The 241,247-nt window shown below is 40.3% G+C and overlaps 4 protein-coding genes, 4 long non-coding RNA genes and 7 other non-coding genes across 18 annotated transcripts; 5 read left to right on the top strand and 10 right to left on the bottom strand.

Annotated features, from left to right (window-relative positions):
* Positions 1-6,521: 6,521 nt before the first annotated feature.
* Positions 6,522-6,593, bottom strand: TRNAQ-CUG (transfer RNA glutamine (anticodon CUG)). The gene has a single exon. It is a non-coding gene; the product is annotated as a tRNA-Gln (tRNA).
* Positions 6,594-20,705: 14,112 nt separating this feature from the next.
* LOC132364088 (flavin-containing monooxygenase 5-like) lies at positions 20,706-62,662 on the bottom strand. The gene is given in 10 exon segments (XM_059919885.1): positions 20,706-20,745; positions 21,908-21,980; positions 27,985-28,169; positions 28,486-28,587; positions 28,589-28,675; positions 32,104-32,303; positions 36,230-36,372; positions 37,418-37,580; positions 39,532-39,720; positions 62,621-62,662. Coding segments are annotated over 10 exon segments (1,224 nt in total).
* A 26,522-nt stretch (positions 62,663-89,184) lies between these two features.
* LOC132369469 (flavin-containing monooxygenase 5-like) lies at positions 89,185-161,810 on the bottom strand. Its single transcript, XM_059929197.1, has 11 exons — positions 160,238-161,810; positions 150,126-150,181; positions 149,823-150,032; positions 118,345-118,522; positions 108,141-108,329; positions 106,028-106,190; positions 104,289-104,431; positions 101,176-101,375; positions 97,296-97,648; positions 91,245-91,317; positions 89,185-89,646 (listed from the first exon to the last, which is right to left on the bottom strand). Exons 4-11 carry the CDS (start codon positions 118,477-118,479, stop codon positions 89,301-89,303), a joined length of 1,602 nt encoding a protein of 533 aa, XP_059785180.1. The 5' UTR covers positions 118,480-118,522; positions 149,823-150,032; positions 150,126-150,181; positions 160,238-161,810; the 3' UTR covers positions 89,185-89,300.
* A 1,146-nt stretch (positions 161,811-162,956) lies between these two features.
* LOC132351561 (uncharacterized) lies at positions 162,957-165,136 on the bottom strand. 2 transcript variants are annotated; one of them, XR_009498396.1, is made up of 5 exons: positions 165,051-165,136; positions 164,646-164,728; positions 164,218-164,311; positions 163,813-163,899; positions 162,957-163,672 (listed from the first exon to the last, which is right to left on the bottom strand). It is a non-coding gene; the product is annotated as an uncharacterized LOC132351561 (long non-coding RNA). The 2 variants fall into 2 exon arrangements; XR_009498395.1 differs by lacking the exon at positions 165,051-165,136 and adding an exon at positions 164,866-165,044.
* A 278-nt stretch (positions 165,137-165,414) lies between these two features.
* On the top strand, positions 165,415-165,578 carry LOC132354617 (U1 spliceosomal RNA). Its single transcript, XR_009499350.1, has one exon. It is a non-coding gene; the product is annotated as a U1 spliceosomal RNA (small nuclear RNA).
* A 2,092-nt stretch (positions 165,579-167,670) lies between these two features.
* Positions 167,671-167,744, bottom strand: TRNAN-GUU (transfer RNA asparagine (anticodon GUU)). The gene has a single exon. It is a non-coding gene; the product is annotated as a tRNA-Asn (tRNA).
* A 2,597-nt stretch (positions 167,745-170,341) lies between these two features.
* On the top strand, positions 170,342-170,415 carry TRNAN-GUU (transfer RNA asparagine (anticodon GUU)). The gene has a single exon. It is a non-coding gene; the product is annotated as a tRNA-Asn (tRNA).
* A 2,093-nt stretch (positions 170,416-172,508) lies between these two features.
* Positions 172,509-172,672, bottom strand: LOC132354553 (U1 spliceosomal RNA). Its single transcript, XR_009499336.1, has one exon. It is a non-coding gene; the product is annotated as a U1 spliceosomal RNA (small nuclear RNA).
* A 278-nt stretch (positions 172,673-172,950) lies between these two features.
* On the top strand, positions 172,951-175,130 carry LOC132351557 (uncharacterized). Of its 2 annotated transcripts, none has more exons than XR_009498392.1 (5): positions 172,951-173,036; positions 173,359-173,441; positions 173,776-173,869; positions 174,188-174,274; positions 174,415-175,130. It is a non-coding gene; the product is annotated as an uncharacterized LOC132351557 (long non-coding RNA). The 2 variants fall into 2 exon arrangements; XR_009498384.1 differs by lacking the exon at positions 172,951-173,036 and adding an exon at positions 173,043-173,221.
* Positions 175,131-176,274: 1,144 nt separating this feature from the next.
* On the top strand, positions 176,275-182,840 carry LOC132364002 (putative neuroblastoma breakpoint family member 5). Its single transcript, XM_059919777.1, is given in 8 exon segments — positions 176,275-178,030; positions 178,133-178,157; positions 178,159-178,343; positions 179,027-179,070; positions 179,572-179,613; positions 180,124-180,244; positions 181,294-181,345; positions 182,177-182,840. Coding segments are annotated over 8 exon segments (1,254 nt in total). The 5' UTR covers positions 176,275-177,909.
* Positions 182,841-184,567: 1,727 nt separating this feature from the next.
* LOC132369458 (uncharacterized) lies at positions 184,568-186,414 on the bottom strand. Its single transcript, XR_009504433.1, has 2 exons — positions 186,070-186,414; positions 184,568-185,199 (listed from the first exon to the last, which is right to left on the bottom strand). It is a non-coding gene; the product is annotated as an uncharacterized LOC132369458 (long non-coding RNA).
* On the top strand, positions 185,085-192,784 carry LOC132369442 (uncharacterized). Of its 2 annotated transcripts, XR_009504427.1 has the most exons (4): positions 185,085-185,182; positions 186,013-187,018; positions 187,711-187,793; positions 192,485-192,784. It is a non-coding gene; the product is annotated as an uncharacterized LOC132369442 (long non-coding RNA). The 2 variants fall into 2 exon arrangements; XR_009504421.1 differs by lacking the exons at positions 185,085-185,182; positions 186,013-187,018 and adding an exon at positions 187,355-187,391.
* Positions 186,015-186,086, bottom strand: TRNAQ-CUG (transfer RNA glutamine (anticodon CUG)). Its single transcript has one exon. It is a non-coding gene; the product is annotated as a tRNA-Gln (tRNA).
* Positions 186,863-187,026, bottom strand: LOC132354748 (U1 spliceosomal RNA). Its single transcript, XR_009499389.1, has one exon. It is a non-coding gene; the product is annotated as a U1 spliceosomal RNA (small nuclear RNA).
* Positions 192,785-194,651: 1,867 nt separating the features above from the next.
* Positions 194,652-217,232, bottom strand: LOC132363916 (myomegalin-like). The gene is made up of 9 exons (XM_059919669.1): positions 217,226-217,232; positions 216,384-216,635; positions 214,969-215,100; positions 214,166-214,285; positions 213,165-213,322; positions 210,860-211,086; positions 210,609-210,655; positions 195,081-195,186; positions 194,652-194,838 (listed from the first exon to the last, which is right to left on the bottom strand). Exons 1-9 carry the CDS (start codon positions 217,230-217,232, stop codon positions 194,652-194,654), a joined length of 1,236 nt encoding a protein of 411 aa, XP_059775652.1.
* Positions 217,233-241,247: the final 24,015 nt, after the last annotated feature.

Raw genomic sequence — 241,247 nt, 5'->3', positions numbered from 1 at the left:
TAGTTATCAGATGACTGCAGAATTTAGGCCACTGAACAAGACAAGTGGCCTGTCTTTCTTCAAACAGTCAACGTGTCCACAAATAAGACAACAAAAAGGAGAATAGGTGTTTTGGATTCCCAAGGACTAAAAAGATTGTGTCAGTATATTTCTTTAGTCCTTGGGAACCCAAAACCTCTCCTCAGCTTTCTGTGGTTGTCTTCAGTGGTGGTGACTTGACTTGCTTGCAGAGGACAGGTCAGTTGTCTGGCTCAAAGGTCTACATTTTGCAGTTGTCTGATCATTTCCTCAAGGGTTCAGTTGAACCCCTTTTGCCAAGAACACCACCTACTGCATGCTGTGTGCTTCCAAGCACAGCCCCTTTGGAGACTAAGAGTGTCCACTTTGCCTGTCACCACTATTGTCATTTTAGCATTGGACACTTTGTTATGCAGGGGCCATGAGATCTGTTCACTGGAAAGACATGTTTTCTGTCTATAATCAGTAACTTGATTAGTGGTACTTTGAGAGTTTATGAATATCTTGTCCTGTGATGCTCTTTCTCTAAAAATTTTACCATCCCTTATTGTTCCCTCATGTGTGTCAATTATCATACTTGTGTTTGTATCCTGGACATTTTCTAATTCAATCATTCTGTAAACTTGTATTCCTGGCCTTGTGCTGTGGGAAAGACAATCCATACCCCTTCCATATCATTAAAAGGTTTTTTGAGTTTCACTGTGGACTCATGCGGGGGTTTTTGTTTTTATTTATTTATTTATTTATTTATTTATTTATTTATTTATTTATTTATTTTTGGCTCCATTGGGTCTTCATTGTTGGGTCTTTGTTGCTGCGTGTGGGCTTTCTCTAGTTGTGGTGAGCGGGGGCTACTCTTCATTGCGGTGCACAAGCTTCTCTTGTTGCAGAGCTTGGGCTCTAGGCGTGTGGGCTTCAGTAGTTGTGGCACGTGGGCTCAGTATTTGTGGCTCACAGGCTCTAGAGTGCAGGCTCAATAGTTGTGGTGCACGGGCTTAGTTGCTCTGTGGCATGTGGGATCTTCCTGGACCAGGGCTCAAACCCATGTCCCCTGCATTGGCAGGCAGATTCTCAACCACTGTGCCACCAGGGAAGTTCCCTCATGCGTTTTTAAAATTCAGTGTTATAATCCATTATTATCATGATTGATTTTAGTGGGTATAGATATAAATTAATATAAATATTCTTGTTTCTCCTATTCATCTTTATATCTTAAACTCTCCCACATTTTTAAAGCTATATTTACCATTTGTAGTCGATTGTATTTACTGTGTTTCTTTTCTGTGTTATCTTATTTTCTTTGTGTGTGCATATTTGTATATGTGTGTGTGTGTATTTGGTATTTAGGAAGGACTGGCTAGCTAGTGCACTAAAATTTTTGACCCCTTAGTCCCTTAGTATGTTGTCACATTTCTAATATTTGGAGTATAAGTTTTAAATGACATCTCTCAACTTCAACTTTTACCACTGTGATGATCAAGGACATTATTTTACTTTTCTCTTTTCTTCTGTCTTTACCTACCACTTCTTACAGTATTATTTCAACCCAATCAAATGTATACCCTTTACATACTATTTTTCCCACCTTGTCCTCACCTCTTTTTTTTTTTTTTTTTTTTTAATGCGGGAACCGCCAAGGTAGGGGTAGGAGCTGGAGGAGGGGCCCACCGGGCCCTTTAGACCCCCTAGTGGCACAGGATGGCTGCCCCACCCTGGGAGTGCCAGCAGCCTCCCTGCAGAGGCCCGAGGGTATGCCCAGGCTGCGCCCAGAGCAGGGCCCATGACACACTGGCTTAAATCTACAATTACATATATTCAATGATGACCAGCTGTACAAAACTCAGAGTTTCCTCAGTCAGCTCTTGATGAGCAGAGTTCATCCTTAAAGATTCCTCATGATGGAGTAAGGACTCCCTAAGTTTAGCATATTTAATACTTGTTTTCTATTGCTTTGATAGGTGGACAGCTTGACTGAATATAAATGACTTGACCATAATGAATTTATTGATTTTTTAAAAAACATCTTCTTGCCTTGTATGTTCTATTGAGATGTAGAATGTAACTTTCTCTCCATTGAGGGCAAAGGGAGGCCTGGAGCTTCACAGGAAATTTTTTTTTTTAATCTTAAAAATAAATAAATAAATAATAATAATAATAAAATAAATAAAATAAAATCTTTTAGCTCTAATAGGATAGGTCTTAGAGTTGACCGTTCCAGTTCTATTTCTCCCAGGTCTCTATGACTTTCTCTCTGATCCTTTCTAATTATCTTTTATTCATTACTATTCTGTTTGATGCTTTCATTTTTTAGTTCAATGTCCCTTATAATTTCAGACAAATATGATCCCTTATGTACCTTGTCATTTAGCCTCTTTTTCAGAGAATTTTCTTTTCCTTCAATTTTTTCTAATCTCTGCCAATTCTAATTTCTCATTTCTTCTTTCTTGTCTACTTCTATTTTGTGTTGTGTATTTATTATGTGAAGTTTTGGGGCTTTTCCCTGTGTGTGTGTGTGTGTGTGTGTGTGTGTGTGTGTGTGTGTATCTACAAATGCTTTGTTCACGAACACTTAATTCAGATACAGATGCCATTTTACACTTTTCCTATGTTTTGTGATTGATTTTGAAGGGAATTTTTTCATGACCTGAAATTTTTGACTATTTATGTTTTTTTTCCTGTTATCTTAGAATAAATGTCTGTTGTATGATTTTCATTTTAACATGACTGTATTTACTTGAACGAGAAACAGCAGTTCTAGGTAGGAACAGATTAGTGCTTTGAGTGGCTTAGTCGATTTCTTAGTTCTAGATCTGTCTTGTGCAATTATTCTAGCAGATGTAAGGAGGTTTTGGGGAAAGGCATGGTGTGTCTCCTGATTCTGGGATTCTGTTTCTTCCAGTAGGACCTTTAATTTCTACCAGTTACTTCATTCTTTCTCTTCACCACAAGCTTCCAAAGGATGCTACCTTCATCTAGGTCTCACACTTGATCCCAGTAATTGTGCCTCCTCAAAATTGTCACCCTCTGCTCCTCTGCACTCTCAAACCCCTTCCTGTCAATTCCCCAGACACCAGAGCTATATACGACCAGGTCTCAGGCATCCTCTGAGTTTATCCACATGCTCTTTCTGTGAGTAATTTTACCTGGGTTCCCTCCTGAGTATGTCCTCCTTGCTCTCCTCTTCTTTATATGCAGAGTCTTTGCTGATCCGTCTACTGCTGTGTGGCTCCAAGCCCTGGGTAAAAACAAACCAGTTGGAATCCACAGTGTTCTCTGGCCTCTGGTTGTTTAGGGCAGGGTTATGAGTGGTGTCCTTGACTCTCTATGTTAGTCTCTAGCCCTCTGAAATATGTGTTGATAGATTCAGCTGCCATTATCCTAGGTGGATCTGTGGTCTCCCATCATTCTTTTTCAAAGGCAGAATTTCAATAGTACACAAAATAGAATTATATAACAGAACATCCCCATCTTTGTCAGCACATTCAACATTTATCAACTTATGGCTGAAATTGTTTTACTACAATTCCACCCACTGATCTTTTCCTGTATTATTTAAAGCAAATCTCAGACATCATATTTCATCTGTAATTATGCCAGTATGTTTCCCTAATTGAAGACTCTTTCTGAAAGTATTATCATAGCACTACAATTATTCATAAATCAATTTAAAATCTTTAATATCATAAAATAGTGTTCAAATTCACAGTTATTGTTTTTAAGTTAGTATCCTTTCTTGGGAGCCAAATAAAATCCACAAATTGTAATCAGTAGGATATGTGTTTAAGTCTTTACATATATGTTTACCCTCAGTTCCTTCCTTCCTTCCTTCCCTCCTTCCCTCCTTCCTTCCTTCCTTCCTCTCTCTCTCTCTCTTGCTCTAGCTCTCTCTTGGTCTCTTGCTGTCCTTTTTTTTTTTTTTTCATATCATTCATTTGTTGAAGAAACTGAGCTGTTTGTTCTGTAGCATTCCTGCAGTCTAAATTGAATACCTGGGTGTACTTTTTAATAAATTCTCTTGTCCTCCATATTTCCTTTTTGGTGGTAGAATCTAGAGCAGTGCTGTAATAAAAAGAAAATGCAAGGCACATATGTAATTTAAATTTTTCTAGTAGCCACACAAAGCTAAAAAAGTACAATCACACAATAATATAAATATGATCTATTCAATACATAGCTAGTTAATGCTACACAGTAAAGGAAATATAATTCTACCAAAGTTTTAAAGTTATGTTTAATAGAAAAATATAGTGCATGTCTTCAGTTTTCAAGTTTACATTCACATGAATTATAAATTAAATATAATTAAAATCCAGTTCCTCAGTCCCACTAGCTACATTCTAAGTGTTCAACAGCCATATATGTCTAGTGGCCCCTATTTTGGACCTGGCAGATACAGAGACTGATGAGATTCACATTTGCTATCTTGGCAAGACTACCTCAGAAGTGGTGTGTGCTCTCTGATCAGGAGGCACATCAAGTCCTGTGTGTCTCTTCTAATAATAGTAGCAGCCCTCGGAGTTCAAGGCCTAGATCCATTAACTGATTATGTGGAGTAAAATGGTGATATTCCATGGTCATGTATTATTTAACTGGAACACTTGTATAAAAAGAAACTTCCCCTAAATACTAAATACTGTTTAGTTATTTAGTGGTACCCTTTGTAAAGAAAACTGCAGCTTAATGAGCAATTCCCCAAGCATCCTCTGTGGTCACCAGTTAGTTTCTTTTATTTCTTTTTGTTTTTTTTCCCCTGTGCTAATATGAATTCAAAGTTTCAAACACATTGAAGTATTTCAATTCATGGCAATATAGTCTTTACTGATACTCCAATTATCCTCTCCTTCAGCAGTGAAAGTGACTTTAAGCTGGCTCCTTCAGCCTTTTGATAAGATCCTAATAGTCTTTGAGAACTTTCCTGATATCAGTATGACAAGGTGATTCTGTCTCATCTTGAATATTTTCTGCCCCTGACTTGGACTCAGTCATTTCTCTAAGAATCTCTGGCTTCTTTTTGTGCAAAACATTATTCTCAAGTCAAATTGTGTAACCTAAAGGTACTCATTGGAATTGGTTTATTTCCAGGTCTTTCCAGTGGACATAGCTAGCAAATACATATTCATATTTGTATGTATTCATGTATTCACATATATCCACATTCACAATTCAAATTCAGAACTACAGGCTTTTTATTGAACGTCTATCTTTCATCTGAATCTCTTTTCTCTAATACCAGTATTTTTGTTTTTAAGGACACTGAGACTAATAGAAATACGATATTTCATACAGTCTCCTTTGCTTTTTCCCACATTATATGGACAAAAGAATAAAGAAATACTAACAATGCCAATAACAACACAATTGAGGAAAGCAGTTTTTTATTCTGTCACTGTCCTAGGGTATATATAAATTATTGTGTTTTATAGCCTCTTGGGAGAGTTCTTATCCATATGCTTGTTCCACAAAAGGCATACACAGGTTCATTTGTTACACTGTGTTTTCAATGTCTAGAGGCGTCATTTAAACAATTAATTTAATTTTATAATGATAAAAAAAATGAATGTGGTTCCCAACTCAAATCAAACCAAACAAGGCACATTCACTACGGTCTAGCCTTGACTATAAGATCTGCACGTGTCTCAAAGGCCTGGGTGGAGGTGGGTCAGGGATCCCTGCTCTCCCCAGACGCCGGAATCCTCGGCCTTCCTTCTCCTTCTGGCTGAGCTTGGGACGAAAGGACGAGGTTTCCTGGAGTCAAGGTTCAAATCTTAGCCTAACAGCGGCTTTCCGTGTCCAATGGAGACTTAGAAGCAAGAAATTCTGAATAAAATGGGAATAAACTGGAATAGGATCAATTAAAATTCTGAATAAAATAGGGCACCTGAATACAATACAGTACTTCCCATCCAGGTCTGGAACCCTCGACCCGAAAGCTAAGACGCTGTCACCCTGGCTGCTCAGCGACGTCACAGCCCAGCCCCGCGACCATTTACTCACCGTGACAACCGCGCAGTTAGCTACAAGACGTGCGGGTGAAGCCCCTCGCGGGGCAGGACTCAGTAGGCGCAGCCTCTGCCTTTCGCCCCCGAGACCCAGGGTGACCCGACGAGCAGGTGGCACTGGCTTGGTCGCTGCGCCCCTGGGCGGCGGGGCCGGGGCCTCCAATGGCCCGCGACGGGCAGAGTCGCCAGGGTCCAGCGGGGACGCCGCGGGCTCGTCCCCCCAACCTGCCCGCCACGTCCGTGTGGACCGCGCCACTCGGAGCAGCCGGTTTTCCTCAGGAGGAGGCGGCAGAGCGCGGGGGACGCGGCTGCGAGGCACGGGCGGCGGCAGGAGGGTCGCGGGTCCGGGGAGCCTCCTTCTCGGGACCCAGACGGTCGGGTCGAGAGCAGGACTGAGGAGGATGCGGGAGCGGGAAAGCGCATCCGGGCAGCGCGCATCTGAGGCGCGAGTTCGCTTTCAGGAGGAAACTGAGTAAAAGATGGCTAGGCGCTGCCTAAAGGGAAAGGTCCCACCGAGATTTGAACTCGGATCGCTGGATTCAGAGTCCAGAGTGCTCACCATTACACCATGGAACCCTCTGCCGGCCGCTCCACTGCTGCCGCCGCTGAGCCAGGCGGCGCACAGCCCCGCGGGCCCAGGAGCGGCCTCCCGCCCGTCGCTCACGTCACCCCGTCCCGAGCCCGCTTCCTCCGCGACGCCAGGAGGCGCCTGACTCGCCTGCCCTAGGCCATCTCTTCAGGTTTGTTTGTCGTGGAATGAGATGAAATCCATTCGGGGTGAGCGACAGGGAAGGGCTTTTAGGGCTCCCCCAAATCCACCTGCTCTGCCGGCATTTCTAGAGTTTTCTGCCCTGAGGTAAAATTCCCGCGAGGAAAAAAGTTCCTTTCCTCTTCTTTCCAAGTGTCCTCTTCCCGCTGCCGTGGGAGCTCTGAAGACCCTCAGAACAGCTCTTGGGACTTCGTGGGATGTCCCATCCCTGGGACCCCAGGTCCAAGGGTAGAATCGCTGGGTGCTGGGGGCTTTGCTGTGGGATCCGGCCGCGCACGTCGCACTGCGAGCACCCAGGGCGGCTCATGGCCTGCCAGGTTGTGTAACGCAAGGTTCCCTGCTGAAGGCGCGGTGAGGCCAAACAACGGGATATGCTGGAGTTTGAAGCAGAGAAAGGTTTACTGCAGGGCCACGCACGGAGAAAGTGGACTCCTGCTCAAAAGACCCAAACTCCCTGATAGGTTGTGAGGCAGGAGATAGATGGGCTCCAGGCTACACGTTTAAAACTGGCCTCCTGTTCACACTTCCTGGGGTGAGAAGAAGATGGGCTCCAGGCCCGACATTCATTACCAGTCCCCTGGTTTTTCTTTTTTTCCTCTTTGCTTTTTTTTTTCTAACATCTTTATTGGAGTATAATTGTTTTACAATGGTGTGTTAGTTTCTGCTTTATAACAAAGTGAATCAGTTATACATATACATATGTTCCCGTATTTCTTCCCTCTTGCATCTCCCTCCCTCCCACCATCCCTATCCCACCCCTCTAGGTGGTCACAAAGCACAGAGCTGATCTCCCTGTGCTATGAGGCTGCTTCCCACTAGCTATCTATTTTACGTTTCGTAGTGTGTATATGTCCATGACACTCTCTCACTTTGTCCCAGCTTACCCTTCTCCCTCCCCATATCCTCAAGTCCATTCTCTAGTAGGTCTGTGTCTTTATTCCCATCTTGCCACTAGGTTCTTCGTGACCTTTTTTTTTTCCCTTAGATTCCATATGTATGTGTTAGCATACTGTATTTGTTTTTCTCTTTCTGACTTACTTCACTCTGTATGACAGACTCTAGGTCCATCCACCTCACTACAAATAACTCAATTTCGTTTCTTTTTATGGCTGAGTAATATTCCATTGTATATATGTGCCACATCTTCTTTATCCATTCATCCGATGATGGGACACTGAGGTTGCTTCCGTGTCCTAGCTACTGCAAATAGAGCTGCAATGAATATTTTGGTACATGACTCTTTTTGAATTATGGTTTTCTCAGGGTACATGCCCAGTAGTGGAATTGCTGGGTCGTATGGTAGTTCTATTTGTAGTTTTTTAAGGGACCTCCATACTGTTCTCCATAGTGGCTGTATCAATTTACATGCCCACCAAGAGTGCAAGAGGGTTCCCTTTTCTCCACACCCTCTCCAGCATTTATTGTTTCTAGATTTTTTGATGATGGCCATTCTGACCGGTGTGAGATTATATCTCATTGTAGTTTTGATTTGCATTTCTCTAATGATTAATGATGTTGAGCATTCTTTCATGTGTTTGTTGGCAATCTGTATATCTTCTTTGGAGAAATGTCTCTTTAGGTCTTCTGCCCATTTTTGGATTGGGTTGTTTGTTTTTTTTGTTATTGAGCTGCATGAGCTGCTTGTAAATTTTGGAGATTAATCCTTTGTCAGTTGCTTCATTTGCAAATATTTTCTCCCATACTGAGGGTTGTCTTTTCGTCTTGTTTATGGTTTCCTTTGCTGTGCAAAAGCTTTTAAGTTTCATTAGGTCCCATTTGTTTATTTTTGTTTTTATTTCAATTTCTCTAGGAGCAGGTCAAAAAGGATCTTGCTGTGATTTATGTCATAGAGTGTTCTGCCTATGTTTTCCTCTAAGAGTTTGATAGTGTCTGGCCTTACATTTAGGTCTTTAATCCATTTTGAGTTTATTTTTGTGTATGGTGTTAGGGAGTGTTCTAATTTCATACTTTTACATGTAGCTGTCCAGTTTTCCCAGCACCACTTATTGAAGAGGCTGTCTTTTCTCCACTGTATATGCTTGCCTCCTTTATCAAAGATAAGGTGACCATATGTGTGTGGGTTTATCTCTGGGCTTTCTATCCTGTTCCATTGATCTATATTTCTGTTTTTGTGCTAGTACCATACTGTCTTGATTACTGTAGCTTTGTAGTGTAGTCTGAAGTCAGGGAGCCTGATACCTCCAGCTCCATTTTTCGTTCTCAAGATTGCTTTGGGGCTTCCCTGGTGGCGCAGTGGTTGAGAATCTGCCTGCCAATGCAAGAGACACGGGTTCGAGCCTTGGTCTGGGAAGATCCCACATGCCGCGGAACAACTAGGCCCGTGAGCCACAACTACTGAGCCTGCGCCTCTGGAGCCTTTGCTCCACAACAAGAGACGCCACGATAGTGAGAGGCCCGCGCACCGCAATGAAGAGTGGCTCCCACTTGCCGCAACTAGAGAAAGCCCTCGCACAGAAACGAAGACCCAACACAGCCATAAATAAATAAACAAAATAAAAATTAAAAAAAAAAAAAGATTGCTTTGGCTATTCAGGGTCTTTTGTGTTTCCATACAAATTGTGAAATTTTTTGTTCTAGTTCTGTGAAAAATGCCAGTGGTAGTTTGATAGGGATTGCATTGAATCTGTAGATTGCTTTGGGTAGTAGAGTCATTTTCACAATGTTGATTCTTCCAATACAAGAACATGCTATATCTCTCCATCTATTTGTATCATCTTTAATTTCTTTCATCAGTGTCTTATAATTTTCTGCATACAGGTCTTTTGTCTCCTTAGGTAGGTTTATTCCTAGATACTTTATTCTTTTTGTTGCAATGGTAAATGGGAGTGTTTTCTTAATTTCACTTTCAGATTTTTCATCATTACTGTATAGGAATGCAAGAGATTTCTGTGCATTAATTTTGTATTCTGCTACTTTACCAAATTCATTGATTAGCTCTAGTAGTTTTCTGGTAGCACCTTTAGGATTCTCTATATATAGTATCGTGTCATCTGCAAACAGTGACAGCTTTACTTCTTCTTTTCTGATTTGGATTCCTTTAATTTCTTTTCCTTCTCTGATTGCTGTAGCTAAAACTTCCAAAACTATGTTGAATAATAGTGGTGAGAGTGGGCAACCTTGTCTTGTTCCTGATCTTAGTGGAAATGGTTTCAGTTTTTCACCATTGAGGACAATGTTGGCTGTGGGTTTGTCATATATGGCCTTTATTATGTTGAGGAAAGTTCCCTCTATGCCTACTTTCTGCAGGGCTTTTATCATAAATGGTTGTTGAATTTTGTCAAAAGCTTTCTCTGCATCTATTGAGATGATCATATGGTTTTTCTCCTTCAATTTGTTAATATGGTGTATCACATTGATTGATTTGCATATATTGAAGAATCCTTGCATTCCTGGAATAAACCCCACTTGATCATGGTGTATGATCCTTTTAGTGTGCTGTTGGATTCTGTTTGCTAGTATTTTGTTGAGGATTTTTGCATCTATGTTCATCAGTGATATTGGACTGTAGTTTTCATTCTTTGTGACATCTTTGTCTGGTTCTGGTATCAGGGTGATGGTGGCCTCGTAGAATGAGTTGGGGAGTGTTCCTCCCTCTGCAATATTTTGGAAGAGTTTGAGAAGGATAGGTGTTAGCTCTTCCCTAAATGTTTGATAGAATTTGCCTGTGAAGCCATCTGGTCCTGAGCTTTTGTTTGTTGGAAGATTTTTAATTACAGTTTCAATTTCAGTGCTTGTGATTGGTCTGTTCATATTTTCTATTTCTTCCTGGTTCAGTCTCGGCAGGTTGTGCATTTCTAAGAATTTGTCCATTTCTTCCAGGTTGTCCATTTTATTGGCATACAGTTGCTTGTAGTAATCTCTCATGATCGTTGGTATTTCTGCAGTGTCAGTGGTTACTTCTCCTTTTTCATTTCTAATTCTATTGATTTGTGTCTTCTCCCTTTTTTCCTTGATGAGTCTGGCTAATGGATTATCAATTTTGTTTATGTTCTCAAAGAACCAGCTTTTAGTTTTATTGATCTTTGCTATCGTTTCCTTCATTTCTTTTTCATTTATTTTTGATCTGATCTTTATGATTTCTTTCCTTCTGCTAACTTTGGGGTTTTTTTGTTCTTCTTTCTCTAATTGCTTTAGGTTCAAGGTTAGGTTGTTTATTTGAGATGTTTCCTGTTTCTTAAGGTAGGATTGTACTGCTATAAACTTCCCTCTTAGAACTGCTTTTGCTGCATCCCATAGGTTTTGGGTCATCGTGTCTCCATTGTCATTTGTTTCTAGGTATTTTCTGATTTCCCTTTTGATTTCTTCAGTGATCACTTCGTTATTAAGTAGTGTATTGTGTAGCCTCCATGTGTTTGTATTTTTTACAGGTCTTTTCCTGTAATTGATATCTAGTCTCATAGCATTGTGGTCAGAAAAGATACTTGATACGATTTCAATTTTCTTAAATTTACCAAGGCTTGATTTGTGACCCAAGATATGATCTATCCTGGAGAATGTTCCATGAGCACTTGAGAAAAATGTGTATTCTGTTGTTTTGGGGTGGAATGTCCTATAAATATCAATTAAGTCCATCTTGTTTAATGTATCATTTAAAGCTTGTGTTTCCTTACTTATTTTCATTTTGGATGATCTGTCCATTGGTGAAAGTGGGGTGTTAAAGTCCCCTACTATGATTGTGTTACTGTCAATTTCCCCTTTTATGTCTGTTAGTATTTGCCTTATGTATTGAGGTGCTCCTATGTTGGGTGCATAAATATTTACAATTGTTATATCTTCTTTTTGAATTGATCCCTGATCATTATATAGTGTCCTTCTTTGTCTCTTGTAATAGTCTTTATTTTAAAGTCTATTTTGTCTGATATGAGAATTGCTACTCCAGCTTTCTTTTGATTTCATTTGCATGGAATATCTTTTTCCATCCCCTCACTTTCAGTCTGTATGTGTCCCTAGGTCTGAAGTGGGTCTCTTGTAGACAGCATATATATGGGTCTTGCTTTTGTATCCATTCAGCCAGTCTGTGTCTTTTGGTGGGAGCATTTAATCCATTTACATTCAAGGTAATTATCGATATGTATGTTCCTATTCCCATTTTCTTGAATGTTTTGGGTTTGTTATTGTAGGTGTTTTTCTTCTCTTGTGTTTCTTGCCTGGAGAAGTTCCTTTAGCATTTGTTGTAAAGCTGGTTTGGTGGTGCTGAACTCTCTCAGCTTTAGCTTGTCTGTAAAGGTTTTAATTTCTCCATTAAATCTGAATGAGATCCTTGCTGGGTAGAGTAATCTTGGTTGTAGGTTTTTCTCCTTCATCACTTTAAATATGTCCTGCCACTCCCTTCTGGCTTGCAGAGTTTCTGCTGAAAGATCAGCTGTTAACCGTATGGGGATTCCTTTGTGTGTTATTTGTTGTTTTTCCCTTGCTGCTTTTAATATGTTTTCTTTATATTTAATTTTTGATAGTTTGATTAATATGTGTCTTGGCATGTTTCTCCTTGGATTTATCCTGTATGGGACTCTCTGTGCTTCTAGGACTTGATTAACTATTTCCTTTCCCATATTAGGGAAATTTTCAACTATAATCTCCTCAAATATTTTCTCAGTCCCTTTCTTTTTCTCTTCTTCTTCTGGGACCCCTATAATTCGAATGTTGGTGTGTTTAATGTTGTCACACAGGTCCCTGAGACTGTCCTCAATTCTTTTCATTCTTTTTTCTTTATTCTGCTCTGCGGTAGTTATTTCCACTATTTTATCTTCCAGGTCACTTATCCCTTCTTCTGCCTCAGTTATTCTGCTATTGATCCCTTTTAGAGTATTTTTTTTTAAATTTATTTTATTTATTCATTTTTGGCTGTGTTGGGTCCTCGTTTCTGTGCGAGGGCTTTCTCCAGCTGTGGCAAGCGGGGGCCACTCTTCATCGCGGTGCGCAGGCCTCTCACCGTCGCGGCCTCTCCCGTTGCGGAGCACAGGCTCCAGACGCACAGGCTTAGCAGGTGTGGCTCACGGGCCCAGCCGCTCCGCGGCATGCGGGATCGTCCCAGTCCAGGGCTCGAACCCGTGTCCCCTGCATTGGCAGGCAGACCCTCAACCACTGCGCCACCAGGGAAGCCCCCTTTTAGAGTATTTTTAATTTAATTTATTGTGTTGTTCATTGTTGCTTGTTTCCTCTTTAGTTCTTCTAGGTCCTTGTTAAATGTTTCTTGCATTTTGTCTATTCTATTTCCAAGATTTTGGATCATATTTACTATCATTATTCTGAATTCTTTTTCAGGTAGACTGCCTATTTCCTCTTCATTTTTTAGGTTTGGCATGTTTTTACCTTTCTCCTTCATCTGCTGTGTGTTTTTCTGTCTTCTCATTTTGCTTATCTTACTGTGTTTGGGGTCTCCTTTTCGCAGGCTGCAGGTTCGTAGTTCCTGTTGTTTTTGGTGTCTGTCCGCAGTGGCTAAGGTTGGTTCAGTGGGTTGTGTAGGCTTCCTTGTGGAGGGGACTAGTGCCTGTGTTCTGGTGGATGAGGCTGGATCTTGTCTTTCTGGTGGGCAGGTCCACGTCTGGTGGTGTGTTTTGGGGTGTCTGTGAGCTTTTTATGATTTTAGGCAGCCTCTCTGCTAATGGGTGGGTTTGTGTTCCTGTCTTGCTAGTTATTTGACATAGGGTGTCCAGCACTGTAGCTTGCTGGTCTTTCAGTGAAGCTGGGTCTTGGTGTTGAGATGGAGATCTCTGGGAGATTTTCGCCATTTGGTATCATGTGGAGCTGGGAGGTCTCTTGTGGACCAGTGTCCTGAAGTTGGCTCTCTCACCTCAGAGGCACAGCTCTGATGCCTGGTTGGAGCACCAAGAGCCTTTCATCCACACGGCTCAGAATAAAAGGGAGAAAAAATAGAAAGAAAGAAAGAGGATAAAATAAAATAAAGTAAGATAAAATAAAATAAAGTTATTAAAATTAAAAATTAAAAAATAATTATTAAGAAAAAAATTTTTTAAGTAAAAAACAACAACAAGAAAAAAACGGAGGGACAGAACCCTAGGACAAATGGTGAAAGCAAAGCTATACAGACAAAATCTCACACAGAAGCATACACATACACACTCACAAAAAGAGGAAAAGGCAAAAAAATAATATATCTTGCTCCCAAAGTCCACCTCCTCAGTTTGGGATGATTCGTTGTCTATTCAGGTATTCCACAGATGCGGGTATATCAAGTTGACTGTGGAGCTTTAATCCGCTGCTCCTGAGGCTGCTGGGCGAGAGTTCCCTTTCTCTTCTTTGTTCGCACAGCTCCCAGGGTTCAGCTTTGGATTTGGCCCCGCCTCTGCATGTAGGTCGCCTGAGGGTGTCTGTTCTTCGCTCAGACAGGACGGGGTTAAAGTAGCAGCTGCTTCGGGGGCTCTGGCTCACTCAGGCACGGGGAGGGAGGGGTACGGAATGCGGGGCGAGCCTGCGGCGGCAGAGGTCGGCGTGACGTTGCACCAGCCTGAGGCGCACCGTGTGTTCTCCCGGGTAAGTTGTCCCTGGATCACAGGACCCTGGCAGTGGCAGGCTGCACAGGCTCCCAGGAGGGGCGGTGTGGATAGTAACCTGTGCTTGCACACAGGCTTCTTGGTGGCGGCAGCAGCAGCCTTAGCGTCTCATGCCCATCTCTGGGGTTTGCGCTGATAGCCGCGGCTCGAGCCCATCTCTGGAGCTCCTTTAAGCAGCGCTCTTAATCCCCTCTTCTCGAACACCAGGAAACAAAGAGGGAAGAAAAAGTCTCTTGCCTCTTAGGCAGCTCCAGACTTTTTCCCGGACTCCCTCCCGGCTAGCCGTGGCACACTAGCCCCCTTCAGGCTGTGTTCACGCCGCCAACCCCAGTCCTCTCCCTGGGATCCGACCGAAGTCCGAGCCTCAGCTCCCAGCCCCCGCCCGCCCTGGCGGCTGAGCAGACAAGCCTCTCGGGCTGGTGAGTGCTGGTCAGCGCCGATCCTCTGTGCGGGAATCTCCCCGCTTTGCCCTCCGCACCCCTGTGGCTGCGCTCTCCTCCGTGGCTCCGAAGCTTCCCCCCTCCGCCACCCGCAGTCTCTGCCCGCGAAGGGGCTTCCTAGTGCGTGGAAACCTTTCCTCCTTCACAGCTCCCTCCCACTGGTGCAGGTCCCGTCCCTATTCTTTTGTCTCTGTTATTTCTTTTTTCTTTTGCCCTACCCTGGTACGTGGGGAGTTTCTTGCCTTTTGGGAGGTCTGAGGTCTTCTGCCAGCGTTCAGTGGGTGTTCTATAGGAGCAGTTCCACGTGTAGATGTATTTCTGATGTATCTGTGGGGAGGAAGGTGATCTCCACGTTTTACTCTTCCGCCATCTTCTCTCCTCATTGCCCCTGTTTACATTTCCTGAAGCAAGAGACAAACGGGCTCCAGGACTACATATTTATCACCGGACTCCTGTCTATATTTCGAGATCTGCACCTCAATATAAAAACCAGCAACAGAAATAACCAGACATTGGACATTTTTTATGGCAGGGACAGAGTAGGACTAAACCCTGTTAAAAGATCAAGTGGTCATACATTTCCCATCCTTGGGGCAAGGGAAACATTGCACCTTGGGGGGTCAAAAAGGAGGGGGCACCACCCCATAATATGTGATGCTAAGGCCTCTGGACTGTAATCCATCTTGGAAAAAAAGTTGCTCACGTGTGTTGGGGAGCGTCCTAGGGCAGGTCAGGTGTGGAAAAAGAAACCAGATAATTGGCCCAAGGTAAACAAAGACCCAGAAGAACTGCCCGGTATAATTGACTTAATGGCCTCTTTTCTGCGCTCCTCATTAGGGAAGATGCCCACGCCCACACCCTTCCTCTCCGGGCGGGCATCTCTGCCTTGCTTCTATCGTCACTAAACAGTTTCTCTGTGTGCTCTCCCACTTGTTGCTGTGCTATGTCTCTAATAATAAACTTTGTACCTGTTTTTACAGTTTTATCTCCATAAGAAATTCATTTTTCACTGGGGGCAAGAGCCAGGGGGCGTGGTGGCTAAGATTCCTAGTTTTCATCCAGGCTACCCAGGTTCAATTCCTGGGCAGGGAATTAAGATCTTGCTTCACGCCCCCCACTCACTGCTGCCTCTCAGAGATCAGTTTCAGGGAAGAGTTTTTATAGGCAAAATTTGGGGTGGGGGGGTGGCTGCAGAGTGTGTGACCTTCCTCTGACTGGTTGGTGGTGAGGTGACAGGGTGGTGTTCTAGGAATCTCGATCAGCCTTCTGGTTCCAACCAATCTGGGGTCCAGGTTCTTACGCCCACTGTGAATTTACCATCCTCCCGACCTGGGTGGGTCCCTAGTTCCTGTAGAAGACCTCAAGAGACCTGTATCAGATAGTTATGTATATTCCTTGAGGAGGAAACTGCACCCTGCCCCATGGCTGCATTATTGTTTCTTGACTGCCTTTCCTTTGTTTCTGCATTTCCTCAGTCCTCTAATTAGTAACTATTTGAATCTGCCCTTCGGAACTCAGTGAGGAGGCTGAAACCTTTTTCCTACAAACAAGAAATGGGGGGCATGGAAAGGCTTTTGGACATGGGAGATCCCCACAGGGTCCTGCTCCATTTCAGTGCCCCGTTTTCTTTGATACTCCTCAGTCTTGAGAGGAACAAAGGTGTTAGACAAGAAAAGGAATAATATTTTTGATAGAGAGGTTAAAAATAAACTCCCCAGAGGAACTTGGTGTTAAGGGGATGTGTTTTCAAGGTGTGGCCAGGTGTAATCCTGTTATAGGATTTGGGCTTTAGTTGGGTGATTTGTGGGAAGATGGGAGGAAGCAGGGTTTGCTCCATATTGAATACTGTTAGCATGGGCAATTGTATGATTGGAATAAGAAAGTAACAGTCATTTCCTTATGAAAAGAGGAAGATGTTTAAAATTTTGTAGGTTGCACAGTGACCTTGTTTTTCTCTGTGACTGAACAAAATCCTGAGGTAGCCTGTCTGAAGTTGATATTCTGTATCTGAGATTGTTTATTTCCAACGTGAGAACAAATCAGTCAGGCTGTGAAATCCCTATAACAGAGAACAAGAAAAGAGAGCACTCTGGTCTTTTAAGCTGTAGGTGCAAACCTGACTGGGTATCAGAGTGACTTTAACAAAGTTTCTGGAATTTTCTGTAGCTCAATTTCTCACTTAAAAATGGGACAAATAGGAGTTCTTCCTACATGGGTTGTCCTAGGTTTTAAATGAGAAGTGCAGGTAAAGCATTAAGCCCAGTGCCTGGCACATAGTAAATAATACATGTTAGCTTTTATCAGTCCATCACTCTCAGCATTTTTATCATCTGCCTTATTCTTTTAAATAACTGCAGACCCTTTCAGGGTATGAATGGATTATTATAAATAAATGTTCTCCAGTTGATGGACATGAAATTGGCTCCAGTGTTTATTTATACACATAATACTGCAGGGGACATCTACATGTCTATATCTAATCCAGTAATATCTTGGTATACTCTGGGGATTGGTTCCAGGACCCCCGTTCATACTGCAGATGCTCAAGTTTGTTATATAAAGTGGTGTAGTGTTTGCATATAACCTATGCACATCCTCCTGTATACTTTAAATCATCTCTAAATTACTTAAGTTAAACACCTAATACTATGTAAATTCTAGGCAAATGTAACAGGGAAGAGCCAATTTTGACTCCATGTTGGATCTGTTTCTTTGACTTTAGCCTTTGCTTTTCGTTGCTTTTGTTATTATAATCATACATAATGGCCTGACTCAGGGAACTCTACCCACCTGTGAATGGCTGCAATAAAGAAGAAATTAACACATCCCCTCCCTGAGGCTGGCCATTCCAGGAGATGTTTTGCAAGACTGATGGTCTTTTTACTTCCTCACCGCTTATCCCTCTCTGATTCTATAAAAGAAACGGGCATCCAGACCCCGATAAGATAGTTATTTTGAGACACTAGTCTGCCATTTTCTCATTCGGCCAGCTTTCCAAATAAAGTCATATTCCTTGCCTCAACACCTTGTTTCTGATTTATTGGCCTGTCATGAGGCGAGCAGAGTTAGCTTGGACTTGGTAAAGCAAATACGCTCAACAAATTTAAGTTTTGCTTTTGGAACTTTCTGGAAAATTTTTTCTGAATATTTTAATTCATGGTTTGTTGAATTTTTGGATGCCCAACCCATGGATACTGAGGGCCAACTATTTTGCATCACTGTTTGTGTATTTCTCTAATAGCTATTCCTGTAAAGGCAATTGCTCGGTTTAGAAATATACTTGTACATACATATCTAATTTTGCTAACGCCTGCCCTTTTTCTTTGAAAAGATGCTTTACCAATTCATATTTCCAATCATTTATGAGAAAACTCTTTTTCTCCACACCCTTGCCACACGGAATAGCTTCTGTACTTACCATTTATTTTTGACAACAATCAACCCCTTATTGAGAGATTTCTTCAAGTGAGTTCACACTCATTGACTTAAGTGACATCCTGGAAAAGCTTAAATCATATGATTTTTCTCTGTTCTCTTCTTTTTTTTTTTTAATTTTAGTTTTTTATTTTTGGCTGTGTTGGGTCTTCGTTTCTGTGCGAGGGCTTTCTCTAGTTGTGGCAAGCGGGGGCCACTCCTCATCACGGTGCGCGGGCCCCTCACTATCGCAGCCTCTCTTGCTGTGGAGCACAAGCTCCAGACGCACAGGCTCAGCAGTTGTGGCTCACAGGCCCAGTTGCTCCACGGCATGTGGGATCTTCCCAGACCAGGGCTCGAACCCATGTTCCCTGCATTAGCAGGCAGATTCTCAACCACTGCGCCACCAGGGAAGCCCCCTCTTCTATTTTTTGACTACTGTATTTTCTCAGGTAATCTGAGCCAAGTGCAGTGCAAATATATCACTGTTGCTTGGTGGCTGTTGTTGCCTGCTGGGTTTGATGCTGAGCAGGGCCCTGTGGGACTCCTGGGCACAAAGCCTTTCTGTGTCCCCCATTTCTTTGATTACAGGAAATAGCCTTCATTCAGACTCCATGACCTTTCCGGACTTCCAACGGGCAGATTATCAAGCAGTTGCTAATTAGGGAAGGGAGGGGATGTGAGATCAGGGAGAAACAGTCAAGAGAAACAATAGTGAAGCCTTGGGGCAAGGTCCTGGTTTTCCATCCAACAGATACACACAAAGATATCGTGGAGCTGTTTTTCAAATACTTGAAACCCCCTCCACGTGGGAGAAGTTAAGGATTAACGATGGTATGCTGCCCACAAGCACGTAGACCCCACACCAGTTGGAACCTGAAGGTTGATGATGTTGACTCCTACTTATCTCACCACCAACCCATCAGAAGAATGTCCCCAAGCTGATCACGCCCTCTTTGAACAATTACTATAAAACTTCTCACCATCCTCTCCGGAGGTGGAGGTGGAGGTGGGGGTGGGGTGGGTGGGGCACAGTTTTTGAGGCGCTAGCCTGCTGTGTTCCCTCTTTGCCTGGCAAAGAAATAAAGCTACTGTTTCTCTTTCCTCCGAAATTCTGTCTCCATATTTCTATTCAGCACCGGGGTACCAAAGCCGAGATTTCACGCGTTCTGTTTGGAAGGAAGTCACTCTATGCAGCCTACACTTAAGGAATGGGGAGTTATGCTCCGCCTCCTGAAGGGCAGAGTATTTATGTAAATTGTTTCAAATTCTTCCGTATGGGAGTTTTCTCTATTCTACCCCTCTTATTATTCTATCATTTATATCAGTATGGACTCATGGGTATTTTTTATACTTTATATTATAGTCCAATACTAGGTAATTTATATTGTTGTTCAAATTGTTCCAGCTTTGGCCATTGGAACCACTTTCAGTTGGTTCCTGTGTCCCTGCGACATACCCTCATCAGTTTGCTTTTTGAGCACTTCCTTACTTTCTGGCACTACAAGAAAGCATTTTTTTTTTCTTCTATAATATAATTGGGAAAATGATATAACCTCTCAATATAATTACAAAAGCAAGATGTTGTAAATTGATGAATATTAATACACATTCATCTGTAACTAGGGCTTTGTATCTTGAGTTGTTTTGAGTTCACTTTCCTATTCACATCTTACTTTTACCTTGGTTTAGAATTTAACCAATGATTTTTTTTGGTAACCTTTCATATTATAAGTAAAATGAGAGCGTCAATGAACTTAGAATTACATGCCTTGTATTTAAAGAGGAAACTGAGGTACTTATTACTGATAACTAGGAATTATATTATCAAAAGACTGTTAATTCAAAAAACTTCCATGCTGAAAGAGGCAAATTTATATGTTAAAAGAAGGAAATGAAAAAGAAGCGGCTTTCAATTTACTTTTGAACTAGAATAGTCTGCAGATTAAAAGATACTAGGTCCATTTTAGTAGAGGATAAATCCCCAGTATCACAAGGATTATGGAAGAAAAAAGACCTTCTAATACTCAAAAAGCATTTCCACAGGTGTAATTAGGCAAAATAGCAGGGAATTGTACAAACAGTTATTAAGAGGAAGTTGTCATTCTCACATTTCTGGTTCTCTTATTTATTGTACATTGGGAAAGATAATAATTTCTAATGTTCTTTCAGATGTTCAAATTTATTCTTTGGTTAAGCAATAGGCAGCAATCCCAAAATGTATTACACCGTAGCTTATTTATAAACACACTTGGCTGGTACATCCAGTAGCTTTCTTCATGAAATTCAGTATGCCCAACAACTAACACTTAGTTTACTTCTTGGAAAGACAAGAACAGAGCAGAAGTTCTATGGATGAGAAAACAGAATCAACAGGAGCACTTGGACATCAACTGGAGTCCCTGGTTTTCATTTCATTTGCTTTGTTTTTCATAACTACAATGTCTGACATAAGAAGAACTGTTATAAGAAGAATACCCCCTATATTTAGTTATCATCAATCCTAATTTATTACATAACTGACCTCTTCAAATTAGTCTCCCTGAATGTTATGTGGTTTGCTGTCCACATACCTGAAGCAGAGAAGAGGGAAACACTGGCCTATTAAGAATTCAGTCAATCAGTCAATTAATCAATGCTTTCTGAGTATCTGCTCTTGGCTCAATATTGGGCTAGGAGCTGTAGTAAACAGAGAAGAAAGAAAAGACACTGTCTCTATCCTTAAGGGCCTTATAATCCACTGGACTAGATAAGATAGATACACATGAAACAGAGAAGAATGTAAGACTTTTGGTAAATCGTGATTTAAGACTGCTAAATAAAAATGTAGAAGAGGGTAGTTAAAATAGAGCTATGATAAGTCCTTGAAGGATGTGGAAGAAATAGATAAGCTGAGAACAAAGAGGAAAGTATTACAAGTCAATATATATAATGTAGAAAATTTATTGTAGGAGTTTGGCAGTGAAAGGGAGGAGGAAAATAGGAGAGCACGTAGAAAGGGTATCAGGGTTAAATAAAAAATGTCTTTCTCCTCCTTGCAGAAGGGAGAGTTATGCTGGTATAATCAATTGAAGAAAACCACGTCTTTGGGCATGGGATGATTGTGCCTCTGACTTTTCCACAAAAATCTAGGAACTGCATCAACATAACTTTGTTCGAATAAAGATCACCAAGTGAATAAGCTCAAGTTCTGAAATTCAGATTGCTAAATGTGTCCACCCAAGCACTAAAATACTGGCTGATGGTACCACCTTCCCAGATCCTATAGATTACTCATACCAAGAGCCACTGTGACCTGAGTATGCTGTCACATGACAGCCAGCAAAGTGGCCTCTGCAGATTTGTAAATCTACCTACAGATTTGTAATTTAACCATATCTACGTCTCATTAATTCATCGCTGCCTTTCCTTTCTCTGGCAGCTCTAATAGCCCTTCAAGTAATCCTTGCCAAAATAATATACCTGGTTTTCTCTCCATGTGCTTTTTCCTACTTGACTTTTCTTTTAGGCCCTAAACATAGAATTTTCTTAAGCTTTTCTCTCCTTTCCCATCCATATTCAAACCACTTGGTGGTATTTCTCTAATCTATTGTCACAAACTATTATTTCCTTTTCCTTCAAAATATAATCTAAATCCTTAAACAAACACAAGGACAATAAATACAGTACAACATTGCTCTTATTAAGAAAGAAGTAGGAAAAAATAACCACCTATCTTCCTAGGAGAATTCTTACCTTTTGGCCATATCCTCTCGAACCTTAGCTATTTCTTTTATCATTTCATTTTGTGAGGGCAATGTCTTTATCCCTAAAGAGGAAAATCAAAATTTTAAGTGTAAAATTACCTCAGTATGAACACTAATCCTATTAACAATTACCATGCTATGGAAAATTCAAAGGAATACAGGCTAGTTGTCTGTACCAAGGAGGTTACACCTTCACTTGATCACCTTAGCCTACCACCACCAGAATATAATCATATTAACCTCAGTAGCTTACTCTTTTCTACTTGGCCTTTGGAAGATATTTCTCCTAATCTGCTTTCCAACCAATACCTGCCTCCTCCCTAACATAGTCTTTCAACTGGGAAATGAAATATGGACATGAGGAAATGATAAATGGCCTTAAAAGTATACGGAAAATGAGGTACAAAGTAAAAGAGTGGGGGGAATATGGGAAACACACCTGTACTTGTACTCTTAATAACAAAGAGGCTTTATACCTCAGGGAGAAGGAAGTAAAAGTAAACTCTCAGTCCTATTTTATGCCTAAAGCTCCATGGAAGATAAGCCTTACCTTCTAAATTTTTTGATTTACTGAGAGTGAAGGGTAAGGTCAAGGGCAACTCATAATACCCAATCTTAACAGATAAATTTCAGCACCAATGAACAGTTCCAGTAGCAGGAATTTAACACCAAGGACATGGCTAGACAAAGGTAGAATAGTATTTAAGTTGACATAGACAACTCTCAATTTAAATGATTAGCCTTATGCCCAGATTTACAGGCACTATGCCATGTAGAAAACTTTAGCCACACCTAACTCTAAAGTGTTACTCCACAAAATTCTGGAACGTGTAATTTTAGAATGGGAATATATTTTACCTAATAACAATCCTTCACTGTACAAATACTCTCAAGTGGTTATCTCATTCCTCCTTAAATATCTCTGGTGATGGGGATCTCATCACCTGAGGAGATGATTTAATTGCTTGGCTGCTCTACTTGCTGGAACATTATTCTTTTCATTGACCCCAGAACCTGGCTCTATGCAACTGGCACTAGTGGACTTAGCTCTGCCTTCTGGGGCCAAGGAGTCTAGTATTAAAAAATGACAGCGTTTGAACCACTTGAGAACAACTGTCATAACTTCTTTAAGTCTTCTCATTATTAGCGTTAAAGCCTTAATAGTACTAGTCCCCCATATAACAGGTTTCACGTTCTCTGCCACATTGGTTACACTTCTCTGGGCACACTCTAGTAACTATCCTGGTGTGTCCCTCTTAAAACATGAGACTCAGAAATTCAACACTCAAGAAATAGCTTTCTGTGCTTTGCCATGTGTTCTTTTCATTTTAGCCTTGGGAATTACTATGTATATTCATAAGTCAATGAGGAATCACTGAAATGCTTCATTTGAGGTTAATCACAGGTTTTAAGAGGCTCATGAAACACATTTTGAGAGTTGATTTGCAAATTATTTCTCATAGTACAACCATAACTTTTACTTCTCTTAACTAAAAACATTATGGAGGAAGAGGTCCATTTCCTGCCTGTGAGAGGCAGCCAATTCATCCAAAAAAAACCCAACCAAACAAAAAATCACTATAAATTAGATAAGTAGATAGATAGGAATGTATAAAAATGTGTACGTTATCCAGTGGTGCAATTCTTTCTTAATTCATTGGTACTGTTGTTGCAGTGTTTCCTCATTCAGGCAACATGTCTTTTTTTTTTTTTTTTAGAAGACACTTTCATTCATTTATTTATTTATTTATTTTAAATAGATCTTTATTGGAGTATAATTGCTTCACAATACTGTGTTAATTTCTGTTGTATACAAAAGTGAATCAGCCATATGCATACATATGTCCCCATATCCCCTCCCTCTTGAGCCTCCCTCCCATCCTCCCTATCCCACCCCTCTAGGTGGTCACAAAGCACAGAGCTGATCTCCCTGTGGTATGCTGCTGCTTCCCACTAGCTAACTATTTTACATTCGGTAGTGTATGTATGTCAATGCTACTCTCACTTCGCCCCAGCTTCCCCCTCCCACGCTGTGTACTCAAGTCCATTCTCTATGTCAACAACTTTTTTTTTTTTAATTTATTTTTTAAATTTTTGGCTGCATTGGGTCTTTGTTACTATGTGCGGGCTTCTCATTGCGGTGGCTTCTCTTGCTGCGGAGCAGAGGCTCTAGGCGAGTGGGCTTCAGTAGTTGTGGCTCACGGGCTCTAGAGCACAGGCTCAGTAGTTGTAGCGCACAGGCTTAGTTGCTCCGTGGCACGTGGGATCTTCCCGGACCAGGGCTCGAACCCCTGTCCCCTGCATTGGCAGGTGGATTCTTAACCACTGTGCCACCAGGGAAGCCCTCTATGTCTACATCTTTATTCCTGCCCTGCAACTAGGAGTATCCTCCTTCCTATCTTGCTCCTCCTCTTATATTACCAGTTTAAATCAATGGCCATAGCACCTGAGCAGATTCTTTTCTCGCTTTCATCTCCAACATACATTCCATCCAAATCCTTTCAAATTCACCAGTGAAATTTCATTCAAATTTGTTTCCCCATATTCCTTTACCTTAGTTTAAAGCCCTCATCATGTCTTACTTGGACTTTTATCACAGGCTTGAAACTGACCTATTTCCCATTTCACTCCCCTGTAACACATCTTCTGAATTACAGATCTGATTTGACTCCCCCTCTCCCAGTTAAAATCCTTCAAATGTTCTCTGTTGCCTACACTGAATGTAAACTTCTTTCATGGCACCTAAGGATTTTTCTTGGCTTTGCCTCTATAAATATCTCCAGCTTCATTTTCTTTAATTCCTGTAATACTTTGTTTTCCAGAATTCTGAACTCCTTGTAGTTTTTAGGACTTGGTTTATTCTGTCATTTTTCTCTAACTTTGCATAAATATCATGAATTGTTCTCTTTTCTGTTATGGTCAAAATGTCCTTGTCCTTTTAGTAAACTCTAACTTTCCTTTACAGTGTATTTGCAGTTGTAGGGAGAATTGGGTATTTGTTCCTTCCTGCTCCCATAGCCAGCTCCTCTACATTGTTAATGGACACTTGATTAGAATATAGTAAGTATCTGCTGAATGAATGAACACATTAAATGTCTGTTTACTTGTCTGTCTTCCTTGCTTGACTCTGAGTTCCGTAAAGATAGGAATTTTCTGTTTGGTCATATTTGCATCTCCAGCACCTAGCAGAGGGTCTGGCATATACTAAGAGGCCAGTAAATGTTAGCTGAAGAATGTTGTTGAAGAACAGTGTGGAACTGAAGTTCTGAGATTTCCTAAGGGTTGCAAGACAAGGTTCAAAAGGGGCGAGCCTGAATTATAACTCTGTGGAACTAAGTCTTTCAGTGGGCTCTCAGGCCTAAGGCAGATTGTATTTATGTAATCCTGACTAGTCCCTGCATGTTTAATCTAAAGATAATGTTACAAGAGAAAGGAGGTGTGGTTGCCATTCTGCTCTTTCAGTCCAGTCCAGCCTTTACCATGACTGGAAATTGAGAAGGTAGTCTATAAGCTGAGATCCTCAGATAAGAACTTTCTACTGTAGGGTTTAGAAAACCTCCAAAACTAAACTTGCAGACATTGAATAGAGATGTATTAGCTACCTCCCATGTGCTAAGCACTGGTCTAGTCTTGGAAGACAAAGGCAAATAAACATGATACTTTTACTTAAAGAGCTTTCAATGTACTACAAAGAGAGGGAGGAAATAAACAGACTTTTTCCACACAAATAACGAGTAAAGAGAAGGCATACCAGGCAGAGAGAACAGCAGAAGCAAAGGCACAGGGTACAAGAGTACCTGCTGTGTTTGCTGCATAGTGGGTAAGTCATTCAGTGCATCTAGAAGATTGTTGGATGGATGGTAAAGACCTGCAAAAGATGGGCCTGAGAAAGCAGCCTGTATCCAATTTGTGGAGGAACTTGAATGCCATGGTATGACATAATGCCTCCTTGTGATCCAGAGAATTGGTATCATTTCATACAGTTTGCAAGGTTTTCAAGGGAAGAAAGTTACTAAATGAAAGTGGAACACTTGCAAGGGCTCTTGAGAGGGCTACAAATGAGACAAAAGAAAACTAGATTTCTGTCAAGGCAAGCAAGTGGGTTCAGTGTTCTAGAAAAGGGTGGAATATTTTCTTGACAAGAGAATAGTAATTCTAGAGAACAAAGGAAGAAGGGAAATGGGGCTTGGTAGGGAAAGGACAGGCCAGGGAAGAGGACAGGCTGAGTTGGGCAGGTGTGAAAGAATGGGAGAAACTAGCTGATTCTAAGTAAGGTCTTAAAATTGGCACAGTGAAGGTAGAATTCAGAGATGAGAAAGGCAAGGATTTGGTAGGCAGACAGTAGGGCTATGGGTACAACAAAAAACTCAGGGTTCCTGTTGGAAGTTTGATAAAGTTATAGGGATTCTCTGATGATTCCTTCCTTCCAAGTGTTAAAAGAAAGCTGGAGGAATTAGCACTAAGCTTTGCTAGCAGAGGAAACTGGGCTTTTTGTGTATTTCACCTAAGATCCCCTAATGCTGTGGCCATGATGCAGAATCTTCCAAATACTCATTTTTCTTAATCCTCTCAATGGTTCACTTGGTCCTGGAAAAGAGTCTCAGTTGTTCTAAGTGTACTAAGATGCTGTGGCCTATTTTAATGCAACTTTTTCCTCTTATTTAATTGACCCAATTAAAAGATCCAATTTATATGACTGGAATTAAGCCAACTTAATGGTTTACTTGAATTGGATTGCTGGTCCAGTGCTCAAGGAGTACATGATCTACTGGATAGAATTGAAAGGAATTAAGAAATGAAAGAACTTTGAGGAAATTTGGAAAAGTTTTTTATCTATCAGCTCTAACACCATTGCTTATTTTTTCTCTGCTACCATGAGGATCTTTACTAGGGGAGAAGATGCTGTAATTTCAACCAGCACTTTGAATGGTTTTAATTAAACATTAGTAATGGTAGCAAATTTTATTATAACAATCATAGAGTCAAGGAACTTCTTTGTTAGAAGGGACCTTAAAAATCATCTGATTTCTCCCTATTCTGAGGCTTGAATCTACTCCATATTGGCCTGGCAAAAGTTTATTTTTAATGTTAAGCTGATATCGTGCAAACCCTCAAAGTTTCACTCCTTGTTTCTAGTTCAACCCTTTGAAGAGATACTAAGGAAATAAAACCTTCTGCCTTGGGGCATCTCTTTAGATATCTGAATGGAACTTTCATATCTCCCCTAAATCTTATCCTCTCTAGCCACACCTCTCCAGCTCCTTTAGTTGTACTTCAAATGGCACATTTTCAAATCCCTTAACCATTCTTGTCTCGCTCCTTTTAACGTACTCCAGTTTCACTTTTAAAATATCTTTGGGTGTGGTCTGACCAGTTCAAGGAAGAACAGTTGTAAATTCCAGGACATTATGTTTTTTTAATAATGCCAGATATAGTGAAGTCTTTTGGAAGCCACATCATTCTTTTGATTCATATTGAGCCTACTATCTCAAACCTCAAACTTTTTTCTCACATTCTCCTAGCCAAAACTTTCTGAAAGAGGGAATATAAAGAGAGGAAAGTGAGAATTCGAATGGCTGAATTTTCTACATTCTGGACTAGTCTTTAACCAGGTCTTAATTTTTGGCTTAAATCAAATCACAGCACTTCTATATTTGACTTTCTCTAACTATAATTAAAGAAGATTAAATTCTTTTGCTTCACAAATATATATTAGTTGTCTCAAAACTAGATGAGTGGATTTTAAACTGGAGTGCACATTGGAATCACCTGGGGAACATTTTCTCAAATGTGGGGCTCTTATGTCTGCCCCACCCGAGACTTATTAAATAAACAGCATCAGGCAAAGCATGCCCATTCTGGGAAAACTTCCTAGTAGATTCTGCTATATATCCGTGGTTATAAATTACTACTTTATATTCCCTCAAAAATTAATTATTGAGCACTAATTTTGTGCTAGGCACTGTTACAATCATACATACTGTCTCAGCTATTTATGAGCAAGAACATAAACATAATTAAACACACCACTAAGAAATTAGATAGTCATCTTACATGGTCACTTACCTTTAAATATTTGAGTGACCCAGTGTCCGTGGAGCTCTGAAACGGGCATAATGGCACCCAAGGGCTGGATCAAGCCTATGATTGCAAGAGTTGGCTTTTCTAGGTTAGGAGGGAAGATCTTTTTATACAGGGATATCTTGTTTTTGATTACTTTGACAGAATCTTCAGGAAAAGGAAAGGCAGGACTTCCCTGGTGGCGCAGCAGTTAAGAATCTGCCTGCCAGTGCAGGGGACACGAGTTCAATCCCTGGTCCGGGAAGATCCCACATGCCGCAGAGACACTAACCCCGTGCACCACAGCTACTGAGCCTGCGCTCTAGAGCCCAAGAGCCACAACTACTGAAGCCCAGACGCCTAGAGCCCGTGCTCCACAACAAGAGAAGCCACCGCAATGAGAAGCTCATGCACCACAACGAAGAGTAGCTCCCACTCTTCGCAACTAGAGAAAGCCCTTGCGCAGCAACAGAAACCCAACGCAACCAAAACAAAAAACAAACAAACAAAAAAACAAACGGAAAGGCAAAGCTATAGCCTGTAGCAAAGATAACAGCATCAATGTCATCTTCCCTGGAGCCATCCTCAAATATGGCCGCTGTCTCTGAATTCCTACACATTTGTTTTCACCTTCACCAAGCCAGAAATTATGCAGTTTGGCAGATCATCATTTATGGTTGGTTGCTGACTCAGAGCTCTGTGAAAGATGATAAACAAGGAAAAACGAGAGAGATCATGAGAGAGAGAGATCATTACCATGTAAGTAAAATTCTACTTTGATTGAGGTGGTTAATCAATATGCCAATAGTCTCTCTTTATTCGTGATATTTGGGAAAGGTCTAATGTATACCAGCTTGATAAAGATAAGGATCTCAGAGTAAAAGTTGGACCCTGGATGGCATTGAAAGAGAAGGTGCTGGAGAAGTGAGGGAAGGATTGTTTTGTTTGAAGAGTACATGCATGGTTTCTCAAGGACTAATAATGCTCTCAGTGATATGATAAGGCCACAGTCTAGTAGCTTCTATCCATATGTCAAGAAATCTGCAGAACTGGACTACCAGCATTCTGTTGAGTCTCTTTTCCGCTTCAAAGGCGCAAGAACTAGGCTTGAACCATCGTTTTCCAAACGGTATAACAAATTACATGTGTATAGTGACTTACAGTTATAAATTGATTGTACATACATTAACTTATTTGAGTTTCACACAAACCCAACGAAGGAAGCAGGACAACTGTCATTATCCAGATTTTATAGATGAGGAAACTGAGGCCTAAAGAAGTTAAGTGGCTTACCCAAGGTCACACAGCCTAGGATTTTAGGATTTATATCAAAATGGTTTTTTATGAACTCTCTTGAGCTCCTCTGGGCATGGTAAGTAGTATTTCCTAGAAATAGCATAGGATAAGGTACAGAATCTTGGACCTTTCTAAAAGCAGTGTGAATCCTTGGATCCTGTGTTAACAGACTGAGAATCCTCAGCCCATCACGTTCAGACAGAGCTGGCCTCTTCTTAGGAACAAGATATGTTGAAAGAGTATTACTTGTTTGCTGCATTTAGTAATTCTTTGATGCAAACCTTTAGGTACAGATTCTGTTCTCATTCCAACCTCATCATTTCATCTTTCTCTCCAAACTTACTCCTTTTCAATAACAGTACCACCATCCACATTATTGCCCAAGCCACAAAACTGTGAGTCTTACATCTGGTCACCAAGGCCACCCTTTCTCCTCTTAACATCCCCAGAATAGTTTTACTTATTCTGTTTCACCTGGGCCATTACAGCTGTATTTTAGGGCCTCCTGCTCCATCCCCTTTCAATCTATCTTCTACATCATTTTTGGAGTGATTGTTCCAAAATATATTTATTATTATGTCACTCGCTTGCTTAAAATCTTTCGATGGCTCTGGGCTGTCTTCATTCTAAACTTTTTATTTAGCAGAGCATACAATCATTTTCATGTATCTGCCCAGTGAACCAGGAGATGTACTCAGTCACTCTTCCATCTTCGCCTATAGTCCAGCGAAACCAAACTATGTTCAGCCTCAGAGCATAATGTATTTTTTGCTATTCCAAGACCTTGTATTTATAATTAGAATGCTACTTCCTTACCCTGTTTGTTTGACTATCTCTTATTATTCCATAAAGCCTCAATTTATTTTGTGATCACCAAAGTTATGGACGCTACAGTTTCCATAATTGGGTGAAATAAATGCCTGAAAGGTTGTTGGCAGACACAGTCTCAAAATATCACCCCACTGATTAATTTCAAAGGAAAAAATATCTTTACAATAAAGAAAGCTAGTAGATACCACCTAATCCAAGTGATCAAATTCTACATCATTAATATGCAGTAAACTGCTATCATATGGCTCCTGATGTGATCCACCAAGAGGGCCCAACATAACATATGAGTATTCGCACCAAAACTGTTTAACCTAAATCTAATAGAGGAAGAACAACTATGAAAGTCCAAATTTAGAGACTTTCTGCAAAATAAATGGCTTCAATTCTTAAATAAACAAAAATCCATGTCAAAAAAATAGAGAATTATTTCAGATTGAGAGATTAAAGAGGTATGACAACTAAATGCAATGGTGTAATACCTGACAGAATCCTGGATTTAAAAATAAAAAAGCTACAGGGAATTCCGTGGCAGTCCAGTGGTTAGGACTCCACACTTTGAGCCACACGGCATGGCCAAAAATAAAGAAAAGCTACAAGTATTATTGAAACAATTTGGGAAATTTGAATATGCAGTATATTAGATAATGGTATTTTTATCAATGTTAAATTTACTAAGTGTGATAATTATATTATGTTTATGTAAAGAATGCCCTTTTTCTTAGGCAATATATGCTAAAGAATGTAGGGTAAAGTGTCTTATTGACTGCAAGTTACTCTCGAATCATTCAGAAAACAAAATGTATGAATACATATATATATATATGGATGCTATATATGTATGGATCTATCTGTCTCCAGAGAGAGGGAGAGAGAGAAAGCAAATATAGTAAACTGTTAATAATAGGTGAATCTAAGTGAAGGGTATATGGGTGCTTATTGCACTCACTATTTTATAGGAAGTAAATCTAAACATTGGACATCCCTGGTGGCACAGGGACACGGGGACATGGGTTCGAGCCCAGGAAGATCCCACATGCCGCAGAGCAACAAAGCCAGTGTGCCACAGCTACTGAGCCTGCACTCTGGAGCCCTCTAGCCACAACTACTGAGCCCACGTGCTGCAGCTACCAAAGCCTGCGCGCCTACACCTGTGCTCTGCAACAAGAAGCCACTGCAATGAGAAGCCCGCGCACCGAAACGAAAAGTAGCCCCCGCTCACCGCAGCTAGAGAAAGCCCACGCGCAGCAACGAAGACCCAACACAGCCATAAATAAATAAATAAATAAATACATAATTTAATAAAAATAAAATAAAAAGAAGTTGAAAGGGAAAACAGCATTTAAAATTAGCCTCTGGAAATGCTATCACAGTCTACCTTGTAGGCTGTGTGAGGACTCCTATCCTTCATACTCTCATAGGAATCCATGCATTTCTTTATCATATTCTATTGTCTGTCTTCTTGTTAGAGTATTAAAGGAAATATCCATTTCTCCAGTCTGTCATTTATTACTTGTGTGATCTTGGGCAAATTAGGTTCTCTTAAGTGTCAATTTTTATATTTGCAAAATGGAGATCAAAATAGCACCAACCTATAGGGCTGTTGTGAGGATTAAATGAGATAACGCGTGTAACATTTAGCACCGTGCTTGTCTTATATTAAGTCCTCAAGAAAGTACGGTGTTATTATTAGTATTACTATTACTATTAGGTCTTTAGTCTCAGTATTCTCATGCCAGTATAATGCTTGGCTCATAACAGATGCTCAGTTGTTTGTTGGATGAATGAATGAATGATGCATTGCCCGCTACTACTATTTTGTTGTTGCTATTGGGCATCATGTAAAAACAACTGGTACCTCGGGGAAAGGTAGAAATCTAATCTCAGATTCTGTGGACTTGCCTAATGTAAACATAGAGGTAACCCTACTATTAGCCTATGTGAACAGTCCTTATTCTTTGCCTTGGCTGTTACTGCCCACCTCCCAGCCTGGGAACATACCTGTGTTTAGGCTTCAGGCCAAACATTTCATGATCAAACCTTTGGTTCATCTTTTTTTCCAAAAATATATTTGCTAATGATTGACCACAAATCTTCTTCATAAAATATTGAAATCGAGAAGTCAGCAACACATCAAAAGGATATCCATAGTCTCCGACACGATTGAAGATCCAAGCCCCTCTTCTGGTGCTGAGGAAAACCTGAGGCATGGGGAAAAAATGTTTGTTTTTGCCATTCTCTGACTCATTTCTCTGAAGGACTGGGAACCCAGTTTCTTCAAGATGAAGTTCAAACTCATTAGTCTGGCTTTTTATTCCCTGGCAATATATATATTTTTAAATTTCCTGCCGTTTTCTTCTCAAACACTAAGCTTACAATTAAATTGGTGTAGTCACTGACCAAGACTGTCTTGCTCTGAACTACCAGCGCATTTCTGTTTAATGTCATTATGCCTCCCTGAAAAGCCCCCTATCCCCTTCATTCTCCAAAGCCTATTCATTTTTAAGATCCAGATCAAGTTTCCCTCCTCCATGAAGATACCACTGACTGTTCTGGCTGATAATTTTCTCCCCATCTTCTGAACTTCTCTAGCACTTGTCACCTGTCCAACTCATTTAAAATCATGGAACAGTGAAGCTGAAAGCAACTGGACATCATTTAATCCAAAATCTTCAGTCTTTATTTTGCCTTTGACATTGTTTACATTATTACAAAAAAACTTATTTATATTGATATTTAACATTATATATTCTTATTTTTTAATCTTTCCAAATGTGTTTTCTCCAAGGTGGGAGGTAGAGCATATACACCCTTTAGTCCCCAGCCTATCATCAGCATCACTTCCTTTTATTGAGAATTGTAACCTGTAAGTCACTGTACTAGGTCCTTTATCTATATTTTTATTTAATCAATACAACAGCCTCTTGAGGTAGGTATTGTTATGTCCTTTTTATGGATGAGAAGCATGGAGAGGATGAATAACTTGCCTGAGGTCACATAGCTACTAAATGGTAGAGCTGAATTTTCGACCTAAGTCTGACTGACTCCAAAGCCTGTGCTTAAGTCATGTTTCATCGATTATTTAAGGGAAAAACTGAAGATTGCAAGTAGAACCACAGGGAGCTGGTCCGTCTTTCTGTTATCTGTTGGCTAAAGTCCACATTCAGAGCTGATAAAAGTTTGGTATTCAACTACCTGGCAGAAGCATCACTTTCTCTATAATATAAAAGTCTCTGGAGATAGTTTCCAGGGTTGTAAGCTATATAAGTGTATTGTTTTACGGTGTTTTGTCTAACAGTTCATGTTAAAAGGTGACCTGTCTATAGAGGGATAATCATGTACTTCATACATATATTCTCACCGATGGTGACCTTAAACTGTACCACAATTAAGCACTTTTACGTGTCACCGTTGAAAGAGCCTGCATGGTCTTAAGAATCAATGGCTTTTTGTGCACTCTATATAACTTTTAAAATATAGGTTATGAGTAATGTAAATGCTCAGAGCTTTTATTAAAAAGTTCTCTATGTATAAAACAGTGACAATAATACATACGTCACAAAGCTCTCTCAGACACAACCACCTTACTTCCACCCACTCTTGCTGCCTTGTTCTTTGGCAATTTACAATTGCTCAATGCTTGTAAGGCCCAGCTCCTCTATAACTGACCATTTAACAAGCAATGGTATTAAAGAAAACTCATGCCTTCGGTCCCCACCACATACCTTGTACATTCTTTTATCATAGCACCCATACCCTTTATTGTTTATATACCTATTTCCTAATAAATGCTTGTTGAATTAATTCGTGGAGTAATATATTAAATCAGTTTTGTGGTGATCAATGGGGATAGACCGAGAGGAAGTGTTACTGAATGGAGTTTGTGGGTAAAGTTCATTTAACAAAGTTGTGGCATTAAACTTCTATTTTTAAAAATAATTTAAAAACAATTTGTGGAGAAGCACAGCTTAATTAAAGTTACTGAAGAACAACCAGGCATTTACCTATTGCCAGCAAAATTATGATTCAATAAAGACATGAATAGCAAAATGTATCAATAATGTCTTTTTCTAGGAATTTATAATGAAGATACTTTCTTCCCAGTTCAAAATCTATCATACAAAAAACAAAACAAACAACTCAAAAACCGCAAGGACATAGAAACTGCTTTAGAGTGAATGTTATTCTGTGTTACCTAATTGTATGCAAAGGCTGGGGAGAGCTGCTTGTATGTGCTACAATGCAGTGGTTGCTTTTCATACTGATATCCATGTTGTCTTTTTTTTTTTTTTTTTTTAGTTCTAAAGACCTGATGAGAGTTCACTTTAATGTAACTGACTAGGAAATTTGATTGTTTCAGTGACATAACATTTTAAGATAATAACTGGAATTATGACTAATTACATTATAACAAGACATATCATGGACACCAAAGACATTGACAAATTTCTAGGAACTTCATACAATTTTGGAAACATATTAATAACATATATCCATAAAAATATAAACTAAAGAAGATTAAGCATTGCTTCTTATTTTCCCAAGAAACTGTAAATAAAATTTAATAGGGTCTCATGTAGCCAGAAGGAGGCAGTGCCCCATTTAGAGGGGTGATTGTTATGTCAAAGTGATCTCCTACAGGGAACTCGTGAGACTGCAGGGTTACAGAATCATCAGTCTTCTTTCTCCTAGACATGGTACTGCCAGTCTTCTTAGTTGATAGCTGAATGTTTTAAGTACCATAAAACAATCACAGAATTGATCTATGTACCCTTTCTAGCTCCTGGGTAGATTTCTTTTACTAAACTAGTCAGTTCTTTCAAGGTTGCATTCAACCAGGTGTACCTCTGTAGCTCACTGGATTGTACATTTCTGCAGGAGGACGTGTCCATTCCGTGGTGGGAGACATTACTGGTGGTGAAAACACACAGCAGCAGCAGGTATGTCTTCTCTTTTTTCTTTTTTTTTTTAATAGATCTTTATTGGAGTATAATTGCTTCACGATACTGTGTTAGTTTCTGTTGTACACCAAAGTGAATCAGCCATATGCATACGTATGTCCCCATATCTCCTCCCTCTTGAGCCTCCCTCCCATCCTCCCTATCCCACCCCTCTAGGTCATCACAAAGCACTGAGTTGATCTCCCTGTGCTATGCTGCTGCTTCCCACTAGCTAACTATTTTACATTCGGTAGTGTATATATGTCGATGCTACTCTCACTTCGCCCCAGCTTCCCCCTCCCACCCTGTGTCCTCAACATCCTCTATGTCTAAATCTTTATTCCTGCCCTGCAACTAGGTTCATCAGTACCATTTTTTTTTTTTTTAGATTCCATATATATGAGTTAGCATATGGTATTTGTTTTTCTCTTTCTGACTTACTTCACTCTGTATGACAGACTCTAAGTCCATCCGCCTCACTACAAATGACTCAATTTCATTTCTCTTTATGGTGAGCAATATTCCATTGTATATATGTGCCACATCTTCTTTATCCATTCATCTGTCGATAGACACCTAGGTTGCTTCCATGTCCTGGCTATTGTAAATAGTGCTGCAATGAACATTGTGGTACATGACTCTTTTTGAACTATGTTTTTCTCAGGGTATATGCCCTGTAGTGGGATTGTTGTCTTTAGAAGGATTAGATTGCTTCTTTTTTCCATTTGGGGAGTAAAGAAGAGTGAAGAAGAGTATTCCCCCACCATCCTATGAGTGAAAAGCTTTCAATGACTGAGTACACTTTCCTTCAGATAAGAGCATAGCACTTCTGCTGGCCAACAGGTGATCCACACTCCGAATGTTGCATTCTAACAAGCTCTCTCAGCAATCACTTGGTCTTCTTCAGAGCCAGAGGCACACTCTGAAGAGACAGCTGAGTGAGATTATGAGCACAGTCTGTGGTCATGACCAAATTCCTTAGTGTGAGGCCAAATGAATGATGGGAATCTAACTTGTAACCTTGGCTCCATCACATCATCAATCATAATGTTGCCAACTGAGGCAGTGAAACCAAGCCCTGCATTTGCCATTGGCACTGATGGGCTGTGTGCAGGTATCCATACACTCTGCTGGGTCCACCTGCAGCTTCCTTGGTGAAGCAAAGTAAATAATTTACTAATTCAAACCTGCTTGGCTGTGTGGCTAATTTCCACAGCCAGATCACTTCCAGAATTCCCAAGGCCAATTATAATGACTCTCTTTCCAGTGAAACTCTCTGGATTCTTATAATCTCGACTATGAAAGTATTGTCCTTTGAACTTCTCAATTCCTGCAAGAGAAGGGAAAATAATTACTGGGTGATGGTTTATCTGATATCATTTGTTAAATCATTCATTTTTTTTTTGCAGTGTGTAGAGTTTATGCATATATTCTCTGTATGTTCTCCTTTTACTCAGGTGCATGCTTGCCTTTCTGAATATTTTTGCCTGTTTTCTTTTCCCATAGCCTCAGAGTGTAACCTTGTGATTTCCTTATCATAAGTAGTCTGCTTAATTCAGGATCTGTTAGTATTTTGGACCTGTGGACTCACAAATCCAAACTGCTTCAGAAAATCTCCATTCTCTTTTGCCTTTTCATCCTCTCTATTTTTTTTAATTGAAGTGTAGTTGACTTATAATATTATAGCAGTTTCAGATGTACAACATAGGAACTTGATATTTTTATAGATTTTGCAACATACAAAGTTATTACAATATTACAGTGTTTTGACTATATTCCTTGTGCTGTATATTACAACCCTGTGACTGATTTATTTTATAACTGGTAGTTTGTATCTCTTAATACCCTTCACCTATTTTGCCCATCCCCCACCCCCTCTTTTCATCTTCTCTAAATACCTACTTCCATTCCAATGAGAGTATATATGTTTTTATATACTCTAGAGTATGCATAGAGTGGTTTTTTCCCCTCAAAATGAAAATCCAGGCCAAAGACTGTAATTAAACTCTTTCTTTAAGCTTTCTTTGTTTTCTTCCTTAGAAACTCAATATTTCTGTTTGTTACTTCAATTGCTAAAAAAGCCTTCATTCAACCTAATGCAGATCAACTCTTATTATCCTTTGGAAAACTAAAATCAATGTGAAACTAAATATAGAGCCTTCTGATTTTCCTCTAGTCCCCCAAATTACTGTTATCTCTACCTCCTAAATAGCATTAATACAAGTTACCCCATCATCTTTCCGAAGAATATGCAGAATTAGGATAAGCCTTATTTCATCCCAAGGTAGGAATCACTCAGACAACAATCCTCCCATTCTTTAGGGATCAGGTCACAGGCATAGTCCAAGTGTCTTCCTTCCTGGTAGGCTACTTACCAGGGAAGCTTTCCAAGGGTAAGTGAGCATTGGTGTGATGGCCAGTGCAAACCATAACTCCATCGAAGACATTCACCTCCTTTTTCCCTTCAGATACCGTGACGACCTCCCATTGGCCTGAAGTGGAGAAATCAGGCTGCTTCTTCACACTGCACGTGGTGGTCTAAAAACAAAAGGGATAGCCACAGGAGACTATAACCACAGCCTATATAGTGGACATCTTCCCTGACAGGACTCTCCTTGCAGAGGGTAAACAAAGGGCTGATACCACATAACAGGCCTCATGCAGGGATATTTGATTTTCATACTCCACAAATCAGAACTTTTTTGTTTGGGGCTGTGGTCAGAGTGAGAAAACTTCCATGAGGCAAGCTAAATAAAACAGAGTTGGCAGACTAATGTTGCACTCTCCTCTGCTTCTAGAAAAGTGCAGATTACTAGTTCTCTTGGACCATACCTTAAGGCAATGTGATACTTGAATAAAGTTTGGGCTTCTCTTGTGTTTCTGAGACACTCCATGCACTAAATGCCTATTCCTCCCCATATCCCCAGACATCCTGAGACTCTCTGATGCCTTCTTACCTCGAGTCCTGTTCTCACTGTCTGGCCTTAAACTTGTGACTGAGCTAGAGGGCTCCCTTTCCTAATAGAGTAGAAAAACATCTCAGTGGCTCATATTTTATGTAAATGAACCTCTCTTTGACTCCCATAAATGCCCATTTTACAAGTAACTATAAAGAAAGAAGGTGTGAGATGGGATAGTCAGTGGCACAATTTTTAGCTTTAAAAAATAATAATAAATATGGGTTACTCTACCCAGGTTAAGGAAACATTAAGAATGTGTTCCTGTGTGCTTCTCGGGTTTATGAACATAATGTCTTGGTTGACTAATAGAGATACCCCTCTTGTATACCCGAGCCTTCCTATACTATTTATTGTTTTTCTCTATCACGTTCTTACTTTTACACAGGCTGGTGCTTCTGCCTGGATCATCCTTTTATTCTTTCTCCATTTGGAGATACTACCCTTCAACATTTAGCTTGGTATTATCTCCTCTAAGAAAATTTCCCTGGTGCCTGATGCCTCATGCCCTGATGGGTTAAGTGTCCCTCCTCTGAGCTGCAATGAATAGATTTCAGTGGCATTTATCACTCTGTAACTCTTTATTTTTAATAATTATGTTTGCAATTAAATTTCATTTTTCTATCTCCTTAACTAGACTGTGAAATCACTAATTTTTTTGTTTTTGTGTCTTCAGTGCTTAGTATGGTAACAAACCTGTTCAATAAGTGTTTAAACAAGTGAAGAGAAGGACCACTAGGCTGTAAATGACTGACTTTGGAAGTCGTCACTGGATATTGCCATTTTAATTTTGTCATTAAACAGAAAAAGGCATGATTTAGTAGAATGATAAGAAGGTAGAAGATTTGGGCTTTTTGCCAGCTGTCAGAAGTATTGATTCTTTTATGGGCATGGTTTAGAATGATAGGAATATCACGGAAGACTTTACAGCAGGAAGGAACCAATGAAGTGATCTAGTACAATCATCTTGTTTTACAGATAAACTTAAGACACATCGGCATTGAGGAACTTACTTGTCTGAAGTCACAAGTTGATTAGTGGTAGAGCATAGACTAGAACTCAAGTTTTTGCTTCCCAATTCCATGTTCCTCCCTGTATGCCAGAGTTAACTTATTTGCTTCCTCATAACTTTTCAATACCTACTTCACTGGGTTGTTGTGATCACATAAATAATGCACTGGAAAGTACTTCAGAAAGTATGAATGGGCTAAGCAGCAAGTTGTGGAACAAGTGGTGGAACCAGAAGGTTTTAAAGTTCCCATACCTGTCAGTTCCCCTCATTGTTTTATTGTAATCAAATGATATAGAATGAAGGCAATGAAATGAAGGTGGATTCCCGGATCTGCAGTCAAAATACATAGAAGAGGGACCTTTCCGTGAATATTTTCAGACACAGAGAAGACACAGAGTGGAGTCTGGATAGGATAGATACATGAGCATATCAAACCAATCTAAGCACCGGTAAATGAGACCGGTTATTCATTTACTTGACGAACAACTCAGAACACAGAGATACCCATGAAATTCCCTACCTTAAATCGAATGTATTGTAGAAGGTCAAATTCATTGGCATACATCCTGAAATACTCCAGGACCTGGGAGTTGTGCATGAAGTTAGGATAGTGATCTGGGATGGGATAGTCACTGAAGCACATCATCTCCTTAGAAGTATTGATGATCACTGACTTGTAAATACAGGCCCTTCCTTCTTCAGGTTCTTCCTGCAGTAAATAAAAAGCATTCATAGCAACATGAGAATTAAGGTCATGGTTTATAAACAGCCAACAAACATTTGAAAATGTTTTCTGAAAGAAATGCCAATTAAAGAAAAGTCCCCTCCCCACAACCCTTCACATCTCCCAGTATTTGTGCCCTCGTGCAGTCTCTTCCCCTTGAATCTAAGCTGACTTCATGGCTTGCTTTTGACCAACAGCATGCAGTTGGAATGACACTGAATGGCTTCCAAGACTAAGTGATAGGTAGTCTTGCAACTTCTGTCTGGGTCTCTTAGAAAGCTTGCTCTGGTGGAAGTCAGCAGCCACGTAAGAAGTCCAGCTACCCTGAGACCACCATCCTGTGAGGAAGCCCGAGCTAGCCACATGAAGAGCATGTTTGGGATAGAGAGATGTGCAGCCAGTCCCCAGAAGTTCTAGTTATCCCAGCTGACATTCTAGATATGTGAGCAGAGAGGTCATAGCACACGTCGTCTCAGCTGTCACCTGATTGCCATGACATAAGACTCCAAGTGAGAACTGCCCATCTGAGTAATAATCTTTTAAATAGTATATATATTTCAAAGCCTTGGGAAGTTTCAAGAGTTTCATACACTTGCCACATTGTTCTCCAGGAAACACTCTACTAAGTTACATTCTGTCCACTGTGTGTTCTCATTTTACCTCGTTTTTACTAAATTAAAAGACAATTACTCAGTGTTAGCAAAAATGAGGTGAAATGAGATCTTAGTACAATGTTTTCTGGACAGCAATGTGGCAAGAATATGAAACCCTTGCAACTTAGCCTTTTAAAGGAAGATTCAGCATTGTAGACAAAGATTTATGTTAAAGGATGTTAATGATAGCATTATTTATAACATAAAAATGAAATAAGTTAAATGCCTGCAATATTGTGATTTATAAGAAATATATATTTGGTTATCCAGATGGTCAAAATATATTTCTCATATATATTTGGTCTTTCTCCACAGTTCCTGGCTCAGAGCTCCTAATACTTTCCTAATTTCCTAACTGTTGAGAGTGATAAAATGTGCCCTTTGTTATGTTAATATGCTCACTTTTAGAAAGCAACTAAGGATAGGGGCTGGTTACCAGTGGAGCAAGCACTGTGATTAGAGGGTTGTAACTTTCAGTTGCCTATCCCCTGACCTCTGGGGAGGCGACAGGGGCTGGAAGTTGAATCAATAGCCAATGCCCAATGATTTAATCAATCATGCCTATTTCATAAATCCTCCATAAAAACCCAAAAGAGTGGGGTTCAGGGAGCTCCCGGGATGGTGAACTGAAGAGATTAGGGAAGAGCAGTGTGCCTGGAGAGGGCATGGAAGCTCAGCGTGCTTTCCCCTGTGCATCTCTTCCATTTGGTTATTCCTGAGTTATATTCACAAACCGGTAATCTAGTGAGTAAATGGGTTTCCTGTGTTCTGTGAGCTGCTTTAGCAAATTAATCAAACCCAAGGAAGGGGTTGTGGGAATTTCTGATTTGTAGTCAGTTGGTTAGAAGCATAGGTAACAACGTGGCTTGAGAATGGCATCTGAAGTCCAAATCCAAGGAGGGGGTCGTTGGAACCTCCAATCTGTAGCTGGTTGGTCAGAAGCCCAGGTAATAACCTGGGCTTATGACTGGTGTCTGAAGTGGGTTCGAGGGGGCAGTCCTGTAGGACTGAGCCCTCAATTTGTGGAATCTGATGTTATATCTGGGTAGGTAAGCATCAGAACTGAGTTGACTTCTTGAACATCCTACTAGTGTTTGAGAATTGTTTGCTGGTATCTGGAGACCACCCCCTGCCCACGCACACACACACACATTGGCATTGGTCTCAGAACCATTTAATGCCCAACAAAATACACTGTAATTTGAGAACCACTGCTCCAGATCTGTGCTACCTGAAGTAGGATCTGTGGACTAGCAGCAGGGGCATCACTTGGGAGACTGGTAGAAATGCAGAATCTCAGGCCCCATCCCAGACCTACTGAATCGGAACCTGCCTTTTAGCAAAATCCTCAAGTGATTCAGATGCATCTGAAAGCTGAGAAGCATTGCTCTAGCTGACATTAAACCCCAGTTCACTGTTCTTTCCCCATCAAGATTATCTTCTTTGCTTCCTCAAAAACTTCTAATAACTACCTCACAGAGGTGTTGTAGTGATCACATAAAATAGCGCCATATCTACCCAGATTGTTATATTAGTCTGTCACTGAGATATCACAAACGATGACTTTTCAACTCTATTAGAAGTTTTAAAAATTGTTTTGATTATGGAAAATTACCTTAACCAATTTGGACCCCCTCTTCTCTTTTTATTCCAGAAAAAGATATTTGGATGTTACTGAACATTAAATGGCCACAAAGGAGAGTGTTTATTGGTTTTGCCCACATTAGAGATGATTTTCCTTCCATTTTTAGAGAAGAATTTTTCAATTTCAGAATCCTGAATAGATCATTCCAATTTCTCTGCCCCATACTTCAAGATCTCGTTCCCTTTGGCTACTAATAATGTTTATACGAGTCTTTTCTAATCTACCTATCTATTTCAACCAAAGTGTTCTTTCTAGGGTATGGTTGTATCTCTGCCCTAATTAAAATTTTGGATACTGCCCCATTTTCTCTAGTTTATATTTTTCAGCTTAGGATTCAAAGACCTCCATAATGTCTTAGAGTCTATTCTTTATCTTCCCAACTAGATTGTAAGCCCTTTGACTTGTATTCATGATCTTCCCCACAGCATATAAAATTGTAAATAGCACTTAGTAGATATTTAATAGATGTATGTTGAATTATATTGAGAAAGGTACATATAGAAAAAGGAAGTAAATTTCACAAAATGCATAACACACTAATGAAATACATAAAAATTCATTTCAAAAACAGTTAAATGAGATGTTTTTATCTTATTCACAAGAATTTGTTGTAAGGAAAACTGAAAGATAATATAAAAACAAATGCATAAAGATATTCATTTTGTATTATTTAAAATAGCAATGAATTAGAAACCACTTATTGTAAAATGCCTTCCCCCAATAGGCAAGTTATGGTATCTCAATATGATGCGGAATTTGTCTTCCATGCCACTCCTTAAGTATCCTGCTAAATTCAAAGCTGATCTTTTCACCCCACTACTTAATGGCTTCGACTCATTCCATTTGGAAAACCAAATTTCTTATTTTGAAATTCAGCATATTTCACAATCTATCCCAATCCACCTTTGTATCTTCACTTAGTGCTCTCCTCAATTAATTTCAAGCTTCTGAGTCATTAAATTGTTGTTGAAACTTTCCAGACTCTTTCACAACTTTAAACTTTTGTAACACTACAGTACTGCATCTTCATTTGGAAAATTCCTATCTATCATTCAAGAGTCACATCAAATGTCACTTCTTTGGTGACGTATTTCTTGTTCTCTCCACAGAATTAAATGCCCCATTCAACCTCCAAGCTGCAAAAACTTTCTGCTCATATTGCCATCAAGGCAACTTAGAATACATGATGTTCTGAATTTGTTTCTATGATTGTGAGGTACCCGAAAGTAGTAATTGGTTTTATTTTTTTGTATCTCTATCATCAACATAGTACCTGATGTATAGTGAATGGTTAATAAATGCTTTGAAATGAATTAATGAGTGAATTAAAGAGATTGAATTTGGAGACACTTAAAACTATGATTTTGAAATCGTGTAGGAATAGTGAAAATGGCCTATGATATAACTTTAAGTGGAAAAAGTAATATTACAAAATTAAGGTCACATTCTAATCACCAAATATATAATATTATGTGTGCCTGGGGCAATTGTATACCTATGTCTAACCATGTTTATATAATTACACACTGTATAATCTCTCCCCTGTTATACGAGTATATTTTATTTATTTGAAATCAATAAAACTTGAAAATAGGAAAAACAAATTGATTTATTAAGGAGGTAGGATTTTTTTCTTTATTTTTGGAGAAATGTTGTTTATATAACACCTTCATGATAAAAAACTTCAGCAAACTAGGAATAGAGGGAAATATCTTCAGTTTGATAAAGAACATCTACAAAATACCTGCAGCTAACAGTGTACTTAATAGCGAGAAAGTGGACAATTTCTCCATAAAATTGAGAACAAGTTAAGGACAGCCTCTCGTACCACTTCTATTCAACACTGTACTAGAAATCCTAACTAATGTAATAAGATAAGAAATGGAAATAAAAGAATACAGCCTGGGAAGGAATAAATAAAATGATTTTTATTCACAGATGATATGACTGTCTAGGTAGAGAAAATCCCAAAGAATTAAAAAAAAAATTCCTGAAACTAATAAGCAATTATAGCAGTGTTGCAGGATACAAGGTTAATATACAAAAGTCACTTACTTTCCTATATACCAGAAATGAAAAATTGGACTTTGAAATACAGTACCATTTATAATAACACCCCCCAATTAAATGCTTAGGAAAAATCTAACAAAATATGTATGAGACTTATATGCAGATACCATAAAACAGAGAAGAAGAAAAACAAAGATATAAATAAATGGAAAGATATGCTGTGCTCATAGATTGGAAGACTCAGTATTGTTAAGATGTCAGTTTTCCCAGCTTGATCTGTAGATTCAACACAATCCCAACCAACATCCCAGCTAGCTATTTTGTAGATATTGACAAACTGATTCTAAAATTTATGTGGAAAGAAAAAAGGTCTAGAATAGCCAGCTTTGTCCTGAAGTGTGGACTGTGCATAGTAACTTTCTTCCAAAGAGTATAGTATGATAAGGGAGAAAAAAAAGAGCAACTTTACAGTGGTAAACCCTGTTTGCTAGGTCGTCAAGGTTAACATCAATCAATGTGATCAGTTTGATAGCATGTACCATAGATATGATGTGATGAGAATAGCACTTTGCCTCTAGGGTCTTCCTCCCCAAAATTCATAACCCCAGTCTAACCATGATGAAAACGTCAGAAAAATCCCAGTTGAGGGACATTCTATAAAATACCTAACCAGTAATCCTCAAAACTGTCAGGGTCATCAAAAACAAGGAAAGTCTGAGAAATTGTCACAGCCAAGAGGAGCCTAAGGAGACATGACAACTACATGTAATCTGTTGTCCTGGACGGGAACACCTGGAACAGGAAAAGGCCATTAGGAAAAAACCTAAGTAAATCTGAATAAAGCATGGACTTAATTAACAATAATACATCAATATTGGTTCATTAATTAGGACAAAGGTATCATGCTAATGTAAGATGTTAATAATATCTGGGAGATTGGTTCAAGATAGTGGAGTAGAAGGACATGCGCTCACTCCCTCTTGCGAGAGCACCGGAATCACAACTGACTGCTGAACAATCATCGACAGGAAGACACTGGAACTCACCAAAAAAGATACCCCACATCCAAAGACAAAGGAGAAGCCACAATGAGACGGTAGGAGGGGTGCAATCACAATAAAATCAAATCCCACAACTGCTGGGTAGGTGACTCACAAACTGGAGAACACTTATACCACAGAAGTCCACCCACTGGAGTGAAGGTTCTGAGCCCCACGTCAGGCTTCCCAACCTGGGGATACAGCAATGGGAGGAGGAATTCCTAGAAAATCAAACTTTGAAGGCTAGCAGAATTTGATTGCAGGACTTCAACAGTACTGGGGGAAACAGAGACTCCATTCTTGGAGGGCACACACAAGTAGTGTGTGCAATGGGATCCAGGGGAAGAAGCAGTGACCCCGTAGGAGACTGAACCAGACCTACCTGCTAGTGTGGAGGGTCTCCTACAGAGGCGGGGGAGTGGCTGTGGCTCACCATGTGGACAAGGACACTGGCAGCAGAAGTTCTGGGAAGTACTCCTTGGCGTGAGCCCTCCCAGAGTCCCCACCAAAGAGCCGGGTAGGCTCCAGTGTTGGGTCGCCACAGGCCAAACAACCAACAGGGAGGGAACCCAGCCCCACCCATCAGCAGACAAGCAGATTAAAGTTTTACTGAGCTCTGCCCACCAGAGCAACACCCAGCTCTATCCACCACCAGTCCCTCCCATCAGGAAACTTGCACAAGCCTCTTAGATAGCCTCATCCACCAGAGGGCAGACAGCAGAAACAAGAAGAACTACAGTCCTGCAGCCTGTGGAACAAAAACCACATTCACAGAAAGATAGACAAAATGAAAAGGCAGAGGGCTCTGTACCAGCTGAAGGAACAAGATAAAACCCCAGAAAAACAACTAAATGAAGTGGAGATAGGCAACCTTCCAGAAAAGGAATTGGGAATAATGATAATGAAGATGATCCAGGACCTCGGAAAAAGAATGGAGGCAAAGATCTAGAAGATGCAAGAAATGTTTAACAAACACCTAGAAGAATTAAAGAACAAACAAACAGAGATGAACAATACAATAACTGAAATGAAAAATACACTAGAAGGAATCAATAGCAGAAAAACTGAGGCAGAGGAACGGATAAGTGACCTGGAAGACAGAATGGTGGAATTCACGGACATGGAACAGAATAAAGAAAAAACAATGAAAAGAAAAGAAGACAGCCTAAGAGACCTCTAGGAAATCATTAAACACAACAACATTCGCATTGTAGGGGTTCCAGAAGGAGAAGGGAGAGAGAAAGGACCCGAGAAAATGTTTGAAGAGATTATAGTGGAAAACTTCCCTAACATGGGAAAGGAAATAGCCAACCAAGTCCAGGAAGGTCAGAGAGTCCCAGGCAGGATAAACCCAAGGAGAAACATGCCAAGACACATAGTAATCAAATTGACAAAAATTAGAGACAAAGAAAAATTATTGAAAGCAACAAGGGAAGAACAACAAATAACATACAAGGGAACTCCCATAAGGTTAGCTGATTTCTCAGCAGAAACTCTACAAGCCAGAAGGGAGTGGCATGATATATTTAAAGTGATGAAAGGGAAGAACCTACAACCAAGATTACTCTACCTGGTGAGGATCTCATTCAGATTCGACGGAGACAGCAAAAGCTTTACAGACAAGCCAAAGCTAAGAGAATTCAGCACCACCAAACCAGCTCTACAACAAATTCTAAAGGAACTTCTCTAAGTGGGAACCACAAGAGAAGAAAAGGACCTACAAAAACAAACCCATAACAATTAAGAACATGGTAATAGGAACATACATATCGATAATTACCTTAAACGTGAATGGATTAAATGCTCCAACCAAAAGACACAGGCTCACTGAATGGATACAAAAACAAGACCCATATATATGCTGTCTACAAAAGACCCACTTCAGACCTAGGGACACATACATACTGAAAGTGAAGGGATGGAAAGAGATGTTCCATGTAAATGGAAATCAAAAGACAGCTGGAGTAGCAATACTCATATCAGATAAAATAGACTTTGAAATAAAGAATGTTACAAGAGACAAGGAAGGACACTACATAATGATCAAGGAATCAATCCAAGAAGAAATTATAACAATTTAAAATATATATTCACTCAACATAGGAGCACCTCAACACATAAGGCAACTGCTAACAGTTATAAAAGAGGAAATCGACAGTAACACAATAACAGTGGGGGACTTTAACACCTCACTTACACTGATGGACAGATCATGCAAACAGAAAATTAATGAGGAAATACAAGGTTTAAATGACACAATAGACCAGATAGATTTAATTGATATTTATAGGACATTCCATCCAAAAGCAGCAGATTACACTTTCTTCTCAAGTGCACATGGAACATTCTCCATGGTAGATCACATCTTGGGTCACAAATCAAGCCTCAGTAAATTTAAGAAAATTGAAATCATATCAAGCATCTTTTCTGACCACAACATTATGAGATTAGAAATCAATTACAGGGAAAAAAACGTAAAAAACACAAACACATGGAGGGTAAACAAAACATTACTAAATAACCAAGAGATCACTGAAGAAATCAAAGAGGAAATCAAAAAATACCTAGAGACAAATTACAACGAAAACACGACAATCCAAAACCTATGGGATGCAACAAAAGCAGTTCTAAGAGGGAAGTTATAGCAATACAAGCCTACCTCAAGAAACAAGGAAAATCTCAAATATACAATCTAACCTTACACCTAAAAGAATTAGAGAAAGAAGAACAAACAAAACCCAAAGTTAGTACAAGGAATGAAATCATAAAGATCAGAGCAGAAATAAATGAAACAGAAACAAAGAAAACAATAGCAAAGATCAATAAAACTAAAAGCTGGTTCTCTGAGAAGATAAACAAAACTGAAAAACCTTTAACCAGACTCATCAAGAAAAAGAGGGAGAGGACTGAAATCAATAAAATTAGAAACGAAAAAGGAGAAGTTAAAACAGACACCACAGAAATACAAAGCATCCTAAGAGACTACTACAGGCAACTCTATGATAATAAAATGGACAACGTGGAAGAAATGGGCGAATTCTTAGAAAGGTATAACCTTCCAAGACTGAACCAGGAAGAAATAGAAAATATGAACAGACCAATCACAAGTAATGAAATTAAAACTGTGATTAAAAACCTTCCAACAAACAAAAGTCCAGGACCAGATGGCTTCACAGGTGAATTCTATCAAATATTTAGAGAAGAGCTAATACCCATCCTTCTCAAACTCTTCCAAAAAATTGCAGACGAAGGAACACTCCCAAACTCATTCTATGAGGCCACCATCACCCCGATACCAAAACCAGACAAAGATACTGCAAGAAAAGAAAATTACAGACCAATATCACTGATGAATATAGGTGCAAAAATCTTCAACAAAATACTAGCAAACAGAATCCAACAACACAGTAAAAGGATCATACACCATGATCAAGTGGGATTTATCCCAGGGATGAAAAGATTCTTCAATATACGCAAATCAATCAATGTGATACACCATATTAACAAATTGAAGAAGAAAAACCATATGATCATCTCAATAGATGCAGAAAAAGCTTTTGGCAGAATTCAACACCCATTTATGATAAAAACTTCAGAAAGTACGCATAGAGGGAACCTACCTCAACATAATAAAGGCCATATGAAACAAACCCACAGGAAACATCATTCTCAATGGTGAAAAACTGAAAGCATTTACTCTAAGATCAGGAGCAAGACAAGGATGTCCACTCTTGCCACTATTATTCATCATAGTTTTGGAAGTCCTAGCCATGATAATCAGAGAAGAAAAAGAAATAAAAAGAATACAAATTGGAAAAGAAGAAGTAAAACTGTGACTGTTTGCAGATGACATAATACTATACATAGAGAATCCTAAAGATGCCACCAGAAACCTACTAGAGCTCATCAATGAATTTGGTAAAGTTACAGGATACAAAATTAATGCACAGAAATCTCTTGCATTCCTATACACTAATGATGAAAAATCTGAAAGAGAAATTAAGGAAACACTCCCATTTACCACTGCAACAAAAAGAATAAAATACCTAGGAATAAACCTACCTAGGGAGACAAAAGACCTGTATGCAGAAAACTGTTAGACACTGATGAAAGAAATTAAAGATGGTACAAACAGGTGGAGAGATATATCGTATTCTTGGATTGGAAGAATCAATATTGTGAAAATGACTATACCACCCAAAGCAATCTACAGATTCAGTGCAATCCATATCAAATTACCAATGGCATTTTTTACAGAACTAGAACAAAAAAATCTTAAAATTTGTATGGAGACACAGAAGACCCCAAATAGCCAAAGCAGTCTTCAGGGAAAAAAACGGAGCCGGAGGAATCAGACTCCCTGACTTCAGACTTTACTATAAAGCTACAGTAATCTAATCAATATAGTACTGGCACAAACACAGAAATATAGATCAATGGAACAAGATAGAAAGCCCAGAGATAAGCCCATGAACCTATGGTCAACTAATCTATGACAAAGGAGGCAAGGATATACAATGGAGAAAAGACAGTCTCTTCAGTAAGCAGTGCTGGGAAAACTCGACTGCTACATGTAAAAGAATGAAATTAGAACACTCCCTAACACCATACAGAAAAATAACCTCAAAATGTACTGGAGACCTAAATGTAAGACTGGACACTCTAAAACTCTTAGAGGAAAACATAGGAAGAACACTCTTTGACATAAATCACAGCAAGATCTTTTTTGATCCACCTCCTAGAGTAATGGAAATAAAAACAAAAATGAAACCTAATGAAACTTAAAAGCTTTTGCAAAGCAAAGGAAACTACAGACAAGATGAAAAAACAACCCTCAGAATGGGAGAAAATATTTGCAAACAAATCAGCGAACAAGGGATTAATCTCCAAAATATATAAACAAGTCATGCAGCTCAATATTAAAAAAACAAACAACCCAATCAAAAAATGGGCAGAAGACCTAAATAGACATTTCTCCAAAGAAGACATACAGATGGCCAAGAGGCCCATGAAAAGATGCTCAACATCATGAATTATTAGAGAAATGCAAATCAAAACTACAATAAGCTATCACCTCACTCCCATTAGAATGGGCGTCATCAGAAAATCTACAAACAACAAATGCTGGAGAGGGTGTGGAGAAAAGGGAACCCTCTTGCACTGCTGGTGGGAATGTAAATTGATACAGCCACAACGGAGAACAGTATGGAGGTTCCTAAAAAACTAAAAATAGAGTTACCATATGACCCAGCAATCCCACTACTGGGCGTATACCCAGAGAAAACCATAATTCAAAAAGACACATGCACCCCAATGTTTATTGCAGAACTATTTACAATAGCCAGGTCATGGAAGCAACCTAAATGCCCATCGACAGACAAATGGATAAAGAAGATGTGGTACATATATACAATGGACTATTAGCCATAAAAAGGAAAGAATTGGGTCTTCTGTAGAGACATGGATGGATCTAGAGACTGTCATACAGAGTGAAGTAAGTCAGAAAGAGAAAAACAAATATCGTATGTTAACACATATATGTGGAATCTAGAAAAATGGTACAGATGAACCGGTTTGCAGAGCAGAAATAGAGACACAGATGTAGAGAACAAATGTATGGACACCAAGGGAGGAAAGTGGTGGGGGGTTGGGGAGGGTGGGGTGATGAACTGAGAGACTGGGACTGACATATATACACTAATATGTATAAAATGGATAACTAATAAGAAACTGCTGTATAAAAAAATAAAATTCAAAAAAATAATCTGGGCATGGGGTATATGGGAACTCTGTACTAACTTCCTAATAATTCTGTAAATCTAACACAGTTCTAAAATTCAAAGTTTATTTAAACATGTTGTTTGTACATAGCAGTTTTTTAAAAAAAAAAAAAGTACATTAATGAGTGGTAGGGTCCTTTTGAAACCAAGATGTTTGAGGGGGCAGGGGTAGACACATTCGTAACTATTAAATTTGACTTCATTCATTCATTCAGTAGATATTTCTAAAGTCCCTCTGTGATAAAAACACTATATTAGTGCTAAAAAATACAACTCTGTCCCTGTTTTCCAAGGGTTCAAAGTTTAGTACAAGGAGTAGAACCATGCTTTCCACAGTAAGTTTGTTGGGGTCACTGAGCTAAATGAATCACAGATCTTACGTCTGTGACAATAATCATATATTTGTATTCTTTTTCAAGTAACTAAGACAACAAAATGTTATTGTGTGTCAATAAAAACCTTCAAGCCCTTCTAAACACCTGATTGGACCCTACATAGGGTTCATCACTGTCAACTCACTGCTTTATAAAAGAGAGTGAGGGCAGAGCAGTACTGGGTCCATGAGTGGAAAAAGAAGCTTCTGCTCCTGCATTTTAGTATTTCCTACCATAGGTGAATAATCTGCCCTCTAGAGATGTACCTTGATTGTATTTCCTGCCTAAGCACATGACTCACATTGAGTAGGAAGTTCATATGGGAAAAGAGAGAACCGGGGACGTAGGGTAGTGTAATTGGAACTGAAGGGAATGGAGACAATAGTAAGGGCAGAAGAAAGGAGCAAAATGACTCCCCTTCAGTGGGAGGATTGAGAACAGTGTGGAGCTTCTGTTCCTTTGACAGACTCTCAGAATCCTGAGGGACAGAAGCTGTCTTAGGATTGTTGTTCACAGCATTGTCTTCACACTGGACTCATCTGGGGAACTCTAAAATACTAATGCCTGGTCCTTACTCCCAGAGACCCTGTTTTAATTGCTTCTTGTCTAATGTGTAGACAAGGTTGAGATCTGCTGGTAAGAGGTCGTGTGCTGGCCCCGGAAAGCTCAGGGCACCAGAGTTTATCCCATCCACCTCAGAAGTCTTTTCTCCATACATCCTTAGCTAAACTGCAGAGTGCCTGAGGGCAGTGGCAGGAGGTTATATAACTCTGTATCTCCACACCATCTAACAAAGTCTGAGCTTCAGAAATGTTTGTTCAATGAACTGTTATCGATTTTGTTTTAAACACGCAATGTCATCCTCATTTATCACCTGGGAAAGCTGGGGTAAAAGCTGAAGGACAAAGGTTTCCATGTTGGCTGCGCATTAGAAATAATTAGTGGAGAGCTTTATTGACACCCCAGGCCAATAAAACCAGAATCTGGATGGACTGATATCAGTATTTGTTAAAGTTTGTTAAAGTTCCCCAGGTGATTGTTCAGTGTTGCAGCCAAAGCTGACAGCCACTGCTCTACAGTTACCCTCTTTTAAATATTTTTGTATCCATTCAGTTGTGTTTTTGATGGTGGTGGGGGGGGTTGATATATTTAAAATTAAAAACACCTATTCATCTAAGGGTGTTTATTACTTAATTTTATATAAAAATGTATTAAATATTATTACTTAATTTTATATTTTATATAAAAATGTATTAAATATGCCTCATTTTACATTATATCACATATACACTTTAGAACTTTACTACGTGAAAGTAAACTGCAGCCTCTAGCCGCGTGGGCTTCAGTAGTTGTGGCTCTCGGGCTCTAGAGCGCAGGCTCAATAGTTGTGGCGCACGGGCTCAGTTGCTCTTTGGCATGTGGCATCTTCCCGGGATCGAACCTGTGTGCCCTGCACTGGCAGGCGGATTCTTAACCACTGTACCACCAGTGAAGTCCCTCCATTCTTTTCAAAGAAATATAAAGCAACAAAGTACAAACAGCAGCAATCGCCAATGTGGAGGGGCTGTTCAGCTCCACCTCCTTTCAGCCAACACACCGCCCACTCAGCAGCACCCATTACCCTCACAGAGGGGATAAAACGTGGGCCAAACCTGCTCTGGGCAGAAAAAATTAACCTTATGACCTCTCTATTTTTCACCTGCAGTGGCCCGCACTCTCAGCTACTCTCAGGGGAGACCCTAGGGGTCAGAATCTCCATCACCCGCCCTTCTCATTTACTTTTAACTTCCTGGTGTTGTCTTATAGTGACAAACTCCTACTGGTGAGGGGAAACTGTCACCAACAACCCCGAAGCAAGTCTTGCTCCAAAAGCTTAAGCGGAGAACATCTATCTTTCAGGAGATCTGTTAGAACACATCCCAGCCCCTCATCCACCTCTCCAACCCAACCCCCAACCCCACAAATCGGATCTTTGGTTCTGTGCTACGGGAAGAAATTTACTTTAAAATACCCATGCACTGAGCTGGGTGCTGGGGTACAGTGAGGAGTGAGGGGATTAAGTTTCCTGCTTAGAGGAGCTTATAGTTTAGTAGAGAAGACTGATACACAAACAGATAATTTCAAAAAAATAAAAATACTGTAAAAAAGCGCTTTCCTCACACAGTTACCTGTGTGATTACAAACACAAAATATCCACTTTTAAAATGTAACAGATTCTTCAAATACAAAATCATGCACAAAATACCAATGTAATGGATGTAAGATTTCACACATTGGGTCAGAATCAGGGCTCATTCAACCCAGGAGTCTGTTTTGACAGGTGTAAGGGCTTCTGGGAGAGGTACGTTGTGGCTGATGCTATGCATCTTTGCACCCCTTATGTTAGGGACAGAGTAAAGGGACAAATTAGGTACTTAAATAGTTAACCCCACTAGGGGATTGTAAGTAAAGAAAAAAGTATGGGTGACCCCTGTAAGTTAATGATCATTCAAGAAAGCAGGTTTGCTTAACCACAAAACCAAGCAGGCCTGTTTAGCAACAAAACCCATGCAGCAGAAGCATAAGACAAAACATGTCCCAAAACAATAAAACAATGGTGGTATGAGACCCACATCCTGCCCAGTGAGCTCAGTAAGTTAACGACCCCTAGGACATGCTCTCTGCACACTTAAAAAACAATAATTTATGGAAAGGTGACATTTCAAAGTGAAAGACCCTCATTGTACTGAGACCCGAAATAAGTTTTCCATAGTGCCATGACAGTCGTAGCTTGACCATGTAGGGACAAGAAAACTCCCCCGCCCAGCCTGGAGGAGGAGCTGAGATGCAAGCGTGACGTCTATTAAAGAATGAGGAACAAGGTGGTCTTTTCCCCCTCCCCACTTTTCCTTTGATTATAAAACTGTAGCCTACTAAATTCTCAGGGCATGGCACCCTCTGGCCTGCCCGCTTATAAGCTTTACAAGCATCCTATTCTAATAAATCACTTCTTATCGATCACTTTGCCTCTCACTGAATTCTTTCCGCATTGAGACATAAAGGACTGGAGCTCCTTGGAGCCCCGCAAAACGCCACCTATTGGTTTCATTTTTACTAATGCCTGAGTCAACTTTGCTGAAGGTGATTTGTTGCCAATAATGCCAGCCCTGGGTGTTTTTTTAAAATTAATTAATTAATTAATTAATTTATTTATTTATTTTTGGCTGCATTGGGTCTTTGTTGCTGCGTGAGGGCTTTCTCTAGTTGTGGCGAGCAGGGGCTACTGTTCGTTGTGGTGCGGCCTTCTCATTGTGGTGGCTTCTCTTTGTGGCAGAGCATGGGCTCTAGGCACGCAGGCTTCAGTAGTTGGGGCACGTGGGCACAGTAGTTGTGGCTCATGGGTTCTAGAGCACAGGCTCAGTAGTTGTGGTGCATGGGCTTAGTTGCTCTGCGGCATGTGGGATCCTCCCGGACCAGGACTTGAACCCGTGTCCCCTGCATTGGCAGGCAGATTCTTAACCACCGTGCCACCAGGGAAGTCCCCAGCCCTGGGTTTGACTTACTGACTTCACCGCAGAAATATCCTTCCCAGACCAATGGTTATTTCTCAAGGGTTTACTTTGTAATGGTGCAAAAGGCAGAATAGGAAGGGACACAGGAATTCCTCTCAGCAACCCCATGGAGAAAGTACTATCAAGCACTTCTTCTGCAAGTAAGTGAAAAGGCAGGGCGGTACACCTGGCAGTCTGGCTTCAGGCCTTGGCTTCAAACACTATATATACTGCTCCTGTATGAGGACATTTTTACGTCTTATTTAGCCACAAGTCCTCTGTCCATTTCTCATCTCTCTGTTGCATCCTTATCCTTTGCTTAACACCTGCCTTTACAGTTTACACTGTAGCTGAACTGCTTTTAGCTGAGCATAGCTTTCCTTATTTCAACTACTTTAAAATATGTTTAAAAATAGATCTTTGGTTTTGGAAATTATTTGGCTCCATCAGGAAGACTCCTGCTCAAAATATGGTCTGAATTATATGAACACACACACACACGCACACACACAGTGGGGAACACAGGACATCAACACACCCTAATGGGAGAATAAAGGGAAAGAAGCTTAAGGATGGAGTTATATATATTTCTCAGTAACTAAAGTGTTTTTGTTTTTTGATGTGGTTCTGTCTTTTTGATATGGTTCTTATTATCAAAATGTCATTAATCTCTCAATAGTCATCTAAAGACAAGCTAATCAAAAAGTTCTTATTTTTCTTTAAAAAAAAAAGCTACTATTTACTTTTGTTCTGGATTCTCTTCTCACTTTGCTCCAGAAATCCCTTATTTAACTAGTGTTGTCACCATCAAATACCATGAAATAGAATGTCTTTTGTCACCAAATATCTTTTCTTCTGTCTAATGCTACTTTCTCTCAGAAAGAAAAAGCAGGTTTCTTTTTTTTCCAGTTGCCTAAACGCATCTCCCTTGAGATTTCAAAAATATTAATCTCTTGTCTTATCCCTCCCCAAGATTTATGGCAGCAGAAGGGCCACTGAATACTAAAGAACAAGAAGTTCTCATATAACCATATTGTTTCTATTAGACCATGGTTTATTGGGTGTTGGAGAAGTAAGTGACTTCCTTTGAGTTAATGAGTTGCTGGACCACAAAAAGCCAATCTGAGTCTGAGGGAGATGATTGCAAGTCACCCAGAGATCCCAGAATTTGAGCTGGATGTAGCACCTGGATGGAATTTGGAGTTGCCTCCCTTGGGGTGGGGATGAGCATATCAGGAGAAGGATAAACACAGAATTCTAGTGGCTAGAGGGGTGTCAGACACTGCTAACTCTTCATTAAAATCTGTTTTCCTCCTATTACAGCATTATAGGACTGTAGCTGGCATGGGGCTGCCCAAATAGCAACAGTATTTCCCAGTTTCCCTTGCAGCTGCACGTGGCCATATGACTAAGTTCTCACTAAGTTCTGCCTAACCTGTTTAAAAGGCAATGGTTTGCCCTGGACTTCTGCTCACTCTTCTTTCCTGTAGCCTAGAATAGTGATAACCAGAGAGATGTTTGGGAACTATGTATTAAAGTAGGTCCACTATCAGATTGGGGCCTTAAATGACTGGATCTTCTAATCTGGATCTATTAATCTTGGACTCTTACATGAGAGATAAGTAAATTGCTATTTTGTTTGTGCTATTGAATTTTTAATTTTGCTGTGTAGACAACCCTAATTAATATTAGTATCAATATTCTTTGGGCCTGTAACTTTTTCGTCTTTTTTTTTTTTTTAATTATTATTTATTTATTTATTTATTTTTGGCTGTGTTGGGTCTTCGTTTCTGTGCGAGGGCTTCCTCTAGTTGCAGCAAGCGGGGGCCACTCTTCATCGCGGTGCGCGGGCCTCTCACTATCGTGGCCTCTCGCTGCGGAGCACAGGCTCCAGACGCGCAGGCTCAGTAGTTGTGGCACACGGGCTTAGTTGCTCCGCGGCATGTGGGATCCTCCCAGACCAGGGCTCGAACCCGTGTCCCCTGCGTTAGCAGGCAGACTCTCAGCCACTGCGCCACCCGGGAAGCCCCGGGCCTGTAACTTTTTAAAGACTGATACCTTCATAAAAGTTTTCAGTTATAAATGTGAACTTATACTATAATAGTACTTTTAAAAATAAAATTCTGAAAAGAGTGCTTTAATGCAACCATTTTACCTATTGGAAGTTTAACTTATAAATTAATTTGTAAATTGGATAATTCTGAATGTACTACAGATGTCTAGTTATAGGAAAACTGATGAGTACTTTTATAAACTAAATATTAATCTCTCTCTACTGAATCAGTTTTACAATTTCAGAACAATACAAGAATTACTTTGAAAACTTAATTTTTTTAAATGTAATTTTATTTTAATGCTCTACTACTTTATGTTTTGTAATTAATTACTTTTAAACTTGGCAAAATGTTTTGTGTTGTTGTTAAATTACTTGTAAAAAGTTTTAAACATTGACTCAAATTTTCTCTAACTGCAAATTTGCAAGTGAGTATATACAGGCTCAACTTTGACTAATATTTTCTACAAACAAAAGGTAGTCAGAGGACACGGTGCTGGGGGGAGGACCATAGGGTCCTGCTCCATTTCATTTGTGCCTCCTGTGCATTCAGTGCTGCATGCCTTGCTCTAAGGCAGCGGTCCCCAACCTTTATGGCACCAGGGACTGGTTTCCTGGAAGACAGTTTTTCCACGGACTGGGGTGGGGGTGGTTGGCGGGGGGGGATGATTTCGGGATGATTTGAGCGCATTATATTTATTGTGCACTTTATTTCTATTATTATTACCTTGTAATATATAATGAAATAATTATACAACTCACCCTAATGCAGAATCAGTGGGAGCCCTGAGCTTGTTTTCCTGCAACTAGATGGTCCCATCTGGGGGTGATGGGAGACAGTGACACCCGAAGTGGGTTGCTTATGTCCAGTCTACTCTGTAATCTCGTTTTGGTTGCTGTCACTGCAGAAAACCCTGCTTCACAAAGATAGGATGTTGGAAATGGAAGCAGGCTTTTCAGTGCTTTTGTGGCAATCTCAGGACATTCCGCCTTGACTTTAATCCAGAACATATGGAGATTTGAAGTTGTCTCTAACATATTTTTAAGGCCACCATCATTTGCGATCTCAAGCAGTTGATCCTCTTCTAGCACGGACAACGTCGATTCACCTGGCTTATTCACAAAAGGGTCGTGTCCATTCCTTCCCAGTTCGGGGTTCTTTTGTGATTGGGAAGTAATGCTCAAAGTCTTCTGAAAGCTGAGATAGGTGATCACGCACCAGCTGGGAGAAAGAAGGCCCTGGCTCAGTGTCTTTCAAAATCTTTGCTAATGTTTGAAACATGTCAAAAATCCCAATGTTCACTCGTCACCCCCATAATTCCAGTTTGGCTTTGAATGCAGCCACTTTATCTGCCAACTTGAACATAGTTGTCATTCTCCCCTGAAGTGACAGATTGAGTTCGTTGAGCAGGTTGAATATGCCACACAAGGAAGCAAGTTTTGCAACCCATTCTTTGTCACTGAAATGTGCTGCCAGTGGTGATTGTTTTTCTAAAAGAAATCTCTGGAGCGACTCTTGTAACTCAGAAACCCTGGCCAGTGATCTACCTTTAGAAAGCCATCTCACTTCTGTGTATCAGAGAAGACGTGTGTGCTCTATGTCCGTCTCCTCACAGAGCTGCGTGAACAGACGTGAGTTAAGGGCATGTACTTAACGTGGTTGATAATTTTAATCACATCCTGCAAAATGTTAAATTCAGGTGACATTTTTTGGCTAGTCGGCATTTCTCTATGGATGACACAGTGCGTAGACTCACATTCAGAAGCAACCTCTTTGACCCAAGTAGTGAAACCAGAAAGTGGTCCAGTCACGGCAGCCGCTCTGTCCATGCATATTCTGACACAAAATGACCAATTCAGTTTTCCTGATATGTAATCATTCAAAGACTTGACTAGTTCTGCAGCTGTGGTGTTGTTTGGCAACAAAAGTGCACATAACTTATCCTCATGCCCATCCTCCTGAAAAATATATCACACAAAAACAAGCATTGTTGCCTTGTTGTCAACATCAGTAGACTCGTCAACCTGGATTGTGTACCATGGTGACTCATTTGTCCTCTCTAAAAATCGTGCCCCAATATCCTCTGCTATTTCATCAATTCATCTAGTTATGGTGCTAGCCGAAAGAGGAACATGTGCTACCCTTTGAACTGCAGCCTATCCTAAAGGTTCACGACAAATGTCCTTAGCAGCAGGCAGGATCAACTCCTCACCAACAGTAAAGGGCTTCTTAGCTTTAGCAATGCGGTTAGCCACTAAGAATGATGCTCTCAGTGCAGACACATTTGATGAAGTGGTGGCCTTCAATAATTGCTTCTATTCTTCGTGTTCATGTTTCTTTTCTTTTGAAAAACTCTAAAGGCTTGTCTTTTAATGCAGGGTGCTTGGTCTCCATGTGGTGAAGCAGTTTTGAAGGTTTCATGCTTTCATTGGATAGCCAGTCGCCACATAATTATACAAAACGGGCTTGGAGAATGTGAATCACCTGTTGCAATGAAACCATAATTTAAGTAGGACTCGGTATTTTCTTTTAAATGCAGCTTTCTTTTTGTTGGCAGTCTTAGAGTTTTCTGCTGTCTTATCAATGGGTCTTTCCCCCTTTTCAAAGACGCTCTCCAGCAACGTTTGTTTTTTATTCATTTTGGCTAGGGTTAGCTTGTGGGCTTACCAAAACTGTGACTGAGACAAGTGCGCAGTGCAGGAAAGAGGCGCAAATGGAAGTGGTAAATAAAATAATGGGTGGGCCACATGTGGACTAAAATAAGTGTCGGGTTCTGACTTGAAGCCTGCCACCAGATGCAACTGTACACTTGAAGTACATCAACTCACTTGCCACTATAAAGCCTGCCACCAGATGCAGGTTAATTGTCACTTGCCCCTCACTGATGGGGTTTTGATATGAGTGTGCAAGCAACTGATTTACTATGGTCTCTGTGCAGTCAAACCTCTCTGCTAATGATAATCTGTATTTGCAGCCGCTCCCCAGCGCTAGCATCACTGCCTCAGCTCCACCTCAGATCATCAGGCATTAGATTCTCGTAAGGAACGCGCAACCTAGATCCCTCACACGTGTAGTTCACAGTAGGGTTCGCACTCCTCCGAGAACCTAATGCTGCCACTGATCTGACAGGAGGCGGAACTCAGGTGGTAATGAGAGTGACGGGGAGCAGCTGTAAATACAGATGAAGCTTCACTCGCTCACCCACCGCTCACCTCCTGCTGTGCAGCCCGGTTCCTAACAGGCCACGGACCGGTACAAGTCCATGGCCTGGGGGTTGGAGACCCCTGCTCTAAGGCACAAAAACAAGCAGTGGAAGACCCTGCCCTTCGTGATTTTCAAAGATGATTGGAAATACAGAAAATAAACCCATTAAAAAGATTTAGGGCTTCCCTGGTAGCGCAGTGGTTGAGAGTCTGCCTGCCAATGCAGGGGACACGGATTCAAGCCCTGGTCTGGGAAGATCCCACGTGCCGCGGAGCAACTAGGCCCGTGAGCCACAACTACTGAGCCTGTGCGTCTGGAGCCTGTGCTCCGCAACAAGAGAGGCCGCGATAGTGAGAGGCCCGTGCACCGCGATGAAGAGTGGTCCCCGCTTGCCACAACTAGAGAAAGCCCTCGCACAGAAACGAAGACCCAACACAGCCATAAATAAATAAATAAACAAATACTTAAAAAAAAAAAAAGCACTAAAAAAAAAAAAAAAGAGGAGGAAAATCTCCAATGAAGAAATGACTGGGTTCTAAAAAGTTAATCAATTTTAATCAATTACTGAAAATCAGAATACATATTCCCATAGGAACAATGTCATTTTCCATGGTTAATGCACTGGAAATGTAAAAACCAATTGAAGCACAAAAGAAAATCAGTTAGGGGCTTCCCTGGTGGCGCAGTGGTTGAGAGTCTGCCTGCCAATGCAAGGGACACGGGTTCGAGCCCTGGTCTGGGAAGATCCCACATGCCGCGGAGCAACTAGGCCCGTGAGCCACAACTACTGAGCCTGCGCGTCTGGAGCCTGTGCCCCGCAACAAGAGAGGCCGCGATAGTGAGAGGCCCGCGCACCATGATGAAGAGTGGCCCCCGCTTGCCGCAACTAGAGAAAGCCCACGCACGAAACGAAGACCCAACACAGTCAAAAATAAATAAATAAATAATCCTTAAAAAAAAAAGAAAAAAAAAAAAAAGAAAATCAGTTAAAATTCTGGATCAGTAGGAATGGAAGTCTTGTGGTAATGGCTCATTCACATTGAGAAGAACAGCACTCATATCTGATGAGTTTCTGGGGGCTCTTGTCCTCCCATTCGCTCTTCAGGCACAGGGTCCTTCTTGTGGCCTGCACATCAGAGACAGTTGAGACTTGGCCTAGGGTGGGGACAGTGGAGATCATGAGAAGGAGACGATTCTAGGTATGGTTCAGAGGTAGAATGACTGTAATGAAGGATGTGGAGCAGAGGTGTCCTATAGAGAGTTTTCTTGTGCACTTTCCCAGCCAATATCCACCTCCAGAGGTAAGCATTGTTTTTATTTCTATCACCATAGATTCCTTTGTTTTTGTTTTTTATTACTGAGATATAATTGACATGTAATATATTAGTTTCAGGTGTATAACGCTTGTATATATGAATACGCTGTTCATATATTGTGAGATGACCACCACAATAAGTCTAGTAAACATTTGATGATTTTATTTGTTCTCAAACTTCATATAAATAGAATTACATAGTATGTACTCTCTGTGCTTGGAATCACTATACAATGTAGTATTTTTAAGATTTATCCAAGTAGTTACATGATCAGTAGGGTGCTCTTTTTAATTGTATGAATATATAATTTGTTTATCCATCCTCCTATTGATGAACATTTGGGTTATTTCCACTTTTTGGTGTTATGAAGAAGGTGTTTTATTCTTGAACAAGTCTTTTTTTGGACATCTGCTCTCATTTTTCTTTTGTGCCTAAGAATAGAATTGCTGGGTCATAGGGTAGGTATATGCTTAACTTTAGTTGAAACTGCCAGAGGTTGTGCCATTTTATAAAATCACCAGTTATATATATAAATTCCTGTAGCTCCATAGCCTCTCAACACTTGGTACTGTTAGCCATTCTTGTAAGTGTGTGGTCTTATCTCATGGTGTTTTTAATTTGAATTTCCCTGATGACTAATGATGTTGAACCTCTTTCTATTTAATTTCTTGGCCATTTGTGTATCTTTTTTTGCAAAGTGTTTGTGAAAATGTTTTGCCTGTTTTTTAAAAGCTGAGTGGTTTTATTATTGAGTTGTAAGAGTTCTTGTACAGTCTGGTTACAAATCCTTTGCAAATATATGTATTTTAAATATTTTCTCCCAGTCTGTGACTTAACTGTTCACTTTCTTAATGGTGTTTTCTGATGAGCAGAAGTTTTAAATTTGGATGAAATCTACTTTATCATTTTTCCTTTATGGTTAATACCTTTTGCTCTTATTTAAGAAATCTTTGCCTACCCCGAGCTCATATAGTCTCCTGTGTTTCCAGCTAGAAGATTTATATTTTAGATTTCACATGTAGATCTGCAATCCATTTAAAATTAATTTTTTGTGAATGGTATGAGTGTAAGAGTAAAGGTTTATTTTTTTTTTCTATCTGGATGCTGTGTTCTTCCAACACCATTTATTCTAAGACCTTTCTTTCCCCTAGAATTGCATTGGTGTCTTTTTCATTGGTCAAGTAACAATATATGTGTGAGCCTATATCTGGACTCTATTCTGTTCCACTGATCTATTTGTTTATCCTTATGCCTATACCACAGTGTATTAATTACTTACCTTGAGAGTAAAATTTGAAAATTGGTAGTATAAATCCTCCATCTTTATGCTTATTTTAAAGATGATTTTGACTATTCTAGGTTTTTTTGAAATTGCATTTAAATTTTAAAATTAGCCTATCAATTTCTACCAAAAAAGCCTGTTGGGGTTTTGATTAGGATTGCATTGAATGTATAGACCAACTGGAAAGAAGTGACATTGTAACAATTAAATCTTCCTCTGTGAAATAGGCTCTTTCTTCTTTTATTAGGTCTTCTTTGATTTCGCCTGTCTTACAATTTTCACTGTAGAGCCTTATGCGTTTTATTTAGTCCTGTGTACTTTATTATTTTTTAAATCCTATTGTAAATGGTATTATTTTTACATTTTCATATTTCAATTGTTTGCTGCAAGTATAAAGAAATACAGTTGATATTTGTATATTGACTTTGTGTTGCATGGCCTTGCTAAATTCACCTATTACTTCTAGTAGTTTGTACATTCCTTGGATATTCTATGTATACAGTCATGTCATTTATGAATAAAGATTATTCTATTTCCTTTGCAATTAAAAAATTTTTTTTTCTCTTCTTATTGTACTGACAGGAACTCCAATACAATGTTGAATAGAAGTGGTGATAACAGACACCTTTGTCTTGTTAGGGTGAAGCATTCACTATTTCACCATCAAGTGTGATATTATTTGTATGTTTTAGGTAAATAATCTTATCAAGTTGAGGAAATTTCTCTCTGTTCTTAGCCAACCAATAGTTTTTACTATGAATGCATTATGAATTTTATAAAATGTTGTTTCTGTACCTTTTAAGATGATCACATTGTTAAAATTATATTGCATGACTTTTTAAGTGTTAAGCCAGCTATGTCTTTTTGGAATAAACTCACAAGACCATGATGTGTATGGTTCTTACATAATACTGTATTTGATTTGTTAGTGTTTCATTAGGAATTTTTTTTTCCATCTGTATTTTTTTTTGTTTTTTTTGTTTTTTTATATTTATTTATTTATTTATTTACTTAATTATTTATTTTTGGCTGTGTTGGGTGTTCTTTTCTGTGTGAGGGCTTTCTCTAGTTGTGGCGAGCGGGGGCCACTCTTCATCGCGATGCGCGGGCCTCTCACTATCGCGGCCTCTCTTGTTGCGGAGCACAGGCTCCAGACGCGCAGGCTCAGTAGTTGTGGCTCACGGGCCTAGTTGCTCCGTGGCATGTGGGATCTTCCCAGACCAGGGCTCGAACCCGTGTCCCCTGCATTGGTGGGCAGATTCTCAACCACTGTGCCACCAGGGAAGCCCACCATCTGTATTTTTAAGGGATATTACTCTGTAATTTTTTTCTTGCAATGCCCTTGATGGGTTTTGGTATCAAGGTTATGCTGGCCTCTCTGAAAGATTTTGTGTAGAATTGTTAATATTTTCCCCTAAAAGTTTGGTAGCATTTACCAGGGTAGCCATCTGGATCTGGTGTTTTTGTTGTTGGAATGTTATAAATTATGGATTTAATTTCATTAAAAGATACAGGATTATTCAAATTTTCTGTAAGTTCAAAAGTTCTATAAGTGTTTTTATTGACATAAAGTTATTTATGAATCCTTATTTTATTTTTTTAATGTGTGTAGCATCTATGGTGATATTGCCTCTGTCATTCTTGATATTAGGTACACCTGTTTTCTCTCTCACTCCTTTCCTTGAACAATTCTGTCAATTTTATTAATCTTTTTAAAGAAACGTCTTTTGGCTTCATTGAGTGTCTCTCTTTTTTTTTTTTAATATTCATTTATTTATTTGCCTGCACCAGGTCTTAGTTGCAGCACATGGGATCTAGTTCCCTGACCAGGGATCAAACCCAGGCCCCCTGCATTGGGAGCACCGAGTCTTAACTGCTGGACCACCAGGGAAGTCCTGACTTTCTCTGTTTTATATCTGTTTTCTATTTCATTAATTTCTGATTTTATTTCTTTCTTTCTACCTTCTCTTTTTTGTAGCTTGTTGAAATAGATACTTAATTCATCGAATTTCCATCTAAGAGCTACTATAGCTGCATTTCACAAATTTTGATATGCTGTATTTCATTACTGTTACTTTCAAAACATTTTTAATTTCTATTGTAATTTCGTCTTTGATGAAGGATTATTTAGAAATAAGTTATGTAATTTCCAGATAATTTGGGATTTTCTAGATATGTAACCAAGCAGGCCCCTATGGGTCCTTCCCCTGACAGACCCCTCCCCCATAACCTCTGCTTTAGCTCCTCTGAAGTACTTAGATGATTGTATCTGAGCACAGTTCCTGAGTTGTTTTACAGATGCTAAATCCCCCACCAAATGGAAGAAATTCAGTACTTAATGACCATGAGCACTAGCCTGCAGACCTACTGGAGCCTAAGGACTGATAATGTTAACCTCTGTGACATCACCCTGTTACCTCACCATCAACCAGAGAATTCTGCAGGAGCTCATCACATACCCTGGGATGCCCCTCCCTCACCTTGCCTTTAAAAATGCCTTGCTGAAACCCATTGGGAAGTTCAGGCTTTTTGAGCACTAGTTGTCCCGGGTTCCTTATATGGTGCCTTAAAATAAATGCTGCACTTTCCTTCACCACAACCTGGTGTCAGTAGATTGGCTTTACTGCTCACAGATGAGTGGACCCAAGTTTTGGTTCCATAAAAGATATCTTATTGCTATTGATTTACAGTTTAATTTTTCTGTGGTTAAAGAACATATTTTGTATAATTTTAATCCTTTGAAATTGATTACTAGTTTTATGGCTCAACATATATTTTGTTGAATGTTCCATATGCATTTGAAAAGATGGTGTAACCTACAGTTCTTGAGTATAGTTTTCTACAAGTGTGAATTAAGTTGCTTGGTATTGTTGCTCAAATGTTTTATATCCTTACTAATATTTTGTCTGCCTGTTCTATTGATTACTGAGGAGGTATGTTAAAATCTCTAACTCTGATTCTAGATTGGTCTTTCCCATACAGTTCTGTCAATTGTTTACTTCATAAATTTTGACGTTATTATATTATTAGGTGCATACACATATAGGATTATGTATTAGGTGCATACACATTTAGGATTATGTATTTCTTATATGGAATTAATCTTCTAATTATTATTAATTTCCTTTTTTTCTCTGTTACTTCTTCCTTAACATCTACTTTGACCATTAATAATATAGCCACATTAGTTTTCATATGGTTACTGTTTTCACGGACTATCTTTTCCCATGTTTTATTTCCAATTACTTATATTGAAGTCATTTATATTTAAAGTGTGTCTCTTGTAGGCAAGATATTGTTGGGTCTTTTTAAAAAAAATAGTCTGACAATCTTTTTCTTTTAAAGAGTGATTAGTGTATTTAAATTTATTGTGATTATTGATATGGTTAGCTTTAAGTATACCATATTTGTTTTTTAATTTGTTCCATCTGTTACTTGTTTCTTTGTTCCTCCTTTCCAGCTTTCTTTAGCTTATTCAAGCATGTTTTAGTTCTCCATTTTTCCTCTTTTATTGTCTTTTTACATATATTTCTTATATATTTACTAGTTACTCTAATGATTACAATATACATCTTTAATTTATTACTATCTGTCTTGAATTAGCACTCAATAGCTCCACAAACAACATAAGAGCCTTACAACAGTATAATTATAATTTTATTTTTCTTTTCTGAATCTTGTGTTATCATTGTCATGTGTTACATATGTTACAATGATATGTTTTAACATGTTATGAACCCCATAATACATTGACAGTATTATTGTTTTAGACAGCAAACAGTGTTTTAAAAAGAATATGAAGTGAAAATTTTAAAAATACCATTTACACCATATCAAAATATTAAACTCCTGGGAATAAACCTAACAAAAATATACAAGTCCTCTATGCAGAAAGTGGGAAAAAATATTGGAAAATATTAAAGAGACCTAAATTAATGGAGTGAGATACCATGTTTATGAGTTATGAATCAATATTACAAGGATGTCAGGTCACTGCAATTTAGTCTTCAGATTCAATGCAATGCCAATCAAAATCTCAATGTGTAGAACTGTGTGTGTGTGTCTGTGTTTGTGTGTGTCTGTATGTGTGTAGCTGAATTTAAAATCTTAGCCAAGACACCTGAAAAAGAACAAGGCTCACCAAAGAAGATATACAGATGGCAAATAAGCATATGAAAAGATGTTCCACATCATATGTCATCAGGCAAATGCAAATTAAAGTGACAATGAGGTAACACTACACACCTATGAGAATGGCCAAAAACCAAGAACACTGATGACACCAAATGCTGACAGGGCTATGGTACAACAGATACTCTTTCATTGCTGGTGGGAATGCAAAATGGTACAGCCACTTTGGAGGTTTCTTACAAACTATACATACTCTTACCATGCATCCAACCCTCCAGCAATCATGAGTCTTGGTATTTACCCAAAGGAGTTGAAAACTTATGTGCATACATAAACCTGCACTCAGATTTCCATACCCCCACCACAGCTTAATTGAGGTATAATTGACAAATAAAATTATACATATTTAAAGTGTACACCACGATGATTTGCTACATTTATATACATTGTGAAATGATTATCACAATCAAGTTAATTAACAGATCCATCACCTAGCACAGTTACCTTTTGTGTATGTGTGGTGAGAATGCTTAACATTTACTTCCTTAGCAAATTTCAAGTATCCAATACAGCATTATTAACTATAGTCACCATGCTGTACATTAGATCCTCAGAACTTATTCATCTTGTAACTGAAAGTTTATACCCTTTGACCAACATCTTTTCATTTTCCTTACCTTCTAGCCCCTGGTAACCACCATTCTACTCTGTTTACATGAACTCAACTTTTTTTTTCCAGATTCCACATAAAATAATTCCACATCATACTATATGTGATAGCATACAGCATTTGTCTTTCCCTTCTGATTTATTTCACCTTGCATAATGGCTTCTAGGTTCATCTGTGTTGTCACAAATGACAGGATTTCTTTTTTATGGTTGAGTAATATTCTATTGTATGTATGTATAACACAGTTTCTTTATCCATGCATCTGTTGGCAGACATTTAGGCTATTTTCATATCTTGACTATCATGAATAATGCTGTAATGAATATGGAAGTGCACATATCTCTTCCAGATACTGATTTTGCTTCCTTCAGATACATACTCAGAAGTGAGATTTCTGGATCTTATCACAGTTCTATTTTTAATTTCTTGAGGAACCTTCGTACTGTTTTCCACAATAGCAGTACAAATTTACATTCCCACCAACAATATACAAGTGTTCCCCTTTTCAACGTCGTTGCCAACACTTGTTATTTCTTACATATATTTCTTTTGATAATAGCCATTCTAACAGGTGTGAGGTGATATCTCATTGTGGTTTTGATTTACATTTCCCTGATGATTATTGATGTTGAGCACCTTTTTATGTACCTGTTGGCCATTTGTATATTTTCTTTGGCAAGATGTCTATTTGGGTCCTTTGCCCATTTTTAAAACCAGATTATTTGTTTTCTTGCTATTGAGCTGCCTGAGTTTCTCATACATTTTAGATATTAACCCCTTATATGATATATGGTTTGTAAATATTTTCTCCCATTCTGTAGGTTGTCTTTTCATTTTCTTGATTGTTTCCTTTTCTATACAGAAGCTTTTTGGTTTGATGTAGTCCCTCTTGTTTATTTTTACTTTTGTTGCTTGTGCTTTTGGATCATCTAAAAAACATCATTGCCAATACCAATGTCAAGGAGTTTTCCCTATGTTTTCTCTTCTAAGAGTTTTATGGTTTCAGGTCTTACATTTCAGTCTTGAATCCATTTCAAGTTAGTTTTGTGAGTGGTGTAAGATAGGGGTCCAATTTTATTCTTTTGCAATGGGGATATCTAGTTTTCCCAATACCATTTATTGAAGATACTATCCTTTTCCCATTTTATGTTCTTGGCACCCATGTCAAAGATTAGTTAACTGTATATGTATGGGTTTATTTCTGGCTCTAGACTCTCTTCCTTTGGTCTATGTGTCTGTTTTTATGCTAATATCATACTGCTTTGATTACTATAGGTTTTTAATGTAGTTTGAAATCAGGATGTGTAATGCCTCCAGCTCTGTTCTTTTTTCTCAAAGTTGTTTTGGGTCTTTGGAGTCTTTTGTGGACACAGACATTTATAGCAGTTTTATTGTAATTGCCAAAACTTGGAAGCTACTTGGATGTCTTTCAGTAGGTGAATGGTACATCTGGACAGCAAAGTATTATTCAGTGTTAAGAAGAAATCAGCTACCAAGCCATGAAAAGATATGGAGGAAACTGAAATGCATCTTACTAAGTGATAGAAACTAAAATGAAAAGGCTACTGTGAGGGTTAATTTTATGTGTCAACTTGACTGGAGTAGGGTATGCCCAGATAGCTGAGTGTGTCTGTGAGGGTGTTGCTAGATGAGATTTAGCATTTGAATTGGCAGACTGAATAAAGAAGATCACCTTCACCAATGTGAGTGGGCATTATCCAATCCATTGAGGTCCTGAATAGAACAAAAAGGTGAAGGAAGGGCAAATTTGGTCTCTACTTGAGCTGGGACATCCATCTTCTCTTGCCCTCACACATGGTCACTCCTGGTTCTTGGGCTTTTGGACTGGACTATGACTTAAACCATTGGCTTCCCTGGTTCTCAGGCTTTCAAATTTTGCATTGGAACTATGGCCTTCCTGTGCTCCAGCTTGCAGATGGCAGATCATGGGATTTCTCAGATTCCGTAATCAGTGAACCAATCCCTCATAATAAGTCTCTTAATATATCTATATATCCTATTAGTTCTATTTCTCTGGAAAACCCTGACTAATACAGCTACATACTATATGATTCCAACTATATAACATTCTGGGAAATGCAAAACTATGAAGATAGTAAAATGATCAGTGGTTGCCAGGGGTTTGAGGGGAGGGAGGGATGAATAGGTGAAACACAGAGGATTTTTAGGGCAGTGAAAATACTCTGTATGATACTGTAATGGTGGATTCATGTCATTATATATTTGTTCAAGCCCATAGAATATACAACACCAAGAGTGAGCCCTAATGTAAACTATGGACTTTGGGTGATAATGATGTTTCAATGTAGGTTCTTTGATTGTAACAAATGTACCACTCTGGTGGGGGATGTTGATGATTTGGTAGGCTATGCATGTGTAGGGGCTGGGAGTACATGGGAAATCTCTGAACCTCTCAATTTAGCTGTGAAGCTAAAACTGCTCTAAAAAAATAAAGTCTAAAAAAATGGAATCTTAAAAAACATTTTTTTCAATAATTCTCTTCATTAAAAAAAACAAGATGGAAGACTAGCTGTACTAAGCTACAATTGTGTTGTGCTGGTATAAGGATAATCAAATGGGGACTTTCCTGGTGGTCCAGCAGTTAAGACTCCATGCTCCCAATGCAGGGGGCCTGGGTTCGATCCCTTGTCAGGGAACTAGATCCCACATGCCTCAACAAAGATTCTGTGTGCTGCAACTAAGGCCCTGTGTAGCCAAGTAAATAAATAAAATATTTTTAAGTAATAATAAAAAAAAAAAGAATGGGCAAATGGATTAATAGGACACCATAGAGAATCCAGAAACTGGAATCTACACAAAAGCTACTAGAACTTACAAGTGATTAGCAAGGTCACAATATAAAACAGGTCAACATACAAAAATCAACTTCCATTTCCGTATACTTGTAATAAACAACTGGAATCCAAAAGTTAAAAGCAGTACCAATAGCTTGTCATAAATGAAACACTAGGTATAATTATAATAGGATATGCAGGATCTTTATTTTGAAAATCAAAAAATGTTGCTGAAAGAAATCAGAGAAGACCTAAATGAATGGTGAGACATACCCTTTTCACTGATGGAAAAATTCAATATAGTTAAGATGTCAATTCTCCCTAAGTTGATATAAAGATTTAATGCAATCACAATTAAAATCCCAGCAGAATTCTTTGCAAATATAGAAAAGATGATTCTAAAATTCATATGGAAATGTGAAGAAGCTAAAGTAGACAAAACAATTTTGAAGGGCAAGAACCAGTTCGAAGACTCACATTACACATTAAGATATATCATAAAGCTACAGTAAAGAAGACGGTGGTATTGGTGAAATGATAGACACATAGATCAGTGGAACAGAATAGACTCCAGAAATAGATCTTCATAAATTCAGTCTATTGATTTTTAATGAAGGTGCAGAGGCAATTCAATGGAGAAAGGACAGTCTTTTGCACAAATAATCCTGGAAAAATTAGACATCCATATGCAAAAAAAAAAGTGAACCTTGACCTACATCTCACACTGTATAGAAAATGAATTCAAAATGGATAATAAACCTAAGTGTGAGATGTAAAACTATAAAACTCTTAGAAGAAAATATAGGAGAAAATCTTCATGACCTTGGGTAGGGCAAAGATTTCTTGGATACAAAACCAAAAGCATAATCCGTAGAAGAACAAATTGATAAATTAGACTTTGTTAAAACTTCAAACTTTTCTCCTCAAAAGACATTAAGAGAATGAAAAGACAAGCCATGGACTGGGAGAAAATTTACTAATCATACATCTGACAAAGTTTACTAATCATACATGACATATATCATGTTTACCTAGAATATGTAAAGAACTCTTAAAACTTGAAAAAAAAATACAATTTAAAAAAAGGGGGCAAAAGATTTGAACAGAGACTTCACCAAAGGAGATATATGGATGGCAAAAACACATGACGAACCCATTAGTCATTATGGAAATGAAAATGAAAACCAAATGGGAAACTCTTGGACACATATTATAATGGTTAAAATAAAAAATAATGACAATACCCAGGGCTGGTAAGGATCTAAAGCAACTGGAACTCTCCTACTTAGCTTGTGAGAATGCAAATGGAATGATCATTCAGGAAAATATTTTGATAGTTTCTAATAAAGTTAAACACATACCTACAATGTGACCCAGCAATTCTACTTTCTATGTATTTAGCCTAGAGAAATGAAAACACATGTCCACACAAAAACTTGTACACAAATGTTCATAGCAGTACTATTCATAACTGTCAAAAACTGAAGACAACCCAAAATGGTCCTTCAACAGTTGGATAAACAACTGTGGTGTATTCATACAATGGAGTGCTACTCCTCAGTAAAAAGGAATAAACTATTAATACACAAACAACATGGATGAATCTGAAATTCATTATGCTAAGTGAAAGGAGCCAGTCTCAAAAAGCTACATACTAGGGCTTCCCTGGTGGCGCAGTGGTTGAGAAACTGCCTGCCAATGCAGGGGACATGGGTTCGAGCCCTGGTCTGGGAAGATCCCACATGCTGCGGAGCAACTGGGCCCGTGAGCCACAACTACTGAGCCTGAGCGTCTGGAGCCTGTGCTCCACAACAAGAGAGGCCGTGATAGTGAGAGGCCCGCGCACCGCGATGAAGAGTGGCCCCCGCTTGCCCCAACTAGAGAAAGCCCTCACACAGAAACGAAGACCCAACACAGCCAAAAATAAATAAATTAATTAAAAAAAAAAAAAAAGCTACATACCATATATTTCCATTTATGTGACATTCTGGAAAATATAAAAGTAAAGTGATGGCGAAGAGATCAATGGTTTCTAGGAGTTAGGGGTGGGTTGAGAGACTGATTAAGGAGTATTAAAATTGTTCTTTACCCTGCTTGTGGTGGTAGTTATAAGAGTCTATGCATTCTTAAAACTCATAAAACAGTAAACCAAAAAAAGAGTGAATTTACTGTATGTAAACTTCAAAATAATTAATAAATAAGTTGAGATATATTAGAAGTTGGATTCATCGTCTTGGGGCAAACTGAAAATCCACATAGTCTACAATTTTATGGCTGATAGTGCCAAAAATAAGATGGTTGGTATTTATCCTCTCTGACCCCATATATGCCAGTATCTTTTAATGGTTTTCTATGGTTCTGTTACGCATAACCGACTCATTCTCACTCTGAAAACACATTTATTTTACCTTTTAAACCATATACTAAAGGTCACAGTAACATGCAGTAACATTTTTACAGTTGGAAATTTTAAAAATCTAGAAGAATCAACAGAATAACTATTTGTACTAAAAACAGAGTTCAATGAAGGGGCAGAATATAAGATCAACATATGCAAATTGATGTTTTTCCCATATACCAATTTTAAAAAGTAATAGAATAAAAGATCCCATTAACAATAGCAGGAAAAGCTAAACAGTTCCTAAGAATAAACAAAAAAGTAATATGCAAGACCTATTTGAAGAAAACAATAAAACCTGACTAAAAGACATAAAATATGACTTGGATAATATCTTGTTCCCAGATAGAGAATCTTAGTATTGTACAAATTATTGTTTGCCAGTCTCCCAATATTAATTGGCAATCCAATCACAATTTCAGTTGAATTTTTTATGGACCTTGATAAGTTGATTCTTAAATTATATTGAATACTGGAAAAGAAAATGCATCAAAAAACTAAAAAGAAGACAAAAATTGAAAAGAAAAATTTAAAAACAAACATTATATTGATTGAAACAGTGTGGTATTGTTGTGTAAAAAGATAGCCTCATTTATATAAAAGAATTCAGTTTGCAATAAAGATGCTATTTCAAATGATTGTAAGAAAGGATGAATTATCAATAAATGATGTCTATTATCTATTTGGGGAAAAAATTAAAGTTATGTCCTGCCTTTGTACTGCATCAAATTCCAGAGATAGATATAAAAAACAAAACTAGAGAACTACTAGGAGAAAATATAAGAAACTATTTGTATAATCTGTGAGAAAAGGAAGGCATTTATAAGTAAGAGACAAATACAAGAACAGTGAAGGAAAAGTTTTACACATGCAAATTCAAAACTTCTGAATATAAATAATACTAAATAAGGAATTCAACAAAAGATTAACATTTAAAATGTGTGAAGAGCTTCACACAACTATTTTAAAAATACAAGACAATAGAAAAATAAGCAAAGGATATGAACAGGCCATTCAAAAAAGAAGGACCTAAAAATGGCCAATTAGTTTATAAAATGATCTTCAATCAGACATGTAACCAAAGAAATTTTAGGTAATGTGCTATCTGTTTTCCTCATCAGATTGGAAACAAAACAAAACAAAAAGATTGGTCATATTCAGAATTGGAGAAGTGATGGAAGTGGGCATGCTCATCTACTGTGGGTGGAAGATAAATTAAGCTTTCGTGTGGAACAATTTTATCAAAACTGTGAGTTCCTTTTACTACCAATTCCCTTTCAGGATTTCCTACAGAAATAGTTACACATGTGTATAAACAAAAATGTTTATTGTAGCATTGTTTGGGGTATAGCTTAGGTGCTGGAGCTGGACTATGTGGACTCTACCACTAACTACTTTTCTGACCTCAGGCAACTTAATATTTTTGTGGCTCAGCTTTCTCATCTGTAAAATGAGGAATAGAATATTACCTACCCTGTACATTGTTGTGAGGAACAGAGAAAATAATATACATGTAAAGTGCTCAGCACATGGCCTGGCACAACGAGTTCAAGTTATCAGGTGGCATTAATAGTGAAAAATTTGAAATAACTTCATAAATGTTCATCAAGATGGGGAAGGACTCTATTATGGGACACCATACTATAGACATATATATATATATATATATATATACATATATATATATATATACATATATATATATATATGTATATATATATGTATATTTTTTTAAATTCATTTTGAATGAGGTGAATTTATTGTACTGACATGGAAAGATTAGCAAAGATTTTAACCAGCACAGCCCCTGTTTGGTTTCTATAGCTCTCATGGCAAAGGGAAGGAACAATCTAAGCAAGCACATTTAAAGCTTTAGCTCACATAGAGAACATCACATCCACTTGCATTCCACTGACCAAAGCAAATCATATGGACCCGGCCTATTGGGAGGCACTGAAGTCATATTAGTTAAGGGCATGGATGTACAATCATTTTACAGGGGAGAAAGTGAATAGTTGGGAACAGTAATACCATCTACCAAAACTGGCTATTCACGACCCCATGACCCCACCACTGAGTAGACATCCCACACTCTATGTGTGAGTGTGTGTTTTCTATTTACCTTCAGAATCCGTATCTATGGGCCACACATATGAGAAAAACACTATGGAACATTTGCCTGTGGATTCCCCGAGCAAATGAGGTTACAATGGGACCTCAACAATGAGAGATAATTCCTGATTTCTTGTATCTCCACTGGTAAGATGTAGATACTTAGGTGATCACCAGGCTCATTCCCAACTTAACTTTTTTGTTCCTTCACAATATCCTGGACATTCAAATTTGTGTTTAGTTCCTTGTAAAAAATTATTTCATTTAATTTTAACAACACCATTATGGGGTAGCTATTTTATCCTCATTATAAATTATTGTGTATCATAGGCCTTCCAGAAGCACTCTCTTATTGTTAAAACTCTTTGATTATGAGTATTAATTGTGCATGCCAATTTTGAGTAGTTTGGGAGGATGGAGTTGGGAGAACTCTCTTGTATCAATGTTATAACAGTGTCTCAGGAATACATGTCTGCAGCAGGTGTGCTCATTTTTCAAACCTAAGACCCAGCTTTGTGGGGTTAAGGTATGAGATGGCTTTGGGCTCTTGTCAACCACAGCAGAAGGGGGTTCATGGGATTGTAGCCTCTGCTAACAAGTTCACATTGTCTAAATTTATCTCAATGTAGGTTGAGTCATGAGAAACATTTGGCTTCATGATTTTATTATTGAGATGTCCTGTTACTTCTGTGGAAATATGTCACAAAGGTTAAATTCCAGAGTTGGAAAACTCAAAAGGCTTTGGGGATTAGCTAGGTGGATTGCATAAACAGTATACTGCTGGGTGGAGAACAGAAAGAGTGAAATTACATGTGACTAATCTGATGGTAAGGCATGACAGTCAAAAAGCATTTAATTAAGAAGGAAAACAAACATAGTCCTGTCAACAAAAGATCTATGGGCAAATTTTGGTGCACGGGTCAAGTTTACAGTCTCTGAAATTATGCCCTTACCTTTGCCAGTAAAGGCTAGTAGCAAATAGTAAAACACATGAGGAAGTCCAATGCCATGATCTTTAGTCAGAAGACTCTTCAAATGAGAGAATTTGCACCCAAAGAAATAGAGAAAAAGAATGCTCTAAAGAGAGTTTAAAATAAATTTATTTAAAATCCTTGGGACTTCCCTGGTGGTGCAGTGGTTAAGACTCCACACTCCCAATGCAGGGGGCCCAGGTTCAATCCCTGGTCAGGCAGCTGGATCCCACATGCATGCCACAACTAAGAGTTTGCAGGCTGCAAATAAGGAGACTGCCTGCCGCAACTAAGACCCAGTGCAACCAAATAAAGATTTTTAAAAAATAAAAATAAAATTCTCAAGGAAGGGAAGATGCTAGTTTGAATACACCCCAGCTCCACACCAGTCTCATCCCAACTCAGTTTTCATAAGTCAACATCTGTTGGTTCCGGCAGATAGTGGAGACCTCAGGATCAGTTTGAGGGCTGACAGAAAGAGCAGGTACGGGTCTTCCTCACTTTTTGGCTAAATCAATGTTTCTCAAACTTTACCATGCATCAGAATTACTAGGAGGGCTTACTAAAACACAGATGACTAGTGACCGGAACTTCTGATTCAGTAAGTCTGGGGTGGGGCCTGAGAATTTCTATCAAGTTCCAGATGATGCTGATGTTTCTGGTTCAAGAACCAAATTTTGAGAAACACTGGGGCAGGCAACAGTCTGGAGACCAGTATGGGAGATCCCTAATAAAAGGCAGTGTAAGTAAAGAGCTGACTCTTGGAACCAAAATAGTGCTTCTCATATCTGCAAACATAAAGAATTAAAACCAACCAGAATATGGGGAACAAATCTCCTATACAGAAAAATTCCACATGTATGTGTATATTGCCTTCTCAAGGAGGTGGAGCATAACCCCAGGCCTGAGGTTGCTCGCATCTTTGGCCGATGGCTGGTGTCTGGGAATTTGGATTTTGGGTGGGTTCTTACCACCTAACTGATAAGAGTGGCTCTCTGTGCATACACTGTGTAACCGTGTGGTTTATACTGAACACCTGCTCTCCTTCTGGGAGTCTGGAATTTTGATATGTGCTGGCAGAGGGTGCCTGTGTGACTAGCCCTCGTTACAGAACTTGGGCACAGAGTGGAAAGCTGTGAAAGTCTTCTGACTGCTTCTACTTTCTTAGAGAAAAAAGAAGCAAGGTTTAGTGTTCATGAATTTAAGACGTCAAGTGAGCATAGTGATATTTTTCTCTTGCCATACTTAAGTGTTTTAGTGCAGGCACATAACCAAAGGTAATGTTTAGCCAAGCAAGTACGGAGGAAAGGGCAAAGGAATTGAGAGTGCATGGTAGGGTATGATTATAATGTTGGACCATGGCTTATAGACCAGGTGGGCTAGGAAGTGAAGATAGAGCAGGTTGATGGAGGGCATGAAGTAGAGTCAAAAAACTGTGGAGTCAGAGTAATGGAGTGAATGTGCTGAAAAGATAAGAGAAGGTTTTGGAGAGTGGGTTGCTTGAAATCGAGATTTTGGTGGTAATGACATAGATAGATTATAAAATCATTGGAATGAGAAGGTTATTGAAGTGAGAGGCCAGGTGGTAAAGGTCTGCCTCAACACTCATACTCATTCTCCCTTCCTCCTTAATAACAGAACCTTGATTTTACCTGGACACATTGCCTCTCCGTATAAAGACACATTTCCTAGCCTCCCTGGTAGCTAGATATATGTGACTAAATACTTCCAATGAGATCTAAGTGGAAATGTTATATGGAACTTCTAATAATTTTCCTTAAAAGAAAAGGGGCGTGGCCTTCTATATTTCTCTTTCCTTCTGTGTAGAATGTCCATATAATGGCTGGAGCTCCAGCAGCCATCTTGTACCATAAGGTAGAAGCCACATGCTGATAGTGGAGCAGAAAGAGATGCTGTGGAGCTGTTACACCATTTCAGGACTATCTTCCTCCAGACTTCTTCATATGAGAGGGAAATAAACTTTAACCTTGTTTAATCCATTGTTACTTTGGGTTTTTCTATTATATGCAGTTGAATCTAATCCTAACTAATACACTGTATTGGTGAAAGTATTACCTACACAGATGTGAACTACAGAATAATGCTGCACATCCATGTTCATGGCAGCATTATTCACAACAGCCAAAACATGGAAACAACCTAAGTGTCCATCAGTGGAGAAATAGATAAAGAAAATGTGGTGTGTATACACAACAGTATATTATTCAGCAAAGAAATGAAGGAAATCCTGCCTTTGCAACAACATGGATGGACCTTGAAGGCATTATGCTAAGTGAAATAAGTAAGATAGAGAAAGAGAAGTATTGTATGATCTCACTTCTATGTGGAATCTAAAAAACAGAACAAAGCACCTGAACTCGTAGATGCACAGAACAGATTGGTGGTTGGCAGAGGCGGGGGGTGGGCAAAATGGGTGAAGAGGGTCAAAAGGTAAATACTTCCAGTTATAAGATAAACAAGTCCTGGGGATATAAGGTACAGCATGGTGACTACAGTTTGAAAGTTGCTAAGAGAGTAGATATTTAAAGTTCTCATCACGAGAAAAAAATTTGTTAACTATTTGTGGCCATAGATGTAAACTAGACGTACTTTGGTGATCATTTCATAATATATATAGAAATTATTATATGGTACACCTGAAACTAATATAATGTTATATGTCAATTATATATCAATAAAAAAATTGAGGTTAAAAAAACTGCTGAAAAAATTAACTACAGGAGTAGTTATATATAGAGAGAGGTGGAAAGCTTGGTGCTAAAATCTTCACTGAATGAAGAGGAGTAAATGGGAGGTCCGTAAATAATTTCAAACAGGAGAGGTAGTGGGTGCTTTAAAGAAGCTGAGGAATTTGAGAAAGCAGGGAGAAACAGCAGTGAGGACCAAGGCAGCAAGGAGGATCAAGGAAGACACGCACCCCACCTTCGTTCCTGCGCTAAGATATTGCCTTTTTAAATCCTGTGTTTGATTGAGGAAATAAGTTATGGATAGGACATGTCACTTGTGTTTCAAACCAAACAGAATATTAGAGATGACATACTGACTCAGATTAATGATCTATTCCAGAATATTTTCTGGAAGAAGATGCTGGACCCACAGACATTTCAAAATGTTAAGTACCCCATAATCTCCTCAATAACTTTTTAATAAAATAAAATTATTCACTATTTTATTTATTCCTTTAAAAACTCATCCATATTTTTATCTCCCATGTTGAACTTAATTAATTAATCATTTAATTAATCATTGATTTACTGAGGTCTTACTGTGTTTCAGGTACTATATTAGGCACTAGGAACATACAGATTAATTACAAAGTATCTTCCTCAAAGAAATTTACTAGTTCAAGGAGGAACTAGGTGACAGAAACAATTGACATTATATAGTGTGACAAATGATAGTCACCACATATAATTGAGCAATATACCAGGTGCAGTGTGAAGCATAAAGATAGGTCACCTATTTCATCCTGGAGATTTCTAGAACATATAACAGATTACGTGAATCTTGAAGGTGAAATAGGTTGGGCAAGTGGAAACATAAGAATGTATGTAGAAACATGGAAAAACACAGCACTTTGGGAAATTCCAAGTAGGCAGCTTGGAGGATGTTTGTATAGTATTATACATTATATTACTACTGACAAAAGTAACCATGCACAGATCCAGTATTGAGTAAAATTATCTCATTCATGAATGTACTTGTTATTAATATACCGTACATTTTGCTAGTGGAGACTATTGGCTTAATATGCTCAGCTATAAGAACTTATCTAAGTATTTTAAGAAAATGTGTCTTTTGACCTCATATTACCATTTTCTCCTCTCTACAACTGTAGTCTATACTTATTCAACAAAGGAACAAAATTGCTATAGTAAGTAATAGTATGCTTTATTAGAAGAACTTAATTTGTAGAGTAATCAAGGGAAAAGATAGTAATTTAGATGAATGGTACTATCCAATATTCTTCCTCCTCTGAGAAAATTCCACTAGACTATGCCTCTGGGTCAAATCCTGAACCAAAAGAATACATTTTTTTTTAATAATTTAAAAATTTTAGAATAGTTTTAGATTTAAGAAAAATTGGGAAGATAGTACAGAGTTCCTGTATATCCCACACCCAATTTATTTTATTGTTCACATCTTACGTTACAGTGCTACATTTGTCACAACCAATAAACCAATCAGTACATTGTTATTAACCAGAATCCATACTTTATTAATATTTCTTCAATTTTTACTTAATGTCTTTTTATGTTCCAAGATCCCATCCAAGATACATTACATTTAGACATCAGGTCTCCTTAAGCTCCTCTATACTATGACAATTTCTCAGACCTTCCTTTTTTTTGATGAGCTTCACAGTTTTGAGATGGTCAGGTATTTTGTAAGATATTCTTGAACCTGGGTTTGTCTGATGTTTTCCTCATGGTTAGACTGGGTTATGGTTTTAGGCAGGAAGACCACAGAGGCAAAGTACCCTTCTCATCACATCATATCAAGAGTACATACTATCCACATGACTTTACTATTGATGTTAATCTTGATCACCCAGCTAAGGTAGTGTTTGTCAGATTTCTCCACTGTAAAGTTATTTTTCTCCTGTTACCGCTCTTTGGAAGGAAGTCACTCTATGCAGCCTACACTTAAGGAATGGGGAGTTATGCTCCAACTCCTGGAGGGCAGAGTATTTATGTAAATTATTTCAAATTCTTCCGTATGGGAGTTTTGTCTATTCTACCCCACTTATTATTCAATCACTTATTTATACCATTATGGACTGATGGGTATTTTTTATACTTTATATTATAATCCAATGCTAGGCAATTTATATTGTTGTTCAAATTGTTCCAGCTTTGGCCATTGGGACCACTTTCAGTTGGTTCCTGTGTCCCTGTGACATACCCCCCATCAGTTTGCTTTTTGAGCACTTCCTTACTTTCTGGCACTACAAGAAAGCATTTTTCTGTACAATATAATTGGGAAAATGATACAACCTTTTAATATAATTACAAAAGCAAGATGTGGTAAATTGATGAATATTAATACACATTCACCAGTAGCTAGGGCTTTGTATCTTGAGTTGTTTTGAGTTCACTTTCTTATTCACATCCTACTTCTAGCTTGGATTAGAATTTAACCAATGATTTTTTTTTGGGGGGTGGGTAACCTTTCATATTATAAGTAAAATGAAAGAATCAATGAACTTAGAATTACATGCTTTTTATTTAAAGAGGAAACTGGGGTACTTATTGCTGATAACTAGGAATTACATTATCAAAGGACTTTAATTCAACATACTTACATGCTGAAAGAGTCAAATTTATTTGTTAAAAGAAGCAGCTTTCAATTTATTTTTGAACTAGAAGAGTCTGAAGATTAAAAGATACTAGGTCCATTTCAATAGAGGATAAATCCCCAGTATCACAAGGATTATGGAAGAAAAAAGACCTTCTAATTCTCAAAAAGCATTTCCACAGGTGAAATTAGGTGAAATAGCAGGGAATTGTACAAATAGTTACATGATTAGGAGGAAGTTGTTGTTCTCACATTTCTGGTTCTCTTATTTATTGTACATTGGGAAAGATAATGATTTCTAATGTTGTTCTTCCAGTTGTTCAAATTTATTCTTTGGTTAAGCAATAGGTAGCAATCCCAAATGTATTACACCACAGCTTATGAACACACTTGGCTGGTACATCCAGTTCCTTTCTTCATGAAATTAGGTGTGCCAGACATCTAACACTTAGTTAACTACTCTGACAGACAAGAACAGAGCAAAACTTCTAGGGATGAGAAAACAGAATCAACAGCAGCACTTGGACATAAACTGGAGTCCCTGGTTTCATTTCATTTGCTTTGTTTTTCATAACTACAGTGTGTGACATAAGAAGAACTATTATAAGCAGAATACCCCTATATTTAGTTGTTATCAATCCTAATTTATTACATAATTGACCTCTTTGAATACTTATTACTTAGACTCTCTGTGTGGGAGGGTGAGGAGGGGAGAAAGTAGGAGTTGGGGGGAGAAAATCCAATCACATTTGTAGGCCACACCACAGCAGTTGATGGCTACTTATCATAGTTCCTAAGATAAAGTCTTGTATCCTAATACGGGAACTAAGAGATCAAAAAAAGACTGGACAGCTCATTTAAAATCCCAATTTTTCCAGCTAAGTTGGACCTGTTGGCAGCTGCTAGATTGTTAGAATGATCCATGAGCCTAGAAAGTTGAAGGTAGTTTCTTCATTGAGAAAATAGAGATGTTTTGCTTAGAGGAAAAGAGTGAAAATGACAAGGTATCAGACACCCTAGTGAACAGCTAGTGAAACAAAGTGTTTAAGTATCTGTATATCTTATCTTAGATATATATATACAACTGTTATAAATCCATTATTTCCCTTATCTCTCAGGAAAAATACATGTAGTTACAATATTAAAAACAAATAAAAGATTAAACTTCCAGTAGAAAACCAAATACTGTCAGAGGCACAGTTACATGGAGTCACCCATTTCTTATGTAGATATTGGCTTATGCTCCCCACCATAATATTTGATAAATGACAGCAAACATTTATTAAGCACCTACCACAAGGGCAGAGTCAAGGTGATGAACTAGGAGAACGCGGAATTCGCGTCTCTGCACAACTAAGGCACCTCCCAGGTACTGGTGGGGGACCACGGACACCTAAGGGTATGGGAGGAACCCCCAGCCACCGGGTAGGATGTGGGGCATGTGGCGTGTGAGGCGGGAGGAGAAGTGAAGGCAGGATGGGACTGGCACTCCTGAGGGGCAGCTGGGGGAAGGGAAGGGATCCCACTCCTGAAGGGGAAAATTGGTCATTGGGAGGGCAGAGGATCAAAAGGGAGCATGCCCAGGTTGCCCCTGCCCACTTGGGCCCCCGGGAGCCTGCTGAGATCCCGGGCCTGATCCTCTGTGCACCAAGGCCCCCTCCAGCTGTACAGGTCCTGAGGGAGTGGGAGGGAGGGAAAGGGGAGCAAAAGTAAAGGCTGGACCTACAGGACCAGCACCCCTGAGGGTTGGCTGGGGGAGGGGAGGAGTCCTACACCCAGTGGGGCCCACCCACGGTTAGGGGTCCAGCGTGGATGGGGGAGAGCCTGGGGGAGACCAGGGGAGGGGGGCGTGGAGGAATGGAAGGGAACCTGGCCAGTGTTTTCCCTGTGCACTTGGGCACCGGGGAGCTCCCTGGCCTAATCCTCTTCCCTTGGAGCCTCCCTCCTGCTGCGCAGAGCCCAAGCCCCGCCCCTACACCCCCACCCAGGGCCCTACGTCTACACTTGGAGACCCCCTCTGAAAGCCCCTCCAACCACGCTGGGCCTAAACCCCATCCACACGCCCTCACCCAGGGCCTTACCTCCAAACTCCGGAACTCCACTTCCGAGGGCCCTCCGTTGGAGGTGCTACCTCTCCCCTTTCACGGGCAGGTCCTAAGCAGGGCTCCGCCCCACGCTTGAACGTCACCCTGACTAGGCCCTGCCCCACGCTCAAAAGTCACCCCCACCACTGCCTAAGTTCCACCCCTGCCTAAACTCAGCCCCCCATAGCCAAGGCTTTTTCTTTTTCCTCTTTTAGATTGGGGTTCTGTTTTACCTTGTTGTTGATTCATTTATATTTTTATTTTTTCTAATAAATCTTTTATTTTTCTTATTTTATTTTATTCTTTATTCTTTATTATTGTTCTGCTCCTTTTGTCTTCTTCCCCCCCCCCTTTTTTTTCTTTCTTTTTTCTGTTGTGGTTTTGTTTTACCTTGTTGCAGTTTTTTCAATTATATTTTTATTTTTCCTAATACATTTTTTATCTTTCTAATTTTATTTTGTTTTTTATTCATTGTTATTGTACTGTTCCTTCTTTTCTCTTTTTAACCATGCCACGTGGCTTGCGGGATCTTGGTTCCCAGGCCGGAGGTTGGGCCTGAGCTCCTGTGGTGGTAGCTCTGAATCCAAACCACTGGACTAACAAGGATCCTCAGACCCCAGGGAATATTAATCAGAGTGAGGCCTCCCAAAGGTCCTCATCTTGGCACCAAGACCCGGCTCTATCCAACTGCCTGCAAATTCCAGTGCTGGATGCCTCAGGCCAAACAACCAGTGAGAGTGGAATACAGCCCCACCCATAAAAAAAAAATATGACAAAAGATATGCTGCAGACAAAGTAGCAAGGTAAAAACCTACAAGACCAAATGAACGAAGACAAAATAGGCAACCTACCTGAAAAAGAATTCAGAGCAATGATACTAAAGATGATTTAAAATCTCAGAAACAGAATGGAGAAAATACAGGAAACATTTAACAAGGATCTAGAAGAACTAAAGAGCAAACAAACAGTGATGAACAATACAATAACTGAAATTAAAAATACTCTAGAAGGAATCAATAGCAGAATAACTGAGGCAGAAGAACGGATAAGTGAGCTGGAAGATAAAATGGTGGAAATAACTGCAGGGAGCAGAAAAAAGAATGAAAAGAATTGAAGACAGTCTCAGAGACCTCTGGGACAACATTAAACACACCAACATTTGAATTAGAGGGGTCCCAGAAGAAGAAGAGAAAAAGAAAGTGTCTGAGAAAATATTTGAATAGATTATAGTCAAAAACTTCCAAAAAAAAAAAAAACTTCCATAACACGGGAAAGGAAATAATCAATCAAGTCCAGGAAGCACAGAGAGTTCCATACAGGATGAACCCAAAGAGAAACACACTGACACGCATATTAATCAAACTATTAAAAATTAAATCCAAGAAAAAATATTGAAAACAACATGGGAAAATCAACAAATAACATACAAAGGAATCCCCATAAGATTAACAGCTGATCTTTCAGCAGAAACTCTGCAAGCCAGAAGGGAGTGGCAGGACATATTTAAAGTGATGAGAGAGAAAAACCGACAACCAAGATTAGTCTACCTGGCAAGGATCTCATTCAGATTTGACGGAGAAATCAAAAGCTTTACAGACAAGCAAAAGCTAAGAGAATTCAGCACCACCAAACCAGCTTTACAACAAACTGCTAAAGGAACTTCTCTAAGCGGGAAACACTAGAGAAGAAAAAGACCCACAAAAACAAACCCAAATCAAGAAAATGGTAATAGGAACATACATATTGATAATAACCTTGAATGTAAATGGATTATATGCTCCAACCAAAAGACATAGACTGGCTGAATGGATACAAAAACAAGACCCTTATATATGCTGTCTACAAGAAACCCACTTCAGATCTAGGGACACATATAGACTGAAAGTGAGGGGAGGGAAAAAGATATTCCATGCCAATGGAAATCAAAAGAAAGCTGGAGTAGCAATACTCATATCAGATAAAATAGTTTTAAAATAAAGACTGTTACAAGAGATAAGGAAGGACACTACATCATGATCAAGGGATCAATCCAAGAAGAAAACGTAACAACTATAAATATTTATGCACCCAACATAGGAGTACCTCAATACATAAGGCAAATATTAACAGCCATAAAAGGGGATATCGACAGTAACACAATAGTAGTGGGGGACTTTAACACCCCACTTACACCAATAGGCAGATCATCCAGAGAGAAAATAAATAAAGAAACACAAGTTTTAAAAGACACAATAGACCAAAGAGACCTAATTGATATTTTTAGGACATTCCACCTGAAAATGGAAAAATACACTTTCTTCTGAGGTGCACATGGAATGCTCTCCAGAATAGATCACAAATCAAGCCTTGGAAAATTTAAGAAAATTGAAATCATATCAAGCATGTTTTCTGACCACAATGCTATGAGATTAGAAATCAATTACAGGAAAAAGAACAGTAAAACACAAATACATGGAGGCTAAACAGTGTGCTGCTAAATAACCAAGAGATCAATGAAGAAATCAAAAAATACCTAGAAACAAATGACAACAAAAACACAATGTTCCAAAACCTATGGGACACAGCTAAAGCAGTTGTAAGAGGGAAGTTCATAGCAATTCAAGCTCACCTCAAGAAACAAAAAAAATCTCAAATAAACAATCTAACCTTACACCAAAAGCAACTAGAAAAAGAACAAAGAAAACCAAAAATTAGTAAAAGGAAAGAAATCATAAGATCAGAGCAAAAATAAATGAAATAGAAACAAAGAAAACAATAGCAAAGATCAATAAAACTAAAAACTGGTTCCTTGAGAAGATAAACAAAATTGATAAACCTTTAGCCAGACTTATCAAGAAAAAAAGGGAGAGGACTCAAATCAATAAAATTAGACACGAAAAATGAGAGATTACAACTGACACCACAGAAATACAAAAGATTATAAGAGACTACTACAAACAACTCTATGCCAATAAAATGGACAACCTGGAAGAAATGGACAAATTCCTGGAAAAGTACAACTTTCCATGATTGAACCAGGAAGAATTAGAAAACATAAACAGACCAATCACAGGTTATGAAATTGAAACTGTAATTAAAAATCTTCCAACAAACAAAAGTCTAGGACCAGATGGCTTCACAGGGGAATTCTATCAAACACTTAGAGAAGAGGTAACACCTATCCTTCTCAAACTCTTCCAAAAAATTGTGGGGGGAGGAACACTCCCAAATTATTCTACGAGGGCCACCATCACCCTGATACCAAAACCAAACAAACATATCACAAAAAAAGAAAATTAGAGACCAATATCACTGATGAACATAGACGCAAAAATCCTCAACAAAATACTAGCAAACAGAATCCAACAGCACATGAAAAGAATCATACACCATGATCAAGTGGGATTTATCCCAGCGATGCAAGGATTCTTCAATATACACAAAACAATCAATGTGATACACCATATTAACAAATTAAGGAATAAAAACCATATGATTATCTCAATAAATGCAGCAAAAGCTTTTGGCAAAATTCAACACCCGTTTATGATAAAAACTTCAGAAAGTGGGCATAGAGGGAACCTACCTCAACATAATAAAGGCCATATATGACAAACCCACAGAAAACATCATTCTCAATGGTGAAAAACTGAAAGCATTTCCTCTAAGATCAGGAACAAGACAAGGATGTCCACTCTTGGCACTATTATTCAACATAGTACTGGAAGTCCTAGCCACAGCAATCAGAGAAGAAAAAGAAATAAAATGCATACAAATTGGAAAAGAAGTAAAACTGTGACTGTTTGCCGATGACATGATACTATACATAGAAAATCCTAAAGATGTCACCAGAAAACTACTAGAGCTAATCAATGAATTTGGTAAGGTTGCAGGATACAAAATTAATGCACAGAAATCTCTTACATTCCTATACACTAACAACAAAAGATCAGAAAGAGAAATTAAGGAAACAATCCCATTTACCATCACAACAAAAAAAATAAAATACCTAGGAATAAACCTACCTCAGGAGGCAAAAGACCTGAACTCAGAAAACTATAAAACACTGATGAAAGAAATCAAAGATAACATAAGCAGATGGAGAGGTATACCATGCTCCTGGATTGGAAGAATCAATATTGTGAAAATGACAATACTACCCAAAGCAATCTACAGATTCAATGCAATCCTTATCAAATTACCAGTGGCATTTTTCACAGAACTAGAACAAAAAATTCCACAATTTTGTATGGAAACACAAAAGACCCCGAATAGCCAAAGCAATCTTGAGAAAGAAAAATGGAACTGGAGGAATCAGGCTCCCCGACTTCAGATATACTACAAAGCTACAGTAATCAAGACAGTACGGTACTGGCACAAAAACAGAAATATAGATCAATAGAACAGGATAGAAAGCCCAGAGATAAACCCATGCACATATGGTCACCTTGTCTTTGATAAAGGATACAAGAATACACAATGGAGAAAACACAGCCTCTTCAATAAGTGGTGCTGGGAAAACTGGACTCCTACATGTAAAACAATGAAATTAGAACACACCCTAACTCCAGATACAAAAATAATCTCAAAATGAATTAAAGACCTAAATGTAAGGCCAGACACTATAAAACGCTTAGAGGAAAACATAGGGAGAACACCCTATGACATAAATCACAGCAAGATCCTTTTTGACCCACCTCCTAGAATAAGGGAAATAAAAACAAAAATAAACAAATGGGACCTAATGAAACTTAAAAGTTTCTGCACAGCAAAGGAAACTGTAAACAAGATGAAAAGACAACCCTCAGAATGGGAGAAAATATTTGCAAACGAAGCAACTGACAAAGGATTAATCTCCAAAACATACAATCAGCTCATGCAGCTCAGTATCATAAAAACAAACGACCCAATCCAAAAATGGGCAGAAGACCTAAATAGACATTTCTCCAAAGAAGACATACAGATGGCTAACAAATACATGAAAATATGCTCAGCGTTACTAATCATTAGAGAAATGCAAATCAAAACCAAAATGAGGTATCACCTCACACTGGTCAAAATGGCCATCAGCAAAAAATCTATTAACAATAAATGCTGGAGCGGGTGTGGAGAAAAGGGAACACTCTTGCACTGTTGGTGGGAATGTAAATTGATACAGCCACTATGGAGAACAGTATGGAAGTTCCTTAAAAAACTAAAAATAGAACTACCATATGACCCAGCAATCCCAGTAGTGGGCATATACCCTGAGAAAACCATAATTCAAAAAGAGTCATGTACCACAATGTTCATTGCAGCACTATTTACAATAGCCAGGACATGGAAGCAACCTAAGTGTCCATCAACAGATGAATGGATAAAGAAGATGTGGCACATATATACAATGGAATATTACTAGCCATAAAAAGGAACGAAATTGAGTTATTTGTGCTGAGGTGCATGGACCTAGAATCTGTCATACAGAGTGAAGTAAGTCAGAAAGAGAAAAACAAATACTGTATGCTAACGCATATATATGCGATTTAAGAAAGCGGTACAGATGAGCCTGGGACAGGGCAGGAATAAAGACGCAGACTTAGAGAACGGACTTGAGGACACAAGGGGAAGGGGAAGCTGGGATGAAGTGAGAGAGCAGCATTGACGTATATACACTACCAAATGTAAAATGGATGGCTAGTGGGAAGCTGCTGCATAGCATAGGGAGATCAGCTCGGAGCTTTGTGAAGAGGTAGAGGGATGGGATAGGGAAGGTGGGAGTGAGGCTCAAGAGGGAGGGGATACGGGGATATATGTATACATATAGCTGACTCACTTTGTTGTATAGCAGAAACGAACACAATATTGTAAAGCATTTATACTCCAATAAAGATGTAAAAAAAGAAAAGAAAGCACCTACCACATGTCAGGTACTCTGCTAAGGACAAACAAAGATGACTAAAAGAGTATCTGAGCTCACAGTCCAGGAATGACTGAAAGGAAAAAGTGATGGGTCCTAAGAGTAAGGGCGTAAGTCAGTACAAATGAAAAGGTGGGATTTCACTGTAGGGAAAAGAGGAAAAAGGATTAATGCTTTGGAAAGAGAAATAAAAGCAGATTTCTGGGCAATGTGAAGCTGAGAGTTGTTCAATCTTGTCAGGTTCTGAAGGCATCTCCAGATCCAGCTTTCAAAGAAAACTGGGACAATGACAATGGAACAGCTAAAAATAGGTCATAATTATAGCAAAGAAAGCCACAGCCAGCATAAACCTGGCCATTGTTATTGTTGAAGTTGTGGAATTGTTGCTTTCAATTACTCTTGTCATTAGCGGCTTCCTGATACGATCTTCTGTGGTGAGGATAGCTTTTCGAGCTCCATCCCACTTTCCAGGGCCCTGTAGCCGATACTGGATTGGAGTACAGGGTCCCCAAAATAACTGTAATGCCAATTTGGGGTCAGTGAAGGCCAAGGACAGCAGATTGGGCCTGACGCCCACCAGATCAGCAAGCTCATCCATGGTATCTATATAGTCTCCCTGAATGGTATGGCGTTGGCTGTCCACATACCTGAAGCAGAGAAGACAGAAGGCATGCCTATTAACAATTCAGTCACTCCATCAATTAGTCAATGCTTTCTATCTGCTCTTGGCTCAATATTGGGCTAGGAGCTGTAGAAAATAGAGACGAAAGAAAAGACATGTCTCTATTCTTAAGGGCCTTATAATCTACTGAACTAGATAAGATAGATACACATGAAACAGAAGAATGTAAGACTTCACACGAAACAGACAAGAATATAAGACTTATGGTAAATCACGTGGTTTTAGACTGCTAAATAGAAATGTAGAAGTGGGTAGTTAAAATAGAGCTATGATAAGTCCTTGAAGGATGTGGAAGAAATAGATAAGCTGAGAACAAAGAGGAAAGTATTATAAGTCAATATATATAATGTAGAATATATATTGTAGAAGTTTGGCAGTGAAAGGAAGGAGGAAAATAAGAGAGCACCTAGAAAGGGTATCAGGGTTAAGTAAAAACTGTCTTTCTCCTCCTTGCAGAAGGGAGAGTTATGCTGGTATAATCAGTTGAAGAAAACCACATCTTTGGGCATGGGATGATTGTGCCTCTGACTTTTCCACAAAAATTTAGGAACTTCATCTACATCAACTTTGTTCAAATAAAGATCACCAAGTGAATAAGCACAAGTTCTGAAATTCAGATTGCTAAATGTGTCCACCCAAGCACTAAAATACTGGCTGATGGTACCACCTTCCCAGATCCTATAGATTACTCATACCAAGAGCCACTGTGACCTGAGTACACTGTCACATGACAGCCAGCAAAGTGGCCTCTGCAGATTTGTAAATCTACCTACAGATTTGTAATTTAACCATATCTACCTCTCATTAATTCATTGCTGCCCTTCCTTCCTCTGGTAGCTCTAACAGCCCTTCAAGTAATCCTTGCCAAAATAATATACCTGGTTTTCTCTCCATGTGCTTTTTCCTAAATGACTTTTCTTTTAGGCCCTAAACATAGAATTTTCTTAAGCTTTTCTCTCCTTTCCCATCCATATTCAAACCACTTGGTGGTAATTCTCTATTCTATTGTCACAAACTATTATTTCCTTTTCCTTCAAAATATAATCTAAATCCTTAAATGAACACAAGGACAATAAATACAGTACAACATTGCTCTTATGAAGAACTAAGTGGGGGGACTTCCCTGGTGGTGCAGTGGTTAAGAATCCGCCTGCCAATGCAGGGGTCACGGGTTTGATCCCTGGTCCAGGAAGATCCCACATGCTGTGTAGCAACTAAGCCTGTGCACCACAACTACTGAGCCCATGTGCCACAACTACTAACACCCGCGTGCCCTAGAGCCCACGCACCACAACTACTGAGCCCATGCACCACAACTACAAGCCTGTGCGCTCTAAGGCCCACATGCTGCAACTACTGAAGCCTGCGTGCCTAGAGCCCATGCTCTGCAACAAGAGAAGCCACCACAATGAGAAGCCCATGCACCACAAAGAAGAGTAGCCTCCTGCTCTCCACAACTAGAGAAAGCCCACGCATAGCAACAAAGACCCAATGCAGCCCCTGCCAAAAAAAAAGAACTAACTGGGAAAAATTAACCACCTGTCTTCTTGGGAGAACTCTTACCTTTTGGCCATGTCCTCTTGAACCTTAGCTATTTCTTTTATCATTTCATTTTGTGAAGGCAATGTCTTTAACCCTAAAGAGGAAAATCAAAATTTTAAGTGTAAAATTACCTCAGTATGAACACTAATCCTATTAACAATTACCATGCTATGGAAAATTCAAAGGAATACAGGCTAGTTGTCTGTACCAAGGAGGTTACACCTTCACTTGATCACCTTAGCCTACCACCACCAGAATATAATCATATTAACCTCAGTAGCTTACTCTTTTCTACTTGGCCTTTGGAAGATATTTCTCCTAATCTGCTTTCCAACCAATACCTGCCTCCTCCCTAACATAGTCTTTCAATTGGGAAATGAAATATGGACATGAGGAAATGATAAATGGCCTTAAAAGTATACAGAAAATGAGGTACAAAGTAAAAGAGTGGGGGGAATATGGGAAACACACCTGTACTTGTACTCTTAATAACAAAGAGGCTTTATACCTCAGGGAGAAGGAAGTAAAAGTAAACTCTCAGTCCTATTTTATGCCTAAAGCTCCATGGAAGATAAGCCTTACCTTCTAAATTTTTTGATTTACTGAGAGTGAAGGGTAAGGTCAAGGGCAACTCATAATACCCAATCTTAACAGATAAATTTCAGCACCAATGAACAGTTCCAGTAGCAGGAATTTAACACCAAGGACATGGCTAGACAAAGGTAGAATAGTATTTAAGTTGACATAGACAACTCTCAATTTAAATGATTAGCCTTATGCCCAGATTTACAGGCACTATGCCATGTAGAAAACTTTAGCCACACCTAACTCTAAAGTGTTACTCCACAAAATTCTGGAACGTGTAATTTTAGAATGGGAATATATCTTACCTAATACAATCCTTTTCTCTACAAATACATTCAAGGGGTTATCTCATTCCTCCTTAAATATCTCTGGTGATGGGGATCTCATCACCTGAGGAGATGATTTAATTGTTTGGCTGCTCTACTTGCTGGAACATTATTCTTTTCATTGACCCCAGAACCTGGTTCTATGCAACTGGCACTAGTGGACTTAGCTCTGCCTTCTGGGGCCAAGGAGTCTAGTATTAACAAATGACAGCCTTTGAACCATTTGAGAACAACTGTCATAAGTTCTTTAATTCTTTTCATTATCAGCCTTAAAGCCTTAACAGTTCCCCATATAACAGGTTTCACATTCTGCCACATTGGTTACCCTTCTCTGGGCACACTCTAGTAACTATCCTGGTGTGTCCCTCTTAAAACATGAGACTCAAATTCAACACTCAAGAAATAGCCTTCTGTGTTTTGCCATGTGTTCTTTTCATTTTAGCCTTGGGAATTATTATATACATAAGTCAATGAGGAATCACTGAAACGCTTCATTTGAAGTTAATCACAGGTGTTAAGATGCTCATGAAACACAGTTTGAAAGTTGATTTCCAAATTATTTCTCATAGTAAAACTAATTTTTACTTCTCTTAACTAGAAACATTATGGAGGAGGAGGTGATTTCTTGCCTGTGAGGCAGCCAATTCATCCAAAAAACAAAACAAAACAAAAAACAAAAACCCAACCAAACAAAAAATCACTATAAATTAGATAGGTAGATAGATAGGAATATATAAAGATGTGTACTGTATCCGGTGGTGCAGTTCTTAATTCATCGATACTGCTGTTGCAGTGTTTCCTCATTCAGGCACATGTCATTTTTACCATATGTATCTCCCTCCTTCCTATCTTGCTCCTCCTCTTATATTACCAGTTTACATCAATGACCATAGAACCTGAGCAGAATCTTTTTCTCGCTTTCATCTCCAACATACATTCCATCCAAATCTTTTCAAATTCACCAACGAAATTTCATTCAAATTTGTCTCCTTGTATTCCTTTACCTTAGTTTAAAGCCCTCATTACGTCTTTCTTGGACTTTTGTCACAGGCTCGCAACTGACCTATTTCCCATTTCATTTCCCTCTAATACATCTTCTGAATTACAAATCTGATTTGACTCTCCCTCTCCCAGTTAATCCTTCAATTGTTTTCTATTGCCTACATTGAATGTGAACTTCTTGCATGGCACCTAAGGATTTTTCTTGGTTTTGCCTCTATAAATATCTCCAGCTTCATTTTCTTTAATTCCTATAACACTTTGTTTTCCATAATTCTGAACTCCTTATAGTTCTCAGGACTTGGCTTATTTTGTCATTTTCTCTAACTTTGCATAAATATTACTCATTGTTCTCTTCTCTGTTATGGTCAAGATGGCCTTGTCCTTTTAGTAAACGCTTATTTTTTATGGTGTATTTGCAGTTGTAGGGAGAATTGGGTACTTGTTCCTTCCTGCTCCCATAGCCAGCTCCTCTACATTGTTATTGGACCCTTGTTTAGGATATAGTAAATACCTGCTGAATGAATGAACACATTAAATGTCTGTTTACTTGTCTACCTTGCTTGACTCTGAGTTCCATAAAGATAGGAATTTTCTGTTTGGTATATTTGCATCTCCAGCACCTAGCAGAGGGTCTGGCATATACTAAGAGGCCAGTAAATGTTAGCTGAAGAATGTTGTTGAAGAACAGTGTGGAACTGAAGTTCTGAGATTTCCTAAGGGTTGTAAGACAAGGTTCAAATGGGGTGAGACTGAATTATAACTCTGTGGAACTAAGTCTTTCAGTGGGCTCTCAGGCCTAAGGCAGATTGTATTTATGTAGTCCTGACTAGTCCCTGCACATTAAATGTAAAGATAATGTTACAAGACAAAGGAGGTGTAGCTGTCATTCTGCCCTTTCAGTCCAGTCCAGCCTTTTACCATGACTGGAAATTGAGAAGGTAGTTCACAAGCTGAGATCCTCAGATAAGAACTTTCTACTATAGAGTTTAGAAAACCTCCAAAACTAAATTTGCATTCACTGAATAGAGATGTATTAGCTACCTCCCATGTGCTAGGCACTGGTCTAGTGTTGGAAGACAAAGGCAAATAAACATGATTCTTTTACTTAAAGAGCTTTCAATATACTACAAAGAGAGGGAGGAAATAAACAGGCTTTTTCCACACAAATAACGAGTAAAGGGCAGGCATACCAGGCAGAGAGAACAGCAGAAGCAAAGGCACAGGGTACAAGAGTACCTGCTGTGTTTGCTGCATAGTGGGTAAGTCATTCAGTGCATCTAGAAGATTGTAGGATGGATGGTAAAGATGAGTGAAAGATGGGCCTGAGAAAGCAGCCTGTATCCAATTTGTGGAGGAACTTGAATGCCATCCTATGACATAATGCCTCCTTGTGATCCAGAGAATTGGTATCATTTCATACGGTTTACAAGGGAAGAAAGCTACTAAATGAAAGTGGAACACTTGCAAGGGCTCTTGAGAGGGCTACAAATGAGACAAAAGAAAACTAGATTTCTGTCAAGGCAAGCAAGTGGGTTCAGCGTTCTATAAAAGAGTGGAATATTTTCTTGACAAGAGAAGAGTAATTGTAGAGGACAAAGGAAGAAGGGAAACGAGGCTTGGTGGGTAAAGGACAGGCCAGGGAAGACGACAGGCTGAGTTGGGCAGGTGTGAAAGAATGGGAGAAACTAGCTGATTCTAAGGTCTTAAAATTGGCACAGTGAAAGCAGAATTCAGAGATGAGAAAGCAAGGATTTTGTAGGCAGACAGTAGAACAAAAAACTCAGGGTTCCTTTTGGAAACTTGATAAAGTTATAGGGATTCTCTGATGATTCCTTCCTTCCAAGTGTTAGAAGAAAGCTAGAGGGATTAGCACTAAGATTTGCTAGCAGAGGAAACTGGGCTTTTTGTACATTTCCCCTAAGATCCCCTAATCCTATAGCCATAATGCAGAATCTTCCAAATACTCATTTTCCCTAATCCTCTCAATGGTTCACTTGGTCCTGGAAAAGAGTCTCAGTTGTTCAAAGTGTACAAGATGCTGTGGCCTATTTTAATGCAACTTTTTCCTCTTACTTAATTGACCCAATTAAAAGATCCACTTTATATGACTGGAATTAAGCCAACTTAATGGGTTACTTGCATTGGATTGCTGGTCCATTGCTCAAGGAGTACATGATCTACTGGATAGAATTAAAAGGAATTAAGAAATAAAAGAACTTTGGGACTTCCCTGGTGGTCCAGTGGTTAAGACTCCATGCTTCCACTGCACGGTGCCTGGGTTCGATCCCTGGTTGGGGAACTATGATTCCCACATGCCCCATGGCACAGCCAAAAAATTGAAAAAAAAAAAAGAGATGAAAGAACTTTGGGGAATTTGGAAAAGTTTTTTACCTATCAACTCTAACATCATTGCTTCTTTTTTCTCTGCTACCATGAGGATCTTCAATAGGTAAGAAGAATCTGTAATTTCAATAAGAACTTTTAAAAAACATGTTTATTTATTTATTTGGCTGTGCCGGGTCTTAGTTGTGGCACGCAGGATCCTCTTTGCGGCACGCGGGATCTTTAGTTGCAGCATGTGGGATCTAGTTCCCTGACCAGGGATCAAACCCAGGCCCCCTGCATTGGCGATGTGGAGTCTTAGCCACTGGACCACCAGGGAAGTCCCTCAACAAGAACTTTGAATAGTTTTAATTAAACATTAGTAATGGTAGCAAATTTTATTATAATAACCATAGAATCAAAGAACTTCTTTGTTAGAAGGAACCTTAAAAGTCATTTGATTTCTCCCTATTCTGAGGCTTGAATCTACTCCATACTGGCCTGGCCACAGTTTATTTTTAATGTTAAGCTGATATTGTGCAAACCCTCAAAATTTCACTCCTTGGTTCTGGTTCAACCCTTTAAAGTGATACTGAGCAAATATATAAAACCTTCTGCCATGGGGCATCTCTTCAGGTGCCATGTAAATAAAATATCTGAAGGGAACTTCCATATCTCCCCTAAATCTTATCCTCTCCAGGCCAAACCTCTCCAGCTCCTTTAGTTGTACTTCAAATGGCACATTTTCAAACCCCTTAACCACTCTTGTCTCTCTCCTTTTAACATACTCCAGATTCATTTTTAAAATGTCTGTGGGTGTGGTCTCACCAGTTCAGGGAAGAACAGTTGTAAATTCCAGGACATTATAGTTTTTTTTTTTTTTTTAGAAATTCACGTTCTTTTATTTATTTATTTATGACTGTGTTGAGTCTTCGTTTCTGTGCGAGGGCTTTCTCTAGTTGCGGCAAGTGGGGACCACTCTTCATCGCGGTGCGCGGGCCTCTCACCATCGCGGCCTCTCTTGTTGCGGAGCACAGGCTCCAGACGCGCAGGCTCAGTAATTGTGGCTCACGGGCCCAGTTGCTCTGTGGCATGTGGGATCTTCCCAGACCAGGGCTCGAACCCGTGTGCCCTGCATTGGCAGGCAGATTCTCAACCACTGCGCCACCAGGGAAGCCCGACATTATAGTTTTTTAATAATGCCAGATATAGTTAAGTCTTTTGGAAGCCACATCATTCTGCTGATTCATATTGAGCCTGCTATCCCAAACCTCAAAGTTTTTTCTCATGTTTTCCTAGCCAAAACTTTCTGAAAGAGGGACTATAAAGGGGGGAAAGTAAGACTTTGAGTGGCTGAATCTTCTTCATTCTGGACTAGTCTTTAACCAGCTCTTAATTTTTGTCTGAAATGAAATCACAGCACTTCTATATTTGACTTTCTCTAACTATAATGAAAGAAGATTAAATTCTTTTGCTTCACAAATATGTATCAGTTGTCTAAAATCTAGATGAGTGGATTTTAATCTGGAGTGCACATTGGAATCACCTGGGGAACATTTTCTCAGCAATCTTATGTCAGTCCCACACCAGACTTATTAAATAAACACCATCAGGAAAAGCATGTCTGTTTTAGGGAAACTTCCTAGGAGATTCTGCTATGTGTCCATTATTATAAGTTACTACTTTATATTCCCTCAAAAATTAATTTTTGAGCACTAAGTTTGTGCCAGGCACTGTTACAATCATACATACTGTCTCAGCTATTTATAAGCAAGAACATAAACATAATTAAACAAACCACTAAGTAATTAGGTAGTCATCTTGCATGGTCACTTACCTTTAAATACTTGAGTGACCCAGCGTCCTTGGAGCTCTGAAATGGGCATAATGGCACCCAAGGGCTGGATCAAGCCTATGATTGCAAGAGTTGGCTTTTCTAGGTTAGGAGGGAAGACCTTTTTATACAGAGATATCTTGTTTTTGACTACTTTGACACAATCTTCAAGAAAAGGAAAGGCAAAGCTATAGCCTGTAGCAAAGATAACAGCATCAATGTCATCCTCCCTGGAGCCATCCTCAAATATGGCCGCTGTCTCTGTGAATTCCTTCACGTTTGTTTTCACCTTCACCAAGCCAGAAATTATACAGTTTGGCAGATCATCATTTATGGTTGGTTGCTGACTCAGAGCTCTGTGAAAGATGATAAAGAAGGAAAAATGAGAGAGATCATGAGAGAGAGAGATCATTGCCATGTAAATAAAATTCTATTTTGATTGAGGTGGTTAATCAATATGCCAATAGTCTCCCTTTATTCATGATATTTGGGAAAGGTCTAATGTATACCAGCTTGATAAAGATAAGGATCTCAGAGTAAAAGTTGGACCCTGGATGGCATTGAAAGAGAAGGTGTTGGAGAAGTGAGGGAAAGATTGTTTTATTTGATGAGTACATGCATGGTTTCTCAAGGACTAATAATGCTCTCAGTGATATGATAAGGCCACAGTCTAGTAGCTTCTATCCATATATCAAGAAATCTGCAGAACTGGACTATCAGCATTCTGTTGAGTCTCTTTTCCGCTTCAAAGGCCCAAGAGCTAGGCTTGGACCATCATTTTCCAAACGGTATAATAAATTACATGTGTATAGTGATTTAGAGTTATAAACTGTTTTTACATACATTAACGTATTTGAGTCTCACGCAAACCCAACGAAGGAAGCAGGACAGTTGTCATTATCCAGGTCTTATAGATGAGGAAACTGAGGCCTAAAGAAGTTAAGTGGCTTGCCCAAGGTCACACAGCCTAGGATTTTAGGATTTATATCAAAATGTTTTTTTATGAACTCCCTTGAGATACTCTGGGCATGGTAAGTAGTATTTCCTAGAAATAGCATAGGATAAGGTGCAGAACCTTGGACCTTTCTAAAAGCAGTGTGAATACTTGGATCCTGTGTTAACAGGCTCTGAGAATCCTCAGCCCATCACGTTCAGACAGAGCTGGCCTCTTCTTAGGAACAAGATATGTTTAAACAGTATTACTTGTTTGCTGCATTTAGTAATTCTTTGACGCAAAGCTTTAGGTACAGATTTTGTTCTCATTCCAACCTCATCATTTCATCTTTCTCTCCAAACTTACTCCTTTTCACTAACAGTACCATCATCCACATTGTTGCCCAAGCCACAAAACTGTGAGTCTTACATCTGATCACCAAGGCCACCCTTTCTCCTCTTAACATCCCCAGAATAGTTTTACTTATTCTGTTTCACCTGGGCCATTACAGCTGTCTCTAGGGCCTCCTGCTCTATCCCCTTTCAATCTATCTTCTACATCATTTTTGGAGTGATTGTTCCAAAATGTATTTATTATTATGTCACTCACTTGCTTAAAATCTTTCAATGGCTCTGGGCTGTCTTCATTCTAAACTTTTTATTTAGCAGAGCATACAAACATTTTCATGTATCTGCCCAGTGAACCAGGAGATGTACTCAGTCACTCTTCCATCTTCGCCTATAGTCCAGCCAAACCAAACTATGTTCAGCCTCAGAGCATAATGTATTTTTTGCTATTCCAAGACCTTGTATTTATAATTAGAATGCTACTTCCTTCCCCTATTTGTTTGACTCTCTTCTATTATTCCATATAACCTCAATATATTTTGTGATCACCAAAGTTATGGATGCTACAGTTTCCATAATTGGGTGAAATAAATGCCTGAAAGGTTGTTGGCAGACACAGTCTCAAAATATCACCCCACTGATTAATTTCAAAGGAAAAAATATCTTTACAATAAAGAAACCTAGTAGATAACACCTAATCAAAGTGATCAAATTTTACATCATTAATATGCAATAAACTGCTATCATATGGCTCCTGATGTGATCCACCAAGAAGGCACAACATAACATATGAGTATTCACACCAAAATTGTTTAACCTAAATATAATAGAGGAAGAACAACTATGAAAGTCCAAATTTAGAGACTTTCTGCAAAACAAATGGCTTCAATTCTTTAAAAAAATCCATGTCAAAAAAAGAGAGAATTATTTCAGACTGAGAGATTAAAGAGATATGACAACTAAATGCAATTGTGTAATACCTGATAGGATCCTGGATTTAAAAATAAAACAGCTACAGGTAATTCCCTGGCAGTCCAATGGTTAGGACTCTGCACTTTAAGCCACATGGCACGGCTAAAAATTTTAAAAAGCTACAAATATTATTGAAACAATTTGGGAAATTTGAATTTGCAATATATTAGGTAATGGTATTTTTATCAATGTTAAATTTACTAAGTGTGATAATTATGTTTATGTAGAAGAATGCCCTTTTTCTTAGGCAATATATGCTAAAGAATGTAGGGTAAAATGTCTTACTGACTGCAGCTTACTCTCGAATGGTTCAGAAAAAAAATGTATGTATACATGTATGTATATATGGATGCTATATATGTATGAATCTATCTATCTCCAGTGAGGGAGAGGGAAAAAGCAAATATAGTAAACTGTGAATAATAGGTGAATCTAAGTGAAGGGTATATGGGTGCATATTGTACTTACTATTTTATAGCAAGTAAACCTAAACATTGGACTCCCTGTTGGCACAGTGGTTAAGAATCCGCCTGCCAATACAGGGAACACGGGTTCGAGTCCAGGTCCAGGAAGATCCCATATGCTGTGGAGAAACTAAGCATGTGCGCCACAACTACTGAGCCTGCGCTCTGGAGCCCATGAGCCACAATTGCTGAGCCTGCATGCCACAACTACTGAAGCCTGCGCACCTAGAGCCCATGCTCCGCAACAAGAGAAGCCACCGCAATAAGCCCAAGTACCATAACAAAGAGTAGCACCTGTTCGCCACAGGTAGAGAAAGCCGACGTGCAGCAACAAAGACCCAACGCAGCCAAAAATAAATAAATAAATAAATAAATAAATAAATAAATATATTAAAAATAAAATAAAATAAAAGTCAGAAGGGAAAACAGCATTTAAAATCAGCCTTTGGAAATGCTATCACAGTCTACCTTGTAGGCTGTGTGAGGACTCCTATCCTTCATACTCTCATAGGAATCCATGCATTTCCTTATCACATTCTATTGTCTGTCTTCTTGTTAGAGTATTAAAGGAAATATCCATTTCTCCAGCCTGTCATTTATTACTTGTGTGATATTGGGCAAATTAGGTTCTCTAAGTGTCAATTTTTATATTTGCAAAATGGAGATCAAAGTAGTACCAACCTATAGGGCTGCTGTGAGGATTAAATGAGATAATGCGCGTAACTCATTTAGTACCATGCTTGTCTTACATTAAGTCCGCAAAAAGGTAGGGTGTTATTATTACTATTAGTATTACTATTAGGTCTTTAGTCTCAGTATTCTCATGCCAGTGTAATGCTTGGCTCATAACAGATGCTCAGTTTGTTGGATGAATGAATGAATGATGCCCTGCCCTCTACTACCATTTTGTTGTTGCTATTGGGCATCATGTAAAAAGAACTGGTACCTCAGGGAATGATAAAATGGTTAATGCCAAGGAGAATTATAGCCTGAAAATTACAGACCAGTAGATCTTGGACTTCTGTGGGGGAAAGGTAGAAATCTAATCTCAGATTCTGTGGATTTGCTTAAAGTACAGGTAGAGGTAGCTATACTATTAGCCTATGTGAACAGTCCTTTTTCTTTGCCTTGGCTGTTACTGCCCACCTCCCAGCCTGGGAACATACCTGTGTTTAGGCTTCAGGCCAAACATTTCATGATCAAACCTTTGGTTCATCTTTTTTTCCAAAAATGTATTTGCTAATGATTGACCACAAATCTTCCTCATAAAATATTGAAATCGAGAAGTCAGCAACACATCAAAAGGATATCCATAGTTTCCGACACGATTGAAGATCCAAGCCCCTCTTCTGGTGCTGAGGAAAACCTGAGGCATGGGAAAAAATGTTTGTTTTTGCCATTCTCTGACTCATTTCTCTGAAGGAATGGGAATCCAGTTTCTTCAGGATGAAGTTCAAACTCATTAGTCTGGCTTTTTATTCCCTGGCAATATATATATATTTTTAAATTTCCTGCCGTTTTCTTCTCAAGCACTAAGCTTACAATTAAATTGGTGTAGTCACTGACCAAGACTATGTCTTGCTCTGAACTACCAGTGCATTTCTGTTTAATGTCATTATGCCTCCCTGAAAAGCCCCCTATCCCCTTCATTCTCCAAAGCCTATTCATTTTTAAGATCCAGATCAAGTCTCCCTCCTCCATGAAGATACCACTGACTGTTCTGGCTGGTAATTTTCTCTCCATCTTCTGAACTTCTCTAGCACTTGTCACCTGTCCAACTCATTTAAAATCGTGGAACAGTAAAGCTGAAAGCAACTGGACATCATTTAATCCAAAACCTTCAGTTTTTATTTTGCCTTTGACATTGTTTACATTATTACAAAAAAACTTATTTATATTGATATTTAACATTATATATTCTTATCTTTTATCTTTCCAAATGTGTTTTCTCCAAGGTGGGAGGTAGAGCATATACACCCTTTAGTCCCCAGCCTATCATCAGCATCACTTCCTTTTGTTGAGAATTGTAACCTGTAAGTCACTATACTAGGTCCTTTATATTTTTATTTAATCAATACAACAACCTCTTGAGGTAGGTACTGTTATGTCCTTTTTATGGATGAGAAGCATGGAGAGGATGAATAACTTGCCTGAGGTCATGTAGCTACTAAGTGGTAGAGCTGAATTTCCGACCTAAGTCTGACTGACTCCAAAGCCTGTGCTTAAGTAATGTTTCATCGATTATTTAAGGGAAAAACTGAAGATTGCAAGTAGAACCACAGGAAGCTGGTCTGTCTTTCTGTTAGCTGCTGGCTAAAGTCCACATTCAGAGCTGATAAAAGTTTGGTATTCAACTACCTGGCAAAAGCATCACTTTCTCTATATTATAAAACTCTCTGGAGATAGTTTCCATGGTTGTAAGCTATATAAGTGCATTGTTTTATGGTGTTTTGTCTAACCCTTCATGTTAAAAGGTGACCTGTCTATAGAGGGATAATCATGTACTTCATACATATATTCTCACCGATGGTGACCATAACCGCTATCATAAATAAGCACTTTTACGTGTCACAATTGAAAGAGCCTGCGTGGTCTTAGAAATCAAATAGTTTTGTGTGCAGTCTATATAACTTTTTCAATATAGGTTATGAGTAATGTAAATGCTCAGAGCTTCAGTTAAAAAGTTCTCTATGTATAAAATAGTGACAAAAATACATACGTCACAAAGCTCTCTCAGACACAACCACCTTACCTCCACCCGCTCTTGCTGCCTTGTTCTTTGGCAATTTACAATTGCTCAGTGCTTGTAAGGCCCAGCTCCTCTATAACTGACCATTTAACAAGCCAGTGGTATTAAAGAAAGCTCATGCCTTCGGTCCCCACCACATACCTTGTACATTCTTTTATCATAGCACCCATACCCTTTATTGTTTATATACCTATCTCCTAATAAATGCTTGTTGAATTAATTCATGGAGTAATATATGAAATCAGTTTTGTGGGGATAGATGCGGATAGGCCTGAGAAGTGTTATTGAATGGAGTTTGTGGGTAAAGTTCATTTAACAAAGTTGTGGCATTAAATTTCCTTTTTAAAAAATAATTTAAAAACCATTTGTGGAGAAGCACAACTTAATTAAAGTTACTGAAGAACAACCAGGCATTTACGTATTGCCAACAAAATTATGATTCAATAAAGACATGAATAACAAAATATATTAATGATGTCTTTTTCTAGGAATTTATAATTAAGATACTTTTTTCTCAGTTCAAAAGCTATGATACAGGGTTTCCCTGGTGGCCCAGTGTTTAAGAATCCGCCTGCCAATGCAGGGGACACGGGTTCGAGCCCTGGTCCGGGAAGATCCCACATGCCATAGAGCAACTAAGCCCGTGGGCCACAACTACTGAGCCCATGTGCCACAACTACTGAAGCCCACGCGCCTAGAGCCCGTGCTCCGCAACAAGAGAAGACACCGAAATGAGAAGCTTGCACACTGCAACGAAGAGTAGCCTCCGCTCAATGCAACTAGAGAGAAAGCCCGTGCGCAGCAACAAAGACCCAACGCAGCCAAAATAAATAAATAAATACTAAAATAAATAAATTTATTTTTTAAAAAAGCTATGATACAAAAAACAAAACAAGCAAACCAAAAAACGTCAAGGACATAGAGATTGCTTTAGAGTAAATGTAATTCTGTGTTACCTAATTGTATGCAAAGGCTGGGGAGAGCTGCTTGCATGTGCTACAGTGTGGATGCTTTTCATACTGATATCCATGTTGTCTTTAGAAGGATTAGAGTGCTTCTGTTTTCCATTTGGGGAGTGAAGAAGAGTGAAGAGGAAAATTCCCCCAACATCCTATGAGTGAAAAGCTTTCAATGACTGAGTACACTTTCCTTCAGATAAGAGCATGGCACTTCTGCTGGCCAACAGGTGATCCACACTCCGAACGCTGCATTCTAACAAGCTCTCCCAGCAATCACTTGGTCTTCTTAAAAGCCAGAGGCAAAATCTGAAGAGACAGCTGAGTGAGATTATGAGCACAGTCTGTGGTCATGACCAAATTCCTTAGTGTGAGGCCAAATGAATGATGGGAATCTAACTTGTAACCTTGGCTCCATCACATCATCAATCATAATGTTGCCAACTGAGGCAGTGAAACCAAGCCCTGCATTTGCCATTGGCACTGATGGGCTGTGTGCAGGTATCCATACACTCTGTTGGGTCCACCTGCAGCTTCCTTGGTGAAGCAAAGTAAATAATTTACTAATTCAAACCTGCTTGGCTGTGTGGCTAATTTCCACAGCCAGATCGCTTCCAGAATTCCCAAGGCCAATTATAATGACTCTCTTTCCAGTGAAACTCTCTGGATTCTTATAATCTCGACTATGAAAGTATTGTCCTTTGAACTTCTCAATTCCTGCAAGAGAAGGGAAAATAATTACTGGGTGATGGTTTATCTGATATCATTTGTTAAATCATTCATTTTTTTTTGCAGTGTGTAGAGTTTATGCATATATTCTCTGTATGTTCTCCTTTTACTCAGGTGCATTCTTGCCTTTCTGAATATTTTTGCCTGTTTTCTTTTCCCATAGCCTCAGAGTGGAACCTTGTGATTTCCTTATTATAAGTAGTCTGCTTAACTCAGGATCTGTTAGTATTTTAGACCTGTGGACTCACAAATCCAAACTGCTTCCAAAAACCTCCATTCTCTTTTGTCTTTTCATCCTCTTTATTTTTTTTTTAAATTGAAGTGTAGTTGACTTATAATATTATATCAGTTTCAGATGTACAGCATAGTAACTTGATATTTTTATAGATTTTGCAACATACAAAGTTATTACAATATTACAGTCTTTTGACTATATTCCTTGTGCTGTATATTACAACCCTGTGACTGATTTATTTTATAACTGGTAGCTTGTATCTCTTAATCCCCTTCACCTATTTTGCCCAGCCCCCACCCCCTCTTTTCATCATCTGTAAATATCTACTTCCATTCCAATTGGAGTATATATGTTCTTATATACTCTAAACTATACATAGAGTGCTTTTTTCCTCTCAGAATGAAAATCCAGGCCAAAGACTGTAATTAAACTCTTTCTTTAAGCTTTATTTTCTTCCTTAGAAACTCAATATTTCTGTTTATTTCCTCAATTGCTAAAAAAGCCCTCATTCAGGTTAAAGAAGATGTGGTAAATATATACAATGGAATACTACTCAGCCATAAAAAAGAATGAAATAATGTCATTTGCAGCAACATGGATGGACCTAGAGATTGTCATACTGAGTGAAGTAAGTCAGAGAAAGACAAATATCATATGATATTGCTTATATGTGGAATCTGAAAAAAAAATGGTACAAATGAACTTATTTAAAAAAGAGAAATAGACTCACAGAGGTAGAAAACAAACTTATGGTTACCAGGGGGAAAAGGTGGGGGGGACACCTAAACTGGTAGACTGGGATTGACATATACACACACTACTATATATAAAATAGATAACTGATAAGTACCTACTGTATAGCACAGGGAACTCTTCTCAGTACTCTGTAATGACCTATATGAGAAAAGAATCTAAAAAAGAGTGGATATATTTATATGAGTAACTGACTCACTTTGCTGTACAGCAGAAACTAACACAACATTATAAATCAACTATACCCAAATAAAAATTAAAAAAGAAAAAATCCCTCATTCAATCTAACAATCTAACGCATTCAATCTAACGCAGATCAACTTTTATCCTTAAAAAAACTAAAATTATTGTGAAACTAAATATAGAGCCTTCTAATTTTCCTCTAGTCCCCCAAATTACTGTTATCTCTACCTCCTAAATAGCATTAATACAAGTTACCCCATCATCTGGGGTACCCCATACCCCAGAATATGCAGAATTAGGATAAGCCTTATTTCATCCCAAGGTAGGAATCACTCAGACAACAATCCTCCCATTTTTTAGGGATCAGGTCACAGGCATGGTTCAAGTGTCTTCCTTCCTTGTAGGCTACTTACCAGGGAAGCTTTCCAAGGGTAAGTGAGCATTGGTGTGATGGCCAGTGCAAATCATAACTCCATCGAAGACATTCACCTCCTTTTTCCCTTCAGATTCCGTGAGCACCTCCCATTGGCCTGAAGTGGAGAAATCAGGCTGCTTCTTCACACAGCACACGGTGGTCTGAAAAGAAAAGGGGTAGCCACAGGAGACTATAACCACAGCCTATATAGTGGACATCTTCCCTGACAGGACTCTCCTTGCAGAGGGTAAACAAAGGGCTGATACCACATAACAGGCCTCATGCAGGGATATTTGATTTTCATACTCCACAAATCAGATCTTTTTTGTTTGGGGCTGTGGTCAGAGTGAGAAAACTTCCATGAAGCAAGCTAAATAAAACAGAGTTGGCAGACTAATGTTGCACTCTCCTCTGCTTCTAGAAAAGTGCAAATTACTAGTTCTCTTGGACCATACTCTAAGGCAATGTGATACTTGAATAAAGTTTGGGCTTCTCTTGTGTTTCTGAGACACTCCATGCACTAAATGCCTATTCCTCCCCATATCCCCAGACATCCTGAGACTCTCTGATGCCTCCTTACCTCAAGTCCTGTTCTCACTGTCTGGCCTTAAACTTGTGACTGAGCTAGAGGGCTCCCTTTCCTAATAGAGTAGAAAAACATCTCAGTGGCTCATATTTTACGTAAATGAACCTCTCTTTGACTCCCATAAATGCCCATTTTACAAGTAACTATAAAGAAAGGAGGTGTGAGGTAGGATAGTCAGTGGCACAATTTTTAGCTTTAAAAAATAATAATAAATATGGGTTACTCTACCCAGGTTAAGGAAACATTAAGAATGTGTTCCTATGTGCTTCTGGGTTTATGACCATAATGTCTTGGTTGACTAATAGAGATACCCCTCTTGTATACCCGAGCCATCCTATACTATTTTTTGTTCCTCTCTATCATGTTCTTACTTTTACACAGGCTGGTGTTTCTGCCTGGATCATTCTTTTATTCTTTCTTCATTTGGAGATACTCACCCTTCAACATTTAGCTTGCTATTATCTCCTTTAAGAAAATTTCCCTGGTGCCTGATGCCTCATGCCCTGATGGGTTAAGTGTCCCTCCTCTGAGCTGCAATGAATAGATTTCAGTGGCATTTATCACTCTGTAACTCTTTATTTTTAATAATTATGTTTACAATTAAATTTCATTTTTCTATCTCCTTAACTAGACTGTGAAATCACTAATCTTTTTTGTTTTTGTGTCTTCAGTGCTTAGTATGGTAACAAACCTGTTCAATAAGTGTTTAAAGAAGTGAAGAGAAGGACCACTAGGCTGTAAATGACTGACTTTGGAAGTCGTCACTGGATATTGCCGTTTTAATTTTGTTGTTAAAGAGAAAGAGTCATGATTTAGTAGAATGATCAGAAGGTAGAAGATTTGGGCTTTTTGCCAGCTGTCAGAAATATCGATTCTTTTGTGGTCATGGTTTAGAATGATAGGAATATCACGGAAGACTTTACAGCAGGAAGGAACAAATGAAGTGATCTAGTACAATCATCTTGTTTTACAAATAAACTTAAGACACATCAACGTTGAGGAACTTACTTGTCTGAAGTCACAAGTTGATTAGTGGTAGAGCAAAGACTAGAACTCAAGTTTTTGCTTCCCAATTCCATGTTCCTCCCTGTATGCCAGAGTTAACTTATTTGCTTCCTCATAACTTTTCAATACCTACTTCACTGGGTTGTTGTGATCACATAAATAATGCACTGGAAAGTACTTCAGAAAGTATGAATGGGCTAAGCAGCAAGTTGTGGAACAAGTGGTGGAACCAGAAGGTTTTAAAGTTCCCATACCTGTCAGTTTCCCTCATTGTTTTATTGTAATCAAATGATATAGAATGAAGGCAATGAAGTGAAGGTGCCTTCCCGGATCTGCAGTCAAAATACATAGAAGAGGGACCTTTCCATGAATATTTTCAGACACAGAGAAGACAGAGTGGAGTCTGGATAGGATAGATACATGAGCATATCAAACCAATCTAAGCACCGGTAAATGAGACCAGTTATTCATTTACTTGACAAACAACTCAGAACACAGAGATATCCACGAAATTCCCTACCTTAAATCGAATATACTTTAGAAGGTCAAATTCATTGGAATACATCCTGAAATACTCCAGGACCTGGGAGTTGTGCATGAAGTTAGGATAGTGATCTGGGATGGGATAGTCACTGAAGCACATCATTTCCTTAGAAGTATTGATGATCACTGACTTGTAAATACTGGCCCTTCCTTCTTCAGGTTCTTCCTGCAGTAAATAAAAAGCATTCAGAGCAACTAGAGAATTAAGGTCATGGTTTATAAACAGCCAACAAACATTTGAAAATGTTTTCTGAAAGAAATGCCAATTAAAGAAAAGTCCCCTCCCCACAACCCTTCACATCTCCCAGTATTTGTGCCCTCATGCAGTCTCTTCCCCTTGAATCTACATTGTCTTTATGACTTGCTTTTGACCAACAGCATGCAGTTGGAATGATACTGAATGGCTTCCAAGACTAAGTGATAGGTAGTCTTGCAACTTCTGTCTGGGTCTCTTAGAAAGCTGGCTCTGGTGGAAGTCAGCAGCCACGTAAGAAGTCCAGCTACCCTGAGACCACCATCCTGTGAGGAAGCCCGAGCTAGCCACATGAAGAGCATGTTTGGGATAGAGAGATGTGCAGCCAGCCCCCAGAAGTTCTAGTTATCCCAGCTGACGTTCTAAATATGTGAGCAGAGAGGTCACAGCACACGTCCAGTCCCAGCTGTTACCTGATTGCCATGACATAAGACTCCAAGTGAGAACTGCCCATCTGAGTAATAATCTTTTAAATAGTATATATATTTCAAAGCCTAGGGAAGTTTCAAGAGTTTCATACACTTGCCACATTGTTCTCCAGGAAACACTGTACTAACTTATATTCTGTCCACTATGTGTTCCCATTTTACCTCATTTTTACTAAATTAAAAGACAATTACTCAGTGTTAGCAAAAATGAGGTGAAATGAGATCTTAGTACAATGTTTTCTGGACAGCAATGTGGCAAGAATATGAAACCCTTGCAACATAGCCTTTTAAAGAAAGATTCAGCATTGTAGACAAAGATTTATGTTAAAGGATGTTAACGATAGCATTATTTATAACATAAAAATGAAATAAGTTAAATGCCTACAATATTGTGATTTATAAGAAATATATATTTGGTTATCCAGATGGTCAAAATATATTTCTCATATATATTTGGTCTTTCTCCACAGTTCCTGGCTTAGAGCTCCCAAAACTCTCCTAATTTCCTAAGTGTTGAGAGTGATACAAAGTGTCTTTTGTTATGTTAGTATGGTGACCTTTAGAAAGCAACTAAAGGTGGGGGCTGGTTACCAATGGAGCAAACCCTGTGATTAGAGGGTTGTAACTTTCAGTTGCCTATCCCCTGACCTCTGGGGAGGAGACAGGGGCTGGAAGTTGAATCAATAGCCAATGCCCAATGATTTAATCAATCATGCCTATTTCATAAATTCTCTATAAAAACCCAAAAGAGTGGGGTTCAGGGAGCTCCCAGGATGGTGAACAGAAGAGATTAGAGAAGAGCAGTGTGCCTGGAGAGGGCATGGAAGCTCAGTGTCCTTTTCCCTATGTATCTCTTTCATTTGCCTGTTCCTAAATTATATTCTTTTATAACAAACCAGTTACCTAGTGAGTAAATGGGTTTCCTGTATTCTGGAGCTGCTCTAGCAAATTAATCAAACCCAATGGGGGAGGGGTTCGTGGGAATTTCTGATTTATAGTCAGTTGGTCAGAAGTATACGTAACAACCTGGACTTGAGACTGGCAACTGAAGTCCAAATCCAAGGAGGGGGTTATTGAAACCTCCAATCTGTAGCTGGTTGGTCAGAAGCCCAGGTAATAACCAGGGCTTATGACTGGTGTCTGAAGTGGGGTCGAGGGGGAAGTCTTGTAGGACTGAGCCCTCAATTTGTGGAATCTGATGCTGTCTCTGGGTAGATAGGGATCAGAATTGAGTTTAATTCTTGGACATCCTGCTACTGTTTGAGAATTGTTTGCTGGTGTCTGGGGACCACCCGCCACCCACATACACACACTGGAATTGGTCTCAGAACCATTTAATGCCCAACAAAATTCACTGCAATTTTGAGACCCACTGCTCCAGATCTTTGCTACCTAAAGTAGGATCTGTGGACTAGCAGCAGGGGCAGCACTTGGGAGATTGTTAGAAACGCAGAATCTCAGGCCCCACCCCAGACCTACTGAATCGGAACCTGCCTTTTAACAAAGTCCTCAAGAGTTTCAGATGCATCTGAAAGCAGAGAGGCATTGCTCTAGCTGACATTTAACCCCAGTTCACTGTTCTTTCCCCATCAAGGTTATCTTCTTTGCTTCCTCAAAAACTTCTAATAACTACCTCACAGAGGTGTTGTAGTGATCACATAAAATAGCACCATATCTACCCAGATTGTTATATTAGTCTGTCACTGAGATATCACAAACGATGACTTTTCAACTCTACTAGAATTTTTAAAAATTGTTTTGATTATGGAAAATTTCCTTAACCAATTTGGACCCCCTCTTCTCTTTTTATTCCAGAAAAAGATATTTGGATGTTACTGAACATTAAATGGCCACAAAGGAGAGTGTTCACTGGTTTTGCCCACATTAGAGATGATTTTCCTCCCATTTTTAGAGAAGAATTTTTCAATTTCAGAAACCTGAATAGACCATTCGCATTTCTCTGCCCTATACTTCAAGATCTCGTTCCCTTTGGCTGCTAAAAATGTTTCCACAAGTCTCTTCTAATCTATCCTACCTATTTCAACCAAAATATTCTTTCTAGGGTATGGTTGTATCTCTGCCCTAATTAAAATTTTAGATGCTGCCCCATTTTCTCTAGTTTATATTTTTCAGCTTAGGATTCAAAGACCTCCATAATGTCTTAGAGTCTATTCTTTATCTCCCCAACTAGACTGTAAGCCCCTTGACTTGTATTCATGATCTTTCCCACAGCATATAAAACTATAAATAGCACTTAGTAGATATTTAATAGATGTACATTGAATTATACTGAGAAAGGTACATATAAAAAAAGGAAATAAATTTCACAAAATGCATAACAAAATAATGAAATACATCAAAATTCATTTCAAAAACAGTTGAATAAGATATTTTTATCTTATTCACAAAAGTTTGCTGTAAGGAAAATTGCAAAATAATATAAAATCAAATGCATAGATATATTCATTTTATAGTATTTAAAATAGCTATTAATTAGAAACCACTTAAAATTCCTCCCTCCCCCCATAGGAAAAGGGTTTAATAAATTATGGTATCTCAATATGATGCAGAATTTACATATCACACCACTCCTTAAGTATCCTGCTAAACTCAAAGCAGATCCTGTCACCCCACTGCTTAATAGCTTCAACTGATTCCATTTGGAAAACCAAATTTCTTATTTTGAAACTCAGCATGTTTCACAATTTATCCCAATCTATCTTTTTATCTTCATTTAGTGCTCTCCTCAGTTAATTTCAAGCTTCTGAGTCATTAAATTGTTGTTGAAACATTCCAGACTCTTTCACAACTTTAAACTTTTGTAACAGTATAGTACTGCTCCTTCATTTGGAAAATTCCTATCTATAATTCAAGAGTCACATCAAATGTCATTTCTTTGGTGAAGTATTTCTTGTTCTCTCCACTGAGTTAAATGCCACAGTCAACCTCCAAGCTGCCAAAACTCTCTGCTCAGATTGCCATCAAGGCAAATTAGAACACACAATATTCTGCATTTCTTTCTATGACTGTGAGGTACCCGAAAGTAGGATTTGTGTCTTATTTTTTGCATCTCTATCATCAAAACAGTACCTCATATATAGTGGATGCTTAATAAGTGCTTTGAAATGAATTAATGAGTGAATTATAGAGATTGAATTTGGAGATACTTAAAACTATGATTTTGAAATCTGTATAGGAACACTGAAAATGGCCTATGATATAACTTTAAGTGGAAAAAGTAATATTACAAAATTAAGGTCACATTCTAATCACCAAATATATAATATTATGTATGCCTAGGGCAATTGTATACCTATGTCTATCCATGTTCATATAATTATACATTGTATAATCTCTCGCCTGTTATATGAGTATATTTTATTTATTTTAAATCAATAAAACTTCAAAGTAGGAAAAAAATTGATTTATTAAGGAGGTAGGATTTTTTCTTTTATTTTTGTAGAAATGTTGTTTATACTACACCTTGATGATAAAAAACTTCAACAAACTAAGAATAGAGGGAAACATCTTCAATTTAATAAAGAACATCTACAAAATACCTGCAGCTAACAGCATACTTAATAGTGAGAAAATGGACAATTTCCCCCCCATAAAATTGAGAACAAGGCAAGGATATCCTCTCTTACAACGTCTACTCAACACTGTACTAGAAATCCTAACTAATGTAATAAGATAAGAAATGGAAATAAAAGTATACAGCCTGGGAAGGAATAAATAAAATTATTTTTATTCACAGATGATATGACTATGTAGAAAATCTCAAAGGTTTAAAAAACAAATTCCTGGAACTAATAAGCAATTATAGCAGGGTTGCAAGATACAAGGTTAATATACAAAAGTCAATTACTTTCCTATATACCAGAAATGAAAAATTGGACTTTGAAATTAAAAAAAACTACCATTTATAATAACACTCCCCCCAAATTAAGTGCTTAGGTAAAAATCTAACAAAATATGTATGAGACTTTTATGCAGATACCATAAAACACAGAAGAAGAAAATCAAAGATATAAATAAATGGAAATATATGCTGTGCTCATAGATTGGAAGACTCAGTATTGTTAAGATGTCAGTTTTTCCAACTTGATCTGTAGATTCAACACAATCCCAATCAACATCCCAGCTAGCTATTTTGTAGATATTGACAAACTGATTCTAAAATATATGTGGAAAGAAAAAAGGCCTAGAATAGCCAACTTTGTCCTTAAGTGTGGACTGTGCCTAGTGACTTTCTTGCAAAGAGTATATAGTATGACAAGGGAGAAAAAAAAGAGCAACTTTACAGTGGCAAACCCTGATAAACACCATCTCAAGCCAGGTCGTCAAGGTTAACATCAATCAGTGTGATAAGTTTGATAATGTGTACCATTGATATGATGTGATGAGAACAGCACCCTACCTCTAAGGCCTTCCTCTCCAAAATTCATAACTCCGGTCTAACCATGATGAAAACATCAGACAAATCCCAGTTGAGGGACATTCTATAAAATACCTAACCAGTAATCCTCAAAACTGTCAGGGTCATCAAAAACAAGGAAAGTCTGAGAAATTGTCACAGCCAAGAGGAGCCTAAGGGGACATGACAACTACGTGTAATGTGTTGTCCTGGATGGGAACACCTGGAACAGGAAAAGGCCGTTAGGAAAAAACCTAAGTAAATCTGAATAAAGCATGGACTTCAATTAATAATAATGTATCAATACTGGTTCATTAATTAGGACAAAGGTATCATACTAATATAAGAGGTTAATAATATCTGGGCATGGGGTATATGGGAACTCTGTACTATCTTCCTAATAATTCTGTAAATCTAACACAGTTCTAAAATTCAAAGTTTATTTAAACATGTTGTTTTTACATAGTACGTTTTTTTTGAAAAAATTAATGAGTGGTAGGGTCCTTTTGGAACCAAGATGTTTGAGGGGGCAGGGGTAGACACATTCCTAACTATCAAATTTGACTTCATTCATTCATTCAGTAGATATTTCTAAAATCTCTCTGTAATAAAAACACTATATTAATGCTAAAAAATACAAGTCTGTCCCTGTTTTCCAAGGGTTCAAAGTTTAGTACAAGGAGTAGAGCCATGCTTTCCACAGCAGGTCTGTTGGCGTCACTAAGCTAAATGAATCACAGATCTTACCCCTGTGACAATAATAATATATTTGTATTCTTTTTCAAGTAATTAAGACAACAAAGTGTTATTGTATGTCAACAAAAACCTTCAAGCCCTTCTAAACACCTGATTGGATCCTACGTAGGGTTCATTACTGTCAACTCACTGCTTTACAAAAGAGAGTGAGGGCAGAGCAGTACTGGGTCAGTGAGTGGAAAAAGAAGCTTCTGCTCCTGCATTTTAGTATTTCCTACCATCGGCGAATAATCTGCCCTCTAGAGATGTATCTTGATTCTATTTCCTGCCTAAGCACATGACTCGCATTGAGTAGGAAGTTCATACGAGAAAAGAGAGAACGGGGGACGTAGGGTAGTGTAATTGGAACTGAAGGGAATGGAGACAATAGTAAGGGCAGAAGAAAGGAGAAAAATGACTCCCCTTCAGTGAGAGGAGTGAGAACAGTGTGGAGCTTCTGTTGCTTTGACAGACTCTCAGAATCCTGAGGGACAGAAGCTGTCTTAGGACTGTTGTTCACAGCATTGTCTTCACGCTGGACTCATCTGGGGAACTCTAAAATACTAATGCCTGGTCCTTACTCCCAGAGACCCTGTTTTAATTGCTCCTTGTCTAATGTGTAGACAAGGTTGAGATCTGCTGGTAAGAGGTGGTGTGCTGGCCCCGGAAAGCTCAGGGCACCAGAGTTTATCCCATCCACCTCAGAAGTCTTTTCTCCATACATCCTTAGCTAAACTGCAGAGTGCCTGAGGGCAGTGGCAGGAGGTTATATAACTCTGTATCTCCACACCATCTAACAAAGTCTGAGCTTCAGAAATGTTTGTTCAATGAACTGTTATCGATTTTGTTTTAAACACGCAATGTCATCCTCATTTATCACCTGGGAAAGCTGGGGTAAAAGCTGAAGGGCAAAGGTTTCCATGTTGGCTGCACATTAGAAATAACTAGTGGAGAGCTTTATTGACACCCCAGGCCAATAAAACCAGAATCTGGATGGACTGATATCAGTATTTGTTAAAGTTTGTTAAAGTTCCCCAGGTGATTGTTCAGTGTTGCAGCCAAAGCTGACAGCCACTGCTCTACAGTTACCGTCTTTTAAGTATTTTTGTAACCATTCAGTTGTCTTTTTTTGGGGGGGGGGTGTTGATATTTAAGAATTAAAAACACCTATTCATCTAAGGGTGTTTATTACTTAATTTCATACTTTAAATTAAAATGTATTAAATATGCCTCATTTTACATTATATTGTATCCGTGTGGTACCTTTGTATCACATATACACTTCAGAACCTCACTACGTGAACTGTAGTTATCAGATCAGCAGCATCAACATCACCTGGGGCTTTACCTGAAATATAGAATCTTGGCACCACCCCAGATTAATGAATCGCAATGTACACCTCAGCAAAAGCTCCAGTGATTCATGTGCACATTAAACTTGGAGAAGCACTGCTTTGGTATACTTTAAGGATTTTTAAAATTCAGATTGACTAAAGAATATTAAAAATTATTTTCCAGCATTACATACTTCTTAAAACCTCAGCATTTCATAAGGGTTTATCATTTTAAGCTATTTCATTCATAAAGTAATATTGTAGTATGAAAATTAAAGTGATATGTCTCACATTACTACCAACTTTTCACCATCAGTCTGGTCTAATATTAATGAGGAGATCAAGAAGAAAGAAATTTAAACTGAGTCCCTGAGACCTGTTACAAGAAAGAGAAAATGGAAGCCCTGAGTTCCCAGTGGCTTACTGGACACCTGGTAGCAATGGTGGAATTCCAAAGCACTTGAGATGATCCTATATATGAAACCCCCAATGAATTACAGAAAATTTAGGGTGGGTAGGATGGGTGAGAGGAAGACTCCAAGTAACAAGCAAGGGGGTCATAGAAAAGCAGATCTCAGAGGCAATTCTTGAGGAAACCAGCATCAGCATGTAAAACATGTTTAATCTGCAATTAATGGATGTTTATAATACCTCAGGCTCCACAACTGTGTAACTGTGGAATATGTGAGAATGAAGGTCTCTATTTCCACAAGCATTCTAAGCAGCCACCCAAGATATTTTGCTTCTCTAGGATTCATTTATAAAATGTAAATATATTTGGTGCCTAATATATGCCAGGCATCCCCCATGGCTCTAGAAATATAGTGGTGTTTGTGTGTGCATTTATAATATATGTAAAATATATGTATGTTATATATAATATAATAGACACAGATGTGGTCTGTCTTAACAGCAGTCAGAGCATTATGATGAAATATAGCTTATTTATTTTCAAGAAAACAGTTTATAAGGTGCTGAAATTTTGCCAAGAGTATAATCAGAAAAAACTCCAAATTGGATCTTTAACAGAGAGGAAGTTTAAACCACTTTGGAAATAAAACCTGACAATCAGGTAGGATGGTGGACCCTTCACTAATTTCATGCCTGGTCAGTAGTTGCCAGACCTGGCTAGGATGCTTACCAGACACCAAATGTGTGGGCCACACTCTAGGCCTACTGAGTAATAACTGATGTTTAGCAATTATTGTGCCACTGTTATTAGTCATGACATAATTATTCATTCACTTAATCCCCACAATAACTCTATGAAGTGGGTGCCAGTATCATCTCCTTCTTAAAGATGACAACACAGAGGTACAGAGAGGTTTAATGGTTTTCCCCAACGTCACAGTAGGATTTGAACCCAGACGTGCTCTTAACCTCTACACTATGTTGTGGCTGGATTTCAAAAGTAAAATTTTCTATTGATTACAAAATATTTATTAACAGTCTTTTCAGCCCATGCCCAAGACTGATTGTGACCGAGGCATGGGTGGTGTGCTAAGGCGTATCCGCCCTAGATCCGAATAAGGACGATTGTCAAATAGAGTTAGTCCCCAAGGCAGAGCCAAGATGCAAAACAACTGTACTGCTCTTCTACTAAGGAATGCTATGAACGAATGAAACCACTTTTAAGTAGCTGGCCAACACCGTGTTCGTTTTGTGAAATATGAAACAAATCTGGACACCTTAATACCATTCACTGGCTTAAAAAGTGAGTTGAAAAGCAAACCCAATGGATGTTGCTTTGGAGATCAGTTAAGGAGGGTGATATTCTTTGACATATAATAAGCTTAACTATCATTTAAGTAAGAAGATACCTTAACTGTTAGTAACAAGTTGCAGGGCTGGGTGTGCATATTAAAGCAACTCAACTTTAAAACTGAGTCTGTGCAAGGACAAGAAAACCCAGTTGCAGGTGCCCTCTGCCCTTCCCTGAAGACAGGACAACTGCTTTGATTTCTCAAGTGAAGGAAAAGTGCAAAGCAAGGAAGGCATTTTATATCCTATTCAAGCACTAGAAACATTAGATAACTGTTTAAAGTAAAGAAGGAAGGAAGCAACAAAGGAAGGAAGGTAAGAAAGAAAAGAAAAAAAACAGTAAGGTTAGAAGAGATTGAAAAGGGGGACTCCGGGAAGGAGTTGTAAGCAGTATTCTAGATCACTTCCCGATGAACGCAGACCAAGAGCAACCACTTTACATGTCTGCCATTCTGCTACACCCCCCGCCACCAAAATTGTTACGCTTTTCTGGATAGCGGCAAAACTCATTACAGACAGTGCCCAACTTGTGATATTTTGACTTTACAATGGTTCAAAAGTGATACACATTCAATAGAAACCACACTTCGAATTTTGAATTTTGATCTTGTCCCCGGTTAGCGATATTTTGTATCATACTCTGGTGATGCTGGGCAGTGGCAGCTTCCAGTCAGCTGGAAGGATCAGGGCGGTAAACAACTGATAGACTTGCAACCGTTCTGTACCCAAACAACCATTCTGTTTTATGTTCAATACAGCATTCAATGAATTACATGAGCTGTTCGACACTTTATTATAAAATGGGCTTTGTGTGAGATGATTTTGCCTGACTGTAGGCTAACGTAAGTGTTTTGAGCACGTTTAAGGTAGGCTAGGCTCAGCTATGGTGTTAGGTAGGTTAGGTGTATTAAATACATTTGTAACAGGATATTTTCAATTTACGATGGACTTATCAAGATGTAACCTCATTGTAAATCAAGGAAGATCTGTAAATGAAAATGATCTCTGTGCCATTTTCACAGACATCAGTAAAGGGAAAAACGAGTGATACCTGCGTCCCATTTTGCTGCCAGCGTAGGGAAAGAGGAACCTGCATAGAACCTGAGGTGATGGCTGCTGAGAGGAGGTCATCAGGTTGAAGTCTGGCAGGTTTAATCACTGTGAAGCCCGTCATACTTCCTGACACGAGGTAAAATATCTTATGCACCTAGTTACGGTGAGAGTTCCAAGTATTAAGGAACCAGGAGATTTACCTGAAACCTCCACAGCCCTCCAATGTCATCAGTCCCTTCAAAGCAGACGGGCTCCAAGCCTTCTTCCAGGCAGCACTTGATAGACGTGAGCCCACTCACTCCTCCCCCAATCACAGCAATTCTTTTCTTGGTCATGGTCTCCAGAGATCTTCACCAGGCTGGGTCAGTGTAACCTGTCCTAAAGAAAGGATGACAAAAGACAGAAAGCACACGTCAGTTAACATCTTTCAAAGAAGAGCTTGAATGTGGCATTTAGATAAATGCTGCAACATCAGGTGCCTTTGGGGAACCCAGATTCCAGTGTCCTCGTGGACCACCGGGAACTACTACACCTTGGATGGGTGAGCCCTGCACCTGGAAGACCCAGAGCTGAGACCCAGAGCTGAGAGCTCTGCTGCGGTACCCGACCTCGCTGCCTTTGCCCCAACACTGGCAGATCCTTCAGCTGCGATCTGGAGGGCACTGCACTTTCAGCTCTTTGCAAAGAAATGTAAAGCAACAAAGTACAAACAGCAGCAATAGCCAATGTGGAGGGGCTGTTCAGCTCCACCTCCTTTCAGCCAACACACCGCCCACTCAGCAGCACCCATTACCCCCACAGAGGGTATAAAACGTGGGCCAAACCTGCTCTGGGCAGAAAAAATTAACCCTATGACCTCTCTGTTTTTCACATGCAGTTGCCCGCACTCTCAGCTACTCTCAGGGGAGACCCTAGGGGTCGGAATCTCCATCACCCGCCCTTCCCATTCACTTTTAACTTCCTGGTGTTGTCTTATAGTGACAAACTCCTACTGGTGAGGGGAAACTGTCACCAACAACCCCGAAGCAAGTCTTGCTCCAAAAGCTTAAGCGGAGAACATCTATCTTTCAGGAGATCTGTTAGAACACATCCCAGCCCCTCATCCACCTCTCCAACCCAACCCCCAACCCCACAAATCGGATCTTTGGTTCTGTGCTACGGGAAGAAATTTACTTTAAAATACCCATGCACTGAGCTGGGTGCTGGGGTACAGTGAGGAGTGAGGGGATTAAGTTTCCTGCTTAGAGGAGCTTATAGTTTAGTAGAGAAGACTGATACACAGATAATTTCAAAAAAATAAAAATACTGTAAAAAAGCGCTTTCCTCACACAGTTACCTGTGTGATTACAAACACAAAATATCCACTTTTAAAATGTAACAGATTCTTCAAATACAAAATCATGCACGAAATACCAATGTAATGGATATAAGATTTCACACATTGGGTCAGAATCAGGGCTCATTCAACCCAGGAGTCTGTTTTGACAGGTGTAAGGGCTTCTGGGAGAGGTACGTTGTGGCTGATGCTATGCATCTTTGCACCCCTTATGTTAGGGACAGGGTAAAGGGACAAATTAGGTACTTAAATAGTTAACCCCACTAGGGGATTGTAAGTAAAGAAAAAAGTATGGGTGACCCCTGTAAGTTAATGATCATTCAAGAAAGCAGGTTTGCTTAACCACAAAACCAAGCAGGCCTGTTTAGCAACAAAACCCATGCAGCAGAAGCATAAGACAAAACATGTCCCAAAACAATAAAACAATGGTGGTATGAGACCCACATCCTGCCCAGTGAGCTCAGTAAGTTAACGACCCCTAGGACATGCTCTCTGCACACTTAAAAAACAATAATTTATGGAAAGGTGACATTTCAAAGTGAAAGACCCTCATTGTACTGAGACCTGAAATAAGTTTTCCATAGTGCCATGACAGTCGTAGCTTGACCATGTAAGGACAAGAAAACTCCCCCGCCCAGCCTGGAGGAGGAGCTGAGATGCAAGCGTGACGTCTACTAAAGAATGAGGAACAAGGTGGTCTTTTCCCCCTCCCCACTTTTCCTTTGATTATAAAACTGTAGCCTACTAAATTCTCAGGGCATGGCACCCTCTGGCCTGCCTGCTTATAAGCTTTGCAAGCATCCTATTCTAATAAATCACTTCTTATTGATCACTTTTCCTCTCACTGAATTCTTTCTGCTTTGAGACATAAAGGACTGGAGCTCCTTGGAGCCCCCCAAAACACCACCTATCAGTTTCACTTTTACTAATGCCTGAGTCAACTTTGCTGAAGGTGATTTGTTGCCAATAATGCCAGCCCTGGGTTTTTTAAAATTAATTAATTAATTAATTTTTGGCTGCATTGGGTCTTTGTTGCTGTGTGAGGGCTTTCTCTAGTTGTGGCGAGCAGGGGCTACTCTTCATTGTGGTACGGGCTTCTCACTGTGGTGGCTTCTCTTTGTGGCGGAGCATGGGCTCTAGGCACACAGGCTTCAGTAGTCGGGGCACATGGGCTCAGTAGTTGTGGCTCATGGGTTCTAGAGCACAGGCTCAGTAGTTGTGGTGCATGGGCTTAGTTGCTCTGCGGCATGTGGGATCTTCCCAGACCAGGGCTTGAACCCGTGTCCCCTGCATTGGCAGGCAGATTCTTAACCACTGTGCCACCAGGGAAGTCCCCAGCCCTGGGTTTGACTTACTGACTTCACCCCAGAAATATCCTTCCCAGACCAATGGTTATTTCTCAAGGGTTTACCTTGTAATGGTGCAAAAGGCAGCATAGGAAGGGACACAGGAATTCCTCTCAGCAACCCCATGGAGAAAGTACTATCAAGCACTTCTTCTGCAAGTAAGTGAAAAGGCAGGGCGGTACACCTGGCAGTCTGGCTTCAGGCCTTGGCTTCAAACACTATATATACTGCTCCCTTATGAGGACATTTTTACGTCTTATTTAGCCACAAGTCCTTTGTCCATTTCTCATCTCTCTATTGCATCCTTATCCTTTGCTTAACTCCTGCCTTTACAGTTTACACTGTAGCTGAACTGCTTTTAGCTGAGCATAGCTTTCCTTATTTCAACTACTTTAAAATATGTTTAAAAATAGATCTTTGGTTTTGGAAATCATTTGGCTCCATCAGGAAGACTCCTGCTCAAAATATGGTCTGAATTATATGAACACACACACACATGCACACACACAGTGGGGAACACAGGACATCAACATACCCTAATGGGAGAATAAAGGGAAAGAAGCTTAAGGATGGAGTTATATATATTTCTCAGTAATTAAAGTGTTTTTGTGTTTTGATGTGGTTCTGTCTTTTTGATATGGTTCTTATTATCAAAATGTCATTAATCTCTCAATAGTCATCTTAAGACAAGCTAATCAAAAAGTTCGTATTTTTCTTTAAAAAAAAAAGCTACTATTTACTTTTGTTCTGGATTCTCTTCTCACTTTGCTCCAGAAATCCCTTATTTAACTAGCGTCCTCACCATCAAATACCATGAAATAGAATGTCTTTTGTCACCAAATATCTTTTCTTCTGTCTAATGCTACTTTCTCTCAGAAAGAAAAAGCAGGTTTCTTTTTTTTCCAGTTGCCTAAACGCATCTCCCTTGAGATTTCAAAAATATTAATCTCTTGTCTTATCCCTCCCCAAGATTTATGGCAGCAGAAGGGCCACTGAATACTAAAGAACAAGAAGTTCTCATATAACCATCTTGTTTCTATTAGACCATGGTTTATCGGGTGTTGGAGAAGTAAGTGACTTCCTTTGAGTTAATGAGTTGCTGGACCACAAAAAGCCAATCTGAGTCTGAGGGAGATGATTGCAAGTCACCCAGAGATCCCAGAATTTGAGCTGGATGTAGCACCTGGATGGAATTTGGAGTTGTCTCCCTTGGGGTGGGGATGAGCATATCAGGAGAAGGATAAACACAGAATACTAGTGGCTAGAGGGGTGTCAGACACTGCTAACTCTTCATTAAAATCTGTTTTCCTCCTATTACAGCATTATAGGACTGTAGCTGGGATGGGGCTGCCCAAATAGCAACAGTATTTCCCAGTTTCCCTTGCAGCTGCACGTGGCCATATGACTAAGTTCTCACTAAGTTCTGCCTAACCTATTTAAAAGGCAATGGTTTGCCCTGGACTTCTGCTCACTCTTCTTTCCTGTAGCCTAGAATAATGATAACTAGAGAGGTGTTTGGGGACTATGTATTGAAGTAGGTCCACCATCAGATTGGGGCCCTAAATGACTGGATCTTCTAATCTGGATCTATTAATCTTGGGCTCTTACATGAGAGATAAGTAAATTGCTATTTTGTTTATGCTATCGAATTTTTAATTTTGCTTTTTACAGCAGTTTAGACAACCCTAATTAATATTAGTATCAATATTCTTTGGACCTGTAACTTTTTAGACTGATAACTTTCATAAAATTTTCAGTTATAAATGTGAACTTATACTATAATAGTACTTTTAAAAATAAAATTCTGAAAAGTGTTTTAATGCAACCATTTTACATATTGGAAGTTTAACTTATAAATGAATTACTTGTAAATTGGATAATTCTGAATGTACTAGAGATGTCTAGTTATAGGAAAACTGATGAATACTTTTATAAACTGAATATTAATGTCTCCCTACTGAATCGGTTTTAGAATTTCAGAACAATACAAGAATTACTTTTAAAACTTAGTATTTTAAAATGTAATTTTAATGCTCTACTACTTTTTTTTAAATAAACTTATTTATTTTATTTATTTATTTTTGGCTGTGTTTGGTCTTTGTTGCTGCGCGTGGGCTTTCTCTAGTTGCCCTGAGTTGGGGCTACTCTTTGTTGCGGTGCACAGTGTTCTCATTGCGGTGGCTTCCCTTGTAGCGGAGCACTGGCTCTAGGCACGCGGGCTTCAGTAGTTGCAGCACGCAGGCTCAGTAGATGTGGCTTGCGGGCTCTAGAGCACAGGCTCAGTAGTTGTAGCACACAGGGCTTAGTTGCTCCACGGCCTGTGGGATCTTCTGAGACCAGGGATCAAACCCATGTCCCCTGCATTGGCAGGCGGATTCTCATCCACTGTGCCACCAGGGAAGCCCTGCTCCACTACTTTAATTGTGTTTTGTAATTAATTACTTTTAAACTTGGCAAATATGTTTTATGTTGTGTTTAAATTACTTGTAAAATGTTTTAAACCTTGACTCAAATTTTCTCTGTTTAGGCTAACTGCAAATTTGCAAGTGAGTATATACAAGCTCAACTTTGACTAAAGTTTTTCTACAGACAAGAGGCAGGCAGAGGACATGGTGGGTGGGGGGAGGACCGTAGGGTCCTGCTGCATTTCAGCTGTGCTCCCGGTGCATCCAGTGCTGCATGCCGTGCTCTAACACACAAACACAAGTAATGGAAGAGCCTGCCCTGCGTGATTTTCAAAGATGATTGGAAATGCAGAAAATAAACCCATTAAAAAGACTTAGAGATACTTAAAAATACCATAAAAAACAAGAGGAAAATCTCCAATGAAGAAATGACTGGGTTCTAAAAAGTTAATCAATTTTAATCAATTGTTGAAAATCAGAATACATTTTCCCATAGAAACAATGTCATTTTCCATGGTTGAGGCAGTGGAAATATTGTAAAAACCAATTGAAGCTCAAAAGAAAATCAGTTAAAATTCTGGATCAGTAGGAATGGAAGTCTTGTGGTAATGGCTCATTCACATAGAGAAGAACAGCACTCATATCTGATGAGTTTCTGTGGGCTCTTGTCCTCCCATTCGCTCCTCAGGCACAGGGTCCTTCTTGTGGCCTGCACATCAGAGACAGCTGAGACTTGGCCTAGGGTGGGGACAGTGGAGATCATGAGAAGGAGATGATTCTAGGTATGGTTCAGAGGTAGAATGACTGTAATGATGGATGTGGAGCAGAGGTGTCATACAGAGGGTTTTCTTGTGCACTTTCCCAGCCAATATCCACCTCCAGAGGTAAGCATTGTTTCCTTTTGTTTTTGTTTGTTTTTTATGACTGAGGTATAAATGACATGTAACGTATTAGTTTCAGGTGTACAATACTTGTACATCTGCATATGATATTTGTATATTGTGAAATGATAAACAAAATAAGTATAGTTAACATCTGATGCTTTTATTAGTTCTCAAACTTCATATAAATAGAATTATATAGTATGTACTCACTCTCTGTGCTTGGAATCGTTACACAATGTAGTGATTTTAAGATTTATCCAGGTAGTTACGTGTATCAGTAGGTTGCTCTTTTTATTTGTATGAATATATAATTTGTTTATCCATCCTATTGTTGAATATTTGAATTAGTTCCACTTTTTGGTGTAATGAAGGTGTTTTATTCTTGAACAAGTCTTTTTTGTGGACGTCTGCTCTCATTTTTCTTGTGTGCCTAAAAGTGCAATTGCTGGGTCATAGGGTAGGTTTATGTTTAACTTTGGTTGAAACTGCCAAAAAGTTTTCAAAAGAGGTGCCATTTTATACACTCACCTGCAATATATAAAAGTTCCAGTAGCTTCATAGCCTCTCAACACTTGGTACTGTTAGTCATTCTTGTGGGTGTGTGGTATTATCTCATGGTGTTTTTGATTTGAATTTCCCTGGTGACTAATGATGTTGAACGTCTTTCCGTTTAATTTCTTGACCATTTGTATATCTTCTTTGCAAAGTGTTTGTGAAAACGTTTTGCCCATTTTTAAAAGCTGAGTGGTCTTATTATTGAGTTTTAAGAGTTCTTTGTACTATCTGGTTACAAATCCTTTGCAGATGTATGTATTTCAAAATATTTATTTATTTATTTATTTTTGGTTGCATTGGGTCTTCGTTGCTGTGCATGGGCTTTCTCTAGTTGCAGCGAGCAGGGGCTACTCTTCATTGCGGTGTGTGGGCTTTTTATTGCGGTGGCTTCTCTTGTTGAGGAGCACAGGCTCTAGGCATGTAGCCTCAGTAGTTGTGGCACACGGGCTTAGTTGCTCTGCAGCATGTGGGATCTTCCCAGACCAGGGCAGGAACCTGTGTCCCCTGCATTGGCAGGCGGATTCTTAACCACTGCGCAACCAGGGAAGTCCCTCACTTTCTTAATTGTGTTTTTTGATGAGCACAAGTTTTAAATTTGGATGAAATCTATTTTATCTTTTTTTCCTTTATGGTTAGTACCTTTTGCTCTTTTATAAGAAATCTTTGCCTACCCCACGCTCATACAGTCTCCTGTGTTTCCAGCTAGAAGATTTATAACTTAGATTTCACATTTAGATCTGCAATCCATTTTTTAAAAATTTATTTTCTTTATTTTTTGGCTGCGTCAGGTCTTAGTTGTGGCATGCAGGATCTTCATTGAGGCATGTGGGATCTTTTCCTTTCGGCACAGGCTGTTTGTTGTGGCGTGTGGGTTTTTTCTCTCTAGTTGTGGTGCTTGGGCTCCAGGGCGTGTGGGCTCTGTAGTCTGCAGCACGCGGGCTCTCTCATTGAGGCCCGCGATCTCAGTAGTTGTGGCATTCGAGCGTAGTTGCTCCACGGCACGTGGGAACTTAGTTCCCTGACCAGGGATCAAACCCGCATCCCCTGCATTGGAAGGCAGATTCTTTACCACTGGACCACCAGGGAAGTCCCCTGCAATCCATTTGAAATTAATTTTTGTGAGTGGTATGAGTGTAAGAGTCAAGGTTTATTTTTTTTCTATCTGGATGCTGTGTTCTTCCAACACCATTTATTCTAAGGTCTTTCTTTCCCCTAGAATTGCAGTGGTGTCTTTTTCATTGGTCAAGTAACAGTATATGTGTGAGCCTCTATCTGGACTCTATTCTGTTCCATTGGTCTATTTGTTTATCCTTATGCCTATACCATAGTGTATTAATTACTTACCTTGATAGTAAAATCAATTTGAAAATTGGTAGCATAAATCTTCCATCTTTATGCTTATTTTAAAGATGATTTTGACGATTCTAAGTTTTTTTGCAATTGCATTTAAATTTTAAAATTAGCCTATCAATTTCTACCAAAAAGGCCTCCTGGGATTTTGATTAGGATTGCATTAAATGTATAGACCAATTGGGGAGAAGTGACATCATAACAATTAAATCTTCCTCTGTGAAATAGGCTCTTTCTTCTTTCATTAGGTCTTCTTTGATTTCTCCTTGTTTTATGATTTTCACTGTAGACTCTTATGCATTTTATTTAGTCCTGTGTACCTTATTATGTTTTAAATCCTATTGTAAATGGTATTATTTTTACATTTTCATATTTCAATTGTTTGCTGCAAGTATAAAGAAATACAGCTGATACTTGTATATTGACTGTGTATCACATGGCCTTGCTTAATTCACTTATTACTTCTAGTAGTTTGTACATTCCTTGGATATTCTATGTACACAATCATGTCATTTATGAATAAAGACAGTTTACTATTTCCTTTGCAATTAAAGAATTTTTTTTTCTCTCCTTATTGCACTGGCAGGAACTCCAATACAATGTTGAATAGAAGTGGTGATAACAGATCTCCTTGTCTTGTTAGGGCGAAGCATACACTATGTCACCATTAAGTGTGATATTATTTGTATGCTTTAGGTAAATAATCTTATCAAATTGAGGAAGTTTCTCTCTATTCTTAGTCAACTAATAGTTTTTATTATGAATGGGTTTTGAATTTTATAAAATGCTTTTTCTGTATCTTTTAAAATGATCACATTGTTAAAATAATATTGAATGACTTTTTAAGTGTTAAGCCAGCTATGTCTTTCTGGAATAAACTCACAAGACCATGATGTGTATGGTTCTTACATAATACTGCATTTGATTTGTTAGTGTTTCATTTGGATTTTTTTTTCCATTTGTATTCTTAAGGGATATTACTCTGTAATTTTTTTTCTTGTAATATCCTTGATAGGTTTTGGTATCAAGGTTATGCTGGCCTCTCTGAAAGATAGTGTGTAAAATTGTTAATCTTTTTCCTTAAAAGTTTGGTAGCATTTACCAGGGTAGCCATCTGAATCTGGTGTTTTTGTTGTTGGAATGTTATAAATTATGGATTTAATTTCATTAAAAGATACAGGATTATTCAAAATTTCTGTAAGTTGTGTTTTCCTAAGAAGTTGCCCATTACATCTAGGCTGTCAACTTTATTGACATAAAGTTGTTCATGAATCCTCATATTATTTTTTAATGTATGTGGCATCTATAGTGATGTTGCCTCTGTCATCCTTGATATTAGGTATATCTGTTTTCTCTCTTACTCTTTTCCTTGATCAATTCTGTCAATTTTATTAATCTTTTCAAAGAACCATCTTTTGGCTTCATTGACTTTCTCTGTTTTTTTTTTTTTAATTTATTTATTTTTGGCTGCATTGGGTCTTTCTTGCTGTGTGCGGGCTTTCTCCAGTTGTGGAGAGTGGGGGCTACTCTTCATTGTGGTGCACTTGCTTCTAATTGTGGTGGCTTCTCGTGTTGCAGAGCACGGACTCTAGGCATGAGGGCTTCAGTAGTTGTGGCTCTCAGGCTCTAGAGTGCAGGCTCAATAGTTGTGGTGCACTGGCTTAGTTGCTCCGCAGCATGTGGGATCTTCCCGGACCAGGGATCCAACCTGTGTCCCCGGCACTGGCAGGCAGATTCTTAACCACTGTGCCACCAGGGAAGTCCCTGAGTTTCTCTGTTTTATATCTCTTTTCTATTTCATTAATCTCTGATTTTATTTCTTTCTTTCTACCTTCTCTTTTTTGTACCTTGTTGAGATAGATACTTAATTCATCAAATTTCCATCTAAGAGCTGCTATAGCTGCATCTCACAAATTTTGATATGCTGTATTTTCATTACTGTTACTTTCAAAGTATTTTCTAATTTCTATTGTAATTTCATCCTTGATGAAATCAGTTACTTAGAAGTAAGTTACTTAATTTCCAGATGATTTGGGATTTTCTAGATATGTAACCAAACAGGATCCTATGGGTCCTTCCCCTAACAGACCTCTTCCCTATATCCTCTGCTTTAGCTCCTCTGAAGTATTTTACTTAGATGATTGTATCTGACACACAGTTCTTGAGTTGTTTTATAAATGCTAAACCCCCCACCAAATGGAGGAAATTAACTACTTGATGACTGTGAGCACGTAGCCTGCAGACCTACTGGAGCCTGAGGATTGATAATGTTAACCCCTGTGACACCGCCCTGTTACCTCACCATCAACCAATCAGAGAATTCGGCAGGAGCTCATCACATACACTGGGATGCCCCTCCCTTACCTTGCCTTTAAAAATGCCTTGCTGAAACCCAATGGGGAGGTCAGGCTTTTTGAGCACTAGGTGTCCCGGGTTCCTTATATGGTGCCTTACAATAAATGCTGCACTTTCCCTCACCACAACCCACCAGGCGAGTGGACCCATGTTTTGGTTTGGTAACAGATATCTTATTGTTATTGATTTCTGGTTTACTTTTTCTGTGGTTAAAGAACATATTTTGTATAATTTTAATCCTTTGATTACTAGTTTTATGGCTCAGCATATATTTTGTTCAGTGTTCCATAAGCACTTGAAAAGATGGAGCAACCTACAGCTGTTGAGTACAGTTTTCTACAAGTGTCAGTTAAGTTGCTTAGTATTGTTACTCAAATGTTCTATATCCTTACTAATATTTTGCTTGCTTGTCTATTGATTACTGAAGAGATATGTTAAAATCTCCAACTCTAATTCTATATTTGTCTTTCCCATACAGTTCTGTCAATTTTTTGCTTCATAAATTTTGAAGTTATATTATTAGGTGCATATACATTTAGGATTATGTATTTCTCCTATGGAACTGATCTTCTAATTATTATGAAGTTCCTTTTATTCTCTGTTACTTCTTCCTTAACACCTCCTTTCACCATTAATAATATAGCCATATCAGTTTTCATATGGTTACTGTTTTCACGGACTATCTTTTCCCATGTTTTATTTCAAGTTACTTATATTTAAATCAATTATGTTTAAGTGTATCTCTTGTAGGCAGGATATTGTTGGTTGTTTTTTAAAAAATAGTCTGACAATCTTTTTCTTTTAAAGAGTGATTAGTCCATTAAAATTTTTGTGATTACTGATATAGTTAACTTTAAATATACCATATTTGTTTTTTAATTTGTTCCATCTGTTACTTCTTTCTTTGTTCCTCCTTTCCAGGTTTCTTTCAGGTTAGTCAAGTATGTTTTAGTTCTCCATTTTTCCTCTTTTATTGTCTTTTTACATATATTTCTTATATATTTAGTAGTTACTCTAATGATTATAATATACATCTTTAATTTATTACTGTCTATCTTGAATTAATACTTAATTGCTTCACATACAATGTAAGAGCCTTACAACAGTATAATTATAATTTTATTTATCTTTCCTGAATTTTCTGTTATCATTGTCATATATGTTACTTCAAATGTTATGAACCGCATAATACATTGACAGTATTATTGTTTTAAACAGCAAATAGTCTTTTAAAAAGAGTATGAAGTGAAAATTTTAAAATTTTAAAATTTTAAAATTTTACCATTGATACCATATCAAGATATCAAATTCCTGGGAATAAACCTAACAAAAGATATACAAGTCCTCTATGCAGAAAGTGGGAAAAAATATTGGAAGAAATTAAAGAGACCTAAATTAGTGGAGTGAGATACCATGTTTATGAGTTATGAGTCAGTATTGCAAGGATGTCAGGTCACTGCAATTTAGTCTTCAGATTCAATGCAATGCCAATCAAAATCTCAATGTGTAGACGTGTGTGCACATGTGTATGTGTGTAGCTGATTTTAAAATCTTAGCCAAGGCACCTGAAGAAGAACAAGGCTCACCAAAGAAGATATACAGATGGCAAATAAGCATATGAAAAGATGTTCCACATCATATGTCATCAGGCAAATGCAAATTAAAGTGACAATGAGGTAACACTACACACCTATGAGAATGGCCAAAAACCAAGAACACTGATGACACCAAATGCTGGCAAGGCTATGGTGCAACAGATACTCTTTCACTGCTGGTGGGAATGCAAAATGGTACAGCCACTTTGGAGGTTTCTTACAAACTATACATACTCTTACCATACATCCAGCCATCCAGCAATCGTGAGTCTTGGTATTTACCCAAAGGAGTTGAACACTTATGTCCATACACAAACCTGCACTCAGATTTCCACGCCCCACCACCCAGCTTAATTGAGGTATAATTGATAAATAAAATTATATATATTTAAAGTGTACACCACGATTTGCTACAATTTTACATTGTGAAATGATTACCACAATCAAGTTAATTAACACACCCATCACCTAACATACTTACCTTTTGTGTGTGTGTGGTGAGAAAGCTTAACATTTACTTCCTTAGCAAATTTCAAGTATCCAATACAGCATTATTAAGTATAGTCACCATGCTGTACATTAGATTCTCAGAACTTATTCATCTTATAACTGAAATTTTATACCCTTTGACAAACATATCCTCATTTCCCCTACCTTCTAGCCCTTGGTAACCACTGATCTACTCTGTTTTCATGAGTTCAGCTTTTTTCTTTTTTCAGATTCCACATATAATAATTCCACATCCTACTATATGTAATAGCATACAGTACTTGTCTTTCCCTTCTTGTTTACTTCACCTAGCATAATGCCTTCTAGGTTCATCTATGTTGTCACAAATGACAGGATTCCCTTTTTATGGCTGAATAATATTCTATTGTATGTGTATATAACATAGTTTCATTAACCATTCATCTTTTGGTGGACACTTAGGCTGTTTTCATATCTTGACTATCGTGAATAATGCTGTAATGAATATGGAAGTGCACATATCTCTTCCAGATACTGATTTTGCTTCCTTCAGATACATACCCAAAAGTGGGATTTCTGGATCTTATCGTAGTTCTATATTTAATTTCTTGAGGAACCTCCAATCTGTTTTCCATAATAGCGGTACGAAATTACATTCCCACCAACAATGTACAAGAGTTCCCTTTTTGCCACATTCTTGCCAACATTTGTTATTTCTTACATATATTTCTTTTGATAATAGCCATTCTAACAGGTATGAGGTGGTATCTCATCATAGTTTTGATTTGCATTTCCCTGATAATTATTGACGTTGAGCACCTTTTTATCTATCTGTTGGCCATTTGTATATTTTCTTTGGAAAGATATTTATTCACGTCCTTCGCCCATTTTTTAATCAGATTATTTGTTTTCTTCCTATTGAGTTACATGAGTTTCTTATATATTTTAGATATCAACCCCTTATCAGATACATGATTTGCAAATATTTTCTCCCATTCTGTAGGTTGTCTTCTCATTTCCTTGATTGTTTCCTTTGCTGTACAGAAGCTTATTGGTTTGATGTAGACCCAGTTGTTTATTTTTGCTTTTGTTGCTTGCGATTTTGGATGATCTAGAAAAATCATTGCCAACACCAATGTCAAGGAGTTTTACCTATGTTTTTTTCAAAGAGTTTTATCATTTCTGGTCTTACTTGAATCCATTTCAAGTCAGTTTTGTGAGTGGTATAAGATAGGGGTCTAATTTCATTCTTTTGCAATGTGGATATCTAGTTTTCCCAACACCATTTATTGAAGATACTATCCTTTTCCCATTTTATATTCTTGGCGCCCATGTCAAAGATTAGTTAACTGTATATGTATGCATTTATTTCTGGGCTGTCCACTCTCTTCCATTGGTCTATGCATCTGTTTTTTATGCTTGTATCATACTGCTTTGATTACTATAGGTTTTTAATGTAGTTTGAAATCAGGACGTGTAATGCCTCCAGCTTTGTTCTTTTTTTCTCAAGGTTGTTTTGGCTATTTGGAGTCTGTTGTTGGTACAGATTTGTACCAGCTTTATTTGTTTGTTTTTCATTTTTAAATTATTTATTTATTTTGGCTGCACTGAGTCTTCATTGCAGCACGTGGGCTCTTTGTTGTGGCATGTGGGCTTCTCTAGTTGCGGTGCGCAGGCTCTAGAGTGCGCAGGCTCAGTAGTTGTGGTGCATGGGCTTAGTTGCAGTATGTGGGATCTTAGTTCCCTGACCAGGGATTGAACCCAGGCCCCCTGCATTGGGAGCATGGAGTCTTAACCACTGGACCACCAGGGAAGTCTCTATAGCAGCTTTATTTGTAATTGCCAAAACTTGGAAGCAACTTGGATGTCTTTCAGTAGGCAAATGGATAAATAAACTGTAGTACATCTGGACAGCAGAATATTATTCAGTGTTAACAAGAAATGAACTACCAAACCATAAAAAGACATGGAGGAAACTTAAATGCATGTTACTAAGTGAAAGAAACTAAAATGAAAAGGCTACTGTGATGGTTAATTTTAAGTGTCAACTTGACTGGGCTAAGGTATGCCCAGATAGCTGGTAAAACATTATTTCTGAGTGTGTCTGTGAGGGTGTTTCTAGACGAGATTAGCATTTGAATTGGCAGACTGAGTAAAGAAGATCACTCTTTACCCATGTGGGTGGGCATTACCCAATCCATTAACGTCCTGAATAAAACCAAAAGGTGAGGGAAGGACAAATTTGCTCTCTACTTGAGCTAGGACATCCATCTTCTCTTGCCCTCACACATGGTTGCTCCTGGTTCTTGGGCTTTTGGACTGGACTATGAATTAAACCATTGCCTTCCCTGGTTCTCAGGCTCTCAAATTGGGATTGGAACTACACCACTGGCTTTCCTGTGCTCCAGCTTGCATGTGGCAGATCAGGAGATTTCTCAGATTCCATAATCAGTGAACAAATCCCTCATAATAAGTCTCTTACTATCTTTCTATCTATCTATCTATCTATCTATCTATCTATCTATCTATGTGTATATATATATCCTATTAGTTCTGTTTCTCTGGAGAACCCTGACTAATACAGCTACAAAGTATATGATTCTGATTATAAAACATTCTGGGAAAGGCAAAACTATGAAGACAGTAAAATGATCACCGGTTGTCAGGGGCTTGAGGGGAGGGAGGGATGAATCGGTGAAGCACAGAGGATTTTTAGTGCAGTGAAAATACTCTGTATGATAATATAATGGTGGATTTATGTTATTATATTATATTTGTTCAAGCCCATAGAATATACAACACCAAGAGTGAGCCCTAATGTAAACTATGGACTTTGGGTGATAATGATGTGTCAGTGTAGGTTCTTTGATTATAACAAATGTAACACTCTGGTGGGGGATGCTGATGATGTGGTAAGCTATGCCTGTGTGGGGCTGGGAGTACATGGGAAGTCTCTGTACCTCCTATCAATTTAACTTTGAAGCTAAAACTGCTCTAAAATAAAAAAAGTCTAAAAAAATGGAATCAAAAAAATTTTTTTCAATAATTCTTTTTGTTAAAAAAAACAAGGTGGAAGACTTGCTGTACTAAGCTACAACTGTGTTGTGTTGGTGTAAGAATAGTCAAGTAGGTGAATAGGGCACCATAGAGAATCCAGAAACTGGTTCATGCACAAAAAGACATTTGATTTATGATGAAGTTGTCACTGCAAAGCACTTGAAAAAATAGCTTATCAATAAATGGTGTTGGGCGGAAAAAACCCCACAAAGCTTGATTCTTACTTAATATTCTACAAAATACGAATTCCAATTTATAGACATAAATGTACTAAAAATCCTAGATGGTGTAATAAGAAAAAGAACTGGGACTTCCCTGGCGGTCCAGTGCTTGTTGTTCTGCACTCCCAATGCAGGGGGCCCGGGTTCGATCCCTGGTCAGGGTACTGGATCCCGCATGCCTCAACTAAAGATCCCACACATGGCAACGAAGATCCTGCATGCCGCAACAAGGATCCCCTGTGCCACAGCTGAGACCCGGAACAGCCAAATAAAGAAATAGACAGACAGATAAATAAATAAATAAATAATTTTTAAAAAGGAAAAGAAATGAGAGGTATTTAAACTGGAAAGGAAGAAATGTCCCTACTTGCAGAGAACACATTTGTCCATGTAGAGGATTCCAAGGAATCTACACAAAAAGCTACTAGAACTTACAAGTGATTAGCAACGTCACAGTATAAAAAAGGTCAACATACAAAAATCAACTTGCATTTCTATATATTTGTAATAAACAACTGGAATCCAAAAGTTAAAAACGGTACCAATAGCTCTTCACAATTGAAGCACTAGGTATAATTATAATAGGACATGCAGGATCTTTATTTTGAAAATCAAAGAATGTTGATGAAATAAAACAGAGAAGACCTAAATGAATGGTGAGACATACCCTTTTCATTGATTGAAAAATTCAATATAGTTAAGATGTCAATTCTCCCTAAGATGATATAAAGATTTAATGTAATCCCTATTAAAATCCCAGCAGAATTCTTTGCAAATACAGAAAAGATAATTCTAAAGTTCATATGGAAATGTGAAGAAACTGAAGTATCTAAAACAATTTTGAAAGACAAGAACACAGCTGGAAGACACATTACACATTAAGATATATCATAAAGCTACAGTAAAGAAGATGGTGGTATTGGTGAAAGGATAGACACATAGATCAGTAGAACAGAATAGACTCCAGAAATAGACCTTCATAAATTCAGTCTATTGATTTTTAATGAAGATACAGAGGCAATTCAATGGAGAAAGGACAGTCTTTTGCACAAATGATCCTGGAAAAATTAGACATCCATATGCAAAAAAAAGTGAACCTTGAACTATATCTCACACCACATAGAAAATGAATTTAAAATGGACAATAGGGCTTCCCTGGTGGCGCAGTGGTTGAGAATCTGCCTGCCAATGCAGGGGACACGGGTTCGAGCCCTGGTCTGGGAAGATCCCACATGCCGTGGAGCAACTCGGCCCATGAGCCACAATTACTGAGCCTGCGCATCTGGAGCCTGTGCTCCGCAACAAGAGAGGCCGCGATAGTGAGAGGCCTGCGCACCGTGATGAAGAGTGGCCCCCGCTTGCCACAACTAGAGAAAGCCCTCGCACAGAAATGAAGACCCAACACAGCCATAAAACAAAAAATAAATAAATTAATTAATTTAAAAAAAATAAAAATAAAAAAAATAAAATGGACAATAGACCTAAGTGTAAGATGTAAAACTATAAAACTCTTGGAAGAAATTATAGGAGAAAATTTTCATGACTTTGGGTGGGGCAAAAATTTCTTAATACAAAACCGAAAGCATAATCCATAGAAGAACAAATTTATAAATTAGACTTTGTTGAAACTTAAAACTTCTTCTCCTCAAAAGATATTAAGAGAATGAAAAGACAAGCCATGAGCTGGGAGAAAAGTTTACTAATCATACATCTGACAAAGAACGTTTACCTAGAATATATAAAGAACTCTTAAAACTTGAAAAATAAATACAATTTTAAAAACGGGGGCAAAAGATTTGAACAGACACTTCACCAGAGGAGATATATGGATGGCAAAAAACACATGATGAACCCATTAAGTCATGACGGAAATGAAAATGAAAATCAAATGGGAAACTCTTGCACACCTATTAGAATGGCTAAAATAAAAAATAATGACAATACCCAGTGCTGGTAAAGATCTATAGCAACTGGAACTCTCCTACATTGCTTGTAAGAATGCAAAATGGAATAATCATCCTGGAAAACATGTTGATAGTTTCTAATAAAGTTAAACAAATACCTACGTGACCCAGCAATCCTACTTCTATGTATTTAGTCTAGAGACATGAAAACACATGTCCACACAAAAACTTGTACATAAAGGTTCACAGCAGTACTATTCATAACTGTCAAAGACTGAAAACAACCCAAAATGGCCTTCAACAGACGAATAGATAAATAACTGTGGTGTATTCATATAATAGAGTGCTACTCATCACTAAAAAGGAATAAGCTATTATTACACAAACAACATGGATGAATCTGAAATGCATTATGCTATGTGGAAGAAGCCAGTCTCAAAATGTAACATAATGTACATTTACATTTATATGACATTTGGGAAAAGATAAAACTGTAGTAATGGCAAGGAGATCAATGGTTTCTGGGGATTAGGGGTGGGTTGAGAGACTGATTAAGGAGTGTTAGAATTGTTCTTTATCTTGCTTGTGGTGGTGGTTATAAGGATCTCTGCATTATTAAAACTCATAAAGCAGTAAACCAAAAAAAAAAAAAAGCAAAGAGTGAATTTGCTGTGTGTAAACTTTAAAATGATTAATAGATAAATAAGTTGAGATATATTAGTGAAACGGAGCAAGACCCTATGGTCCTTGCCCCACCCCCTGTCCTCAGCCTGCCTTTTGTCTGTGGAAAATCTTTAGCCAAAGAATAGGTTTGATCAGAGAAGTGAGGAAATGCAGAAACCAAGGAAAACAGTCAAAGGAGACCGAATAATAATAGTTTAATCATTAAGCACAGTCAAGGACCTTTAGTTCCTCCTTCAGGGCTATAGATAATACTCTGAGCCATGTCCTGTGAGCTGTTTTGCAGATACTGAAGCCCCCACCAGGTGGAGGAGGATGACTACATGATGACCAAATTGAAGCCGTGACATAAGCTGCCACCGTTTCGAGAAGTGGCCTCAAAGAAATGGGAACAAACCCTGGAACTGAAGATTAACTGTACTTAAAACAAACAAGGTGACACTGATCAGACCACCACATTACCGGTTTCAAGATGACTGTCAGAGCTGACTGTGCTGTTCTGCTCCCTCCTATACAGCCCTGAAACTCCCCTTTAAATCCCCTTCCCCTGAGCAGCAGTCGGGATTTGGTTCTCCGACAGGAGCCCACCCTCTCCCCTGGTTACCAGGCTCTGAAATAAAGCAAGCTTTCCTTCCCTACCAACACTTATCTCTAGAGAATTGACTTTCAAGTGGCAAGCAGTCGGACGTGGGTTCGGTAACATGAGAGTTTAGACTCATCATCTTGGGTCAAACTGAAAGTCCACATAGCCTACAATTTTGTGGCTGGTAGTGCAATAAAATAAGATAGTTGCTATTTATTCTCTCTGGCCCCATATATGCCAGTATATTTTAATGGTTATCTGTCATTCTGTTAGGCATTACTGACTCATTCTTACTCTGAAAACACATTTATTTTACCTTTTAAGCCATTTACTAAAGGTCACAGTAACATGCAGTAACATTTTTTATAAGTGGAAATTTTAAAAATCTAGAAAAATCAACTGAATAACTATTTGTACAAAAAAGACAGTTCAATAAAGGGGCAGAATATAAGATCAACATACACAAATTGATGTTTTTTCCTATATACCTGTTAAAAAAGTAAGAGAATAAAAGATCCCATTAACAATAGCAGGAAAGGGGGCTTCCCTTGTGGTGCAGTGGTTAAGAATCCGCCTGCCAGTGCAGGGGACAAGGGTTCAATCCCCGGTCTGGAAAGACCCCATATGCTGCGGAACAACTAAGCCCGTGCGCCACAACTACTGAGTCTGCGCTCTAGAGACCTCGAGTCACAACTACTGAGCCCACGAGCTGCAAGTACTGAAGTCCGTGTGCCTAGAGCCCATGCTCCACAACAAGAGAAGCCACTGTAATGAGGAGCCTGTGCACCTCAATGAAGAGTAGCCCCCACTCACCGCAACTAGAGAAAGCTGGCACACAGCAACGAAGACACAATGCAGCCAAAAAAAATACATAAATGAAAAAAAGTCCCTGGAATTCCCTGACGGTCCGGTGGTTAGGACTCCACACTCTCACTGCTGAGGGCCTGGGTTCGATCCCTGGTTAGGGAACTAAAATCCCACAAGCTGTGCAGTGCAGCCAAAAAAAAAAGAGTCCCTATCTTTGCAGGTGCAATGGAAAAAATAGCAGCTCAAATAAAAATTATATAAAAAAAAAACAATGGAAAAACCAATAGCAGGGAAAACTAAGCATTTCCTAAGAATAAACAAAAAAGTAATATGCAAGGCCAATTTGAAGAAAACAATAAAACCTGACTAAAGGACATAAAATATGACTTGAATAAATATCTTGTTCCCAGGTAGGAAATCTTAGTATTGTACAAATTATTAAGTTTGCCAGTCTCCCAGCATTAATTGGTAATGTCAAGACAATCCAATCAAAATTTCAGTTGAATTTTTATGGACCTTGATGAGTTGATTCTCAAATTTATATTGAATACTGGAAAAGAAAATGTGTGAAAAAATTGAAAGACAAAAATTGAAAAGAAATATTTAAAAACAAACGAGCAGTATAGTGATTGAAACAGTGTGGTATAGTTGTGTAAAAAGATAGCCTCGTATACCTAAAGAAATTTAGTTTGCAATAAAGATGTTATTTTTAATCATTGTAAGAAAGGATGAATTATCAATAAATAATGTTTGTTATCTATTTGGGGAAAAAGGTAAAGTTAGGTCCTGACTCTGCATTGTATCAAATTCCAGAGATAGATATAAAAAACAAAACTAGAGAACTACTAGGAGAAAATATAAGAGAATATTTGTATAATCTGGGAGAAAAGGAAGGCATTTATAAGTAAGAGACAAAAATCCAAGAACAGTGAAGGAAAAGTCTTACATATGCAAATTCAAAACTTCTGTATATAAATAATACTAAATAAGGAATTCAACAAAAGATTAAAATTCAAAATGTGTGAAGAGCTTCACACAGCTATTAAAAAAAGACAAGTAAGACAATAGAAAAATAAGCAAATGATATGAACAGGCCATTCAAAGAGAAGGAACTAAAAACGGCCAATTAGTTTATAAAATGATCTTCAATCAGACATGTAACCAAAGAAATTTTAGGTAATATTATATCTGTTTTCCTCATCAGATTGGAAAACAAAACAAAAAGATTGGTCATATTCAGAAATGGAAAAGTGATGGAAGTGGGCATGCTCATCTACTGTGGGTGGAAGATAAATTGATTAAGCCTTCATGTGGAACAAGTTTATCAAAACTGTGAGTTCCTTTTACCACCAATTCCCTTCCAGGATTTCCTGCAGAAATAGTTACACATGTGTATAAACAAAGATGTTTATTGTAGCATTGTTTGGGGTATAGCTTAGGTGCTGGAGCCGGACTATGTGGACTCTACCACTAACTACTTTTCTGACCTCAGGCAACTTAATATTTTTGTGGCTTAGCTTTCTCATCTGTAAAATGAGGAATAGAATATTACCTACCCTGTACATTGTTGTGAGGAACAGAGAAAATAATATACATGTAAAGTGCTCAGCACATGGCCTGGCACATCGAGTTCAAGTATCAAGTGGCATTAATAGTGAAAAATTTGAAATAACTTCATAAATGTTCATTAAGATGGGGAAGGACTCTATTATGGGACACCATACTATAGACTAATACAGTGGTCCCCAACCTTTTTGGCACCAGGGACCAGTTTCGTGGAAGACAATTTTTCCACGGATGGGGGGGATGGATCAGGCTGTAATGTGAGCGATGGGGAGTGATCAGAAGCAGCAGATGAAGCTTCGCTTGCTCACCCGCTGCTCACCTCCTGCTGTGCAGCCCAGTTCCTAACAGGCCATGGACCGCTACCGGTCAGCGGCCAGGGGATTGGGGACCCCTGGACTAATATATACTTTTTTTTTGAGTATATTTTTAAAAATTTATTTTGAATGAGACAAATTTATTGTACTGACATGGGAAGATTAGGAAAGAGTTTAACCAGCACAGCCCCTGTTTGGTTTCTATAGCTCTCTTGGCAAAGGGTAGGGACAATTTAAGCAAGCACATTTAAAGCTTTAGCTCATATAGAGTACATCACATCCACTTGTATTCCATTGACCAAAGCAAATCATATGGACCCTGCCTATTGGGAGGCATTGAAGTCTATTAGCTAAGGGCTGGATGTACAATCATCTTATAGGGGAGAAAGTGAATAGCTGAGAACAGTAATACCATCTATCAAAGCTGGCTATCCATGACCCCATGACCCCACCATTGAGTAGACATCCCATACTCTGTGTGTGAGTGTGTGTTTTCTATTTACCTTCAGAATCCGTATCTGTGGGCCACACATATGAGAAAAACACTATGGAACATTTGCCTGTGGATTCCCCGAGCAAATGAGGTTACAATGGGACCTCAACAATGAGAGATAAATCCTGATTTCTTGTGTCTCCACTGGTAAGATGTAGATACTTAGGTGAGCACCAGGCTCATTCCCAACTTAACTTTTTTGTTCCTTCACAATATCCTGGACATTCAAATTTGTGTTTAGTTCCTTGTAAAAAATTATTTCATTTAATTTTAACAACACCATTATAGGGTAGCTATTTTATCCTCATGATAAATTACTGTGTATCATAGGCCTTCCAGAAGCACTCTCTTACTGTTAAAACTCTTTGATTATGAGTATTAATTGTGAATGCCAATTTTGAGTAGTTTGAAGGGATGGAGTTGGGAGAACTCCCTGGCATCAGTGTTATAACAGTGTCTCAGGAATACATGTCTGCAACAGGCGTGCTCATTTTTCAAACCTAAGACCCAGCTTTGTGGGGTTAGGGCATGAGTTGGCTTTGGGCTCTTGTCAACCACAGCAGAAGGGGGTTCTTAAGATTGTAGCCTCTTTCATCCTAGTGCAGTGATTTTCTATCCTAGGACACTGACATAATCCTAACGTGAGCCCAAAGGTCTAAGTCCATGTACTCAAGAAGTCTGTACAAATTCTCACCCATGGTCACAACTTTTACTTAAGCTCCATATCTGACTCACTAGATGCTGCCAGCTAGTGTCCTGCTGTGACCCAACAGAGCAGGGACATAATGGACAGCAAACACAACTTGTTCACTAACCTGTGCTCGATCATGCATGTTTTGGTAGGGTTGGCATATGCCAAAGCCCATCACTGACATGATTTGGATACCATTAATCTTATCAGGTTGCCGTTGGCAGAGGGTGTACCATCTTTGTGGTGTAATCAAAGAATTAATATGAATGCCACGCTTATATAACCTGACCAGTGAATGAAACAGAACTTGGGGTTGTACTTTGCTACCACCTAAAAGAATTAGAAGAAAAAACAAAAACTAAAGTCAGCAGAAGGAAGGAAATAATGAAGATCAGAGAGGAAATAAATAAAATAGAGATTTAAAAAATAGTAGAAAAATAATCAATAAAACCAAGAGTTGGTTCTTTGAAAGGGTAAACAAAATTGACAAACTTCTGGCCAGGCTCACCAAGAAGAAAAGAGAGAGAACCCAAATAAACAAAATGAGAAATTAAAGATGAGAAATACTGGGACTTCCCTGGTAGTCCAATGGCTAAAACTCTGCACTCCCAATGCAGGTGGCCCAGGTTTGATCCCTGGTCAGGGAACTAGATCCCAAATGCAGCAACTAAGAGTTTGCATGACACAACTAAAGGATCCCGCATGCCACAACTAAAGATCCCACATGCTACAATGAAGATCTTGCATGTGGCAACAAAGATCCTTTGTGCCACAACTAAGACCTGGCGCAGCCAAATAAGTAAATAAATAAATATTAAAAAAAAAAAAACCTTTAGAAAGAGGAGAAATAACAACTGATACCGCAGAAATTAAAAAAAAAATACTCTGAACAATTATATGCCAACAAATTTGACAACCTAGAAGAAATGGACAAGATTCTAGAAATATGCAGCCCACCAAAACTGAATCAAGAAGAAATAGACAATTTAAACAGACTGATCAATAGAAGTGAAATAGAATCTGTAATAAAAACAAAACAAAAAAACACAAAAAAAACTCCCTGCAAACAGAAGTCCAGGACAAGATGGCTTCACTAGGTAATTATACCAAACATACATGGAAGAACTTAGGCAATCTTTCTTAAACTCTTCCAAAAGACTGAAGAGGAGAGAACACTCCCAAAGTCATCCTATGAAGCTACCATCACCCTGATACCAAAACTACACAAAGACAATACTAAAGAAGAAAATTACAGGCCAATATCTTTGATGAATATAGATGCAAAAATTCTCAACAAAACGTTAGCAAATCAAATCCAACAACACATAAAATAGATTATATACCACGACCAAGCTGGATGAATCAGAGGGTCACAAGGATGTTTCAACACATGCAAATCAATCAGTGTGATACACCACATCAACAAAACAAAAGATAAAAACAACACGATCATCTCAATAGACCCAGAAAAAATATTTGACAAAATTCAACATCCATTCCAGATAAAAACTCTTACCAAGGTAGGTATAGAGGGGATATATCTCAACATAATAAAAGATATTTATGACAAACTCACAGCCAACATAATACTCACTGGTGAAAAACTGAAAATCTTCCTGCTAAAATCTGGAATGAGAGAAGGATTCCCACTTTTACCACTTCTATTCAACAGAGGACTGAAAGTCCTAGCCACAGCAATCATACAAGAAAAAGAAATAAAAGTTATCCAAAATGGAAGGGAAGAGGTAAAACTTGTCATTATATGCAGATGACATGATACTATATATAGAAAACCCTGAAGACTCCACACAAAAACTACTAGAACTGATGAACGAATTCAGCAAGATAGCAGGATACAAGATTGACTACAGAAATCTGTTGCATTTCTTTACACTAACAATGAAATATCAGAAAGAGAAAGTAAAAAAACAATCCCTTTTAAAATCACATCAGGGACTTCCCTGGTGGCTCAGTGGTTAAGAATCCGCTTGCCAATGCAGGGAACACGGATTCAATACCTGGTCCAGGAAGATCCCACATGTCGCAGAACAACTAAGCCCGTGCGCCACAACTACTGAGCCCACGCACCACAACTACTGAAGCTCACGCGCCTAGAGCCCACGCTCTGCAACAAGAGAAGCCACCACAATGAGAAGCCCACACACCACAACAAAGAGTAGCCCCCACTTGCTGCAACTGGAGAAAGCCCACGCACAGCAACAAAGACCCAACAAAGCCAAAAATAAATAAATAAATAAAATCACATAAAAAAATATTTAGGAATAAGCCTGACCAAGGAGGTGAAAGTCTTATATGCTGAGAACTGTAAAACACTGGTGAAGGAAATTGAATATGATTCAAAGAAATGGAAAGATATCCTATGCTCTTGGTTGGAAGAATTAATATTGTTAAAATGGCCATACTACCCAAAGCAATCTACAGATTTAATGTGATCCCTATCAAAATACCATGACATTTTTCACAGAACTAGAACAAATAATCCTAAAATTTATACGAAACCATAAAAGACCCAGAATTGCCAAAGCAATCCTGAGGTAAAAGAACAAAGCAGAAGGTATAACCCTCCCAGACTTCAGACAATACTATAAAGTTACAGTAATCAAAACAGTGTAGTATTGGCACAAAAACAGACATATGGATCAATGGGACAGAATAGAGAGCCCAGAAATAAACCCACACACCTACGGTCAATTAATCTTTGACAAAGGAGGCAAGAATATACAATGCGGAAATGAAAATCTCTTCAGCAAGTGGTGTTGGGAAAGCTGGACAGCTACATGTAAATCAATGAAGTTAGAACATACCCTCATGCCATACACAAAAATAAACTCAAAATAGCTTAAAAACTTAAATATAAGACATGGCACCATAAAACTCCTAGGACATAAATTGTACCAATGATTTCTTAGGTCAGTCTACCAAGGCAATAGAAATAAAAGCAAATATAAATAAATGGGATCTAATCAAACTTACAAGCTTTTGCACAGCAAAGGAAACCATAAACAAAATGAAAAGACAACCTATGGACTGGGAGAAAATATTTGCAAATGATGCAACTGACAAGGGTTTAATTTCCAAAATATACAAACAGCTCAGAAACTCAACAACAAAAAACCAAACAACTCAATCAAAAAATGGGCAGAAGACCTAAATAGACATTTCTCCAAAGGAGACATACAGATGGCCAACAGGCACATGAAAAGATGCTCAACATTGGTAATTATTAGAGAAATGCAAATAAAAACTATCATGAGGTACCACCTCACACAGTCAGAATGGCCATCATTAAAAATTCTACAAATAATAAATGCTGGAGAGGGTGTGGAGAAAAGGGAACCCTCCTATACTGTTGGTGGTAATAAAAATTGGTGCAGCCACTATGGAGAACAGTATGGAGGATCCTCAAAAAACTAAAAATAAAGTTGCCATATGATCCAGCAATCTCACTCCTTGGCATAGATCTGGACAAAACCATAATTCAAAAAGATACATGCACCCCAGTGTTCACTGCAGCACTATTTACAATAGCCAAGACATGGAAACAACCTAAATGTCCATCGACAGATGAATGGATAGAGAAGATGTGGTATATATATATATACAGTGGAATATTATTCATCCATAAAAAATGAAATAATGCCATTTGTACATGGATGGACCTAGAGATTATTATACTAAGCAAAGTAAGTCAGAAAGAGAAACTCAAATACCATATATCACCTATATGTGGAATCTAAAACATGACACAAATGAACTTATTTATGAAACAGAAACAGACTCACAGACATAGAGAACAGACATGTGGTTGCCAAGGGGGAGGTGGGATGGGGAGGGATGGATTGGGTGTTTGGGACTAGCAGATGCAAAATATTATGTATAGAATGGATAAACAACAAGGTCCTATTGTATAGCACAGGGAACTGTATTCAATATCCTGTAAAAAAATAATAATAATGGAAAAGAAAAAAATAAAAATTAAAAATAGTTTTAAAAAATTAAAATTACATTTTAATAAAAAATAATAATAATAAAAAGAAATATTAACAACTTGAGATCAATAGTGTTCATAGAGTACTAAATAGAAGGAATAAGAAAAACCCATACCCTAAAAGAGAAGAAACTGTACACCTAGACACATTATGGTATAATCTCTAAAAGTCTCAGAAGTTCTGCCACAAAAAGAGCCATTTTAAACATACTTTTGGGGCCTTCCCTGGTGGCGCAGTGGTTAAGAATCCGCCTGCCAATGCAGGGGACATAGGTTCGTTCCCTGGTCTGGGAAGATCCCACATGCCATGGAGCAGCTAAGCCCACATGCCACAACTACTGAAGCCCACGCACCTAGAGCCCTTGCTTTGCCACAAGAGAAGCCACCACAATGAGAAGCCCGCACACTGCAACGAAGAGTAGCCCCCGCTCATCACAACTAGAGAAAGCCCGTGCGCAGCAACAAATACCAACACAGCCAAAGGATAAATAAAATTTATAAATAAATAAATAAATAAATAAATAAATATACTTTTGGAGGAATTACTCAAATAAGAGGAATAAAGCCAGCAGATGCTCCCTAGACAACATACTACCTTGCTAACTTGTCTTACTCCCTCATCCTGCTTGAGGAACTTAGTATGTCTGAGAATCTTTTATTATTCATATACATTTGAATGACTTTTAGCTAAATACGAACTCTGTTTCAAAGGTCTTTCCTTCAGTATTTAAAAATAGAACCACATTGTCTTCTTGCATATGCTGTTGCAGTTGAGAAGCAGAGGGTACGGCAGGGATAAAACCAAGAAGTCATCTCCTGTTTTCAGAGGGAACATATAAATACCAATTTAACAACCCAAAACAAAGAAATCAGGTAAGGAGGAAGAAAACTGACACAGATTGATACCAAAAAATAAAACAGTAGAAGCAAATCAGGATGTAATTAATCAGTAAGTATAAATGGACTAAATTGCCAGTTAAAAGACTAAGTTTATCAGATTGCATAAAGCAAAACAAAACAAACAAAACAAAAAATATGTAGAGCTACGTACTTAAGACTCCAAATCTGACTGTATCATTCCCTGCTTAAAATTTTCAATAACTCTCATCACTAATAGGGTTCACAGCATCAACTCAATTCACTCTGACTTAGAGTCAGTCAACCAACCTCTCTAGCCTTATTTTCTTTCAGCTACCTTTTTTCATCTGTTTCAATAACACCGAACACTCCTAGTTCACTGCATTCACCATTTGTTTCAGGATTCTGTATCTTTGTATACACGGTTTTCTTGACACACCTAACCCCTTCTTAAGGCTATTAATTCATCCAAAAGGACTTACTTTAGTTATCATTGCTTCTGGGAATTGGCCCCTAACCTTCAAGAATATTCCAAATATCCTTCTTTTATGTTTTTTAAGGCACCTTGTATATTCCTTCATCATTCTTCTTACCTTAAAAGATCAGGAGTAACAAACAGCAGAATTAGACCCAACAAGCTTTATATTGGAATTATCAGACATAAAATATTAAAAGTATATTTATAACATTTGTAGAAATAAGAGTGAACTGAAAATATGAACAAGAGGTGGGAGGGAATTTTCTGAGGTGATGGGAATATTTTGACGATAAGGATGTGGATTACATAAGTGTACTCATTTGTCAAACTGAACAGCCTATCCACTTAAGATCCGTGCATTTCATTGAGTATAAAACAGTACTTAAGAAAAAATTTTGAAAATACCTTCCAGATTTTGTCCGTCACTGCTTGTTACCTTAATTCAGGCTATAAATATTCCACATTTATTTTGTTATAATAATAAGGGAATTCTTTAAGTACAGAACTGTTTTATTTACGTTCATATCCCAGTGAATGGCCCAGTGTGTGGCACATTTTGTTCCCTAACCAGAAGTCCAGGTTCAAGCCAGTTGCTGAAATATAGCTCTAGCTTAGCCATTCCACAGACATCAAACATCATCTAGTCTGTTCATTCCAGAACTTCAAGCTATTTCAAAACCAGTGAATCTTTTCATTCATCTCATTCATGTCCCCATTTGGCACCATTCAAAATACAAGTTACTTTAATTATTTGTCTTCTCTATCATCACCTCTTTCCAGTAATCCCTCTTCTTTGTTCCCCAGAAGCAACTGCTCATCTGATTTCTATTACCATAGGTTACTTTTGCTTATTCTAAACTTCTTATAAATGGAATTATAAATTATATACTGTTTTGTTTTGGGCTTCTTTTACTTAACGTTTTTGAGATTTATCCATGTTGTTATGTGTATCAGTAGTTCACTTCTTTTTATTGTTGTTCAATAGTATAAATATATCATAGATTATTTAACCATTGTTCTCCTGTTGATGGACACCTGGGTTTTTTTCCAGTTTGGGGCTACTACAAATAAAGTAGTTCTAAACATTCTAGAACAAGGCTTTTGTGGATAGATATCTCTAGTTCTCTTAGATAAATACCTAGGAGTGTAACTGCTGAGTCATGGGATGCACATGTGTATTTTTAGCTTTTGAAGGAACTGCCAAACTATTTTCCAAAGTGTTTGTACCATTTTATATTTTTACAGCTACGTATGAGATTTCCAGATGCTCTACATCCTCTAAAGCATTTGGTATTGTCAATCTTTTATCAATTTGTGTTTTAATTTGCATTTCCTTGAGAATCAGTGATGTTGAACACTTTTTAATATGCTTATTACTAATTCATGTCATTTTTGTGAAGCGTTTGTTTAAATATTTTGCAGACAATTATATGACTTATTATTAGTGAGCTCTAGGAATTCTATGCATATTCTATATGTATTATAAGCCCTTTGTCAAATGTATTTATTATGAATATTTTCTTCCAGCCTGTTATGTACCTGTTTTCTTAACAGTGTCTTTTGATGAACAGAACTTTTTTATTATAACAAAGTCCAATTTATGGTTTCTTTGTCTTAAAAAAATATGAACAAGAAATGAGAGATTATAATAAATGACCAGGCAGACTAGAAAAACAGCCAAATAAACTTTTAGAAATGAGATATAAAATCATTGAAATTAACTCAGTGGAGGGTAGGCAGAATAATGGTCCCCCAAAGATGTCCATGTCCTAATCCCTGGAACCTATGAATATGTTATGTTACATGACAGCAGGAATTAAGGTTGCAGATGGAATTAAATTTGATAATCAGATGTCCTTAATATAAAAAGACTAATACTGGATTATCTGGGTGGGCCCAATACAATCACTTGGGTACTTAAAAATTGAAGAGGGAGGCAAAACAGTCAGTGTCAGAGTGATGGATGTGATTTTCAAACTGGAGGAAGCAAACCATCAGCCAACAAATGTGAACAATTTCTAGAAGCTGGAAAGGGCGAAGAAGCAGATTCTTCTCTAGAGCCTCCAGAAAGGAATACAACCTTTGACTTTAGCCTGGAGACCCATTTAGAAATTCTGAACTATAGAACTGTAAGGTCATAAATTTCTATTGTTTTAAACATTGTTTAAATTTGTGGCAATTTGATATGGCTGCAATAGTAAACTACTACAATGGGTTAATCAGATTAGACACAATGAAAAGAGAATTAGTGGAATGGAACATAGATCTAAAGAATGCAGTGAAGAAGGACAAAGATGGAAAATACAGTAAGTCCCCTACATATGAACGAGTTCCATTCTGAGAGTGTATTCGTAAGTCCAATTTGTTCATAAGTCCAACAAAGTTAGCCTAGGTACCCAACTAACCCAATCTGTTATATAGTACTGTACTGTAATAGGTTTATAATACTTTTCACACAAATAATACATAAAAAACAAACACAAAAAATAGAGAAAACATTTTTAATCTTACAGTACACTACTTTGAAAAGTACAGTAGTACAGTATAACAGCTGGCATACAAGGGCACATTCACATCTTTGAAAGTTCACAACTTGAAGGTTTGTATGTAGGGGACTTACTGTATGAAAGAAGAGAATAGGGACAATGGGTGAGATGTAATAGTCAATTCGCTGGAAATTCAATGGGTGAAATTTTCTAAAATTTATGAAATATATTAAAACTTAAGTTTCAGGAAGCAATGATTCCCAAACAGGGAATAAATAAATGAAAAGAAATCCCCATGTAAACATATCATAGTAAAACTTCAGGGCACCAAAGACTAAGAGAAGATCTTAAAGTAGACATACAGGAAAAACAAATATAAATAAAAAAACAGAAAAACAAAAATAAAACCAATGAACCAGATAAACTTCAAGGAATAAAATTTATACTGAGAACAAATTTCTCAATAGCAAATGGAAGGGTAAAAATAGTAGAATAATATCTTCAAATTGCTGAAAGAAAATAACCTAGAATTGTTTACTTGGTTAAAATATCACTTAAAAATTAGAACAAAACAGACATTCTCAGGCAAATGAATACCGAAACACCAGGCCCACAACACTTTACAAAAAATTTCTACCAAATAACCCAGAAGGTCATTCCCTTTTTGCATATATACATTCTTCCAGAGGATAGATAAAGAGGTGGTGTCTCTGATTCATTTCATGGGGCCAGTATAACCTTAATAAAACAAAGCCAATACAAGCAAGGAAAATGGTAGGCTATTCTTACTCATGAACATAAGTATAAAAATTCTAAATAACATAAAAACAAATCAAATCTGGCAATGTGTATGGGCTAATTCGGTTAAACTGACTTTGTATTTAACAGATTAGTATTAAAAATCTATTCTCATAACTTAGCAAGTAAAAGAACTTAAGACTTATCTGCCTACTGAGTGCATTGTCCTACATATTTTAAAATGATTTTTTCCTCTACTTTTTACAATTATCTTGTCCAAATGTAATTTGACATCAATTTTTTGGTGACTCATCTTTAGTAAATCTTCCAAAAATGTCAACTTTTTCTACACATTTTATCAGTTTATCTGACACTTCTGGCATATAACAGGTGGGAACAAAGGTGCTGATTCTCAGCTAATACTCACTGTACAAGAGCACTACTTGTTAACAATGAAAAACTTCCACACCAGTTAGTAAAGAGGAATTCTCTACTTACTTAGAATACAAGTTGGAAAGTGACATCAGCATGTGGCAGCATAAGATATTCCTCCTTTTTAATCCTCCTCTTCAATCAACAAATTGGACATCCATAACGAACAAGGGCGCCGCAGTGAGGGTTTCCAGATCTTGCACCTTTCCCCGGGGATCCAAGGGGAAACTCGCCCACCAGTTCAGCCAGTAGCAGACAGACATACCTCCATACAAACTGTGGAACCAGCAGAGCCAGTGAGACTTCCTGGACGCCTCTTGCTACTGTTGAGCAAGAATTAGGTGAGTGCTGAAGTGGCTAGGTACTCACCCACAAGAGAGAACCTGCAGAGTCCAGCCCTCCTGAAGGGAGAATACAATACACCGCTGGAGAAAAAGGAAAAAAAATACAATTGGCCTTTGAACAACATGGGGGTTAGGGGCACCCACCCTCTGTGCAGTTGAAAACCTGCATAGAACTTATAGTCAGCCCTCCATACACTCGTGGTTCCTCTGTATCTACAGTTACACATCCATGGATTCAACAACCTCAGATCATGTAGTACTGTTGTATTTACTATTAAAATAATCCACATATGAGTAAGTGGACCCACATAGTTGAAACTCGTGTTTGAGTCAACTGTGTTTGAGTGTGGTCACAAGGGAAGCAGGAAGAGAAACTTTCCCAGTGCTACCCCCACCAGAAGGCCCTGATTGGGGCTGATTTATCAAGCAGAGGAGACACCTCTCAATCACCTGGCTCTTGTGGCAGTGGGTCTTACATTCAGGGGTCCCATAGGACTGTAACAAATGGAGAAAGAGTTCTTAACCAGCTGCCACTAAGATGAACCCACCATCTTCCTGTGAAAGGGGCCAATTAGCTTATCTTCACAGCTGTGGCCTTAGGGGCAATCTTCTAATTAAACACATTAGTAGAAAGAAGGAACTAAAGACTGGAGTGGAAATAAATAGAGACTAAAAAGAAAATAAAAAAGATGAATGAAACTAAGAGCTTTTTAAAAAAAAAAATAAACAAAAGAGAAAAACTTAGACTCACCAAAAAAAGAGAACTCAAGTGCAATTACAAAGAACAAGGATATATTACAAATGATAATCACATAAATACAAAGGATCATAAGAGAATACTATGAAAAATTACGTGTCAATAAATTGGACAACTTAGAAGAAATGGATAAATTCCTAGAAATGTATATAACCTACCAAGACTGAATTATGAAGAAATAAGACCAACTGCTGGTAAGGGGATTGAATTAGTAATTAAAAACCTCCTAACAAACAAAAGTCCAGTACCTGATAGCTTCACTGGCAAATTCTACCAAACATTTAAAGAAGAATTAACATCAATCTTTCTCAAACTCTTCCAAAAATAGAAGACAAGGGAACACTTTCAAACTCATTTTATGAGGCCAGCACTATCCCGATACCAAAACCAGACAAGGACACCACAAGGAAAGAAAATTATAGGCCAATATCCCTGATTAACATAGATGCAAAAATCCTCAATGAAATATTAGCAAAACAAATTCAATAATACATTAAAAGAATCTTATACAATGATCAAGTGGGATTTATCCCAGGGAATGTAAGAACAATTGAATTGTAGATGTTGAATCAATGTGATACACCATATTAACAAAATGAAGGGTAAAAACCATATGATCATCTCAATAGACGCAGAAAATTCATGTGACAAAATTCAAATCTATTCATGATAAGAACTCTCAACAAAGTGGGCATGGGGGAACATACCTCAACATAAAAAAGCCACATATGATAAGCCCACAGCTAACATCAATTTCAGTGTTTAAAAGCTGAAAGCTTTTCCACTAAGGTAAGGAGCTAGACAAGGATGCCCAATTTGCCACTTTTATTCAACATAATATTGGAAGTCTTTGCCAGAGTGTGTAAGCAAGAAAAAGAAATAAAAGGCATCCAAACTGGAAAAGAAAAAGTAAAACTGTCTCTATTTGCAGATGACATAATCTTATATACAGAAAACCCTAAAGACTCCACCAAAACACAGTTAAAACTAATAAATTAAGTTGCAGGATACAAAAATTAATATACAAAAATCTATTGCATTTCTATACACTGATAACAACTCTCAGAAAAGAGGAATAAAGAAAACACACCCATTTACAATTGCATCAGAAAGAATAAAATACCTGGGAATAAATTTAACCAAGGAGGTGAAAGACCTGTACAGTGAAAACTATAAGACATTGATGAAAGAAATTGAGGAAGACACAAATAAATGGGAAGATATTCTGTGCTCATGGGTTGGAAAATTTAATATTATTACCATGACTATATTACCCAAAGCAATTTACAGATTCAATGCAATCTGTGTGAAAATTCCAATGACATTTTTCACAGAAATAGAAAAATAATCCTTAAATTTGCATGGAACCACGACTAACTAAATAACTGAATAACTAAAGCAATCATAAGAACAAAGCTGGAAGCATCACACTTCCTGATTTCAAACTATATTACAAATCTATAGTAATCAAAAGAGTATGGGATTGACATAAAAACAGATGCACAGGACAATGGAACAGAATAGAGAGCTCAGAAATACGTATATGGCCAATTAATTTACAACAAAGGAGCCCAAAACATACAAAGGGAAGGGAGAATCTCTTCAGTAAATGGTGCTGAGAAAACTGGGCAGTCACATGCAAAAGAATGAAACTGGACCCCTATCTTACACCATATACTAAAATTGATTCAAAATAGATTAACGACTTGAATAAGACCTAAAATCATAAATCTCCTAGAAAACATAGGTGGTAAGGTCATTGACATCAGTCTTGGCAATGATTTTTTTTGGATTTGGCACAAAAAACAAAGGCAACAAAAGCAAAAATAAATAAGTGGGACTATATGAAATTAAAAACTTCTGTACAGGAAATCATCAACAAAATGAAAAGGAACCTACAGAGTAGGGGAAAGTTTTTGCAAGTCATATATCTGATGAGGGATTTATATCCAAAAAATATTTTAAAAACTCATACAACTCAATAGCAAAGAACCACAAACACTACAATTAAAAAGTAGGCTGAGAAACTGAATGGACAGTTTTCTAAAGAAGACATACAAATGGCTAAGTGGTTGATGCAAAAGTGATCAACATCACTAATCATCAGGGAAATGCAAATCAAAACCACAATTAGATAACACCTCACATCTGTTAGAATGGCTACAGAGATAACAAGTGTTGGAGAGTGTGGAGAACAGGGAACCCTTGTACACTGCTGGTGGGAATGTAAATTGGTGCAGCCACTGTGGAAAACAATATGGAGGTTCCTCAAAAACTTAAAAACAAAATTACCATTTGGCCCAGTGATCCATTTCTGGTTATATTTCCAAATACAAAATATCAAAGAGGAAAAAACGGGAATCTTGACATTTGCAACAACATGGATGGACTGTGAGGGCATTATGGTAAGTGAAATAAGCCTGACAGAGAAAAACTAATACTGCATGTATCACTTATATGTGGAATCTTAAAAGAAAAAGTCAAACTCAGAGAGTAGAAAAATGGAAGCCAGGGATGGAGGCTGGGAGAAATAGGGAGAGGTTGGTAAATGGGTACAAACTTTCAGCTACAAGATGAATAAGGTCTGAAGATCTAATATAAACATGGTGACTATAGTTGATAACACTGTATTATATAATCGAAATTTGCTAAGAGAGTAGAACTTAAATGTTCTCACCAAAAGGAAGAAAAAAAGATAAATATGTGAGGTATTGGTTGTGTTAATTTGGAAGGAATCATTTCATAATGTATGCATGTATCAAATCATCACAATATACCCTTAAAATATCCTACAGTTTTATATATTAATTATACCTCGATAAAGCCAAAATTTAAAAGAAAAAAAAAGAGAATAAATGTTAGTCACCTGGAATAAGCTTAAATATATTAGCTGTCTCAATAGATGGGTGATGGGGAGTTAAATAGAATATACAATTATTTTTGTAGTCCTATATAGAGATAAGTAAATGTAACAAAGAAAAAAAAATCACTGACGAAAAATAGAACCAAAGGTAGATGGTAAATGTAGTAGGCTAAATTACTGGTGTTAACACTTACCCTTTACAGTATCCACATCCTCACACCTGGACTTTGGGTGGCTATATCACCTGCTTGGATCAATGGAATGTGGGTAGAAGTGATAGTCTGCCATTCTGAGCCTCAGTCTTGAGGCCTCAATTGTTTATAGTTGCCCTCTTGCCCTATGCTATCACCATGTGATCTTCCAATGAGTAGCTGTAATACTGTTAGCCTGTACCTTAGTGGAATACATGTGAAGCAAAGCTATCTCTGGCTGACTTGCAGAACTTAGTGAGAGGCAGGGCTCCCTCAGCTAAAGCAGAGGACTTGCAGATCCACGAGTGAAATAAATGCTTATTGCTGTAGAAAACTTAGAGTGTTTGGTTGTTTGTTATACATCAAAAATTAACTAATACAAACAATGAGAAAACAGCCATTTCATTTTAACAATTGAGATAGTAGGTATGATGAAAATGAAATATCTAGCTCTCTCATAAACTTGATCCCAGAATCATAACATGGTTTGCACATACTTGGAAATAAGTCAACTAACATTTGGGTTGTCACCCAGCAAGAACTGCACAGGTGCCAAACAACACTGTATTAAATGGCAAACTACTTCCCTTTTATAATAAAATAATAATATATGGAAATTTGCCAAGGAAATATTATTTGCCAAGGAAATACTAAGAGCAAGAATCAGAATTGGCAAATGTTAATTTTAAACAAAATAAAGTTCAAGAGAAAGCATCAAAGAAAATTACATCACACCGAGAAAAGGTATAAGAAAAATATAACTGTCATTAACTGTTTTGTACTTACAACTATAGTTTTAAATGGTTTCTCTTGCTATATCTATCTATCTAGATATATATCATAGATTTATGTGTCAATTATGCTTCAATAAAGCCAAAATTTAAAAAAAGAAAAGAGAAACTTAAGTCACATGAAATAAGATTAACTATACCAAATTATATATATAGCATAAATTGAGGTAATTTTCTCTGTACTAACATATCGAAGGGGGAAAAAAGGATGAGATTATCACCATAGATGCCACAAAAGTCTTTAACAAACTTCACTAATCATTCTGATTTTTTAAAATACTCAAATTAGGAATTGATGGATACAGCCTAAACATGATAAAATATATATACCTTACTCCTACAGCCAATATTTTACTAAATGGGAAAACACTAAAGCCATTTCTAATAAGGTCAAGAACCAAGAAAGATACCTATTATCTCCTCTACTATTTAACATTGTCCTGGAGGTTTTAGCCAATGTAACTAGAAAGAGAAAACAGAGATATAAGAATTGGAAAGATGATGTAAGACTATCTATGTTAAAAGGTGATATGAGAGTTTAACTAAATAATCAATTATAAACTCAGGCAATTAAAAAAATAAAAACCCTCAGTAAAGTAGCAATATATAAAATTTTAACATACAAATTCAACAGTCTTCATATATACAAATGATATATAATTAGAAAACATCAAGGAAGAAGAACACATTTAAAATTCCAATGAAAATAAACCTATATACTAGAAACTACAAAACACTGATAAAGGAAATTGAATATGATTTAAAGAAATGGAAACATATCCCATGCTCTTGGATTAGAAGAATTAATATTGTAAAATGGCCATACTACCCAAAGCAATCTACAGATTTAATGCAATCCCTATCAAAATACCCATGACATTTTTCGCAGAACTAGAACAAATAATCCTAAAATTTATATGGAAACATAAAAGACCCAGAATTGCCAAAGCAATCCTGAGGAAAAGGAACAAAGCTAGAGGCATAACCCACCCAGACTTCAGACATACCACAAAGCTACAGTAATCAAAACAGCATGGTTTTGGCACAAAAACAGACATATAAATCAATGGGACAGAACAGAGAGCCCAGAAATAAACCCACACACCTACGGTCAATTAATCTTTGACAAAGGAGGCAAGAATATACAATGGGGAAATGACAATCTCTTCAGCAAGTGATGTTGGGAAAGCTGGACAGCCTCATGTAAATCAATGAAGTTAGAACACACCCTCATGCCACACACAAAAATAAACTCAAAATGGCTTAAAGACTTATACATAAAACATGACACCATAACACTCTTAGAAAAGAACATATACAAAACACTATAGGGCATAAATTGTACCAAAGTTTTCTTAGGTCAGTCTACCAAGGCAATAGAAATAAAAGCAAATATAAACAAGTGGACCTAATCAAACTTAAAAGCTTTTGCACAGCAAAGGAAACCATAAACAAAACAAAAGGATAACCTATGGACTGGGAGAAAATATTTGCAAACGATGTGACTGACAAGGGCTTAATTTCCAAAATATACAAACAGCTCATACAACTCAATATCAAAAACAAACAATTCAATCAAAAAATGAGCAGAAGACCTAAATAGACATTTCTCCAAAGAAGACAACAGATGGCCAACAGGTACATGAAAAGATGCTCGACATCACTAAATTAGAGAAATGCAAATCAAAACCACAATGAGTTATCTCCTCACACCAGTCAGAATAGCCATCATCAAAAAGTTTACAAATAATAAATGCTGGAGAGGATGTGGAGAAAAGAGAACCCCCCTACAGTGCTGGTGGGAATGTAACTTGGTGCAGCCACTATGGAAAACAGCATGGAGATTCCTTACAAACTAAAAATAGAGTTACCATATGATCCAGCAATCCCACTCCTGGGCATAGATACAGAAAAGATGAAAACTCTAATTTGAAAAGATACACACATCCCAGTGTTCACTGAGGCACTATTTACAATAGCCAATACATGGAAAAAAGCCCAAGTGCCCATCAACAGATGAGTCGTTCAGGAAGATGTAATATATATATCACACAATGTAATATTACTCAGCCATAAAAAAGAATGAAATATTACCATTTGCAGGAACAGAGATGGACCTAGAGACTATCCTACTAAATGAAGTAAGTCAGACACAGAAAGACAAATATTATATGATATCACTTATATGTGGAAAAATATTTATATGTAAAAACTAATACAAATGAATCTATATATAAAAGAGAAGCGGAGTTACAGACAGGAAACAAACTTATGGTTACTAAAGGGGAAAGGGAGAGAGGGGAGAGATAAATTAGGAGTATGGGATTAACATATAAAAACTACTATACATAAAGTAGATAAGCAACAAGGATTTATTGTATAGCACAGGGAACAATATCCAATATGCTGTAATAACCTATGATGGAAAATTATTTGAAAAAAATAATATATATATATATATAACTGAATCACTTTGCTCTAACCTGAAACTAACACAATATTGTAATCAACTATACTTTAATAAAAAATAAAATAAAATTGCAACAATAAAAATAAAATATTCAAGAATAAAATCAACATGAAATGAGTAAAACCTATACAAGGAAAACTTTAAAATACCCCTGGGGACTTCCCTGGTGGTGTAGTGGTTAAGAATCCACCTGCCAATGCAGGGGACACGGGTTCGATCCCTGGTCCAGTAAGATCCCACATCCTGCGGAGCAAATAAGCCCGTGCACCACAGCTACTGAGCCTGCGCTCTAAAGCCTGCAAGCCACAACTACTGAGCTCACATACCACAACTACTGAAGCATGTGTGCCTAGAGCCCATGCTCCGCAACAAGAGAAGCCACCGCAATGAGAAGCCCGCACACCGCAACGAAGAGTAGCCCTCACTTACTGCAACTAGAGAAAGCCTGCATGCAGCAACGAAGACCCAATGCAGTCAAAAATAAATTAAATAAATAAATTTTTAAAAATCAGGGTAGAAATGACAAAAAATGGACAAAAGATATGAGCAGACAATTAACCAGAATTTTATTATACTTCACTTATGATTAGTGAAACTCAAAACTCCGCTTATAAGTCATTTCTCATTTATCAGATTGGCAAAAATTCAAATGTTTGACAAAAAGCTTTTTTAGAGAGGTATAACTAAATAGGCACTATTATTATATTGATAGTGGGAATACAAATTCCCCTATAGGGGAATAGCTAACAAAACTACATATTCATTTACTCTTTGACCCATTAATCCCACTTATATAAATTTACCCTGAAGATCTACGTCTACTAAGAAAAGATAAATACACATGATCTATTTGAGCATTATTTTTAATTGCAAAACACTGAAGCTACCTAAATATTCATACCTAGGATACGGGCTGGAAAATTATGGCACAACCACACAATGGAGTAATATGCAGCTGTAAAATTTTTAAAAGCTGGTTCAACTAGTGAAGCAGAATGAGCTGAGGGGTTGCTGAACTGGAGCAACTGAGTTCTTTCCACACCCAAGACTGGGAAAGCTTAAGGAAAGGAGGATAGAGAGGCTTCTTCATTGTAATTCCACTGGAACCAGACAACACCCTGCCTCACTGAGCCACAGGAACAGAGGCTCATGCTTTCTACTTGTGAATCCTCCATCACCTAAGGCAGATGAACACAAGCTAGTTTAAGGAGACAAGAGAGGGGCTTCCCTGGTGGCACAGTGGTTAAGAATCCGCCTGCCAATGCAAGGGACACGGGTTTGAGCCCTAGTCCAGGAAGATCCCACATGCCACGGAGCAGCTAAGCCCATGCGCCACAACTACTGAGCCTGCGCTCTAGAGCCCACAAGCCACAACTACTGAGACCTCATGCCAGAACTACTGAAGCCCGTGCACCTAGAGGCCATGCTCCACAACAAAGAGAAGCCACTGCAATGAGAAACCCGCGCACCACAACGAAGAGTGGCCCCTGCTCGCCACAACTAGAGAAAGCCCACGCGCAACAACGAAGACCCAATGCAGCCATAAATAAATAAATCTGTGACTCTTTTAAAAAAAACTGGACAAAATATAGAAAAAAAGTCTTCAGACATTGGACAATAGGAAGCTCTGAACTGTGACCCCTAAAAGAAAACAGACAAGGTGAATCCTACCACACCTAAGCTTTCTTCTTGCAGACAATTTCTGGAATATGGCACAGGGAAGGAACGACGACAACAACAACAAAAAAGTGCGGGAAACTTGCTGAGTTAAAGAAAATAAACACAATTCAAGAAATCTTGAATTTTTGCACAGAGTAAATGAGGAGGGAGACACGCAGAGAAGTTACTGAAATATACATAATGCGCCCCATGAATCAATAGTTGAATATAAATCTGTGTATGGTAGGGTAAACCTCCATGAGGCTGGGAAAGAACAGATTCCAGGCAAAGAACAGTGACTAGGAAGAAGACAAATAATTCCTAGAGATCACACTGTGCTGGAGATCATTACAGCCAGAGTGGAAAAATGGAGAAATCTCACTGAGTATATAGGGCACCCAATAGAGACATCAAAAAGGCCATGCCTTAGAAGTGGGTCCAAGTCAGCCCTCGAGCAAAGACTACTATAGACTTGCCCTGAATGAATTTTAAAACAAGCCTCAAAAGAATCATACTGAACACAAGTAACTTAACTTCTGGGGAAAATAAAGTTCAACAGTCTTTAAAAACAAAATTCAGTAACCAACAATGTATAATTCACAATGTCCAGCTTCTAATAAAAAGTATTATACATAGGACAGGAAAATATGACCCATAACCAGGAGAAAAATCAGACAACAGAAACAAACTCAGAAATGAAAGAGATGATGGAGTTAGGCAAAAATCTTAAAACATATAATTATGCTTATATGTTCAAAAATGAAAAGAAATATGAGCATAAGAAGGAGAGAAATGGAAGATATAAGTATAAATGGAACTCCTAGAGATGACAAAATATCAGAAATAGAAATATTACTGGATATGGTTAATAGCAGATTAGAGACTGCAGAAGAAATTTTCATTAAACTTGAAGACATAGAAAAAGAATTTATCCAAAATGAATCAAAGAGAAAAAAAGACTGAAAAAAAAGTTTTAGTGACTTGTGGGATGATGGTAAGTAATATAGTATATCCGAAATTGTTGTCTCAAAAAGAGATGAGAGACTGGGGTAGAAAAATATTTGAAGAAATAAAGGCTCAACATTTTCTAACTTTTTGGAAAAGTATAAACACACAGAATGAAGACTCTCAATGAACTCTTGAGCAAAATAAACCCAAAACTCCAATAGCTATTTTCACTATAGAAAACGTTCTCTCCTTCCTACAAAAGACCATGTCTGCGTGTGCATGTTTCATACTAAGCACTTCTTTTCCTGGGAAATCACAAAAGCCATCCTTTCACTCCAAAGTGAATTGGAGAGTGAACTGGCCCCTGAAGGGGGAGTGGTAGGATCCGGCCACTGGGTGTGCAGTGGCTTTGAGCAGAGATATGACCACGGGAGGTGGTGGGAAGCTTTTCCTCTAACCTGGTGGCCCCAGATGCTCCTCCAGACCTCAGCGCGTCCCCTCAGCTCATCCTCGTGACAGGCTCTCAGCGTGCTCCCGGCTTCTGTCACCACTCAGCACTCTCTCCAGCCTGTTAGCCACGAGCAGGGCCTGATAATGGAGTCTCACTTTGATTGTGGTATTTTGGCCTCCAGGTGAAATCCCTAAGGGCTCTGCCATGCACCCCAGTCCTGTGACCCTTGCCTTCCAGGAGCCATGCAAGAAGCGAAGCCACCAGAGGTCCTTAAAACAGCAGGGAGGGTGGGCCTGCCCCCCTTCTTCACAGCTCCCTGTCTGCTGAGGAGGATCTGGGCCCCACTCCTCCACACCTGCTGGAGGGTCTGGAAGGAGTCAGAGATGTGGCCTGGTGGGGCAGGGCGAAAGGCAGGGGGCCTCTCCTGCAGTTGTTGAGGAACAACCAGCCAAGGTCCACCGGGCCCAGCACTAAGCAAAACAGGCATCGTTGATAGAGGACCTTGTGGCACTGCTTCTGAACGCCCCAGGGGCTTGGGAACCAGCAACAGCACATTTCTCGCCTCATCCTCCGAGGGTCAACTCGGGGGAAACGGGACCTGCTTCCTAGCGATGGAGCATGTGGTCCCCACGCTGGAGCTCCACGGCAGATCGAAAAGCTCAGGACTGAGCAGCGGTGCCCCGCAGGACAGTGTCGGCAGGGGCCCGACGACCTGACCCGGGGCCAGCGCGGCTGGGTCACAGTCAGGCTGGGCGTCGGTCTACACTGCAGCACCTGAGTTCTTTGAATCCACGTGGTGAGAGCAGTGATCCCCAGATGCCGTCTCGTGCTTAGCCTAGACCTCCCATTTCTATGCTTTTATGATCTCCAAGAAGTGTACTGACCTCACTCTAAATACACTGTCCGATTTTGTCATCCTAACTTCTCTCTGGGACTTGGGGGCCACTGGCCACACCAAGCCTGTTGAAAGTCTTGTGTAAATGAACCAGTGATCATTTTTAAGTGACATGTGAGCGGCCCCCAGTTGTGCCAAAGCCTAGTCTGTGTCTTCACAGTGCTTTCGAATGTGTGTATGTGTGAATAAATGTATGATTATATATTTATACATGCTGCTATAGCGATACGTTAAAGGCCAACATAACTGGTGGACAGGGTCAGTGAGAGGAAATGAAACAATCTTTTCGGTGGCTATTAAAGCAAAATGTGTGTAAAGAAATAAGGTTTTCTTCCCCTACTTTGTTTCTAATTTCTGCACGCGTCCCTAGGCTGAGTGGGGAAGAATAGGAAAGACAAACTGTCAGGAAGAGCTCACCTCGCTGTCCAACGCTTGAAGTCTAACTTTAAAAGAATGATTATTTACCCTCTTGACATTTTGTAACAATCCCCTTATCTAAAAATATTAAAGGGCAGTTCTTACAATTAGAGTGCCTCAGAATCAGCTGTGGAGATTACAGAAGCTCCTTCCTGGGTTCCAACCCCCAGAGGTTTCGTTGGTGTGGGGCCCTAGAGTCTGCATTTTTCACGTACACACAAACCACATGTTTCTGATGCGGGTGGGCTGCGGATCCCAGTTGAAAACCTGTTGTTCTGTAAGACTGATTCGAACCTATAAATAAGTTTGTTTTCCTTTAATTAAGAATCCTTAATTGAAAAAGTGGATAAGTCACACCACAAATTGACATAAAGATCTCAAAGCATTCCTTGGGAAAAGTCCTTAGTTACGTTCTTTTGCTTTCCAGCATTAAAACCAAGCACTTGCTCCACAATTATTTCCTAGTAACAGTTGAAAAATTAAAACAAACAACAACATGAACAAAAAAACTCACGGACTTCCCTGGCGGTCCAGGGTTTAGACTGTGAGCTTCCACTGCAGGGGGCACGGGTTCGATCCGTGGTCGGGGAACTAAGATCCCGCAGGCCCCGCCGGCGTGGCCAAAAAAATAAATAAATAAAATAAAGATAAAAAATAAAATAAAAAATAAAACAACTCAAACATTGTCACCACCGCCGCCACCAGTTACCAAAAGACCCATCAAAAGACTCAGGCCTGGGCTTCCCTGGTGGCGCAGTGGTTGAGAGTCTGCCTGCCAATGCAGGGGACACGGGTTCGAGCCCTGCTCTGGGAAGATCCCACATGCCGCGGAGCAACTGGGCCCGTGAGCCACAACTACTGAGCCTGCGCGTCTGGAGCCTGTGCTCCGCAACAAGAGAGGCCGCAATGGTGAGAGGCCCGCGCATCGCGATGAGGAGTGGCCCCCACTTGCCGCAGCTGGAGAAGGCCCTCGCACAGAAACGAAGACCCAACACAGCCAAAAATAAATAATAAATAAAAAATAACAAATAAATTTAAAAAAAAAAAAAAGAACTTAATGTTTGTGACAAAAATCTTTAAAAAAAAAAAAAAAAGACTCAGGCCTGAGGTAGACACATGCCCCACTTCCGTAGTAGATGAAGTGACCTCGACTTCTGCTTTTACACTTGGTTGTTTAAGTATTTTCCGTAAGTGCCTTTGGCTGTCACTACAGAGGAACTCACTGGCAGAATCAGCAGAACGGATGAAAAGTCAGCCGAACTATGAAGTATTACTTAAAGATAAAGCAGTCAAATTTGAGGACCTCTTGCCCTGTGGTGATGCAAGCATCCCAGCAATTCTTCCTTCCTCCCTGTGCTGCCAGGGCTGGAAGGTATTGATGATGTAACCAGTAATCAATGGAGAACTCAAATAATGCTTTTAAGAACTTCATTTTATGGACGTTAACGTTTATGAAAACAACAGCATATGCATCGTGTTAAGTCTCAGACCTGGTCAGGGTTGAAACCGTGTACGAGCCCCCGTGTCCTTGTCTTTTGAAGTAAAGACTTAATGATTAGGGAATGTGAAGGTGTAGAAACAAAGAACAGCTGTTGGGCTGGGGAACGGGCAACAATTTAGACTCTAAATCCGCCACATGGCGGAATCACCGAACTCCCAGTTCACTGAAGCTACAGATAAAGGCCTGACACACACTCCTAAGTGGTTTTACAGGGAGCAGACCCCCTCCAGATGGAAAGTGCTGCCCACAAGCACATAGACCCTGGACTGGCTGAAACCAGAAACCAGAAAGTTGATGACGCTTGAAACTTCCCCTTGATGCCAGCCAGTCTGAGAACTGTCCGCGAGCTGATCACGCCCTGCTCCTCGGACGCTGTAAGACTCCTCACTACGCCCTCCAGGGTGGGTCACACAGTCTTGAGGGCATTAGCCCGCCGTGGCCCCCTCTGCCTGGCAAAGCAATAAAAGCTACTCTTTTCTACTTCACCCAAAACTCTGTCTCCGCGTTCCTCTTCGGCACCGGTGAACAGAGGCCAAGTTTCGGCAACAGGATCCAGTCACAAATTACTTTGGGGGAAAATTCCTAAAAGCCAGTCTTGTGTTTCACCCTCTGAAAAGTAGTTCTTCACCCTAAAAAAAAGAAGAAGAAAAAAAAAAGTTGCAAAAAATGTATCTTTGGAATGGAGGATTCTACGGTATTTAACTTTCCATAAATTATATTCTTTCCCTCTACGTGTTAGAACCCATTCTTAAAAGCAAATGAAATCAACCTGTGTCACCACCACTGTCTTCCAATTTGCTGTAATTCCAGTGAGAACCATGTTGGGTACACCCGTGCTGGAAATAGGGCGAGAGTCCTTTAGGGAAAAAACGGAAAGGAAAAAAGATACCTAATGTAATGCTTTAAACATGTACCAATATCTCTTGACCTGTCAACCTAGGACAGACAGACAACCTGCAGATTTATATAGGGTTCATTAGGTCCCCCATCTTATTACTGCTAAGGTGAATGTGCTAGACACTTAGTGAATTGGTGTTCTATGTCTGCCGTAATAAGTGACCATGAGTTTAGTGGCTTAAAAGAACACACATTTATTATATTACAGTTCTGTAGGTTAGGAGTCCAACAAAGGTCTCACTGGACTAAAATCAAGGGGTCAATAGGGCTGCCTTACCTTCTGGAGGCTCTAGGGGATAATCTGTTTCCTTGTCTTTTCTAGAGATTTTTCTAGAGATCTTTTTCAGAGATTCTCTGAGCTATTACTCTCCCTGGAATAAAGCATATTTCAGATGAAATGAGCCAGAGTTTATTTCTGATGGCTGCAGAGAGAGAAAGGAGGGGAAAGGGGAAAAGCAGGGGGAGGAAAGGAAGCTTCTTCCTGGAAGTTAGCTGGGTGCTGAGGTCCTTTGTTGTCGGCTCCAGGATTCTCCGGAAGAGTCAGCTTCCCCCTTAAGCCAAAGGCACCCTCAAGGATCAAGTTACTCCGCTCCTTGCTCTCTGGTCTGAAAACACAAGTTGGCTGCCTTCTTCAGCCTCCCCTCGCCCCGCCCTCAGGTCTAACCCAGTCTCACCCAGGAAGAGAAGACAAACGAACAAACCAACCTCGCTCTTCAAGCAAACAGGTCATCTTCCTATCCCTTATTCTGGTCATCAGCTTCTTTTTCAGAATCGTCATTTCTTGTATTCTGTATGGTGAGGAAAGGAAAAACACGGTCCCTGGGATACCACGAGATTGAAGTAGGAAGGACGTGCACAGAAAATACACCGAGTAGCACTCTGAGATGTAACCCTGAATCTACATGTCTACACACAAGACACATACATAAATATACACTTGTATCCATTGTTTTACAACTTCTTTACTTCTTAAAAACATTTTGCATCAGCATAACACACGATCCCAGAATTCCTTTCCCCGGCGTGCAACGCAGGACAAAAGGTAAGAAGAATTCGAGGAGGCTGGCAAAATCCGCCGGTATCTCAGATAAAGGGTAAGAGGCGTGTTACCTCGGCTTGGTGGGCTCCCGAGGTGGGCGGGCGTGATGACATCACTTCCCCCCTCAGCAGCCGGCCCGCCCATTGGTCATCTCGGCAGGGCGGGGACAGGGCGGGGGTTAGAGAAGAGGCGCCGCCTTAGAGGTCAGGAATGGGGCTTGGCTTATGTAAATCTTGCAGCGCAGGGGTACAATTCCCCGCGAGCCACTTCCCGAGCTGTGGAAGTTTTCCAGAGAAGTTGCCTGGATTTTATTAGCAGAGTCGTTTGGAGGGGCTGAGAGGCGTGGAAGAGGAGGGGGCGCGGAGGGTGGGTAGGGAGCGTGTGTGTACAGTGTAGGAGACTAAGGCTGTACGGGGGGCGGGGGCAAAGTGGTTCATACTTACCTGGCAGGGGAGATACCATGATCATGAAGGTGGTTTTCCCAGGGTGAGGCTCACTCATTGCACTGCGAGTGTGCTGACCCCTGCGATTTCCTCAAATGGGGGAAACTCGACTGCGTAATTTGTGGTAGTGGGGGACTGCGTGCGCGCTCTCCCCTGGCAATGAGTGTGCTAACGACAGAATTAAAATCCCCAGCGGGGCCCCGTGCCTATTAAAGATCGCTTAATTAAAGATAATAGCCGGTTTTTCTCGCGTGCTGTCTTGGGTTGTTGTTGTGTTTGTTCGGTTTTTTGTGTGTTCCCAGGCGTAGGGAATACCCCAGCACACCCCGAACACCGATACGTGTGAGGGTGCGTGTTAGTTCCTTTTTTTTTTTTTTTTTTTTTCCTTTTTCGTGTGAGTTGAGTATTAGCGTTCTGCGCAAGCGCCGAGAGTTTGTCTTACTACTTAAGAAGTCGGCCTTCCTTAGTCGGTTCCTTGCAGGACTCTTTTGAGAGTCGCCCCAGGTTGCGGCCCAGCTTTGAACCTTGAAGCCGGGGCGGGGGTCACGCCACACGCAGGCACGGCAACTGCATTTGTTCCCCTGCTTCAAACAACAGTCACAGTACCATGCGGGCAACGTGCAAAAACGTTTTCCCGGGGACTGGCCGTCTCGGTCTCCTTCGTAATGCAGTGGATAGCAATTAGCCTGCCAAGGCAAGGAACACGGGTTCACGGCTTCAAGCCCTGATCCGCGAAGATCCCATACGCTACAGCGCAAGTGAGGCCCTCCTCTGACAACGCCTCAAGCCTGCGCGCCTGGAGCCCGCGCCCCGCAACCAGGAAGGCCACCCCTCCCGCTTTCGGCAATCAGGGGATAACCCGGGAGCAGCAACCTCGCCGCAATGCACCCCAAAATGAATAGAATCAATTTGTTAAAAGAAAAAAAAAAAAAAAAAGGAAGAGAGAGGGGGCCTCCGGTGAACGAGGGCAGCGAGTGGTCCCCGAGGGCGGGGAAGCAATGGCTCCAATCTAAGGCCGGGAGAGTTTTCCAACCAAGGCACACGGGGGTCAACGGAGTGGACCTTGTTGAGCTAAGAGTCCAGGAAGGCCGAACGACTTCGCGTCCACAGGACAGACTCCCAGGGAGAAGAGAGAAATGCTAAAAGTAAAGCAGCGAGGAATGCAGCACCGGCCTGACCCGTGCAGCTCTGGGAGGAAACTCCCCGAGGTCGGGGGAAATTTTTGACAGCCTCGGAGACTCGCACAGATAATGCTCCTCCCCAGCAGATAGGCTAGAAGGAAAAAAAAAAAAAAAAAAAAAAAAAAAAACAACCGCAACCAGAACACATCGTAATTCAGGAGGGCATAGGGTGGAGTACTCAGGAATGTCTTGCCTCAGTAGCGGAAGCTAGTTAGCCCCAGACTCATCGCTGCTCGGAACCACTTCGCAAATCACAGAAGCAAGAGCGGAAACGACCGAACTGTTTGCAAGTAACTTAAATGCATCCATGAACAAAGCTGAGCAGTTACAGGAACACACACCTTTCCAGCAAGGCACCATTCACCATGCCTGGCCTTCCATCAGAGATTTTGGGGTATCCAATGACCCCCCCCCCTCCATCATGCAGAGACACATCGGTCATTTGCCAATGACCCAGAGCTGACACAGATGTTAGAATCACCAGAGAAGGACAATTAAAACATTTATTCCAACTGTATTCCGTAACTTCCAACAGTTAAATGTACACACGGGAACCATTTAAAAAAGACCCACTCTAACGTAAAGAGGTGAAAACTACACTGTCTGAAAGGGAATGTACTGCAAGGGATTAACAGCGAGCAATTCGAAAACGCAGAAGAAAGAATTTTGAATAGGAATTGCATTGACTCTGCAGATCACTTTGAGTAGAAAGCGGCAGTCCCAAATGCAAGGGCTGAGGCGTCCTGAGATGGGGCGGGGGATACTCCGCGCGGGTGGTGCCATGGAGCTTGATTGCCGACGTCGCAGCTTGAGTAAGGGATTGCCGCCACCCGTGTGCGTGTGCCTTCATCCTCTGGCAGTTGTCCTGGAACGTACAAGGCAGATGACTTAGTGAGGGCAGCCCTCCACGTGGTGCAGAGAGACCAGGGGCACCAGGTAAAAACCGGGAGCAGGCCGAGATCAGCTGGGTGGAGATTCCGGGAGAGGGGCGCTGGGGAGGAACTGAAAGGGCAGACGCATAAAAGCGACAGCTGAGGCCTCGCTCATCAGATTCCAAGAACCAAGTTCGTCCCTGGGTGGGCTCGAACCACCAACCTTTCGGTTAACAGCCGAACGCGCTAACCGATTGCGCCACAGAGACGAGCCGCTGCCAAGCTTTCTTGTAACATCCTGGAATCAGAATGTATTCCCCGTCCCCTCCAACCCCAGCGGAAAGGAGATTCAAATGTCTCTATCTTGTCCAACCTCGCCGGCGCCGGAGACACTGAGTCTCGTGGACCGTGGACACCGAGCCCGAGTGAGCTGGGGGCTCCGACGAAACAAGGCCGGGCCCACGACCATCCTCGCCTGCTCCTGGCCGCCTCGAAAGCGGCCCCTCTACACGAGACGACTGCCGCCTCTCTCGGCCTCAAGTCCTCCATTTCCCACTCGTGATCGGCCTCACCCGTCGCGCTCACCGCAAGTCCCCCTCCAGGCCCGGGTGGTCGTACGGGGGAAGGACAGCAACCGGCTGTGTCCCCACCGTTCTGCCCCCTCTGGGCGCCTCCAGAGAAGGGCTCCACGAGGCACGACCCGGAGTTTGCTCACCAGGCAGCCCCTCGCCCGGAGTAGGGCCTGGCATCCAGCAGGCGCCCAATAAACCTCGCGGAGGATGCATTCCGCCGCCGGGGCCAGGGGTGGGGGGTAGACCAAGAATTCTTATGCCACCTGTAAGGTTTTAGTCCTCAAGGAACCTAGGCTTTTTCAGGTCAGGTGTTCTTCAAAACCTTTCTTCCAGCAGCTGATTTAGAACCAGATAAAAGTCCTAGAAGGGCCAGGAGGGCACCGCCCCGACCGGCTCTGAACTCCCCACCCAAGGCGGTGCTGCGGCCTCAGCCTGCGGGCGTAGGTGTCGGGTCTGAGAGGCGTGAAGGAGGAAAGCTGCAAAGGAGAAAGACGGCTGCGCTAACGTGCATCCGACCACAGCTCCGTAGGTCCCCGGTGGAGCACAGTGGTCGTGGTGTGATTGGTGCGGTGATGGGAGCCTGCCTGCTTGGGTCTGAATTCGAATCCTAACAGAAAATGGGCTTCCCGTGCCTGATCACCCCCGGCAACACCGTATGGTTCTACCTTTTGGACTTGGTGCCTTGCCCCCTACTGGCCACAGAGCAGGCGGGCGAGGTGGCGAGGCGCACACCTCACCGGAGGACTCCACGTTCTGAGGACGCCCAGACTCCCCGCCCGAGACCCCCAAGGCCTGTAGTCAGCATTCCCTCCAGCTGCGCCCTCGCTGACGCTCCCGGTGCCGCCCACCCTGAGGAGAGCGCCTGCGGTTCCAAGAACAACCTTCTCCTCTGTCTGGGAGCATTTGTCTGGGTTGATCGGAATCTGCCCTTTTCGGGCCTCACACGTCCCGGAAAGTCCTAGGGCCTAGCGCCGGCCCTGCATGGGCCTGGAGGGGTCACTGTGCTCCTGCCGGTTGGAGCTTGGCTTGCAAAGAAAGGCTCCCGCCGATTTCGATTTCCCTGGCCTAGGCTGTGCATGCTGATCCAAGACTCAGGGGCTGCAGCGACCCAAAACAGGGAACTTCTCCTGTCGTTGTTTTTGCGAATGGCGTGCTCCTATACATAGAAAAATTCTCAATAACCCACACAAAACTACCAGAGTCAACAAACGAATTCTGTATAATAGCAGGGTACAAGATAGACAAAAATCAGTTGGGTTTCCATACACTAGCAGTGAACAATCGTAAAAGAAATTAAGAAAACAATTCAATTTACGATAGCACCCAAAACGAATAAAATATCTACGAATTAACTTATCCAAGGAGGTGAAAGACTTGTAGACTGAAAACTACAAAACAGCTGCAGGTGATTAAAGAATACCGAAGGCAATGGAAAGACAGCCTCTACCTATCTCTTTCTCTCTTTCTCCCTCATACTCCCAGGTTACCTAGCGCAGCCGTCTTTCTCCTTTGCAGCTTTCCTCCTTCACGCCTCTCAGACCCGACACCTACGCCCGCAGGCTGAGGCCGCCGCACCGTCTCGGGTGGGGAGTTCAGAGCCGGTCGGGGCGGTGCCCTCCTGGCCTTTCTAGGGCTTTTATCTGGTTCTAAATCAGCTGCTAGAAGAAAGGTTTTGAAGAACAGCTGATCTGAAAAAGCCTAGGTTCCTTGAGGACTAAAACCTTACAGGTGGCATAAGAATTCTTGGTCTACCCCCCACCCCTGGCCCCGGCGGCGGAATGCATCCTCCGCGAGGTTTATTGGGCGCCTGCTGGATGCCAGGCCCTACTCCGGGCGAGGGGCTGCCTGGTGAGCAAACTCCGGGTCGTGCCTCGTGGAGCCCTTCTCTGGAGGCGCCCAGAGGGGGCAGAACGGTGGGGACACAGCCGGTTGCTGTCCTTCCCCCGTACGACCACCCGGGCCTGGAGGGGGACTTGCGGTGAGCGCGACGGGTGAGGCCGATCACGAGTGGGAAATGGAGGACTTGAGGCCGAGAGAGGCGGCAGTCGTCTCGTGTAGAGGGGCCGCTTTCGAGGCGGCCAGGAGCAGGCGAGGATGGTCGTGGGCCCGGCCTTGTTTCGTCGGAGCCCCCAGCTCACTCGGGCTCGGTGTCCACGGTCCACGAGACTCAGTGTCTCCGGCGCCGGCGAGGTTGGACAAGATAGAGACATTTGAATCTCCTTTCCGCTGGGGTTGGAGGGGACGGGGAATACATTCTGATTCCAGGATGTTACAAGAAAGCTTGGCAGCGGCTCGTCTCTGTGGCGCAATCGGTTAGCGCGTTCGGCTGTTAACCGAAAGGTTGGTGGTTCGAGCCCACCCAGGGACGAACTTGGTTCTTGGAATCTGATGAGCGAGGCCTCAGCTGTCGCTTTTATGCGTCTGCCCTTTCAGTTCCTCCCCAGCGCCCCTCTCCCGGAATCTCCACCCAGCTGATCTCGGCCTGCTCCCGGTTTTTACCTGGTGCCCCTGGTCTCTCTGCACCACGTGGAGGGCTGCCCTCACTAAGTCATCTGCCTTGTACGTTCCAGGACAACTGCCAGAGGATGAAGGCACACGCACACGGGTGGCGGCAATCCCTTACTCAAGCTGCGACGTCGGCAATCAAGCTCCATGGCACCACCCGCGCGGAGTATCCCCCGCCCCATCTCAGGACGCCTCAGCCCTTGCATTTGGGACTGCCGCTTTCTACTCAAAGTGATCTGCAGAGTCAATGCAATTCCTATTCAAAATTCTTTCTTCTGCGTTTTCGAATTGCTCGCTGTTAATCCCTTGCAGTACATTCCCTTTCAGACAGTGTAGTTTTCACCTCTTTACGTTAGAGTGGGTCTTTTTTAAATGGTTCCCGTGTGTACATTTAACTGTTGGAAGTTACGGAATACAGTTGGAATAAATGTTTTAATTGTCCTTCTCTGGTGATTCTAACATCTGTGTCAGCTCTGGGTCATTGGCAAATGACCGATGTGTCTCTGCATGATGGAGGGGGGGGGGTCATTGGATACCCCAAAATCTCTGATGGAAGGCCAGGCATGGTGAATGGTGCCTTGCTGGAAAGGTGTGTGTTCCTGTAACTGCTCAGCTTTGTTCATGGATGCATTTAAGTTACTTGCAAACAGTTCGGTCGTTTCCGCTCTTGCTTCTGTGATTTGCGAAGTGGTTCCGAGCAGCGATGAGTCTGGGGCTAACTAGCTTCCGCTACTGAGGCAAGACATTCCTGAGTACTCCACCCTATGCCCTCCTGAATTACGATGTGTTCTGGTTGCGGTTGTTTTTTTTTTTTTTTTTTTTTTTTTTTTTCCTTCTAGCCTATCTGCTGGGGAGGAGCATTATCTGTGCGAGTCTCCGAGGCTGTCAAAAATTTCCCCCGACCTCGGGGAGTTTCCTCCCAGAGCTGCACGGGTCAGGCCGGTGCTGCATTCCTCGCTGCTTTACTTTTAGCATTTCTCTCTTCTCCCTGGGAGTCTGTCCTGTGGACGCGAAGTCGTTCGGCCTTCCTGGACTCTTAGCTCAACAAGGTCCACTCCGTTGACCCCCGTGTGCCTTGGTTGGAAAACTCTCCCGGCCTTAGATTGGAGCCATTGCTTCCCCGCCCTCGGGGACCACTCGCTGCCCTCGTTCACCGGAGGCCCCCTCTCTCTTCCTTTTTTTTTTTTTTTTTCTTTTAACAAATTGATTCTATTCATTTTGGGGTGCATTGCGGCGAGGTTGCTGCTCCCGGGTTATCCCCTGATTGCCGAAAGCGGGAGGGGTGGCCTTCCTGGTTGCGGGGCGCGGGCTCCAGGCGCGCAGGCTTGAGGCGTTGTCAGAGGAGGGCCTCACTTGCGCTGTAGCGTATGGGATCTTCGCGGATCAGGGCTTGAAGCCGTGAACCCGTGTTCCTTGCCTTGGCAGGCTAATTGCTATCCACTGCATTACGAAGGAGACCGAGACGGCCAGTCCCCGGGAAAACGTTTTTTGCACGTTGCCCGCATGGTACTGTGACTGTTGTTTGAAGCAGGGGAACAAATGCAGTTGCCGTGCCTGCGTGTGGCGTGACCCCCGCCCCGGCTTCAAGGTTCAAAGCTGGGCCGCAACCTGGGGCGACTCTCAAAAGAGTCCTGCAAGGAACCGACTAAGGAAGGCCGACTTCTTAAGTAGTAAGACAAACTCTCGGCGCTTGCGCAGAACGCTAATACTCAACTCACACGAAAAAGGAAAAAAAAAAAAAAAAAAAAAGGAACTAACACGCACCCTCACACGTATCGGTGTTCGGGGTGTGCTGGGGTATTCCCTACGCCTGGGAACACACAAAAAACCGAACAAACACAACAACAACCCAAGACAGCACGCGAGAAAAACCGGCTATTATCTTTAATTAAGCGATCTTTAATAGGCACGGGGCCCCGCTGGGGATTTTAATTCTGTCGTTAGCACACTCATTGCCAGGGGAGAGCGCGCACGCAGTCCCCCACTACCACAAATTACGCAGTCGAGTTTCCCCCATTTGAGGAAATCGCAGGGGTCAGCACACTCGCAGTGCAATGAGTGAGCCTCACCCTGGGAAAACCACCTTCATGATCATGGTATCTCCCCTGCCAGGTAAGTATGAACCACTTTGCCCCCGCCCCCCGTACAGCCTTAGTCTCCTACACTGTACACACACGCTCCCTACCCACCCTCCGCGCCCCCTCCTCTTCCACGCCTCTCAGCCCCTCCAAACGACTCTGCTAATAAAATCCAGGCAACTTCTCTGGAAAACTTCCACAGCTCGGGAAGTGGCTCGCGGGGAATTGTACCCCTGCGCTGCAAGATTTACATAAGCCAAGCCCCATTCCTGACCTCTAAGGCGGCGCCTCTTCTCTAACCCCCGCCCTGTCCCCGCCCTGCCGAGATGACCAATGGGCGGGCCGGCTGCTGAGGGGGGAAGTGATGTCATCACGCCCGCCCACCTCGGGAGCCCACCAAGCCGAGGTAACACGCCTCTTACCCTTTATCTGAGATACCGGCGGATTTTGCCAGCCTCCTCGAATTCTTCTTACCTTTTGTCCTGCGTTGCACGCCGGGGAAAGGAATTCTGGGATCGTGTGTTATGCTGATGCAAAATGTTTTTAAGAAGTAAAGAAGTTGTAAAACAATGGATACAAGTGTATATTTATGTATGTGTCTTGTGTGTAGACATGTAGATTCAGGGTTACATCTCAGAGTGCTACTCGGTGTATTTTCTGTGCACGTCCTTCCTACTTCAATCTCGTGGTATCCCAGGGACCGTGTTTTTCCTTTCCTCACCATACAGAATACAAGAAATGACGATTCTGAAAAAGAAGCTGATGACCAGAATAAGGGATAGGAAGATGACCTGTTTGCTTGAAGAGCGAGGTTGGTTTGTTCGTTTGTCTTCTCTTCCTGGGTGAGACTGGGTTAGACCTGAGGGCGGGGCGAGGGGAGGCTGAAGAAGGCAGCCAACTTGTGTTTTCAGACCAGAGAGCAAGGAGCGGAGTAACTTGATCCTTGAGGGTGCCTTTGGCTTAAGGGGGAAGCTGACTCTTCCGGAGAATCCTGGAGCCGACAACAAAGGACCTCAGCACCCAGCTAACTTCCAGGAAGAAGCTTCCTTTCCTCCCCCTGCTTTTCCCCTTTCCCCTCCTTTCTCTCTCTGCAGCCATCAGAAATAAACTCTGGCTCATTTCATCTGAAATATGCTTTATTCCAGGGAGAGTAATAGCTCAGAGAATCTCTGAAAAAGATCTCTAGAAAAATCTCTAGAAAAGACAAGGAAACAGATTATCCCCTAGAGCCTCCAGAAGGTAAGGCAGCCCTATTGACCCCTTGATTTTAGTCCAGTGAGACCTTTGTTGGACTCCTAACCTACAGAACTGTAATATAATAAATGTGTGTTCTTTTAAGCCACTAAACTCATGGTCACTTATTACGGCAGACATAGAACACCAATTCACTAAGTGTCTAGCACATTCACCTTAGCAGTAATAAGATGGGGGACCTAATGAACCCTATATAAATCTGCAGGTTGTCTGTCTGTCCTAGGTTGACAGGTCAAGAGATATTGGTACATGTTTAAAGCATTACATTAGGTATCTTTTTTCCTTTCCGTTTTTTCCCTAAAGGACTCTCGCCCTATTTCCAGCACGGGTGTACCCAACATGGTTCTCACTGGAATTACAGCAAATTGGAAGACAGTGGTGGTGACACAGGTTGATTTCATTTGCTTTTAAGAATGGGTTCTAACACGTAGAGGGAAAGAATATAATTTATGGAAAGTTAAATACCGTAGAATCCTCCATTCCAAAGATACATTTTTTGCAACTTTTTTTTTTCTTCTTCTTTTTTTTAGGGTGAAGAACTACTTTTCAGAGGGTGAAACACAAGACTGGCTTTTAGGAATTTTCCCCCAAAGTAATTTGTGACTGGATCCTGTTGCCGAAACTTGGCCTCTGTTCACCGGTGCCGAAGAGGAACGCGGAGACAGAGTTTTGGGTGAAGTAGAAAAGAGTAGCTTTTATTGCTTTGCCAGGCAGAGGGGGCCACGGCGGGCTAATGCCCTCAAGACTGTGTGACCCACCCTGGAGGGCGTAGTGAGGAGTCTTACAGCGTCCGAGGAGCAGGGCGTGATCAGCTCGCGGACAGTTCTCAGACTGGCTGGCATCAAGGGGAAGTTTCAAGCGTCATCAACTTTCTGGTTTCTGGTTTCAGCCAGTCCAGGGTCTATGTGCTTGTGGGCAGCACTTTCCATCTGGAGGGGGTCTGCTCCCTGTAAAACCACTTAGGAGTGTGTGTCAGGCCTTTATCTGTAGCTTCAGTGAACTGGGAGTTCGGTGATTCCGCCATGTGGCGGATTTAGAGTCTAAATTGTTGCCCGTTCCCCAGCCCAACAGCTGTTCTTTGTTTCTACACCTTCACATTCCCTAATCATTAAGTCTTTACTTCAAAAGACAAGGACACGGGGGCTCGTACACGGTTTCAACCCTGACCAGGTCTGAGACTTAACACGATGCATATGCTGTTGTTTTCATAAACGTTAACGTCCATAAAATGAAGTTCTTAAAAGCATTATTTGAGTTCTCCATTGATTACTGGTTACATCATCAATACCTTCCAGCCCTGGCAGCACAGGGAGGAAGGAAGAATTGCTGGGATGCTTGCATCACCACAGGGCAAGAGGTCCTCAAATTTGACTGCTTTATCTTTAAGTAATACTTCATAGTTCGGCTGACTTTTCATCCGTTCTGCTGATTCTGCCAGTGAGTTCCTCTGTAGTGACAGCCAAAGGCACTTACGGAAAATACTTAAACAACCAAGTGTAAAAGCAGAAGTCGAGGTCACTTCATCTACTACGGAAGTGGGGCATGTGTCTACCTCAGGCCTGAGTCTTTTTTTTTTTTTTTTAAAGATTTTTGTCACAAACATTAAGTTCTTTTTTTTTTTTTTAAATTTATTTGTTATTTTTTATTTATTATTTATTTTTGGCTGTGTTGGGTCTTCGTTTCTGTGCGAGGGCCTTCTCCAGCTGCGGCAAGTGGGGGCCACTCCTCATCGCGATGCGCGGGCCTCTCACCATTGCGGCCTCTCTTGTTGCGGAGCACAGGCTCCAGACGCGCAGGCTCAGTAGTTGTGGCTCACGGGCCCAGTTGCTCCGCGGCATGTGGGATCTTCCCAGAGCAGGGCTCGAACCCGTGTCCCCTGCATTGGCAGGCAGACTCAACCACTGCGCCACCAGGGAAGCCCAGGCCTGAGTCTTTTGATGGGTCTTTTGGTAACTGGTGGCGGCGGTGGTGACAATGTTTGAGTTGTTTTATTTTTTATTTTATTTTTTATCTTTATTTTATTTATTTATTTTTTTGGCCACGCCGGCGGGGCCTGCGGGATCTTAGTTCCCCGACCACGGATCGAACCCGTGCCCCCTGCAGTGGAAGCTCACAGTCTAAACCCTGGACCGCCAGGGAAGTCCGTGAGTTTTTTTGTTCATGTTGTTGTTTGTTTTAATTTTTCAACTGTTACTAGGAAATAATTGTGGAGCAAGTGCTTGGTTTTAATGCTGGAAAGCAAAAGAACGTAACTAAGGACTTTTCCCAAGGAATGCTTTGAGATCTTTATGTCAATTTGTGGTGTGACTTATCCACTTTTTCAATTAAGGATTCTTAATTAAAGGAAAACAAACTTATTTATAGGTTCGAATCAGTCTTACAGAACAACAGGTTTTCAACTGGGATCCGCAGCCCACCCGCATCAGAAACATGTGGTTTGTGTGTACGTGAAAAATGCAGACTCTAGGGCCCCACACCAACGAAACCTCTGGGGGTTGGAACCCAGGAAGGAGCTTCTGTAATCTCCACAGCTGATTCTGAGGCACTCTAATTGTAAGAACTGCCCTTTAATATTTTTAGATAAGGGGATTGTTACAAAATGTCAAGAGGGTAAATAATCATTCTTTTAAAGTTAGACTTCAAGCGTTGGACAGCGAGGTGAGCTCTTCCTGACAGTTTGTCTTTCCTATTCTTCCCCACTCAGCCTAGGGACGCGTGCAGAAATTAGAAACAAAGTAGGGGAAGAAAACCTTATTTCTTTACACACATTTTGCTTTAATAGCCACCGAAAAGATTGTTTCATTTCCTCTCACTGACCCTGTCCACCAGTTATGTTGGCCTTTAACGTATCGCTATAGCAGCATGTATAAATATATAATCATACATTTATTCACACATACACACATTCGAAAGCACTGTGAAGACACAGACTAGGCTTTGGCACAACTGGGGGCCGCTCACATGTCACTTAAAAATGATCACTGGTTCATTTACACAAGACTTTCAACAGGCTTGGTGTGGCCAGTGGCCCCCAAGTCCCAGAGAGAAGTTAGGATGACAAAATCGGACAGTGTATTTAGAGTGAGGTCAGTACACTTCTTGGAGATCATAAAAGCATAGAAATGGGAGGTCTAGGCTAAGCACGAGACGGCATCTGGGGATCACTGCTCTCACCACGTGGATTCAAAGAACTCAGGTGCTGCAGTGTAGACCGACGCCCAGCCTGACTGTGACCCAGCCGCGCTGGCCCCGGGTCAGGTCGTCGGGCCCCTGCCGACACTGTCCTGCGGGGCACCGCTGCTCAGTCCTGAGCTTTTCGATCTGCCGTGGAGCTCCAGCGTGGGGACCACATGCTCCATCGCTAGGAAGCAGGTCCCGTTTCCCCCGAGTTGACCCTCGGAGGATGAGGCGAGAAATGTGCTGTTGCTGGTTCCCAAGCCCCTGGGGCGTTCAGAAGCAGTGCCACAAGGTCCTCTACCAACGATGCCTGTTTTGCTTAGTGCTGGGCCCGGTGGACCTTGGCTGGTTGTTCCTCAACAACTGCAGGAGAGGCCCCCTGCCTTTCGCCCTGCCCCACCAGGCCACATCTCTGACTCCTTCCAGACCCTCCAGCAGGGTCGAAGAACTTCATGACAGTCTATAAGTTTGAGGTCTCTCACTTGTGGAAAAGCCTTAAGATCTGTTTAAAGAGAAGGTGGGGTGACTTCATGATAGCCCTACAGAAATTAAGACCTGTTGAGAAACTATTACTCCTGTGAATTTTTTTATACACAAAAGAATGAACAATGAGAACTCCGCTTAGATAGTTTTTGGAAGGAGATAGGTAAGTGGTATCAGGACATGTGTAGACAACTTAAGAGTGACTGCTGAGGGGTTGGTTGCTATCAGTGGTGACCTTCACAAGCCCCCAGGCAGCCTTGTGTATTAGCATGGCCTAGGCAACTGGAAGGCAGGTGCCCCCAAGGTTCCATGACCACCCCCACACCTACCAGTTCTGTTATTGCAACTCCAAACGGTAACCTAGCATGCTGGGTCCCCCTCTGTCATTCCTGTCTGAGTGTGAGCTACAGACGGTGCCTTTGGCTCTGAGCGCTGGCATAATGAACCTTGTTTTTGCAGTTACAAACCCTCAAGTTTCTCCCAACAGTAAGTTAAGAATTCCAGTTTCTGTCATCCCTCAGTCCTGATTAAACTTATGTGATTTCACATGTTTTTAATCCATCATATGTTTGGGTTTCTTCTCCCCAGTCCCTGGCTCTACCTTTTCTCCCACATGTCACCATGGCAGTATCTCTTGGCCCTTTATCTGATCCAAGGGTAGAACTTACACTCACGGAAATCAACCAGGAGCTTCAGTTGTAGCTGGCAAAGAACAAGCAGAACTTCCAAGACCTCCCAGAGAAATTCCTTGTATCCCAAGCTACTGCCTACTCCCTGGCCAACCAGCTGAAGAAATACAGTTAAGTCTTAGGGGTCATGGTCACCAAAGTGATGAATGGTCACTGTCTTCCCTCTGAGAAACAAAAACTCTCCAGACTTTGTCTCCTAATCCCTTTGTCATTTTGAATTTCATTCTGACCACAATCCAGGAAAGGTGGAAGTGACTATTTTACCCTCAGTTCCCTGAGGATGGGAAAACCCAGGCACAAAGAGTTGAGCCACTTTTCCAGGTTTGCGGTGAGTTGTAGGGTGAGATTAGAGTTAAAATCCCAGATATTGATTCTTGGTTCAGGCGCTGAACTGCCTGTTTCTCTCAGGAACAAAGCTAAACTGTGTCAATTGGAATCTGTTCTGTTCTGTATCTGATCCTGCATCACTGTTGGCTAAACGACTGGAAATTGGATGGAGTTCATCAGTCCAAGTTTCCCTGAGGTCCCATTGGCAAAGCCCTGTGCTAGCTACACTGGGCTAACGTGGTGGTTACACATGGGATAGCAAGGGAGAGTACCTGCTCAAAAGGAGCTTAAGGGTGAGACTGCCCCTCACTGAAACCATGGCTACCTGTTTGAGTTGTAATGAATAATGAGTCACTTCTGACAAAGCTCTGACAATAGTCCCTGGCACAGTGTAACACAGTAAGTTCAAGTTCTACTATGTCTAATAACACAAACTTTCATAGTATTTGGGCACATTGTGTTCCAGGTCCTTATGGTTTCATGTATTCTCTTTCACACAAGTGTATCCAGGTGAGTTTTTTACCTTTGAGATACTTGTTCATTACTGAAATCCCAGCACAAGGGAACCATCAGTCCTATGGTCCTAGGGGTCTTCCCAACCACACAGGAATCACCAGGAATGCCCCTGCTCAGCGTTTCACCTAAGAGGCTGCAAATATTGGTAAGTGGCCCAGGATTCAGTGTCAGTTTGCCAAACACCAGTTCATCTTGTCTAGTTACTTTCTGTGCCTTGGAGCTTCTGTTTCCTCAGCTCTAAAACAGGGAGTAACCGAATGCCATGCAGGTGGGAGGCTGAGGAATCAGATGTGGAAATCCCTGCGTGGAGCCTGGCACCGAGGTTACATCTGTCCCCGGGATGGACCCTGCCTCCTCCCTTGAAGGCGGTGACCGCAGCAGCCTGTCCAGCTTTCCCCTGAGGCAGCGTCTCTGTTTCCCCAGAGTGTGAAGCATTTAAGGACATCACTGAATCTGTGCTGGGGGAGAAGCTGCTGTTTGAGGCGCTGAGGCTAGCAGAGAAGCTGGCAGAGAAGCCCACGCAAGCTGAGAGGTGAGGTAAGGAGGGCAGAGATGTTCATGGCAGGCACATGGCACAATATTTATAAACCAGCAGGAGAACACCAATTGGTGAATTACAGACTCCAGTTGTTATTCAGAGCCTCATTTACTCCACTTTTAGAAACACTATTGACTTAAAATCACATATCATGAAATTCACCAAATTCAAGTGAACAGCTCAGTGGCATTTGGTACCATCACAATGTTGTGCAATCAATACCTCATTTACCTTTACATCACAACCCCCTCCTGACTGACTACACCTTATCATCTATTCTTGACCGTGTCATTCTCATGTTTTTTTTCTAATTCACACCAGCTGTATCTGTCCACACTCCTTGGGGATGTTCTCACAGAAATCCCTAAGAGTCTGTCATCTTTGCATTTTAAAATTGTATCTTCTGTCCCACCTTGGGACATGTGATATCCTAACTCGAAGTCAGGCACGAGAGCTGACCCAGTTATGGCGGACATTATGGGAAGTGAAAGATGACTGTCCTACTCCAGCAGCACCTCAAGGACTTCCTCATCCACAACGACCTTGACAACCACCAGGGGCAGGGCTTCCAAGAGCGGCTGATGGAGGGACACAGGCTGGCAGAGCACCTTGCCCACAAGCTCAGCCCAGGTAAGGGGGCCACAGTACTTGATAGCACTGAGCTGCTCCAAGGTCCCCTGCTCACAAGAGACTCCACACCTGCACTAGGAATGTTTTTTATCAGCCTTCCTGTTTCATGTCCCGTTTGGGGCTATGATAGGAGCAGGACTGGCTGAGTGGGAGAACAGAGGAGAAATGCGCAGGGTGGAGGGCATAGTATTCCAACTGTCTGATTCCTCCCTGATAGACCATGGCCTTTGGGGCAGGAGGCAGCATCCGCCCAGTGTTAAAGCACATAAGGGACGATGTGACAGGAGGCAGCTTGTTAGAGTGAAAAGAGCCCTGCACTAAGCATGAAAGTTCCCAGGGTCCAGCCTGAGGGTTGTCTTTAGTAACAGTGAGTGAATGAGTGATTTTTTTCCTATCCCAGTATCTGTTTCCTCTTCTGTAAAATGGATCAAATAATCTGTTGATGGTAGCTATAGTGATGAAATGGGGAAATATTTACGAATGCACTGCAGAAAAAAGAAAACCCTTCACTGTGTGGTGCCAGATAAGGTAGTTGATGTAGTCAGACTCGGTGTTGGGAAAGTTGTTTAGAATGGACCACTTTCCGTAGAGAGACTTTCCCTTGATAACCAAGAGAAGCCACCTTGAAGAGCCCAGGGATGTGGGACATGGTTCTTCTCCTTAGAAGAAGGAGGGGATCTTGTGAGAGCTGTGAAGATGTATAGAGCCTGTGTCTTTGGCAGAATTTGTGGCAGGATGGATGATCCAGTTGTAGAAGTCAAGATGGAAGGTGGACAAGTATGCAGTGATATAAGGAAGAAAGGACACTTTAAATGTTTGTCCAGTTTCAGGCAGAAGGTGTCATGATGGTGATCCTCTGGTTTAGAGTCAGACTGCCTGATGGATCAGAAATCCATGCTCGGGCAATTGTTTAAAGACAATGCATTAGAACTTCCATACGGTACTAATTCATGCATAGGTATTTATGACGCTATGACCATGTGAGTTCCTGTGTTTGTAGTGAGTGAAGTGGCAAGAAGCTGACTGGATATTTCTGAATTTGTCTGCAGAAATTCATGAAGATGAGGAGGATGAACAAGCACAAGAGACACTCACACCCAGGTAACAGTGAACTATCAGGAGCTGGTAATGGGTAATGCGTAGGTAAATTATGGACAGGGTCAGAGAGAGTCAAGATACCAGATGCAAGGATAAGCAAAACTGCAGATTGTACTGATTTACTTTACTCAACCCACATGGAAATGGCCCTGTTAACTTGGTTGTCTGTTGTCTCCGTGCTACTTGTATGTATGACCCAAGGTGAATGCACCACCCTTAGGATTTCCTGCACACACAGAGAATATCTATTCTCTCCTAAAGGAACTCCAAAGTGAGATAAATATCTACTCCTACACAGTTGATTTAGGTCCTTGGGAGGAAGGTACCTAGCAAAGGAATTAGTAGAGAAGTAACCAGAAAAATTAAGCATCAGGACAACTATCTAGAAAAGAGATTGGTTGTCATGTGACAGTAGTAAGTTCTATTCCTAAAAAGAAGGCATAATATCTCTGGGAGTCTATAATGCCTTAATAGCCATATTCACTTGACTACTTTATCTTAAATTGAACATGACTTAGGACCCCGGGGGTAGCATCTGGTATGGAAGTTCATGTGTGTTTCATGTTCCTGAAGGTACCATACTGGGATGGTTGAGGCTCACGCCTCATCAGACGTTGTGTGGCCAGTGCACGGAGCACCTGCTGGCCTCCCTCTCCTGCCCCGTGGCAGCCACACTCCACTTCACATACGGGAGGATAGTTCCTTCCCTCTTTAGGGGACTGCCCTTTTGGTTTCTCTGACACTCCCGATGCCTCCCATCAAAACCAGCCAGGGCAGCTTGGGGTCGGATCCCCTTCGTTTAATTTTCTGTTATCCCTCTCCCACCTGGCACAGTGTGGAGCTGCAGGAGGTTGAAAAGAAGGAAGTGCCTCAGGAATCCCAGGATGAATGTGTTTTGACTCCTTCAATTCTCCAAGGAAGTTCTGACTGCAACCAGCCTTACAGTGATGGCAAATTTGCATTTGATGAATCAGAAGTGGGCCCTGCTCCGGATGGAGCCTGTGGTTGCTCCCATGCTAAAGAGGATGAAATTCCAACCCATCTCCTAGGTAGCCTCCATATTCTTTGTTCCCCACACCTGTGTAGACTGAGGAAGGTCATCTCTGAAGATAGTCCCTATAGACACATCTTGGTTAAATCAGGGAAAAGGATCTATTATGAAACACAGACATCAGGTGGCTCAGGGAGCCTTTATCCCTCTCTAGGCCCCAGTCATGCCTTTGTCACCCTGGCACCAGTGTCAGGCATTTGGACCCAAATCAGGTGTGACAAACTCTCATCCACCTTGGGTGGAAATCCACAGGAGGTGTTTGTCAGACCTAGTTTGGATCAAATGTGTCTTGTCACCTGCAATGATCTAATTTTTGTTTTTTTGTACAATGTCCCTGGCCTTTCTCTCCCTATCCAGACACAATGGCAGACTTGCATATACATTAGGAGAGGTTGTTTCCCTGCTCTCAGTCCCAGTCTCCATCTTCTCTATGTTGACTTCTGTTAACTAAGCAGTCATCCGAAAACCAGGACAGACACAGCTGTACCACTGCCTTGTTTGGATGTTTCCATGAAGCAAGGCTGGGCTCTGGCAGTCCCTTCAGCCTTGAATGGCCATGGTTTCTGTGTCGCACCAAAGATTCTTTTTGGTTTGAGGGTTTATACAATTCATCCATCACTCTAGTCTCAAGTATAAATTCCTCTAAACCATCAGCAACCACATAATCTGATGGGACTAACCAATATTGTAGAAACAATTCTAGAAAATAACCCAGCTCATTTTCTAGGATCACTGGGGAAAATATATTATGAACTATTTATACAGGATCAGAACAAAGGATATTGGGAGAGCGCTCTACCAGATCAATAAGAGAATTTCCCTGATGGGTCTGGGGTCCAGTCTAATTCTAAGACTTAAGTGTCCTGGAATGTCTCTGCTAATGTATTATGTTCTTGCACTGAGAATATTAATGTCCTTGTGGTGTGTTCACTGAGTAGGTATGTGTGAGGCGTGATTTGCTTATTGTGACCCACTGTCTCTGAATTTCTTACTAGACAATCAAAATGATCATAAGCAAGTGGATGGACAAGAGCCAATGTCCATACTTTCTTTTTGGTGGTAGAATCTACAGCAGTGCTGTAATGTAATAAAAATGCAAGCCACATATGTAATTAAAATTTTTCTAGTAGCCACAATGAAAAGTAAAAAGTATAAGCAGACAATAATACAAATATAATCTTCTACATAGATAATTAATGCTACACATTAAAGGAAATATAATTCCAGCAAAGTTTTAAAGTTGTGTTTAATAGAAAAATATTGTGCATGTCTTCAGCTTTTAAGTTTACATTCACATGAATTATAAATTAAATATAATTAAAATCCACTTCCTCAGTCCTACTAGCCACATTCTAAGTATTCAATAGCCATATGTGTCTAGTGGCCCCTATTTTGGACCTGGCAGATACAGAGACTGATGAGATTCACATTTGCTATCTTGGCAAGACTACCTCAGAAGTGGTGTGTGCTCTCTGATCAGGAGGCACATCAAGTCCTGTGTGTCTCTTCTAATAATACTAGCAGCCCTCGGAGTTCAAGGCTTAGATCCATTAACTGATTATGTGGAGTAAAATGGTGATATTCCATGGTCATGTATTATTTAACTGGAACACTTGTATAAAAAGAAACTTCCCTTAAATACTAAATACTGTTTAGTTACTTAGTGGTACCCTCTGTAAAGAAAACTGCAGCTTAATGAGCAATTCCCCAAGCATCCTCTGTGGTCACCAGTTAGTTTCTTTTATTTCTTTTTTTTTTTTTTTCCCCTGTGCTAATATGAATTCAAAGTTTCAAACACATTGAAGTATTTCAATTCATTGCAATATAGTTTTTACTGATACTCCAATTATCCTCTCCTTCAGCAGTGAAAGTGACTTTAAGCTGGCTCCTTCATCCTTTTGATAAGATTCTAATAGTCTTTGAGACCTTTCTTGATATCAATATGACAAGGTGCTTCTGTCTCATCCTGAATATTTTCTGCCCCTGACCTGGACTCAGTCATTTCTCTAAGAATCTCTGGTTTCTTTTTATGCAAAACGTTATTCCCAAATCAAATTGTGTAACCTAAAGATACTCATTGGAATTGGTTTCTTTCTAGGCCTTTCCAGTGGACAGAGCTAGGAAATACATACTCATATTTGTATGTACGTATTCACATATATTCACATTCATAATTCAAATTCAGAACTACAGGCTTTTTATTGAACGTCTTTCATCTGAAACTCTTTTCTCTAATACCAGTATTTTTGTCTTTAAGGACACTGGGAGTAATAGAAATACAATATCTTTTACAGTCTCCTTTGCTTCTTCCCGCATTATATAGACAAAAGAATAAAGAAATACCAACAATGCCAATAATAACACAATTGAGGAAAGCAGTTTTTAAAATTTTGTCACGGTCCTGGGGTGTATATATTGTGTTTTATGGTCTCTTCAGAGAGTTCTTATCCAATATGGTTGTTCCACAAAAGACATACACAGGTTCATTTGTTACGTTGTGTTTTTCAATGTCTAGAGGTGACATTTATAAATTTACTTATTTATTATGTTTGGCTGTGTTGGGTCTTCGTTTCTGTGCGAGGGCTTTCTCCAGTTCCGGCGAGCGGCGGCCACTCTTCATCGCGGTGCGCTGGCCTCTCCCATTGCGGAGCACAGGCTCCAGACGCGCAGGCTCAGTAGTCGTGGCTCACGGGCCTAGCCGCTGCACGGCATGTGGGATCCTCCCAGACCAGGGCTCGAACCCGTGTCCCCTGCATTGGCAGGCAGACTCCCAACCACTGCGCCACCAGGTAAGCCCCGGAAGCCCCTAGAGTTGACATTTAAAAGATTAATTTTATAATGATAAAAAAAAATGAATGTGGTTCCCAACTCAAATCAAACCAAACAAGGCATATTCACTACAGTCTAGCCTTGACTATAAGATCTGCACGTTTCTCAAAGGCCTGGGTGGAGGTGGGTCAGGGATCCCTGCTCTCCCCAGACGCCGGAATCCTTGGCCTTCCTCCTCCTTCTGGCTGAGCTTGGGACGAAAGGACGAGGTTTCCTGGAGTCAAGGTTCAAATGTTAGCCTAAGAGCGGCTTTTCTTGTCCAATTTAGATTTAGGAGTGAGAAATTCTGAATAAAATCGGAACAAAGTGTAATAGGATCAATTAAAATTCGGAATAAAGTAGGGCACCTGAACACAATTCAGTACTTCCCATCCAGGTCTGGAACCATAAGACGCTGTCACCCTGGCTGCTCAGCGACGTCACAGCCCAGCCCCGCGACCATTTACTCACCGTGAGAACCGCGCAGTTAGTTACAAGACGTGCGGTGCGAAGCCCCTCGCGGGGCAGGACTCAGTGGGCGCAGCCTCTGCCTTCCGCCCCCGAGACCCAGGATGACCCGACGAGGGGGTGGCACTGGCTCGGTCGCTGCGCCCCTGGGCGGCGGGGCCGGGGCCTCCGATAACCAGCGACGGGCAGGATCACTAGGGTCCTGCGGGGACGTCGCGGGCTCGTCCCCCCACCTGCCCGCCACATCCGCGTGGAGCGCGCGAACCGCGCCTCTCCGGGACCCGGGAGACGGAAAGCATGTCCCATCTGAGGAGTAAAAAATCCCCTTCTTCTAACTAAACAGAAAGGTCCCACCGAGATTTGAACTCGGATCGCTGGATTCAGAGTCCAGAGTGCTCACCATTACACCATGGAACCCGCCGCCTCCGGCTCCGCTGCTCCTTCTACTGAGCCAGGACGGGCACAGCTCCGCGGGCCCAGGAGCGGCCTCCCGCCGGGCGCTCTCGTCACCCCTCCCCGAGCCCGCTTCCTCCGCGACGCCAGGAGGAACCTGACGCGCCTGCCCTCCGCCGTCTCTTCAGGTTTCTACCTGGTGGAGAAAGACGGAATCTATTCTGGCTGAGCGATAAGAAATGTTTTCAGGGCTTCTCCCCAATCCACCTGCGCGGTGAGCAACCCTAGTGTTTCCCCTTTAAGTAAAATCCCTGCCAGGAAAAACAAAACTTTTTTCCGTTTTTTTCGCAGTTGTCCTCTTCCCGCTCTCTTGGGAGCTTAGAACATCGTCAAACAGCCTTTGATATTTGGGGGGACGATCTTCCCTTGCGATCGCAAGTTGCTGCCGGCTTCGTTGGGGCACAAAATGTTTTTTTTCTTTATTCTTGGCAATTGGATCAGAACCGCAAAAACTTTGATTACATGGTAGCACCACCGCTACGTGTGCGTTGAAAATGCACTAAAAAATTTCATGCAGAAAAACCGTTTATCACACGGCTGAGTACGAAAACGCTCTTACTCAAACCGCCAGAGTTCAAGAAATCACAAAAGGGGGCAGATATGGGAAACTACGCACAAAAAAACCTTGCAAAAACTTCTACTACAACGCAAGTACATAAAGAGAACACAATCACAGAAAACAAATTCTTACGCGTTTTATTCCCCCCAGATGTTTAGCTCTACTATTAAACACCAATTGCGGGGGGAAAGCGCGCACGCAGTCCCCCACTACCACAAATTATGCAGTCGAGTTTCTCCCATTTGGAGAAATCGCAGGCGTCAGCACACTCGCAGTGCAATGAGTGAGCCTCGTCCTGGGAAAACCACCCTCATGATCATGATATCTCCTCTGCCAGGTAAGTATGAGCTATTTTTTCCCCGCCCCCCGTACAGCCTTAGACTCCTACACTGTACACACACGCTCCCTACCCACCCTCCGCCCCCCCCTCCCCTTCCACGCCTCTCAGCCCCTCCAAACGACTCTGCTAATAAAATCCAAGCAACTTCTTTGGAAAACTTCCACAGCCTGGGAAGTGGCTCGCGGGGAATTGTACCCCCGCGCTGCAAGATTTACATAAGCCAAGCCCCATTCCTGACCTCTAAGGCGGCGCCTCTTCTCTAACCCCCGCCCTGTCCCCGCCCTGCCTAGATGACCAATGGGCGGGCCGGCTGCTGAAGGGGGAAGTGACGTCATAACGTCCGCCCACTTCAGGAGCCCACCAAGCCGAGGTAACTCGCCTCTTAACCCTTTATCTGAGATACCAGCGGATTTTGCCAGCCTCCTCGAATTCTTATCTTTTGTCCTGGGTTACACGCCGGGGAAAGGAATTCTGGGATCGTGTGTTACGCTGATCCAAAAATTTTTAAGTAGTAAAGAAGTTGTAAAACAATGGATACAAGTATATATTTATGTATGTGTCTTGTGTATAAACATACAGATTCAGGGTTACATCTCAGAGTGCTACTCGGTGAATTTTCTGTGCACGTCCTTCCTACTTCATTCTCATGGTATCCCAGGGACCATGTTTTTCCTTTCCCCACCATACAGAATACAAGAAATGAAGATTCTGAAAAAGAAGCTGATGACCAAGATAAGGGATAGAAAGATGACGTGTTTGCTTGAAGAGTGAGGTTTGTTTGTTTGTCTGTTTGTTTTCTCTTACTGGGTAAGACTGGGTTAGACCTGAGGGCGGGGAGCGGGGAGACCGCCGAAAGCAGCCAACTTGTGTTTTCAGACCAGAGAGCAATGAGTGGAGTAACTTGATTCTTGAGGGTGCCTTTGGCTTAAGGGGGAAGCTGACTCTTCCGGAGAATCCTGGAGCTGACAGCAAAGGAACTCAGCACCCAGCCAACTTCCAGGAAGAGGCTTCCTTTCTTCCTCCCTGCTTTCCCTCTTTCCCCTCCTTTTCCTCTCTGCAGCCATCAGAAATAAACTCTGGCTCGTTTCATCTGAAACATACTTTATTCAAGGGATAGTAATAGCTCAGAGAATCTCCAGCAAACTGGAGAACCAGGCTATACAAACAGGGAGGAATAAAGAAGGCCAATGGAAGGGAGCACATAGACCAAATGGAAAGGACACTAGTGCCTCCTGCTGAGTGACAGACTCTGTAGCTTTGCACAGGTGACACTACTGGCCCTGGACACTAGACACTGCCAATGGCCCTATGACTTCTGCTGCACCTGGTCGGTGTTAAACTAAGGATCTTGAGGTGGGGAGATTCTTCTGTTGCAGAAAAAATTTCCCCAGGGCCTGCTCCTTGTGTCTCTCAACTCCTGTCAAATGCTGGAGTAGTTGTTGCTGATGGGGATTTGCCAGCTCTTGGTAATAGACCCACATCTTAGCCCCTAGAAAAACTAAGACAGCAAGTGCATGATCCTTAAAAGTTTCAGAATGTGGGAAGTTTCTCATACAAACAAAGGGGGCTCAGATACTAGATTGCCTAGATATGACAAAAGACTCTCCTGTGCCCAACACCCTGCAGCCAGCCCTGTGGGGAGCATTATAAATCCAGTTCTGAAGCCCCTGCTACCCTGTCCCAAACATACACCCGTGCACACCTAATTTTGGATGATGTTAGACGTTTACCCTGAGCACAGGGTGAGGGTTTTGACTCCTTATATGGTGATGGTTGGTATATCACTCAGTATTATTTACATTACCTACACTGAGAATTGAAAAGTTTGAAAGTTCACATTTCTGGGGATAGAGTAATTGTTCTAAAGCCGTGGTAACAAATAGCCACCAGAACTGGGTTTTTTTTTTAAATTAATTAATTAATTAATTAATTAATTAATTAATTATTTTGGCTGTGTTGGGTCTTCGTTTCTGTGCGAGGGCTTTCTCTAGTTGCGGCGAGCGGGGGCCACTCTTCATCGCGGTGCGCGGGCCTCTCACTATCGGGGCAGAACTGGTTTTTAAATCCTCTCTATCTACCAATGTCCACTGTAGGAGTTTCCTGTTGCTATTGTAACACATTACCACACACTTAGTGGCTTAAAACAACACACATTTATTATCTTATGGTTCTGGAGATCAGAAGTCCAAGATGCATCTCACTGGGCTAAAATCAATCTGACAGTGGAGGTGAGGTTCTTTCTGGAGGCTCTAGGGGAGAATCTCTTTCTTTGCATTTTCCAGCCTCTTGAAGATGCCCACATTCTACTCTCATAGCCCCCTTCCATCTTCATAGCCAGTCACAGCTGATCAGGTTATTCTCACAACGCATTATTCTGACACCAAATCTTCTTCCTCCCTCTTTCACTTTATGGACCCTTGTGATTCCATTGGACCCTCCAGGATAATCTCCCCATCTCAAGGTCCTTAATTTAATCACACCTGCAAAGTGTCCTTTGCCATGTCAAGTAACATGTTCACAAATTCCAGGGACCAGGATGTGGACATCTTTGGGGAAACATTATTCTGCCACCACAGCCAGTCTCCTCAGTGAACACATTTCTGCAAACCTATCAGTCAGTGGTGGCCCCTCTCTTCTGAAAGTCAGCCAGGTGAAAGCAACTCAGTCCACTGTCTTTGAGTGTCAGCCAGTCAACAGTTGTGCCCTGTGTTGAGGCATTTGAGTCAGAGAGAGAGAAGGAGAAAGTCTGTGGGGAGAGGAATCTGAGGACCCAGTGCCTGGGAAGTTCCCAGGGACCAGAGCTGAGAGCTGCAAATGCCTTCATGGGAGGAGGAGGCTGGGGAGGGTGTTAGGAATTGAATGTATGTGTCCCACCACCCGCCCCCCACTTCATATCTTGAACCCTAATCCCTGTGGGGCTGTATTTGGAGAAGGGGCCTTTAAGAAAGTAATTAAGATTAAATGAGGTCATAGCCTTGGGACCCTGATCTGATAGGATTAGTGTCCTTAAATGAAGAGAGCTTGGGCTCCTGCCCTACCCCAGCTCAAGCAAGGAGAAAAGGCCATGTGAGGACCCAGCGAGGCATCTGCTATCTACAAGCCAGGAAGAGAGCTCGCGTTGGAAACTGAATTGGCAGGAACTTCCAATCTTGATCTTGGACTTCCAGTCTCCAGAATGTGTGAAAACAGATTTCTGGTTAAGGCACCCGGTCTGTAGTATTTTTTTCTGGAAACCCAAGCTGACTAATACAGATGGTTACTTAGCCATTGGCCTAAGCACCTTCTCCTACATGGTCCTTTCTGGGATCTGCCCCTGTTTTGTTCATTTCCTGTAATTAGCACTCACCACCTGCTTTGCCCTTCTTAAGGCTGATTCATGACTTTGGAATGAAGATTGATCACCTGGTTTAGGATTTCAATAGCATCATTTGCTACATGTAACAATGACCTGCACCAAGGATCTTCTTAGAGTTTCTTTTGAACGAGTTTGACATCTTCCCAAATGTCAACCTAGTGTGACTTGGACAGCTGGACTGAGATTCTGCAGAGTGACCCCATGACCCCATGTGGCCTGCATTTCCTTTTCTCATGAGAGATTTCCGTGCTTTGGACTCTCCAGACCCACAGACCAGGGTTTGGCTGCTGGTGAGGAATCTGTGCCTAGCTCTGGGGAAACCTAGGGAAAAAGGAAAGAATCCCCAGAATCAGGGCACGGGAGGGGGCAGGGGCTGAGAGGCTGTTCTTCTGTGACTAAAGGAGTTTGGAGGATGAGAGAGGAGGCTGGGGTGTGTGTGTGTGTCCAGCATGAGGTCAGGGGAAGTTCAAGAGAGGGCAGCTGCCATTCTGGGACCAGAGACTAGAACCTCCATGGCATTCACGCTCTGGTCATCGTCCTCCTTATTCATCCTCAGCTTCCGCCTTCTCCTTCCTCGCCGTCCTCCCCTATCCTCTCCCCAGGCTTTTTTTGTTCCCACCCCTCCTCCTTGTCCCCGCTCCTCTTGTTCCCATCCTCCCCATCCCTTCCCCCCACAAAGCAGGCCAACATGGGAAGGGGCTGCCCCAGTCCGAGAGGACGATGAGGGAGTATTTTCCACCAGCCTGAGAAACACGGATACATTTCTCTCTGGTCAGAACCTGGTATGGAGGAGACAGAGCAAGATGCTGCCTCAGGAGCTCATCCTCCACAGCCAACCCAGGCAGCACGGGCCTTAGGCCGACCCCGGGGACGTGTGACCAAAAGTCAGGAACCTCTGGACATGGATTGCTGACATCTGGTCCACAAGATTCCAGACAAGTTAATATCTTGGTGCCTGCCTTCTTTACAAGGCAAGTTCCAAGGGAAGGACTGTAGCTCCCCTTCCTAGCCGCCTGGCGAAGGCGCACAAGGATCCCTCTGTTCATGCAAGGGTAGGTCTGAGAAAACCCTCCCATCTGTTCCATGGAGATCAGCTGAAAGTTCATAGTCAGAAGTTAGTGGGGTCCCAGGTGCACCGACTCCACCACCACCTTCACCTCCTCCACCACGCACTCTTTGTCTCGGATGAGATTTCTACCATCAGAGTCAGGCTTGGAGGGGGGAAAAAGCTACATTTTGGGAAAAAAAAAATCTAAAGAGACTAGTACTTGTGCAATTTTATGGACAGCAGTGAAGCACTTCTAGGGTTCTAAGCTGACTTTATCTTGATTCACTGGTCTAGATTGTGCCTTCAGGTAGTGTCTTATTTTAACTAAACTTTGTTGAAATTAGAGAAGTTCTTTTTTTCATAGTTCCAATATTAGTTGGCATCTGAGTTAATAGTTTCGTGACCAGCAGAATAATACTGTCTCCCCCCGGATGTCCCTGCTGTAATTCCCCCAACCTGTTCATATATTACACCACATAGGAAAGGAAACTTTGCAGATGTGATTAGGGTAAAGACCTTGTGATGAGATTATCTTGGACCATTCAGGTGGGCCCCGTGAAATTACATGGGGCCTTAGACTTGAGAGACAGAAAAGGTCAAAATGGTGTGAAATTAGAAGGACTTTACCTGCTGTTCTGGTTTTGAAGTTGTAGGAAGGAGTCAAAAGCCAGGGAATGTGGGAGGCCTCTAAAAACTTTTTAGGAAAGCAAGGAAAGAGATTATCCCTTACAGCCTCCAGAAGGTAAGGCAGTTGTGTTGACTCCTTGATTTTAGTCCAGTGAGATCTTTGTTGGACTCCTAACCTACAGAAGTGTAATATAATAAAAGTGTGTTCTTTTAAGACACTAAAGTTATGGTCACTTGTTACAGCAGAAATAGAAAACCAATTCAGTAAGTGCCTAGCATATTCACTTTAGCAGTAATAAGATCTGGAGGATATAATAAACCCTGTATAAATTCTGCAGGTTGTTTGCCTGTCTTAGGTTGACAGATCAAGAGATATTTATACGTTTGGGCTTCCCTGGTGGCACAGTGGTTAAGAATCTGCCTGCCAATGCAGGGAACACCGGTTCGAGCCCTGGTCCGGGAAGATCCCACATGCCGCGGAGCAACTAAGTTCGTGTGCCACAACTAATGAGCCTGTGCTATAGAGCCCGCAAGCCACAACTACTGAAGCCCGTGCGCCTAGAGCCCATGCTCTGCAACAAGAGAAGCCACCGCATTGAGAAGTCCTGGCACCGCAATGAAGAGTAGCCCCTGCTCGCCGCAACTAGAGAAAGCCTGCGTGTAGCGACGAAGACCCAATGCAGCCAAAAATAAATAAGTAAAATAAATAAATAAAATAAATTTATTAAAAGAAGAGAGGTTTGTACATGTTTGAAGCATTACAGTAGGTACCTGCCGTCTTTCTTCCTTTCCATTTTTTTCCTAAAGTGCTCTCACCCTATTTCCTGCACAGGACCTGACATGGTTCTCATTTGAATTATGGCAAATTGGAAGACATTGGTGGTCATGCAGGTTGATTTATTTTTAAGAATGAGTTCTGTTTCTGACATATAGAGGAAAAGAATGTAATTTCTGGAAAGTTGAATATTGGAGAATCTTCCATTCCAAAGATACATTTTTTGCAACTTTTTTAATAGGGTAAAGAACTACATTTCAAAGGGTGAAACACAAGAATGGCTATTGGGAATTTTCCCCCATAAGTAATTTGTGACTTGATCCTGACCAGCTCTGAGATCTGTATGATTCATGTTGTTGCTTTCATAAATGTTATGTCCATAAAATGAAGTTCTTAGAAGCAATGTTTGAGTTCTCCAGTGGATTTAGGAAGAATTGCTGGGATGCTTGAATAACCGTGGAGCAAGAGGCCCTCAAATTTTCCTACTTTGTCTTTAAGTAATACTCCATAGTTTGGCCAACTTTTCATCCATTCTGCTGATTCTGTCAGTGAGTTCCTCTTTATTGACAGCCAAAGGCACTCATGGAAAATGCTTAAACAACCAAGTGTAAAAGCAGAAGTTGAGGTCACTCCATCTACTGTGAAAGTGGGGCATGTCTCTATCTCAGACCTGAGTCTGTTGATGAATACGTTTGTTATTGTTGTTGGTGGTTGTGATCATGGTTGAATTTGTTGTGTTGTTGTTTGTTTTAATTTACTACTGCCTCTAGGGTATAATTGTGGAATGATAGCTTTATTTTAATTCTGGAATGCAAAAGAACATAACTAAGGTCTTTTCCCAAAGGAAGATCTTAAGATCATTATGTCAACATTTACGGTGTGACTTAAACACTTTTCAATTAAAGCTTCTTAATTAAAGGAAAAGAAATGAATTTATAATTTTGAATGAATTTATAATTCAGTGTTATAGAGCAATGTGTTTTAAACTGTGATCTGTCGCCCACCTGCATCAGAAACATCTGTTTGTATTTATATGAAATATGTAGACTCTAGAGCCCCACACCAATGAAATCTCTTGGGATTGGAGCCCAGGAAGTAGCTTCTATAATCTCCACAGCTGATTCTAAGGCACTCTAAATGTAAGAACTACCCTTTTATATTTTTAGACTGGAGATTTTTACAAAATGACAGAGTAAATCATTCTTTTAAACTTAGACTTCAAGCATTAGACAGTGAGGTGAGCTCTTAGTGCCAGTTTGTCTTTCCTATTCTCACCCACTAAGGACTGGTGCAGAAATGGGAAACAAAACAGGCAGTGAAAACTTTTTATTTCTTTATGTACATTTCCCTTTAATAGCCACCAGAAAGACTTTCATTTCCTCACACTGATCCTGTCTGTCAGTTATGTTGGCCTTTAACATATCACTATAGCAACACATATAAATATATATTATACATTTATACACACATAAGCTCATTCTAAGCACTGTGAAGACACAGATTAGGCTTTAGCACAACTGGGGACCTCACACATGTCACTTAAAAATGATCACTGGTTTGCTTTACACAAGACTTCCAATGAGCTTGTTGTGGCCATTAGTCCCAAATCCCAGAGTGAAGTTAGGATGACAAAATCGGACAGTATATTTAGAATGAGGTCAGTACACTTCTTGGAGATCATAAAAGAATAGAAATAGGAGGTCTAGGCTAAGCACGAGACGGCATCTGGGAATCACTGCTCTCACCACGTGGATTCAAAGAACTCAGGTGCTGCAGTGTAGACCGACGCCCAGCCTGACTGTGACCCAGCCGCGCTGGCCCCGGGTCAGGTCGTTGGGCCCCTGCCGACACTGTCCTGCGGGGCACCGCTGCTCAGTCCTGAGCTTTTCGATCTGCCGTGGAGCTCCAGCGTGGGGACCACATGCTCCATCGCTAGGAAGCAGGTCCCGTTTCCCCCGAGTTGACCCTCGGAGGATGAGGCGAGAAATGTGCTGTTGCTGGTTCCCAAGCCCCTGGGGCGTTCAGAAGCAGTGCCACAAGGTCCTCTATCAACGATGCCTGTTTTGCTTAGTGCTGGGCCCGGTGGACCTTGGCTGGTTGTTCCTCAACAACTGCAGGAGAGGCCCCCTGCCTTTCGCCCTGCCCCACCAGGCCACATCTCTGACTCCTTCCAGACCCTCCAGCAGGTGTGGAGGAGTGGGGCCCAGATCCTCCTCAGCAGACAGGGAGCTGTGAAGAAGGGGGGCAGGCCCACCCTCCCTGCAGTTTTAAGGACCTCTGGTGGCTTCGCTTCTTGCATGGCTCCTGGAAGGCAAGGGTCACAGGACTGGGGTGCATGGCAGAGCCCTTAGGGATTTCACCTGGAGGCCAAAATACCACAATCAAAGTGAGACTCCATTATCAGGCCCTGCTCGTGGCTAACAGGCTGGAGAGAGTGCTGAGTGGTGACAGAAGCCGGGAGCACGCTGAGAGCCTGTCACGGGGATGAGCTGAGGGGACGCGCTGAGGTCTGGAGGAGCAACTGGGGCCACCAGGTTAGAGGAAAAGCTTCCCACCACCTCCCGTGGTCATATCTCTGCTCAAAGCCACTGCACACCCAGTGGCCGGATCCTACCACTCCGTCTTCAGGGGCCAGTTCACTCTCCAATTCACTTTGGAGCAAAAGGATGGTTTTTGCAATCTCCCAGGAAAAGAAATGCTTAGTATGAAACAGGCACATATAGAAACACCCTGCTGTAGGAAGGAGAGGATATTTTGCAGGGACGTCCCCCTGTTAAATTTATGTTCCGTTTACTTGATGAGGAGCGGGAGGGGCCAGGTCAGCAGGGACCTCAGAGATCATCTAAGTCTAGTGCCGCCTCTTACAGATGAGGGTCAGCAGGCTCACAGAGACTGGGGCCAGCCAAAGCCACATAGCCAGTTAATCACAAGCCTGGGATTAGATCCCAGGCTTGGGGCCTTTCCAGTGGTCTAGGGAAAGTAGAGAGGAAACTTCCAAACTGGTGAAGCCCCAGCCCCTCTTCACACTGTGGGCTCCACATTCTCTGAGGAACATTTAGGAACATTCTTACGAACATGCTCAATAGCTTATGGCAAAGCTTTAAAGTCCAAGGTAAAAGTTTTATTTTCTGATTTTTTAATTTTTTCTTTTATTTTTTATTGAAGTATAGTTGATATACAATGTTATGTTAGTTTCTGGTGTACAGCACAGTGATTCAGTGATATATATTCTTTTTCATATTCTTTTCAATTATGGTTTATAACAGGAGATTGAATAATGTTCCCTGTACTATACAGTAGGACCTTATTTTTTATCTATTTTTCTGCTTTATTTATAGTTTGTATCTGCTAATCCCAAATTTCTAATTTATCCATCCCCCACCCCCTTTCCCCTTTGGTAACCATAAGTTTGTTTTCTATGTCTGTGAGCCTATTTCTCTTTTGTAAATAAGTTAATTTGTGTCATATCTTAGATTCCATATATAAGTGATATGATATTTGTCTTTCCCTTTCTGACTTACTTCATTTAGTATGATAATCTCTAGGTCCATCCATGTTGCTGCAAATGGCATTATTTCATTCTTTTTTATGGCTGAGTAATATTCCATTGTGTATATCTACCACATCTTCTTTATCCATTCATCTGTCGATGCACCTTTAGGTTGCTTCCATGTCTTGGCTATTGTAAATAGTACTGCTGTGAACCTTAGGGTGCATGTATCTTTTCAAATTATAGTTTTCTCTGAATATATTCCTGGGAGTGGGATCACTGGATCATATGGCAACACTGTTTTTATTTTTTTAAGGATCCTTCTTACTGTTTTCCATAGTGGCCGCACCAATTTACATTTCCACCAACAGTGTAAGAGGGTTATCTTTTCTCCACATCCTCTTCAGCATTTGTTATTTGTAGACTTTTTAATGATGGCCATCCTGACTGGTGTGAGATGGTACCTCATTGTAATTTTGATTTGCATTTCTCTAATAATTAGTGATGTTGAGCATCTTTTCATGTGCCTATTAGCAATCTGTTTGTCTTCTTTGGAGAAATGTCTGTTTTGGTCTTCTGCCCATTTTGTTTGGTTTTTTTTGTTATTGAGTCTTATGAGCTGTTTGTATATTTTGGAAATTAAGCCCTTGTCAGTTGCATCATTTGGAAATATTTTCTCCCAGTCCATAGGTTGATTTTTTGGTTTGCTTATGGTTTCCTTTGCTGTGCAAAAGCTTATAAATTGGATTGGGTCCCATTTGTTTATTTTTGCTTTTATTTCTATTGCCTTGGGAGATTGATCTATGAAAACATTGGTATGATTTATGTCAGAGAATGTTTTGCCTATCTTCTCTTCTTGGAGTTTTATGGTGCGATGTCTTATATTTAAGTCTTTAAGCCATTTTGAGTTTATTTTTGTATATGGTGTGAGGGTGTGTTTTAACTTCATTGATTTACATGTGGCTATCCAGCTTTCCCAGTACCATTTGCTGAAGAGAGTGTCTTTTCTCCATTGTATATTGTAGCCTCCTTTGTTGAAGATTAATTGATTGTAAGTGTTTGGGTTTATTTCTGGGCTCTCTATTCTGTTCCACTGCTCCATATGTCTGTTTTTGTGCCAGTTGCATGCTGTTTTGATTTCTGTTGGTTTGTAGTATTGTCTGAAGTCTGGGAGGGTTATGCCTCCAGTTTTGTTCTTTTCCCTCATGACTGCTTTGGCAATTCTGGGTCTTTTGTGGTTCCATATAAATTTTAGGATTATTTGTCCTCGTTATAATGAAAAATGTCATGGGTAATTTGATATGGATCACATTAAATCTGTAGTTTGCTTTGGGTAGTATGGCCATTTTAACAATATTAATTCTTCCAATCCCAGGGAATGGGATATCTTTCCATTTCTTTGAATTACCTTCAGTTTCCTATATCAATGTTCTATAGTTCTCAGCATATGAGTCTTTCACTTCCTTGGTCAGGTTTATTCCTAAGGTTTTTTTAAATGTGATTTTAAAAGGGATTGTTTTTTTACTTTCCTTTTCTGATATTTCATTGTTAGTGTAAAGAAATGCAACAGATCTGTATGTTAATCTTGTATCTTGCTACCTTGCTGAATTCATTTATCAGTTCTAGTAATTTTTCTGTGGAGTCTTCAGGGTTTTCTATATACAGTATTATGTCATCTGCATATAATGATAATTTCACCTTTCTCTTCCAATTTGGATATCTTTTCTTTTCCTTGTCTGATTGCTGTGGTTAGGATTCCAATACTATATTGAATAGAAGTGGTGACAGTGACCATCCTTGTCTTATTCTGGAATTTAGTGGGAAGGCTTTCAGGTTTTTACCATTGAATATTATGTTGGCTGTGGGTTTCTCATAAATGGCTTTTATTATGTTGAGATATGTTCTCTCTGTACCCACTTCGGTGAGTTTTTATCATGAATGAATGTTGAATTTTGTCAAATGCTTTTTCTGAATCTTTTGAGATGATCAAGTGGTTTTTGTCTTTTCTTTTGTTGATGTGGTGTATCACATTGATTGAATTGCACATGTTGAACGATCCTTGTGACCCTGGGATAAATCCAACTTGATCATGGTGTATGATCTTTTTTATGTGTTGTTGGATTTGCTTTGCTAATATTTTATTGAGAATTTTTTCATCTATATTCATCAAAGATATTGACCTGTAATTTTCTTTTTTGGTATTGTCTTTGTCTGGTTTTGGGGTCAGGATAATGGTGGCTTCATAGAATGATTTTGGGAGTGTTCCCTCCTTTTCAGTCTTTTGGAAGAGTTTGAGAAGGATCAGTATAAGTTCTTCTTTGTATGTTTGGAGGAATTCCTTAGTGAAGCCATCTGGTCCTGGACTTTTCTTGGCAGGGAGTTTTTAAAAATTATTATTACAGATTCTATTTCACTTCTAGTAATCAGTCTGTTCAGATCATCTGTTCTTCCTGATTTGGTTTTGGTGGGCTGTCTGTTTTTTGGAGACTTGTCCATTTCTTCTAGGTTGTCCAATTTATTGGCATATAATTGTTCACAGTACTCTTTTACAATATTTCACAGTATCAGTTGTTTTTCTTCTCTTATTTTCTTATTTGTTTATTTTGATCTTCTCTCTTTTCTTCTTGGTAAGCCTGGCCAGAAGTTTGATTTGGTTTATGGTTTCAAAGAAGTAGGTTTAGGTTTTATTGATTTTTTTCTACTTTTTAATCTCTATTTTATTTATTTCCTCTCTGATCTTTATTATTTCCTTCCTTCTGCTGACTTTAGGTTTTATTTGTTCTTCTTTTTCTAATTCTTCTAGGTGGTACGTTAAGTTGTTTATGTCAGATTTTTCTTGTTTTTGAGGAAGGCCTGTATTGCTATGAACTTTCCTCTAAGAACTGCTTTTGCTGCATCCCATAGATTTTGTATGGTTGTGTGTTCATTGTCATTTGTCTCAAGGTATTTTTAAAATTTCCTCTTTGCTTTCATCGTTCATCCATTGGTTTTTTTAGCACCTGGTTGTTTAGTCTCCATGTAATCGTTTTCTCATTTCTCTTTCTGTGGTTGATTTGTAGTTTCATCCCATTGTGGTCAGAAAACATGCTTGAAATAATTTCTATCCTAATAAATTTGTTGAGGATTGTTTTGTGTCCTAGTATGTGGTCAATCATAGAGAATGTTCCATATGCACTTGAAAAGAATGTGTATTCTGGGCTTTTTTTTTTTTGATGTAATGTTCTGAAAATATCAATTAAGCCTAAGTGTTCTATTGTGTCATGTAGGATCTCTGTTGCCTTATTGATTTTTCTGTGTAGAAGATCTGTCCATTGATGTCAGCAGAGTGTTAATGTCTCTTATTGTATTCCCATCATTATCTTTTCTTTTCTTTATTTATTTGTATACAGCAGGTTCTTATTAGTAATCTATTTTATATATATTAGTGTATATATGTCAGTCCCAATCTCCCAATTCATCCCACCACCGTCAATGCACCCCGCCACTTTCCCACCTTGCTTTCCATACGTTTGTTCTCTACATCTGTGTCTCTATTTCTGCCTTGCAAACCTGTTCATCTGTACCATTTTTCTGGATTCCATATATATGCGTTAATATACGATATTTGTTTTTCACTTTCTGACTTACTTCACTCTGTATGACAGTCTCTAGGTCCATCCACGTCTCTACAAATGACCTAATTTCGTTCCTTTTTATGGCTGAGTAATACTTCATTGTATATATGTACCACATCTTCTTTATCCATTCATCTGTCGATGGGCATTTATGTTGCTTCCCTGACCTCGCTATTGTAAATAGTGCTGCAGTGAACATTGGGGTGCATGTGTCTTTTTGAATTATGGTTTTCTCTGGGTATATGCCCAGTAGTGGGATTGCTGGGTCACACGGTAATTCTATTTTTAGTTTTTTAAGGAACCTCCATACCATCCTCCAAAGTGGCTGTATCAATTTACATTCCCACCAACAGTGCAAGAGGGTTCCCTTTTCTCCACCCCTCTCCAGCATTTATTGTCTGTAGATTTTCTGATGATGCCCATTCTAATGGGTATGAGGTGATACCTCATTGTAGTTTTGATTTGCATTTCTCTAATAATTAGTGATGTTGAGCAGCCTTTCATGTGTTTTTTAGCCATCTGTATGTCTTTTTTTTAATATATAAATTTGTTTATTTATTTATTTATTTTTGGCTGTGTTGGGTCTTCGTTTCTGTGTGAGGGCTTTCTCCAGTTGCGGCGAGCGGGGGCCACTCTTCATCGCGGTGTGCAGGCCTCTCACTATCGTGGCCTCTCTTGTTGCGGAGCACAGGCTCCAGACGCGCAGGCTCAGTAGTTGTGGCTCACGGGCCCAGTTGCTCCGCGGCATGTGGGATCCTCCCAGACAAGGGCTCAAACCCGTGTCCCCTGCATCAGCAGGCAGATTCCCAACCACTGTGCCACCAGGGAAGCCCCATCTGTATGTCTTCTTTGGAGAAATCTCTATTTAGGTCTTCCGTCCATTTTTTGATTGATTGGGTTGTTTGTTTTTTTGATATTGAGCTGCACGAGCTGTTTGTATATTTTGTAGATTAATCCCTTGTCCGTTTCTTCATTTGCAAATATTTTCTCCCATTCTGAAGGTTGTCCTTTCGTTTTGTTTATGGTTTCCTTTGCTGTGCAAAACTTTTAAGTTTCATTAGGTCACATTTGTTTATTTTTGTTTTTATTTTCATTACTCTAGGAGGTGGGTCAAAAAAGATCTTGCTGTGATTTATGTCAAAGAGTGTTCTTCCTATGTTTTCCTCTCAGAGTTTTATAGTGTCTGGTATTACATTTAGGTCTTTAATCCATCTTGAGTTTATTTTTGTGTGTGGTGTGAGGGAGTGTTTTAATTTCATTCTTTTACATGTAGCTGTCCAGTTTTCCTAGCACCGCTTATTGAAGTAACTACCTTTTATCCATTGTATAGGCTTGCCTCCTTTGTTGTTGATTAATTGACCATAGGTGCATAGGTTTATATGTAGGATTTCTACCCTGTTCCATTGATCTATAAGTCTGATTTTGTGCCAGTACCATACTGCTTTGATTACTGTAGCTTTGTATTATAGTCTCAAGATGGGGAGCCTGATTCCTCCAGCTTCGTTTTTCTTTCTCGAGATTGCTTTGCCTATTTGGGGTCTTTTGTGTTTCCATACAAATTACAAAAATTTTTGTTCTAATTCTGTGAAAAATGGCATTGGTAATTTGATAGCAATTGCATTAAATCTGCAGATTGCTTTGGGTAGTACAGTAATTTTGACAATATTGATTCTTCCAGTCCAAGAACATGGAATATCTTTCTATCTGTTTGTGTCATCTTTGATTTCTTTCATCAGAGTCATAGATATCAGAGTACAAGTCTTTTGCCTCCTTAGGTAGGTTTATACCTAGGTATTTTATTCTTTTTGATGTGATGGTAGATGAGATTGTTTCCTTAATTTCTCTTTCTGATCTTTTGTTGTGAGTGTATAGAAGTGCAAGAGATTTATCTGTGTTAATTTTGTACCCTGAAGCTTTACCAAATTCATTGAAGAGCTCTAGGAGTTTTCTGGAAGCATCTTTAGGATTTTCTATGTGTAGAATCATGTCATCTGCAAACAGTGACAGTTTTACTTCTTCTTTTCCAATTTGTATTCCTTTTATTACTTCTCCTTCTCTGATTGCCATGCCTAGGACCTCCAAATCTATGTTGAATAACAGTGGTGAGAGTGGACATCCTTGTCTTGTTCCTGATCTTAGAGGAAATGCTTTCAGGTTTTCACCATTGAGAATGATGTTTCCTGTGGGTTTGTCATATATGGCCCTTATGATGTTGAGGTAGGTTCCCTCTATGCCCACTTTCTGGAGAGTTTTTGTCATAAATGGGTGTTGAATTTTGTGAAAAACTTTTTCTGCATCTATTGAGATGATCATATGGTTTTTATTCTTCAATTTGTTAATATGGTGTATCACATTGTTTGATTTGCGTATACTGAGGAATCCTTGCATCCCTGGGAAATATCCCACTTGATCGTGGTGTATGATCCTTTTAATGTGTTGTTGGATTCTGCTTGATAGTATTTTGTTGAAGATTTTTGCATCTATGTTCATCAGTGATATTGGTCTGTAATTTTCTTTTGTTGTAGTCTCTCTGTCTGGTTTTGGTGTCAGGGTGATGGTGACCTCCTAGAATGAGTTTGGGAGTGTTCCTTCCTCTGAAATTTTTTGGAAGAGTTTGAGAAGGATGGGCATTAGCTCTTCTCTAAATGTTTGATAGAATTCACCTGTGAAGCCATCTGGTCCTGGACTTTTCTTTGTTGGAAGATTTTTAATCACAGTTTCAATTTCATTACTTGTGATTGGTCTGTTCATATTTTCTGTTTCTTCCTGGTTCAGTCTTTGAAGGTTATACCTTTCTAAGAATTTGTCCATTTCTTCCAGGTTGTCCATTTATTGGCATAGAGTTGCTTGTAGTAGTCTCTTAGGATGCTTTGTATTTCTGCAGTGTCTGTTGTAACTTCTCCTTTTTCATTTCTAATTTTATTGATTTGAGTCCTCTCCCTCTTTTTCTTGATGAGTCTAGCTAATGGTTTATCAATTTTGTTTATCTTCTCAAAGAACCAGCTTTTAGTTTTATTGATCTTTGCTATTGTTTTCTTTGTTTCTATTTCATTTATTTCTGCTCTGATCTTTATGATTTCTTTCCTTCTACTACCTTTGGGTTTTCTTTGTTCTTCTTTCTCTACTTCCTTTAGGTGTAAGGTTAGATTTCTTATTTGCTTAGTTGCTCCATGACATGTGGTATCTCCCTGGACCAGGGCTCGAACCCATGTCCCCGGCATTGGCAGGTGGATTCTTAACCACTCTGCCACCAGGGAAGCCCCTTCTTTGATTTCTTCAATGCTCTCTTGGTCATTTAGTAACTTATTGTTTAGCCTCCTTGTGTTTGTGTTTTTTATGTTTTTTCCCCCTGTAATTGACTTCTAATCTCATCACGTTGTGGTCAGAAAAGATTCTTGATATGAATTTCAATTTTCTTAAATTTACTGAGGCTTGATTTGTGACCCATGTTGTGATCTATTCTGGAGAATGTTCCATGTGCACTTGAGAAGAAAGTGTAATCTGCTGTTTTTGGATGGAATGTCCTATAAATATCAATTAAATCTATCTAATCTATTGTGTCATTTTAAGCTTGTATTTCCTTATTAATTTTCTGTCTGGATGATCTGTCCATTGGTGTAAGTTAGGTGTTAAAGTCCCCCACTATTATTGTGTTACTGTCGATTTCCTCTTTTATAGCTGTTAGCATTTACCTTATGTATTGAGGTGCTCCTATGTTGCATGCATATATATTTATAATTGTTATATCTTCTTCTTGGATTGATTCCTTGATCATTCTGTAGTGTCCTTCCTTGTCTCTTGTAACTTTCTTTATTTCAAAGTCTATTTTTTCTGATATGAGAATTGCTACTCCAGCTTTCTTTGGATTTCCATTTGCATGGAATATCTTTTTCCATCCCCTCACTTTCATTCTTTATGTGTCCCTAGGTCTGAAGTGGGTCTCTTGTAGATAGCATATACATGGGTCTGGTTTTAATATCCATTCAGTGAGCCTGTGTCTTTTAGTTGGAGCATTTAATCCATTCACATTTAAGGTAATTATCAATATGTACGTTCGTATTACCATTTTCTAAATTGTTTTGGGTTTGTTTTTGTAGGTCCTTTCTTCTCTTGTGTTTCCCACTTAGAGAAGTTCCTTTAGCATTTGTTGTACAGCTGGTTTGGTGGTGCTGAATTCTCTTAGCTTTGGCTTGTCTGTAAAGCTTTTGATTTCTCTGTTGAATCTGAATGAGATCCTTGCTGGGTAGAGTAATCTTCGTTGTAGGATCTTTCCTTCCATCACTTTAAATATATCGTGCCACTCCCTTCTGGCTTGCAGAGTTTCTGTGGAGAAATCAGCTGTTAACCTTATGGGAGTTCCCTTGTATGTTATTTGTCATTTTTCCCTTGTTGCTTTTGATAATTTTTCTTTGTCTATAATTTTTGTCAATTTGATTACTATGTGTCTTGGCGTGTTTCTCCTTGGCTGTATCCTGCCTGGAACTCTCTGTGCTTCCTGGACTTGGATGGCTATTTCCTTTCCCATGTTAGGGAAGTTTTCAACTATAATCTCTTCAAATATTTTCTTTGGTCCTCTCTCTCTCTCTTCTCCTTCTCGGACCCCTATAATGCAAATGTTGTGTTTAATGTTGTCCCAGAAGTCTCTTAGGCTGTCTTCATTTCTTTTCATTCTTTTTCTTTATTCTGTTCCATGGCAGTGAATTCTACCATTCTGTCTTCCAGGTCACTTATTCGTTCTTCTGCCTTCATTATTCTGCAATTGATTCCTTCTAGTGTATTTTTCATTTCAGTTACTGTATTGTTCATCTCTGTTTGTTTGTTCTGTAATTCTTCTAGGTGTTTGTTCTTTAATTCTTCTATGTCTTTGTTAAGCATCTTCTAGATCTTTGCCTCCATTCTTTTTCCGAGGTCCTGGATCATCTTCACTATCATTATTCCCAATTCTTTTTCTGGAAGAATTATTTTTCTGCCTATCTCCACTTCATTTAGTTGTTTTTCTGGGGTTTTATCTTGTCCCTTCATCTGGTACATAGTCTTCTGGCTTTTTATTTTGTCTGTCTTTCTGCAAATGTGGTTTTTGTTCCACAGCCTGCAGAGTTGTGGTTCTTCTTGCTTCTGCTGTCTGCCCTCTGGTGGATGAGACTATCTAAGAGGCTTGTGCAAGCTTCCTGATGGGAGGGATGGGTGGTGGGTAGAGCTGGGTGTTGCTCTGGTGGGCAGAGCTCAGTAAAACTTTAATCTGCTTGTCTGCTGATGGGTGGGGCTGGGTTCCCTCCATGTTGGTTGTTTGGCCTGAGGCAACCCAGCTCTGGAGGCTACGGGCTCTTTGGTGGGGCTAATGGCAGACTCCGGGAGGGCTCACACCAAGGAGTACTTCCCAGAAGTTACGCTGCCAGTGTCCTTGTCCCTGTGGTGAGCCACTGCCACCCCCCGCCTCTGCAGGAGACCCTCCAACAGTAGCAGGTAGGTCCAGTTCAGTCTCCCATGGGGTTACTGCTCCCTCCCTGGGTCCTGATGCACACACTACTTTGTACATGTCCTCCAAGAGTGGAGTCTCTTCTTCCCCCAGTCCTGTCGAAATCCTGCAATCAAATCCCACCAGCCTTCAAAGTCTGATTCTCTAGGAATTCCTCCTCCCGTTGCTGGACCCCCTGGTTGGGAAGCCTGATGTGGGGCTCAGAACCTTCACTCCAGTGAGTGGACCTCTGTGGTGTAAGTTCTCCAGTTTGAGAATCAACCACCCAGCAGCCATGGGATTTGATTTTATTGTGATTGCACCCCGCTACTGTTTCACTGTGGCTTCTCCCCTGTCCTTGGATGTGGGGCTTCTTTTTTGCTGAGTTCCAGTGTCCTCCTGTTGATGATTGTTCAGCAGTTAGTTGTGATTCTGGTGCTCTTGCAAGAGGGAGTGAGCACACGTCCTTCTACTCCGCCATCTTCTCATCATTTTCTCCCTTTATATTTGTTAGTATTTTTTAGTGTATTTAGGTGCTCCTATATTGGGTACATATATGTTAACGAGTGTAATATCCTCTTTTTGTATTGATCCTTTTATCATTATACAGTGTCCTTCTTTATCTTTCTTTATGGCTTTTGTTTTAAAGTCTATTTTGTCTGATATAGTATTCTTATCCTCACTTTCTTGTCATTTCCATTTGCATGAAATATTTTTTTCCATCCCCTTACTTTCAATCTATGTGTGTTCTTCACCCTAAAGTGGGTCTCTTGTATGCAGCATATTGTTTTTTTAATCAAATGTGCCACTCTATGTCTTTTGATTGGAGCATTTAGTCCTTTGACATTTAAGGTGATTATTGATAGATGGGTATTTATTGCTATTTTAAACCTTGTTTTCCATTTGATTTTGTATTTCTTCTTTGTTGTTTTTCCATTTGCTGTTTGATGATTGTCTTATGTATTATGCTTGTCTTCTCTTCTTTTTGATTGTTGTGAATCTATTGTACGTTTTTGATTTGTGGTTACCCTGTTTTTCAAGTATATTAACCCATTACTATATCTACTTGCTTTAGACCTGTAGTCATATAGGCTCGAACACATTCTAAAAAAAGATCTACGTTTTCTTACTCTCCTCCCCCGCATTTTACGATTTTGATGTCCTCTTTTACATCTTCGTGTTTATCCCTTTTGCTGTTCACTGTAGTTATCATCACTTTCACAAAAAATTTTTTTGATGTTTTAAAAATCTGTGTACTAGCTTATTTAAGTGATTTATTTTCCAGTTGTGATTTTCTTTCCTATAGATTTCTGCTTTTTTTCTATTTAGAGAAGGTCTTTCAATAGTTTTTGGGGAGGTAAGCTTAGTATTGCTGAATTCTTTTAGTTTTTGCTTGTCTGAGAAATTCGTTATCTCTTCTTCTATTCTAAATGATAATCTTGCTGTGTAGAGTATCCTAGGTTGCAGGTTTCCCTTTCAGGACTTTGAGTATATCTTGCACTCCCTTCTGTCCTGCTACGTTTCTGTAGAGAAATCAGCTGATAGCTCTATATGGGGGTTCCCTTTTAATTAGCTCTTTGTTTTTCTTTGATATGTTTAGAATCCTCTCTTTAACTTCCGCCATTTTAATTATAATATGTCTTGGCATAGGTCTGTTTGGGTTCATCTCTTTGGGACCCTCTGTTCTTCCTGTAACTGGATATCTCTTTCCTTCTTTAGGTTTGGGAAATTTTCAGCCATAATTTCTTACATTTTGATCCCCTTTTCTCTTTCTTTTCCTTCTGGGATGCCAATTATGCATAGCTTGGCACACTTTATATTATCCCACCAGTCTAGCATATTGCTTTCATTTTTTAAAATTTGTCTTTCTGTCTGCTGTTCTGATTGGGTGATTTTCATTATTCTGTCTTCCAGATCACTTATTTGTTCTTCTTATCCAGTTTGCTATTTATTGCCTTTAGCTCAGCTTTTGTCTCAGCAAATGAGTTTTCTAATTTTGATTGGCTCCTCTTTATAGTTTCTAGTTCCTTCTTACAGTAATCTGCATTTCTGTCAATAGTTTTTCTTAATTCCTTCAGCATTTTCATTACCTCCTTTTTGAACTCAGGGTCTAGTAGACTGGAGAGGTCACTTTCATTGTTCTTTCAGGGGAATTCTCTTGATCTTTTAATTGGGAGTGTATCCTCTGCTTCTTCATTTCATTTATATTTCTCTGACTCTACGAGTTTAGGAGAAACAGCTATCTACTGTGGTCTTTTTTTTTTTTTAACATCTTTATTGGAGTATAATTACTTTACATTGTTTTGTTAGTTGCTTCTGTATAAGAAAGTGAATCAGCTATACATATACATATATCCCCATATCCCCTCCCTCTTGCATGTCCCTCCCACCCTCCCTATCCCACCTCTCTAGCTGGTCACAAAGCACGAGCTTATCTCCCTGTGCTATGCGGCTACTTCCCACTAGCTATCTATTTTACATTTGGTAGTGTATATATGTCAATGCCACTCTCTCACTTCGTCTCAGCTTACCCTTCCCCCTCCATGTGTCCTCAAGTCCATTCTCTACATCTGAGTCTTTATTCCTGTCCTGCCCCTAGGTTCGTCAGAACCTTTTTTTTAAAAATTAGATCCCATATATACGTGTTAACATATGGTATTTGTTTTTCTCTTTCTGACTTACTTCACTCTGTATGACAGACTCTAGGACCATCCACCTCACTACAAATAACTAGATTTCGTTTCTTTTTATGGCTGAGTAATATTCCATTATACATATGTGCCACATCTTCTTTATCCACTCATCTGTCAATGGACACTTAGATTGCTTCCATGTCCTGGCTCTTGTAAATAGTGCTGCAATGAACATTGTGGTACATGACTCTTTTTGAATTATGGTTTTCTCAGGGTATATGCCCAGTAGTGGGATTGCTGGGTCATATGGTAGTGCTATCTCCTGTGGTCTTGAAGGGCTGTTTTTATGTGGGAGCATCCCTGTGTAGCCTTTGTGAGTCTAATATTTTTGGTGCAAGGGCTATTTTTAGTATGGATTCCTGCCTTGTCTTTCCTCAGTGTGTGCTGGCCATTATCCCCTTGATAGGGAATGTAATTGTTATGGTGACCAGAGCTTGCACTGGATGTTTAGTGTGGCCTCCTCTTTGCTCTGTGGTTGTCACAGCCCTGTTCGACACAGGGTCTCCTCCCCAGTTGTTGAAGTGGACACCCCCAGATCCATTTCTGAACTGTGGTGTGAGGTACGTGGGACTGGAGCACTCCTGCTGAGAGAGGAGCCACTGAGTATTCATCCTTAGAGGCTTTCCACTGGAAAGTGCACTCTGTGGTGTTGCCTGTCACCTCTTGTGTGGGCTCACAAAGTACACTGTTTTTGACACTGCCCTCAGCCTTGCCTCAACCATGGGGATTCAGGCAATTGGCCCAGGTGTCTGTCAGTCACTGTGCTGACAAAGCCACTAGCACAGATCCATTGGCACAGAACCGCTGAAGTCAGGCACCAGGACTACTATAGTTGTGTGCCTGGACCCGCTGTGGGATCTACTGAGTCAGCCCAGATCCTGGCTCCACCTTCACATATATGTGCCAGAAGAGCCTGCAGCCAGCCCATATCACAACACCCACCCTAGCCATGGGATAACCAGTAAACTTCTCAGATGTCCTGCAGGCACTGAGTTTATAAAGCCACCTGCAGCAGGTCAATCTGTGAATTGCACAGCCACAGGGAGAAGACTCAGATTTCAGCCCTACTTCTGAATTCCCACTTGGATCGGCTTGGATTTCAGCCCTGACTCCATGTGTGGGCCAACCTACCAGTGTTTGTGTGCTCCCAGAACTCTTAGAGGTGGAGCTGCGCCCACTGTGAGCACACCAGAATGAGGCTGCCATGGCAGGCCCCGCCCCTCCCTTAGTGAGCGTGTTAACAGTGGGGCTGCAATGCTGGACCTTGGGCATCCTCCTGCCCATACTGTTGGTTGTGGCTTGGACCACACGCCAGCCCCTTCAGACTGTCTTTACACAGCCAACCCCAGTCCTCTCTCTGGGTCTGTCCCCTGAAGCCCGAGTTTCAGCCCTCTGCCTCTGCCTATACCAGCCAGTGCGTGTCTTGGGCTGGGGAGTGCAGGGAGGTGGCACGGCCCCTCTGTGCTGGTCTGTCTCTGTTTTGCCCGCTGCAAACTGGCTGCTGCACTCTTCTCTGAGCCTCTGAAGCTTCCTTTCTGTCCTGGCTGATCTCCCTGCCGATGAACGGGCTTCCTAGGGTGACAGAATATTTCCTCTTTCACAGCTCCCTCCCAGGGACGCAGGTCCTGTCCCGATTCCTTTTTTTTTTTCCCTTTTGTCCTACCCAGTAATGTGGTGATCTTTCTTGCAATTTTGGTTTTATGAGATCTTCTGTCAGCATTCAGCAAGCATTCTGTGAGAACTGTTCCACATGTAGATGTATTTTTGATGTATCTGTGGGACGTGAGCTCCACATCCTTTTATTCTGCCATCTTGACCCGGCCCCACTAGCTTCTGATTTTTAAGCCATTTTTAACACCTCACGTTTTCTTCAAAGAGCTTGCTAGAGAATATATTACTGTTTTAAATAAACATTGAGAATGTCTGCCATATATATAAAATCTTTCCCTTTAAGTTTTAGTTTTTATTATTACCATATTCTCTTTTAGATCAATAAGACCCAACAATTTTCTTTTGTGTTATTTCTAACAGAAAAAGATATGTCCAAATCAAATTGCTTTCTTCACCATGATAGTATACAGTGAAATCAATTTAAAAAGTTATATCTTGCTGTTATTTTTTCATAAGGTGGTATAGGAAACCCCAGAACACATGACAGGACTCAGGATCCCTTTACTGAAAGCTCCTTCAGAGGCAGACCCCATATGTCCTCTGACCTCAAGAATCAGCTGAACTGCATTTCTCCCCACTCCTGACCTGGTATAAAGGAGACAGAATTGGAGTAAGGAGAGAAGATGATGACAAAGTAAGAGTCAATCAAGAGGTCAAGGGAGGTTGCTGATTGGGGTGGAGGGCTGATGGGGATGGAATCTAGAGGGATGCTCATTGAGGACCTGAGCTCCCACAGATGGACCGAAATCTCCTCCTGGAAGGTCAGAGCAGGTCAAGGATCACCTGCACACTCTGATGACAGATGGTGATAAGTTTGGGGCGGGCTCTATGGCTCCGACTGGTGCAATAGTTTCCTTACCTCCAAATTTGTCCTTGCCTTCTTCAAAACATCGTGTGTCCTGGTCACTGAAACAAGAAAACAGCCCCAAAGGCAGAAATTACCAGTGGGCCCACACTTGCGTTGGGTTTGTGTTCTAAAGCTTGTCTTTCTGCACACTCAGCTCGGGGTCTCCTGCTGCCCCCCCACCCCGTGTCCCCTCCTCTGCCTCCACGATTACTGATGGCACAGGAGGTTTAGAGACGTCACATCAGTCTCCCCCGTCCCCTAACCTCTCTGGTCTCTGTCCATTCACAGCACAGGTGGAGAACCTGGAAGGACCCCCATTTCCTGTCCCATTCCCTGGCTGGGGGCACCCACACTGGCTGAGGATAAATTGTTCCATGCTCTCCTTCTGCTGGTTGGCGGTCTTCAGATGCTCAGCTGTGCTCTGAAGGAGACTCTCCTGTTTGGATAGTTTGGTTCTCAGTTCCAGAAGCTCCCTTTTCATGGACTCTCCCTGGGAAGAAAAACAGGCTCTCTGTCAGTGGTCAGAAGGCCTAAAGCACCCTGTGTTTGGTGGCTCTTTACAACTCCAAATAGGATTCTACAATCTTCTCAAGTATTTTTGGAGCAGATTTCCCTCGTTAAAGCCTCTCAATCCCTCCAGCAGGTGATGGCTCAGGATGGGCTATGCGGTGGGAACACTGAGGACCTGGAAGCCCCCGTGCAGATTAGCACAGGCTACACTCCTGTTGCTGCAGAGAACCTGACTCCAGGCCACACTGAAACTCCCAGCTGTGAACAAGAGCTCAGATTTCGTGCTGACATAGTTATATCACTTAGACATCACAAGTAAGACTTGGTCGTTAGGAATATTATACCTGGATATCATGCCTGGGGAGACGGGGCTGGCCTGAGACAGTAAGTTTGTAAATATATCTGCCAACCACAAGATGGCAAAATGCTCCCTCCTTGGAATTAACATAGTTGGGTCCCCTAAAGTGTCAGCGATATTATTTGGGGGTTAGAACCCCTGGGAGGGATCCTGAAACCTGCCTATCCAAGGTCACCAACCAGAAAGCAGTCAGAGATCTGAGAGCACCTGGGGGAGGCTGACTCTCCCCAGGCCTGACCCTGAGACACAGATGTAAGTGATTTTCTGGGATTCCAGTGGGAGGCTACAAGAGGCTGGGTGACTCCTGGTGACATTCTGTGATCCTGCCTGACTATGTGGACCTGGAGGTGGGGATGGGCTAGGAAGGGAAAGGAGATGTTGATGTTTTAACATGGCCCTGAACTTCAGCACAGCCAAACTTCAGAAAGTTAAAGAAACGGAACATTTATGGGTTACCAGGGCTCTCGTGTCTCTGCCTCCTCCATGTCCTTTCCTTCTGCTCTTTGATTACTTATCCTGGGGGTCAGGGCCAGGTGGAGAGGGGATGGAGTCAGAGCTGCACTGAAAGCAGCCACCGCGGAGGAGAGGTCTGCCTCCATCCTGACAAAAGAACCAAGGCAAAAGGAAGGCCAGCTTATGCTACCAGGGGAGGAAAAACGAGTATCTGCTCACCACATGCATACGCTCTGGGGAATGGGAACCTCTATCTGTGCAATGCCCTTGATCCTCTGATTTAATATGGCCCACCTTGGTTTTAGGGAAAACACTCTTCTTCCTGACGCTCACTGTTTTCTAAGTCCTCACATACTTTCTGTGCAGTAATCCATTCTTGAATTTTGCCAAGGATCCACATCAAAATTTCTTGTCTACAGTTTTTAGTATATATATTGTTTTCATCATATTACAAATAGAGCCATCTGTTCTTTCCTGGTCTTGCAGCATCCCTCTGATCTTCATGGTTTCTCAAAGACTATTGACAGGGATTCTGAGAATAAGGCTCCGGTGCTGTCAGTCATCTGGGGTGGAATCACCTGGGCCTGGCAGATTGAGCTCATTAAGGTCTGTCTGGTCTTTCCAGGCATGCAATGGTAGTTTAGAAGTTCTGCCTTCTCCCTTATCTATGACTTTTGTTATCTTCCCAAGCAGTGACCTTTCCTCTCACATCTCTTTCTCTGAGGAGGCTAATTTAGAAATAACTCTTGATGTCTCTTTCCTTTTCCACAAGCATTCTTTCATTCTGGGCTTAATCCTTTGGACAATACTCTTAGACTTTTATGATATTCAATAAATATTTATAAGTAAAAATAATTTGTGAATTATGATATATTAATTTGATTAAATCAATCAACACTTAGGTCGGACTTAGGTCAGCTCCCCAATCCCCCCTCAGCCCACAGAGGAAATGATGCCCACCTGTGGATGCCCCCTGAATAGTGTTGGGAAAGCTCTCGAGGATGTTTTGCTGGCACCTCCAGACACAACTGTATGGTCAGACCATTCAAGATGGCTGTTCTCTTGCTCTCTGTCCATTCTCTGCTGACCAGCCCCTCCTTCACCTACATGACTATCCAATCTGCTTAATTATAGGGCTTAATCAGAAACCACCTACATGCTTGCCCCCACCCCCAGGCTCTGGTTTCCCTGGTGATTGGTGAGCCAACTTGACGTCAATTCTCCCTATAAATGGTTGCCTCCCTCACCCTTGAGTGGTGAAGATTGCTGCCTTGTTCTGCCTGCTGTTTGCCGAATACTGTGGAGTGTCGCTCCAGAACCCTTTGTTTAGGACTTGTAAGATTCTGTATCCTTTGAACGTTGTTGTTCCTGTCACTGTCTATGGACTGTTTCTTTGGTGTTGCAGCTGGGGAATTACAAGGCTTGCAGACCTGCACGGTGCAGCCCAACAATAATCGTGAGAATTAGTAACCAAAGAGGAGCCCTGAGTGTATGAGTAGGGAGGTGGTGAGGAGATATGGGGACAGCAGATCAGCATGGGAGGGACACACAGAGCTGCAGCAAAGTCTGGAGAAACCTGAGAGAGTGTATAGGCCTCATGTTCCTTCCTTTCCTAGGTCCAAACTAGCTGTGAGTTGTGGGCAGGTAGAACAGGCACTAACTGGAATCTAGTTTGATAACTAATGACAGTATCTGCAGGGGGGTTGCACAGAAGTGGTGTATTTCCTAGAGCCCTTGTCCTTGGAGCCTAGGAGTCTGAGGGCCCGTGGTTGGGAATTGTCAGAAAGTAGCCCTTTCTTTTTTTTTAAATTTTATTTATTTATTTATCTATTTTTGACTGTGTTGGGTCTTCGTTTCCGTGCTAGGGCTTTCTCTAGTTGCGGCAAGTGGGGGCCACTCTTCATCGCAGTGCGCGGGCCTCTCACTATCACGGCCTCTCTTGTTGCAGAGCACAGGCTCCAGACGCGCAGGCTCAGTAGTTGTGGCTCACGGGCCTAGTTGCTCCGCGGCATGTGGGATCTTCCCAAACCAGGGCTTCAACCCGTGTCCCCTGCATCGGCAGGCAGACCCTCAACTGCTGCGCCACCAGGGAAGCCCCAGAAAGTAGCCTTTTTTAGACTGAGAATAGCTATGGGAGTTTAGGGTTGCTGGGTCTGGGTAGCTCTATCCTCTCCACCTTCTCTCTTGGCTTCTCTAATTGGTGACTGGTGTGGCCAGGGAGGAAAGGGATTTGGGAGTGACCACCGACCTCTGGAAGCATGACTGAGCTGAGCCTGAAGCCTCTGGTTTTCTTCCCTAAGGACTCTGTTCTCATCGTAGAGCTGAGGTGTGGACTCCAGACCCAGACTGTAGAAGTTAGAGGTGGGTCCTGTTCCAGGAAGTGCAAGCAGGCAAGTTACACATTTGGGTAACAGACGCTCTCTGTGTTGCTCATTCTGTATCTCCAAAGATACTATCCCAACCCAGCAGCAAACCCAGAGAACTCGCATCCTGGGCCTAAAGCCTGATGGGCCGAATGCCTGGCTTTCGTGCGGCTCCTCTGAGTGGGTTCTTTGCGTGCGTTATCACGTGCCCTGGCTGTAGCTGTTCAGGAGGCCCTTTCCCCTAAATAGCTGCTGCTGCGGTGTGGGCAGGACAAGGGCGTGTGGAAGGGACGGCCTCCAAGTGTCAGCAGCCTGGGGGAGAGTGTGGGGAGGAAGGCCACCTCGGTAAGAGGCTGGAGGAGGCCCTGCAGACCTGGCTCTACCACTTGCCAATCACAGGACCAGGGCACAGAAGTCAGCAGGCAGATATGAGCAGATTAGGATGGATGAGAAGTCAGAGGATTCTGGGGACCAGACCTGGTTAGATCTGCCGTGAGGAAAGCTACTCTCTGAGCTCAGGCACAGCTGCAACGGGAGAATAGTACTTGCCCCCCTGCCTTGCTGACTGTAAGGAGCGAATACAGAAAAGCAGACCTCGGTGCTTTGAAGTCTGCGAAGCTCTGCCTAGGGCTTGCCCTTCCGCAGCTCCCTAATGACACAGAAGCAGGAAGCCCTGGGCCTCTCCTACCGCTTCTGCGGGCGGTGGAGCTGAGCCTGTGTTCCAGCTGCTCGCGCAGGCGGTCGTTAATGCAGATGGACTCCTCCAGGCGCTGGCGCAGGCTCCGGATCTCACCAAGGTGCTCCTCTAGCAGCTCAGCCCCTGCAGTCACCCCGCAGGGCGGGAGGAGGTGGGAGGTGGAGAATCCCGGTCACGAGTGGGGGCCATGGGGGGGGTGGGGCTGGGCCAGTAAGATCCCTAAACGTGGCCGTCCTCTCACATGGGCATCCAGGAGCTCAGCTGACTTTGTTTAAATTGGCATCAGGACAGCTGATGCTAAGCAAGCCCCATGGGCCTCCTCATACAGGGGTACGTGTAAGGGAGTTGCAAGTGTACATGTACAGCTACCAGGGTAACTGGTAAGTGTAAGGGGTTTCACATGGCTTAGAAAAATCACTGAAGACTGTGGATCTCAGTCTAGGACCTAGACAGGTGTGGCCATTTCCTGAGTTGACTTCGAGTATAATAGGGAAGGCCTCACTCTACCCTAATACCTTTCCTCTTACTGACCCTTGACTGAACATTCGTTAGCAAGGGACAGAGCCCTTCGTCCACCCTTAGAGAGAAGGCCTAAGGTAAAAGTTAGTACCTCATGTCAACTCATCCTATGTGATTAATGACTAGTACCCGACGCTTCCCTCAAATTACTTTTAATCTGGAAAAAAGAAACAGTCTGCACTGATCCAGGGATCTGAAGGCTGATGAGAGAGTTGGAGAAAACACCCTCAAGAAAACAAAAAAGATGTGGAAAAGAGCAGTGGGTGGGGTGCTAATGACCAACTACATCAACTGCCTCATTTTGCTTTGGATGCAGCCTTTTTCTGAAAATCACAATTCTCTTGCTGTTGGAACTGGGCTGCATCCCAGCATTCACCGGTACAGCTATACCTCTCCAGCTGGTAAGATGTCTCTCAGGCCTGACCAGGAGGCTTTGGAGGGAGAGGGAGAGTTTGAATTGGGTTTTGTACACAGGATTTATGTAAGGGGTAGGGATCTGTGTAGAAATAGCACCACCACCACCCCCCTTTCTGTAACAACTCCTGATTGATGGAAGAATGTTCTGTGACTGTTCATCCCTGGCATTCTGGAAGGGTCTGAGAGTGGGCTGCGAGGGGACCAGGATGCAGGGACAGAGAAGGATGAATGTGACAGCACAGAGGTAGCCGCTGACTTTCTCATACCCTTGCTCAGCGCCGAGGCCCTGGGCACAGAGGATAACGGATGAACTTAGGAAGGACTGAGCACTGCTAGGGCCCTTTCCTTTTATCCCCACTCTGTGAGCCAGAGACTAGAGGAGAAATGGAAAACACTACCCAGATAGGAAAGGCATGGATCCTAACCGAGATTTCATTTCACTGGCTGACCTGCTCGGCTTTGTGCTTTACCTGTGGGTTTGGAGTTAAGCTGGTACATGGGGGAGCCTGAAGACGGTTCCCCAGATATGCTCCCTTTCTGAGGCCTCATCATGTCCCACTGGCCTCTGCTGCCCAAGTACCCAGGCTCGAGGATGCTGCCTAGTTCTTTGGTGCCCCTCAGAGGAGAGAGGGGCTGGGCAGGGTTGAGGTAGTGGGAAGAGCTGGCTTCTAAATGGTTGGTCGGCAATGTGGCTGGGGAAGCAGGATGAACATTGCTGACACCTGGGCAGAAAGAAACATGAATGAGAAGCAGTATCAGAACAGAAGGATTGGCAAGGAAGCATGTGATTGCTAAGAACAGACACTAAAGGGGACACGTGGGCTATCAGAGGTCCCAGTCTGCTGTGAAATACCAATTAGATGAGAATTCCCATCCTAGAGGCTATAACCTTTCACCCCTTGTATTTGCTAGCATGAGACACCAAGAGGTAGGGGATGAATAACGTATCAGAAAGTCGCCAGTGTACACAAAAGGGAAGTCCAGTGGCCCTAATCCTGGCTCCTGTGATAATTCCTCATGATAGAATCCAGGGAAGTTCCAGAAGTAGAACTCACTGGGAAAATCAGAGGTTAAGAGTGTGATGGACCATAGCATTGAGCACACCTGTGAATGGGAATATTTGTGTCCCTATGAGTACTTGCTGTACCCAGAGCTAAACTGCCAGTTTTTTGGTTTTCCTTTGGGGTTGTCAGAAGAGAAAGGGGGTATAAATCCAGCTAAACGTGGTGGCCCCAGTTACTCCAGAGTGAGGAACTTCTTTGCTGAGGCTGGGGGAGGTGCTAGGTAAGGCAAGAGGTGATTTCATTCTTACCCAACATGATTCCATGAACTGAAATATGTCATCACTCATGTCTAAAGAATCATGAACACTCTTCCATGGGGGAGAGAGGACCTTTCATTTCATAGACTGAGGCTTTCATAGATCCTATGAAATCATGGGCCTTCCCATTATCTCTGCTTCTATGTAAAAAGAAGCCCAACTTGGTGGAGAGAGGGAAAGGGGTGAACAGGGCCATAGTTTAGGATATTCACATCCAGAAAACTACTTTCTTCCAGGGATTATCAATATGGGCAGCAGAGTAAACAGGTAGCTCCACCTAAGAAATAGGAGCGAGGAGTGAGGAGTGAAGTCATGGATTAAGTGTTCAGTGGCTTTTATGGCCAAATATGTTGCTAAGGTTTCTTCCAAAATAATGTATTCTTATGCATTTGCTCATTTGCAACTCCAAAGGCCCAAAGCCATATTTCCCTGTTGCCTTGTGGTCCTTGTCATCATCTTCAGTCAATTTAACCTGTAAATTGAAGGTCTCTATATCATTACATAATCTTAGAGACAGAAATATATGTACAGCTTGTCTACCTGAAAAGACTCCTGTTTCTCTGTGGACCAGTGGAGTTGAGCAGCGCTCTTTTGTTCTCAACAAGTCATCTCAGATTTTTTTTCTAGACAATGATGATTTTTCTATTCATGGTAACATTTTTATAAAGAACATATACTACCTTAGTTGAGTCCTATTGAGAAAATGGTTCCCATTGTACAAGTAGTACAAAATAAATCATCGCTCTCAACTAGCTTTTCCCCACTGGGCAAGTTCTGGCCAACACTTCAGGGGTTTTTTTTTTTTTTTTTTTTTTATAAAGCAGGTAGGCTTTTTCTTTTCTTTTTTTTTTAAATTAATTAATTAATTAATTTTTGGCTGTGTTGGATCTTCGTTTCTGTGCGAGAGCTTTCTCTAGTTGTGGCAAGCGGGGGCCACTCTTCATCGCGGTGCGTGGGTCTCTCACTGTCGCGGCCTCTCTTGTTGCGGAGCACAGGCTCCAGACGCGCAGGCTCAGTAGTTGTGGCTCTCGGGCCCAGTTGCTCCGTGGCATGTGGGATCTTCCCAGACCAGGGCTAGAACCCGTGTCCCCTGCATTGGCAGGCAGATTCTCAACCACTGGGCCACCAGGGAAGCCCCAGAGGTTTTTAATAAGTTTGGTAATAATTGCTTAATATATGGTCTTAAGGTTATTTTTAGTAACACTTCAAATAGATTAGTGCAATGTGACTTTGGGCAAGTCACTTAACTTTTTTTAGGTTTCAATGATCTCAGTTTAGGAAGAATTTGGTTACCTGTTTTTTTCTGCTACAGATACACTTTTGAGTTTCCCCACACAGCAGTGTCATCCCTCAGTTTATATGGGAGTTGTGATGGAGGTGGGGCCCCAACTTTGAAAAGCAATCTGCTCACTCCTTCCTTCACTTAGTCATGAATGCTTAGTGGAACACTTGGAAATTGTGGCCATTGCCACCCTTGTGAAACCACCAGCCTAGCCAATCCCAGCAGAGTTATAGTGAACACATATCAGGGGAACTTCCCACATTTCAGGCTCACAAACCATGGGATGACGTAAGTTAGAAGATGACTCTCTGTCTTGCCCCCATCTCTCTTCCTGACCCCAGCTGCTGTGCCTCTAAACATTATTGTAACTGTGTGGAATATATCCTTTCCACCCCTGATCATGGCTTATATTTCCCCATGTACATCTGAAACACAACCACAGGTTCCTGGCATGTGCCAATGCAGGTAGATCCAGCACCTGTTGCATAGAAACTGCCCTTGCATCTTCTCCTGTTGAATATACCGGTTGTCCAAAGGCAGATAAAAGTAACATCAGATTTACTACATGTATTCAAGGAGACATATGTGAAACTTTTAAATGCCTTTGACAAGTAGGAAAGAGATCCTATGGAATTGTAATGAAATTCATAAGTTACGTATAGAGTTTAATTCTCATAGAAACTTAAAAAAAAAAACTACAGTCAACAGAAGAGGAAGTAGGGGGTTAGGCATGCCAAAACCGACTTCAAGTTGTATGAAACCCAATATGTTGCCAGGGAGGGAATTTGAGTCAACATTATAATGGGATATATCAAGAATAATAAAGTTGGGAGAAATATACCCTTGCTAAATTAACTAGTCATGAGCATAAGCGAAGTAGAGTATTATTCTCAAATTGTCTCCATGCTCAGAAGTATATGAAAGATTGGTACAGACTAAAAGAAGAATGTGTAAAATTTTACATTTTTCTTTGAGGAAAAGCACCAAGGACAATTCAAATAGAAACAGACTGATGAATGACCTGAATATAGCCCTCAATAAATGAAAGCTACTGGGAAATATTGCTGCCTTGTTGGTTTTCTCTGTACACACAAGACTGAACAAGGAGAAATTCTCAGATTTTAGAGTGTTTGCAAGGATCAGAAATTGCAGGAAGCCAGAAATTGCAAGGGGCTGTAGGGAAGGATGGTCTCCTTCATTGGAGACCTTCAGAGAGGAGCTAAAGAGCCTTTACTCTGACTTATTGAGCCTTGTTCTCTGCGGCCAGCATTCTAAGGTGATGTGGGGTCTGATAAAACTTCCTGACTTACAAGGTGTATCTCAGGGGGCTGCATTTAAACCAGAAGAATCACAGTCTTTTCATTTCCAGCATGATTCAAAAACACCTTTGTTTTCATTAGAGTTATTCACCGTTGCTTGTTTCTCTTCTCACACACTTTTGGATCCTTCACTTCCACCTCATGGCTGTACCTCTCTTTGTCCTCCCACCCACAAATGGCTCCAGAGCTCACATGGCTGAGGAAGCAGTTATCTGTATACCATTCCCTAGGGCTGACTCTTCACTTAGGAGCTGCTTGTGCTGCCATGTTCAGATACGACCTCTTTGTCACCTGACCTCTTTATATATTTTTTTAAATTTTAGTATATATTTTTTATAATATTGTGTTTCAGGTGTACAGAAAAGTTATTCAGTTATACATATATATTTTTTCAGATTCTTTTCCATTATAGGTTATTACAAGTTATTGAATATAGTTCCCTGTGCTATACAGTAAAACCTTGTTGTTTATTTTATATATAGTAGTGTATATCTGTTAATCCCAAGCTCCTAATTTATCCCTTTGGTAAATTTATCACTTATTTCCCCTTTGGTAACTATAAGTTTGTTCCTATGTGAGTCTATTTCTGTTTTGTGAATAAATTCATTTGTATTATTTTTTTAGATTCCACATATAAGTGATATCATATAATTGTCTTTCTCTGACTTCACTTAGTATGATAATCTCTAGGTTCATCTCTTGCTGCAAATGGCAATATTTCATTCTTTTTTATGACTGACTGATTTCCATTGTGTATATATTTTATGTACCACATCTTCTTTATCCATTCATCTGTTGATGGATACTTAGGTTGCTTCTGTGTCTTGTCTATTGTAAATAGTGCTTCCATGAACATTAGGATGCAAGTATCTTTTCAAATAGGGTTTTTGTCATTTCTGAACATACACCAAGGATTGGGGTTGCTGGATCATATGGTAACTCTATTTTACTTTTTAAAGGAACCCATATTGTTTTCCATAGTGGCTGCACCAATTTTCATTCCCACCAACAGTGTAGGAGTCCCTTTTCTTCACACCCTCTCCAGCATTTAATATTTGTAGACTTTTTGGTGATGGCCATTCTGACCAGTGTGAGGTGATACCTCATTGTAGTTTTGATTTGCATTTCTCTAATAATTAGCAGTGTTGAGCATCTTTTCATGTGCTTCTTGACCATCTGTATGTCTTCTTTGGAGAAATGTCTATTTAGATCTTCTGCCCATTTTCCCATTGGGTTGTTTGGTTTTTTTTGATATTGAGATGCATGAGCTGTTTGTATATTTTGGAGATTAATCCCTTGTCGATCACATTGTTTGCAAATATTTTCTCCCAGTCCGTAGGTTGTCTTTTCATTTTGTGTATGATTTCCTTTGCTGTGCAAAAGGAAATGGGATCCATTAGGTCCCATTTCTTTATTTTTGTCTTTATTTTCACTACTCTAGGAGGTGGATCCAAAAAGATATTGCTGCAATTTATGTCAAAGAGTGTTCTTCCTATGTTTTCCTCTAAGAGTTTTATAGTATCTGGCCTTACATTTAGATCTTTAATCCATTTAGAGTTTATTCTTGTGAATGGTGTTAGAGAGTGTTCTAATATCATCCTTCTACATGTAGCTGTCCAGTTTTCCCAGCACTACTTAATGAAGAGACTGTCTTTTCTCCATTGTATATTCTTGCCTCCTTTGTCATAGATTAGTTGACCGTAGGTGCTTGGGTTTATCTCTGGACTTTCTATCTTGTTCCATTGATGTATATTTCTGTTTTTGTGCCAGTACCAAACTGTTTTGATTACTGTAGCTTATTACAGTAATATTAATCAATAATATTGCTGATTATTATAGTCTCAAGATGGGGAGCCTGATTCCTCCAGATTCTTTTTTCTTTCTCAAGATTGCTTTGGCTATTTGGGGTCTTTTGTGTTTCCATACAAATTACAAAAATTTTGTTCTAATTCTGTGAAAAACGGCATTGGTAATTTGATAGCAATTGCATTGAATCTACAGATTGCTTTGGGTAGTATAGTAATTTTGACAATATTGATTCTTCCAGTCCAAGAACATGGTATATCTTATGATCTGTTTGTGTCATCTTCGATTTCTTTCATCAGTGTGTTAGATTTCAGAATACAGATCTTTTACCTCCTTAGGTAAGTTTATTCCTAGGTATTTTATTCTTGTTGATGTGATGGTAAATGGAAATTTCTCTTTGTGATCTTTCATTGTTAGTGTATAGAAATGTAAGAGATTCCTGTGTATTAATTTTGTATCCTGAAACTTTACCGAATTCACTGATGAGCTCTAGTAGTTTTCTGGTAGCATCTTTAGGATTTTCTATGTATGGTATCCTGTTGTCTGCAAACACTGACACTTTTACTTCTTCTTTTCCAATTTGGATTCCTTTTATTTCTTCTTCTCTGATTGCTGTGGCTAGGACTTCCAAAACTATGTTGAGTAATAGTGGTGAGAGTGGACATCCTTGTCTTGTTCCTGGTCTAAGAGGAAATGATTTGTTTTTCACCATTGAGAATGAAGATACCTGTGGGTTTGTCATATATGCCCTTTGTTATGTTGAGATAGGTTCCCTCTATGCCCACTTTCTGGAGAGTTTTTAGTATAAATGGGTATTGAATTTTGTCAAAAGCTTTTTCTGTATCTACTGAGATGATCATATTGTTTTTATTCTTCAGTTTGTTAATGTGGTGTGTCACATTGATTGATTTGCGTATATTGAAGAATCCTTGCATCCTTGGGATAAATCCCACTTGATCATGGTGTTTGATCCTTTAAATGTGTTGTTGGATTTGGCTTGCTAGTATTTTGTTGAGTGTTTTTGTGTCTATGTTCACCAGTGATGTTGGCCTGTAATTATCTTTTTTGTGATATTCTGTCTGGTTTTGGTATCAGGGTGATGGTGGCCTCATAGTTGAGCTTGGGTGTGTTCCTTCCTCTGCAATTTTTTGGAATAGTTTCAGAAGGATAGGTGTTAACACTTCTCTAAATGTTTGACAGAATTTGCCTGTGAAGCCATCTTGTCCTGGACTTTTGTTTGTTGAAAGTTTTTAAGACAGTTTCCATTTCAGTACTTGTTATTGGTCTGTTCATATTTTCTATTTCTTCCTGGTTCAGTCTTGGAAGATTGTACCTTTCTAAGAATTTGTTCATTTCTCCTAGGTGTACATTTTATTGGCATGTAGTTGTTTGTAGAAATCTCTTGTGATCCTTCGTATTTCTGTGCTGTCAGTTGTTATATCTTTTTCATTTCTAATTTTATTGATTTGAGCCCTCTCCTTTTTTTTCTTCTTCATAAGTCTAGCTAAAAGTTTATCAATTTTGTTTATCTTTTCAAAGAACAGATTTTCATTTCATTGATCTTTTCTATTGTTTTCTTTGTCTCTATTTCATTTATTTCTGCTTTGATCTTTATGATTTCTTTCTTTCTTCTAACTTTGGGTTTTGTTTGTTCTTCTTTCTCTAGTTGCTTTAGGTGTAAGTCTAGGTTGTTTATCTGAGATTTTTCTTGTTTCCTGAGGTAAGATTGTATTGCTATAAACTTCCTTCTTAGAACTGCTTTTGCTGCATCCCATAGGTTTTGGATCATTCTGTTTTCATGCCATTTTTCTCTAGGTATTTTTATTATTATTTTTATTTATTTATTTTTTTCATCACGAAAGCCAGGGTCTTTATTTAATCTAGCTGAAACTACATCAATGTGGCTGTTTTCTTCTTTCAAAAGCATTTCATGAACTACATTTCATGAGCAAACTACTGTGTGCATATATTTCTTTAAATCAGCATTTTCTAGATATTCATCTTAAATCAAATACCCCCAAAATCAGAACAAAGATACCATAAACTGGGTGGTTAAACAACAGATATCTATTTCTCATACTTCTGGAGACTAGAAATCCAAGAACAAGATGCTGGCTGATTCAGTTCCTGGTGAGGACTCTCTTCCTGGCTTGAAGATGGCTGCCTTCTTCCTGTGTCCTCACATGGCAGAGAGAGAGGGAGCAAACTCTCTGGCGTCTTTTTTTTTTTTTTAATCAGTCATCAATTTTATACACATCAGTGTATACATGTCAATCCCAATCGCCCAATTCAGCACACCACCATCCCCACCCCACCACTGTTTTCCCCCCTTGCTATCCATACGTTTGTTCTCTACATCTGTGTCTCAACTTCTGCCCTGCAAACCGGTTCATCTGTACCATTTTTCTAGGTTCCACATACATGCGTTAATATATGATATTTGTTTTTCTCTTTCTGACTTACTTCACTCTGTATGACAGTCTCTAGATCCATCCACGTCTCAACAGATGACTCAAATTCGTTCCTTTTTATGGCTGAGTAATATTCCATTGTATATATGTACCACATCTTCTTTATCCATTCATCTGTCGATGGGCATTTAGGTTGCTTCCATGACCTGGCTATTGTAAATAGTGCTGCAATGAACATTGGGGTGCATGTGTCTTTTTGAATTACGGTTTTCTCTGGGTATATGCCCAGTAGTGGGGTTGCTGGTTCATATGGTAATTCTATTTTTAGTTTTTTAAGGAACCTCCATACAGTTCTCCATAGTGGCTGTATCAATTTACATTCCCACCAAGAGTGCAAGAGGGTTCCCTTTTCTCCACACCCTCTCCAGCATTTGTTGTTTGTAGATTTTCTGATGATGCCCATTCTCACTGGTGTGAGGTGATACCACACTGTAGTTTTGATTTGCATTTCTCTAATAATTAGTGATGTTGAGCATCTTTTCATGTGCTTCTTGGCCATCTGTATGTCTTCTTTGGAGAAATGTCTATTTAGGTCTTCTGCCCATTTTTGGATTGGGTTGTTGTTTCTTTAATATTGAGCTGGATGAGCTGTTTATATATTTTGGAGATTAATCCTTTGTCCATTGATTTCGTTTGCAAATATTTTCTCCCATTCTGAGGGTTGTCTTTTCGTCTTGTTTATGGTTTCCTTTGCTGTGCAAAAGCTTTTAAGTTTCATTAGGTCCCATTTGTTTATTTTTGTTTTTATTTCCATTACTCTAGGAGGTGGATCAAAAAAGATCTTGCTGTGATTTATATCAAAGGGTGTTCTTCCTATGTTTTCCTCTAAGACTTTTATAGTGTCAGGTCTTACATTTAGGTTTCGAATCCATTTTGAGTTTATTTTTGTGTATGGTGTTAGGGAGTATTCTAATTTCATTCTTTTACATGGAGTTGTCCAGTTTTCCCAGCACCACTTATTGAAGAGACTGTCTTTTCTCCATTGTATATCTTTGTCTCCTTTGACATAGATTAGTTGACCATAGGTGTGTGGATTTATCTCTGGGCTTTCTATCTTGTTCCATTGATGTATGTTTCTGTTTTTGTGCCAGTACCATATTGTCCTGATTACCGTAGCTTTGTAGTATAGTCTGAAGTCAGGGAGTCTGATTCCTCCAGCTCCATTTTTTTCCCTCAAGACTGCTTTGGCTATTCGGGGTCATTTGTGTCTCCATACAAATTTTAAGATGATTTGTTCTAGTTCCGTAAAAAATGCCATTGGTAATTTGATAGGGATTGCATTGAATCTGTAGATTGCTTTGGGTAGTATAGTCATTTTCACAATATTGATTCTTCCAATCCAAGAACATGGTATCATCTCTCCATCTGTTGGTATCATCTTTAATTTCTTTCATCAGTGTCTTATAGTTTTCTGCATACAGGTCTTATGTCTCCCTAGGTACGTTTATACCTAGGTATTTTATTCTTTTTGTTGCAATGGTAAATGGGAGTGTTTCCTTAATTTCTCTTTCAGATTTTTCATCATTAGTTTATAGGAATGCAAGAGATTTCTGTGCATTAATTTTGTATCCTGCAACTTTACCGTATTCATTAATTAGCTCTAGTAGTTTTCTGGTGGCACCTTTAGGATTCTCTATGTATAGTATCATGTCATCTGCAAACACTGACAGTTTTACTTCTTCTTTTCCAATTTGTATTCTTTTTATTTCTTTTTCTTCTCTGATTGCTGTGGCTAGGACTTCCAAAACTATGTTGAATAACAGTGGTGAGAGTGGACATCCATGTCTCGTTCCTGATCGTAGAGGAAATGCTTTCAGTTTTTCACCATTGAGAATGATGTTTGCTGTGGGTTTGTCGTATATGGCCTTGATTATGTTGAGGTAGGTTCCCTCTATGCCCACTTTCTGGAGAGTTTTTATCATAAATGGGTGTTGAATTTTGTCAAAAGCTTTTTCTGCATCTATTGAGATGATCATATGGTTTTTATTCTTCAAATTGTTAATATGGTGTATCACATTGATTGATTTGCGTATATTGAAGAATCCTTGCATCCCTGGGATAAATCCCACTTGATCGTGGTGTATGATCCTTTTAATGTGTTGTTGAATTCTGTTTGCTAGTATTTTGTTGAGGATTTTTGCATCTATATTCATCAGTGATATTGGTCTGTAATTTTCTTTTCTTGTAGTATCTTTGTCTGGTTTTGGTATCAGGGTGATGGTGGCCTCATAGAATGAGTTTGGGAGTGTTCCTTCCTCTGCAATTTTTTGGAAGAGTTTGAGAAGGATCAGCGTTAGCTCTTCTCTAAATGTTTGATAGAATTCTCCTGTGAAGCCATCTGGTCCTGGACTTTTGTTTGTTGGAAGATTTTTAATCACAGTTTCAATTTCATTGCTTGTGATTTGTCTGTTCATATTTTCTGTTTCTTTCTGGTTCAGTCTTGGAAGGTTATACCTTTCTAAGAATTTGTCCATTTCTTCCAGGTTGTCCATTTTATTGGCATAGAGTTGCTTGTAGTAGTCTCTTAGGATGCCTTGTAGTTCTGCTGCGTCTGTTGTAACTTCTCCTTTTTCATTTCTAATTTTATTGATTTGAGTCCTCTCCCTCTTTTTCTTGATGAGTCTGGCTAATGGCTTATCAATTTTGTTTATCTTCTCAAAGAACCAACTTTTAGTTTCATTGATCTTTGCTATTGTTTTCTTTGTTTCTATTTCATTTATTTCTGCTCTGATCTTTATGATTTCTTTCCTTCTGCTAACTTTGGGTTTTGTTTGTTCTTCTTTCTCTAGTTCCTTTAGGTGTAAGCTTAGATTGTTTACTTGAGATTTTTCTTGTTTGTTTAGGTAGGCTTGTATAGCTATAAACTTCCCTCTTAGAACTGCTTTTGCTGCATCCCATAGGTTTTGGATAGTCATGTTTTCATTGTCATTTGTCTCTAGGTATTTTTTGATTTCCTCTTTGATTTCTTCAGTGATCTCTTGGTTATTTAGTAACGTATTGTTTAGCCTCCATGTGTTTGTGCTTTTCACGTTTTTTTCCCTGTAATTCATTTCTAATCTCATAGCGTTGTGGTCAGAAAAGATGCTTGATATGATTTCAATTTTCTTAAATTTACTGAGGCTTGATTTGTGACCCAAGATGTGATCTATCCTGGAGAATGTTCCGTGTGCACTTGAGAAGAACGTGTAATCTGCTGTTTTTGGATGGAATGTCCTATAAATATCAATTAAATCTATCTGGTCTATTGTGTCATTTAAAGCTTCTGTTTCCCTGTTTATTTTCATTTTGGATGATCTGTCCATTGGCATGAGTGAGGTGTTAAAGTCCACCACTATTATTGTGTTACTGTTGATTTCCTCTTTTATAGCTGTTAGCAGTTGCCTTATGTATTGAGGTGCTCCTACGTTTGGTGCATATATATTTATAATTGTTATATCTTCTTCTTGGATTGATCCCTTGATCGTTATGTAGTGTCCTTCCTTGTCTCTTGAGACATTCTTTATTTTAAAGTCTATTTTATCTGATATGAGTATAACTACTCCAGCTTTCTTTTGATTTCCATTTGCATGGAATATCTTTTTCCATCCCCTCACTTTCAGTCTGTATGTGTCCCTAGGTCTGAAGTGGGTCTCTTGTAGACAGCATATATATGGGTCTTGTTTTTGTATCCATTCAGCAGGTCTGTGTCTTTTGGTTGGATCATTTAATCCATTCACGTTTAAGGTAATTATCGATATGTATGTTCCTATGACCATTTTCTTAATTGTTTTGGGTTTGTTTTTGTAGGTCCTTTTTTTCTCTTGTGTTTCCCACTTAGAGAAGTTCCTTTAGCATTTGTTGTAGAGTTGGTTTGGTGGTGCTGAATTCTCTTAGCTTTTGCTTGTCTGTAAAGCTTTTGATTTCTCCATCAAATCTAAATGAGATCCTTGCTGGGTAGAGTAATCTTGGTTGTAGGTTCTTCCCTTTCATCACTTTAAGTATATCATGCCACTCCCTTCTGGCTTGCAGAGTTTCTGCTGAGAAATCAGCTGTTAACCTTATGGGAGTTCCCTTGTATGTTATTTGTCATTTTTCCCTTGCTGCTTTCAATAATTTTTCTTTGTCCTTAATTTTTGCCAATTTGATTACTGTGTGTTTCTCCTTGGGTTTATCCAGTATGGGACTCTGCGCTTCCTGGACTTGGATGGCTATTTCCTTTCCCATGTTAGGGAAGTTTTCCACTATAATCTCTTCAAATATTTTCTCGGGTCCTTTCTCTCTCTCTTCTCCTTCTGGGACCCCTATAATGCGAATGTTGTTGTGTTTAATGTTGTCCCAGAGGTCTCTTAGGCTGTCTTCATTTCTTTTCATTCTTTTTTCTTTAGTCTATTCCACAGCAGTGAATTCCACCATTCTGTCTTCTAGGTCACTTATACGTTCTTCTGCCTCAGTTATTCTGCTATTGATTCCTTCTAGTGTAGTTTTCATTGCAGTTATTTTATTTTCATCTCTGTTTGTTTGTTCTTTAATTCTTCTAGATCTTTGTTAAATATTTCTTGCATATTCTTGATCTTTGCCTCCATTTTTTCCCTGAGGTCCTGGATCATCTTCACTATCATTACTTTTTGAATTCTTTTTCTGGAAGGTTGCCTATCTCCACTTCATTTAGTTGTTTTTCTGGGGTTTTATCTTGTTCCTTCATGTGGTATATAGCTCTCTGCCTTTTCATCTTGTCTATCTTTCTGTGAATGTGGTTTTTGTTCCACAGGCTGCAGGATTGTAGTTTTTCTTGCTTCTGCTGTCTGCCCTCTGGTGGTTGAGGCTATCTAAGAGGCTTGATGGGAGGCTCTGGTGGTGGGTAGAGCTGACTGTTGCTGTGGTGGTCAGAGCTCAGTAAAACTTTAATCCACTTGACTGTTGATGGGTGGGTCTGGGTTCCCTCCCTGTTGGTTGTTTTGCCTGAGGCAACCCAACACTGGAGCCTACCTGGGCTCTTTGGTGGGGCTAATGACAGACTCTGGGAGGGCTCACGCCAAGGAGTACTTCCCAGAACTTCTGCTGCCAGTGTCCTTGTTCCCATGGTGAAACAGAGCCACACCCCACCTCTGCAGGAGACCGTCCAACACTAGCAGGTAGGTCTGGTTCAGTCTCCCCCGGGGTCACTGCTCCTTCCTCTGGGTCCCAATGCACACACTATTTTGTGTGCGCCCTCCAATAGTGGGGTCTCTGTTTCCCCCAGTCCTGTCGAAGTCCTGCAATCAATTCCCACTAGGCTTCAAAGTCCGATTCTCTATGAATTCCTCCTCCCATTGCTGGACCCCCAGGTTGGGAAGCCTGACGTGGGGCTCAGAACCTTCACTCCAGTTGGTGGACTTCTGTGGTATAAGTGTTCGCCAGTCTGTGAGTCACCCACCCACCAGTTACGGGATTTGATTTTACTCTGATTGCGCCCCTCCTACCGTCTCATTGTGGCTTCTCCTTTGTCTTTGGATGTGGGGTATCTTGTTTGGTGAGTTCCAGTGTCTTCGTGTCAGTGATTGTCTAGCAGCTAGTTGTGATTCTGGTGTTCTCACAAGAGGGAGTGAGAACATGTCCTTCTACTCTGCCCTCTTGGTACCTCCTCTGGTGTCTCTCTAGGTATTTTAAAATTTACTCTTTAATTTCTTCAGTGATCCATTGGTTGTTTAGTAACATATTGTTTAGCCTGCATGTGTTTGTTTTTTACAGTTTTTTTTCCTGTAATTTACCTCTAATGTCATAGAGTTGTGGTTGAAAAAGATATGACTCCAATTTTCTTAAGTTTACTGAGGCTTGATTTGTGGCCCAAGATGTAATCTATCCTGAAGAATGTTACTTGTGCACTTGAGAAGAAAGTGTGTTCTGCTGCTTTAGTATGGAATGATCTAAAAATATCAATTAATTCCATTTGGTCTAATTTGTCATTTTAGTCTGTGTGTTTCCTTGTTAATTTTCTGTCCAGATGCTCTGTCCACTGGTGTAATTTGGGTGTTAAAGTCCCCCACTATTATTGTGTTACTGTCAATTACCCCTTTTATGGCTGTTAGCATTTGCCTTATGTACTGAGGTGCTCCTATGTTGGGTGCATATATATTAACAATTGTTATGTCTTCTTCTTGGACTGAGCCCTTGATCATTATGTAGTGTCCTTCCTTGTCTCTTGTAATAGTCTTTATTTTTTATTTATTTAAAAAAATTTTCCGCTCCCCCAGCTTTATTGAGATATAATTGACATATAATATTGTGTAAGTTTAAGGTATATAATGTGATGATTTGATACATGTACATATTGTGATATTTTTAGCACATAATGTTGATGCATCCTTCACCTCTCATAATCACAATTTTTTGATTGGTCTTATGGTGAGAATATTTAAGATTTACTGTCTTAGCAGCTTTCAATATACAATACAGTATTAGTAACTAAAGTCACTATGCTATACATGAGATTCCCAGAACTTTTTCATTGTGTAGCTGGCAGTTTAGGTTTAGATTATGTCCATATCTTGGCTATTGTGAATAATGCTGTAATAAACATGCGAGTGCATATATTTCTTTTATACCTTGTTTTCACTTCTTTGGGCTACATACCCAGAAGTGGAATTGCTGGGTCATGTGGTAGTTCTGTTTTAAATTTTTTGAGGTACCTCCACACTGTTTTCCATAATGGCTGAACCAGTTTACATTCCCACCAACAGTGCACAATTGTTCCCTTTTCTCCAACATTTGTTATTTGTCATCTTTTTGATGATAACCATTCTCACAGGTATTAGGGGATATCTCATTGTGGTTTTGATTTGCATTTCCCTGATAATTAGTGATGTTGAACATCTTTTCATGGACCCATTGGCCATTTGGATGTCTTCTTTTGAAAAATGTCTATTCAAGTCCTCTGCCCACTTTTTATTTTATTTTTAACATCTTTATAGGAGTATAATTGCTTTACAATGGTGTGCTAGTTTCTGCTGTATAGCAAAGTGAATAGCTATATGTATACATATATCCCCATATCCCCTCCCTCTTGCGTCTCCCTCCCACCCTCCCTATATTAAAGTCTATTTTGTCTGATATGAGTATTGGTACTCCAGCTTTCTTTTGATTTCCGTTTGCATGGGATATCTTTTTCCATCCCCTCACTTTCAGTCTGCATGTGTCCCTAGGTCTGAAGTGAGTGTCTTGTAGACAGCATACATACCAGTCTTGTTTTTCATCCATTCAACCAGTCTATGTCTTTTGGAGCATTTAATCCATTTACATTTAAGGTAATTATTGGTATGTATGTTCCTATTGCCATTTTCTTAATTGTTTTGGATTTGTTTTTATCAGTGTTCTTTCTTCCCTTCTCTTGTTCTCTTCTCTTGTGGTTTGATGACTATCTTCAGTGTTGTGTTTGGGTTGCTTTATCTTTTTTGTGTGTGTATCTATTGTAGATTTTTGGTTTGCAGTTCCCATGAGGTTTTGATATAGCAGTCTACATATGTACAAAGTTGTTTCAAGTTGCTGGTCTCTTACTTCCAAATGCAATTCCCATTTCCTGCATTTGTACTCTCCTCTTCTCATGGTTGCTGGTTTTGACATCATTTTGTGCCTGGATGATTTTCTATTATTACTTTATGTTTGCCTTCACTAGTGAGCTTTCCCATTTGTGATTTTCTTGTTTCTAGTTGTGCCCTCTTTTTTTCCCCTCCTAGAGAAGTTCCTTTAGCATTTGTTGTAAGCCTGGTTTGGTGGTACTGAATTCTTTTAGCTTTTGCTTGTCTGTAGAGCTTTCGATTTCTCTGTCAAATCCGAACAAGAGCCTTGCTGGGTAGAGTATTCTTGGTTGTAGGTTTTTCCCTTTCATCACTTTAAATATATCATGCCACTCTTTTCTGGCCTGCAGAGTTTCTGCTGACAAATCAGCTGATAACTTTATGGGGATTCCCTTGTATGTTATTTCTTGCTTTTCCATTGTTGCTTTTTATATATTTTTTTGTATTTATTTTTTGTCAGTTTGATTAATATGTGTCTTGGCACGTTCCTCCTTGGGTTTATCCTGTATGGGACTTTCTGCACTTCCTAGACTTGAGTGACTGTTTCCTTTCCCATGTTAGGGAAGTTTTTGGCTATACTTTTTTCAAGTATAGTCTTAGGTCCTTTCCCTTTCACTTCTCCTTCTTGGACCCCTATATTGTGAATGTTGGTGCATTTACTGTTGTCCCCAAAGTCTCTTATGCTGTCCTCATTTCTTTTCATTTTTTCTTCTTTATTCTGTTCTGTGGCAGTGATTTCCACCACTCTGTTTTCCAGCTGAATTATTCGTTCTTCTGCCTCAGTTATTTGGCTATTGATTCCTTCCAGTGTATTTTTCATTTCAGTTATTGTGTTGTTTGTCTCCATTTGTTTGTTCTTTAAATCTTCTTTCTCTTTGTTAGACATTTATTTTATCTTTCCAGTCTGTGCCTCAATTCATTTTCTGAGATTTTGAATCATATTTACTACCATTACTCTGAATTCTTTTTCAGGTAGCTTCCCTATCTCCTCTTCATTTAGTTGTTCTTGTGGGTTTTTATCTTGCTCCTTTGTCTGCAACATATTTCTCCGTCATCTCATTTTGTCTGACTTTTCTATGTTTGTGGTCTCTTTTGCAAAGGCTGCAGGATCATAGTTCCTCTTGTTTCTGGTGTCTGTGCCTCGTGGGTGAGGTTGGTCCAGGGGCTTGTGTAGGCGTCCTGGTGGGAGGGACTGGTGCCTGCCCTCTAGTGGGTGGATCTGAGTCTTGTCCCTCTGGTAGGCAGGGCCGTGTCAAGGGGTGTGTCTTGAGGAGGCTGTGAGTTCAGTATGACTTTAGACAGCCTGTCTTTTGATGGGTGGGCCTGTGTTCCCAACTTGTTGGTTGTTTGGCCTGAGGCTTTCCAGCACGGGGAGTCTGCAGTTGTTGGGTGGGGCCAGGTCTTGGTGCCAAAATGCAAACCTCTGGGAGAGCTCACACTGACCAATATTCCCTGTGGCCTCTGCTACCGGTGTCCTTGCCCCTACAGTGAGCTATAGCCCACTTTTGCCTCCCCATGAGATTCTTCAAGACCTCTAGGTAGGTCAAGCCCAGGTTCCTATGGAGGTACTGCTTTGTGCTGGGTCCCAGTGCACATGGGACCTTGTGTGCACCCTCCAAGAGTGGAGTCCCTGTTTTCCCCAGCCCTGGGGAGCTCTTACACTCAAGCCCTGCTGGCCTTCAAAGCTAAATGTTCTGGTGGTTCTTCCTCATGATGCCAGACACTCAGACTGTCTTGGAGGGCTACTTTTATGTGGGAACTTCCCTGTGTAGCCTGTGTGGGTTTAACATTTTTTGATACGAGGGCTGTTTTTAGTAGAGATATCTGCCACCTCTTTCCTGAGTTATGCTGGCCATTATCCCCTTGATAGGAGGTGTGACTGATGCTGTGGTAACCAGAGCCCACACTGGATTTGAGCAGGGCCTCCCCTTTGCTCTGTGGTTGTCACTGCCTTGTCAGGGGTGGAGTCTGCTCCCCATTTGTTGGAGTAGAGGCCCCCAGATCTGTTTCTTAGCTGTATTTTTGATCTGTGGTGTGAAGTAGGTGAGATTGGAGCACACCTACTGGGAGAGAAGCCACTGAGTGTTCCTCCTCTGGAGCTGTTCACCCATGGGTGTGCTCTATTGTGTCACCTTTCATCCACTGTGTGAGCTCTTGGATGACACTGTTGTTGGCACTGCTCTCAGACCCACCTTATCTGTGGTTATGCAGGCAATTGGCCCTGGTGTTTCTCAGGGATTGTTTTCATCAGGCCACCAGTGTAGATCTACTAAAGTCAGGTCCCGGGATTGTAGTAATCATGGATCTGGACCCACTGTGGGTGCTATGGGGGCAGCTCAGACTCTGGCCTGGCCCAACTCCCATGTGTATGTGCCCACAGTGTCCACAGCTGCTAAAGCTAGACCCTTCTTGGCTGCAGGAGTACTCATTGTCTGTTCAGATGTTCTGCAGGTGCTGAGTTTGCAAAGCCAGTTGCAAGGGTGTAAATCCACAGTTTGTGCAGCTGTAAGGAGAGATTTCAGCACTTTTTCCTTAGTTGCATGGCCCCTGGGGCTCAGCTGTGGTTTCAGCCCCAACTCTGCATGTGGGCCACCCACAGACGTCTGCTCCTGAGGCTGCCCTGCAGCACACAAGCCCACCCCAGTGGGGAGGGGACATGGAGGAGGTGGCAGCTGGGGGTGCAAGAGCTTGCCCCTGCGGGGAGGGGGTGCAGAGGAGGCAGCAGCCTGGGGTGTGAGTGCCCACCCTGGTGGGAGCCCTTCTTAGTACTGGGGAGGCAGGGGCTGGCACGTGGGAAGAGAGCCTACAGTGGCGGCCCCGCCCTTTGCACGTCACTCAACAATGATCCTTCGCTTCTGTGGTGATCCAGGCTTCCTCCACAAGCATTCCTGGTTGCAGAGCTCCTCACTCCTGTCCCTTCAGGCTGTATCCTCATAGCAAACAGCAGTCCTCTCACCGGGTCTGCTCTCCAAACCCTACGTTCTGGCACCAGGCCCCTGTCCACACCAGTGGGTACACATCTCAGGCTGGGGCATGCTGGGCTTGGCACAGACCATCTGTGTAGGTCTCATTCTTTCATGCCTGGTGCAGACCATTTGCTGTGCTCTCCTCTGAGCCCCTGAAGCTCTCCTTCTGTCCCAACTGACCTCCTCACCAGTAAGGGGGCTTCCCCAGATGCAGGAACCTCTCCTTTCCTTCAGCTCCCCCACCCAGGGTTGCAGGTCCCCTCCCACTTCCTCTCCTCTTCTTTTTTTCCTCCTTTGTTCTTTCATCCTACCCAGTTATGTGGGGATCTTTCTTGTCCTTTTATGTGTCGAAGGTCCTCTGCTAGTGTTCAGCAGGTGTTCTGTGAGAACTGTTCCATTTGTAGATGTATTCTTGATGCATTTGTGGGGAGAGGTGAACTCCACGTCCTCCTATTCCACCACTATCTGAACTCTCCTTCTATTTTTAGTTTTTAAAGGAACGTCCATACTGTTCTCCATAGGGGCTGTATCAATTTACATTCCCACCAACAGTGTGGGAGGGTTCATTTTTCTCCACACCTTCTCCAGCATTTATTATTTGTAGAATTTTTAATGATGGCCATTCTGACTGGTGTGAGATGGTACCTCATTGTAGTTTTGATTTGCATTTCTCTAATATTAGCGATGTTGAGCATCTTTTCATGTGCCTGTTGGCAATCTGTATATTTTCTTTGGAAAAATGTCTATTTATTTCTTCTGCCCATTGTTTGATTGAGTGGTATTTTTTTTGTTTTGTTTTGTTTGTTTTTGTTTTTGAGCTGTATGAGCTGTTTGTATGTTTTGGAAATCAATCCCTTATCAGTCACATCATTTGCAAATATTTTCTCCCATTCTGTAGGTTTTCTTTTTGTTTTGTTTATGGTTTACTTTGCTGTGCAAAAGTTTTTAAGTTTAATTAGGTCCCATTTGTTTATTTTTGTTTTTATTTCTAGTACTCTAGGAGACTGATCCAAAAAAATACTGTTGTGATTTATGTCAAACAGTGTTCTGCCTGTGTTTTCCTCTAGGAGTTTAATAGTATCCAGTCTTATATTTAGTTCTTAATCCATTTTGAGTTTATTTTTGTGTATGGTGTTAGAGAATGTTCTAATGTCATTCTTTTACATCTAGCTGTCCAGTTTTCCCAGCATTGCTTATTGAAGAGACTGTCTTTTCTCCAATGCATATTCTTGCCTCCTTTGTCATAGATTAATTGACCATAGGTGTATGGGTTTATTTACGGTGGTTTCTATTCTGTTCCATTGATCTATATTTCTGGTTTTTTTGCAAGTACCATACTGTTTTGATTACTGTAGCTTTGTAGTATAGTCTAAAGTCAAAGAGTCTGATTCCTCCAGCTCCATTTTTCTTTCTTAAGATTGCTTTGGCTATTTGGGGTCTTTTGTGTTTCCATACAAATTAAAAAATTTTTTGTTCTAGTTTTGTGAGAAATGCCATTGGTAATTTGATTAGATTGCATTTGATCTGCAGATTGCCTTGGGTAGTATTGTCATTTTGACAATATTGACTCTTCCAATCCAAGAACACGGTATATCCTTCCATCTGTGTCATTAATTTCTTTCATTGTTGTCTTATAGTTTTTTGAGTACAAGTCTTTTGCCTCCTTATACTTACTTTCAGCTTTATTCCTAGGTATTTTATTCTTTTTGGTGTGATGGTAAATGGGATTGTTTCTTAATTTCTCTTTCTGATTTTTCATTGTTAATGAATAGAAATGCAAGAGATTCCTGTGTATTAATTTTGTATCCTGAAACTTTACCAAATTCATTGATGAGCTCTAGTAGTTTTCTGGTCGTGTCTTTAGGATTTTCTATGTATATTACCATGTCATATACAAACAGTAATAGTTTTATTTCTTCTTTTCCAATTTGGAATTTTAAAATTTCTTTTTCTTCTCTGATTGCTGTGGCTAGGACTTCCAATACTATGTCAAATAAAAGTGGTGAGAGTGGGCATCTTTGTCTTGTTCCTGATTTTAGAGGAAATCCTTTCAGCTTTTCAACATTGAGTATGATGTTAGCTATGGATTAGGCATATATGGCCTTTATTATGTTGAGCTAGTTTCCCTCTTTGCCCACTTTCTAAAGAGTTTTTTTAAAAATCATACATGGATGTTGAATTTTAGCAAAAATTTTTCTGCATCAATTGACATGATCATATGGTTTTTATTCTTCCGTTTTTTAAATGTGGTGTATCACACTGACTGATTTGAAGATATTGAAAAATGCTTGCATCCTTAGGATAAATCCCACTTGATCATGGTGAGTGATCTTTTTAATGTATTGTTAGATTTGGTTTGCTAGTATTTTGTTGGGGATTTTTGCATCTATGTTCATCGGTTATATTGGCTTATAATTTTCTTCTTTTGTGTGTGTGTTATCTCTGTGTAGTTTTGGTATCAGGGTTATGGTGGCCTCATAGAATGAGTTTAGAAGTGTTCTTTCCTCTGCAATTTTTTTTGGTATAGTTTCAGAAGTATGGGTGTTAACTCTTCTCTGAATGTTTGATAGAATTTGCCTGTGAAGCCATCTGGTCATGGACTTTTGTTTTTTGGGAGTTTTTATATTACTGATTCAATTTCAGTACTGAAATTGATCTGTTCATATTTTCTGTTTCTTCCTGGTTCCACCTTGGGGATTGTTTATTTCTAAGAGTTGTCCATTTCTTCTAGGTTGTTCATTTTATTGGCATATAGTCGCTCATAGTAGTCTCTTATGGTCCTTTGTATTTCTGTGGTTTTGGTTGTCACTTCTACTTTTTTATTTCTAATTTTATTGATTTGAGCTCTCTCCATTTTTTGCTTGATGAGTCTGACTAAAGGTTTATCAATTTTGTTTATCTTTTCAAAGAACCATCTTTTAGTTTCATTGATCTTTTCTATTTTCTTCAACTCTATTTCTGCTCTGATCTTTATGATTTCTTTCTTTCTACGAACTTTGCATTTTATTTGTTCTTCTTTCTCTAGTTGCTTTAGGTGTAAGGTTAGGTTGTTTATTTGAGATTTTTCTTGTTTCCTGAGGTAAGATTGTATCACTATAAACTTTCCTCTTAGAACGGCTTTTGCTGTGTCCTATAGGCTTTGGATAATTGTGTTTCCATTTTCATTTGTCTCTAGGTATTTTTGATTTCCTCTTTGATTTCTTTAGTCATCCAATGGTAGTTTAGAAGCATATTGTTTAGCCTCCAGGTGTTTGTGGGTTTTTTGCAATTTTTTTTTGTAGTTGATTTCTAATCTCATAGCATTGTGATCAGAAAAGATGCTTGATATGATTTCAGTTTTCTTAAATGTACTAAGTCTTCCTTTGTGGCCCAGCATGTGCTCTATCCTGGAGAATGTTCCATGTGCACTTGAAAAGAATGTGTATTCTGCTTTTGGACAGAATGGTCTAAAAATATCAGTTAAGTCCCTCTGCTCTAATGTGTCATTTGAGGCTTGTGTTTCCCTATTGATAGTCTGTCTGAATGACTGTCCATTGATGTAAGTGGGGTGTTAAAATCCCCCACTATTGTGTTACTGTCATTTTCTCCTTTTATGTCTGTTAACATTTGCCTTATATATTGAGGTTCTTCTATGTTGGGTGAATATATATTTACAATTTTTATGCCTTCTTCTTGGATTGATCCCTTGATCATTATGTAGTATTTTTCTTTGTCTCCTGTAATAGTCTTTATTTTAAAGTCTGTTTTGTCTTATATGAGTATTGCTACTCCAGCTTTCTTTTGATTTCCATTTGCATAGAATACCTTTTTCCATCCCATCACCTTCAGTCTGTATGTTTCTCTCGATCTGATGTGGGTCTCTTGTAGACAGTTTATACATAGGTCTTGCTTTTTTATTCATTCAGCCTGTCTATGTCTTTTGGTTGGAGCATTTAATCTGTTTACATTTAAGGTAATTATCGATATGTATGTTCTTATTGCCATTTTATTAAGTGTTTTGGGTTTGCTTTTGTAGGTCTTTTTTCTTCCTTTCCACTTTTGTTCTCCTCTCTTGTGATTTGAATACTATCTCTAGTGTTCTTTGGATTCCTTTTTCTTTTCTGCCTGTATATCTATTATAGATTTTTGGGTTTTGGTACAAGGAGGTTGTTTGTTTGTTTTTGTTCTGTTTGTTTGTTTTGCCATGCCATGCAGCCTGTGGGATCTGTTCCCTGACCAGAGATTGATCCTGGGCCAAGTCAGTGAAAGCCCAGAATCCTAACCACTATGCCACCAGGGAACTCCCCACCATGAGGTTTTGATATAGTCGTCTATATATATACAACATTGTTTTAAGTTGCTGATCTCTTATTTTCAAATGAATTTCAAATATCTAGCATTTGTACTCTCCTCCTCTCATGATTACTGTTTTTTTAAAAAATTAAATTAATTAATTAATTTATTTTTGGCTGTGTTGGGTCTTCGTTTCTGTGCTTGGGCTTTCTCTAGTTGCGGCGAGCGGGGGCCACTCTTCATCACAGTGCGTGGGCCTCTCACTGTCGCGGCCTCTCTTGTTGCGGAGCACAAGCTCCAGATGCTCAGGCTCAGTAGTTGTGGCTCACGGGCCTAGTTGCTCTGCGGCATGTGGGATCCTCCCAGACCAGGGCTCGAACCCATGTCCCCTGCATTGGCAGGCAGACTCTCAACCACTGCGCCACCAGGGAAGCCCTGATTACTGGTTTTGATATCATATTTGTGTGTGGTTGATTTCCTACCTTTACTGGTTTTTGTTGTTGTTGTTTGCATTTACCAGTGAGCTTTCTCATTTTGTAATTTTCTTGTTTCTAACTGTGGCCTTTTCTTTTCTGCTTGGAAAAGCTCCTTTATCATTTGTTGTAAAGCTGGTTTGGTGGTCCTGAATTCTCTTAACTTTTGCTTGTCTGTAAAACTTTTGATTTCTTCATCAAATCTGAATGAGAGCCTTGTTGGGTAGAGTATTCTTGGTTGTAAGTTTTTCCCCTTTTACCACTTTAAATATATCATGGCACTCCCTTCTGGCCTGTAGAGTTTCTGCTGAAAAATTCATTGTTAACCTTATGGGGGTAACCTTATGGGGATTCCCCTGTATGTTATTTGTTTCCTTTCCCTTGTTGCTTTTAATATTTTCTCATTATGTTTAATTTTTTCAATTTGATTACTATGTGTCTCAGCGTTTTCCTCCTTGGGTTAATCGTGTATGGGACTGTCCGCACTTCCTGGACTTGGGTGACTGTTTCCCTTCCCATGTTAGGGAAGTTTTAAGCTATCATTTCTTCAAATATTTACTGAGGCCTTTTCTCTCTCTCTCTTCTCCTTCTGGGACCCCTATAATGCAAATGTTGGTTCATTTGATTTTGTCCCAGCAGTCTCTTAAACTCTCCTCATTTCATTTCAGTCTTTGCTCTTTATTCTGTTCCATGGCAGTGATTTCCACCATATTGTCCTCCAGCTTATTGGTTCTTCTGCCTCATTTATTCTGCTATTGATTCCTTCTAGTGTATTTTTCATTTCAGCTATTCTGTTCTTCATCTGTGTTTAGTTCTTTATATTTTCTAACTCTTCATTAAAAAATTCTTGTAACTTCTCGCTCTGTGCATCCATTCTTTTACTGAGTTCTTGGGTTATCCTTAAGATCATTACTCTGATCTCTTTCTCAGGTTGATTGTCTATCTCCACTTCACTTAGTTGTTCTTCTGGGGTTTTATCATGTTCCTTCGTCTGGAACATATTCCTCTGCCATCTCATTTTGTCTAAATTTCTATTTGTATTTTTATGTATGTGGAAGGTTAGTTATGTTTCTGGCCTTGGAGAAGTGACCCTCTGTAGGGGATGTCCTATGTGTCCCATCAGTACACTCCCTTCTCATCACCCAAGGGCCAGGGGCCAGCTGGTCTCAGGGTAGTCTCTGGCATGTCTTTGCAGACTCAGTTCTGCGGACTGTGGGCCTGTAGTTTTCTTGCTTCTGGTGTCTACCCCCTGGTGGGTGAGGCTGGTCTAAAGGTGTGTTCAGGCTTCCTGATGGGAGAGGCCAGTGCCTGCCCAATGAGGGGTGGAGCTGGGTCTTGGCCATCTGATGGGCAGGGCCATGTCAAGAGGTGTGCCTAGAGGTGGCTGTGGGCTCAGGAAGCCTTTAGTCAGCCTGTCTGCTTATGGATGTGGTGGTGTCCCCACCCTGTTGGTTATTTGGCCTGAGGTGTCCCAGCACTGGAGCCTATAGGCTCTTGGGTGGGGCTAGGTCTTGGTGCAAAAATGTTGGCCTCCAGAAGAGCTCACACTGATGCATAACCCCCAGTACCTCCACCACCAGTGTCCTTGTCCCCAGGGTGAGCCACAGCCATGCCCTGCCTCCTCAGTAGACCCTTCAAGACCAGCAGGTAGATCTGGCCCAGGCTTCTATGAAGTCCCTGCTTTTTCCCTGGGTCCTGGTGTGTACAAGAACTTGTATGCACCCTCCAAGAGTGGAGTCTCTGTTTCTTCCAGTCCTGTGAACCTCCTGCAGTCAAGTCCTGCTGGCCTTCAAAGCCACATGCTCTGGTGTCTCCTCCTCCTGATGCCATACCCCCAAGTGGAGAGCCTGATGTGGGGCCCAGAATTCTCACTCCTGTGGGAGAACTGCATCCAT

The sequence above is a fragment of the Balaenoptera ricei genome, chromosome 1 (genome assembly GCF_028023285.1).
Source record: "Balaenoptera ricei isolate mBalRic1 chromosome 1, mBalRic1.hap2, whole genome shotgun sequence".
Taxonomy (NCBI): domain Eukaryota; kingdom Metazoa; phylum Chordata; class Mammalia; order Artiodactyla; family Balaenopteridae; genus Balaenoptera; species Balaenoptera ricei.
This window is presented reverse-complemented; position numbering and strand designations above follow the sequence as displayed.

Bases quoted from the DNA above. Each gene is read 5' to 3' on its own strand.
- LOC132369469 (XM_059929197.1), bottom strand. From the start codon at position 118,479: ATGACCAAGAAAAGAATTGCTGTGATTGGGGGAGGAGTGAGTGGGCTC. The intron at 108,330-118,344 runs GTAAATCTCCTG...TATTTACTGCAG, and splicing joins GAGGGCTGTGGAGGTTTCAG to GAAGAACCTGAAGAAGGAAG. The intron at 97,649-101,175 runs GTATGTTCCCAG...CATCTTTCACAG, and splicing joins GGCCTGAAGCCTAAACACAG to AGCTCTGAGTCAGCAACCAA.
- LOC132363916 (XM_059919669.1), bottom strand. The intron at 211,087-213,164 runs GTGAGGGAGGCA...TTTTCTTCCCAG, and splicing joins GCAATCTTCACCACTCAAGG to GGAGAGTCCATGAAAAGGGA. The intron at 195,187-210,608 runs GTAAGGAAACTA...TTTGGCCTCCAG, and splicing joins AGGCAAGGACAAATTTGGAG to GTGAAATCCCTAAGGGCTCT.